Genomic DNA, 231909 nt, shown 5'->3' on the forward strand with positions numbered 1-231909 from the left:
GAAATCCAATCCAATCAAATCCAATTAAATTAAAGGAGCAGTTTTCACTTTCGATCAGTGGGTGTCATGGAACCATCAGTTTAAAGTTAAAACAAATTAATGTTTAGAAAAACATAACAGAAGTGCCACAGTTTATTTCTCTAACCAGCAGAGGGCTCCATGTATTCAGCAAAATAAATGCTTGTCTATGGCTAGTATTTTCTGTCATTTTTCAGGCGTATAGGCTATACACTCACTGAGTACCACATTGCAAGAGTTGGATATGTATTTTATGAAGGATTTTTTTGTATTTGGTTCATTTCTGACCATGGTAATTCAAAAACAAGACGTGTTGTGGATATGGTGTTTGTTTTGATTTGGAATTGATCCTAATACAACCTAATACAATGCAAATACATACTACATAGTACCCAGTCTATGCATAGTACACACACACACACACACACACACACACACACACTGACTGCTGAACAGTGGACAGTTTTGTCCATTGCGGTTACATAACTAAATTTGCCCTTAGAGGACAACATCACAAGGTATCTCTGTATCCCTCTTCCCTTTATTTCTTCTTTCACACAATCAGACTTAGACTGTCACATTTCAGATACAGATTAAATCACAATTTAACCTATACCAGACAATGTCAGACTTTATTTGGTCAGACCTACTGTCTTAAAATGTCAAAGGTCACTGATGTTGTCAGCAGTTGGCTATAGTCTCAGTCTTAACTTATCCATAGCAGGCAGGCATTTGTGGTTTCTATAACCTGTTACATGCATTTGTGAATATGAATGTCATTTTCACTGTTCAATGTCAAATCTTAAAATAAACAAACTAGAGACAGTCTGAGTACTGAGACCAGAGTTAATATCAGGTCACTCTCAGTCTATGCGACAATAATGAGAACGCTGCGTCAACAAAAATGCTTATGATAAAAGGTTATCTCTCATCCTGTAATTGACACTCTTATCCATACCATAACACATTACAGTAAGGGCATGTGTGAGACACAATAAACTGTCCAAAAATGATGTAAGACATTGATTTAAAAACAGACAGGACAATAGTTACAGTTTATTCTTATCACATTATTCCAATCATAAGGCAGTTTTAATTTTTAATATTTTGTGTCAATACAAGTCACTTCACTTAAATGGGACACTTTCCAAATGAATGGACTTCTGAATGATTTTACATACGATTTACACAAATTTCCATATATAAGTTTCCCTTTCTCCTTAAGGAATGTGTGGCGTGTGGTGGTCACACCCTTTTCTTTTCCATCTTGTGTGTATTACACAGAGAGGGAACGGGTGTAACCACCACACACCACATGCCAACACAACCATGCTATTCTCAGAAGGATTTCATCATACTCCATGTCGTCTCAGATAAGTGGGAGGGCTGTGATGTCATGGGGGTTTTGATGACCAGTGATGACATCAGTGTGGATCATAGGATCCTGTAAACACCTACACACATTGTAACCTATAGTGTTAACATTGTAACCTACCGTTAACGATTTTGTTTAAGGAAAAGCACAAAGCAGAACAGAATGCCGCAGCATATATTCACCTCAGTCTTTCTCCCACAAATGCAAGGCTCAGGGAAACCCCAAACATGGGTCTTAAAGTAACATAAACCCAGACCATTACAACCTATACATATATTCATTCATGTATAAACACAAACCAAGAAGATTGATTCTGGAAAACACAAAACACAATGCCATGTGTTAGTTTCTTTTGGAGCCTCTACAATTCTGTTTTAAAGCAAAAAAAAAAAAAACACATAAGATAACACTTCAGAAGGAGACCCTTGTCCTTTACTACCAGTTCTACTGGGAACATCGGTAGTAAACAGATTTGGATTATACCAGATTATGGGCCGCCATACATGACACACACACAGCCGTCAGCTCTATGTGGGACTTGCTGTGTGTGGTGATTCATTCGGATGTCATTTTGAGAATGTAAATTGTGTTAGTCATAGATCAAAACTATAAGTCACCATTTCATTTGAATAGTGTAGAACTTCATTTATGGCAAAAGGGTAGAGAATCAGTTCTGCACATTATGAAAGTTATCATACGCAGTCCTAAATACCCCTTAATCTCAAACAGACTAATTGAGTTCATCAGAAAAAAAAAAAGAGAAATTATAAATTAATTAAGATAATATAGAATAGAAAAAATTGAATATTTGCTATGGTCATCTGAAACATCAGGGATTGAAAAGACAGCCCAACAACAATGACAAAACATACTAATATGTATGTATGTGTGTTCTCTGCTCTGTTGGTGATGTTGTATACTTTGTCCATAATGTTTGTCAGCAGTATAATGAACTTTGCCCAGAACTGAATGTTCTTCATCACAGTCAGATTAAATAACTCTCTCTTCTGCTCTATTCTCCCTTCCTTCTTACCCCAAAGCCAATACCTCTTTGTCTCCCTCCCATTTTATTTGTCACTCTAATGCTATTATTCATTCTGCCTTTATGCGTCTTTATTATTTTTAGTGGAACGGGTGTAGACAATAAACACCTGACTGCTGTCCTGTGTTCTGTTTAATCATTACATCAGAGTGTCCTGTGAATGTGCTGTGAATAAAGTGCTTACATACATTCTTAAAGTCTTAGTACCAAAGTACATATAAGGGACAAGTTAAAAATACAACCTTATCTGGTACACAGACAATGGGAGTGTGTAGTACAGAAGTTTAGCTTACAGTTTAAGTGCTTCACTATTCCTGTGGCCTTGTTGATAAGGGTGGACAAGGCAGTTAAGTAGATAATCAAATAATTAACATATTGTGTAAGCATTGCGGTAGCACATAACAAGGTCCCAAAAGAACGAGAAGAAACGACTGCATGTGTGACTCCACGTACATCTCGTAATCCAGCCTAATGAGCTTCATTATGTCAGTTAAAGGAATAGTACAGCCAAAATTAATGCCATTATTTACTAATTCTAAACCTGTGGGATGTGATTTTTCTTTTTATGGCATATAAGTCTTATGGACTTTTTTTTGGTGATATATATATATATACTGCACACATCTACACACACACACACACACACACACACACACACACACACACGTGTGTACACATATATAGTACTCCTATGCACATTAGTATTACATATGATACACTTTTTTTCAGTTTATGCCCCAAAAACATTTTTGGGTTTATGGGCCAAATATCTTTTTTTTCCGTTCACATTATGCATCTAGCTAAAAATACAGAGATGGTTGCCATAGTATTCCATCATTATTACAAAAACCCATGCTCACAGCAACAGATGAGAAGAAGGGATGTCATGGGAGCTGTAAAAAAAAAATTATATTCATGCAGACAGCACACAAATGTTCAAAATAAATCTAACCACTTTAGTCACAGCCAACATAACATTACACTCGAATGTCAGCAATTACAACTAGACTAAATTATACTGAAAGTGCATAATTTGTTTAAAGACATCTAGAGGTTTTCAATTACGGAGAAAAATGTATATACACAACCGTGGAGAAAAGCTACTATTTAAGGCATTCAAAGTAATCTGAGTAATGACACATTTCCTGTTTCGAGGGAAAAATGTAGCAATCATGACATGGCAGCTTTTTGGCATTTTCCATTCATGCTCTTTTGGATGACTCTTGTACAGCATTCCATGTATATTTTCCACTTAGTGTTTGTTACCTGGCAATAGTTTCGGTTTTCAAACTAATTGCTTTCTTCCAGAAGGGCATTCACATGCTGACCTGATTAGAAATGTGGCGATGGTGTTTCCCATTCACGAGTGGTTTTCCGGCACTTAGAATGTAATCCAGAGCTTTACTCAGGAATGTGAGGGCTGGAACAGCTGAGACAGTCACAGACTGCGCTGAGGCCACAAGAGGACAAACATACTGTATATGGTGAATACACCAAAACACAAAATCTACTAACATATTCCACAAACATTCACAAAATCCTTACTTAAGAGAGGTGACATGAGGACGTTTGCACGTATGCAGTTCTAATGTGCGTTTCCTCATGTCCCCCAGCTCAAATCCCCCCTCACTCCTGCGCACGCACGCACAAATAACAGGCTTAGAGAGTGCTTGCAGAAAGCTTTTAGTATAAGGTTTAGCAAACCGGTATTATGCCTATAAAGCAGCAGTGAGTTGTACATCTGGTGTCTGAATCCAGTGCTTTCGGTCAAATGAAAGTGATGTTGCTTATTTATGGTTTATAAAGCCTTTCACTTCATTATATTTCATATCAAGACCGACGGCCTATATTTGAACCTCGTTCACTGACCAGAGTCTGAGCCTGCTGTACAAATACATTGCCATTTACACAAGTCTTTGGCCAAATTTATTCTGCCTTTGGAGGACTTGCTGCTTGGCCATTTGTTTCAAGTAAACAAACATTTGCGCTAACCAGAGAGCTAATATTAGTTGGCTTTTGGTACTTTGTAGTTGTTAAAGGGACATGTCGTAATCTTATTTTTTACAAAACAAACACACAGAGAAATAATAGGCTTCAAAATGTACCACAACAAAACAGATTTCTCTTTATTTTGTTTCATGATGTCAAAACAGAGAAAACCATGACATAAAAATCATTTATCTACCTATATAACTTACAACATACGGTAGAACTAAAGGATGGAATGTCACATTTCCATTCACGTTTGATAGAAATATTTTTTATAAATAAATAGGGTTCTCTTTAAAGTCTCTGGAGTGAGGATGCTAATCTTCAACACATGGATATGGAATGAAGAGGATCCAAGACACTGAGATATATTAAAATGTCCAAGAGAAAAAGTCTTTTATGATCCGGAATGTGGAAAGGACTATGCAAATTCCCTTTCCCACAAACCCATCATTCCCTACAAGTACAGAGTAAGTCTCTTCCCTTGAGTCCTGCAGGTTAGTGTTTCTAAAGCACCTTCATGTATGTTGCTAAGTTGCTTCTCATAACAATTTATGATTGTGCTACAGTTGCTACAAACCGACCTCTCTTCAAAGGTGTGTAGAACATCAGTTTTTGCAAATGTCTTTGTATAAACCGCTCTTTTAATGCAAGCATCAGCTTTTTTCTCTTATCTTTCATAGATGAAGGAACAGATAAAGATACAGGAGCAGATGAGATGTCACAGAAACTCATCTACTGCCGCCCATCTGCGATTCAGGGCAAGCAGAAACTACAAGCGTGAAGAGGGACCGCATTCCATCGCCTCGGCGAGAAAGTACAAAACAGTTCAGTCCGTTCAGCTCCTGAAGGATTCTAGGAATTCAGGATTTTCCTTTGACCCTTGCCTACGTAACTGCTCCGCTAAGCGTGAACTTTAAGCCCTGATGGCATGTTCAGGGTGCCCACGGTAAGCTTGGCATGGCAGATGCATGGTAAGATGTCGCACAAGCGCTTAGTCGTTGCTGTGCTCCTCAAGCTGTGACAGAATGCTGATGAGATTCTGCAGGCCGAAGATGTAGCCGCTATCTCCACCCTCGTGAACGATGCCATCCTCTCCGTAATCACGGCACGTTGTGTGGGCGAAATCGATCATTCGAACATCCACCGTCGGAGAAATGCCGCTGGAGTGATCGTGACGCCCTCCGTAGGCTCCCTCTTCATCATCGTCCTCATCTTCATCGTCGTCCTCCTCATCTTCCTCCTCTCCTCCACGAGAGGGCCGTGATCTGGATGGGGCAGGCGGTGGAGCCCCGTCGTAGATGACGAGAAGAGAGGAGGAGAAGAAACGATAGCTCTCGCAGGCCTCCAGCACCGCCCTCATTTCTCTTAGTCTTTGCAACACTGGGGTCAGAAGTTCTCTGCGCAGAACTCGGCCGTCACTGAAGAACTGGCACAGAGCCTCTTTGAACCCGGCCAGACTCAGCTTACGCCCGTGATACTTATTCATGAATATCAGCTGCCCTGTAGCGTTGTGATACACCTATTAGGAGAAACACAGATCAGAATTAGACTTAGGGTTTTACTACTAATCACTAAAATATTTAAAAAAGAACACATTGTATTAATAAGATATAATCAGGGGTGCAAATAACTGGTGCGAATGCGTTAAAAAAAAGCGATGCACAGCAGAAAACGTGGAGGGAAGCGCTTATGAGAAACCGCATGTGTCAGTATGTTCGGTCTGTGCATTTGGTCTTAAAGTGACAACAGCCTAATATTCCTGCTGTTGTCTGTGTCATTAATGTTAATAAAATAAAAAATACAGCTATAACAAAGATTAACCTATATTTCATTTCTACAGTGAACAAATAGTGTTGTAGTGAGGAGAGCAGTCAGGAGGAGAGTGATGACGACAGCTTGTAGGATAAGTATGCCGCGTAACGTATGAGTACCAAGGTGCTCCCTTGAGAACCAGACCAAAAAAGTGATGTGCACCCCTGGATATAATGTATAATAAGCCAGTCATTACAGCAAAAAAAGTGTACAAATAGGGGAAATGATTATTTACAATTAAATTAACAATTCAAAATCAGTCAAGATACTGTATATTCAATGTATTTGCATCCCTACTACAACCATTAAAAAAGCATGTTTATATACAAAATCAGTTGCCTGAACAACCGTGACTTATAGTTTAAAAATGACTATACATATTTTGTGTATACCTCAAAACATTTTTGGTGTGCATATGTATGTAGACTATTTAGAAGATGTGTAATTACCTGCATGCCACAGAGGCGTACTCCAATAGAAGAGGAAGTGCTTTGTTGGCATTTACGAATCTGATTTGCTTTCTTTTCTTCAGAGGCATCGTCCCCATGCTGACGTGTTCCCATTTTCAGATCGAGAACGCACGGAACCCGGTACCGCCATGTTAGATTCTCCAGCAGGATAAATTCTAAGAGGGGTCAGGAGTCAAGGAGGAAATACTACTACACAGTTGAATATCTGATTGTATAAATGTGTTTGCATGTCGTATAATAAGATTTTGTGCTGGTATTCTTTTCTAATCATTATTCAGTGGTCATTTGTGTGTTCACTTGTTAAAAAGGATACTGTGCTGGTTTCTGTGTTTGGAGTTCTCCTTCATCCTCAGTAAGTGTTGCTGATGACATTGCAGACTCCAAGGGTTGTGTTTGATCTGAGGAACCACATTTCCTTTTTCCAGGCTGAAGTACAATACCTCTGCCTTATCATCCCGATTACTGCAGAGATCAGAGGAGAAAGGGTTAACAAATTATAATCATTATGTGCGTGCTTAAACATTGAATTACATGATAAGGATGTACTGTACATATAACAAACACAATTGTTTAAAAGCTGTTTTTGAAAGAAGTCTCTTATGCTCACCAAGACTGTATTTATTTAGACTGAAACATTGTGAAATATTATTACAATTTAAAATTCTATTTCAATATATGTTAAAATGTAATTTATTCCTGTGATGGCAAAGCTGAATTTTCAGCAGCCATTACTCTAGTATTCAGTCACATTATCCTAATATCCAAAAAACATTTCAATGTTCAAAACATTTGTACTGCTTAATATTATTCTTTGAATCAGTGATATTTTTCAGGATTCTCTTAAGAATAGAAAGTTCAAAAGAACAGCATTTATTCTAAATATAAATTTTTGTAACAATGTACAGTTGATTGTTTAAAAATCATACTGATCCCAGATTTTTGAGTCATGTGCCCTCCCTCACCTTTTGCCCTTCTCCTCTTTGCGACTCTGTCTGGCTCTTTCGTTTTCCGGGAGCAGGCCTGATGGCTTTTTCTTCCCCCACTTAACAAGCTTATTCTTGGGCTCGCACTCAGGAGAGGGCTCCTTGTTTTCCAAATCAGCTGGATCACTGAGAAGCGGGTATGCTATCAAACACAGATTCCCCTCCTCATCTTCCTCAAAACTCACTGACACCACACCTGAAGAGAGCACGAGGGAAAGAAAGAGAAAAAGAGAGATGATGAGTACATTGGACGTTGTGCTGACACAAACAACATATGATTCAAATATGATGAATCATATGATGATTAAAAAAAATGTAGCTCTTACCCAATCCGGCTTAAACTGTACTTTAATATGCATAAAACGAAATAAAAGCAAGGGTTTGAGAAGAGAATGTAAGTGTGTACATAGTGAATATTCAATACTGTCATGTAAATGTAAGACTGCGGGAGTGTTTTGCATGCCTTCTAGTGCTAAGCAAAAAAAGACACACAAAAAACACAGGAGGCGAGAAGGTACAATTCAATGAGCTCTTTTATTACGACTCATTGGACAAACCATCTGCAAGATTCCCACATCAGATATCAAATACAGATAAGAAGCAGATAAGAAGTTTTACATAAAATGTATCATTGAAATTTACAAACAGCAACAAATTGGAAAACTCTTTTGATACATTTGAAATACAGATCAATACATCAAATACAAAGCTATACAAAGTATATATAAAATATACATATACACAAGTAGCATGTGGCCTAAGACATGATTTAAGCTGGTATCTCATGATAACCATAGATGGAACAAAGCATCACAAGAGGATTATGGGTAACTGAGTGAGGTAGGGGGTACACACAGAGAAAGAAAGAGAACAGCAAAATCTTTTCAACATTGAATGGCATAAGTATTAAAACACTTAATTTTGATCACAAAACACAAGCTTTAACTGCTGAAACTTGTCTGTGGTGGTTGTGTGCAACTATATGTAATGGAGCGTGCCAGGCACTAGGACCCTGCAGCCTCTCAACCTCTGCAGTCACGGTAGAACGATGACATCACTAGCAGTGATGTCACGTCTCTGCACCAACGCTCATTCACACTTTGGTCTATACTTGCTGAGTCAGAGTACATTAGTGTTTAGCCTCTCTTTGATGTGTTAGGCTTTAAATAATATTTGAGCCTTGTATTTGTGTCTTAGAGAATGTAAGTATGCTCAAGCACGTGAGAGTGTGCGCACATACTTTCCTATATGTCATATCCTCTCTGCCTCAAAGGTTTTTTTTTAGTCCTGTATCGCTGCCCAGTCAAAGACACCGCCAAATACACTGCGAGAGATGCCAGAGTGTCTGTGTCTGTGTGTGTGCGTTTAAATATACCAGATTAAAAGAACTGAACATGATATTCCATCTGATGCCACGAGCATACATCTGAGTGTCAAAAAGTGTGTCGCGCGTGTTCTTGTGGCACAACTCAATCTGCCATTTTCAATCCATTAAATCTTTAAATTTATCAATCTGTCTGTCCATCTATGGCAATTTAAATGTCATTTAAAATAAAAACTCCAGGGCCATCCAATCAGTTAGCGCATATGAAAGTCTGTGTGGCCTTGTTATAGGAGTCATGCAGAACTTAGAATTAAGTCAGTGTAACTTATTCATTCAAATTCTTCAAAACGATGATTTACAGCTCTTGTTATTAAAATGTATGCACAGATAGAGCAAAATAGAAAGCAAGATAGAGAAAGGAAGACTATGGCACACAATAGGACATAAACAAGATGTGCCTGATTGGCTGCAATGATCATATTCTGTCAAGTGTCCACTTACCTTTGTACTGTGGCGTGAATTTGCGGATCTCTGGTGGCAGGCTCTTGTAAAACTGGTGTTCTCTGGGTATTAGTGGTTTACAGATAGTCTGTTCCCCAAACCGCAGTACACAAGAGTGACCACCGACTTGATGGACAAACGGTTCCAACATCACTCCTCCCTTCATTTCTCCTTTCCCTGGGTATCTACACCCCTCCATCAGCGCTTCTAAAGCCGGACTCATCTTCCGTACACATCCGTCTCTCTCAGGCTGATCTATGCTGTCTATCGGTTTTGCTTCCTTTCTTTCTTCTCCTTCTCTGTTGTTCCCGTTTCCCTGGTGGCAGTTCAGGCACAAAAGGCTTAGAAAACCAAAAGAAGACAGAGAAAAAGAAAAATATTCCTGTTTTTTCCTGTTAAAGGAATATGGAAATGGTAATCCAGGATGAGATACGTTACAATAATGTTTTTTTTAAACGCGTAGCAGTGTTGTTTGACACTGAGGACAGAATGTGAGAGTGCGTCTGTCCCCGTCTGTTCTGTAACTGAGAGATCTGTTCTAAGCAGGCAAGAAAATATCACAACAGGTCACATGGTTCCACCCCCTCCTGAAACTCAGCCAATCAGAGCACAGCAGCTGTTGTCGGGTGGGAAGTGAGAAAGGGGAAACTGAACAAACAAAGGGAAAGGAAAGAGAGTGTATGAGAGAGATAAAGGTTGGGGGTTGGTGTTAAAGACCAAAACAAAGAGATGTAAGTTATAAGGAAAGGAAAGAGAAAGTGCACTGCCGTTCTCAGCTATTTTCTCCTGCTTGACTAGGAAGCTGAGAAACAGTAGAAACATGGAAAATGACAATATAACTAGAAATTTGTATTTACAATGGACATTGATGAGGAGGCATGCCACTTAAGGCATGCCATTAGTGGTTAATCAAAACAGTTTTCTCAATGAGCGATTCATAAAATATTACTTTTGGTTCCCTTAATCTTGAGTATTTTAGTTACATCCTTGGAATTCACAATGTTTTAAAGCTCAAAGCCCAAAGCATTCAGTTTGTAAGTGTACGCTAAGGTGTGCTTACATTGTGTGTGACATAAATATTATAATTTCTATCATGACAAGTTTCGGAAGATTTTTAGCATGGTAATGGATATGACAATGTTAATGTATTTGGTCTTGGCGGAATAGATCTGCTATGCTGCTACTGCTGAATTGTTGCTGCTGTTGATTATTTTGGTTATTGTACATTATTACTGCTGCAGAGCAAGTACAGGAACTTGCTACTGCCAATACATACGCCAATACGCAGCTGTGAGTATGTAAGATATACTACTGCTGCTGCAGAAATGGCATATATCAATTACCCATGGCCATGGCAGATCTATACAGGTGGAGCTGGGGAAGATGGAGGGTACTGCAAACTGCTATAGTGAATGCTAACTAGCCATTTAAATGCTGAGCAGCAACCTCATTGGCTACAGATGCGACATGAACCAATCAGCTGTGCCAAGTAGTTAACGCTGTAAATATCATCAGCTTGCATTAAGGACCCATCAGTCTGCGCCATTTAGAGTTTAATGACAGAACTATGTATATATAAATACTGTCAGAATAGTACAAGCACAGCACAATCTTTCTAACTGCGCTAATCTGTATGCTCAGTCAGCTTTTTTTTTTACACTAAATAGTTTGCCCACAAGGTGACAACACTAGCCCAAAGCATTAAATAAACAAAGGACTTGGAACAGCAAACTACAACACCTATATTGTATGTGAGGTTGTAAGAGGAATTAAGAGATAGACACAACTCTTGTTTCAACAAATAAAAAAAGACATGTTTATTGTTCATAATTCTGGAGAAAAATAGCACAGACACTGGACAAGGATTAATCTTTCTAGTGTGCATGTTTTGATTGCCTGTGAGCTTTATTGTATTCATATACTAAGTGCTCACATGATAACTGAAGTAGACTTTGGGCTTAAGTTAAGAGAGCAAAAATAGACTTTAAAAAAAAAAAAATTCCTGAACAGTGCTTCTATTGGTTAGACAAACAGATAGTCCCACCCCAAACTCACACCATTGGTTGATTCAACAAATATGTTAGCTACAGAATAGTCAAATTGCACTATGCCAGTCAAGTCTTCATTTCTATGTCTGAGGCCAACTGTAGTGTGATTAATGTACACATGCTGGACAAAGTTGCATTCTTCTCACATGTTATCTATGTCTGTTAGTCTGACTTCACAAAAATCAAACTGGTACGATTTCAGTAAGACATTAAAAACACACATTATTGTTTTAGTCTGACTGAAATAGAATTTTCAAGTGCACGTGAACACACTTAATGTCAGTTTTATGTAATGTTTTGATCGCGCCACAAGGCCAGTGTTTACATGTCATTTCCTTGTTGCATTTTAAACTGAGAAAGTATTTTAACTTTGAAAAACTACTGGGTACACACACATACACACACACACACACAATACAATTCTCGATAAAGTCACTCGATGATAAATCTAAGCCTAGAAGTGAGCAATCCTGTAATTCAGTTTAAAAATGAGACAGCAGGCAAGGCTGACGCACATGGTTACATAAACACGCACACACAAACACATTAAATTATCCCTGAGGCCCTGGGACAACAATGGGACAACTGGACAACGAGACAACCATGCCTTTTCACACAAACCTCTGTGGACACAAATACAAAGTAATCTTCCCTGTGCTACTTCCCCAGACTAGGATTTGTGTGTGTGATCAATGACCACTTGGTGAGGACTCAATCCTAATCCAGAGCCATAGACACAGATTATAATCTGTTCATCTAGAAGCAATCGTTGAGTGAATACACAATCATAAACTTAGCTGATCTAGACTTTTAGGGAAAATCATTTTAATCACATACTTCACTTTAAAGTTTCACATACTTTCACATAAATCTTGACTCAAAAAACCCTCACATAATCTGGGGCATATATTAAAACAGATTATCTATTGTTTTTTTTTCTATATAAATCCGCAATGCCTCTAATCTGCGTTAAAAATACATATTATAAATGCCATCAATCATTACTTTAGGTTTAAAAATAATCCTCTTTGATTCACAAAGTTTGTTCAGTGTCTCTCATCGCAATGAGCTACTAGAGGTCTGTCGCCAGACCTGAACCTGACAGGATTGGACAAAGTACTACTCTGTCTCGGTCAAGGCTTTTGAGATGGGTTTGGGTCTGTATTGGATTTTCTTTATAAAAGAAACTTTTTTTCTTTTCTTTTTTTTTTGACAAGCACTGCATAAACAGTAACCTGTTTGAGAGGAGAGACAAGACCACCATTTCCCTACTCCACTAAAAACGCTTTGTAATAACTATTAGATTTCTCTCTATTAGAACACTCCGGGTTTTCCGTTTTCCACTCCCCACTAGCCGTTGAGAGAAACCCCTCTCGGAGCGAACCTGAAGACAGAGAAAACACAGATGCACTCCTATCTCCAGGCAAAATTCACACAGACAGCACCCCGCTCTGCACCGCTCACACACTTCTGGTCTGGAAATCTGTGAGCACTGGCGACAAGAGTGATACAAACTGTGAAAGGTCTCAGAAAATATCAACACTTTTGGAATGCAGCTTGAGATTAGAGTACTACAACGAATCGGTGTAAAAAAAAAAAAATCAGTTTCAGGTCAAGTTCAGTATTAAAATTGGATGAGATGGGTTTGGGCTTCGACCTACTAACACACATAGACCTCAGTGAGCTGCAGAAATGATAACCATTCAACTAGCTAATGGAGGGAGATGGTGACTGCTTGACTGGTGTTGATGTTAAATGTGCTGATTATAATCTTGGATCCAAATATAAGAATGTGAAGCATCTGATAATGATGTATTAGAATAATTATGATTATGAGAGCAAGCTGCTGTATCTAAATGTGATTATGAAATATGTTGACACAAGGTCTTTGGTGTTCTTCGGTTCGGCCAAACCATAATCCACAGACAATGAGAAACTAGGCCATTGAGCATGAGCCAGTGGGCATGGGGCTTTATGGTAGGGGTCATGGTGTATGTGTGTATTTGTGCGTTATGTTACTGGATATTAGCCTGGCACCCACAGGGGGGTTCACACACTATTATGGGTCCAGACAATACAAGCTGGCGCTAATGGAATCTAGCTTATGCAACCAGGAAAGGTCAACATGGACAAAGCCAGATCTTCTTACGCCACCTATTCCTGCACTCCAGTCATCCATGAATCTGTCTGAAACATTAAAGTAAGATGATAAATAAGTCACTCATCTATTCTAGATGACTGAGTTTGTGCATTAGAACGATAAAGAGACAGCTTATGTAACATCAACAGAAAGTTATAGAAACACAGACCGGAGATCATTGTTAGAAGACACCCACATGCAATTAAAGCAGCTCATTATAAACAGTAATTCTCATATTTTGCAGATGCACAGGCTAATTGTGGGCATCTACAAAAAATGCAATGCCTACCTACACATTAAGAAATACAGTACAAGCATGACAAGGACACAACAGAGCTGGACATTTTATAAAGAAAATTTGAGTGGTACTTGTCCATGCAAATAATGTCGTCATTAATATCGTTATATCGTCATAATGATGTTGTGGTTGGTTGCCAGGTCGTTTCTGTAAAATAGTGGTTGTTAGTGCATTGCTATGTGGTTGCTAAGGTGTTTTGGGTTTTTGCTAGGTTACTGTTATTTTATGGTAATATGAAAGTTTGAAGTACCATGGCATTATCATTTGATGATACTTCTATAGTACTTGTTGTATAGATAGTCAAAAAAAGTGATGAGTGACATTTCTTTACAATTTTCAGCAAAGAGAAGGATTGATTAATTAATTTCATGAAATTATTATTATTATTTTTTTTGATAAAAAAAAGAAAAAAAAGACTGATGCTGCTGTTCTAATAAGCCTATATATATTTTAATGTTATGGCTGAAATTCGATAAATGGCTATTAAAATTTCATTCATTTGATTAAAAATAAAACACAAAAAACTAAAATCAGTTCAAATTCTACAAGTGACTTTGGTCATCACAACACTGTATAATGTACAGGTAGACTACAGTATGAAAGAAAAAAAAAGACATTTCTTAATTTAATTCACCTCCTCAACAACAGTTTTTTTGTCTTTTAAGAACCACTGTTTTAAAAAAAGCCTGGATATATTTAAAAGTGTGACTTCTAGATCTGGAAAATTCATGTAAATTAGAACAATTATTTTTCTACATTTTATGATTATCATACTGTGACGTCCCTGTCAGTCGTTATCCGTTTTGTGTGTGTGTGTGTTGTGTCTGTCTTTTTGCAGGTCTCTCTACAAAAACAGCCTCTTACTTTCGACTGGCAGTCTTTGTCCTGAGCTGGGTTAAGTTGTCTGTACCCTTTGGCTCGAGATGGGCTTAATCTTGATTCTATTTTAGCATGATTGTTAAATAAAGCTCAGATGTTTTGACGTAACTATACTCGTCTTCTCTCCTTATTTGTGATGATCCTTCGGGATCGCAACAAATGGGGGCTCGTCCGGGATGTAACATTTCTAGTTATGGCAAACTCTAAATATTAATAAATATTTATCAAATAGAAATTGTAAGTAAAACTATTTTTAAAAAAAAATCTATATCTAGTAAATCATGAACTGGAAAAATCATAGGGCCTTCAAATATTGTGGAGAATGGGGGGCTTAGAATCAAAAAGGTTGAAAACCGTACTGCTCTAAAATGTAAAAATGAACAGGAAAAACAGGAAAAATGGGCATGCATAATTAAATATCTGACATCAACAGACACTAATAATCGGTATGGTCCTGAAATATCATGTATCCCTAGCTGCAATATCAAATTAGCTATGAGAAACTGCTGTTCCCTCACCACAGACACATAAAATACAAGCTTGTAATGCTAAGATTGGCCAAGTGTGACAGTGAGCGATTCATCTGTGTGACAGACACATATCATCATGTGTGTGTGTGTGTGTGTGTGCGTGTGTGTACGTGTCAGATTGTATGACCCAGATGGTGCTAAAATTGATTGAGGATGATGGCCTACATTTCCTGCCAAAGGTATTCGCAATAAATGTTAGTGTCAATATGAGAGAAAGGAGGACGGCAGACACATTGACCCACAGACTCACACCTCTTCTGTGGCAAAATATAGACGTGCTGATTGTGTGATGAGGTGAGAGGAGGGCACTGATGCTCTGAAATTACACACATGCTCTCACATTGACACAAAAAAGTCAGACCTCTTAACCCAAGCCACTGTTTACTTCCTCTACACTCAGACACATGACACCATCATGGTGACCACCATATCGAGATCCCATAACCAGCTAAATACTTCAAACTTCTTTTTGGTAACCCCCTATTATAGGACACTTTTGATTGTGGTACCTGTGGTATCTCTACAAAGTATTCACAGGTATTGATACAAAGGCAATTTCAGTTTCTACAAAGGTATTTCAGTTTAAAGGCGACTATTGGTTTTTAAAAGGTTTTTTTTTTTTTATGTTTTTTATCCAGACTAGATAGACCAAGTCATCATCATCATCATGTAGAAAATCTGCCTTTAAAATTAAAAACAAGTCCAAACCTAACAGAAAAAGCAAGACAAGCAAAATTCACTATTCACAGACACCTGCACACACCTGCACACACACACTGATATTTGGAAATTTTAAGTGTTTCACAAACATAGGCAGAAAAAAGTTGTCAAAATACAGACATTTTACGTCATGGAAACAGATGGCACCGATTTCAATGATAAAGAAATGCGTCAAAGGATAGCACACACACTATCACAACAAACTTATTGAGTTACATACACACAGACACACATTACGGTTAGGTTCTGACAAAAACATCAATATTTTCCAGAGAAAGTCATCTTTCTTTGTGATGGAATATTTCTCGCTTCTGTTCCTGAAAGGCATTTGAGCACAAAAACGTTTAAATTCTGTTTGTTGCTTTAGCAATGAACTGTAAAACATTTTATTTACACTCATCATATCCAGTATTTACATTCAACACAGCATGCAAGCATGTGCTTCTTTTGGACAAAAACAAAGTATCTTATTTCAACATAAAAGGGAGGGATGGGATTTAAGACCCGGACACAGAGGTGGACATTTTATAATGGACTTCACAATAAAAGGTCAAGTCAGGCTGGATCAGACACACACCTCTGCCAAACATGTACCCTTTTCAGTGAACATAAGTACTTTTTAAGCACAAAATTCACATGCATTCAACGCATTGAAGCTTAACCCAGAAGCCTGAGCACTGTATGTGGCCTACTTTTAAACATTATTAGGGAAGAATCATAACGAGTGCATAGTTTAATCATTGAACTTTGTTCCTAACTTTGTAACTTAAAAAAAAAAACAGGGAGTGGCACCATAGTTTCCGTTTCTATTTATCGCACACATATATCCTTCACTGACTCAGCTACAGCTCTAAGAAAAAGTACCATCATATTACCATTTCTTTGTATTTATTAAGGTATTCCTTGAAGTAATAGTTTCCTCTTGAAATGTGGTTTTTTGATACTGCTAGTGTTATTGGTTTTTACATCATTGTGAATAAAAAACATCTAACTGAATATAATGTTATTTAAATGCAATGGTGTACGAATAAGGTAAAATTCATTACCATCGTAAATATGAGTAATATCAGGTAAATACAGTACTTTTAGTAAGAGAGAGAGAAATCTCAAATAGTCCTTTGTGAACTGTTATATATTATAAATACACAAACACTTTTAATGTGTGTTTGTGAATCTGATTTGAGAAATGATATGCACAATGTCTAGATCAGTGGTTCCCAATTCCAGTCCTCGTGACCCACTGCTCTGCACATTTTGTATGTCTCTCTTATCTGACACACTCAGTTCAGTTCATGGAGTCTCTCCTAATGAGCTGATGATCTGGTTCAGGTGTGTTAAATAAGGGAGACATACAAAATGTGCAGAGCAGTGGGTCACGAGGACTGGAATTGGGAACCACTGGTCTAGATTAAAATTTTCCAATTTTCAGTATTTCTTTATACTTTTTGTACCAGTGATTCACATTCATGCAGTAATGTGTGATGTGTAAGGAACATAACAGATTTAACAGTTCAGACTATAAACATAGACATGGACTGCATATATATAGCACAGAACGGAGTTGCCTAAATCAGAATAAAAAAAACAAAAAACTAATGTATAACATTTTCCCCTGGTTTCACAGACAGCGCTTAAGACTAGTCCTAGACTAAAATGTAAGTCTGAGCTGTTTCCACTGAAATAAACTTGCACTGACTGATCTTAAAAATATATCAGTGCCTTTTTAGTTTTAAGATGCACATCGGTAATGTTTTTTTCTAAGCATGTTTATAAAAATTACTTAAATGTCCTAATTGATCTATGGTCTAATCCTGGCTTAGTCTAAGCCCTGTCTGTGAAACCGGGCCATAGTGATTTAGATTTGTTCACCAAGTGAGCATGTACAGCAGCTCATCTAAATGCTGTTATCAATCTGTGTTGATGCACATCAAAAAGCAATGTGCGTGTGTCATTGTGTCTGGACTCTGACCCATTTTTAAAGTCCTTCTGCATCAATGCCTTTAGCTCTACCCTTAAAAATGACAGCAGAGATATCAATGATAGAGCTGGAGGCAGATTTTGACCTCTGTTTCGCAGTGACGCATGTCTGCAGAGAAAGATCGTTCGTGCGTTTCAATGCTTGTGAGGTCTGCACAGTATTGTGGGTAGATGGTGCAAAGTCAATGCTCTGACGTGACATTTCTGACAAGGTCCTATAAATACACCCCCAGCCCATATATCCCCCAGACACTGCTGACATACTTTCCCACACACATACACAAACAAACCCATCAACAAGCTCTGCACAATATCAGGCATTCTCTTGTTCACACACACACACTTTTGTTTTTCAATCATGGTGATTGCCATTGACTTCTATCGTCCTAATAGCTGATGATATTTTTTATACATTTACCCTTAAACATAACCCATTATTATAATTATATTCATTATTTTTATAGGCATTTTCGGTATTGGGACTGGACCTGGGCCCCAATAAATTGTTTGATAAACTTAAATTCTGCCTTGAAGTTCAGGCCTATAATGAGTGTTCAGCACTGTCCAATATGGTGTCCCTGATACTTTTAATCTTGGACTTCATCCATCAACACCCTCAAACACACACCCCTGTATCCCTGTCCCACTTATAGTGAAGTTGCAGGTTACTTACAACCATAGTTTCAGTTACAGCAGAGATTCCACACAGACCCTCATGTGACCCCCTGCCTCTGCGTGTGTGTAATGTGCTCTGATGTAGTACTGACGTGTATATGTGTATGTGAACAACACAGCCCCCTCAATTCACTAGAAACTTGTAGAAATCACACTGTCTTGCAGGAGACACAGTAGCTCTACAGTGCATATAGTGTGTATTCAGATTTGAGCAAATAAAATATATTTTAGAGAGCTTGAAACCGGAAACCTTGAGACCTTGTAAATGGTAAATGCTTAAAGTGATGGATCATTATTCCATTGAGTATAAGCTACTGGTCCGAGACTGGAGCTTGACTATTGTGCTTAGGATGTGTGGTAACTGTAGTTCAACTGGTTAAATACTTAAGATAATAAATCCACAGTTTGATCACTCTATCAGAAGTATAATACAACAACATTTTTAAACACTAAAATAACTTTTTAAATATAACAAAACATATTAAATGGAAAGTAAAAGGAGTAATAAAAAATGTAATCTTTAACTGCAAGTTACCATACCATATACAATAAAACAATCACTGTAAATCTTTATAATTGAGCGAAGTAAACCTAGTTTGATATTTAAATTCTTTTTAAGTAAAAAGTATGTGTTATGTAGGAATTTGATTTCTCGATTTAATAGTACCATTAAAACTGAAATTTTGGCTACAACTGCTGGACTTCAGTTTTAGAATTGAGTAATCTGCTTTTGCTAGTGTCAACAAAATATACAGACCTCTAAAATATGAATACTAAATTATTGAATAAATCAGCCATAAAAGATTTGAAAATAATTATCACATGGAAAAAGGATGTTCCAGATTTTAGTTGAAGTGTACTGTGTCACAAAGTTTTAAAGACATACTGCAACAAGTAAAGGCATTAACATAAAATTACAAAGTTCAAAAGCTTTATTTTTTACAGAAAATAAAGGTAATAGCAAAACTATGGTTACAGTAAAAGAAACTGTGCAGAATAAAAGTTAATTGCATTAAGTTGCACCATATGCATAATTTAATACAAACACTAAAAACAAATGCACTAAATATCACACCAAAATCCATTTCAAATTAGAGGTTATGAAGGACACCACACTCTGCCTTCACTTTCTATCTGCATCTCTACAATAAGGAGACTCTCTGTTCATGAACTCTGTCTTAAAGTTCAAGTTCACAAACTGTTTTCTGGCATATACTCTGTAACATTTTCAAGCTTACTGAATCCATTTCATTCCTCTCTGGCTCAAAAACTCTCCCTCTGACCATACCACCCTCCCACTCTCTCTGTGGAACTGTACTTTGATTGAATCCATACGGCCTGAAGGTACCGAAGCAAAACAAGCACGTGGATCTGGAGGGCTCACGTGGACCCTCTACAGAGAATCCAGCCTGCCAAAAACCAGATCACATTCACATCATAACAGATGGAGACATATAACATAGCACCCAATAGAATATGAGGTAACACTTTACTTAAAGTGCCCCTATTATGGTTTTTCGAATATTCCCTTTCATGCAGTGTGTAATATAGCTGTTTGTGAATGTAAACGTTCTGCAAAGTTTTAAAGTCGAAAGTGCACGATAAATAAAGTTATTGTCTCCCAAAAGAAAGAACTGACTCTGAACCGCCTATAACCTACGAGTCATTTGTATTTCGAATCCCACTGCGGGACGGTTCTATGTCACTAGAAAATACATTTGCATAATGCCCGCCTATGTTGTACGTTGTTCGCCGCGAAAACCCTCAAGTTTTACTGATGGTTAATTCTAAATTCATTCAACGCCGGATTTGCATAAGCGCTCAGCGGTAGACCAATCTATGTATGTATGTTATGCAATGTATGTTATGAGAAAATGAAACGTTTTTTTGACCTTTGATGCAAGTAAAACCTGTTGTAGGAGATCTCCTCAACAAAATTAGGAGCGCTTAAAAAGGCATAATAGGGGCACTTTAAAGCCTTTGTTTAATGCATTATAAAGGTATTCATAATGTATGTTATAGTGTATTATATCTTTTCATAAACAATTGTAACCAAAGTTAAAATGCATTATAATATTTGCAGATTCCTTGTTACATCTGAATTCTGAAATTCGATGTTTAAATGCATTATACTACTTTCTAAAGGTACTATAATATATAATATATTATAACTGTGGTTACAATTATTCATGAGACCATACAATGCATTATAAGGTGCATTACAAGACATAGGCCTAATTAATGCATTAAAAATAATGCATTATATATAAAGGCGTTAAGTAAAGTGTTACCGAATATGATTTTACCTTTAGTAAATTACCCATGGTGCAGGAATTTATCCAAGACATCACAAAAGAAACAATTTCATATCACATAAAAAGTCAATTATTTTTTCATCTGTTAATTCCCCCCCATTCTAAAAATTCCATGCATAAAACAGTAAACACATGCACTTACATGAACATATGCAAGTATGTTTAGATAATAAACAAAGAGATACATTTATGCAACAGACAAAATCAAACAACAAATGAAGCAGCAAACAACAAATAACGAATTCAAATATATATAGAAACAAAGCAAGATTTTCTTATAAACAAATTGAAAGAAAAAAAAGTCAAATACAATATATTATCAATTCTAGCGAACAAAGAAGTGAGCCAAAGTTTACAAACACCCTCTGATTGGCTGCAAGTTCAGCGAGTACATATTCAGCAGATGTTTAAAGTTCTCAGTGTTCCTGGACTTCTGGGAGTTCCCAAGATAAAGGCATGTCTACACTTGTGGCTTTGTGTGTACACATGTTTGTGTCATCTTGCAGTTGTGAATGCCAAAAGCAAGACATTATTTATGTGAGTGTTCCCATGCAATGCAAGTTTTCTTAAAAGAAAAAAAAAAAAGAAAAGAAAAAAGGTTGTTCACATTCTACAAGGGTTCAGGGTGTACAAAACATTTGGGCCAAAGGTCAGTGGCCATATTCAAAACATCCACAAATTTGCAGGGATCAGCAAACAACACAAATGCAGGACAAATACAGGTCATCTTAGACATTTACAAGAAAAAGAAAAAAAATCAACGGCACATTTATGCTGATAAACAGTCATTATCTGGAACAGTTTCTTTAAAAGGTACAAATATTTCTAAACATTTTAATTGGGAACAACTCATCAACAAATCATTGGATTTCATAAATAAAAGGGCTTTGCCTATAATTATATTCTTCATTATAATGATTACAATTATTTTAATTTAGCTGCAGACATAGCTTTAGTATTTTTTGTTTGCAGCTTATTTGAGACAACCAATAAAAATAACAAATGCAGAATGCAGAAAGTACATTTTGAAAATTTAGGGACCTTTATGAAAAATAGAATAAACTAACATGGTCATAACCACATGTGCCAAACTACTGCTGAGTCAATTACCAACACGGACAGTCTTGGCATTTCATATCACATAATACATTGACTTTTATCATTACTCATTAGTGACATGAGTTGTAAACTATATAGAGCACATTTTGAACCAGAAGCCATTTATATGAGTGGCAGTCATGGCCATATTTGGAGAGTCCGGTTTGAGCCCACCAGAGCAAAGATAGCCTGACTGACTGGGGCTTTGGATTACAGTACAAAGCTAGAGAGAGTTCAAATCAGGAAGGTCTCCAACTACAAAGAGCTGCTCTGCAAGTAACCAAAGTGGACACACAAACACAACAGCCCCAAATCTCAAACGAGGTTTACAAATTGCAGCATCCTCAAGGGGAAGCAGTGTGGATCACATGAGCCAAATAAACAGTTGCCATACATTGCACCTTATGAATGAGCAGACAGTAAAGCTCTGTGACTAAGCATATCTACCAGACATGGGGACTTGTGACTTGGTGACTTGGACTCGAGTCGCTATTTTTATGACTTGTGACTTGACTTGACAAAAAATAAAATACTTGAGACTTGACTCGGACTTGGAAGTTAAAGACTCGGGACTTGACTTGACTTGAGACACGATGACTTGAATGACTTGAGTGTTAATCACATAATTTTTTTCAGTTTGAATATAAAATATATAAATTATTTTAAAAAATAAAGTTGATTACCCAGCTGGAGCGCAGGCTGAGAATAGCGTGGTCATGACTGGATCACTACACTATCATCAGTCGCGCCCTCTCGTACCTTGCACACCACGCCCACTTAGATCAGATATCACATCAACATGTCAGCTGGAGGGGTACTGAGGGTCATCGCTTTCGGCTTCGAGAATTATTCACAAGATGGCAAAAGACGAACAGCGCTTTGCAAGACATGCACCATTAACATCGCGGGCGCGGCCAACTCTCACGCATTCACCGTGAGACACACGCGACACTGACTTTTCACACGCTCTCATTCATTTTCTCACGCACAGAAAAATCGTGACACAAGAGCAGGTTACGATATAAAAAAATCTCAGCTCTCAGATTCTGTCATTTTTATTACGAAATTCAAACAATAAATACCGTTTTGGCGCTTGTAAATGTGACGCAGATCCCTAGCGCAGCACGTGAACCGATCATCTCTAGCTAGTAAATAAACACGAATGAACAATGTTGAAAGATACAGTAGCCTACAGCTGAACTTACCGAAATGTATATTCCTCATACATAATATCGACCAATCAATCAAACAAATGGGTCAATAAAACAGCTGGAGAACAATTATGTCACATAACATTTACCTCAGGAAAGCCATTTGATGACCATATAGGCTATAGCACGTTAGTTGGCTAGAAAAAGTATTTTGCTAAATATGTGTACTATATTACATATTTATTATATTTTTACTTATCATTAAATAAAGTTGTTATTATAATAAAAAACGCATTATATCTCTCTGTATGATTACAGCATTAGGTGAGTTGTTTTTTTCTTGAGAAAAATTAGTGCCTATCTTGTGTAGCCTACCTAATATTTATCCAAATGAGTCAATATTAAGTCAGATCACAATAATTGAATTGAAATAATAAAAAAGCGTAGCTTACCAGAAATTGTACCATGTAAACATTGTAACATGTTGTCACTAAACCGAATACAATTCAGTTTAGTTACTAAAATGTTTTGACTATTACAATACACTTATTGTAAACACAGTTTACGTACAACATTAAACTTTGTTACATTTTAAACACTGTTGGCAGAAGTGAAAAATAATTAATTTTATGAAGTTACAATTTTGCTTGATTCCATGATGTATTTTACTGAACATGAGTATTTACAATGCAAATCCAAATTATTGTAATTTATTGACAGTAACTGATATCTTGTCTTTTCACTTTATTAAGATCAGATTCTGCAGGTAAAATTACAATAATAAGGTGACTTGACTTGGACTTGACTTGACCTACTACAGGACTTGACTTGACTTGACTTGACATAGCCTGTGACTTGACTTGACTTGACTTGCCCAAGAAAAAAATACTTGGGACTTACTTGAGACTTGAAGGTTAAGACTTGAGACTTACTTGAGACTTGCATATGTATGACTTGGTCCCATCTCTGATATCTACCGTACCAGTGAGGAGACAGCTTAAGAAAACAGGAGACAACACTCTTTAAAAATATCTGGTGATTGTGGGCTTTGTTGATTGTATTTGATTGAAAATAGCACTACATAAGTGTTTATATTTTTAATGTTTTTTGGACAAAAAAATAGTTTAACGTATACTAGCCTACACTACCATTCAAAAGTTTGGGGTCGGAAAGTTTTTTTATGTTTTTGAAAAATACAATTTGATTAAAAATAAAGAAAAGTTGTTGGTAACATTTTACAATAAGGTCACATTAGTTAACTTTAGTTAATGCATTAACTAACAATAAGCAATGCATTTTTACAGTATTTATTGATCTTACATAAATACTTTAAGTATAAGAATATTTCATTGTTAATTCTTGTTTACTAGCGTTAACAAATGGAACCTTATTTTTAAGTATTACGTAATTGGTAAATGTGATTACAATTTAAAAACTATTTTCTATTTTAACATAAAATGTAATGTATTCCTGTGATGGCAAAGCAGAATTTTCAGCATCAAATCAGTTTTGTGTGTGTGTGTGTGTCAGCTCAGCAAGTCAGAACCAAAGTAGTACTAAATATTAAGCAGTCTTGGATAACCACACCCATTGTATAATGTTAGATATATTAAGTTTCATTTAGCCAAAACTTTTCCAGAATACATTTGAGAACAAATGTCTGGCAATCCTAACTAAATTGGAGATTAAAAGTAGGGTGGGCAAGCTAGCTTTGAAAGCACAAGATCCCACCCTCCCTTCAGAGCTTCTCCAAAGCCTCGCCTCCTCCGAAACACTTGAACAAGTAAAGCGGGGAGCAAACAAAAGCGTCACGAGAGACGACGTCAAACTACCTCATGTCTCAAAGCACATTCAATTTCAATAATAATGAACAAACAACACCTGACTGCTGCAGATTCATTTTGGTGCTGATAGTTTTGTCATTGAAACGCATAAATTCAAAAAATTGTGTAAGCTCGTTGTTTTGGTTCAGGAGGAACTATAAAAGGTGGCTGTTGTGTAAGTTGTGGTGCTTGGTGACTGACGTCTGTCTAACTCGGCATAGCATGATACGTATTATGTCTGCACAAACAGGGTCAAGCCACCTTTATTTATACCATTTTTACTATACAGATTGTTTCAAATCAGCTTTACAGTGATAACAGCAAAATAATGCAACAAAGTTTGTTTCTGCTGTACAGCAGATCTAGAAGAAATAGTAAAAAGTGGGAAGAAATTACATCAGCGGTCACGTTTACAACCTGATCTCACGGAAAACGTACTAATTCTACGAGGTGGCTAATTTGTACGAATTCATACGATTGACCTACCCCTGACCCCGCCCGTAAACCTACCCATCACGTGGGTTTAGACAAATCGTACAAATTCGTACGAGTGAGGTCGTACGAATTCGTACGAATTAGCCAACTTTTTATCATTCGTACGAATTCGTACGAATTGGTCGTGAGATAGTGTTGCACGTTTCACATAGCCAAAGACATGTTACCTGTCAGTACCGTGGAAAAACCTGGCTTCAAACGTCTGCTAAAGGCAATCGACCCCCGACCCGCCTTGCCGTAAATACTTTGCCCAGAACGCGGTCCCGAAATTGTATTTTAAAGTTGGCGAACAGCTGTCACAGAAGCTTTCTCAGATAACGCACTTCGCGACCACTTCCGATCTATGGACGAGCCGAACCTGCGAACCCTACATCAGTCTTACCATTCATTTAATTGATGGCTGGGAGCTGAAATCCGCTTGTCCGCAAACCAGTTACTTCACAAATGAATACACCACGGAGATCATCGCAGAATGTACTCTCTGTACTTAGTTGTTTCGCTCTACTTCAGTTACATTTTCATGTGTTAATTTAATAAAAAGCAGTAAGTGATCACTTGGTCTAGAATTTTTTTTAACTGCTTAAATTTGCACTAAACATTTTGTATTTACTTTATAACAATAGCTGTTCGATCTTAATTGTTTTTGTTGTTTTTTAATCAAAAGAAAATCATGTTTTTTTTATTTATTTAAAAGCTAATGCAAACATATCGAGATATATATTGAATATCGCAAAAACTTCATGAAAATATCGAGATATATATATTTTTTATATATCGCCCAGCCCAATTTGACAGGCAGGTATGACATCGTATCCAAGGGCAATGACTGGGCGAACATTTTATGGTCCTATGCCCTCCAAAGACAATATAAATGCATATAAATATATTTAGACAAATTAACTTAGTGATTGCTATCGGGATGTGAAGAGACTTTCAACCAGCATAACATTTTTTTTTTTTTTTTTTTTTTTAAGCAAATCACCTACCCTGCCTTTAAAGTCTGGGAAGAGTTTCATCAGAGTTTACCATTAACATTATAGTTGACCATTATCAAAGATCCACTAACATTAAGGTGATGTTTAAACCACATAGCAATGCTTTTTAGGAAACAGTATTTTAAAGAAAGACTATTAGGAAAGCTGAGAGCCTCTCAAACCCAACAGAAGTCTAGCACATGCCATTTCCATCACATTCTCCTGATTCCACAACTCCAGAACCACCCAATCACAACAGTAATGTCAAGGAGAAAGCAGAGATGATGCAGCAAACACATGCTCAGATGGGTGCGGGCACATGCATGCCCTTCAAACGGTTGCTCAGAGGATAAATAGGGAGCCAAAAATAACCTCAGTAAACTTCACCCCACAGCTTTACTGCTCGCTCAGTAATATCTCTCAACCCTTCTTGTTTTCTGGTCTCTCCACCTCCACTGTCTCTCACAAAAGAAAACTATCAGACACCTTTTGGCCACCAACCTATGACTTGTGTACATAAATATGTCAAAGAAAACTACAAGCTTGCAGCTAACACACCAGAACCACAGTGAACTTATGAACTTATTCTGCCAAACAGTTGTTATATACCTGGTTTAAATAAATAAATACAGTATATTGCAGTAACAATAACTACAGTAACTGCAAACTAGGAAATCTGCTGCAAATTTTGCTAGAAGTATTTTAATCATATAACATCTTTCCAAAGCTCAAGATGAGCTGCAGTTCTGTTGGCAAAAATGCCTGGTTGATGCCAGAAGTTGGAGAATGGGCTGACTAGTTTGAGCTGATAAAAAGGCAACAGTAACTCAAATAAGCACTTCTTTCAACAGAGCTCTGCAGAAGAGAATCTCTGAACACACAAAACGTCGAACCTTGATGTAGCAGCTGCAGCAGAAGACCACACTTGGTGCCACTCCTGTCAGCTAAGAACAGGAAACAATTCACACAGGCTCACCAAAATTGGACAATAGAAGATTGGGAAAACATTGCCTGGTCTGATGAGTCTCAATTTCTGCTGTGACATTCAGATGGTAGGCTCAGAATTTGGTGTAAACAATGAAAATGATGAATCCATCCTGCCTTGTATCCACGGTTCAGGCTGCTAGTTGTGGTTTAATGGTGTTGGGGATATTTTCTTGGCACACTTTGGGCCCCTTAGTGTCAATTGAACATTGTTTAAACGCCAAAGCCTCCCTTAGAATTGTTGCTGATCATGTCCATCCTTTTATTATGACCACAGTGTACCCATCTTCTCTTCTTGGTTATTTTAAATGTAAAGTGGGACCACATCATTTTAAGCATTACGGTTACTCCCTTATTTCTGACACACCTGTTAGTAAATATAGAAGACAAACCCAAACACTATGTGAGACACTGTGTCTCTGCAGTTGCTGTAATAAGTGCAAAACAAAAACACTTGAGCAAGACTGAGAGTAACACTATCTGCAGATATTTCTAGAAGTGACCAGTCTCACAGTTGGATATCTAGTCTGTCCTCACTTACATTCTCTCTCCCTTTCATTTATTTCTGAGGAACACTTTACAATAGGTTCCCATTAGTTAAGAGTAAAATAAATTAACATTTTGTTGAACATGGTAAGTTATCATGTTAACATTAACAATTACCAATACATTTGTTACATTACTTTTTAACTTGATAAAAATACAACTGTTCATAGTTAGGTCATGTTAGCTAAGGTCCATTAAATAATATTAACAGATACAACTTTTGATCATTTTGATTTTGATAATATATTTGTAAATGTTGAAATTAACATTACCTAAGATTGACAAATGCTTTAAAAGCATTTTTTATTGTTAGATCATGTTAACTAATGTAGTTAACTAAAAGTTAGCAAATGGAACCTTATTGTTCCATTATAACACTATTAGTGTTACCATTTTCTGTGTCTCTCAACCACTTTATAATTCCTTAAAGCCTATCTTGTTGTGTATATAAAAAGAGAAGACTGCAACGATGAAATATTTTTCAGTGCAGTTGCTGCCTTTGGCATGTGTTTCTTGTGCACATGGACACTCACATCCACCCAACCAACTGTGATGTACTGGGACAGTGCTGAGATTGGGTTAATCAATTTCATTTTCTAATGAACTGCATCCATTGGCAGTGTGAGTACTGGGTGTGTATGTGTGGAGCACTACAGTTTTGTGTGTGCAGCTGTTTTAAAGTGATTGCCAGGTTGTGTGTCTTTATGTGTGTGTTCTAATATCAACCCCCAATGCAGTCTCTCTGCTGCACAAATTGGCCACTATGTAATATGAGTGTAATGTCTTTTATGGGTCACTAGAGACTAGGAATGGAGGACATGAAGTTTCTCTCAGATACTCTGACAGGGCCAAAGCTGCAATTTGCCAGATCACATTAACAAAAATGAAAAATTTTGAAAAATGAAAAACCTCCTAAAATTTGTTGAAAGTAGGTACATTCTTTATAATACACTTGTTAAACCATTAGGCAGTTGTAGCAGGAAATGTGGGTGGGGGGGGGAGTGAATGAACAGCACACTCTCCCAAACTTTAGCAGCCATAACTGAGGTGCCCTTGAGCAAGGCACCTAACCCAATCACTCCACAGGTGCCGCATTGTTTGTTTATTACATTTTTAACGCCATGGTAGCATCAGGGCTATTTACATGGCAAACATTTAAATTAAATTATATAAAATATTTCAACTATCATCAAAATCTAAGATACATTCTGAAATATTCCATGTAAACATGTTTCTGAATAAAAGCGTTTTCTAGCAGTATCATAAAAATGACAATCCAACAGAATATGTTCAACAGTCATTAGAGACATAAAGGAGGAACTTCGCATTTCAATAAAAAGCCGTGTAAGTCTTGAGTGACCCAGTCGGCACCTAATGAAGAAAACTTGGTCATGTCTTGATTTGAAGTTATGGAAGACATTTCTTTTTATACCGGGGTTTATTTCATTCACAGTTTATCATTTTTATATTCGTCACATTACTTCTGTCACTTGTTAGTAATTTATTAGTTAATTAACAGTCTGAAATCAGATGGTGGTATTTGACCGTCAGATGTTTCCAGGCCAAGTGCATCCCTGACAGCCGTGTCCGCTATCTCATTACCAGTCAGTCCAATGTTACTTGGAACCCAGCAAAAGATAATATTAAAGTTTTCCGGGACGCCGCATTGAATGGCTGCCCACTGCTCCGGGGGTGTGTGTCCACAGTTTGCTGTGTGTGTGTGTGTGTGTGTGTGTGCCTGTCTGTATGCACTACTCACTGCTCCTAATGTGTGTGCACTAACTTGGATGGGTTAAATGCAGAAGGCAAATTCCAAGTATGGATTATACTCTGCCTTCATGTCACTGTCACTTTATAGATGGCTAAAACGGCAATTTGTTTGTGTCATAATGTACGATTTCAATTTAATGCAAAAATTAGGTAGAACATTTTTTAACAAAACTATACCTGGTAAACAGTTTACTTAAAGCTGCAATACGAACGTTTTTGGGAAAAATTAACAAAATCCCTTTGAGCTACATTGCTAAAACAAAATGCAAGAAAGAGGCAGATATGACAGAATTTCTATTTTCCATACTAACTTTTTCAATTTTGTGTTTCAACCAGCTTTGTGCAGCGAATGACGGTGCTGTTGCACATTGGTAAACGACCCAGTTCTTATATACTAAACACAATTAGGATATAGCCTAATTGTTATTCATTTTATTTTGGGGCAGCTCCAACTGCTTCCAACCCAAAAAAATCTATATTTTTGTCCTCCACACAAACACTTAACCATCACACATTAGCGATAGGCAGCAAAAAATACCCACGAAGCATGCACCTCATCCTTTATGCATGTTGATGATATGACAGATAACTAGCTATTGACTGTGGTTCCATTCATAAAGCACATATCCACCAAAGTCACTCTCAAAATTCGGTTTTGATTCCTAAAAAAAAAAAAAGAAAACCTCTTTGCTTACATGAGATAGAACGTCAATCTATTTCAAAACTGATCTTTGTATGAGAAAACCATACCAAGTGCTCCAAACGTGACTGACAGCAGTGTTCTGTCGCTGTGTGACAGCTCATTAGCAAAATTCTCTGGAGAAATGCAAAATTGTGCAGAAAATGGCAATCCTGTAGGGACTCTGTATGTCTTCAAGAATACTGTTTGAAATGGGTTGGTACCAGAGGGATAAGTGAGTCAGTGTTGTATTTGAGGGGTACTGCAGAATTGTTGTAATCACTGCTGCATGTGAGCAGAGCAGCACGTGGGTCTGCAGACAGAGACCACACACACACACACACACTTACTTCTGGTACAGAAAGCAGCAGTTCCCCTCTATCCTCTTATGTACTCAGTCTATCTGCTTTTCTCTCAATTGCCTCTCTCCATACTGCAACTACCTCTCTTCAGGGCTGAACACATCCATCTTCTGTTCCCTCTCTGCAAAAAACATCCACTGCTATACAACATAACATCTCCAATGACCAAACTGTCAAATGGTCACTGATATGCGTTTTTGATATTAGTGCCAATATCTAGACAGCATGGTGCCCACTGGCCAATATATTAGCAATAGGCCTATGCATTTCTATTATGAGACTTTGCTAAACTGCTGAAATTAAATGCACTTATTTTTCACAATATTCACTCAAAATTCACAAAATAGAGTGATATTGTACTGGTATATGAACTGACACGTGGATAGGTACAATTTAATCAGCCAAGCAGACACAGATATAGGCTCAAAATTGACAAATTGGCACTAATCAAACAAAATTATATTCTCAAACAATCATCCATTAATTGACCGTTACATCACATACTTACGAAAACATCTGAATCAGAATTTTACTAATGCCAACCAGTGTTTTCAATATTACATGGTAAATGAACATCAACTACATTTTTATCACCAAAATGATCAAGAACAAAAATACACTGAGGCATATTGAGTGCAATAACTGTGAATTTAACTTCAAAACTATCTTTGCTATTTAATAATTAGTTAAACAGAATCACTTAGTTGATTTTATAAGGTAAAAAAAAAGAAAAAAAAAGCCTGGATCTAATATTTGGATAGTAACTCAAAGAGCAAACATGGTGTTCAATCTGGCACAGATATAGATTACTCAGTGAAAGTTACAAAAGCTAGCAATGGGCCAAAACGTTTCAACAGATTTTTAATGAGAGTCCTGTATGGGAACAGATGATAATATATGGGGGACCAGAACTTCATAACTACCACACTCTTAATAAACCTTAAAATAGCATGGCTGTTACTGTACTGCTATATGGCAAAGCAGAATGCAAATGAGCTAAAAAGCTGTTGAGCTATGTGTAGAGATTCTGCCGAATTTGACAAGGGCCAAGGAATAAAGATAAAGGGAAACTTGAAAATTAATCTTTTAACTTCTTTAGGTTATCAATTTTCCTGTCTTGGACCATTGTAACAACATACAAGAGAAAGGCTGATTAATAAAACGTTGTGCAGCAGAAAGAAATTGTTAATCTATCATTTGCAAAAATGATTATCATTATAGGTAAAAATCCGCAACAGTAAGTAACATTTTCATACAAGGTTCCACCTCTTTTTGGCAAGCAACTTTCCTAGTAATTCATGATTACAGAGTAAGGATTTTCATCATCATTTTATAGAGATAGAATGTACAATCCCACAAGATTTTTCTGACTTTTCTTAAAAAAAAAAAAAAAAAAAAAAATCCATTCCCTGATATTTCCAGGCTTCCATGCCTGTGGGAACACTGTTCAATTCAATTCAATTCAAATTTATTCGTATAGCGCTTTTCACAATACATATTGTCTCAAAGCAGCTTTACAGAAAGTGCATTTCAGAATTGTACATAGAAAAATACAGTTAGTTAATCATGTATTAATTTAGGGCATAACATATCGCCAGCGTTGAGTCGTCTCTTCACAGGCGTCGAGTCGTCTCTTCACGGGTGTTGGGGCATCTGAAGGTTCCATGAGAGGCTGGATACAAACTGGAGCTGACGAACTCTATTTATGACTAGCGTCCCGAGATAACAACCGAAAAGCAGATGGGAAATAAATAGCATAGCTGCTGTTCATAATATTAATGCATTCGATCTGATTCAACTGTAGTATAAAAGGTAAGTATTATGTGAACGCTTGGCTAAAGAGATGCGTCTAGTTTTAAACTGGGACAGCGAGTCTGAGCCTCGAACAATATCAGGAAGGCCATTCCAGAGTTTAGGAGCTAAATGTGAAAACGCCCTCCCTCCTTTAGTGGAGTTAGATATCCTAGGAATGACCAGATGCCTCGAATTTAGTGATCTTAAAGGGGTCATGCACTTTTACAAGTTGATTGTACTGAAATGTGTGTTGGCAGTGCCTGTACACAACCATCATAAAATAATAAAAATCCATCCAGTGTTTTTTTTTTAAAATCTCCTTATATGTTTTACCCTCTCTGAAATAAAGCCGTTCGATTTTGTGACGTCACAAAATCGACGCCCCTCCCACGATTGTTGATTGACAGCAGCGTTTCAACACAGACCCGCCCTCGCTTGTGAGCGAGCTGTCTGTCATCATAGTGCATTTGCTGGAGCAGAATGGCGTCTAAGCGGTGTTCTGTTCTTGGGTGTAATATACACAGCAGTCATTTTGATGTTCCTAAATCCGAACCGCTGAAGATGCAGTGGCTGAGTTTTGTTTTTGAAGGGAATATTCCCAAAGCATTGATGCAGGGATTCCCTCGCGGGGATTCCCCACGATCAATGTCAATGCTTTCATGTTTGCAAATCATTTCACACCAGACAGCTTTACAAACGAGGGTCAGTAAAGCTGGTTTTGCTAAGAAGCTGCTCCTAAAAAAAGGATCGGTACCAACTATCCGTGTTCCTGCTGCACCTCCAGAAGAAGTGAGTATAGCGTTTTATTAACCTTTATATTAATCTTTGCAAATCGCTTGCTGCACGCTTCACAATGAATGCGGCTGTTTACACTCAGGGTACATTACAGCATGTTTTCTATGTACGACGTTCTCAATATAATTCATAATCCCACGTTTATAATGAACAACGCGTTATGGTTATTGTGTTATTGTTTCAAACGGAGTATGCACAGAACAGAGGGGCGGGGTGAGCAAAGCTCATTATCATTTAAAGACACATGCACTAAACAGCGTGCTGAAAACAGTGCTGTTTTTTTACCAGGTAAAATGAGTGTTTTCTTACAATACTAATGAGAATTTTTAATGAAAGTATATTACAAACTTTTAATTTAGACCCTATAGAATCATATTAGCTTGTACAAAAATGGCATTATATGACCCCTTTAAAGAGCGCGATGGATTGTAGGGCGATAGAAGTTCTGTTAAATACCCAGGAGCAAAACCATTTATGGCTTTATAGGTCAGTAGTAATACTTTGTAATTGATAAGGAACTTAATAGGTAACCAGTGTAGAGATGATAGAATTGGTGTTATATGATCATATTTTCTTGACCTAGTAAGAACTCTAGCAGCTGCATTTTGGACTAACTGTAGCTTGTTTATTGAGGAAGCAGGACAACCAGCTAATAAAGCATTACAGTAATCTAGTCTCGAGGTCATGAATGCATGAACTAACTTTTCTGCATCAGAAACAGATAGCATGTTACGTAGCTTAGCAATGTTTCTAAGGTGGAAAAAGGCTGTTCTTGTAACATATGAAATATGATTTTCGAAAGACAAGTTGCGGTCTAGTATAACACCCAGTATAACACTGTTCTATAGGCCTACAGCAAATGAAAAAAATCTTTTGAGGCAATTTAAAGCTCTGCTAACGAATGGTTTGAAGAGACACTTTCCCTGTGACATTCATTCTCTGTGTGGTTGCTCTTGTTTTCTGAGCTTTCCATTCACATTAGATTAGATATAAGGGTCGATATGTTCCTCTTCACACCAAAGCATGATCTAATCTCATCTCATTTCATTACACTCTTCCTGTCCTTCTTCTCGAACACTCTCTCCATCACATCTCTCATCTTTCACCCTCTCCCTCCCTACTGTTCTCTTCAAGAATGCAGCATGGAATTTTCCAAGCAGAAAGCAGCAATATATGTGACCAGTTACCTGATAAAAAAGCTCAGGACACAGAGGACACAGGAGTGGAAAAATACCGGCTGACACAGAGACACACACACGCACATACACAAACTTCAATACCTGCATTGTAAATAGAACAAGAGGCACATTTCACACAGACAACACGTAACCGTTTGCCCGCATTTACGTTTTCATTTCATACACAGTCTTCCTTTATATCACAACATATTTATCCAAAGCAGACTCACACAAGCATGACACAACAATAACATAGAGCATATCAAATCTGACTCCATCTGCGTGAAATCAGATGGTTGGTGTTTTGTTAAGATGAAAGAAAACGTTTAATATGCAGAGACATCTAAGCTGTTATTTTGTTATATAAATTAGATGCTCAACCTTTAAATTCACTCACTTGCAAGTTTTAATGATCATTCTATTCAAAATGTTATCAGCAGAGCATCTAGATTCTCCTCATGGTCTCTGTTGGATATAATTGGTGTAGCAGTAAGAGCCACGACTTTGTCAGCATCAGTCAGAGTGTGAGAATGTTTAGAGGTCAAACTAGGTTAGAATGATTGAATGATTCACACACTGTACATACAAATATACACACACCTGCACGATAGATGGATAGAAAGATAGATAGAACGATAGATAGATAGAATGTTAGAACGACAGATAGATAGAATGTTAGAATGATAGATATAACGTTAGAATGATAGCTAGATGGAACGTTAGAACGATAGATAGAACAATAGAACGATAGACAGAACGATAGATAGAATGATAGAACGATAGATTTTACTCATCATTTACTCATCTTCATGTCATTCCAAATCTGACTCTTTTTTTCTGGAACATTAAAGAAGCTATTCTGAGAAATGTCTCAGTGTTTTTTTATACAAAATTACAACTTAGTTTGTTACCAACATTCTTCAACATTCTTCAGAAGAAAGTAAGTCATGCACGTTTAGTGAGTGAGGGAGAGAAAATGGAGGTAACAAAGTAAGCTTATACACTGGAGGATTTCATAAAAGCACCTAAAAATAATTGCTTCACAAGATCTCAAGTCAGCATCTGCTAAATGGCCTCAAATCATATTCTGAAGACCATTCAGCAGTCTCTTGCCAACATTATCATAAAGTATGTGTGCCAGTGTAGTGTCACGCAGTGCTGACGCTGCTGTTTTGACAGTTTATTGCTCAGTGGACAGTGTAATTGTGCGGGAGTGTCTGTGATTGGACTGTCATTGCACCTGAAGGGCGACTGGTGTTTATGACGTCCGTGCAAATGCGAGAAGTGACGCAGTTTCAGCTGAGAGTGTGTAGGCATGATTCAGACTGCAGGCTTTCAGCAACAGCAAAGAGGAGAAAATGAATCTTAGACGGCAATGCGATAAAAGAAGTGCAATCCAACAGATAAAAACAGCTTTCACACATACGCCTGCTCATATATAGTCTATATCTCTTCCCTGGACAATGTGCATGCGTGTTGTTATAAAGAAAACAGCTGCGTGAGCAGAGTGATGATTTTAAGCTTTGTTGCTGCAGCTTTTTCATTCTTTACTAAATCCTTTCATCATTCCACTTCATTCCTCCTCTTTGCTATTCTTTCACGTCTTATGTTTGGTCAGCCCTGTGAAACAAGAAAATTATTTTTATAAGACACAATAACACGCCTCCCGAGGCGCCACACTTCACACGCACACAAAACATTCAATTCCATCCTATATAACCCTCTGGCAGTGTGTCCAGGCTTAATGCTTAAGAGAGTGTATGCCATTTAATGACCTTTTTGTATGGATCACAGTCTGTTGCATAACGTTTAGCACTGTCCCACTAAGAGCAGAGTTTAAAGAGAAAGAACAACAACAAAAGAAGGGCAGAAGTCACAGATGTCAAAGTCGAGAATGAAAGACAACGAGAAATAGAACACTAAAATCAAATCTAGAGCTTTATCCAATATCAGATTTTTAAAAAATGATTTAATTGTGCATGCTCATTTCCCTTGTGCCATCAACTACTGATCAGTTCATCTTTAAAGGGATAGTTCAGCCAAAAATGAAAATTCTGTCATCATTTACTCACCCTCAAGTTGTTCCAAACCTGTATGAATTTTTTCTTCTGCTGAACACTATTTTTCCCCCTATACTATGGAACACATCAACTGGTTTGGTTACCCATATTCTTCAACTGATCTTCTTTTGTGTTCAGCAGAAGAAATAAATTTATGATGACAGAATGTTAGAACGATAGATAGAATTTTCATTTTTGCCTGAACTATTTAAGACAGTAATAATTGAATGAAACTGTTAAAAGTTTAAATCTTTTGCAAATCTCAAAATAGGCCTATCCATTTTTCCATACTGTACATTATAATGTTGTGATGCCTACGTTCATTTGTAGTATTTCAAATTTTTTTATATATATTATTGGCCATAACATACTGTAACATCAGCTTATCAAGTTTTAATATCAGTGCATCCCTAATGTTAAGTCATAAGAGCCAATGTCCATATCCAAAACTGCATCTGTACACTGCCACACACAAGAAAGTCCCTGTAGACCGAAATTCCCATTACTGTGGTTAGAGCTCAGCAACAACAACTCAAAAGTGAATCCATTAATCATTAACTTCTGGTGTGCTAATAAATTGCAAATTACAGTAGTTTTCATTGGAGCTCATCAGACAGATTGCGCTAAGTCATCACAAACACAATCGTAGTTAATGCAGGGCACAAAAACCTCCAGTTTCTTTACTAAAAGTAGATCAATTCTAGGGAAACCATTCAAATCACTTCTAAAAATATCAGCGGGGAAAAAAAGATTAGATTTGCTATTTTAGCTCTGAACGCAGATTGTGTAACTGGCGGTGAGTGCATGTTGTTGTGTCTGACCAGGGGTATAATAGTCCTCACTATTCTGTCTAGCAATGTTCAAGTCTCCCCATTGACCATCTGTGTGTTCTAAGTGTGTATAAATGAGTGCATGTGTGTGTGGAAACTGGAAATGGTAGCTGAAACAAGATGACGTTCCTCAAAGGTTAATGGATCTAAATCCTGCATGTGAATCAGAATCAAATGAGACGTGAGAAGACCCTCAGCACTTTTGTATGCAATGCATGCAGACACACTCACATCAGCAATTAAGTAAGATGTATGGAGATGTGGTGTGCCATATGTGTAATGAAGCTGCTGGTCTCCATCAGCATATTTGTCATGACAGTGGAGTTGAGCTGCCTCCGTTCCTGCTGCCGAGAGACAGAGCAACTCACTTATATAACCATGCAAACACACACTCAAAAGCACACACTTGTGTCAGGGAAACTCTAGCTAATGGGTCTCCTCTACCAACATAATAGCTTCACAGTGGAGAGAGATCAGATGACACACTCCATAAATGTCCTCTGGGTCTGGATCCATCATCGATAATAATGTGCTTACAGAAATAAGCGGCTTATTTTACATTGTGCTATACATAAAGTAATGTTTGCATATTTAACCCCCGGTTTACAGACGAGGCTCAAGCATAGTCCCAGACTAAAATGCATGTTTGATCTGTTTTAACTGAAAGCAACTTGCACTGACTTATATTCAAATATGCCAGTGCAATCGTTTTGTCTCAAGATGCTCACCAGTAATGTTTTTTTCTAAGGCAACGTTTATAAAAGCTACTTAAATGTAGTAATTGAACTAAGGCCTAATCCTGGCTTAATCTTAAACATGGAAAGCTTTACTAATTTAGCTTTGAGGAAAGTTATGAGCCTCCATTTGAAATGATTAATATGCCTAAGATATTACAAATGAGGATTTTGTTGTTGAAAGACACTTAATTATAGTTGTCTAGATCAGGGTTTCCTTTTTTGTCAGCGAAACCCTTTACATAAAATATTTACTCTCTTTAAAATTATTTTTATATAGGGCTGCACAACTTGACAAAATAATTGCAATTTTTTTCTTTTTTTGGCCATGTATGGCGATTTTAACAGCGATATGACATTTCATCTGCTGCTGAAACCAAAGACCTTTTTCAGGGTCTTTATTATTATATTAGTAGCAATAGTTTTACCTCAAATTATTAAAAAAAATACATAAATATATCATATCACTGTAACTGTTGTAAATTACAGTTGTACTGTGAAATAAATGAATATTTGATCAATTATTTTACACAAGTTACCAATATGTTGACAGTTATAAATGTAAATGTCTTACATTTTTTACTTTCAAAATGTTCAAACCCTTGAGCTTTTATTATTTCAAATGAAATGTTGCAAATTATGCGAATGTGTAAATAAAGCGAACCAAGTGAAAAATGCGTGTTAAACTGCATACAGAGCTGGAGTTGGAGAGAAGCTGTATTTCTATTTACTGTGATTTAAGATGCTGAAATAATGGAGAGCACTAGAAAATCTAAAATTAGCCAGGCAAAGAGCCACAGACGTTCCCATGGAAAGTCCACAGACGCGCAAGCATTACGCTAAGCTAAAAGGGAAACCACCTGATATTCCACTTGCTGTAGTGAATCAGCCGTCTCCGTGACAACAGTTGCATTCCAGTAACAAAATCTATGAAAATAAAGCTGGGGACACACTTAAGACTAGCTCAAACATTCTAAGACTGAACTCTATACACACAGACTGTTTCCATCGACTGGAGCAGATTTTAGTTTTTGACAGTATGATAAGAGCACAAAGCTAAAAACTGACTTGAGGCAAAACACTACACAACACACTTAAAGGGTTAGTTCACCCAAAAATGAAAATTCTGTCAGTAATTACTCACCCTCATGTTGTTCCAACCCCGTAAGACCTTCGCTCATCTTCGGAACACAAATTAAGATATTTTTGATTAAATCTGATAGCTGGATCACTCCAGCGCGTCTGTGTTGCACGTCACCACGTATCACACACATGACCAGCGTCGCCCAATAGTGAGCCTACGTGGTGACGTACAACACAGACGCGCTACGCTTAAACACTACGTGAAAAGACTCGAGGCCCAGAGAGAAGGAAATGAAAAGTGGAATAAAGTCGTTATTTTTGTTTTGTTTTTGCGCACAAAAAGTATTCTCGTCCTTTATAAACTTAAGATTGAGCCACTGTAGTCACTTGGACTATATTAACGATCTCTTTAATACATTTTCTGGGCCAGCAAGTTATAATGTCTTAGAAGTCTATGGAGGAGTGATCCAGCTCTCAGATTTAATCAAAAATATCTTAATTTGTGTTCCGAAGATGAACGAAGGTCTTACAGGGTTGGAACAACATGAGGGTGAGTAATTACTGACAGAATTTTTGGGTGAACTAACCCTTTAACGATTGGTGGTCTGCCAAACTCAACTGTCTGAAACTATGTACTGAAACAAACACAGAGTCAACAGACAGCTGCCGCTACTTATTTGCAGTGGAATGTGTGCAGAAAAAAATGGATTGATTGTAAGAATGATAAATGCATGTTGATGCCATGGCAACGTGCCTTGAATATTTTTTTTTTTTACATAAAGTCCTAGGTTTCTCTTCCACGTTTTCCTTTTGCTGTTATCCCCTGAGTAGACTTTCCAGATTAATTTAGTTAATTACAACATTTTTAGTGCTGTTTTTAAACCAAGCAATAATGTAAACTGAAAGGCCATTCTTAAACCAGGAATTAAAAAAAACGGATTGGTTTGTTCGTAGCAAAAACACTAGGCTTTTTTTCGTTCTGGTTCAGAATAGCGGTTTACGAAATTAAACACTGCTTTATTTATTCGTTTAGACTATTTAAATTAATACATATTCAGAAACAAGTGCAGTTATATAGCCTACATAAGCGATTTTATTTTTTCTGTTCAACTTTTAGTAGTCCAGATCAAAATAAAAGAATATGTAATATTATTTTTTAAATGAGAGAAAACGCTGCTAATTCTGAATTTTTACAGAATGCAGTTTCACTTTTTTTCGTCTGCAGAACAAAATGAATAGCCTAAAAACAATTCACTTGCAATGTTAACTTATGAAACAATATAAAATAAACATCAAAAACAAGATATTTAGCAAAATTACAAAAATGAATTATCATACAATGTTTGACGGAATACATATCCACAGCAGTCGAAAATATTAAAAAGGTTTCAAAAAAATCTTTGTGAAGATGACTGGCAACATCTGCCAACATCTGGTTCTAAAGGGGTGGTTGGTTATGATTTCACTTTTCTAACTTTAGTTAGAGTGTAATGTTGCTGTTTGAGCATAAACAACATCTGCAAAGTTACCACGCTCAAAGTTCAAAGCAAAGTAATATATTTGCTTTTAAAGAAATCGTTTTTTTAAGGACTAGGCCTACAACAAACGGCTGGTAGGGACTACACAACATTCCTCCCGGGTTAGTGACATCACCAACCCTAAAATTTGCATAAACCCCGCCCCCGAGAACACGCAGTCCATGTTGAGAGGAAGAGTTGTTGTAGTCAAGCACATTTGCGAGTCTGTTTATGCTGTCGCATCCGTCTTTTCACACGCAATACAGTACGTAACACAAATGCAATAGCATTTCACTCTGTAGGCATCTTACAACAGTTCCCACACAAGCGATTTATAGATTATTATGACAGAATATGCTAATCAATGACTTGAAGATAGTTAACTCCACATCAGCAACATAAATTCATCAACTAACCATTCAGAAACTTCCTGTTTATTCTACATGTTGAGTCTTGAGTCTCTCCATCATTGTCCGACTGTCCGAGTTTAAACAAAAAAGGCAGAACGGTTTCTGACATTTTAGTGCTTGTCTGTGTGAGGTAATCGGAGCTGCTAACACAAGAGCTCTTGAAGCTCCGCCCTCTGTGCCGGAAGCAGCAGCTCATTTGCATTTAAAGGGACACACACAAAACAATGCGTTTTTACTGACCTCAAAAAGGGACAACTTTAACATGCTGTACAAAATTATTTGTGTGGTATTTTGAGCTAAAACTTCACATACACACTCTGGGGACAACAGAGACTTATTTTACATATTGTAAAAAGGGGCATTATACCACCCCTTTAAATTCTAAGACACACCACACACTACACAGGTTTAAACACAGACTGTAAACACAGACCCAGTGTGTTTCAGTCGTCATGACCAAATTACATTCATAATTGTCCTGACAGTCATGTAGTGTGTTCTCGGTTTAAGAGGTCAAACAATTTGAGATGGTGGTTCTCTAGGTCTCTCTAAGTCTTTTTTTTTTCTTCTGAAACACAAGACCTATTCACTTCCCCAAAGACTCTAAGGCTATGCTCATGTTGAAGGCAGCTTTCTTTTTTCTCACATGACATGGATCTGTGTTTTTAGACCATGTGAACAATAAAAATCCTGCTGAATATGAATTTTAAATTACAATCTCTACCACTTTCATATATAAAACAATACTGGTACGTATCCAGTAACTTGCCTTTCAACATTTTTCCTTTTTTGCACACTATAGGAATAATTACACACAGAAAGGGTCACATACATGCATACATACATACATACATACTTTTGATAACAAAATGTAATATTAAGCCTATATCAAACTAAATTTGCATTAATGCCAGGAAATACTGGTATAAATAGGTCAGTTTAGGAGTGTCACCTGTTTGGAACGGTGTCTGATCCAGACCACATTTTAAAAGTCATGTGAACAACCTCTAGCAGACACGGGATAGCGTCAGCTCATGGAGAACAACACTTATACAGTAGGACATCTCTCTATATTCTGGCTCAGGCAGAGACCAGAGTTATGTGCAAACAAACCTGACAGTTGATCTGTATCATCTACTGAAGCTCTCTCTAACATAAGCACTATAAATCTAGCCCAGAGCATCACATTACCGGAGTATAACCAACAAGACCAGACAGAACAGAACCGAGAAATGACACCATAGTCGTAGGGTGCAAACATATACACAGAGTGAAAGTTGTGCGTGTGTGTGTGTGTGTGTGTGTGTGTGTGTGTGAGAGAGAGCTGCTATTATTAGCTCTATTATTTTTGCTATTCCTTATATTATATACTTTTGCTATTTCCTATATTTTAAATAGTAGAAGTATAACACGACATAGACACTAATCATCTCCTCCCTTGTTAAATTGGAAACTATAAGACTTAATGTAGCTAAGTGTAACTAAATGTAGCGAATACTAAATTTAATGTTATGCAGCATATAGGAATAACAATCTCTATACCCTCTCTCATATCTATCAGATGATTCGCTATAGGACATTGATACATGCAGAGAGTTCATTTCAATGAACATGCTGAAAATAATTATTAACAGTTTAAAGTCCCTGCAAGGAATTTTACGTAAAATAATTGTCTTTTTGTAGGCTTTTTAAAAAAAAAATTTTTTTTTTTTTTTGTTACATTACCATCACTGTTTTGACCATACAAAATATTTTTCTTCTATAAAAAGTTGTGTTGTTTTGTTTGTTGTATCTAGGTTTGGTGTCAATTGAACGTTGCGATGACTGCTAAATAAATAATTTAATTAAATAATTATGTTATTTAAAAGTTTGGGGTTGGTAAGACATTTTAATGTTTTGGAAAGAAGCCTTTTATGCAATTATGTCATTTATTCATGTGATGGCAAGCTAGATTTTCATTTCTCCAGTCAGTGTCACACAATCCTTCAGAACTCATTTGAATATGCTGATTTGGTGCTCATAAAACATTTCTTATTATTATCAATGCTAAACATGGTTGTGCTGCTTAATATCTTTGTGGTAACCATGATACATTTTGTAGGTTATTATTATTATATATCATTATAGCAATATTACCTTAAATGGCATCAATATGGTTTACAAATTTCTGTTAATTTAAATTTAGAGAAGCTTGTAGCCTGAGGAGCTATTTAAAGTAGCTTCTCCAGCACTGCTATAAGATAATCAGAAGGTAAGACCACATTTTCGAAACATACTTGGCTTACTTTATTTCTGGAAAAGTGCTCGATGATACATACATACATACATACAAACAAACCTTCAAAGAATTCATTTTCCTAAATGTCTGTTCTTGTGTGAGGGCTGTGACATCTAGCCAACGGCTTTGGTTTGTTTGAATTGAAAAGGTGGAGTTAATCAGATAAAAAGGCTGTCATTTAGTAGGATGTTTTGCCGTAATAGCTGACTCATTCAACACTGTCAGGAAAAGGGATTATGTGAGAGCTACCGGAAACTACCCTCTTTTTTGCAGTTAAAATATTTATGCCAGCTCGTCTTGTTGAGTCAACAAGCCTGCCTGGCATCCAGTGGTGTTCTCATTATTTCCTGAAAGCAGCATTAAAAAAAGTGATGTTGAACTTTTGCCACCTCTCTGTTGTTTTATGAATGCAGCTCAGTGAACACCATTACAATAAATGGAGTTTGGCTGCCTTCAGGGAAAGCTAAATTTAGGGTAACCGGATTTCTCTCAATGCCAGTTAAGTGTTTAAAATATACTTTGGCTGTTATTTGGGAGCATTTATAAAAAAAATAAAAAAAACCCACAAGATTCCTTTAAAACATTCCTTAAGGTAGGCCATGTTTTTTTTATGTCTGAACTTAATTTGGCACTCGCACACCATTTTCTGTGCTGGGCACATCCAGAGCACACGCACAAAAAGCCACCTCTCATTTAGTGCACAAATACTGAATTGAGTTCTCTTTTGCATCTTTTTGTGCTTGAACGGACAAATGCACACAAAATTGTTGAAATATCCTCTTAAACACAGTCGGTTATGTCTTAAGTGAAGGTAAACAGTTGAGAAAGAAAACAGTTGGATCTGTGCTTCAGGTCTTAAAGTGACAGCAGCCTAATAAATCTGGTGCCGTCTGTGTTATTACTGTTAGTCAAAGAACAAAGGAAAAAGAAAATCACTCACTGATCTTGTCTGAATAACTTTAATAAGGATTAATCTATATTATTTTTATAAAAAGAAAACTATGCAGAGTTTTTTATATTTGTTTTTAATCTTTGAACTAATAATGTATGACATTTATTTCTAGTTTTCTGATGGGGTTTTAAAGACATGAGGCTGAGTAAATAATGACAAAATTTTAATTGTTGGGAAAAAGTATTCCTGAAATGGCCACTGTTTTACACTGACGAAAAAAAAATGAAAAAATAGTTTGCAAATGTTAGATGTTTATTCCTCTATATATTTGTGTGAGAGCAGCAGCCTGCAGAGATTTACTTTAAGTGATCTCATGTGTACAAAACTGAAAGAGTCCAAATCTCAGAGCACATCTCTCCCTCTCAGTGCCAAACACGTGTGAGCTGCATTTCAGGATCCCTTGAAAGTCAACCAGACAGAGAAAGAGCTGTATCCTACATTTATTGAGGCAGTGTCAACAGCTTAAAGGGCCCTACACACCGGGACGAATATCGGCGCGCGTTATTCGTCAGCGTTTTTCAACGCGTTTTTTGTGTTCACACCCAAGCGATTTTCGCTGACGATGAGCCGAGTGAACGTGCAAATTTATTCCCTGACATTAGATGGCGCTTAATGTAAAACAGAAATACCAGTTTTTGTAGTCGCTGTGGCGTTTGTCATATAGTTCTTTATGTTCCGACACCAACGAGACCAGCAGCTCTACATTCATCTTGCTTTGCATCTTCCTCGTCTTATTTCTTCCCTGCAGTGTAGACGCTACTTGGCGTATATCTTCTTCGCCGTTGCGTATGTGTGCTCGGCAAGACCGTTTTGTGTTTGAGCGCCCCCAAGTTGTGTTTTACTGTAACTTCAGAAGCTCCAGACACGTGAGCAAAAGCGGCAATCTCATTGGTCGGATAGTTTTTAACGCGGCGCGTCAAACCAAAAAAACGAACCCAAGGCGTTTTTTAAAAAATGACGCTTTTACGCGTGCCGTTTTTCGTGTCGGTGTGCACACTCACATTGGCGCCCTTTGTTTATTCACGAGGCGTTAAACGTCGACGAATATCGCAAGCGAAATTCGTCCCGGTGTGAACAGGCCTTAAGTCTGTACACATATTCTATTTGGTTGACTCTTGACTGTTCACAGGCGTTTCTTGTTAGTCATTAGTCTTGGTGTATAAATAGCCGTCATGTTTTCATTGTATCTTGTCTAGTTTTGTTTTTGTAACCACTGTTGGTGAGTCTCATGTAACCAAGTCAAATTCATGTATTTTGTCGTGTTGTGTTGGTGTCCGTGCCAGTATCCATGCCTGTGCCGGTGTCTGTGCCAGTGCCAGTGCCGGTGTGAAAGTGAAAGTGAAAGTGACACGTGACGGCCAAGTATGGTAACCCATACTTGGAATTTGACCTCTGCATTTAACCCATCCAAGTTAATGCACACACATTAGGAGCAGAGTAGTGAGTAGTTAACACACACACACTGCAAACGTGGATACACACACCCAGAGCAGCGGGCAGCCTTTGTGTGGCGCCCGGGGAGCGATTAGGGGTTAGGTGCCTTGCTCAAGGGCACCTCAGTCATTTCCCACCGGCTCTGGAATTGAACCAGCAACCTTTGGGTTACCAGTCCAACTCCCTAACCACTAGGCCATGACTGCCCTGTCATGGCCATGCCGGTGTGTCTGTGTCCGTGGGCCGGTGTCCGTGCCAGTGTTGGTGTCTGTGGCGGAGTTCATGTCCGTGCCGGTGTACGTGCCGGAGTCCGTGTCCATGCTGATGCTGGGGTCTGTGCCGGAGTCTGTGTCTATGTCGGTGTCGGAGTCTGTGCCCGTTTCGGTGCTGGCTTCGTTACGTGCCTGTGTCCATGCCAGTGCCGGTGTCCGGTATCCATGCTGGTGTACGTGCCAGAGTCCAGTGTCCGTGGCGGTGTCCATGCAGGTGCCAGTGTCCGTGGCGGAAACCGGTATCCGGGTTGGAGTCGGTGTGTCCGTGGCGGTGTGTTCGTGTCGGAGTCCGTGTCCATGTCGGTGTCTATGTCCGTTTCGGAGTTTGTGTCCATGCCGGATTCCGTTGTCCGTGTCCATGTCGGTGCCGGAGTCCGTGTCTATGTCGGTGTCTGTGTCCGTTTCGTTACGTGCCGGTGTGTGCGTGCCTGGTTTCCGTGTTGGTGTGTCCGGTGCATCCAGTGCCGGTGTCCAAGCCAGGGTGTCCGTGCCCGTGCTGGTGTGTCCATGCCGGAGTCGGTGTCCGTATTATATTGAAATTCTCATAGTCATGTTTCCTATTTCACATTCCTTTCCCGTCATGTGATTGTCTTGTGCTTCCCTAGTCTTATGTGTCACAAAGGTATGGGCCCTTTATTAATTTGAAATGCTATTGCAGTTGCTATGGTAATTTGCCAAATCCTGCTATTCTTAGGTCAGCTATCACTGCTGAAAACATTTGTTTATGTGAATGTAGAGCATGTGACAGATGGCCCCTACAGTCAATCTGGATCACTGCCAGTGAAGCTATTATACTTCAGACAGGACATCAAATAAAAGAGGACCTGCACGTGGGGTGACAGGTGACCTTGATGTGCATTAAATCACACTGATACACACAAGGACAAAACACTACCTTTATATTAATATTTTTGAAGGTGGTACATCTGTATTTGTTTGTGTGTGTGTGTGTGTGTGTGTGTGTGTGTGTGTGTGTGTGTGTGTGTGTGTGTGTGTGTATATATATATATATATATATATATATATATGTGTGTGTATGTATATGTACAGTATATACAATACACACATATACACTGTAAGTGAAGAGATTGTAAAGTAACCCCACAAATGGATTTTGGACAATAAAATATATTTTTACAACCATTATTGTAGATGAACAGGATGATTTTCGTTATTGTATTACAGTAGTTACGTTTTTTCCCCATTAAACTGATGAGAACTTGGGGTTCAATATGATTCATTGTCATAAACATTATGTCAATGCAAAAAAAAAGTTATTATTTATAATAAAAAAAAGATTTTTTTTATTTATTTTGATTTTGGGATTCATTCTTCATGTGATTCACTCATAAGTAATTCCAAACATTAAGAGTCGAGACTAATGGATGATTTTGCCGCAGGACAGGACTGTCATTAGAAAATGCTTTTTTAAGACATTAGGTTAAAGGACGGTCTTTATCTCTGTCTCGTAGTCTTGTCAGCATCTTTCTCACGTGTTATTATTCGTGACCTGTCATAGAGCATCTCTATCATGCTTTCCATCCTGCAAAACAGGTCTGAGTAGTCAACAAAATTTTTGGTTTGTAAGGACTCTCTGCTTCTTAAATTACAGTGCTGGCTACTGAAAAACATTAGATGCAATCTAGAGAACTTCAGCTAGTAGTAAATACAAAAAGGTTGCTCGCGGGCATCGCAGCTAAGTAGCCTTTCGGAGCCACGTGTTTTTCTGTAATGGTGAACATGGTTCAGGTAATTATGCCAATTAATTAGAAACAGATTGTAACCTTGTCGGAAAGCAAAAACTAAAACCCACCTCCAGACCAAGGCCATAATAATGTGGTCTAGACAGGCAACACAATCATAACTCTCAACACTACTGACTACTGACTAATACAAAACTTGCTGAGGCTATAGAGGGAAAGGGGGAATAATCTTGACCTTTAACCAGTTTCTAGCTCCCTGCTGACTCGTTTTTGAAGTCTGAATATTGTTCTTAATTTTGAGATGGAGGAAAAACAATAAACAGAAAATTCCTGGAATTTATAAACCAGGAAAACAATAACATCAAGGAAGGCCAGAGCAATAAGCAGGTGGGGTGCGGTTTCAGTTACAAATAACAATTTATTGATGCTGTGTGATTTTTATTATATGCACTGTATGAACAAGTAAACACACTCACAGAATATATTGCTCAAGTGCAATAAAGAAGATGGAAATTGCCAGCATTTCTGTTAAAGGAAGATCAATGTTTTCCTTATTGAGTTTGATATTGTGCTTAAATTGATCTAGTATCTTATAATATTAAGACAAGAACGATAAGAAAACAGTGGCATATCCTCGTATATAAAGTAGCATAAATGACAATTACTGCACTTTGTGATAACAAAAGCACTGTCAATAACAAAAACAAAGCAGATACTACGGGATAAGTAGAGTCAGATGAAAAATAAGACCACAAAACATACTCGTGCTATACTGACAGGTTAATAATTCAAAAACCATTTTAGAATATAAAGATGTGGGCTGACTAGGAACTAGGAAACTGGAGAGCTCCACTAGCCAACTAACTAATGGTAATGTTTACACGACAATGATGTAGTAAAAATGGAAAAGTTTTTCCTTTGCTTTTTTCGCATTGTCAAAACAAGATTCAATAACATTAATCTGAGAAAACAACCAAAAATGCTGTTATGTATGCCAGGCCAGTATTTGGCAACGTCACTTTGTAAAGAAACAAAGCGCTTATAGACTGAACACGTAATATGTTTGCACATGACGTCGCCATTTTCATAAATTTTGTCATTTACATTGAGATAATGACAGTGTCGTTTTCAAAATCTTGCAATTTGAAGATCCAGCCACTTCCTAACCATTCCCTATCCCTAAACTTAAACTTCATTAGGTCAAGCCCCACCCATTATTCCACAGAGGTGAGAACTATTACACTATTACATCGAGAGAGTTCGCTGGATGTCATCATTTGGCTCTGCAGTGAGCGGAGCACAACTTAAATCATTTAGTGTTGGCTATATACACTGCACAAAATTATAAACTTTTGTTTTTGGAGATGTGTTGCACTGCGTGAGTCAAATGGTGGTCACACCAGATATTGACTGGTCGAACCCCCCCGAACCCCCCCAATACAGTAAAACTGCACATTTTAGAGTGGCCTTTTATTGTGGCCAGCCTAAGGCACACCTGTGCAATAATCATACTGTCTAATCAGCATCTTGATATGCCACACTGTGAGGTGGATGGATTATCTCGGCAAAGGAGAAGTGCTCACTAACACAGATTTAGACAGATTTGTGAACAATATTTGAGAGAAATAGTGATGGGAAGTTCGGATCATTTTACTGACTCTCTTGTTTGATCTCCTTCATCAAAATGAACTAATCTTTTTTCGAGTCATTTCGTTCATTTAAGGAGCTTTAAATTTTATACTTTTAACAGGCAACCTACGCAATCTTGATCATATTCTGAATTAAGAAATCATTATAATGCACTCAAAAATAATTTAAAGGGAACATAAATAAATACTTTACCTTCCGAGTCTTTCGTTCATTTGTCACGTGACAGACACAATGAACGGATCGTTCATGAACGACTCATCACTAGAGAGAAATAGGCCTTTTGTGTACATAGAAAAGGTCTTAGATCTTTGAGTTGAAAAATCATGAAAAATGGGGGCAAAAACAAAAGTGTTGCGTTTATAATTTTGTTCAGTGTAACAACTGGTATTCCACGCATGAGTCGAGCAGGTTCATCACCAAAACAAATGCCTTTTGTGTGTGTGTGTGTGTGTGTGTGTGTGTGTGTGTGTATACATACTTGGCAATAAAGCTGTTTCTGATTCTGGTGAAAGTTTATCCAACTGATTTGGTGAATGCTTAAAAGCTTTACCACCACAGTTAACAGTATCTATTGGATAATTATACTCTTGTATACACTGAATTCTGGGGTAGGCAAGTCCGCAAAGGATCCATCTGTTGTATCCTTCATTTCATGGGAAACGAAGGAAACATTTGGAGGGCGCATTTGAAGGAGCCTTCGAATTGGGACAGCCTTCGTCACGCCGTGGTGACTGGTGACGCAGTCTTCCTTTGAATGTGCCCATCGAAGGATGCAGCCTCTGAATTGGACGCAGCAAATGCCTTACACCAAGAATTGCCAACCACGCTCATGGAGGTGCTCACCCAACACTACACATTTTGCATGTCTCCTTTGTCAAACAGGTCTTGGAGTCTCTACTAATGAGCTGATGACCTGGAACAACTGTGTTTGATTAAGGAGACACGCAGTGCGCTCCAGGAATGTGGTTTAAAACGCCTGCCTTATGCCTGCTACAGACAATCCCATTACTTATCACACTGTACGACGTGGATCTAATTAACTTGGGTACAACATGCATGTAGACTCTACGATGATGACACCAATTGAATCGTAGGCTATGACACAAGTTAGTATAGAAGAATAAAACGTCATCAACATGCGCTCGTGGTAAACAAAAAGAGCAAAATGAATCACACTTTGGCAATTGTGGTTTTTATGTGCACTGAAAAAAAGAGGATGAAGCGAAAGAGGAGAATAGGGAAAAGAGGGCAACTTGGCATTTCAATTTTGCGCATGAAGCTTGAGGTAAGAAGTTTTAAGTTTTAGCGCCATGTCGCATTGATTAATATGCCATTTCATGTTGCATTTTTATTGGCAGGTCAGTAGATGTAGGTCGTAGTAGCAAACACACTGTGAGATGATCATGCTAGAAAATGGTTCAGGCTATCTTTGGTTAAAAGACGGTGACAGCGGCCGTCTTTGAACCTCTCTCACTGTACGATATAGGACCACCGTTTAGTAGCCATGACCACAGAAATCGCCACGATTGGTCATTTTTCGCCTGGGACAAATCGTACAATGCGTACCGCGCATTACACCATAAAAAAGAGGCGGCTCCATGTATGTCAGAACTATTTGCTTGGCACTGATCATTACAACTATGTTTATGCCACTGCAAGATATCCAAGGGTTATAAAGAACCATAAAGTTTTTAATGAGAAGCCAGTGAGGGCCTGGACAATGAAACTGGAGACATTTTATGATGATTCTCCTGGAACATACTGTCCAAAGCAAACTAAATGATAACCAACAATATTTAATTGTGACCTGCACTCTTTTAACAACCAAAAAAAAAGAAAGAAATCTATGCGTTTTATGTATACTAAATGCTACATCTTCAAGACGGGACATTAAAGAGTAGAAACTTGAAGTAGATACCAGACTCACGTGTCAAATTTATGGTTCACGGGGTTCAGTGTCCTCCAGAGATTATGAGTAAAAATAAATTAGTGAGCAGCTTCAATAAGCAGCCGCAAAGACATACAGTACAGAATGTCAAATATGGGAGCTTGACTGACAAGAATGTGATGATTGATTTAGCATAACCAAACAGAAGACGTTGTTGTGTATTTAGTATGTGTGTGAGACAATCTTTGGAAATGAAGCACTTTTGGGACTTTGCTGCACGTTGGTCTTTAGTTACGTAATACCAGTTCCAAAATGTGTGTGTGTACTTGTACAACTATCTTTGTGATGACCAGTTTGAGTTTTAGACCATTGAAGTGAGGACAAAGAGAGTATAGTGAGGACATTTTGGCCGGTCCTTACTTTCTAAGACCCCTTTAAAGGCCTGTTTGAGGGTCAAGACTTGGTTTTAGGGATAAGGTTATAATTAGGTTAAGGGTAGGTTTAGGGTAAGGATTCGGGTTAGGCACTTAGTTGTGATGGATTGTGTCAATGAATGTCCTCATAAAGATAGATGTACAAGAATGTGTGTGTGTCTACTATATGTGAATCATTAGACTCTAAAGACATGCCGGCACGTGTTGCAAAGGTGGGTCTACAGACACACTACAAATCCTGGATCTGAACTCTTTGTTGTAAAGGTTAAATAAATAAAACAGATACCCAGATGATTACCTACCTATTTGTGTTTGAGGTATCAAGAGATATACTGTAACTTTTATCCTATTATAAGATATGTTATGATAGCCTCCGTGACAGGCCCAACATAGCAGCATTTATATTGTGAAGCACAAGACGACATCAGTCAGTTGAGCTGTTTTTTGTTTTGTTTTTTTTAAACAGGCAACGTTACACTGGGTTCAATCCGTTAAAGTACTGTACCGTAATGTCATTGGGCAGTCCAGTAACTTCCATGCTTTTCTGGTCAACAGTCAACACAAGTTCACGGTCTCTCTAACGTTTTCCAAGCGGTAAGACTACTGTTGAAAAACATCGCCCTCTGGCGCTCTTAAAGAACAATGGCAGTGGCGATTAAGAATGAACAATACTATAGCGTCATCATCAGGCCACAATATGTACTGCACGCTACATAACCACAGACCAACACGCGACTCCTTCCACCCTAACCAAATGCACCTGATCCAGCTAACCAAGTCCGTCAGGGCAGGCGTATTTGAATACTACAGCTATGTGTGATGGAACTAAACTCTACTATCGCTCGGTACTCTGAGGCGAGAAAAAAAACTGCCGAAACCCGGGATCGAACCAGGGACCTTTAGATCTTCAGTCTAACGCTCTCCCAACTGAGCTATTTCGGCTAGTGATCTTGTATGGCTTTTGCGTGTGTATTCACGATACACAAGCGTGTATACACGCAGGATACACACAATCTAACGTGGGTTGTTGCATTCTGATTATGGAGGTTTGGTAAAGTGGCATTTTAAATGATTTGTTTGCTAGAAATAATTGACTCGAATTTTATTATTTTTGCTTTAATACAGCAAATACCTGAATGACCGAACGTTGATGAAGGATGATTGATAGAAATAGGCTACTGTTGAATGTCATTTTGTTTCTTTTGTTGATAACGTACAGTATTCATTTTCGAAAAGATTAATATAATCAAATTAAGCCATTACGAACAAGGAAAATCTAGTAGAAAAAAATATAAGTTACACGAAAACAAAGAGGGCATAACGTTTGCATACTGAATCTGTAAGCAACAAACACATAGGAATGTGCCTGATTCAGTCAACATGGGATTCATCCCTCTGCTAGTTATTCCACCCACACGTCTCTCTCTCTCTCTCTCTCTCTCTCTCTCTCTCTCTCTCTCTCTCTCTCTCTCTCTCTCTCTCTCTCTCTCTCTCTCTCTCTCTCTCTCTCTCCTTCCTTCAAGGTGACTTTCCCTTTGCACAGGCAGATCTTTTTTTGTTCTTATGCAAGTCTGGAGAAGAGAGGAGTAAGGAAGGACAGGGAGAGAAGGGAGAGAAAGCAATGAAGAAAGATGATGACAGTGAGTGGAACATATGAGATTAAAAATATCCTTGTGTGAGCGAGAAAGGGAGCGAGAGAGAGAGATTTTAATGAATACATGGCAGTATTTTCATGTTGCATACAGTAAGAAAAAATATTACCCACCCACCCTTCTCTTTCTCCTTTTCTGTCTTTCTCTCCTAGCTCGTGAAGGCACACAAACAGAAGGCGTCCATACTAATCAGCATACTTGAGTTTTCAAAATAAAAAGAGGGAGCTTGTCAGACAGAGGAAAGGAGGGAGATGCTGATTAAACAATTTAACGTGTAATTTGTAAATTTGATTAGGTATATTAATTTACCTCATCAACAAATAAATGAGCATTTCCAATAGGATATTTGAATGCACCCATAATAATGGCCTCCATTCAGTGTGTTTACATAAGTGCATACTCATACATATTTGATGAATAATAATTAATTTGCCTAATAAAATAAAATGGCTGTGGCTATACAATTTAATATATTATATTGTACTGTACATAAGTACCTATAAATAAATAAAAATAAATACTATGGTATTTTTAAAGTACCTTGGGGAACAATGTACACTACCATTCAGATGTTTAGGGTCAGCATTTTTTATTTTATTTTTTAATAGAAATTAATACTTTTATTCAGCAAGAATGCATTAAACTGATCAAAAATGACGGTAAGACTTTTGCAGTGGTAGGCTACAAAAAAATCAAATGATGCTGCTCTTTTGAACTTTAATAATCAAAGAATCCTGAAAAAAAAAAAAAAAATGTATTACAGTTTCCACAAAAAAAATATTAATCAAAAAGGATTTTTCAACTGTGATAAGACTAAATGTGACACTGGATCACAAAACCAGTTACAAGTCGCACAGGTATATTTGTGGCAATAGCCAACAATACATTGTACGGGTCAAAATTATCGATTTTTCTTTTATGCCAAAAATCATTAGGCTATTAAGTAAAGATCATGTACCGTAAATATATAAAACATTTATTTTTTATTTATTTTTGAGAGTGGATGCAGCATAATCGTGGTTTTGCACCCTTAGTTTCCAGATTTTCAAATAATTGTATCTCGGACAGATATTTTCCTATCCTAACAAACCATACATCAATGGAAAGCTTATTTATTCAGCTTTCAGATGATGTATAAATCTCAATTTAAAAAAATGTACCCATGTGACTGGTTTTGTGGTCCAGGGTCACAAATATTATTGGCCAAATATTATATATATTAGAATGATTTCTGATGGATCTTGTGACACCTTTACCATCACAGGAATAAATTACATTTTAAAATTCAAATACAAAACATATATATGACAATATTACAATATCACAATATTACTGTTTCAGTTTTGATGAAATAAATGCAGCCTTAGTGAGTAAAAGAGACTTTTTTCGAAAACATTAACAAATCTTACCAACCTTAAACTTTTGAACGGTGTAAATGCATGCATGAATATGGTCATCATTCAGAACCTCATTGTACCACAGCAGCATGGTACAACCACAATATTTTGTGTAAACCTTGCACACAAATTTTTAGATAATAGCAAATCACACAATATGACCACTAAATAAATAGCCTATATTATAAAAACTCGCATTACAATTTCATAGTTGTGGTTGTGTGGTGATGCGAAATAAATTATAATTAAATGATGAAATTAAGGAAAAAGTAGAAGCCAGATGCTTATTGACCCTCATTAACCAGTGTGGTCAGAGTTCTTTTCATGTCCATTAAGAGAGGCATCCACGTCTGTGTGCAAGACCCCGTCGCCAGTATCGGCCCTCCAATTATTAGGCTCCTGCAAATGTCAGTATGTGTCATCAAACATTAATAAGTGTTAATACGATCAAACTTCACAAGTGGAGTGCAGCTTCTATCTCCCATAATAAGGAACGAATGTCTCCCATTCACTGCACACGCATGTTGACTGAACCACAACCGAGTCTTTAAAGATGAATAACATTTAAGGTCTCTGAATCCGGTAGAGAGAGAGAGAGAGAGTTTGAAAGGCTACCATTTCACTAATTGAACAGGTACTTTATTGAGTATCCCTCATATGGCATTTGATCTTCTGTGAGAAGCTGCAAATGCTGACAGAGACACAGGAGGTTCTTAATTGCCTGTTTGACTTTTATCGACTGGGATGAAGTCAGTCAACCTTTCTCAGCTTGGACTAATTGTATATATTAAAGCAGCCTGCACTTCTTAATAAATTCAGGTAATGAGAAGACGCTACAATACACCAATTAACTATCAGAGCAAGCGACTCAGACTGTTATTAATCATTCAAAACAGCAAACTTTTTTAATCAGGAAGAATCAAAATGTACAGAGTTGTTTTTTTTTTCGTCTTCACTTTGGCCTAACAACACCAATTTCTCTGGGAGAGAGCAGGAAAACCCGGAGTGGAGTTGGAACGGAGTGATTACAGAACCACACCACTCCTATACTAGAATTGAAAATTATACATTCCTATTATTTAAATCGGTTAAATGATTGTTAGGCTGCATACATAAAAGGTTTACTGTAGTCAACTGGATCTGGGCCGTATCCAGATCAGATGGTGGACCTGTATCTAGACACGACCACAACGCATGATGAAGTCAGCCGGATATGGGCCGTATGCAGATCAGATGGAGGACCTGGGCCTAGACACGACCACAACGCATCCCTGAAGTGTCAGCAGAGATTGTGTCAACCAGACTCTCCCCTGTGAAGACATGACAGCCATCGGCACCGATCCTCAACAAACCCGTCTCCATACCGACGTATTGACTCCAATCTTAAACCAGATGGAACTGGATAATATTCTGATTGTTCCAATCTGACTTCTGACCTATAATGCTGCCTGAATCATAATCATACATTGTTCGTCCGTTGGCCAGAGGAGAACTGGCCCCCGACTGAGCCGCTCGATGGTGTTTTTAGCCCCCAATGGCTCCTTAGAGGCAGCTAACCCTAACCTCAACCTCAACCTTAACCCTCATGTGGTGTTCGGGTCATTTTGACCCGGAGAGAATTTTCTTTTACCCAAAAATACTAGTTAATGTTATTGCTTTGGACTGAAACTTAGTGACTCTATTCACAGATGGTATAACTATTTCTCAAATGTTTTTTGACAATTTTCATACTTTTTAGGGGGGGGTTTGTCACCTTGTTACACTTGTGGTCTTCCCGGTCAAAAATGACCGGACTACAAAAAATAGCTTGAAAAACTTTTATTTTGTACAATATGGCACAGAGTTACACTTGTGGTGTTCCACTGGGCCATTGAGGGCCATTGTTTCAATGGGCCATTGAAAGTGAATGGGAGAGACCAATGCAACCAATGAATGGAACAACACAAAATAGGTGTCATTTTAAAGCTTAGAATCTCATCTTTTTAATGCATCTAATCACCCCCCCCCCCCCTCCCCCCCCCCCGCAGGCGCCACCTAGCTGCGAAATAAATAATCATAATATTTTTCAAAACTATTACCTTGATCAACTTAAAATAGGTGTCATTTGAAAGCTTAGAGTCTGAAATTTACAATGAATGTAGCCAATTTGATAAACTCCTAAGTAGTGCTGAGTTATTTGCTGATAAATAGAAGAAAAAAAAATCATAATTTATAAACTACTTTTTTATATTACATTCAGCAATATGTCAAATACATCATACAGCTCAGATAGTCCTGTGTCATATGTCATTTGAAAGGTCTCAATGAGTAGAATACCACTACTAAATTTGAGCGAGGTTTTTGTAAAAGAAGCCCTTCAAGAGACCCATGTGTAAACCATAATATGGATGCTGAATTTTAGACACATTTCCGCTCGTAACTTCATGAAACATGCTCCGATTGTGGAAAATGACACATCATTATTTACAGCAGATGCTTACAATTAAGATGAGTAAAAAACTCAACATAATCCATCACTCAGAACTAAAGATATTCCTCATGGAGTTCTAACACAAAAAAATCCACAGACTCACGTAGCCAAGCAAGGTAGCTTAGACTTGGCCTTTTTACTCTTATCTTCATAAAAAATACATTGATCATGAAAAATGGCACAACCTTATTTACAGCAGGAGCTCACAATTAAAAAGAGCCCAAACTCAATATATTCCATCAATCAGATCTAAAGATATTCCTCATGGCGTTCTAACTTTTCAGTCTCTCCCATTCACTTTCAATGGCCCATTGAAACAATGGCCCTCAATGGCCTAGTGGAACACCACAAGTTTAACTCTGTGCCATTTTGTACAAAATAAAAGTTTTTCAAAACAAAATTCCTTTAAGTAGACTAGTGTGATCAACAGTGCCAATTTTCTTCAGATTTTATTTAATATTTCCCAAATTATTCAAAAATAATGTTTTTTTTTTACTCAAAAAATGAGATGCCTACTCTCAAATAAATGAGGCCTACGATTAATCAGATGCAAATAGAAATATAAAACCAGTCCTAATCGAAAGAGAACAAGTTGACAAAAAGATTGAATCCAATATTGGGTGATAATACAACATAACAAGTGATTTATAAGCTATTTTTTGTAGGCCGGTCATTTTTGACCGGGAAGACCACAAGTGTGACAATGTGCCATTTTATACAAAATAAAAGTTTTTCAAAACAAAATTCCTGGTGAAAAATTTAAGTAGACTAGTGTGATCAACAGTGCCAATTTTCTTCAGATTTTATTTAATATTTCCAAAATTATTCCAAAATAATGTGTTTTTTTCCTCAAAAAATTAGATCCCTACTGTCAAATAAATGAGGCCTACGATTATTCAGATGCAAATAGAAATATAAAACCAGTCCTAATTGAAAGAGAACAAATTGACAAAAAGATTGAATCCAAAATTGGGTGAAAATATACTATAATGAAAGATTTATAAGCTATTTTTTATAGTCCGGCCATTTTTGACAGAGAAGATCCCGGGGGTTATAGGGTTTTGAACACCACACAAGGGTTAAACCTACCCATCCCCTTGCTGCCTGGAAGGCGCCGTTGGGGGCTAAAAACACCAAACACCGACTGAGCCTGGGTTCTCCCAAGGTTTTTTTTCTCCATTCTGCCACCTGATGGAGTTTTGGTTCCTCGCCACTGTCGCCTGTTTTTGCCTTTTTTCACCTTTGTTGCTTGCTAAATTTAACATTTAATTTATTTTCAACAATAATATTGATCTGCCTGCATTGACACCATTATATGAGAACTGAACTGAGCTGGACGATGACATCACGGTTTTCTCCAGAGCGGCTATATATATAAATGAACTAAATTAATAACTAATTTAGAAACATCACTGAACTTACTTAAGCTGACTGTGACGCAGTTTTCTTCTGGAAACAAACTTTATTGCATTATTTGTCTTTTATCTCTGTAAAGCTGCTTTGAAACAATCTGTATTGTAAAAAGCGCTATATAAATAAATGTGACTTGACTTGACTCGACTACAGGGGCGTAGTTTGTGGGGGGGGGGGGGGGGGGGGATATATATATAGATATATATATTTATACCATGCAATATTTATACCATGATCACATGAAAAATATGCAGACCCAAACTTCAACCCCCCCAATGTTCAAACCAAATCTACGCCCTTGCTCGACTATACTATATTCCAGATCGGCTTTTGCTTGATGCTTTCACTTCAAGCCTGTCTGCTTGAAACAATTTTCATTGGCAAAAAAAAAAAAAAAAAAAAAATCAGCAGCAGTATATGATTTAACTGTTGTGTAAAAGTAATTCTTCTTTAATATGACAGCCGAGGTTAGGGAACAAAGCAAACAAGCAAAGAGGCTGAATCTTTTTATTACTGTAATTCAGACTTATTGCTCCTCTATTGTAAAGTAATACAACAATCATCTCAAACTGAAATAATGTACACCACCGACAAGATATATACATAATACGGGACACAAATCAAATAAATTAATTTCGACTTTGTAAAAGTTGTTTTGTCAATATTTTCAGAGACTGATGCCCTTGGTAGAGTAGAATTCAAATTGGCTGCAGTTTCAAACCACAGAAATATTAGTGATTATTTACATCCCTGATCATATACATTAATAAACATAATGAGAAATCTATTGCACTCTAGACTATCAGTGAGAAGCACACTGTAAAATATGTGCACATGTATGTGTACTGGTGGATAGACGGTTACTTTTTACACCACACAATGAATGCTGATGAATTGGTATTAATTTACATGGAAATCATGCGATGCATAACCTGGATTTGTAATTTATTGCACATGGCCTCTTGCAGACTCACACCTGTAGGTTACTCTCAGTCTTGCTCTTTTCCTCTAGCACCATGGGAACATTTGTGCTCTACTGGTTAATTAGACAGTGCCCTGTTGACCTCAGAGTTCAGTGTGCTTTAGAAACCCTGTGCTGATTAGTTGCCAATGATACTACACACTCGTGGACAATAGAGACCTACCAAGGTTTTTTTTTAAATTTCCTTTATAGAGGTGAGCGAGTCACACATATCATCTAACACATCTAACACATTAACGGTTTCCTGCACACACCTTTTACCTACAGTCATAAATAGGCCCAGACGGAATCTTCCGACTTTCTTTTTTTCTTTAACATTTGTGGGGTAAATCTGAGGAATGGATTTAAACAGGCCCGTAACAACCAAAAAAAACCCACCGAACAGACATGGCCAAATTGTCCCCCCGATATTTGATATTCTTTATTCTTAATCCATTACACACCACTCTGTTTGCTGTTAGGATGATAAAAAAAAAAGTTAGAAAAATCTTTTTTTTAGGGTGGTTTGCCTTAGAAACCTGCCTTAGAGGCTAAGATAGCCAAACAAATCAAATAAAGCGACGTTCCTGTTACTGTTCACAGAAGACTAGTGTCAATTCTAGCTCAATGCTTCAGTTTTAAGTGTGAGGTAAGACGTAAGTAGCCTAGCTAAACATTTAATATTTGACAACTGTTTAATTTCACTGTTTTGAATTGAAAATATAGGCTATCATTTGCTTGATTCATGTAATTCATAACTGAATGTGACGAGGCGAGAAACATTAACCACATTAACGGATGATTTTGGTTGCAGGGGTTGCATTTCGGTTGGAAATGAAAGTCGGGTTGACGTCAGAGCCCGACATACGATTCACGTCAGAACCCGACATCAGAACCAGACGTCGGTTTGACGTCACCATCCAACGTCGAACAGACGTTGGATTTTGGTTGGAAATGAAAGACGGGTTGACATCACTGATGTCAACGTCAACCCGACTGATGTTGGTTTCTGACGTCAACCCGAATTTCATTTTCAACCATAATACAACGTCTGTCCAACGTTTGAGATTAACTTCAATCTGACGTTGGATTCTGACATCAACCTGATTTTCATTTTCAACGTTGGGTTTGGTCTTCTAAATGCAAATTTTTTAACTGTTTTGGGGCACACTAGCTTATAGATAACAGTAAGGCTAACATATTCATACTAAGACAAAAAACTTTAAATAGGGCACTATTTGAGGGAACAGCTATTTGGGTGTCCAAAACCATTGTGGACGTTTTATTGAGTGCCCTTATTCAATCTCACATTCAATCCCACGACTGGAACTGTGTTCTAGAAATAAATTTGATATTGATATGAGGGTAGGTAGGCAGGCATAGATTCAGAGGCATAAGGTACTGTAACATACAACAATAATAAAACAATGCGTTGACATTTACTTTTCACTTTTGATACTTAAGTACTTTTAAAAACGAGTACTTCTGTACTTTTACTTAAGTAAAAATCGGTCTTTACAACTTTTACTTGTAACGGAGTAATATTTGACCAGTAGTATCTGTTCTTTCACTCAAGTAAGGGAGTTGTGTACTTTGTCCACCTCTATGTGCGAGTGATTTTGAGTGCTTGAAAATAATGGTCAACTAGTGCACACACATTGAACACGTCTGTCCACACCTGGTCCACACTCGCGGTCAAAAGAGTATATTCTTAACAGCGTGAGATGGAGCAGTACGTGGAAAATAACACATACCTGGGCATTAAGAATGAATGTGTGCATATTTGCAAATAGTTCAAATTGATTACTTTACAATGAATTGTAGTTCTTTTACTGTTCTTCTTTTTTTCTTTGTTCCCTTAAATCCCTTTAAATCCTTTAATTTCTTTTTTTTAAAGTGGTTTGGTCCCCCCAGTTTTTAAAACATGGTTACGGCATTGGATTTGAACATGGTGAAATAGGTTAAAAGGAGTTAAAAATAATCATATTTGCAGCTAAAAGCATAATTAAATTATCCCAAATATTTCATAAATGGACAGATGGATGTACACAAGGGATTGCACATTCAGATTCCGTGTGAGCCTAGTTACAAACCACATTCACACAAACACTCACTCTCTAACAGCCTCCGCCAAGCAGCGGTCAGTAGCATCGCTGCAATCTGCCCCGTGCTTGCGACGGATCCTGGTGTTAGTGCCAATACGAGTATGTGTGTTTTGTGGCCGCAACCTGCGCAGACGGGTATGTAGAACTTTGCGCAGTTTTTGGCGCGTGAACGCATAAAGCAGCGGATGTAGCACTACCGTCCAATAAGCGAGCACCAGAAAGCAGAGTCTCAGGCGTTCTAGCCAATCAGATGGCCCGATGGCCAGCATGAGAAGAGGAATGATGGAGAGAGGCGCCCAGCATAGCAGAAACGATAGGACGATGATGACGGACATGCGAAAGACTCGCCTTCGGCGTTCCCTTCGATCTCGGTGGCGCCGAACCGCTCGACGCAGAGCCAAAATGGCCGACACTGACGCGCCCACACCCATGCTAGACGGACCCTGGATGGGGGCGGGACTTAGCTGAGTGGTTACTGTAGACACAGTGGGCATGGGAGTCAAAGGCGTGGTCACTGATGATGTACCAAGGGTGGGAATGTGGGTGCTAGTTATGACAGACACAGTTGCGGTGGGACTCAAAGGCGTGGTTGCCATGGATGCAGTGGGAGTGGGGTTTAAAGGCGAAGTTATCACAGACACAGTGGGGGTGGGGCTAAGGGGCGTGGTGAGCGAGGGAGTATTCGTCTCAGTGTTGATGGTTACCGTGGTAACTGCATCCGAGGTGATAAGCGGTGCGGTCGAAAGCGGCGGGGGGGAAGTGGGTGTGTTTGTCGTAATGTGATCCGGCGACCTCATTGACCTTTTACAGCGTAACCAGAGGCGAAGTCCAGGACCAGGTCGTTTGCTGTCTCGGTGGGGCCTTGCCGTGCGTCCGATGCGGATGCGCAGTGCCTGAAGAATTCGGGAGTATGTAAACAGCATCACAGCGAGAGAGCACAGGAACAAGGGAACCTGTAGTAACAGATGAGCCTGCAGAGTTCCTCCCCACTCTGAACAAAGCACAGTGCTATTGGAGTGCAGAAACACCCCCTCGCCTTGGCCCGACACAAACCCCGCCTCCACGAATGGTAGGAGTGGCATGGCTAAAGAAATCGCCCACACTGCAACAAGCAAAACGGTTGCCCTTCGAGGCGTCAGCAGGCGATTGGCTGGCCGGACGCTGATGTCATAGCGGTCTAAGCTGATGAGCAGCAGGTTAAGTGCGGTGCCTACACTGGCGAAGCTGGCTGCCGATTCGTGAAGACAGCAGAGGAGGGCGTGGTGAGGAACCGAGGCTCCGCCCAGTATGAGGAGCGTGGCAGTGATCGGCAGGCAGAGGAGACAGAGCAGCAGGTCAAGGGTGTGCAGGCTGAGCGTGACGGCATGGCTGACGGACTCCAACAGGCTGCAGTGACCACAGTATAACACCAGCACAGTCAGATTGCCGCCAACCCCCAGGAGCAACTCCAGCAGCAGCACAGCGCTCAGTGTAGCCCGGAAGCCCAGCCACGTCCCGTCCTGCTGTGCGAGTCCGACCCCCACGCTATCTTCTGCCTGTAAGAGGGACAGACCGTGGCCCTCAGTGAAGCTGCCATCTGTCTCCATGGACACCGTCGCCACGTGCCTTTAGGCATAGCAACGCCAGCCACTCCCACTGGCCATGCTCCACCTACTCAGGTGTTTTCTTGGGGCGTTGATGAACGATTGATAGCTCTATGGTGAGAAGACAAAAACAGAATGAAGCATTAATGAACAGGCCAAAATGTACAGAATTTACTGAAGCAGGACACAGTGAGATCCACTGACCCCTTTCCCACTGAATTTATTTATATATTTACTGTATATAACATTTAAAAGTATATTACCGTTATATATACAGAGACTAAGATAGATTCACCGATGCAACCAACCGAGCACAGGCATCATTTTGGTGAAAAAGTGGTTTGGCTTGTCCTTCTGAAGTGTAATAAGGTATTGATCTAGCAAGACAGAACGAAAAAGATGAGCATGACTTAAACGTGATTCTGCAGTCCCGCACACAGTTAATGGGATAGTTCAACCAAAAATGAAAATTAGCCCATGATTTACTCACCCTCAAGCCATCCTAGGTGTATATGACATTCTTTTTCAGACAAATACAATCGGAGTTTGTAATACGAACTCCGATTGTACTGGTCTGAAAGAAGTATGTCACTATTGAATGTGTATTCATTTTTGGGTGAACGATCCCTTTAAGTTTTAACAGACAGATGAATTGCATCACAGAAAGATCTCTCACACATGACCAAGGACACAAACAACTTCTGAAACCTTGATGAGTTTGGCTATGGCGAATGGGTACAGAAGTGTACAAAGACTGCTCGATGTCAGATTGTAAGTACTACTTGCACTTTAACGTGCTGAAGAAACGGACATGATTCTAATAAACTCAAAATCAATCTTAAGTGCACTAAAATATGTGCCTTCAAATCAAGTCAACTCTCAAATTATAGGCTGCGCAATTACAACAGCCTGTCGTTCAAATAAAATAAATAAATAAATAAATGAGTTTGACTTGAGACTGATCCCATTTCTAGCATGGTTGTTACTATGGCAACTGGTCTACAGTTTAAGAGTGGTCAAAAAATACAAAATTTTAGACTTTCTACATCTGTGGCTGTTCAAGTGGGGCTCAGAGTTTGCCTCTTGAGCACATCTGTGATAATGACCGCAGGATGAAAGTTTTGATGTTTAACACAATGAGACTGCAGAGGGAGGAAGGGCAATACGGCTGGCATGCCGATGCGCCCCATGCCATGCTGGTAATGAAAAGAGGTCACTGCAGTGGAACTTTTGACTGACAGTACAATACTTAGATTTAGGGCTCAGATGAACAACTGAAGCCTGACATCTTATGCGCACAGAAGTGAGACTGAGGCAAAAATAAGTAAGATTGACTTTTGTCAGAGATGCGGGATCATGGCTTTGCATGTAAAAAAACTAAGGAATGGTGAGAGATAGAGAGAGGGAGAGAATGAGAGATGAGTGGGAGGTGCAGGTGCACACTGTGTTGAGAAATCGCTGGAGGAGTTAGTTTTTACCTCCTACCATCTATCCATCACTGTGCTATGCTTGAGATCCATCCATCTTTCTTTAGACTAACCATGCTGTCTCAGCTCTTTCTGCCATTTATCAGACTCTATTTCATTATCGTTGTTTTCCAAGACAATTTGGTCTGTCCATGCTGGCTTTTAGCCTGCCTGGTAAAGCAACAGTTCACCCAAAGATAAAAATTCTGTCGTTATTTATTCACCCTCATGTTGTTCTTACCCAGCATGTTGTGATTTTTCTGTAGAACACATAATATGTTATTCACACAGCTTTTTTCCATCAAATGACAGATCATAGTGACCTCATCTGTCAAGCTCCAAAAAAAGCACCATAAAAAGGATCCACGTGACTTGTGCACAATATTCCAAGTGTTCTGAAGTCATTTAAATGCAATCAAAATGAACTTTCCCTCCACTGCAGCTCAGTGTTAAGTATCGAGATACTTTAAATATATATATATATTTTTTTTTTCTATTTTAATCTGATTAACATTTAATAATTTTTATCATTTCTATCAGTTTATTTGTATTTTTTATATGTCTAGTATTTACATTATGAAATGGGAGAAAGGCCGCACTATGCTTAAATATTTTTTATTTTTATTTGCACATAAAAATAAAATATATTTAAGCATAGTGCGCCCTTTCTCCCATTTCATGATTATAATTATCTAGGCCAGCACTCTTAAAGCTGACAAGTATACTCGAGTGAAGCCTGCTCCTATCCACATTTACTTAGTATTTACATTATAAATGAAAATGTTGGAATAAAATAAACTGGAATAATTATTCCCTAGCTGGAATAAAATAAGTTTAATTTTAATATTTTATTTCAGGTCATGTTTATTTTATTTCATTTAACAAAACGTTTTTATGGTTTTAGTTCACTATAATAACCCTACTGCAGCTTTCAAATCTTGTTATTCCGCATATTCACACTGCCACATTGAGATTGGTCACATGATGACATCAAACCTGGCAAGCTGTGCAAAGATTCTTCAGAATTTCTCCTTTGCGTTCGATAGAAGAAAAAAAAAACAGCATACAGGTTTGAAATGACATGAGGTTGAGTAAACAATCATAAAATGTTTCTATTCTTCGTATAACAATAGCAGAGGCATTCAAACCACTGCATGTTATAATTTATTGTTGTGTCTCCGTGGACAAAGGGCCCTATGGTGCACCAAGTCAAAATTGATTTCTAACGAGCATATTAATGGTGGAATTAATATGCAAAGGCATTTGTTTACAGACTGTGGAAATGAAAGAGCGTGACAACATGTGAATCTACATTCACAAGGCAAGGAGGAACCAAAATAACTCCACATCTAGAAGGAGCTAAAATAGCTGATGATCTAGATTCCTCTTTCCTTTCATACACATTCTCAACAGACCAGGGCCACTTATATACTGCTCTATACTCCATTGTTTCTTGCTGTTGCTTTTTGTCCTAGAAGCAAACTGTAGCCTTAAATCTTATTATGAATGTACACACTCCATCTCATACATGCTCCTTTTCCTTCTTTCAACTGGCATCTTGCAGCCTGGTCTGAAGTGCATCTGAAAATCCATTTGGCTGTAATCAGTGAGAATGTGTGTGCGTGTAGGAGCAAAAGCGCAAAAGATGATAATGGGTGTGATGAAAGTCAAATGATTGACGCAGGCGTATTTAACTTTTTTTCTCTCAATAATTTTGCTGGAGTCACGTGTCTCTGAGCATGTGCATGTGTCCAGTTGTGTTTGAGATTATCAATGTGAGAGGATGATACCCTGATTCAAATTGGAATGTCATAAGGCATCCCATAAACTGAGAAGTCCATAGTGACTGATAACAATGGCTATTCAAACTAATGGGGGGAAAAAACCCCATTAATTTGCAATATAGCTATTCAAATGACATCTTGAATTTTATACACAGGCTCACTGCAGATAACAGGCAACACATGGATTTGCTCGGTAAACAAATCGTCCGTAGTGGCGACATACCCCGCATATGGCATTGCTGCCAATTTTTGTTGTTGTTGTTGCAGTGTAAGAAATATTAGGAGTCGCGTCCAGATCAAACGACACCGCTGATTGTCTCTCATAATTTCTATGACGCGCGCTGTCAAAATGTACCACTTAAACAGACAAAAACGAACGAAGAGAGATGGTAAAATCGACTCGAATGGCAGTCAAGTGGAAATATAGCCTCGTGAGTAGTGTGAAGATGGAGAAGGAGGTTTTTACTCACCTTGCCCCGCGCGCCGGGAATCCCCGCTACATTCCACTGCGGTCCGTGCAGCGCGCGCGCAACTCTCTCTCTCACTCTACTAGAGCGCGAGATTCCTAGGGGCTTCAGGACAGTCCGCTGTCAGGTACGTGCCCGGAATAAATGTCTCACCTTCACTGGTGCTAAACGCTGATAGAAATCGCCACGCTGCTTCTGTGAGTACCCATGAGTGCTATCCTGTGTAGTAGACGTACTGAACCCGCTCACTCAGCGCGAGCGCGCATCCACACACACGCATCCACACACACGCACACTGCAGGCTTCATCGTGGAAACGCACGAGCTACTGTCTGCAGTCCATGCGATTCTTAAAAAACAAATGTACAAGATACGGTTTCTGCGTGGATGACATTTATTATTCGAATTAATTAAAGCATGAAATCTCAATGGCAGTCATTAGCTGTAAATGTAAATATGAGCGTAAGTATATATGTTTCCTCTAAGAACTTTAATGCTCAGCACAATATGTAAGGGCAAAGAAATTGCTCTTCAATGTCAAATTCAATGCAATTTACTCCTTCCTTCCCAAGGCTATTTAGTAGATATGGAAAGGGGAATTTAAGAGGCATATATGCAATGATCTGAGAGGATGAAGAATGCATCCACATGAAAGAAAAGCTCTTTATTTTATATATAAATATATATATATATATATTCAATGCACCAAGGCTTGATTAAAACATGATATAGATTAAGACATGGTTGACCTTTGGAGTCTCAAATTTGATGCACAGTTGTCAGTGACTGACAAACTCATTAAAAGGCACAATGACGGATTCCTCTAAAATAACAGAATAAAAATATAGACTGGCACTCAGACGATTTGTGATTAAGCAGGATTGAGAATTTAAAACAAAATACCCTAACAGATGGACTGGCTACAATGCAGTCAATGAATAAATATGAGTAGAAATGAATATGAAAACAGTGTTTGAGTGACAGCCCTGAAAGAGTAGTAATGAGTGTTCGTTGGCATCTAGACAAGATGGGCCAGAATCATAACTGAATCATCAGATGTGTAATAAGGATTGATGCACAAACAACTAAAAAAGACAACATAGAGTGACAGCAAATTAACAATGAAAGAAGAGAGAACAAGAGAGACTATACAGTTCTGTCCTACATAAACTACAGGTGGTTACTGACCTTTTAATGAGGCTCTAGTTGCCATATAAGGCTAGTCTTACTATTCATAGTAAAAATGAGAGCTCCAACACCATTAAATTCAGACTTGTTCATTACAATTCAATGAACATTTAGTCTAATCTCATGTTTATTTTTCCCTTTAAATATCAATATTTATTCCAAGCAAATGTTGAACACGAAGAAAAGATTAATCACTTTACAATGTATGAATGTATAAGTAACTTTGGCAGACAGGGTTTGTCTTGTGCAAATAAAAATGTAAACTGCTCAATGACTTTAAATGAACAGGTCTGTAGGCGTGTAATCCATATACTAAAATGGAACACAAATACTGAATATAATCAATGAAATACATGAAAACAATAAAATCAATCAACAATATAAAAATATCTTTCAAAATAGCACCATTTGTCCAAGTACACATGCAACATCTGATAATGAAAGAACATTCATTCTCCTTTTCAAGCAGATAAAAATACAGATCTACATTTACAGTACAATTTTGTACAGCATAGACTTATTCTAAGAACGAGTCTAAGATCAATTCTTTAAGAACTGGAATATTACAATGCATTCTTGTTTCTGTTTTTAGCACCTGAGAAAATGTCAGTGGGTGTAAATACGTGGCATCAAGGATTAAGTGAGAAATGAAAGATAATGTGGTATGCTGTGACTAACTGGACTAACGTACATGTATATTTGCATATAAACTTATTTACCTAAATGTTCTTGTGGACAGTATGTTATGTTATAGACAATGTTTCTATTTTACCTTTGCCTGCAATACAATATCTCTAAATGAATCTAGACTGGCAGAAAGATTAACAGATGTTTGGCAGCTCAACAGACACAAAATAAATAAACAAGAAAAAGATCTTTAAGATCTGATCAATATTTAAAATTTGCTTGTCCCATTGAGGAAAAGGTGTTGACATCAATCTTTACCTCGATCTCTTGTGCATGATGGCAGAGTTCAAGGTTTTTATATTGTTGAGTTAGAGATCCATTTACAGTCAGCTCTCGTCTTCACGCTAAAACACAATTCTATAACAGAATAGACAGGGTTGTAAGGAAAACCTCTTCTAGATAGATGCAGTGCAAAATCTTCTCTATCCAATCCAATTAATAATTCATGAACAAATATGCACTAATGCACCATGTGTCACCTTCAGCCCAGTGTGTGTTAATGTACCTTCTTATTGTTGCAGACAGAGTTTCTCACACTCTTCCTTCTGTAAATAGCGATTAGCGTTCCCTCCACAGCCGCTGTAGATAAAAGGTCTACAGGCGCCCACCTGAGAGTTGAAGTACCAGCGCAGAGTAAACCGGGAACAATCACCCTCTTCCATGGGCAAGATGCAAGAGTCTAAAAAGACACATGAAATAATGGTTCAATGGTTGAAAGTCTGGGGTCAGGAGGATTTTTGTTGTTGTTGTTCAGCAAGGATGTATGCGATTGATAAGAAGTGACAATAAAGACATTTATGTTACAAAAGATTTCTATTTAAATGATTAAAAATGCATTTAACTTTTATTTATCAAAGAATCCTGAAAAAACACGTATAATGGTTTCCAGAAAAATAACCCTCTGGTGCTCTTCACATGGCGGTCAAAAATTGCAGATTATTTTATTTATTTATTTTTCAATGAAAGTAATGTACTATATTTTAGTTTGATAATGTTTTTTATTTAATATTTTGTATTTTTAGGGGATTTTATGGTACTACATTACATTTACGCAGTATTTATAATCCATTTATTCACGTTTTGAGCATAGACCTGAAATGTACATTTCCAACTTAAAGTGTCGTAAATCTTGAATGCTTTAAAAGCTTAGAAAAAAGTTCACTTAAAGAATTTTACGTTTATTGTTATGAAAAATGCACAAAAATACTATTTCGAATTTTTATATGAAATCTAAATTTTAAAAAACACATTTTGCAAAATCTAAGCCATAAATCTAAACAAGTTGTGTTCCAAATTTGAGCTTGATATCTCAAAAAATGAGCTTTCAGTAAGATTCTGTTTGGCCGCAGTGCCAAAAGATTTCACTAGATGAAATCTGTCTCCCATTCATTTTTGTCTCCCATATTTTTTTCAGGACCATTTAACCTTTTCGAATCATGTCCATGATTTTTTTGCATGTTCACATTGCAAGTGCCAAAACCTTTACCAAATTTCGTACCATTACGATAAAGTAAAAGAAAAAAGAAAAAAAATATTCAATAAAAAATGACAGATAATAACAATAAGAAATGTTTCTTGTGCACTGAATCAGCATTTTAGAATGATTTCTGAAGAATCACGTGACACTTAAAGGTTGTATCAGCGATTTCAGGCCCAAACATAAATTATCACATTCATCTAATCTTTCCTAACGATCCGCGTCAAAAAAACGCGTCTCTGTAGGCAGCCTAGGCTCTGAGATCTGCACACAAAAACAACGGTTTTGCGCTCGTGTTCTCCGACTTCGCGTGCAAAACCTCACAACACCCACCCCCTGTCGGTGATTGGTTGGAATACTATTTATTTTGGTTTTGAGTGGTTGGTGAAACCAATTGTTTTTGTGTGCAGATCTCAGAGCCTAGGCTGCCTACAGAGACGCGTTTTTTTTACGGCCTGCTTATGGGGCGGACAGCTAGCGGATCATTAGGAAAGTTTCGATGAATGTGATCATTTATGTTTGGGCCTTTTTTGGGCCTGAAATCGCTGATACAACCTTTAACCTTTTAAAACCGGATGTGTCGTCGACAACACAGCCAACCAAGCTGTATTCATGTCACTGTAACTCTTCAACTGTTTGCACTATCAAAAAAATTCAAATAGTTCCTGAAAGTAGACATTATGCGCTTTTCGCCAATATACGGCTTATAACGGTAATGTCATGCTTTCAGTCTGCAAATGACAGCAGTGCATCTTGTATAGATGTATTATAGTTCATTTTTCAACTTTAAAGTGTTAGTTTCTTTCATTCATGATTTTTTATGTTTTTTTTTCTAAATAAAAATCAGTATATTTATTCTAGTTTTTTTTATTTTTGTCTATTTAAATTCTATTTACAAACTCACCACACACAATAATGGTCAATAACTGTAATTTGTTGAAAGCTTATCTTTTTCTGAAAAAGATGACACCTTGCACATGAAGAAAAAAAAAATCTAATTATGTGAAAAACACCTATTTTAGTTTCAGGTTCTAAAGGGTTAAAACTGGAGTTATGATGCTGAAAATTCACAGGAATAAATTACATTTTAAAATGTTAAAAAAGAGAACAGTTGATAATACTTTATTTCGATAATACTTTAGTCCACTTTAAACATTCTACTAACTATGTTACTTTGCAGCTAAATATCAACTACCAGTCATTAGAGTATCAGTAGACTGTCTGCTTAATATCTACTTGCACTTTATTTTGATGCTCCCCCAACAGACATTCTAATAACTAGAAATAACTATGCAACTACATCAAAATTATTCCACTTACATGAACCTTAACACCTAACCCTAACCTAAAAGTCTACTAATAATCTAATGAGAGTAAGTTGACATGTAGTTGTAAAGTTACTTGTAGAATGCCTAAAGTGGACCATCGAAATTAAGGGTAAACAAACAGTTATTTTAAGTTGTAATGATATTCACAATATTACTGTTTTTTCTGTATTTTAATCAAATAAATGCAGTATTGGGGAGCATAAGAGGATTTTCAAAAACATTACAAAATCGCACCGACCCCAAAATTTTCAACTACATGGCCAAAAGTATGTGAACCTACCACTAATTTACAAGTTTAGCTTTTCCAGCTACATCCAATATTTCTGTATGCAGAAACATTTCGTAAACACCACATCTATATATCCTGAATTAATGCAAATTGAACAATATGGCGAAACACTGTCATTAAATGCACACAAGGCAGATTCAACTCTTAAACTTGTCATTATGGCATCTCTATAGTTGAGAGTGCCACAGAGATCTGTAGAAATATCCAGCTCTTTTCTGTGGCGGGACAGCTGCTTGCAATCTCATACTAAGAGCTGTCATGCAGATGAGTCAGCGGGTTTACAGCATGCAGCAGATACAGAGGAAAAACAGGAAGTGAGCACAGCAAAGAACAATAGTGTGCAGCAATTACAGAGTGCAAAATTATGATAATCCATCATCAGTTCTGTTAGGGGTTTGAAGACAGTGACATCAACAAAGCAAAAGTTGAATACATTCCTACAGATAGCATTTCTAAGTATTCTGCCCCCAACAATAACATGGAAAAGCAGTAAAAATGTGAAGAATGTATTAATACAATATCCACCATCATCAACACTGTAAATTCCACAGTAAAGCTATAGGCAGGCGTTCCAACATACAACATCACGAGTGATGGCTTACCTTCACCTTTCACCTCTCTTTTTGTCCTTTCAGCTTTTAATGAATCAACAGAGACTGTTTGACCTGCCAAAATATCAATATATTATTCTGTGTCTGCACATACAATTAAAAATGTTCTGAAGAAGAAAAAAGGCATACCCTGGCTTTTATTGACAGTGGTGTCATAGTCAGCAATCTCCACCGCTGGAGCGTCATCATCATAGGACTCTATAGAGTAAAAGTGCTCATAGTCTGGATCATTTGTGTTCATCACAACACGCAGCTTTGGACCTGTGCACGGATGCACAAATAAAGAAAGCTTTTGGAAATCATATTTAGAATGCTGGAATGTCGTAGTTTGAAAGCAATCGATGTACATGTGCAACTGGATAATGTTAAATACAAGCATGTATTTAACAGATCCCACTTATTTTCATGGCAGAAACATAGTTTCTGCTTAAAGGGGTAGTTTAAAGAGAAAAATTCATTATTGTCATCTTTTACTCACCCTCATGTTGTTCCAAACCTATATGACTTACAGTACATTCTTCCATGGAACATGATAATGAGATGTTTTGAGGAATGTTGACACTGCTCTTTTTTAAATAATGCATCGTGACCACTACTGGAGAAATTATGGAATTATGGAAATATACTTAAAAATATATTGACATCAGTGTGAACTTACATGAACATGTATTATAATTAAAATTTATATTAAATGCAGCTTAATTATTTTTTTTGACCCACTTCATTAGAATAAACTGACAAGCATGGCAAACTAAAATATACTTTAATGTCCTTTCTATTAAACCTTGTATGTCATTTATTTAAATATATTTGTAATAACACATTTGTAATGAAGGCGCAATTTAGTAAATTTAAAATATATTAACTTTGAATGTAATATGGAATAACACTACAGTTAAAATTTAATCACTTTACATGAGCTTAAGTAAATTAGCAAACATTAAAAGAAGTGTACTTTTTAAGAGCACAACAAAAGATTATAAAATTAATGATTTACAATGTACTTTAAAGTAAAACCTTTAATTTGACATTACAAAGTGCACTTTAAGTGTAAGGAACAGTCATGAAATGTTATTGTAATCTTTTTAAGTTTTATTAATTAATACTTTCTGCTTGTACAGTTTTTTAAATATACTTTTAAGATTTGACATACACTACAAGTGCACATTCAATAGAATTAAGCACTTTGTTTTCACAAGGTCAAACTCCAAAAAGCACAGTAAAAAGAGTCCAAATGGCTAACGCAAATTCTTCTGAAACCAGATAACTTTCTGTGAAAAACATCAAGATCCGTTGCACTTGGCACAGGACTCATGGACTTTTGTGCTTTGGAAAAAAGCAGTGTGAACATTCTTCAAAATATCTACTTTTGTGTTCCACAGATGAGAAAAAGTCCTGGAATGAGAGATGGTTGAGTAAATGATGACAGAATTTTCATTTTTGGGAGAACTATTTCTTTAAACTAGTCCTTTCAAGAAAGTAATGAATACGGGACAGAGTGACAGGAATTTTTTAGCTTAGAAGAGAAGTGGATAAATCGAGATAGCAGGACGAATTGAGGATAGGACTCACCCTCCTCGTCCCCTCGGGTTAGTGAGCGCTCAGGGGACGTGGAGGAGCGACTTCGGTAAGTCTGCACTTCTACAGGTACCTGAACGTCCTGAACACCTGAGAACAAGCCCACAACGAATTACACAAATGCAAGACAGCAAACCCCATCAGTGAACGCACACACACACACAGGCATTCATGTGTAAAGATGTACTCAAAGTTCATGCACTACATCAACAATTTTGCATGCACTAAACCCAAAGTTTAGCCATGTGGACACAAATCAGAAATTCTCACAAACATTCTCAACAACAAGGTTTATACAGACTGAGACCACATCACACAAGACACACACTAAGTGTACTATTAGTGTACTGTATGGACACGAGTTGCTGATGCAATGATAGGAAAATGTAGCTATATTGAGGATATATAAGTCACAACTTACCTCCACAAGCTTAAGGAAAAAGAGAGAAAGAGAAAGAGATATGAATTTAAAGATACATAAGAGAGAAAATCAACATTAATCAGAATTTGCATCCCATTTTACTTCTGTAAAAGAATTTACAATGAAAAAAAAGTCCGGGATTGTCTATCACATTTATCATTTACCCAGCTGTTCCATATCACAAAGGAGACAAATTGAGTTTGCCACTGATGAGGCGGACAAAAGTTTAAAACAATGTCTGAACAGGATTTTTTCTTTCAGAGCACCAAAAAAGAAAGTTGTTATAGAGGATTCATGTAGATTTCCTGACTTCATGAAGTGAAACGATCATTGATGGTGATGGAAAATTGTTATAGATGGAGATAAATGACAATTATCAAAGATCCACTCACCACAATGCAAGTTCATCTCAGTTCGAACATAACCCCGAATCTCATCCTCCTTTAAAAAATAAAGAGAGATGTGACCAGCCCTTGAGTCATTCTTATTTATCTTGAGGGTTCAATGTGTGGCTCAGGTAGAAGAATAAATTATGCATAACATTACAATAAGTCATGAATTGTAAAAGTCTATTTGTTCTGACCGTCATGCCTGCTTCTCCTCTGTCTCCTTTAGGTCCATCAGAGCCTATCTCACCCTGATACATAAACACAAAGAGACACATTTAGCGATGACAGATGTATAAAGAATCAATGCAGAGGTAGATTATGTTTATAGTCACCTGTTCTCCTCTCTCTCCTGGGATCCCTGGTATGCCACGTGGACCAACCATAGCAGGGCCTGCAGGACCTCTTTCTCCCTACAATAAATATTCAAAACCTCACATATGATGAACTAACCCTGCCCCTTGTGCATATGAATCAGGGTTTCCTGCAGCGCTATTCAGGAGCAGCACTGCTCTGCACTGCACTACATACACATCACAGCAAAATAAAACACATTAAAATAAAATAAATAACTTGAGAATTTTACTGTGTTGAGAGAGAAACACTCTATAAAGCATCTCTCAAACAATTGACAAATCAGTCTGAAAAGAACAGCGTAAATGGTCTGAATCATGATCCAGATTGGCACGACAACTCACATCCTCACTGAATTTGCTGATTACTCACTTGTTTGTTGAACCACAGGTTATTATGTCAGACATTAAATGAGCCCAGATTGTTACAGTGATGTGTATTTTTTACAGTGATACTGTCCCCCCCATGAAAAACTAATCCATTGAAACAATGATATGACCTCCATGATTATGTAAATGTCCCTTTGCACATACACAGTGGTATAGAGTAAGTTTGATACCTTTTGTCCCTGCAGACCCTCTGGACCTTTACCACCAGCAGGTCCTTGAGGGCCTGTTAGACCAGGGGGTCCATCCACACCTCTCAGACCAGGAGGGCCTGGGATACCAGATGGGCCCTAAAGAAAGCAAGAGGAACAACTAATAAGTCTCTTTCTTTACTTAGATCAACAGCATTAGATTTAAACAGCAGGGAGCTAAAGAGGTTTGCATACTCACCCGGTCACCTTTCTCGCCCTGTGTTCCCTTTGGCCCCAAAACTCCATCAAAGCCTCTGTCACCCTGGGCATCAACAGATGAATGTTACGCAGTTTGTTTAAAGTTTCATTGCACCTGTTCCACTTTTTTTTTTAATTACAAGGGCTACAGATTATGCAGTTCTATGTTACTGTAAAACAGTTTCAAGCATTTTGTTGTCCACTGGTTTATTCAGTAGGGTTGTTAAAAGTATTGGTATGTTGGTACCAGAGCATGTGAGCAGTAATATTTCCTCAACAGCGAAATATTAATTGGAGCGTCACACTGCTCCACTCACATGCTCTGGTTGGTACCAATCTGATATTAAGATGATAAAAATACAACAATAATAAAATACAGTATCAGTAGTACAGACTCGATTCAAGCCAACCGTGATAAAAATGCTGGTATGCACCCATTACATTCACAGTTTTTATGTGTTTGAAAAAACATCTATGTCCACCAAAGACAATATATTTCTATTTTAATATATTCTAAATTGGAATTTATTTCTCTTGATAGCAAAGCTGAATTTTCAACTGCCCTTACTCATCTTCAGTGTCATATGATCCTCCAGAAATCATTTTAATATGATTTTTTGCTCAAGTAACATTTCTCGTTATCAAATATAAAAAAAACCAGTTATGCTGGATATAGGATTCTTTGATGAAAGTTCAAAAGAACAGCGTTTATTTGAAATATAAATCTTTTGTTACATTATGAATGCCTTTACTATCATCTTTGCTGAATAAACGTATTACTGTCTTTAAATAAAAACTTGAATGGCAGTTTTACCGTGGTTTAATAATTGATCAAGAATTGTGAATGTTTGTATTATATCAACCCTTCCCTATTATTCAATATAATCTCAGACCTCAGATGTTTTACCTTGGCTCCAATGAGCCCCTCCTTCCCTGGACTTCCTGTGGGACCTTGAGACCCGACTTCACCCTGAAATAAAACTTGCATTCAAACAAAGATAACAGCAGGAATCACATGCACCCCTCACACACAAATAAATGTGTGTACGTACCTGCTCTCCTTTCCTCCCCGGCAATCCTGGTCTGCCATTAATCCCACCATCTCCCTATTAACAGACACAATTCATGACTCCCAGCAAAACACTGCGACACAACACAAATTTTCCTCAAGCTCTCTTTATTACTCACCTTGTCTCCCTTTTGTCCGCTTGGTCCACATAGCCCCTTGGAGCCTCGTTCTCCCTGTAAGCAATTAAAGCTCAGTCAACCTGTCAATCACTCAATGTGACAGGGAGTAATGACACTAGAGAAAAGCTCCCAGGGAGGGACTATTTGTAAAGAATAAAATACTATTCATGTGTCAGTCATCCAACACAAGCACACACACCCTTCAATTACTGTCTTTCTCATTAGTGACAACAAATAGAGGTCTATCAGGGATGCTGAATCCAGATAAAAGTTCTTATCTGCTATGTAAGGGTGTGCGTCTATGTTGCCGCTGGCTGAAGGGCAGCTAGTACTGTCTGCAGCAGCCCATGTAATCCCTGAGAGGAATGATTCATACGCAGTCTTTCATGTGCCTCGCTGCACTCGACAAATCAATTTCTCTACACATGCACGCACATACACACACAAAAAAACTTTGACATGATGGCTCTATGGTACATATGCAGATGAATATCAGACACAATGGCCTGGAATCCAGACTGTGGAGGAATTATAAGCAGTGTGATCATCTGGTCTGAAGGGCTCCTCAAGGTTACTGATAACGTTTGCAAGAGTCAGTTTGAGTTTTAATCAAAGAGACAACCATTAAAATGCACACACACACACCTTGAGGCCTCGCAGACCTATGTACCCAACCTCTCCCTTCTCTCCTCTCATGCCAGGCAGGCCATCTTTACCAGGTGTTCCCTGTAGAGGACAGATAAAAAAAAATGAGGGGTAGTCATAGGGATACAGCTGAGTCTGGGGATTGTATGTGTTATTCATGCACTGATGTTATAGGAATCTGAATAAGAATACACACCGCTTCACCTGGGACACCTGGCTGCCCTGCTTCTCCCTGCAAATGATAAGCAAAAAAATTATCAACATGATCTTCACACACATTTATATACATTTTTAAACACCCAAATGTTTTTGTCACAGTTATGCTTAGTTTTGCTTTCGTTTGCTTTTCGTATCAGTCTGTTTAATCACCTATGTTCCTTTGTTCTCCTTTTCCAGCCATAATCAGTTACCATGGATATTAACTTAATAATCACAGCTGTTCATCATTTAGTTCATCACCATGTGTATTTAGTTCCTCTCCTTTACTCATTCTTTGTTCGGTATTGTTTGTGCATACTGTCGTTATTTATACCTTCATCATTGGATTAAAACCGTTACAGTATTCATGTTTAGTTGTGAGAGAAGAGAATATATTTTTCACCTTCTGACCACCAGGACCACGGGCTCCTTGGAAACCAGAGGAACCTCTCTCTCCTGGCTCACCTCTCAGACCCTACAAATATTAAAGAAAAATCACAAATGAAATTTCTTTCATATATTAGTAATGAGATTAAACAAATACATTGACTCTCCTGCTTCTAAAAAGAGACCTTAGCAATCTGACACATATCTTCTCTAGTGTTTCAGAAGAAATCTCAACAACGTCTGTAATCAAAAGTAAGAGATTTCAACATTTCTCAGATTCTTCTAAAACCTTCTAAAGCCATTCACATACATTTTATAGCTCTAACTGTAGGTCTCATTTGTGTCTGTATTTATTTCACCTAAGGAATTTTGGGAGAAACCAAGGTAGTCGTAAAAAGTTATGAAACCGCAACCTTTAAAAGGAATCAAAAGAGAAGAACCATTTTAATTTGGGATACACCAATATTAAAATTGTGGCTGAGATCAATAAGCTGATCATTGTTTTTTCATGTTCAGGCTGATGACAACTAAATAGCCCATTTTAAAATGATATACTATTTTGTCTAAAATCAGTTGTTTTAAAAAAAATGCTACAATAGATTTTAGGCATCACAACATTATATTGTAGTTGTACATAAAAACAAGAAAAATATATTTTTTACCTGTTCTCCTGGTGGTCCTTCCTGTCCTTTTGCACCCTTTTCACCCTGTGCACCTTTAGGTCCTCGTTCCCCCTGAGGAGAGCAGTGTTCAGTATAACTCATTGGTTTACATCGACCCAATTGATCTGCCTTTAAGCCTGTTGCCTACTGACTCGTTAACAATCTCCAGAATCGATCCTGAGGCAGGCACACATAAATGCTGTATGACCAGTTCTCACAGGCACATGTTCTCAAAAGATAAGAGACCTTCAGCAACCTAACCTTCATTATTGGCCTTTATTTATTTTTTATAAAGTGATACAAAAGCGGTTTAACATCTGACACAGCTTCATCAAATAATTTTGACTCACAGTTTCTCCTTTCACTCCTTTCTCTCCTGGAGGCCCCCCCACCAGCAGAGTATCTCCCTTGAAGATTCAAATTCAAATACAAAAATATATAATTAAATATTTAAAAAGAAAAATGTAGTACATCTAATGTACAAAATAAACCCCATCAGGGTGGTACAAGACTCGCCATCTTCACATCTGATCACACTTGTAGGGGTTTATTTTGCAAAAATTACCAGATGACTGTTCATGGTCCTGCTTATTATACAGCTACAAATACAAAATATGCACATGATTTGAGTTTAAATCATTTTATCATATAAGAAGAATCAAGTTTAATGGCCAAGTTTAGCAGTTATTATTGAAAAAAATATTCCAATGGACCAATCAGAATCAAGCATTTCAGGGAGCTGTGTAAAAAAGCAGGATGATCAATGCATATTTAAAAAAAGAAATCACCTTTTCGCCTTTAATTCCCGAAGGACCTTGCTCGCCCTGTGAAGAATTGGTATATTTAACATTATTTCTAAGTTTATATGACATAAAACATCTGCATGTAAATTGAAGAATTTTATGACAGTTATTATTTTTTCTTTCTTTTTTTTATAGCAGAGTAAAGGACAGCCTGAGACAGATTGTAGCAGCAGACGACAATTTATACACACCTTATCTCCTCTGTTCCCTTTGCTGCCAGAAGGACCCTGTCAGTGGGACAGACAGATGAGTAGAGGAGAAATCTTATTTGCTTGAACATTTGTATGCATTTGTAGATAGAAGACGTGCAGCGCAGCAAGAGGTCTTGACTCATAATGGTTTTGAAATTGCAGCGAGTGGGAGACGAACACATCATAGCCCTGAATATAAAGTATGACGAATACAGTGTGTTCGTACAGCTACCTCTATCCCTGCATCAGCCTTTCCACATCTAGACGAGGGCTCAGATCAATGACACCCATCAAGAGAAACTGACTGTTTCTGTCTGACTGACATCAATATATATAGAAAAAGGGATGTAGTGGGGTAAAAAATAATGAGCGAATGCTGAATGTTGTGAACAGAAAGGAGTATATTTACAGTAGGGCCTCTCTCTCCATCTGTTCCAGCCCGACCTTCTTCTCCCTAAGTAAATTAGACAGATACACCATCACAATCTGATGAGCATACAAGCAAATGAACATAATTCAGATTAGTCATGGACATTACCCGAGGACCGAGGTCTCCTCGCTCTCCTCTTAGACCTGGCACTCCTACTCCAACTTCACCCTGAATGTGGAGGGGGAAAAGTGAGAAAAGGGGTAATGTACTCTTAAATACTTGTCCAATAGCACCACTTTTGAAAATGCTTGTATATTTCATTACAAATTATATAATCAACATAAATTCGAGTGAAAAGACATTTCAGAATGTCTTAGTATTTGGTATATCTGTATTTTACTTCAGTGACAATATGCACTTAGGGTGGGATGAACTCCATAAGTTGTTTCCAGATTTAAATGGGAAACTTGAACTATGTACTATATATTGTAAAATATACTGATATATGATTGAGCAACTCTAAACAGATCCAATCCAGGGCTTGTTTAGGCACACCGTTGCGACTGAACCAGTTAAACTCATGAATAAATTATCACCAGCCAAGCAACAAATTCGAATACAAATCGTAAAGACCGTGATTTAATTAATATGTACATTTATAGTTTGACGTGTTTCCGAATGAACAGCATCATTTATAGATTTATAGAAAATTCTGCTCTACGCAAACTCTGCAAGTGCTGCGGGTTTGGGTCATCCATGACGTGCATTTGAAAATGCAACATGAGTGTGCCAACCCGTCTTGTAATCAGAATTATTTATAAATCTGTTGTCAGCAAATGAGAAGCTTTAGGTCTTCCTGGAGTTTTCAGCAAAAATAAAAGCTCTATGGTTTAATGATTGAAAGCAAAAAAAGGAAGACAGCCATAAATACAGTATTAGTATTGTAATTTTACTGTTGTCTTTTTTTTTTTTTCAGCCTTCATTTGATTTATCAGCAAGTAAACTCCTTTGTCATGAATTTTGAATTCTGTTATAGTTGATAAGCTCCCCTTTCTCATGCATACTTGTGCATGACTTTAACTGCTCCTAAATGTTTGACTGTGCTTCTAAAGTTTTTAAATTAGGAACACAGGTGCTCTTAAAAAAATTGTACGAATAGCACCTTTAAAAGCAACACATCAATTACCTTATCGCCCTTGAGTCCTGGAAGGCCCGCAGTACCCTAATATGAAGATAAAGACATCACTGAATACCACTGAGGGATAGACACAGTTATACTTGCTCTAAGAAACACCTGTATACACATAATTTGATTTGAACATTCTTACAGTGGGTCCTGGTTGTCCATCAACTCCAGATGTTCCTGGGTTTCCTATTTTGCCTGTAAATCCTTGTAGACCCTTACAACAATAAGAGGCATCAGAGGAATTGTGATCACTGGATGCAGTCAATAGACTGAAAATTCAGCAAGTAATTTTGTTTATTGTATTGAACACATTTCTTTATGTAGTAATAGCCATTCTAAACATTTGTGTCACATTTGTTTCTGTATGTGCAGTTACTCAACTAACCCTCTCTCCTTGTGGTCCAGGGGGTCCTGGCTGACCTGCTTCACCTCTCTGTCCTGCCAGTCCTGGTGTCCCATCCAATCCACGTGGTCCAGGAGGGCCTGGAGGACCTGGAAAGCCAGGGTCACCCTGGAACAGATTAAAAACCTTCGATTCAATATACACACTAGTTTTTAACATTTTCTGTGGTTGACTATATGACTGCAAAAGCATTGCCATGTGGTCGATTTGCGGTACTATCATTCATGTTTGTGTGGATGAGCCACAAGCCAAAGTTAACACTTAGGGCCCTATCTTGCACCCAGCGCAATTGACTTTGTACACCGACGCATGTATCATTCCTATTTTGCACCCGCGCACAGCGGACTTTTCCCTCCACAGACGCACGTCGGTAAACTAGGAAATACACTTGCGCTCCCCGGGGCGGTTCAGCGCAAAGAGGAGGCGTGTTCGGGCGCAAACGTTCCCTGATGCTATTTTGCAGGTTTAGAAAACAATTCCGCCACTGACTTTAAACTAGGTTTTTCCTGGTTGAATGCACGTTGCGCATGTTATTCATATCCTATTTTACATGTTATTCATATGCTATTTTAAGGGCGCATGCTTGGCCATAATCAATGTAGCGTGTGGACAATGCGCATACACTTTGATTCTCTCATCTACACAGAAACAGCAGTTTTCATTTTTGCAAATCATACATTATTACAATAGATAGAGAGATAGATAGATAGATACACAATTTATTATAAAAGCATACATCTAGCTTACACATTTACCCAAATGATCATACGCCTGTTTAACCGAAGTTAATTTGGGTGGGTTTCTCCATCCCTAATGTAACTTCTCTCTCTTTTACGGCCGTGACGAGAGTGTTGCTCTCCTCGGCTGTGAAACGCTGCTGGCGCGCGCCTGGCAAATTCGCCGTTACAATAGCAATCCGCCATGGAAAAAGCGCGTCTGCTCTTAAAGGGAATGTGAGATGTCGCTCTGATTGGTTTATTTCACGTTACGCCCAAACCACACCTATGAATAATGAAGCTACTTCAGACCAACCCATTTTAGATTTGCGTCGGGCGCAAGAGTCATTTATCCCGTCGGTATAATAGCAACAGCACCCAAGACCCGCCCACAAAGTTACTTGCGTTTCGCGCTTGATACTTGCGTTTCAGATCGTTAAACTAGGGCCCTTAGAGTTTGAGGTTTGTTAGCAACAGTTCTATAACAACTCCAAAATAAAATGAATCAATGACCTTTAAGCCGATGGGTCCAAGTTGTCCTGGAGGCCCAGCCATCCCCACGCCTGGCTCACCTTTGAATCCTTTGGGCCCTTGTGGGCCTCTCATTCCCTAAAAAATTAATGTGAAAAAGTATTTTAAGGATGCATGTATTATAGTGGAGATGAAATGGATGGTGGTGCTATTGCTTCTGCCTTTGAAGTGAATGCAGGTACTCACATTTTCTCCAGAATCTCCAGGATCACCCGCAGCACCCTGTGCGTAAAAAACACTTTAAATTCCATTTCTACACAATGTAGATTTGCACTCTGTAATATTATCAGACAGTTCTCACTCTTTCTCCTTTTATCCCCGCTGGCCCCTTGTCTCCTTTTGGGCCCTAAAATAAAAAACAGGCACACAAAAGAAATTAGTACGTGTATGAAATATGAATTCAGAATTAGTTCTACAAATGATGAAGGATGGCTGATGACAGAATATGATGAAAACTGTGAGAATAAATGATGGGTCATAAAAAAGATTAATATGCAACTCAAAACATATAAACTTTAGAAACATTGACAGGTTGACATCAGAATGAATAGTTGGCTGGACAGAACTTCACATTTATGACCAAAACGAGTGAAACTCACTGATAATCCAGGAAGGCCTCTTTCTCCAACAGTGCCTGGCAATGTCTGACCAGGAGATCCCTTAAACAATCAGCAAAAAGATATGAGTTAATGATGTGAAATATTCATGTCAGAAATACATCTATGGTGCATTATCTACAATCTATGTCATGGCGCAGTGCAGATAAGCCATCCACTTCCTTCAGGGGAATTGGTACTGTACCAAATGCTTGAGTTACGTTTCTGAGAACATGCTGTACATATTTTTTTCAGATATTATCAAGATTCCATCATAGTTTATACTGTGGATGGGATATCTTGACAGATTAGGTGCTCCTGGAAGTGTTCGGCTGTACAGTGAAGGCAGGTGATGGATTTTTGCCCATGGCGTTTAATGTGCAACAGTCACAGTAGTTTTCTTCCCTGTCCTGTTATAATTGTCAACAAATGTGGTAAATATATATGGAGCACATCAGTGCCAGTACCTAAGTAAACCCACACACAATAAGGCACAATTACAGAGTATTTGTGTCATAGAGATGGCAGAATGCTGAAAAAGGAGGTCAAAGTTTTCCTGTATCAGATTTATTTAGATGTTGAAAGTACATATACATACAGCTAAATATATTAATCAGACTCAAATAATTCTGACTTGTCGCTCATAAAAATAAAATAAATAAGGCACTTAAAATGGAAGTCTTATGCTTGCTTACAATGAAAGCAAGGGGCTTTTTTGTATTAATTCTTCTGGACAACAATGTGCGTTATTCTAGGCAGATAAACTACTCAGTATTTTTTACCGAGTAGAATGGTCCCTACAGTCTGATATCCCTACATGTTTCATGCTGAAATTTTGCTTAATTTACATGGTCGTGACTGATTGAATATAACTTTGCTGACAATTAGTAATTCATTTTAGCACATTTTAATTTTGTTAGTATGTATAATGTTAAGACTTGTCAATATTTTACATTTATCTTGTTGCACTGTGTTTCCCCATTGTGAATTTCTGTTCTGTTCAAATTCTGTTCAAGACTAATAGTTAACTAGTTAACTAAGTTAACTAACTGATAGTTAATTTGTGTTATGAAACACTGTAGACCTTCTTGTGTTGGACTTGTTTTAAAGACACCAGCAAACACGATAAAGACATTAATGAAACTGGATGGAAAACATAAGCCCCTTTCACACAGCGCGTTGATCCTGGGAAATTACCAGAACGCCTTCTGTGTGAATGCAAACACGACCCGGGGTTGATGCCGGGTTGGGGACCTAGTAACATTGCTGTGTTCAGTCCCAGAATGCGCTGTGTGAACAAAAGCCGTAATCAATGCCGTGTCGTAATGATGACGCTGAAGCCGGGATCGTTCGCCAGCTACTGAAACGGTACGTAATGCGCTAGTTTATGATCGAATCAGAGAAAAAAATGCACAAGCGTGGTTTCTCGAGAGAGAAATAGCAGCTCATAACATTATGCTGCTGAGACATTACAAGTCACATCGATGTCACATGTCTTTACGGGTTGTGTGTGAACGCACTCTCTGATTCCGGAAAATCACTGGCAGTGTGAATGAACCAAAATCAAACGAACCCGGGTCAGATCCCGGGTCACTTTATCCGTGTATATTCCGGAATCTCTGTGTGAAAGGGGCTATATAGGAAGTTAGAAACTGTCAAAAAATGCCCAAAGTTGGTATGAAAAAACAGAATCAAGGATCAAGGAAACCTTTTAATCGAAAGCAGTCATAAAACATTAGATTAAAGTAAAATAAAATATAGCTTCTATGCTTGGCTTGAATAAATAAAAGCCTCAGTTGGCATTTGGGTTTTGTTAACACTCTATTGAAGAGCTCACGTACATGGTGCTCTAACATTATGTTTGCTGCAAATGAGATTATCATTCAAGCAGGTGAGAAGGGTTGATCTTCACATAGTGTTCACTATGTTGTAACCATGGCAACAACTTACCGTCTCACCCTTCATTCCAGGGGGTCCGGTGACAGACTGCAGAACACAGAGGAACACAAATAAAGGGAGAGAGATCAATTGAACAGGTTGGGAATTAAAAGCATAGTGTCAATCAAACTACACATTACGTGCAAATCCACACATGCAGATGCACATATGGATGCACCTTTCCTGGTGGACCGCTGTCTCCTTGCTCTCCTTTAAGTCCTGGGGGGCCGATGGGTCCAGCAATGCCCTGAAAGTAAGTGAAAGAAAGAGATAATTAGACAAAGAGAAAGTGGTTAAGTACGGAAGAACAGAAAGAAGAAAAGCTGAAAAAAAGAAGAAGCAGAAGATCATGAAATTAATGCATATGTCTCAGTAAATGTCAAGGGCATCTTATCACTCACCTGTTTCCCAGGTAATCCTGGCAGGCCCTCTTTCCCTGTAACACCATCTCTCCCTGGGACCCCAGGCTTGCCCCCCTCTCCCTGTGTATGTCATTAAGGTAACATGTTAAGATAACCTTGTTACTCAAACAAGGGACTTTTTTACTTATCACAAACATGCTAAAGAAACAAATATAATACATTTTTGTGTATGTTAATGTATAAATCCTGCAGAAAAAGTAATGGAATAATGAATTCTCTGAAGAGAAAATGCACCTTATATTTTATTTATTTTTCCTTCTACTTTTGCCCTTAAAAAGGCTGGCATTTTCGATTAGATTGGTAATCAAGTAATAAACAATTGTTTTTGACAATTGAGTTATAATTGATATTCACAATAAAATACCCTTAAGTAGGCTTATGCATGCCCTAAATCTCAGAGGGAATGTATAAACAGTATTTGTGTGTATGTGTGAATAGACTGTGTGTCTGTGTCACCACCAAAAGGTGAGTTAAACCTGACAAAATTTCATTTTGGAAAGTTTTAGCATTTACAACTAACTGTATATAAAACAGTGGAAGTCTATGGAATGTCCCCATTTAGATAGCTTAGTAAATGTCTGTGTGTGTGTGTGTGTGTGTGTGTGTGTGTGTGTGTGTGTGTGTGTGTGTGTGTGTGTGTGTGTGTGTGTGTGTGTGTGTGTGTATGTATGTGTTAGTGAGACAACAGGAGAACAGAGAGTCACTTCATATAAATTAGGTCTGGGTACTGCCAACTACCTCAAAATACCATACTCATTAATGCAATACAGGCATCACGATATCATAATTGGATTGTGCCTGCAACTGCACCAAGCGTGTCAGTCCGAAAGAGTGAATTGCGGGTTCAGTTTCAATCTTTCTCGCACCTCATAGAAACAGTTCTGATGGCACTGTTAAAACGATATTTTATTGTTAAAATCCAAAGTCAAGTGCTCTTGTCATTTGTTGCTCAGACCCTCAACTATGCATTGCCTCACATTCACCATTTTGCCGACTGGTTAAAGAGCGAAACTTGTAATAGAGCATTTATCCAAATATGAAATTCTCTGTAATATATGTTTGTCTGGTATGTTTATTTACTCACCACTTGTCCTGGAAGCCCTGGGGGTCCTTGTGGCCCCTGCAAAACATTAGAAAATGCTGCATTTATCTCTACACAGACAAATATAAATCACCACATTCTATAAGAGCAAGATGTCTATGAAATACCCACAGGATCTACTGAACGTCACAGTACACTGATATTTAAGCGGTATCTGCTGAAATAGGCCTACGCGAAGAGGAAAAATACTGTAATTGTGCCAAAATCCAAGGGCAAACCGAAGACACAGAGGGATAAACAGAGCATGTGAAGAGGCTTTAAGCTGAAGCTGCAGAGATTGTCTAATGACCTCTGTGGAGAGACAGAGGTCAAACTCCTCTGTTGGAAAGACTCCAATATTGCATTTTTATCTTACTATGGCTCCTGGAGTGCCTGCAGGTCCAGGTAACCCTCTGTTGCCCTGAGGTCCAGGAGGGCCCTTGAAGAATGAAGAGAAAATATTGAAGAGTGAGTAAACTCTGGTGGGTTAGTTATGTAACTCCAAAAACACACGGCCTCCTTCTGTGTATCAAATCGCCTGAAGGAAAGTGTTCATCTCTACTCAGCTGGAAAACGTACTTGAACTCCAATGCCTGGTTCTCCTTGGTCACCCTAAAATGACATGCATACACAAATAATCAGGACACAAATAAAGACAAAATAACAAACATGGTTCATGCTATTATGATTGATCTGAAATTACTGGTAATGAATGAAATTCTGGGGTCTATGTCAAATAATGCAGTATTTACCTTCACACCAGGAGCCCCTGGGGGTCCATTTCCACCCATCGGACCCTGAAATTCCAAACCAAAGGTTAGAAATAATATATTTTTTAATTTGAGTATGTACATAACTGAATATACGTACAGTTGGTCCTCTTATTCCTGGTTCTCCTGGATTCCCCTGTGTAAAATACACATTTGGTATGAACAGCAGGCTGATACAAATATAATGCACACAGACACACACATGCACAGAAAAACAGCACAGACAAGCTCTGAATGGACAGACATACTGTATATTTCTGACAACGACTGCACAAACATCGAATACACATACACTACTGTTCAACTTTGAGAGCCGGTACAATTTTCTTAATGTTTTCTTAATTTTCTTGTGCTTACAAAGGCTGGTGATTTGATCAAAAATACAGTAAAAACAGTAATTGAAATATTATTACAATTTAACTGTAATATTATTACAACTCCATTCTATTTTAATATATTTTAAAATGTAATTTTTTCCTGTGATCCTTCAGAAATTATTCTAATTTGCTGATTTGACGCTTTTATTATTATTACTTCAGTTGAAATGGTTGTGCTGCTTAATAATTTCATTGTGGAAACCGTCATTTCAGGATTCTTTGATGAATAGGAAGTTTAAAAGAACAGGATTAATTTGAAATAGAAATCTTTTGCAATACTATAAATGTCTTTACTGTCACTTTTCATTCATTTAAAGGGTTTTTAAAATAAACAATACAGGGGTTTTAAATTAACAATAAAATTGTTAATTTCATAAAAAAAAAACTAAAAAAAAAACCTTTTGAACGGTAGTGTATAAAAATTACAAACATTTACATTGCTTACAGAGACTTGAGACAATGTATATTTCAACTCACACATATATGACCATCTAACAGACTTAAACACACAAGCACACACACAAACAAACAAACAAACTACACAGACAAGGACAGCCTCCTTCCCATTATTAGTAAAGCAGCCTACAATCTCAGCCACAGAAAACCTACCGGTCTGCCCAGCACTCCTGGGAACCCAGGCAAGCCCTAAAGAGAGAGGGAGGATGGAATGGAGGGACAGGAAGTGTAGAGAGAGCAGAGGTGTGATGGTACAAATGAATGGAATTAGAAAATGAATGGAGTGGGATTACAAAAAGGAGTGGAGGAAAAGAGGAGACAGATTGGTTAGCGGATTGAAGCAGTGCTGCATTTGTTACTTCTGTGTGGTTGATCTATGGAGCCTCAAGCAAAGGAAGTCAGCTAGTGCTCACAGCAAGGCCTAGTACTCGCAGCAAATCCCCAGGATTTCCTTCATGGCAAGCCCAAGAGAGGCTGCCATGTTGGGATGCTGTTACTTACAGGTAGGCCTGGTGGACCGGCCAGTCCCTTCAAACCCTGCTCCAGAGGAGAATAAATAAAGGTGTGAGTGAGAGCATAAACTCTCCTCTTCCTCTCCACTAAAGCTAAACTTTCTTTTCATCTCCATTTCATTAATGAGACAGCATGTTTTTATACTGTATGACTACTACATTACGGCATACTTGACTAACTAATGAAAAGCAAACTGATTATAAAGTGTTGCAGAATTCACTAAACATTGTCAAACCTTCAAATGAGAGAAGGAGATTCGTGGAATTCACCATTCTCTGGTAATCTAACCATACCATGGTTTGTCATAACTATAGTACACCAATATGCATGACTGTTAAATCATAAGGATGCAAAGACATCATCAGAAGGTGGTGCCTGCCAGTGCAAAATATGTTTCTATGCAGTTCCTGTGATATCTTGGGTGGTTGCTAGGGTATTCTGGTTGGTTAATTGGTGGTTACTTACAGGACTTAGCCCCACAAAAGCCCATCCAAAATCTCCATGATTTTCTGGTTCACAGATAAGCCTTGGGTCCCTCCTTTAGTGTCAGTGTGTGTGTGTTTTTTGTTTGTTTTTTTGCCTGTTTTATCATCCACCAGGCACAAATTGTATCATCGCTTAAAAAAATAACAGCACAGTTCTCCCCAACAAGCCACACTATCTACAAATGGTGTGGGACACGTTACATGCCAAAGTTTAATACTTAGGATTAAAGATGTGTTCAAATAACTAACCTTAATTAACCTTAAAACTAATAATTAACATCAACATTAATTAGACAAAGCAACTGAAATCCATTTCAATAAGTAAAAACTGGCAACACAGCTAATAGGAATTTGTTTCTCACCGGCTTCCCATCCTGTCCTTGTTTTCCTGGATCTCCTTGACTTCCCTAAGATAACAGAACCACAGTTTTATTGTAAAATTAGATAAAAAGAGAGAGAAGTTCTATTGTCAGTTAAGGCCAGTAAAAGGGTACACTCACCGGGGAGCCATCTTTTCCTCTCTCTCCACTGGCTCCTTTGTCCCCTTTCTCCCCACGAGCACCTGTGTAGCCCTGAGAGAGAAACACATCACAGATCTGACAGTCAACTAAGGTCAAAAACATATAAGGTAGCATCCACACATACAAACACTTCAGAAACTCCACCTCACCCGCTCTCCCAGAGATCCTGGAGGCCCTACTGCACCAGGCTCACCTCTGATACCTTGGGGGCCTGGCAGACCCCTTGGACCAGGCAAACCACTCTGAGCGGTGACCGAATCGCCCTTGGAAAAACACAGGAATAAATGCTTAATATGTTACCACACACAAAATTAATAACTACAAATCTTTATCTCAGTTTACGGTACACTTCCACTAGTGTACTAAAAATGCGAGCTTCATTTTGTTTTACCTTTGGTCCTGGAGGCCCTCCTAGGCCAGGCAATCCAGCCGGACCCTAAAAAGAGAAGATTTAATCCATATAAAAGCAAGAAAGTAGTTTTTGAACTAGTGCTAATCGCGATTAATCACATCTAACCTAAAAGTCTTTGTTTTACATAATATATGTGTGTGTATATATATTATTATATATATTTATATATATTAAATATATATGTCTGTGTGTATATACTGTATTTACACACACACATTTATATATATATACAGTATATATACAGTATACACAGACACACACACTCACACACATAAATATAACATGTAAATACTGTATAATAATATATAAACACATATATTATGTAGAAAAAATAATATTAAAAATCAATTAATCGATTTGATAGCACTAGTTTGAACATACACCAAGCATCTAATGCAAGCAAAAATTGCTAGACACTCCATGGCTGGTAAAATATATATTTGTTCAAGAATATATATTGCTGGTGCATTTTCTTGAACAAAGTTCATGTTCATTAAATTTCTTAAAATTGAATGCATAAATGATAGCAATGGTACTTACACCTGGCCCTCTGTCCCCTTTGTCCCCTTTCTCTCCCTGCAACAAAGACAAACTCATAATCTCATTTCTACAATAACTTTATATCAAGTGTCTTCTTTAATCAGCTCTTTATCCTCTACAAGTAACAAAATCTTGTAGAAAAATCTCTTCTCTTTACCTTGTCCCCAGGTCTGCCAGCTTCTCCAAGTTCACCGGCTCGTCCTGGTACTCCTGGTATTCCTGGCTTTCCGGGTTCACCTGCCTGTCCTGGCGGACCCTCTGGGCCTCTCTCTCCAATTGCCCTGCCTGGAGGACCCTGTGGGCCAGGCGGCCCGTTCTCACCATGCTCTCCTTTCACACCTCGCTCACCTGGAAGACCTCGTGCACCCTGAAAGCCAGTATGCAAAGAAGAGAGAACAAGGTTTAAAAAAGAAGAGGAGAGGGCACTGGAGAAATATGGAGAGTTGCTGGATGTTTTCAAACCAGAACTCAGTTTCAGCACCATGGACAGTACCAACAGAGTTTTAGCATGCTCTTTATTGGATAAGGTCCTGTAACACGCTACTCCAACTGTTGAAATACCAGACACCACTCTGTTGCATAATGTATCCACGTTTAACTCACATCTGCTCCTGCAGGGCCTCTAGGTCCGACATCTCCTTTATCGCCCCTCTTTGATACTAGATTGCTTTGGTCATCAATTAATAGTTTTAATTCTCTGACCTAAAATGGAAATTTTATGTAAATGATAGGAGAGAGAGTGACATGTACATCTACATGCAAACATTTCAATCTCGTTGATAAATTTATCAGTACCTCAATGCCAAATTCTGAGAATGCTCTCTTCACATCCTGTGACAAAACCGGGGGAAAACAATATTAGTCATCTTGCTAGCCATGCATGCGTGACTCTGCGTGCACGAACGTTTTCCTTACTGCTACAGTTCCTGGTTTGCCATCCTCTCCTGGATCACCCTGTCAGTCAGAAGAGTTGAATTATTACAGTCAGGTATGCTGAGAACTGCCTTATGTCAGCTCTGAGAGCAGTGAATACACATGCGTAAAAATACACTCACCACATCTCCTTTCAAGCCTGGTAGACCTCTTTCCCCCTACAAAGGTCACATTATGACAACTTAATAATAAAATAAAAAAATAAAACACAACACAACACACTCTCTTGCACACACACACACACACACACACACACACACACACACACACACACACACACACACACACACACACACACACACACACACACACACACACACACACACACACACACACACACAAACTTACTCTTGCTCCAGCAGCTCCTGGAACTCCAGGTACTCCCTGATTGATAGAAAACAATGCATACAGTATGTAAGACAGGATACATAGCTGCATATTGCTGGTAATTCAAACTTCAATGCAATATATGTATTTGGGCTATAATAAATTACTAAACAAGATTTTCAGTTTTAGAAGAAATATAAGTGGTGCTTTTTTCTCAAGTGCAAAAATACTAAGTCTCTAAAAACAACTTAAGAACCAGCAGTGGTAGAGGTTACTTACAGAGGTTCCTGGAGGGCCCTGGGGCCCTGGAATAGAGATTGCCGACTCCCCTTTAACATAGACCACCTGGAAGAAATAGAGAAGGATAGAGATATACAGCCCTTTGCATACATTTTGATAATTATTGTGGGATTAATAGAGTAGCAGAGTATTCGATTTATATTCAAACATTTGCACAACACAAACGCACAGGTCCTGGTGGTCCGACGTTTCCAGGAACTCCAGGGGGTCCAATGGGACCTTGCGGGCCAATAAGTCCTGCAATGCCCTGATCACCTTTTATCCCATCTCGACCCTGAGGAAGAGTGAGCAACAGAGAGAGAGAGAAGATGAGAGAAATAACCATGATCCAAATTAATTCCTTAATTAATGGGCATAAATTTGCACATCAAATAAACTCATCAGTGAAGAGTTTCTCCCATAAGGCTGCTGACTCATAATTACTGACTGCACTCAGCATCAAGCACAGGAAGGAGAGCATCCATGCATTTAAAATATGTGTGAGAGTGTGTGTATATGTTTGCGAGTGTGTTTCTATGATTGAAAACATCCATTTAACAACAAATCTGATTTGGGCTGATGGGAAAATTAGCTGTACGAGACAGACAAAAAACAAAAAGCGAGTAAAAAGGGCAGAGAGACATAATGGCATGGACTGAATAACATAAAGCAACAAAATCTGAGTACATTTAAAGTGAAATGTGGTCACAGGACGAAAACAGCAGGTAAAGGCTTGGAGATAGCAGAGTACAAAATGAAACATTATCAGGCGACACTTTGATGCCACATAGAGAATGAGATCCACAAATGGTAATAATAACCTTTTCCATAACATAGGTGTAGGAAAAGTCAGAATGTACATTTTGAAAGTGTTATGTAGTGCCGAGTATGATAAGCTGTGATGGACTTGTCTTGTGTTGTGTTGTGAGAGGCAGGAAGAGAGTGAGAACAGGATGATCAGGAAGATAAGTACGAGAGACTCACGTCTCTTCCAGCGGCCCCCTGCTCTCCTTTGTCTCCCTGCGAAGGAAGCATAACCAGATTTAATCAGTGAGGCTAATTATCAAAAATTACAATGTAGTCATACAATAGATGTTTTATTACCTTTCGACCATCCTCTCCTGGCACGCCGTCCTCGCCCTGAAAAAGTTTGATAGAAAACGAGGCGCTAAACACAGACATCTGGATGAGTGCGAGGCGCGTTTTCATAATTTCTGTAATCAAGACTTCCTGTAATCAGCTCTTCCTGTTTTGGTATGAGAACTCTTGTAATTTTGTGCAGCTCATTCAAGCAGTAATTTCTCTTCTAAACGCTTCGTGCGACACGCAGCCATGTATTACAGATATATGACGGGTGCCATCCAGCCCAATATAGCTCCCGCAATTACCACAGCTGGTTCAGGGCTGTGATCAGTAAATCAGAAGAAACTGCAGGACGAGCGGGTTTTGCGTGAACCCAGCTCCAGTGGCGCAATCTATCTGAGTCAGGTTAACTGAACATTAGTACACGGCTGACTGAAATTCCTTACATATTTTAACTATAAAGCATATATTAGGGTGAGTTACCTCCCACTGAATGCTCATTAGGCTGCTAAGAGGGTGATTTATAATCAGCAGGATGGTTTAATTGTCTCATTTATGGAGGACAAGGTGTGGTTACTAAAGTGGAACAAGTGTTTGCTTACTGCATTCTAGATTGAGCTGACTTGATTAAAAAATAAAAGTAAAAAATAAACTCAGGAAGTGCCAGCTTGGAATTTCATACATTCTACTCATATTACAATGGGGTTGTTGAAAATATCAACAGTAAGGGGCTTGTGAGAATATGGTACATGCATATATTGCATGCACAGTAGATTCAAAGGTTTTTGAATAGATGTTGGGTTCTCATTCAGATTACAGCTTCACTTACAGCTTTTCCAAGCAGTCCTGGTTTCCCATCCTCCCCTGCTTTACCCTGAAATAAAACAAAACATTATTTTGACGTGATAACGGACTTATGCGCAGGTGTGGGAATTTGTATGGGTAAATGATTTTCCCTACACAAATTAAGCCATGATATTACTCACAGGTGTGCCATCAGTTCCTGGGGGACCAGGTGGTCCTGAAGGCCCCTGAGGCCCTCTTAGTCCCGGCAATCCCTAGGACGCAACAATTTAATGTTTATTTATCCAGCATCAAAAGTTTCTGACTGAAACCTGGACTGATTTGTAGCCAAATAGTCGCAACATCATGATACAAAACAAACAGATTTGACATAGGGAGGAAAAGAAGTACTCACATCTCGTCCAGGATCTCCTTGTTTTCCTGGGTCACCCTACAAAACCAAAAACAATTAGGAACTGATTGAGGATTCTTTGAATATTAGGCTGATGCAAGGCTGATCATGAAGTGATCTGACCCGTAATCCGGGAGTTCCAGGAAGACCAGGTTTCCCATCCTGACCGGGTCGTCCATCCAATCCTGCCACTCCTCTTTCTCCCTGCACATGCATACGCACATGTTCGTGAAACAATCAAAATTAGCTGTGACACACACATATTATCCATGCATACAAACACTCAACATCACTGTCAAAATCAAATTTTCAAACCAGCATTGGGTTGTCACCAACTTGAATGAATAATAATGAAAATGGGTTGACTGATAGATCCAATCTTTGTCATTAACAACACCAAACGCAGCAATCATCAGCTTAATGTAATAATCAATGATGCCCCGCCTAAAAACCTACACAATGATTATGAAAGGAACAGAGATCAAAAGGATAAATTACTGTAGATGAGTACTGGTACACAAGTATACGTCACAAGGGTCAGACACAACTGTCTCTCTGAGAGGAAACAGAAAGCTGCAACATGGTTTACAATATTTCTCGAGACATCAGTAAAATGTTGTTTTCTCATTTCCTCCCACTGCGAAACAAAGCCTTGTTTCAATTCTGTAGCACAAATAGTAAACAAAGATTAAACAGTCTTGCAGACAGCCAAAAATGAATATTTTCAGCGCTAGTGAGACCTGCTATTTAAAACCCCAAGAGGTAAAACCTGACATAATGAAGTGTGTCACAGCTGCTGCAGAATAGAGAGATCCATGACTAAGCAGTTATATTTATACTTTACACTGATGATTAGTGCAGCCAGCGTTACCATTTCAGCCATTTTTCAGCTGTCATCCACTGTATGGCACTTACTTTCAAAATATTGTCATTGCTGTACTCTAAAATAGAATGATTTTGCAAAGGCGCTTACACCTGCCTTTGAAGAAATATTTAAGAAAGCATCTTATTAGACGCTTCATTCCAAAAGTAATTGACAGCAAAAAAATTGCAGCGCAAGATGAAGCAATGTGTTCAATGTCTTGAACAGACAGAACTTATAATGGTAATAGAGGAAAGTGATCAGACATTACAATCCATTTAAAATCAAATTAACTTACATTTAATTTATCCATCTATAAATAAAATCCATTGCAGGTTACGTGCCACTTGGTACTTGCTTTTTGTTAAAAGTGACTTTTTTAATACTTTTATTCAGCAATGACGCATTCTGATCAAAGTGACATTAAAAACTCTTACATTAGCCGCTTCTCCACCGTCAGCCAGAACGGTTATAATAGCGGTAAGAAACGGTTCCAGTTCATTTCCAATTGAGCTTGGTTCGGCACGGCATATCCATATACAAAATGTATACTATATATGTAAATATATAATTTATTTTAAATTGTAAAACATTTTATTGCATTTTTGATCAAATAAATGCAGCCTTGGTGGGTTTTTTTCCAAAAACATTTCAAAAATCTTACCGACCCCAAACTTACGGTATGGTAGTGTATATAATATACAAATACAAAGATCGTTAGCTCTGTTCCATTTATTAGCAACTTTTGGATAAATGCTTTGCTCAACAGTGATTAAGCCAGATAATGATTTTAGTAATTAGGGCTGGGGAAAGAAATCATTCCCAGATGCATTTTAATACTTTTACTGAACAATTTTTTTATTGACTTAATTTTAGTTTTTCATTAAAATAGGTAAACTGTAAAACATTACAGGCAAGGGTTGTAAAATATTTGCTACACTCTTTTGACATTTTTCACGAACATGACATAAAAATCATATTTTGTGTCCAACAGGAGCTAAAGAAACAACAGCCTATTCACGCCTGTCAAATCCAAACACAGAACCCTTAAGCAACCCATAACTTCCACGTATGTTGAAAAGCGAACCATTAGGTCTACTGCATGATTTATCTAAAATGATTTGCGGCTGAAAGGCATAGCTGAAAAATGTATGCATCAAATAGTGTTTTGTAATCACATCATGATTCCCATAATCAAAATTTAAATGGACCCGTGAGGTGTCCCATGTATAAAACTGAACCTGCAGCATTTGCATTAAGATTCAGAGATCTTAAATCACAAGGCTATTACTACTTCCTGTCAGGGATGTCAGGACCTGTCACTCATACACACATGATTTCAAAATAAAATTACGTTTTGTGCTAAATATGTTTTTTTATTTAATGTCTTGTGGTCATGTTAATGATCTCAAAAAAGAGTGTTTGGTGTTGTTTTGGGACAGGAGGGTCAAACGCTTTATTCCTCTGGAAATCTACAGCCTGGACGCAGTAGCCAGAAAACTAAAGACAGCATGACGTCCCACAGTAAACAGAGAAACCTGGCTCTCTTACCTTGTCTCCTGGACTGCCCCTATCACCTGGGTCACCCTTGAGAAACAGAAAGTAGAATGAGATATTAAAGACTGCTATCACAAACGGATTAAAGAAATGTGTAAATGGCTAGAAGGCACAAAAGCACAAAAGAGAGGTACTTACTCTGGTTCCTGGTAGACCACGCTGCCCCTCAGAACCCTAATAAAACAAATAGTTTCAGATACAAATCCTATTACTCTCGATAACACATACTGTTTGATCTCCATGCTGACTTACGCTTGGTCCTGCAGGGCCTGAAGCTCCTCCTTCACCCTTTTGACCTTTAGCCCCATGCTCCCCTGGGTCACCTGCCTCTCCCTGGTGTTAGAACGAGTATCACAATGACAAAATCAGAATATGTGTGATAGACAAAATTAAGAGACTATGAACATTTTACTGTACCTTTTCTCCTCTGTCACCTTTCAGCTGTTTCTCTCCAGTTGTCTAACAGAATAAACAAATTCAAAAGATAAAAAAAAACTACTAATATAAGGGGGGGGTACTAATAAAAGAGATAATGATAATAAAAACATACCACATCTCCAGGCGGCCCGGGGGGACCTTGTATTCCCTATAATTACCCATAATGAAGATAGTTAGATGACAATTTCATTGTTTGTGTGATGGTCCAAACAATTGTGATACAAGTTTTTAATCTTTCACCTGCTCGCCCTTTAGGCCTCTTGGTCCGTTGGAGCCTGGGGTACCCTGCGCAAAACAAAACTCTGATCACATGACCAGACAAAGAAACCAATAATCTGACCCAACAGTGCTAAATATATCACAGTAGAGATCTGTTGTTGTTTTATTTGGAGGCTAGGTTGATGTTTTTAACTGTATGGTTAGGGCTGTGCAATATAGCCAAATAATCTATCACAATATAATGTTTCATATCGGTCGGTATATCGATAATGATTAACATTTTTTATAACCTTTTTTTTTTAAGTAGAAAAGTTTGAATTTAAACCACTGTTTGAACAACAAACTATATTAGTTTTAGCAGTCAAAAACAAAATAAAATGTCAACAAAAATATCTTCTTTATGTCTTATATTAAAATAAGTGTTAAAGAAACTCTTGAACTTAAATAAAATGTTACAAAGTGTGTGTGCAATGTAAAAGTGTAAACGTAGAACAATCAAGGCAAACTTTGAGGAAGATCAACATCTGTTGTAAGTAGGGGTGTAACGGTTCACAAAATTCTCGGTTTGGTTTGATAGGACACAGTGGTGTCACGGTTCGGTGCGTTTTTGATACAGCAAAAAGAAAGAAATGCCAGAGAAATTTATTAAAAGAAAAATTATTTTTAAATAAGTGTGTTTCCCTACATCTGGAAACTTTTAGTTTTATAAATGGGGGTAATAATATTTGAGTTTTGAAGAGCTGGAAAAAGATGTGTGACGTACTTAAAAGCATTTTACTAATCCTGCCAAACTTTCATGGTTACAGTTAGTGTTACTAAAGTAAATCCATGGTGAATGTTGCTGATCTGTGGACTTAAAGCCTATAACTAGTTCATTCATGGCACAATGTCTCTCCTGGTTTCCACTCCAGCACTGTTTGATCTAATAGAGATCTACGGTTAATAACAGAGAAATTTGAATGCTTCTCACTAGATCTTGCAGCGATGTTATTACTTCTGAGGCGAATTCAAATGCTTTCTTTACTGGACCTCTTAGCGCTGTGTAGTAACAGTGTCGCTTGATCAAGATACACACAGCTGAACGCAAAAGATGATATTTTGAAGAATGTCTTTAACCAAACATGGGACCCCATTGACTTCCACAGTACTTTTTTTCCATACTATGGAAGTCAATGGGGTCCAACAACTGTTTTGTTACTGACATTCTTCAAAATATCTTCTTCTGTGTTCAGGAGAAGAAAGAAATTCATACAGGTTTGGAACAACTTGAGGGTGAGTAAATGATGACAGAATTTTCATTTTTGTGAATGCATGTGAATGAGTGCAATTGTCTTTCATTCAGGAATAAAATCCAGACTGAGTATAAATAATTCTGGTTCAAAAAGAAAGTTTGCAAATATTTAGTTAAGCGTGACCAAGCCTTAATTCTGATGTAATACATTTAGGCAGCCATATGTCTTACATTTCGTCCATCTTCCCCTGGATCACCCGTGTCTCCTTTTGGCCCAGGTTGACCTGATTGACCCGTTATTCCCTTAAATATTAAAGGAACACTGTTAGGATGTGGCTGGAATACAAGTTACAATGATTCGTAGCATCACATAACAAATCTGCATACTCACTCTTAGACCTCTCTCCCCTGGTTTACCTGGCAACCCTGATTCTCCCTGAAAGACAAGAGAAACAGAGCAACATTACATACAAAAAACACAAACATACTCATAAATAGAGAAAAGAAATAGGGAAAACGTACTGGAATACCATCCTCTCCTTTGTCTCCTTTTAGTCCCTATAAAAAAAACCACAAGAGATTAGACTTCATGAAATAATGAAATCTTATGTATGCACTGTTACAAGAACAGTTTACCACATCTTATTCACCAAAAATAATTACACTTTCATAAATAACGATACAATTCCATATTTCTGAGGCTACAGGTGCACATAAAGTATCTTTAATTGAGTGTGGAGTAGCATCTGAAGACACCTATTACCTTGACTACTTGTTACTTCTCTGAGAAAGAAAGTTGTTAGAAGAAAAACAAGAAAGAGTTAAATGTTAAAAACACATTGAAAGAAAAAAAAAACAGAATAGTAACAGAGAGAGATGGTAAAAGTAGTAACTTTCAGAAAGACCTAATATGACAGACACACTTAAACCCCCCAAAAAATGTTGGTTGATGACTATTATTTGCAGATGAAGTTGTTAGAAGCAGCATTTAGGCCTGTGTTCATGTATAAATGTGTGTAGACTCTCACATCTTTCCCTCTGGGGCCCATGGGCCCCTGTGAACCAGGATTGCCTGCCTCCCCTCTCTCCCCTGAGTCACCTTGATTGCCCTAGAGTCACACAGAGAAAAGAGGGCGAGCAATGTATGACAACTTATTCAGGCTAATGCGGAGTCACTGGAATGAGAGAGACAGTTTAAGGGCCCACTTTACCTTCGCACCAGGTTTTCCAGACAATCCAATGAGACCCTGAATAGATAAACAGCTATTGATGAATTCAGTATGTTTCTTTCTTATTGATAGGATGAGGGAAATGTAGATGTGCTATTTATTTCTGGTTTCTTTAAACTGTACTATTTAAATACAGTTACAGAACTATACAGTTCGACATTCGTAATGTTATTATTCATTTGCAATTGTTTTTCTTTCATGCATTTATTTGCATAATGAAATGTGATTAGTCTTCTTCCACTGCAAATATGGAGTCACTTTGTGTTGATTCTCATGCACAAAAGACAAGTGACATTTCGATTTTTACATTTATGCAATTAGCAGACAATTCTATCCAAAGTGACAAAAGAGGAACAAAAGCAATTCGTCAAGTACCCAACAATTCTTGTAATATATAATGTCATGTTTATTAGATAACTAGACTAGGAATATGTTGAATGTTATGACTACTACTACAGCAGTTGATTCGGCATTTCATTTCCACAGAACAAAAGCCCTGAAACCAAAGCTTTACTGCTATACTTTTACTGCTTTCCATGCTCTGGTATTTTCATCTGCAAATGCAAATCTAGTGTAGGCTTGCTGCAGTAGTCAGTATTACCGGTGTTACACGGTGTTCAGTCGTACACCGATTACATTACTTGCCCATTACGGCACTGCCCACACTGTTGTTTTGCTTTTTTATAGAAATAATTTTTTATTTTTATTTTATTTTGTTCAGTTGGACAACGGACACTACAATTACAAACTGAAAGCATCTGGTCTGCTCCATACAGTACAAGCTGCAGAGTCGCAGCACAGTGCAGCAGGAGTCAGATTTCCCTTATCATGTGAAGAGAGTAAGGAGAGATGACTGATGACGGTGGCAAAGGATTCGGTGCGGAACAGATCCTGAATACATGTGATCATGAATTTTGAAAGCGAAGTAAAAAGCGAGCATGCATTCAAAAGCGATTTTGATACCCCGCATACTGATGGCGGCTCCTTGATGGCCGCAAATTATAGGCCAATATACACAGAGTACACTTGATCTCTAATTTATAAGCGAATGTGAAAAGTGAGCACGCATTCAAAATCAAACCCCTACCACCCCACCCCAGGTGTTCTAGGTAATACCGGTATTGTCACAAGTTTATATATCGGTGTGAACATTTCCTCCCTGTGAAAGTCATGTAGACAAACTTACCCGATCGCCTTGGTCCCCTTTAGATCCGGGTTGGCCGGGCTCTCCTGCTCCAGGGGCACCCTGTGGGACAGATTAGAAAGGTTCAATAATGCAGTTTCACAATTTCAGTTGCACCTTGAAATTAATCTTATGAATCCATTTCTGAATAATAAGAATAATAAGAGCTTATTTCACAAGTCTGTGTGATCACCATAAACAAACTCAATGTCAACATACAGTTGTGGTCATAACTATTGGCACCCCTGGTAAATATGATCAAAGATGGCTGTGAAAAATAAATTTGCATTGTTTATCCTTTTGATCTTTCGTTCCAAAATTTCACAAAAATCTAACCTTTCATTGAAGTAAAATAATTGCAAGTGGGGGATAAATCACATTATGAAATAAATGGTTTTCTCCTAAACACTTTGGCCACAATTATTGGCACCCTTTCATTAAATATTTTTTGCAACCTCCTTTTGCCAAGACAGCTCTGAGTTTTCTCCTATAATGCCTGATGAGTTTGGAGAACACCTGACAAGAGATCAGAGAACATTCCTCCAAAAGAAATCTCTCCAGAACCTTCAGATTCCCAGTTCCATGTTGGTGCTTCTTCTCTTCAGTTCAGCCCAGTCATTTTCTATAGGGTTCCGTTCAGGGAGCTGGGTAGGCCATGACAGAAGCTTCATTTTGTACACAGTGACACATTTTTGTGTTGATTTTGATGTTTGTTTTGGATCGTTGTCCTGATGGAAGATCCAACCACTGGCCATTATAAGATTTCTAGCAGAGGCTGTCGGGTTTAGATTTTTAATCTGTTGCTATTTGCTACAATCCATGATACCATGTATCTGAACAAGATGTCCAGGACCTCCTGGTAAAAAAATAGGCCCACAACATTAAAGATCCAGCAGTATATTTAACTGTGGATATGGGGTACTTTTTATCCGTTTGGTCCAAACCCATCTGGGTCTTGCTGCCAAAAAGCTTTTTTTGTGTGTTTCATCTGACCATAGAATCCCGTCCCTTCTGAAGTTCCAGTCGTGTCTGACAACTGAATATACTGGAGTTTGTTCTTGGATGAGCGAGGCAGATTTGTCTTGAAACCCTCCCAAACAACATGTGGTGATGTAGGTTTTTTTTTTTTTTTTTTTTTAAGCTTTCTGACCTTAAGACTCAACTAATCTCTGCAATTCTCCATCTGTGATCCTTGGAGAGTCAGAACTATATTCTTTGGTTTTACTCATTGTGATGGATGATTAAGGGAATTTGGTCTTTGTGTTTCCTCATATTTAAACTCCTGTGAAACAAGTCATAACTAAACAATTTCATGTTCCTACTCACCCTGGTGTTCTAAAAAATGTAAATATGAATGGGAATATACTTCAGAGATATTTTACTCATAAAAAATTCTAGGGGTGCTAATAATTGTGGCCAACATGTTTTGGAAAAATACATTTATTTCATAATGTGATTTATCCCCCACTTTCAATTATTTTACTTCAATGATTTTTGCACAATTTTTGAATAAAAGATCAAAAGGATAAACAATGCAGATTTAATAATTCTGACCACAACTATAAGTGTAATTTCGATTTTAAAATGTCCTCACTATCTCATAAGAGCAGGCGGTTTCCCAGATGAACACCTTCATTCATTCACAAAACTCACCCTTTCCCCTTTTTGTCCTGCATCTCCTTTATCACCTTTATCACCATCAGGACCGGCAAAGCCCCTTTCACCCTAAAAGAAGAAATAGAAGAGAGTTAAAATGGTTGAAGGTTTGAATGGAACTTTGGCATTAAAAATCTGATTTTGCTGGTTTTGTACCATCTAAATGTCAGTATAAAAAAAGATTTAGACTTAAGAATAAAATGGAAATACTGTTATCTGACACAGACAAAGTCTCTGCATTGTTCTCAAAAGTCATACCCGCTCTCCTTTTCTCCCAAATGAACCTGGACCCTGCTAAAAAAAAAGCCACAGTGAAGAACGTCACCATCAAGAGGACAATTACAAATGCATGAAACATTCATATACATTTTAAAACATGAAAAGTCTGATCTTACACTGCTTCCTGGTTCCCCTTTTGCACCCTCGGTGCCCTTATAGCAAACAGAGACACATAAATTCATATATACTTATATATACATATATATATATATATATATATATATATATATATAATGCAAGATTAATGCTGTTTGTTGAGCTGACATCTTTACTTACCTTCTCTCCAGGAAGGCCATTGCTCCCTGGCAAACCCTGAGGGCACGTATAAATTATTTACAACATGCATGTACACTCATGCATTTTCACATGGCTTGTGACTTATCATGGTTTGTGCAGCCACTCACCCTCAGTCCTTGAGGTCCAGGGGGGCCTGCTGAACCTTTATCTCCCTAACATACAAACAAAAACAGATACAAAGAAGTATAGTATTACTCACAGCTCTCTGTATATATAAAAATATATATATATATCTATGCTATATCTATATCTATCTTATGTAGCTTAAGGGCACACCTTTTCTCCTGCTGGACCTGAAAGGCCTCGGTCACCCTAAAAAATATCAAAATGATACAAAGAATGATATAAAAATGAAATCTCACTAATTTAAATTGTTGTACTATCTAAGGTGAATCAAATGACTTGGCACACATAACATTCAAAACAAGCCTGAAGAACACTAAAGAGCATAATACATATGGTACAAATCTGGATACACTGATAGAGAGATGTTTCAGATCCAGTGGCGGCTGGTGCTAAAAAAAATTGGGGGGCGCAACAAACTGAATTATTAAACCAGGACTGAATGTAGGCTAATTGTTAAATAACAATTTAACAGTGATAATGTAGCTATCATTAGCCTAAAGTTTAGCTAAAACTTCAGCCGGTAGGGTTGGGAAATAGCCAATTGCCAAATAAATCTGAATTTTTGGGCTAAATGGCGATGTATGGTATAATCTGAGTATTTAATTATTATTTTTCTATTTGAATAAAAACAAACTGTATTTAATTTTTTTTTATATATATTTAATATCCAGATCAATATTGTCCTACAAACAATGTTCATATTGAAGGTTATAAAAACAAACCTTGCTGTCTATCTGCAGTCTATCCAAAAAAGGGGTCAAATCACATTATTACATTCTAACATTGCAACATTACAATCTAAAAACAAAATAATGCTTTTTAAAGAAGTAGTTAAATTTAAAAAAAAAAAAAAAAAAAAAAAGCTACTATCATAAAAATACACATGTAGGTTTGAAATTTTCTAGCACATTTATGTTCACCAACAACAACAAATATTCAACAACAAATATTTTAGCTAAATTTTTTTATAATTTAGTGCTAATGTATATTTTAGTCAGAATTATTGCGCTCCGTCTGTTCGGCACGCATGCACGCGGCGGCGCTCGTTCACGGAAGTTTATCTCATGACAGCAAGCTGGAAATATTGACTTTCTAACATTTACAGATGGAGAATATGTCCGTGAAATGTAAGTTACGCACTGAGGAAATTATTGGATGTCACTTCAGCTTATGGATAAATATTATTGGAGGTATATTTGTTTCAACCAATCGCTGCACAAGTGAAGTTTACGTGTGATGACGAAAGCACGTTAGTGCGAGCCCTCCCGGAAGCCATAGAGAATGCATTGCAGTGCCTGCAGTTCGAAAAAAAAAATCTTTTAATGTAAGTCTATGGGAACACTCTGGGCGATTCTCAGCCAGAGTGAAATCGCCCAAAAAGAGGCGGTACTCCACAGAACGTGACTTGGCGCTGATTGGACTATATCCAGAGGCAGAACAACAGTGAGTGACTGCTAGCGTAACTCTGTGGTTGAATGAGATTGTGATTGAAAAAGTCCCTTTCACACTTTGGTGGTGCGTCGCCCAATCGCCCTAATGAAGAAACCGCCGCTGTTCAGATCATGTGTAGACACATACTCACCTTGGCTCCATCTGAACCAGGAGCTCCAGTCTGTCCTCGGTCACCCTGAAGGAACAATCAAAAACAAAACTTCATCAACTGATTCATAGATTATGCATTTAGAAAGTTTGATGACACAAGTCACAATAAAGTCATGGACAGAATTTGTTTCTTTACCTTACTTCCGATTTCACCCGGAGGTCCCCGGGGACCCTGAAACAAAATGACAAGAATAAAAGAAAAATAAGTATGAATATTAGAGTGAGCATGAAACATTTTAGTGAAAGATTTTCATACCCGATCACCAGGGTCTCCGGTGTCTCCTTGGGGGCCTGGTTTACCCTCAGCACTCTCACCCTGCAACACCATCACACACACAGGCCAGGTTAAGGGAATGCATTCATAGACAAGAAAAGCAGACATTTTACAAAAACCCACACAAATAAAATTGCTTACAAACAATGTAGAAAAAAAAAATATATATATATATATATATGTATATATATGTCAGACAAAAACATACAGTTTCTCCTTTAGCTCCTTTTTGTCCAGTCAGTCCTCGTGGGCCTTGTAGACCAGACAGTCCAGGACTTCCCTAAAAACACACAAATACCATTAAGTGCATGCAATAAAAACTCAAAAACACACATTGTAGTACACACAACCAGTTTAAAGCAGCAGGCACACATACACACGTCAACATCCATTTACACTGCCACTTTGTCATGAATAATGAAAACACTCACGGGTTCACCGGCATCTCCTTTAGCAGCTACCCCACTGCCCACTCCGGGAGGACCCTATTAATCAGAATAAACAGATCAAAACATTTATGTTCAAGAAATGTGCCTAATTGTCATAACAGATGTTAGTATGCCATCAGAGAGTTCTCACAGTGATTAGATTACTTTATCCATGTTGAATCCTTAAACAACATAGGACACTGCTTCTCCACATATAAAATAATTATTATTGCTTTCAAATTCACTAGAAATGCATCGTAAAATTTATTTCATTTATATCAGTGGAGTGTGGTGGACTTCTGAAATTATGCAAAACATTTTTTTAACTAATGTCAATTCTTGTTCCATCTGATGTTTACATAGATTGTGTGTTAAAGGCATATGAAATACCATCTTCCTAATATATGGAATACATGCAATAAATACAATAATATTTCTGTATGTTTAACATACACTGAAAAATAGACTAAAAACATGCTTCATGTGGTAACATATAAATTAATTGATTGTCAGAAAAATTATTTAACATTTACATTATTGAATCAGCCTAAACATGCTTTGTCGCTTTTGGACAGTGTAACTCTCGAAATATAGTGGTTTACACGCCATTGTGTAAACCTTATTTCATAATATTTGAAACCTGTAAACCTGTCTTATATCATAATATTTGTCATATTTGTCAAACCTGTCTTATATCATAATATTTGTTCTGTATTATTCTTATACTGTCAATTGTTTTCTCATCTTTTTTGAGAAGGAATTTTATCATAAGAATGTATATAGACTCACCCTCTCTCCAGAGCTGCCTTTGTCACCCTGCAGGAAAATGAAATGAAACACAAAAACAGACAGGTACATGATTAGCTGAAGGCATATCTGAAACTTCAAACAGTGAAAACAATGAATTACATTTAATTACAGGTGCAAGTCTCAAAATGTCCCGTTTACATAGCAACTAACAGTAGCATCTCGAATACTATCTGTATGAACGTGCAACAGGAGCCAAGCCCGTATTCTCTTATGAGCAACTCTATATAGCGACAGTGTCCAAAGAAATATCAAAGATGGTGACGCCCATAAAACTGAAAGGTATTATCACTTTTGACACAACAGGAGTCCAATCGAGCCGTGAGTTCATCCATCAAGCCTTCTGTTATATCTGGGGTGGTGGAGAGGAGCCATACTGCACATTGAGAGACACTTTAAACAGAAAAGTCAAAGGATTCTGACCTTAATAGGAAGTCCCGGAGAGCCTGGCAACCCAGGGCGACCATCCTGTCCAGACAGACCTTGTGGACCTGCCTCTCCTTTTGCCCCAACCACACCTGGACGACCAGGAGTGCCCTAAAAAGACAGAGAGACATAGAACGGGTAATATAAATACCCTGTTGTTTTTTGAGTGCTTATACATGCTGCTTTTTTGTCACTGTGCAGGTGTGAGTGATTTTCTTGTGTTTCTTACAGGGATCCCTGGGATTCCTGGCTCTCCTTTACGGCCTGGTAAACCTCCTCCAACAGCAGATCCAGATTCCCCCTGTAGTAAATAGTAAAATCCTGCTAAATAAAGGGGTAGAGTAAAGCAGTGAGAGATTCATTTTAATTTCAATATCTTACCCTTTCACCTTTCTCTCCCTTCAATCCCTGAGGCCCCACAAGACCTGGTTCTCCCTGTAAAACAAAACAGATAAAACATTTTATAAGAGTTTGTGTATGTTTTTTGTCTATATATGTAGTTTGTTAATGTGTACTCACAGGGTCTCCTCTAACACCTGGTAATCCCTGAGTGCCCTAGAAAACAGAATGTCATCACACAATGAACTTACGTTAGAAATCAGTAAGTGAGAATTTGTTTAGCTTTAATATTTTAAGTGCCACTGTTTTAAAGGGGATTTAAATAATTAAGAGATTAAGAGGTTTTATTATGCATCCAGCCCTGATTATTACCATTCATGTTTTGCATTTAGATGTACATATATCCACAAATACCTGTTTTAACAGCACCACTTAATTACATTGTTCATGTTTCATTCTTACTGGTAGTCCAACTGCACCAGAACGACCTGGAACACCTGGATTGCCGTCCAATCCTGGAAAACCCTGAAAAAGATGGACAGAACAAAATAGAGAAGTTGAGAGTATATCAACATGTGTGATCTGCGTGCGTATGTGTGTATGCATAATTAAGTGCCACTTACTCTCTCGCCTTTCTCTCCTCTCACTCCCAGATCACTGCCTGGTTGACCTGGTGGCCCCTCTGGTCCTCTGGGGCCCTCACGACCCGATAAACCATCACGACCCTATTTAAAAAACAAACACACAGAATTAGACTGACATTTACTCCAGCATGTAGAAACAAATTGTTTCTAAGCAAGAATGAATGCATCCCATTGTGTAGATGAACAAACACAGCTAAATGTGCATGTAGATGAACTTACAGGCTCGCCTTTCCTTCCGTCTACTCCATCTCTGCCTCTTTCACCCTGTATACACACAAAAAGACATAATGTATTCACAAGAAAACTACAGTAAAAATAAAGGCCAACAAGTCAACTTGCAGTGTTTATGTGCAAAAACAAAAAGAAAGACACCACAATAATTATTACCTTCTGACCCTGTTCCCCTTTAGCACCCTGCAACATAGACATAAGTAAACATCTTTTGTGGTACAAATTGCATGTAGATGTGCAAATGTAAACAAAAACAAAACTTGCTTAAGTGTATATGCAGCTTTTATGTGTAATTATGTTTGGATGTTTGTGCATTTTCAATACACACTTACCTGGGGACACTCTACAGTACAAGACCCTGTCTAAAAGGAGACAACAAATCAAAGTGAGTCTTTTTTGTACCAGGTCTTCTTTTCTCATCAATAGACACTATCAGAGAGGTTTGAAACCTTCTGCTGTATCATGACTCTCGCAGGCTTGACAGGCCAAGCAAGCGTCATAATAAAAAAATGATGATACAACATTAATGACAGCTTAGACGGATGGATCGTATCTGACCGTGACACCGGTCCCCCGTGCAAGGCCACAGAGGAGGTCTGCCAGGTCGGGGTGGAGACCATAGAGCTGATTTGTGTCTTGAGCTAAGATCAGATTCTGAGTGCTGCCATCAGTCACTGCCAAACGGAGCTCTGTAGGGTCTGCCCGTCCAATTCCTACCGCCAACACTGTCACACCTGAGGGACAGAGTTATTACAGCGCTAACTCACTCATATGAACATGGGACAGAGCAGCCGGGATGGTTTGCTGTGTGTGTGTGTGTAAATTTAATATGTTGGGTCTGATTTTGTATGGCTTACCATCGGCTCTAACAGTGGCAGCAGGTTTGCTAAGATCATCGGTTGACTTCTCGTCAGCTATAATAACAACCACCCCAGGAATGCCAGACCTCCGACCTGCTGCCGTGCTCAGCAAAAACTGACGCGCGTATGTCATTGCCCGGCCTGCACATAAAATCAGAAAATATCAGTACACTCACGTTCAAGATAATGATACCATATATATAATTTAGATTCTGATGAAAAAAAAATTCTATTTTGAAATTAAATTAAACTTTGGTGCTATGTTTTGTCACAGCTAAAACCCCCTTCAATGCTCTCATTACTGTGGAAAAAATTTACATATATAACATGACCTGGACATTCACATACTTACTCATGGTACACCAACATCAAAACAGGATAGCCACAAAGTTTAAAAATATTAATTAAAAATTAAAACATACAAACGAACCTATATTATTTCCTGGTCTGTCATTGAATGGGATGGACGGAATATCCCGCAGAAGGCTCTCACTGTTGCTATGACGATTGAGGAGGAAGCGCACTTTTGGATCTTCACTGTACATCACTACCCCCATCTGGAGCAAACAGGTATTACAAGCACTTCATTAACACTGGCCTGCTCAATGCTTCATTCACGCTGTCAGAAGAGGGTACTCTCAATTTATAAAAAAAAAAAAATAATTGATACCTTAATACCTAGTATAAAAAGATAGAAAGAAATGCACCTGAGAGTCTCTGGGACCGATGGAGGTGAAGGATCTAGCAGAACTAGCCAACAGAGACAACACACGTGCTCCCATGCCAGAGCGATCACGAGACGCAGGAACAAGGAAGACCACATCCAAACGGCCTCCAACACACACTAAAACATGGATGTATTAAACATATTAAGCTATGAATACAGCTGAAGAACAATACAGTCAGTAGAACTATGTTGCAATTCATGACATGTAGTCCATTAAATCATCACTGCTGTCTGCAGAACAACTAGAAACATTGTTACCCAGCTACACAGCCATGAAATCTTGGCTTGTAAAAATAAAGCTATGCTAAAAAAATAAAGCTAATATAAGCACACAGCTATTTTCTGTATAAATGGTCTCTGTAACTTTAAAAAAATTGCTAGTAGTGAGAGCATGTAGTGAGCGAAACATCTCCCAGTGACTGACTAGTATAATAGCATGTTGTTCACTGTACTCACACTGCAAGCTATAATTTGCCTCAACTTCAAAGTCAAGAGAGTACTGTATGAAATAAACCCACAAAGGTTTTACTGAAAGAGTCAGACCTGTATTTTCTATAAACATCATTGTTACTTATTTTAGAGTAAAAAATAATGGTAAATTAAATATATTGCTCATACTGAACACAAATGCGTATAAATACTGAAATAAGTACTTACATTTGTTAAAATACCAATAATATAGTATGTTTTATTTAGTGCTGTCAATCGATTAAAAAAGTTTGCTCGATTAATCACAGAAAAAAAGCAATTAACAACACTTACGTTTTTATAGGTTTATATTTAGTTTATATATTTTATAATCTAATCATTTCACAGTTAATCTCCAAATTAATGTAGAAAAAAACATAAAGACAGTATATTTTAAATACTAGTTTTATGGCATCTTTTTTATGAATGAAGGTCAGTATCACTGATGATGATACCCCCCGCCACCCTTAAACATTAATTATAGCCAATCAACATTACAGTGTAATTGAAAGCTATACATTTTTTAACATTTATTAGGCTTAAAAAAATATAACAACTTTTAATTTAAGTGACCTTCAAACAATCCTCACATAAGCCCATAATAAATGTCATATTTACCTGTACCCTTCCTGTCTAACAGGTAGGAATATTAAGTTATCAAACAGTCTGCACTGCATAAATTATAAATTTAATAAAGACTAATCCTTATTAAGGGCCCTATTTTAACGATCTAAGCGCATGGTCTAACGTGCACGGCGCAAGTGTACTTAGGGCGTGTCCGAATCCACTTTTGCTAGTTTAACGCATGGTCTATGGGGTTGTCCCTATTCTCTTAATGAGTAATGGGTGTGTTTTGGGATTAACATGCGTTAAACCAATCAGAGTCTCATCTCCCATTCCCTTTAAATGCCAGTTGCGCTCGCGCCATGGCAGATTTGCTATTTACATGATGGAATTTGATAGTGGAAAGACCTGCTCATGTGCGAGGTAAAAGTGCGCAAGCAGACCATCTACGGGACAAGTCGGATTCTACCATCTTTATGTACACAATAATAATCTTTTACATTGTAATCATTTTATTTTAAATATTTGGTATGTTTGTGTGCTGCTGTACGTGCGTCCCTGTGTGTTTAATAAGCAGAGTGTACGCGCGTTGTGGACCCGCCTACAGGCGCACATTACTAACGCGCTCATTAAATAAAAAAAATAATTTCGTAAGCTCTGTTGCCTCAAAATAGCAACGCACCAACAATGCGCCAGAACACACCTCGTTTTCAGACCAGCACGGCCATGGGCGCACAAATGGGCGCAAATGCATTTGCTATTTAAACAACGTGGCGCAGGACGTGAAAATGATAACTGGGTCTGACTGAAACTAGCAAAAAACACTTGCGTCACGCTTGGCGCTGCATTGCGCTGGGTGTAAGATAGGGCCCTAAAGCTCTTTAGTCAAGAGCAGTGAGTAATTTTCTCTGTTCCCTTTGTTCTTTGGTTAACTTTACTGACAGGAAGCTTTATTGGCTGCTGTCCCTTTAAAACCAGCCGCTGCTGCACATGATGCGGATCTCACACACCTCATTCTCTCACAACACTTTACGTTCATTTAAGACTTTATTCAACTCATTTAAGACTGCTCTTATGTCATGAGGATACTTGACAAAACTGACATTTTGGCATAATTGTGTGTGTTATTATTCATTCAAGCACGAAAGAGTACTATATTCTGACACGCGTCTTTCTGTGTCGTGTGTGTGTCACATAGACAGGTCATTCACAGGCAGCGTTGTCTCTTTTGTCTTGTCGCGCTTGAATGGTTTGAAAGCATTTACATGAATAAGAGCGTTGTCATATAATGTAACGCTACCCAAAGGATGACAAAAATGTATGGATGCTGCATTGATTGCGTTAAATATTTTAACGCGTTAAACTGGACAAAAGTTAATAGCATGCGTTAACGAGGTAATGTTGACAGGCCTTTTATTTTTATTTTATTTTTTTATATGTGCACAATGCATCTGAAGTCCTCACATGTGTTTTATGTTTTTAACTATAACAATCAGTTAATTAATTAATTAATTAATGAAACTATTTCAATTTGTCTATACTGTAGTCAGGAGTGAAAGAGACAGAAACCGTATAACCTGTTCGTTCCTCCACGGTGGTCTCAGGTCCAATCTGGTTTTGGAAGTTTGGTTGCACAGTGAAACGGTATAGACGGCCCAGTTGTAGACCCATCACACGGTACGAGGTGGCTGTTCCGGGCAGCGTTTCAGACTGACTCGTTCCTGTGTCTAAAGAGAGAGAGTATTTAATACACTAAATGCAACTCTAATTGTGTTTTTGATCCTTAATAAACCACACACTATCAATTCCTGAGCTTTTGGAAGACTCACCCTCTCCCTCTATCCAGCGTAAAATATAGCCTGTAGCTCCAGTTACTGGTGACCAGCCTAAAAGGACTGAATTCTCAGTGATGTCTGTCACACTCAAACCAGTCACGGGTGGCAGGGCATCTATAAAAAAGAGACAGGAATAATGAATGAAAGAGGCTGGAAAAAGACAGAGAGATAAAATATGAGATAGACTGTGTCATGTGTACCAGTGGTTGCTCTGATAGAGGTAGCTTCAGTCTCTTCATTGTTCAGCACAGCAGACAATCTTACAGTGTAGCTTAGACCAGGACGCAGTCCATCAAGGGTGTAAAAAGTTGCATCACCACTAATCTGGCGACTTGATTCAGGCTCACCTAGAAACATTACATAAACTTAGTTGTGTCTGGTATGTGTATGTGGTTACATGTGTGCCTTTATAACTACCTTGTGAAGACCTCCAATAGATTTTATATGAGCTGGCTCCACTCACTGGTCTCCAGGTTATACGCAGTCCCCCTGGGGTCGAATCCAAAACACGCAAACCCTCTACTCTTGTCACCCTCTGTCCCCCTAGACAACAAACAGTAAATTCAATATAATTATTGAATTTTATAAGGAAAAATCTCTATTAAACCTGATCTGATCTTTAGCCAAGCCACAATAAAAGACAATCAAAAGAAAAGTATTCACGTCTTTATTTTGTTCACTTTGTGAATATATTTATTCTGCAGAATAGAAAAGTATACGCTTATGAATTTCTCCAAAAACATAAATAAGTACATATGACTCGAAAAGCAGGGAAACAAACAAACAGCACTCACCCGTGGTGATTCTGACAGAGACGGGTGGGCCCTCTCTGTTCCGGACTAGAGCCAAAACCTTAACCTCGTACTGTGCCCCTTCATCCAATTGCCTCAGATCCACTGTTGTCACGTTACCACCAACCAGCTGACTCTGCTCCTCTTCACCTATAATCACACTCACAATTTTATTTTTCTATCATGGTCTATAGTCTACATATTTTATGAGCTTTAACCCCTGGAGGTCACAAACCAACACCAAAACCTTTTTGCATTTTGATTTAATTTTTTTTAGTATTAGCAAAAATATCTCATTTAATATCACTGCAGTCTAGGAGAAAACTGAGATAACAAAGATGTCATGGGTGATTTTTCTTTCCTATAGGAATTGACTATGTGAGTGTTTACTTTAAAATCACTGTAAGATCTCACCATCTGTCCTCTTCTTTTTTTTTCTTTTTTTCTTTTTTTTACTTATATTTTTATTTCGAACCACAGCATTACATACAATACAGTATGGCATTGGGTTTTAACATGTTAGTCCATCATGTTCCCACAATATTGACAATTCTTCAAACTTAATTATATCGTACACATTATATAGAGAATGAAAACAAATACACCTAGTACAGCGGGAGGAAGGGGAGACATTAAAAAAATAATGGAGAAAGGCAGAGTCATATCTACACACATGGTAGATATGATAGTATAACTCATAATCACTGGAGAATTAAAGGCATTACAGGAGCCCCCCTCTTTAAGAAAACAGTTTTCTGAAGTCGTAATGCAAATGTGATTGTTCCATTTCGTACAACTCCCATACATTATGAATCCAAGCATTGTATGATGGAGGGTCAGGTTTTAACCATATACATGATGTAATACACTTCATGGCCGCAGCGAGTACAATTTGTAGTAAATATATTTTAGCTCTACCCTCTGGACGCACACCTAGAAGGGCTATTATGGGGTCATCTGGGATTTCATAATGGAAGATATCTTTAAGGGCATCAAATATATCTTTCCAGTAATTTCTTAATTTTGGACATGACCACAAAATATGGATGTGATTACCAATTTCTCCAGCACTTGTCTGAGCAGGATGGATTCCATTTTGCAATTATCTGTGAAGTTCAGACCTTGGGAATGTAAATTTATTTATTATTTGTTCAAATGATTTAAGTGTGTCATTATGAAATAATTGGTGCAGAAAATCAAGTCCATATTGTGACCACTTTTTGAAACCCACGTCTGTATGAGACAGTGCAAAGTCATTAAGATAGCCAATGCTTGCTGCAGATGAGATTTTTTTTAGACAAACCAAATGATCTTTGTATAGTTCTCCAAATTGTTTAAGTAACTTTGGTCCATTCACCCATGGAGGCATTTTTTAATAATACACTGGAAAATGGTACTATTTTAAGGGGCATGGAACAGAGGCTCTTTTCAATTTTGATCCACCGGGTTTGTGTGTCTTCTCTCATCCATGAAACCAGCGGCCTCAATTGAGATGCCCAAAAGTAGATGCCGTTTTCCTTGCCAAACAAATGTAAAAATTATTTTATTCAGCAAATCAAAGATAGATTTTGCCACTTAGGTAACATCTGAAACAAATAAGAGTAATCTCGGCAGGACATTCATACGAATAGATTCAACGTGGCCAATTAGAGAGAGAGGGAGAGCTTTCCATCTGCTCTTTAAATCTTCACTAATATTTGTAACCACTTTTTTATAGTTTTTGTTGTATAACTGGTCCAAAGAGGAGGGAATAAAGATGCCCAAGTATTTAAACCCATTCTTGGGCCATTTGAACCTGCTTTAAATTTGGATTTGTTTTGAAATTTGACCATTAACACCTATGGCCTCAGTTTTATCCATATTCACTTTATATCCAGAGTAGTACCCATACTTGAGAATTAGATTTTTTAAATATGGAAAATTGTCTCAGGTTCTGTTAGGAAAAGTAGGATATCATCGGCATATAACGGCAACTTTCCTCTTCTCCAATTACAATTCCCTCAATTGCACTGTCGTCCCGAATGAGTTGAGCAAGGGGTTCGATGCTGATAGCAAACAGCGACAATGGACATCCTTGTCTGCATCCACGTTCTAGAGTAAAGTGTCCAGATCTACAACCATTAACTCTCACTGAGGCGAGTGGATTGATTTAGAGTGTTTGAACCCACTTTATGAAATTGGGGCCAAATTTAAACCATTTAAGAGTTTGGATCAGATACTGCCAAGATACCCGATCAAATGCCTTATGAGCATCAAGTGATAAGAATACTGCCTTTGTACCTGTAGATTTTGTATAGCTCATAATATTTAACGCTCTACGAAGGTTATCTCCATAATATCTCTCCGGATGTATAATTTGACTAATTCATTTATATACCCTTTTTGCAAGAATGGCAGTTAATATACGTAAATCACTATTTAACAATGAAATAGGCCGATATGATTGACATTCAGCAGGATCTTTGCCCTCTTTGTGAATTACAACAATGGTTGCATCCCTCCACGAGGGCGCCACTGTATCAGATTGCAGCGCATAATGACGCGCTCTTAATAAGAGCGGAGAAACTAGTTCTTTAAAGTTTTTATAGAATTAATTTATATATCCGTGGGGTCCTGGGCTTTTATTATTCTTCAACGTAGAGATTGTCTCACTTTCTTTAATAGGTTCATCCAGATCCTTTGCCATTGACTCTTAACTCGTTCAATTTTATATTATTTAGGAACGGTGCCAGAATATTATCATCAGAGCAAGTATCAGAAATTTTGTAGAGTGATTTGTAGAAATCTGACCATCTGTCCTCTTCCAGAGTATTCTGTATGATGTCGCATTTTGAACTCCAACCCAGCTGACTCGAACAACCTCCCCTTGGGCCTCCAGCACCTGTAAATTGGTGACGCGACCCACTACGGCCTGATCTGAAAAATAGAATAGGCACAGTTAAAAATTAGACTGATATTAAACATTTCTTATTGCTGAAAGCTCAGAAATGGTCTTTTCTTCCCTATTGTGACATATGAGTGTAATGGCTTCTCAAACAAAAATAAATGTAGGGCGGGACTTGATTTTGTCCATCGGAAATTGATTAGATTGTAGGGTTGTTGTCATTTGCTGAATTGAGTTGTCATTGAGTGAAAGGATGGTGAAGGAGAGAGATCATTGTCCAGCCCTCATGCCAGCGCACGTTATCAGAGAAGAGATGTCGTTGTGAGGGGAAGGGGAGGTTAATATTTTTGATTAAAGATTACAAGGGCACATGATTTTCTTTAATGATATGCATGGATAAATCATTTATAACACACTCTGCAATACTCCACAAAAAATAAGAATTGCCCATTTTAATTTTATAGTTACTAAAAGCATTTTAAAATTTCACATGTATGGTTAATTGAATATTTCTGAAAACAAAAAGACACGTATGATCATGTGAACATGTCTAGAATGCTTGCTTATGGTTGTGTCTTACTGAATTAACATCTGTGGAGTTTTACCTGTCCTTGCAGTCACAGTGGCAGCAGGCCCTTCCCGTGAGTTAAAAAGGGCTGAGACTAATACTTGGTAGGCTGCAGCTTCCTGGAGTCTATCAATGGCAAAGGAAGCCACATCAGCGCGCACATTCTCAGAGTTTTCCACTCCTACAATATAAAAAGCAAAAGAAAATAATTCCACTTCCATCTTAGCATCAATTTATGGCACTAAATTTAATGTTGTCCGTACCATCACTACGCCGCCAGGTGATTTTATAACCTGTTGCTCTATTCACAGGAGTCCAGGTTATTAGTATCCTTGTGGATGTTGCTTCAACGACTCGTAGCCCTGTGACTATTCCAGTAGAACCACTGGTTCTAGTAGACACAGAGACCACTTCTCCAGTCTGCCCATCAATCACTGGAGCAACACCCATAACAACAGAATCATCTGGCTGCAGCCCGTCTATAGTGTAGGTAGTGATATCGCCACCTAATACACGGAATTCTTCTGCAGCTGTGACAGAGAGAGAGAGCAGCTGACTGATTAAATCCAACATAAATGATATATCAATTAAAAAAGGAAACCTTAGTGTTTGCAAAAAACAGATCCTACTATTGCTTTGTCTCCAGGTAACCCGGTAGCCTGTCGCCCCAGAAACACCAGTCCATGAAATCCTGACTCGTCGACTGTTGCTGCCAACTACCCGCAAGTTGGTCACCCTCGGTGGTGGTTCTTGAAAATATAGTTACCACAGGTTATTTTCAGACCAAATGATTGCACATTAATAATGCATCCACAGTGTCTTCAGTAGTATCTACTGTACATTTTTCATAGCCCAGATTTATGAACCTGATATATGTACACTGACAATTGTCAAACTCTTTTGAGAGTCATCAGAGTAAAAACAACTCTGATGCATGCTCAAACCTGTTTGAATGTACACTGTTGCTGGTTCCCCTTCCTTGGATCCGACTAGTGCCGTCACACTGACAGCGTAGCGTGCACTGTCAATGAGGTCCCGTAGGCCAAAAACGGTCTGATTCCCAGGAACTCTTCTGTTCACCTCTGTATTTGCTGTAAAATATGGGTAAATCGATTGAAACAGGCAGTGTAGTGGCAGATCTAATGAATGGAAACCTCATGAATGATATACTGTATTACAAAGTAACATTTTCATGCTATACCGACATACTGTATTTGTATAAAAATGGAATAATATTCTTACATTCCGTATTCCGTATGTTGATGTTGTACTGCGTTGCCCCAGAGACTCCTGTCCATCCTATTTGTATAATTTTTCCAAGTGAATCCACCACCCTCAGGTTTGTGACACGACCTACTGACTGCTCAACTAAAGACAACCCACGAGTCAACATATTACATGAAAGGCACGGAAGGCACAAACAAAAACAAATTATTTAGTCACATCCTGGAAAAATAAGCACCAGACTGTTTTATAAACTTTTATCAACTTTTTAAACAAAGAACCTTTACAATGTAAAACGAAGAATAAATATTTAACTAGTCTGTACTATTTATAGATCATCTGGTTCATTTTCAAACCATGCTGAGTAACATGATCATCAGGTTGACACAAACTTGTTTCATGCAGCTTGAATGCTACTTTGAGATGATAAAAAAGGTCAATTGTCAATTTTTTTTAAATATTGTGACAATGTTAAATGAAAACTAATGAAAATGAAAAATCTGTAGAAAATTAGAAAAATATTTTTCACTAGTGGTCTCACACTCACCACTGTGTCTATGTTTAACTGCAATATTGAACTTTAAACAATATTATATTGGTTTCCATCAAATAATTTTTCTGACCTGTTGATTTGGTTGAAAAGAATGTAGCTTCCTCTCGCCCATCGTAGAGTGTAAATAGAGTTATGACGTACTCTGTGCTCGGCTGCAGATTTCTGAGCTCATAGTTGGTGGTGCTTTGTGGGAAATCTTGCTTCTGAACTCTGCCTCCTGTGGTCAGCAGGATTACAAAAAGATAAAAAAAGTATTAAAGTTTGTTGCTGTAGTCACTTTTAGTTACTCATTTGTAATGTTCAAATGGTATTTTTCAGTTTATTATTTATGTAAAATTATGTTTTGTATGCAGATTGTTCATATCAGATACAACTGCATTGCAAACAACCCCTTAACTGTTTATAAAATATTTCCCTACAACGCTGCCATATGTAGTATAGATTTCAAGGCGTATCTTTCTATGTAATACAGTTCAATCATTTGTGTTGTGTAACACAATTGCACTGGCTGAGAGAAAATCCATTTAAAGTAAATTACAATAAAATCCCACACCCCACAATGCATATGGCTATTTTTTTTTACAGTAATTTGTTACGACACAAAATTATCTAAATACAGTGTTACATTGAAAAATATACTGTTAAATTTAGTAAAATCCCAGTTTTTTTTTTGTGTGTTTGTGTGTTTTACTAAAGAGTTTCTTACTCTCTCCGGCTTTCCATTCCAGTCGGTAGCCTCTGGCGGCCTGTATGAGGTTCCAGCTTAATCTGACGCTGGTGGGTCCTGTTGTCGTAGCTCTCAGGACCTGTTGCTCAGAGCGCTCTAAAAGCCAAATGCATTAAACATCTTTTAGCTTTATCTCCCCTCCTGACCCATAAAATATTAAACCAATGGCTTTCATCTTTCTGAAGTTTATGTCCTGTTATATTTATAGACAGTTAGTCCCTTCTTTCTCTTTGCCTCTCGCTATAACATGTACAAGCATATACAAACACTGTCACGCGTTCAATTTCTGTAGTCTGTGAGTCATGAAAAAAAAAACAGTTCTTATGTTCTGATCTAGCAGACAGTGAGTCAATAGCAAGATTAAAAGCAACCACCTCACTGTCTGTGTGTGATACCTGTGTGCAAGATGGAAAAAGAGCCACACATCTGGTTTCCTGTTATGCTGCCTTACATTTTCCCTCTGTGCTATTCTTAACTCAAGACCATTTGTACACAATGTCTACGAAGTACACAACTGTACAAATGAATGCTCTACTACCCATTAGCTGGACATCTGAAAGTGAAGAACAATACATGCATTTATTTCATTTAGTTGTTTATTTTAGAATTATTGCCTGAGAAATTACCTTTTGCAGGAATCATTTCCAAACCAGTGCATCCCTTTCAAAAATGTTATCCACCACCCCAATGTACCATTAAATGTTGATGTGTCCGCATGTGTGTTTGTGTACCTATTTTAAAATGTTGATGTGTCCGCATGTGTTTCTGTGTACCTATTTTAAAATGTTGATGTGTCCACATGTGTGTTTCTGTGTACCTATTTTAAAATGTTGATGTGTCCACATGTGTTTTTGTGTACCTATTTTAAAATGTTGATGTGTCCACATGTGTGTTTGTGTACCTATTTTAAAACGTGCAGTGGCTGCAGGTCCTTCAGCTTCTCCGTTGTACAGGGCGATGACTGTAACGATGTACTCTGAGTCTGGTGTCAGATTCCCAAGAGTGTGAGATTCACTATCACCTCTCAGTTCTACAGTCTCCACATCACTTCCTGAAAAAAAAAAACACAGGCAAAAAGACTCTTAGCAGAAAACAGGAATCAGGAATCAGAAAACAGAAAAAAGTAAATGAGCTACTAAGGGATAATGAAATCACATCTACAACACTCATAGACATCCTCACTGGATGATGCATTACTTTATCACATTGCAGAAAACATTTTATTAAAAATAGCCTCTTCAAAAATCAGCTGAGATTTGGGTGTTGACCTGTGAAAGGGCCCCAAACGACTCTATATGCTCTGGCCCCTGTCACGCCTGTCCAGCGGACTCGAACACTGTTACTTGAGATGGTCTCAACGGAGAGCTGCTGCACTCCCTCTAAACGCACTGCAAACACAGGCATATACACAGAAAGAGCTTTATATATTAGCATGTACACTTCAGAGATGCAAGGAGAAGACAACATATTGTGTGGCTGACTCAGACTGTCATGTACCGTACACTTCCATTAAAATGTTTGGAGTCTCTTATGCTTGCCAAGATTACATTTATTTGATCAATAACACAGTAAAAACAGTTAATGCATACAGTATGCTGATTTGGTGCTCCAGAATCCTTTTTTTTTTTTTTTATCACATTGAAAAAGCTTCATATTTTTTATGGAAAACTTTTTTCAGGATTCTTCGAAGAATAGTCAGTTCATAAGAACTGCATTTATTTGAAATAGAAATCTTTTATAACATTATAAATGTCTTTACTGTCACAATACTTTCATTAAATTGATCCATTTAATGTGTCTTTGCTGAAAAAATAATTGATTTCTTTAATAATAATAAAAAAACTGACCCCTAACTTTTGAACAGTAACGTATGAGGACTCACATGTACGGGCAGTGAGGGTAGCTGGTGAGGCACTGTTGCGGGGAATTAGAGGGAACAAGTTGATCACGTATTCTGTGTCTGACTTAAGACCAAGCAAAGTCAGAGAAGTAGACTCCGCTCCAACAGATTGTTCCTTCAGCTGTGCACCACTCTGGCCTGTTAACCAATCAATCAGGACAAACAAATTATGAATTACACCATGCACAAGAAAAATGTATCTCTTTATCTGCATACCGCAAAGTTCTTTGTTCATGGTTATCCTCATTTTTATAGCTTTTCATAAGCCACAAATGCATTTTTCTCATATTTCACTCATTTTGTTGGGTCTCCAGACTGATAATACCTCTTTAGGCAGGACTTAACATGTAAAAGTTTTGAAGTTTGGTACAGTGGTAGCAGCTCATAGCAACCCATACCAGCCGGCCAACCAAACGCAGCATATCTTCAATACATGAGTCAGTTAATGACACAGTATAAGTTTAAATCACAGTTTCAGTCTATTCATTTACAAGCAACATTGGGCTGGCAAGACAGGCAGGTTGAAACATCTTCCTCTAGCTTCAAAAACGAACCTGATTAAACATAGGGCCACACCTAATCTGTCAAGATCTGTTCTCTGCCAGCTCACACCTGGATACCAACCAGGTAAAGCAAACTGGCACTCCTGCAATTGAAAATGCCTTTGGGAAACAAAAACACACTCTTCCACCTCCCCATCTTCTTTTTTATCAAACTGCTAAAATCATTAGCTAGTGGTGCTTGCCACTGAGATAATCACTATTACTATTGCTCACACTTAGAAATAGGGGTTTGTTTAAACTCCTCACCCTAAGTATTACTTTTGGTGTGTAATCTGCACTCTTTGTGCAACAAACAAGAATATCTAATCATCATATACATACATATATCTGCTATTACTTCTATGAACGATCAGATGTATGACTTAGAAACCACATAGCAACACTCAGAAAAACACTGTGGCGACGATTTTTGCACATGCAAGCACCACTTGCATCTTCTTTAGACAACAAGGGCAATAAACTAGCAATAAAACTAGTTTATATTACAGTGCTGCTTGTCCCAGTTATCCTTTTTTCTTACCGCAGTTGAAAAGCAAGAAATTAACGCGGTATTGCGGTAAACCGCTTTAAACCTCAACCAACCTCCCCACCCTCCCCCAGTTTTTTTTTCTTTTTTTTCTGAGACGTCGCGCTGGAACAACAAACACAAAGTGTGGCGATGATAATCTCAGGTAGGCCTACTGTTTATGTGCTTTATTTAATGTTAAAAGAGTGTAATGTGACTTTGAATATCATTTAGTGCTCCAGCTTTGTAGCTGTAAAAGCAACAATGGATAATTCACCTCAGATCTTGAAATTAAACAAATGGAAACAAGAACGTTCAAACTGTGAACAAACAAGTGTATTCTTTGACAAAGATTGTTTTAGTAACTCCGTAGCCTATGTATTTGAATAATGTTTAAATGGTGTAATATTTGTGAATTTGATTATGTAGAGTGCTTATCCATTTTCTTGCGAGTGCCATCAAGATTACTCTCTGGTGCCGTGCACTCGCCGCGACTCCGCGAGGGTTGACAAACGCGGTCTTCACGTGAGAGAATTGGGTTAAATAAGCACGTGCATTTAAAAGCTGAGGTCCTGCTTTTGGGGCTTCAAATTATAGGCTATAAGACATTTGCAATATAATTGGGAGTCTGCACAGGGTGTTTATTTTGAAATTGACTTTTTTTATTTTTTTTATTTACGGTGCGGCTTGGACGCGGCGTCCGTCGAAAATAGACTAGGCGGCGCGGAGAGATGCTTCTGGAACGCGCCGCGTCGTGGCTGGTGTAAACACAAGCATTGACTAATGTTAAGAGTGGGCGCGATCAGCTCCGGTAGCTGCGTCGCAGCCGTAACGCGCCACAGAGTGTAACCCCTTATGGTGAATAGCCTACGAATGGAATGTTATTATGTGTCATGGGACATTGCGCTCCCCATCTTGCGAAAGGTCGGATTTGCTCCATCTTTTTGATAAGTTTTGTTTAGAACACCTTGAATCCATGTAAGACACAATGTTATTAGACACAATCCATGTCATTAGACACAACGTGAACACATGTGAAGGCCAGTGTTTATTTTTATTTTATTTTTTTTGCGGTGATGACGGTGACGAGCTCAGACCCGCGGTAGGCGTCAGTTACCGCGGTATTGCGGTATTGCGGTAATGCGATAACCGTCCCAGCCCTATCCACTGACTCACACTGAGTAAAATAATTATTGAGAAATGTAATAGAATGCAGCATTAGTATGCATGTAGTTGTGTGTCTCTCTCACCTGTAGGTCCATAAGTGATTCTGTAACCCTGTACTTGGTCAGCTGGAGCGTCCCAGCCCAAAGCCAGAGTAAAAAACCCGGCCTGGACCAGTCGCAGTGTAGTCACACCCAGGAGAGGCTCTAGAGGGCAGTTTGGGGTAAGAGAGAATGAGAGCTGTTTTCGGAGTTAAGCTGAATTAAATATTCATATTTCTATTAAGTGCAGTTCTCACTTGTTCGGGCCTTGGCAGACACTGACTCTCCCAAGCTGTTTGGGTACTGAGCAATAACGGTGATCAAGTAGTCTGTGCCTGAACGCAGCTCTCGTGAAATGTAGCTCTGCTGGTTGCTTGGTATTGTTTCCTGCAGGTCAAAAGATAAAGGCTGAAGTTAACTGGAGACCATTATGCTATACTTTGTGTAAACCACCATTGTTAACTAAAACAAAAAATAATATTATTAAAATAATTCATAAAATAAAATATAAATATTAGATGAAAAAAGTAACAAAAAAAATGTTGCATAGGCAACTAAAAGTACTTAAAATTACTAAACCTGAAATAAGAACACATTAAAGCTACATAGAAATATTTAACAAAAAAAACTACTTAAAAAGACAAAAGCACATAACAAAATTATTAAAACTTAAACACTAGAAACATAATAAGCATAAAGTAGTGTCATAGTTTGCACAAAAAAAGCAACAGTCATTTAGGATGAACATTCTTCTCACCTGTCGGAGCTCTGCTGTGATTGGCTGACCCAAGCTAGATAAGGGCCTGTACTGAATCACATAGCCACTAACAGGCCCTCCTGCAGATGTCCATCGAAATCTTAGTGAATTGGTGGTCTCATCTGAAATCTGCAAGTCTGATGGACCTCTGTAGGCCTCTGATGGGGAAACAGTAATATGATTTTCATTTAGTAGGATCAATTAAAGCATTTAACAAGTGTCAATGTTCTAAATGAAAAATGTAACAAAACTACAAAAATAATCATATTCTTGGATTTAATTGCATTGTGTGTCTACTTCACATCAGGCTTTTACCATCACTTAAGTAAGAGCCTCCACTTGTTGTACACACGCGTCGAGACACTAGGGGAAGCAAAGAGCTCAAAGCTTTGAAGTTCCCAATCTGAGAGGTGAAGTCACTTTGAGGGGGAGAGGCAATGAGATTCAGCTCAGCTGGGTCTGCACTCTTTATACCTAAGAAATGCAGACAGAGAGAGAGAGAAACAACCATAATATCAATACAAAACAAATGTATGTTTAATTTACACAAACTGAATCCACAGCCCACAGATGCACTAAAGTTTACAGAAAAAAACATTTCCTTAAAATATACAGTGGTAGCTAAATACTGGATACTATATATTAGCACAGTTACTTACCCACTGCAAATATTTTGACTCCTAGGCTACGTAGTTTTTGTGAAGGTTCCTGCACATTATCCTGAGATTTACCATCAGTAATAAGAATAGTGATCTGAAAAAATGAAAGACAATTTGATGAGTCAATAAAATAAACCTATTATGCATAATTATAAGTTATAAATGTGTGGTCAACCAATATGTTTTTTTCATGATACCATTAGGATACCATAATGGGATTTATTTTACATAGAATCTTAAAAATTAACAATCAAAACTGTTCAAAAGTTTGGGGTCAGTTAGATTTGATTGTTTTTGAAATTAGCCTTTTATGTTCACCAAGGCTGCATTTATTTGATTAAAAATACAGTATAAACAGTAATATTGTGAAATACAGAAATATTTTTAACATTATAAAAAAGTGTATCTTCTTTTTTAAAACAATTTAGTGACCCCAAATTGTGGAATGTGCACAGTGTACAAATGCTGCATAAGATACTGTGTTTCATAATTCAAAGCCAAACAAAGTAATTTACACATTTATGGTCCATGTCAAAATACTACAGATGTGGCAAGTCAAACAATGTATCATAATAGCCAGCTCACCTTGGGTACATCTCTGATAGAGGCAGGGTTAAAGAAGTTGTCTGCGATGTATTTGAGACCAGCCCCAGTGCGCGTATTCCCACCTTTATAGTTAATATTCTCCATGGCAGTGATGAGCTCAGCTCCATTCAGGTATGCTGTAAATGTAAACTCCACCCTGATTGTCATAAAACACACAAGTAGTATAATCAACAAAAGTTCCAACAATCTTACAAACACATACATAAACCTTTAATGTATAACAAATATAAAATGTGCAGCCATCACAACACTGTTTACAACATGCTCTATTAACTCAATTAACTTGGTGCATTTAACTGCTGACTACTGTTTGAATGAAAGAGAAAATCCAGATCCATTGTATCATATTATATTACATGATTTATATCTTTTTTCCTGCAAAGTAGTTGCATCTGCAAAAAAAATGATGAGCAGGTTGCACAAGATTCACCAAAAGAAAATTAAGGAATCATCACAATGATCACGTCAAACAACTATTTACAACACAACAACATCAAGATTCTACATACTACTCTGCTGATTTTTAATACTAACAGTTTTCACATTGCAATATTGAGCAAGATGGTTCAGATTCAATTTAGATTCTGAATTTATTCAACTTGGACAAGTTTGGCAAATTAAATAATATGAACTTACCTTGTTCAGTTTGTTAGACTCATAAAAATGAATCCACTTGTATTGCCATAACACACAGTATGTACTATTTGCATACAATAAGAGGTAAGGATGTAAATATAATGTAAATAGTCCCTTAAAGGCAGTTTAATTGGCAGCCATTACTTGAATGGTGAAAGACCACCTTCTAAACCATTTGTTAAGATTACACTTCAATAACGTATTTCAAATAAATCAATGAAATAAATAAAATGAATAAGTACAAATAAAATACAATAAAAATTTACAAAAACCTTTATAATGTCTGTGGTAAACATGACTTAAGTACACAAGCAAACACAGTTTCACAGACCTGGCAGTATCGCTGTACTGTACGACTCCAAAACGTATGCCATTGGGTCCTACTGCTCTGGCAAAGGGTTGGACAATCCCTGCCATGAAATTCTTGACCAACACAAAATTGGCCCTGCCAATACTGGATGATCCATCCACCAGGAACACAATGTCTGCTGCAACAACATCATTGCACTGGCCTGCCAACAGAGAAAAACAACCACATTAATATACACAACTGTATTTTTCTTTTCACAGTTAAAGAGATAGACAAATATTTATAATAGAAGTCTGGATATGTGGGCTTTTATTAATACAAACACATGTTTTCATCAGTGCAGCCAAAATTAGACTGTTGTGACTAAAAATGCTAAAGCACAGTCACTAACAGAAATAAAAATGCGTTCAGAAGAAAATATACAGTGCTAATATACTGTTCTAAATTTGCTTCTTTGCCTACAATTATTTTGCATATATATATGCCTACATATATAACATATATACATATAGGCTAATGTATATTTTCAATTATATCTAAGATGCACAGTCATGAGGGTTTGACAAAACATTTCACTGTGTACCATTGTGTATGTGACAAATACAACTGCGAACTTAAGCTTCAGTATTTCCATAAACATTCACATCTGTGGCCTATTCAATTCATGTATTTAGTGAAGGATTAGAGAAGGATCAGGGTGAGAAGACACACGGGAAATGACCATCAGCACCCAGTCTGCAAAGCCATTTCAAGAAAACAAAGCATCTGGGCCCATTTATTCAGTAACTGGTGCAGTGTCTCTCCTTTACACAGTTCAGTATACTTCCAGTCATACTCAGTTATCAGTTATATGGCTGTGTGTGACTCAACGGCTGCTTGAATGAATGCCCCTTAAGGTAACAAACTAATTAACCTGCTGTGTTTGATTTGAGTCACTGCACTCTGCACATGAGTAGGGCATGATAAGAAATGCACTATGTGCGTGCAGCATTTAAAATTAGATGCATAATACTGGGACCCAATTGGTTATTGACAGATTTTAGTGATTTTTTATTTATTTATCTGTATTGATTAATATTATATATATATATCAGGCAATATTTTGGGGTCTTTCTTCATGCAGGTAACTTTGTATGTCGATCTATGTATATTAATGCATAAAAATGCATAAAAGATAATAAATAAGATGTATTATTTGAAAACACCTAACTAATAATTAGTGCTGGGCAACGATTAATCGCATCCAAAATAAGTTTGTGTTTACATAATATATGTGTGTGTACTGTCAGTGTATAATTATTTTGTATATATAAATACACACATATGCATGTATATATTTAATAAATATTTGCACGTATATACTGTATATATATTTATACATGATTTATATTATAGATATATATAGATAGATAAATAAAAAAAAATCTTAAATATATACATGCATGTGTGTGTATATGTACAAAATAATTATTCACAGTACACACACATATATTATGTAAACACAAAATTTTATTTTAGATGCAATTAATCGTTGCCCAGCTACTAATATTATACTACTTGTTATACTACTAATAATATATTGTTACTTTGAATGCTACTTTATTTTTTATTCAGACATACTTTTACTGTATATCAGTATTTAATATCTATTTACCAATATAATAATAAAATAATATTTATGATAATTACATTTAGAATCACTTTAGCTTTATGATTTTGTGACTTTCTTACATGCCTCAAATTTGTTTTCAAATGTCTTCATTTTCATTGCAAAGGAAACATTCTGCAAATTGATATTACTGCATTAAATATGCTACATGAGAACTGTACATGCTACAGATAAATTAACTGTGGTCCGCTATACACATTCATTTGAATGACACTTCCTGAAAGAGTACATTAATCTTTACCTTGAGCTGTAGAACGCGATGGGAGAGACAGCAACACAGCAAGCAGCACAGTCCTTTGCAGCAAACACCCCATTTTCAAATCCTACACATAATGACACAGACAAAGAGAGAAATGTGGGGGGGAAAGGTCATCTATGCCCACAGCTGATTATTCATTAAGCAATCTGCCCTGTTTTCAGCTTCAGCAGCAGTAACATAATGTTCCTCCTTCAGGTGAAATGAATGCCCAGACACCATGAACATCTGGCAGAGGCTCAAAGACAAGAAACTGAGAAGCAAGGTGGGGCTTGCACCATCACCACCACACAAATAAAGAGCAGACATTCAGAGGAAGATGAGCTTGTGCACGTTTTTAAAGCCGCTCTATAATGGGCAATGAAGAAAAAAAAAATTCAAAAGAGAACATTTGTTTATTAGAACATTCCAAATGCTATTAGGTTACAGTCTGCTATTGCTCAAAATAATAAGCTATTGTCTGATTCAGATCCATGACAGAGTTATGTGGGATCATTCTCAACGGAAGTGGTCAAAACATGAATGTTTGTTGCGTGTGCTTAGTGTCGCTACTTGTGCCTTCAAAGATGCGATTTTTTTTAAATGCATTTCAGCAGACGGGTCTGTTTTTGATTTATAAAGAGGAAATCGTGGTTCACATTTGGAGTCACGCCGGTTTGCACTCAACAGTGACTGCTCTGGAAAATGGCCAGCCTAAAAACAAAGAACTTGCAGACAAACAGAGATGCACATAAAACACACACATGGACATTATTAAACCTTAAAAGATCTCAGACAGACAAGCATAACTGAGTATGTATTGGTTTATTTTTCCAGTGTCTCTTACTGTCTGGGGGAAACAGGAATTATTTTACCTGTTTTGTCTTCATCGTGATGATGACTTTCAGTTCAGATTAAACTTAGTCTCATTGTTAAATCTAAAAAAAACCACTACATGTATATTTTAAACCACTTTCAAAATACCCAGACGCATCTCAAAAACCTTAATGCATCACAAAACGCATGCCTATCCGGAACACACGCAAATACACAGACGAACAGACTAAACACTCATCTAAACAATCAAACCGCACACATACACACATGCAAGACATTTTGTGTCCTTTATTTACAGCTGAGTGAACTTGTCCAGTGACATCATCTTTTTTTATTGTGCCATTAACTAAATTCTATGATGTGGCCCCTTTAAAGAGGCTTTTACATCAGTTGCTTAATTCCTTATGGCAATAAAAACATAAACAGCAGTATATGGCAAATTACACAGATATACAGAATGGGTTCACATTACTGATTATTGTAAATATTATTAATATAAACATAAACACATGAATCAAAATTTAAATCCCTTTGTTCGATTTCTGATTTTATGTGGAAATACAGTTGTTGTAGTTGTTCTCTCTGTCTCCCATTCAACTCTTTCCCTTTCAAGCAATCTGCCTCTGTTTCTCTCAGTGTTGTTTGCATTAATTAAAAGGATACCATCATCATTATTATGTGGTTTATGAAATGGTAATTATAGCATTTATAAGTATCCTGATTCCTGTCTGAACCATATTTGAGTTTGAACAGCCAGATTGTCTCCTTCAGCCTCTCCCTTCCTTCATCTACACATTGATCATTGCAACCTGGGGTCAAGAGAGCATTGCTATGGACCAATGCCATCATTCAATTGAATGCAATACTTGCAGAATATGACATGTAACAGCGTTTGATTTTTTTTTTTTGTATGTGAACCCAGTTAAAATAGATCTCAGTCCTGACATTTTCAAACAATAAAAAAGGCTATTTAATGTGTGGCTTAACATAAAAGACTGAGGAATTACAGAGACATTCCTGAGTTCTATAAAGTGAATGCTGGGAGAAGAAACAACAGCATCCACTACATGCATGCCACTCTACAATAGCTGCTACACTACAAATACCAAATATAGGCTACATCAATTAAAATGTTCATTTTGACTGTTGTCTCATCCTGTCTCACTTGCAATCAAACATTGAATATGTTTCTGACTGATGATTCTTCCTCTATCCAACAGTTTATAATAGTAGTCATTTATTCCCCATCCTTTTACGTTAAGCTTTCTAAAGCCTCCTTATTGAAAACGGTAAATCTGAGGTATAGTAAGTATAGTAAGTAACAGACATATCCTCATAGGGGTAGCTTCCTCAAAAAGGTTTACTCACCCTCATGTCATTTAAACATGTATTAACTTCTTTCTTCTGTGGAACATTACTGCACAGCACCACCTAGCATCCAACTGGCGGCATTACCGGTGTAATCAATTTGAACACAGATACCAGACCACCGCTGAAAAGTACGTCATGGTAGCAAGATCATTTTTCTGTGAACTATACCCCTGTTTCAGAATAACATACATGTGACCAACAACTAATGGCATAGAGCTGATTTTTCATATCTAAATTGACGATGCTGTTTTGACACACTTCACAAGTATAATGGAAAGTTTAATCAATCTAAAATACAGATTTCATTGTATTTTCAGAAAATTCTGAACAAAATGTCACATAAAAAGTTTTTATACATGGTATCCATTTTGACATTGTCATGTTGGTGAATTTTGCACACAATTTGTTCATTTTTAAAGAGTGATTTATTGTGTGTGTAATTCTAATTTCTCCCTCCAAAAAATAATGCGTCATGAGTTCATGAGTCACGAAAGTGTTCATGTTTCAAACAGACTTTTAGAACAATGAAAAACTCATGGCCAGGAGATGATGTCCTAAAAGGGACAGGAATTAATTTAGAAACATTCCTTGCCCTGACAATGTCACTAGAGTTTATCCTCAAAATATTAAAGTATGAGAGGTCACTTTTTCAGAACGCAAAAGAAAAATGGGTGTCAAAGCTTTTTTTGCTGGTCACACTGCCAACTATTTCATTACAGTCTGTCTCCCACGAAGCAGTACAGAAACAAAAACAGAGAGGGCAGAGTACTTAATATCATAGGGAAATAAAAACAAACACATCTTCTAGTTGAGTGGATTCCAAAAGAAATAGAGAAAGAAAAGAAGCAAGCATCAACCAAAATACAGACACAATTTGGAGAGTGAGTAAGAGTCGGTAAATGAGTAATTCAGCACAAAAAAGATTCCCAAATTAGCCAAAATAAGTAAAAAACGATCATGTATGGGGAGGTGAGTGCATTGTCATTTATTAATTATTTTCATTAATTTATGCATGTTTTTTCAGCCGCCAAAAAATAAATGTATAAACTTCATTCAACTCATTTCACCATATTTAAATGTATCCAAATTTCCCCTATCATCAGTGCAGAAAAATTGGAAAAAGTAAAGTTCACAGATTCTGTGTGTGCAAAGAGCTGAAAACACATAAACAACATCCCAGGAGAAACACAGGACAAACTGCCCCTCTATAAATATGAGTATATTTAGACTAGGGCTGGGACGGTTACCGCATTACCGCAATACCGCGGTCACGTGACGCCTACCGTGGGTCTGAGCTCGTCACCGTCATCACCGCAAAAAAATAACAAAATAAATAAACACTGGCCTTAACATGTGTTCACGTTGTGTCTAATGACATGGATTGTGTCTAATAACATTGTGTCTTACATGGATTAAGGTGTTCTAAACAAAACTTATCAAAAGATGGAGCAAATCCGACCTTTCGCAAGATGGGGAGCGCAATGTTCCATGACAGATAATAACATTCCATTCGTAGGCTATTCACCATAAGGGGTTACACTCTGTGGCGCGTTACGGCTGCGATGCAGCTACCGGAGCTGATCGCGCCCACTCTAACATTAGTCAATGCTTGTGTTTACACCAGCCACCACGCGGCGCGTCCAAGCCGCACCGTAGGCTAAATAATACAAATAAAAAAAGTCAATTTCAAAATAAACACCCTGTGCAGACTCCCAATTATATTGCAAATGTCTTATAGCCTATAATTTGAAGCCCAAAAAGCAGGACCTCAGCTTTTAAATGCACGTCCTTATTTAACACAATTCTCTCACGTGAAGACCGCGTTTGTCAACCCTCGCGGAGTCGCGGCGAGTGCACGGCACCAGAGAGTAATCTTGATGGCACTCGCAAGAAAATGGATAAGCACTCTACATAATCAAATTCACAAATATTACACCATTTAAACATTATTCAAATACATAGGCTACGGAGTTACTAAAACAATCTTTGTCAAAGAATACACTTGTTTGTTCACAGTTTGAACGTTCTTGTTTCCATTTGTTTAATTTCAAGATCTGAGGTGAATTATCCATTGTTGCTTTTACAGCTACAAAGCTGGAGCACTAAATGATATTCAAAGTCACATTACACGCTTTTAACATTAAATAAAGCACATAAACAGTAGGCCTACGTGAGATTATCATCGCCACACTTTGTGTTTGTTGTTCCAGCGCGACGTCGCATACCGTCCCAGCCCTAGACATACACAAGGCATTTCTATTCACATGCTTCACTATGTATGTGTTACAGTCTAATCGGGAGAGAAGCTATGGAGACTGACGCACAGATGTTATTGGTTATATGTGCCCCAAATGTTGTTCACACACATGCGACAAAGAGTGCTGACAACATTTTTTCTACTGTTTACTGAAGTAGTGTATTGACATCAAAAGAACTGAGAAAGTGAATGGCAAACACAGGGACTAAAACCCTGGAACACTTTAAGGTGCCGATTTATAATTGTTCTTGAGATGATTATTTAAGTCTTGGCTCAGTCTTAAGAAAATATTTAGCGAAGGTCTACTGAGCATTTCAGCTGTTCTCAGTAATGACATGCATTCTCTTTAATACAGGAAAAAAGCCCACACACTAACATTCACAGACTGTCACTATAGTCACTCAACATGAGCAGCCCAGTGTTGCCAATTTTGTGACTTTTCAGACCCCTTTAGTGACTTTTTACAAAAAAGCGATTAGCGATTAATGATTAACATGTAATCAGTCACTATGTCTGTCACTATGCTTTTATAAGACATTCAGCTATATTAAATTTACAGTATCTGAGCACAGATTAGGAGAGCAAACAGATGTAAACTGCCGACAGTTGGTGCATTACGTCATCTAGTGAAATTTAGTGACTTTCTGAGTGGGCTTTTGCTACTTTCCATTGAAAATAGTTGGCAACACTTGAGCAGCCCCTCGGCCATGCAAGCATGCTCAGCAGGTGTCCACAGTAACCTAGACACCCCAGCCCTGCCTACTGAGTGTGAGATATCCAAAGTGACGAATCACACAAGTTCAACTGAGGTCATGCCCCGCCCCTCTCCCTGAACAGGCAATTTGGAAATGTTGTGATGCTGATGTGGAGATCTCTCTTTTTCAATTTCATCAAAACATCAGCTCATCATTTTCTAATTTCCCCACAGCAGTTCTCCATATAAACGGCAACATGTGCACATGTGGTCTACTCATGAACCATATTTGTGCTGTGATTTCTTTTATCTTGCTTCTGATCTGTGCTCTCTACTGCCATTTTTAGTTCCTTATGTCCTGTATGATTTAACTAACATAAAAAATGTGAATTAGCCTACATTATAATGTTGTAACACAGGAGCCAAGGACACCTCAAGCAGTATCATACAAATAAAATATATAATTATGCAGTGATGATGTGTTTTAACACATCTAATGAGAACTATATGAATAAATCTGAGGCATTTGAAGCACATCTGTTCTGTCAAATAATATGAATCGAGCTATTCCGTGTGACCACAAGCTTGTATCGTGCCAGTAATCAGTCATGTTCATTAGACCGGCATCATTGTGCATGATAGTCCTTACAATTTTTTTTGCTCTAAATTGTAAAACAAGGTTGACATTCCACAGCTCTCAGAATTACTTCCATAAATCATCAGCCTATTGCTTCAAACTCAAGAGTCACCACTCTATCATGACGCTTCTCTCTTCCCAAGCCTAAAGCGCTTTTATCACTGACCCTATGAACTCTCTCGGTCACTGACCTCAGGGTGTTACAGCACACTATAACGGATCTCAAAGTTTTGAATTGCTGACCCCAAAGAGTTCTATCACTGATTTGGCTGCAGAATCACTGACCCATAGTTTTCAACCTTTTGGACTCCAAGGCCAACCATTGTCCTCAACAATAATCATAGGCCCCATGACTTGTTCAGTGTTTTATTTACTAAATAAAGATTAAGGAAAAATATATATATATTATATTTTTTACTCACAATTTGTGCCTGATCATGATTTTAGAGTTTGGCATAAATAGAAAAGTGTATTGTCATTATAAAAATGTTCATGGAGATTTAAGATTGTATTATGTACTTTATGTATTTTAATGATTGTTTTGTCTTATTTTAAATTATTTTAAGTCTTTTTGACGCCCTTTTTTGTTAATAAAAAGAACAACAGCTTCGGCATAACACCAGAAAAAAACTCTTTTCAAGATCTCCTTTATGGTTTTAGACAATGACGGAAAACGGAGGTTTGAAAGCTGAGAATTGCTGCCCTAAAGCGTCTATCACTGACCTAACCTTATAGTGTGCAGTATGACAGGTCGAAATAACTTTTCCTGAAGCATCCAATGGAGGTCAAAAGGTTGAGAATTACTGCCCTAGAGTAGAGCGTCTATCACTGACCTTTTAGTGCGCTGTATACCTGACAAGCGCGAAATAACTTATCCAGAAGCATTTAGTCTCTGACAGCGCTCTATAACTGATCCTAAATCAGCTCCCTAATACATCGTTATATTGCTGACTACTAGTACTAGAGCGTTCCATCACTGACCCCAGAGCGCTCTATCACTTCTCATGGAGCGCTCCATTAATTCAAAGGAAACATTCGAATAGCCTACTTACCGCTCAAAACTGGTCAACGACGTTGTCCTAGTCACACATGATCTGACAAATTCCCTTCAATGAGTATTTGAACGGAGAATGACTCGAAAAGAGTTTAGTTTTATCAACCTGCTCCTGTGTGATAAGTGAGCATCTGCCAAACTCCCAGCGGACTTCCCCTCCTCAAAACGGTGAAGCCTGCAAAAATCCTCTCATTGACTACAAGCAGAGAAATAAAGTCATATTTCCTTGGTTGTGCGTTTTGCTCTGCTGCGGTGAAAGCACTGTAGTCCAGACTTGTTCAGATGCCTGAAGCTAACTAAATCCATCCCTACATTCACTCTTTTCACAGGATCGTCTTTCAGAACTCTGCGCGAGCTACCCGCCTTCTCACATTACAGCCAATCAAATCATGTGCCAGCTGTGCTCGTGCGTTCTACTCTCGTGCCTGTACCTGCACAGGTAAATTGTTCATAATTAAATGTATTTATTTTTTCCTGGGGCCGTAACATCACAGCGTCTGATAAAAATAGAATAAACGGGAGACAATTATTATTTTTGTCTTTATTTTTTACCATATTAAAAATCGTTACAGTTATTTCCCGCTCTTTAAAGACAAAATTGAGCAAATATGATTCATCGACAATGTTCGCATGAATCATTCTAATTTTATGAAGCAGAGATTCGTGAACTGAGCAAAGTTTTAAATTAAGATAGCAGGTCAGGGGTAAAAAGTTTACAGGATCACGTTGAGGCAATAGCAAAGAGATTCCCTAGGCGGAAAAAAAAAAAACCAGTGTTAGCCTACATTTAGGCAAAACTCAATCTGTCCTGTAACCACGTTGCTTATATATTGGTTAAAGGCCTATAGGTTTACAGTAAATATACTCTTTCTATCTCTCTCTCTCTCACACACACACACACACTTGTGGCACACCCAAGCATCTGTCCACACTCATCTGGAATCCAAGCCTATAGGGCATCTGTCCTATTTAAGTCATAAGCTTGAGTTGCACTAGTTTTTCCTCTCTTTATGAACATTAATAAAATAAAATTGGAGGTGTTCATACTGTTTGGTTTATTTTGGAAATTTTTGCGCTAAACAAAAGCAAAGAAGTATATTGTCATCACAGATTTTCTCTAAGGGCAAGTTTAGACTTGCACTGGAAACAAAGGTGGACAATGGGTGACAAAGTGGTGGTATTCAAAACAATTATGTACTTTAAATTAAGCAGTTGCTTATGTTACACTTATGTTATGGACTTAAAAAGGGGTAGTAGCACAATGTTGTCCGATCTTGAATGAACAATATACAAAACTGATTTATTATTCCTTTAATAAATTGAAATACAGCAAATTGCAATACAGGAATTACATCAAAGCATTAACATTGTATAACTGAAGCTTAATAATAATAAAAATAATCAATTGTTATCATCAAGAAAATAATATAAAAAAGAAAATAATCATTAATAACAACAATAATGATAGTTATTATTAATAATTACATTTTTTCCTAAACTTCTGGAAAGCCTGGCAGATTCATGTGCATTAGAGTTTAATGTATTCTCATTAAAAATGTATGCAATGAATATTAGCCAAGTCATGCATGGACTCTTTACTCTAAAAAATGCTGGGTTGTTTCAGCCCAACTTTGGGTCAAATATGGACAAACACCGCTTTGGGTTAAATTTTTAAATGACATTTTTAACCCAACATTTGGGTTTGATCCAAATTGAACCAATGGATTGAACCAATCCATATTTGACCCAAAATTGGGCTAAAACAACCCAGCATTTTAGCTGAAATGAAAAGTGGATTCAGGATGTCGCTCTATAGCACACACACACACACACACATTCCATAGGACAGGAATGTCCTGGAAACATCAATCATATCTTTCTCTTCTCTATAAATATACATGTACTGTATACACAATTCAGATGATGTATATGAACAAGAAAATTCAAATACTTCGGTTAAATAAAATATTTAGCAAGTTTTTCCACTTGAATAAACATATGGGCCTGAGTGTAAAAAGTGAACAGTTGGATCAACTTTAAAAAATTACTTCAATTGGTAACCCCTAAAGAAATTAAGTTTTCTCAACTTAAATTATCACGTTTTTCATGATAAAACATGATAATTTAAGTTGAGAAAACTTAATTTCTTCAGGTATACATATAGTGTGTATGTATGACGTAACTACAGTTTATTATAGTCAGGGTTGGTGGTGCATAGTTGTGTCTCTGTGGTTACACGGTATTCACAGATGCCCAACATGTGTGTGTGTGACAGAGAGAGTGGTGTGTGTGAGAGGGGGTGAGAGATGTTTGCTTTTTTTACTACCACATTCTGTCATTTTTTTCTTTTGTGGTTTGATGAATGTAAGAATCTGTCAGACATCTATATATTTAAGTAATATTCCATGCTTATTAAGGTATTTTACCCACATATGGCCACATGGATAGTAAACCATCACCGTGGTAGTATACTGTAGATATTATAAATATTTGACCCAAAATTGGGCTAAAACAACCCAGCATTTTAGCTGAAATGAAAAGTGGATTCAGGATGTCGCTCTATATAGCACACACACACATTCCATAGGACAAGAATGGGAAACAGGCTTATTCAGTGTGAGCTGAGATGCTGAAAGATGAGAAAGTGAGTTACAGCATCCCTCTGTACAGTTTAGTTTAGCAGATGATCATGTGAGTGCAGCATGTCTTCAACATGTTTTACCTGCTTAAACAGCACACTAACAGGTACACATGAGCCTCCATACACCTGGTAGTGCATTAAGGTCAATGTTTTCTTGGTCGTTTGCCATGGGGCTGTGAGTATTTGAGGTTTACTGTCTGAACTGTTTCTTACTGTCTTACTAACTTAAAACACTGAGAAGATGGGATTCTGAGGAGAGATACAGTACTGTACATACAGTTCATCGATAGTTGTAATGAGATCAAACATGGAGGACTGCACAAGTTGCACAAGGATCTCCGAATGCAATGTAACATGAGGAGAGTAAAGATGGAAAGCTCAGTTCATTACATTGCATTTGGAGATCGACTAATTTGACAAAATTCCAGCCACCGGACACACTAACTGATAAAGTGAGTCATACAAAACCTTTCTTTTTAGTAAACTTTGTGTACACAAATGTTGTCAATGCTCGAGTTCATGTGTAGAGCCCCTGGTGATACTTCAAGCACAGTTTCATGTTGTGTCGAGCCTCCTTAGTGTTTTAAAAATAGCGATTTTGATGCTATCATTGTAGTGCCCCTAGCACTCCCATTCAAAAGGCATTTTGACCGAAAACGAAAAATACGGTCAATCTTAAAAGTGGCGTTTCCATTCTAATTATGCTTTTACACCAAAGTTTGACTCGGGTAGATTAACAAAAATATATAGGTTGCAATTTGGCGAGAGTTACCCTTTAACATGAATTTTTGAGCTTGCAGTTTTGAATACTCCTTCTTAGTTGTCCACTAAAATCCAAGGAAGCTTGAGGTCTTGTCATCTGTACATCATATGTACAGACAGACCATATTTATGCCTCTGATGTAATGCAAGACTGTTTTCCCTCCTCATAGGGCCTCTGTAATCACAACAAAGATCCGGCACATCTTGTCTGCTATAGTGTTCTAATTATTAAACTCAGGAATGAGAATAATTTTAGTTGAACTACATCTTTAAATAACTGACTGACTGAATGAAATACAGTAGTAGAGAAATGGAAGAAATATAAAATGTGCAGGTGCACACATGCAGGTTCACACGCAGCTCACACATGCAACACATATTACACACATGTGCCTTCATATTTTGTGATGTGGTTACAGGGCAGATGGTGAAATGACGGAGAGCTGATAAATCACTGAGCGTTCCTGTAACTCAGAAGAGATGATGCCCCAGAACTGCTGCCTTTAAATGACTTTACACTGACAAGGTTAATTGTTTTTACGTTTAATTGCCATGCAATCTTGAATACACAATGCACTTACTCTGAAATACGTGAAAAAAGAAACAGCCTTGACCCAAACTTTCCTAAACTCACCTTAACCTTTCTCTCATTTTTCACACTCATAAATAAACATAATAGCTATAAAAAAAAAAATTATAACACATAAAATAAAAAAATATAATAAAAAATCAGTGATGTTAAAAATGAACACTTCTGCCCTGCTAATATCCTTCTCATTTATACTTGTCAAGTTGTCGTTTTCCCTCCGGGTATGTTGTGTGCAGAGTGTGTCAGAGGCTTAAGATGTTATGTTAGAGTCTTGTGCTTTCTTTTACACTTACACCCACTGCTCCCAGCTATCTGTCTCTCTATCCTCCCATTTAGTTAACAGCTCAATAGGTCACCGGCCTGCATTCCAGCCTTTTTATACTTACCATGCAGTACTTCCAAAGATCTTCTGTTAAATCAACATGGAAGACATTCAAGAATCTCTCCGATGCAAAGAGATGACATTTGCTGATTGCTTGGATTATCAATCAATCACCACAGCGCCGATGGTCTTGGCTCCATTTTGAAATTGAGAAACCTTCTAGAAGTGTTAAAAAAAAATGTGTGCCTCCTTTTTTTGGCTGTCTAATTACTAATTACTAATTACTAGTACTAGTGGTACTTAAATGTACATACAAGGCTTACTGAAACATCAATCATACCTTTCTCTTCTCTATAAATATATATGTACTGTAAACGCAATTCAGATGATGTATATGAACAAGAAAATTCAAATACTTCAGGTAAATAAAATATTTAGCAAGTTTTTCCACTTGTATATGGGCCTGAGTGAGGAACATATGTATGACGTAACTACAGTTTATTATAGTCAGGGTTGGTGGTGCATAGTTGTGTCTCTGTGGTTACACGGTATTCACAGATGCCCAACATGTGTGTGTGTGACAGAGAGAGTGGTGTGTGTGAGAGGGGGTGATGAATGTAAGAATCTGTCAGACATCTATATATTTAAGTAATATTCCATGCTTATTAAGGTATGTATTTTACCCACATATGGCCACATGGATAGTAAACCATCACCGTGGTAGTATACTGTAGATATTATAAAGTATAAAAAAGGAAAACAAGCTTCTTTTAATTTAGCTGTGTGAAAGCTTGGTGGACAGTGGGAACTTTTTGGGCTACATCCTGTTCCAAATCAGACATACATCCCTTTGAAGATTTGAAAACAGAAAATTACTTGAGAGCTGCTGGAAGGCAAAAGGGAGTAAAAAAAACAATTCCTGGCAACAATAATTTTTACAGTGTCTGCTAATGCGTGTGCATATAAAGCGAGTGTTTGTTGATAGTAAAGCGATCAGCATGACTCGATTTGCTTTTGTTTGTATATGTGACTGAGTGCAATGTCTCTGAATTACAGTCTAAAGCAAAACCTTCAGAAAATGTCCTGATATGAATGTGACATTGTGTAAAAACAATAAAATATAATAGATTTAAAAAAAAGCAACGTTTTTGAATTACAGTTCAATGTAAACATTCTAAAAATGTCTTATAAAATAAAAAATAATATAATTCATATGTAGAGTAAGAACAACAGAGACAGGTGAAAGCATAAGTCCTCCAAAAAAATTCAATAAAAATACAATAATATTTCAGTGATTTTAGTTCAAGTTCTTTTTATTGTAGGTTCATCAGAATGTCGTTTATGAAGAAATGACCCAAAACCCCATTCCTTTTGTTGACATGCAAAACTGTATTAATTGCATATTGTAACAAACATATCCATGATGGTGGATTTAGCATGCAATTGATATGATACTACTTAATTTATGATAAGCACTGTGAAACAAATGAGGAAGATTAAAAGAATTGTGGTGAGTTTGGTTAAAAGCATGAGTTATACTCCATCTAGTGGTGAGTTTGGTTAAAAACATGAGTTATATAAAACGAGTTATATAAAGCATGGGTAGCACTTTATTTTATAGTCCTGTTCCCCATTTAAATACTATGTAGTTATTATAGAAAATACAATAACTAGGTACTAACCCTGAACCTACCCTTAAACCCATGTAGTTACCTTATAATACCCAGTACTTTCAAGCACACTGTAAGTACTCGTAAGTGCACATACTGTAAAATAAAGTGCAAAACATATAAATTGCATGAATTTGAAAAAAGTTACAATTTGAGAATGTCACTAGTGTTTCAAATAAGTAACATTGTCAATGATAAGCTCATATGGAAACATTCTGACATATAGAATACAAAATTCAGCACCATAACTTAAGTTAATACTACAGTCAGTACATCACAGTTAGATGACCATGTTAATAATCATCAAAAATAGCACCATTGAAAAGTTTCCCATATCAATATAATACAGAGTTAGGCACTCCATAATAGTACTACTGTATATCTCACACTGAATTTAATTCATTATGTTAAAAATGTGTCTTTAAGCCATAAAAAATCGGTGAAAATCCTTAAAGCTTTTGTATGGTTTCAGGAGATTTGAAGTAGAGAGCACAGGTCAAATGTGCTTTGTGGTGCTTTTTGAACCATTATATGGAAGAGACCAGACCAGTCAACTTTCTGCATAAGATCTCCTTTTGTGTTCCACATTAATATTCAGGTTTGGAAACGCATGAGAGAAAATGATGACAGATTATTATATATTTTTTTAAAGAATGTGCACTTAATTACTGAAAAAGTCACAGAGAGCTCTTGCTCAACTAATATGCAGTTCTCTTTTATTTCTGACAGTAGATTGATAAGGTATATGGGTTTTGAATCCAGTGTATTTAAAGATAAACTCACAATGCAACCGATGCAGTCTAAAACGTATTCATTGCATTTAAGTCATATTAACTCACAAGAATCTGTTTGTATGAAATCCTGTTCTCCAAAAGGTTCCTCAGGATGACTTCGGCCCTTCTCTCTTTGTAAAAGTGTCAGTGGTCCGTCTAGGGTTTAGTGAAGGTTGATGGTGCATGGGAAAGGCTGTATAAGATATATTGACTGTGTGCATGTTGTGTTTATAGCGAAAGGAGGTGACAGTTTGTGTAGGTCGTATGCTTATCACGTCCAGTGAGGGGGTCAGACGGTAAAGAGATGGAAGGTTACAGCGTGTCCTGTGTGTGTGAGGGTCATCGGGCCGGGCTAGAGTGTCTGAGAGCTTTTGTGGAAGAAGTTCAGATGGGTTGGGAAGAACACAACAGTTTGAAGTTAAGACTAGTCTGTGGGGACGTTTCCTCAGTTTAGGGTGAAAGATTAAAGATTGCTCCGGTGTGACTTTACGGGAGGAGAGTGTAGGCCAGGCCTTTTTTACCCCCTGTGACTGATTCTCCGTGCCAGAAGTGCAATGGCTGCTTATGAGTGAAGGCTTGTGACTGGTGGATTTTGATAGCGGCTCAGGGAGAGACTGAATGAGAGGTTTGTAAATAGGGGCACGGGGACGTCTGATTGAAGTCCCCTCTACAAGAAGATTCACTCCCACATACTGAGGAACTTCTACTGCTGCCTGAAAACATAAGAAAACAATAAAAATAAAAATAAAGTTAGTTATTACGACCCAAAAAACGATTCGATTTTCTGTGACATTTTCAGGACAATTACATTTAATACATAACCTCATTCTCATTACTGTAACATACACACATATATATATATATATATATATATATATATATATATATATATATATATATATATATATATATATATATATATATATATATATATATATATATTAAAATAAACAATTTTAAATAATAACATAAAAAATATTTAATTATTTAAAGACAATTATTTAATTATTAATACACACACATGCTTGTATATATTTAAGAAAAATGTGTAATTTATATATAAAAAAAATATTTATATATAATATAAATTATATATAAATATATACAGTACATGTATGCAAATATTTCTTAAATATATACATGCATGTGTGTGTATTGATATATACAAAATAATGATACACAGTACACACACATATATTATGTAAACACAAACTTTTATTTTGGATGCGATTAATCGCGATTAATCTTTTGACAGCCCTAATATATATATATATATATATATATATATATATATATATATACTGCATATATACAGGTATATGGGTAATTATTTAAATATCAAATGCCTCCAAAAGCTGAGTAAAGAAATTAAGATTTTTTTTCAGGAAAGACACGCTTATTGATAAAGTGACAGTGAAGACATTGTTACAAAAAAAACTATTTTAAATAAATGCTGTTCATTTGAAAATGAATATTAACCAGCACAACTTTTTTTCAACATCAATACTAATAAGAAATATTTCTTGAGCAGCAACCAGCATATAAGGATCACGTGACAATTACATTTTAAAATAATAAAAATTTAAATAAAATTTTAGCGTAAAAAAACACTTCACAATATTACTGTACTGTGTTTTTTATCAAATAAATGCAGCCTTGGTACTTATTTCAAAAACATAAAAAAATCTTACCACCCTACACTTTTGATCAGTAGTATATATGTTTTCTTTTTTTCCTTTGGTTTGGTGATCCAGACATATCTTGACAGATTCACCCATATGGCTCTCTGTGTGTACCTGTTTGTATATGAGCTGGAAGCCTCCAGTGTGAGTGTTGCGGTCACAGCGTCGATCCAGCACCACCCGCAAAGTGTCTTCCTGTACAGCGGGGCAGAGTCGAGCTGTGACTCTTGTGGAGGGTTCCATGGTGGGGCTGGCATTGATCTCCAACAGCCAAGGTCGCAAATCATTTCCCAGCATAAAGTCAGCTCCATAAAGCTCAAAACTGGCTTTGCGAGGTTCCACAGTGTCCTGTGCAGTCAAGAGAGTTTGAATAACAGCCTTCTGCATACCTGGAACCACCACCCCTTCCCACAGACCACCACGGCCTGAAGCAGCCAACCAGGAGCGGAACTGCGAACACGACCACATGCACTCAGCGGGTAGAGAAGGACTGCGATCTGGGCTTGGCTGAAAATGCTTCTGAATGGAGTTGTTGCAAAGATGTACAGAGCTGAGGGTGTTAAAGTACAGGGGGGAAAAAAGATTAGTTGAAGCCTTGAAAGACAGTTGAGGGGCTGATAAAAAAAATCCATCTTAAAGGAATAGTGAAAATGTAAAATTATGTCATCATTTACTGCATAGACAAAAACATTGGTAGCACTAAAGTTCCATTTGTTAAAGGGATAGTTCACTTTGAAATTAAATTTTGGTATGTTTTAGCTTACCTCAAGGGCAAGATCCAAGATGTAGGTGTCTTTGTATCCGCAGTAGTTTCAATTTTTATATTTTTAGGTCAAACCGTTCTTGTCTGTCAGTCATATAATGCAGGTCTATGGTCACCACCTCAAAGAGCATGCACAGAGATCTGAGGGCGCACGCGCTTCCTGGTGTGTGACGTGTGCGCGCGTTCTGGCTTCAGATCACTTGGACGTGGTTGTGTACAAGAGGTAAAAACGATAATAAATACTGTTCGTTTTCTCACACAAACCGCTCGTTTCGTGTCTTAGGCCATCAGTGTGTACTTACGATGGGGAATTGTTTAATTTGGACTTCTCTGTGCATGCTCTTTGAGGTGGTGACCATAGACCTGCATTATATGACTGACAGACAAGAACGGTTTGACCTAAAAATATCAAAATTGAAACTACTGCGGAAACAAAGACACCTACATCTTGGATGCCCTTGAGGTAAGCTAAAACATACCAAAATTTTATTTCAAAGTGAACTATCCCTTTAACGTTAGTTCACAACAGCCGTGGCCAAAAGTATTGGCAGAGACAAATTTTGTGTTTCGCAAAGTTTGCTTCTTCAGTATTTGTAGATCATTTTTTCACATGTTTCTATGGTACACTGGAAAACAAGTTTTAAAGGCTTTTATTGGCAAAAACATTCAATATATGCAAAGAGTCAATATTTACATTGCTGACCCTTCTTCTTCATAACCTCTACAATTCACTCTGGCATGTTGGATATTAAATTCTGTGCCAAATCCTGACTGATAGTGACTTGCCTTATTAATGCTCGATTTAATAGTTTATAGTTTAATCGTTTTTTGTGTACTTCACAGAAGAAAGCCATACAAGTTTGTAACGATATAGGGGTGTGTAAACGATGACAGAATTTTTGTTTTTGTTTTCTCACCTGTCCAATGTATGAGTGGAGTAAGGTTGGGTAGAAAAACGGAGGTAGCACTCACGATAGAACCACACAGTGAGAGGGTTCCAGTCTGTGACCAGGAACCACTGCCTTACATCAAACTTAGTGTCATGCACGAGGAGGGGACGCTCCAAGTACTTCTGCACCACCCATTTACTGTCCATCATGATGCCGTGGTCTACTAAACCCAACATCTCATCCAGCTTGTTCATGCACATTATACCTAGAACAATAGGTCAAGAGTGAATTAAACAGTTTTGCAATATCCTTTACACCATTGACCTTCACTAAATCACCTCTGCCTCGTGACATGGCCCCAGGTTTAATGATCCAGATGTTGCAGAGTCCATCCGTCTCCATCTGAGGGCAAACTTGACGCATCTGCTCCAGCATGCATTTGCAACGCTCCACATATTCTTCACATCCCTCTATCGTCAGTCCTTCACTGCAAAGGAAAAGAAACATTGCAAGAAAGCTTACTATTATGCATCTTCACTATTCTACAGATAAACTTAGTGTTAGTGATGGAAATAATACAAGGTTGGAGAAAAAAATTAATCAGTGCCTTTCGAGGAAAAAAAAGGGAACAGAAACCTTAAGCTTATTAGAGATGACAAAATCTTTTTTTTTTTATATCATTTTTACTATTTTATTTATTTCCCTGAGACCCCTAATAATATTAGTAAAGGTTTCTTGCAATTTATTATTATTATTTTATTGTATTATTACTCACTGGTTGCAGGTTTGATATCAGGTCTAATAATTCTGGCGTTTAGGAATAATAATATCTATTCTACTTATTCCATCTTTATTACTTTACCATGATTGGGCAGTCCAAGTTGCTGAACACCGTTGTTGACATGTAAATGTGTGTATATATATTCTTTAATTTGTCTAATGTTAGAAAGTTGCATTAGTTTGTAATGCTGTTTATTTTCATAAGGTGATTTACATAATGTTCGGTCCCGAAACTTACAGTATGTTTACTAGGTAGGTACATTGAACTCTTCTTAAAAAGATCAAGAACTTTTTTATTCATGATATTACTCTTTTATGCAATTTTAGATACTATAAATAATAATAAAAAATTATACTCACTGAATAACTAAGTAATAATTCTTTAGGAACACCTTCCACTGTTGCTCCGAGAGGGTAGGGGTTGTTTCCAAAGTGATGTCTATGTCACAGTGTTCTAAACTGTTCAGATACTCCTGACATACACGCAATGCATTGTCAATTAACAAGGTTCCAACTCTCTGATTGGTGTGCTGTTTACGCCGCTTGCTCATACCTACAAAACGAGGGAAGATGTGTGAATACGTGTGTGAGTTCAAATGTGTGTGTTAGTGTGTGTCATACCATGGGATTTAGCATCATGAACCTTGCCTATTCTCTCCCACTCTGAATCCCCTCCAGACTTCTCCAAAACATACAGCAGTAGACTTGTGCACGCAGTGCGTCTAAAGTCATCTGTAAAGAAACAGAAAAAAATTAAAAATCTTTATGAGGATCAGATCTGGCAACGCAAATTTTGCCGCTTCAGTCCCAGGTTGGGGCGACCCGTGAACTGTTACAGAGATCATAGATCACAATTGTGCCTGAGAGCAACACTTAACCCCAGTTTACCCCAGGGAGACTGTGCAGTTTGTGTGGTGTAAATCACACTGGGGGAAAATAATTATCTGTTAAATGAAAAGAAACCAATATGCAAATAGGGAAAAATACAACAAGGACACAGTATATTCCAGATTAAGTGTACTGACCAATAAAAGCATGTTTCTCATCCTCCGCCCCCAGTCTGTAGCAGCGTGGGAAGAATGTATCGGGATCTGCTTCATCAAACCACTGCAGATTTCTCAAATTCACACACAAACCAACCTGAAGAAGACAGTTATGAAATTATCGGTAATGATTGTTGTTGCGTACAGGAATTTTAGTTTGGAAAAGCTTCTTTTGTCAAGTTTACAATGAACCTTGGTTGTAAAGGATCCCGCCTTTGCATAATGATTGGTCATCTGATCTTTACGTAAAGACCGGCAGTCGATTGAATCCCTCTTTGTTGTCCAGTAGAAATATGGGGTCTCATTGCGAACCAACCGTGACTAGGGGATAAAAATAAGGATCAGAGACTGTTCACAAATCGCATTCAAAAACCCAGCTGCTATGGCAACTGTCATTAAAATGGAATTCTACAGTTTCTAAACATACCATTAGGTCGTACAGATCATCTGCTTCATCGTCCCTCTCTCCCTCCTCTCCTAAGTCTGTATCAAGAAACAGAAAAGAAATTAAAAGAATGATCTGGAATGAGTGGTGTCAAAGTAGCAGCTCAAACTATCATATAAAGCTTTAAATTACAGTGGGTCATTAACTAAACACAGTTACATAGGAAGCTCCAAGCCTAAAATGTACAGTATACTTACACACACAAACACATTTATTTGATCAAAAATACAGTAAAATTTGTAATAATGTCAAATATTAAATGAACTGTTTTTCTACTTTAATGTATTCCTGTGATGGCATAGCTGAATTTTCAGCATTATTACTCCAGTCTTCAGTGTCACATGATCCTTCAGAAATCATTGTATAATATGCTGATTTGAACTCAAGAAACATTTCTTATTATCAATGTTGAAAACTGTTGTGCTGCTAAATATTTTTGTATAAACCATGATTTATTTTTGTCCAGGATTCTACGGATAGAAAGTTATTTGAAAGAGAAATATATATATTTTAATTATAAATCTATAATTAAACCGCCTGATAGTGTCCATGCTAAAAACATCTTACAGACCTCAAACTTGTGAACGATAGTCTACCAAATTATCTATTTGAGGAGGATACCATGACCTCCTGTTGTTTTATATTAATTTAATTATAATTACTTCCAGTGGTGTAAAAACAAAAGGTCCCAACTGATTTGCTGATGTGGGCACTAGACAGTGGATATATTAGTAGGTATACTGTAGTAGGATATAGCTGTGTTGTTCTATTTGATCAATTAAAAAAATACTGTCTTTTTTAATCATTTTTAACTTTTAAAACATCTCCTGGTATGCCCAACAGAAGCTCTGTCAGATTTACCTAACTTCTGGGGACTATTTTGTCCCTCAAGTAGGCTATAGCTAAACCTGCACACACCGAAACCAATAACCCTTGTTGTGTGTCTAGGGAGTGTGATGGAAAGGATCTCATCTTTGTTCTGTCATATACTCTCACCATCATCATCACTGCTGTCACCCTCATCTGTGGCTTCAGTTTCAGGATCGTGTCGACGGGGTTGTGGGAAAGAGGGCCGTGGTAGTCGCCGCTCCACCCATCCTCTTGCACGTAGGCCTGCGCGGATTACAGGATATGGGCCTTTCACCGAGAACACTTTCTTTTCCTACAGCAGAATCATCACAGTCGTCAGTGTGTGTTCATTGATATCTCATTGTCAGCATTATTATTAATGATTAAAGATCCTTTGCAGTTATCCGATGCACTACTTCTACAAAGATTCTTTGATATTTTAGAAGTCTAACCTTTATGGCTTTGTCCACTAGAGTCTTAGCTGTCCTCAGTCTGTCCCCATTAATCAGAGGCTGATTTAGATAATTACAGCGAACTTTTCCCTCCAAGGGTGGCACTGTGACAAACACAGAAATGCTTTACAAAACTGCTGCACAAAAAAATAACAGGGTCGATCTAGTGTTTGTAGCTTTGGCTATAGTTGTGTGGGCCAACTTTTCAAAATACCTTCACTAATACACTGAATACCAACTTGTGAGAATATCCAAAGTGGTCCTCATATGAAAGACTCGTAATTTTTGATTTCAATCTAATACAATCTAGTCATCAGGTTTGTTTGAGGTGTAGGGTTTTAAATATCTAATATAAAACCATTGTGCCTATGAGAATGCCTCACTAATATACACTACCATTCAAAGGTTTAAGTTTTGTACGATTTTTGAAAGAAGTCTCTTATTAACCCATGATTGAAAAAAAAAAACAGTAAAAACTATAATATTGTGAAATATTATTCAAATTTAAAATAACTGTTTTCTACTATAATAGAGCCTATATTTTACATTTATAATTTATTCCTGTGATAGCAAAGCTGCCACATGATCCTTCAGGAATGATTCTAATATGCTGATTTGTTCCTCAAGAAATATTTCTTATTGAAAACAGTTCAGCCGAAACCGATATTCATATTTTTCAGGATTCTAAGAAGTTCAAAAGCATTTATTGGAAACAATAGTCTTTTGTAACATGAATGTCTGTATGGTCACTTGTACTATTAATTTAACGTGTCCTTGCTGAATAAAAGTATTACTTTCTTTCAAAAAAAAAAATATTACTGACCCCAAACCTGTAGTGTAACGTTAGCTTCTAAGATCCATGTGTGTCTATGTTAGATAACATTATAGTGACATCAAAGGTAGAAAATAGATAAATAAATAAGTGGTGAAAATATGTTGAGTGTGCATACCTTGGTGCATATTTGAGTTGATTCTCACAGTCACATCACTCACAAAATTGATCAATCTTTCCCTTTTTAACCTAGAGGTAAAAGTAAGATGAATTTAATGTCATTGTTCACGCTCTTTCACACACAAATAAGTAACATATTAAACGCGAGAATAAGTGACAGCTCTGGGTCGTGATACTCGTGAAAGACGCGCGCACAATGCATCAATAGTTGAACAATGTAATGTGTCACTGCCTGGAAACGGCTTTACACAGTAGCTCATCATGCTTGGATTCAACACAAAACAATTTTATGCACATTCCTTCCTAAAAAAAAGAATCACATCACAATATTTAATTTAAAACTTATTACATCGGTGTGTAGATCAACTTGACATTATAAAACTTAAAACACAACAAAAACACGTGGATCTCAAAAGGCTCGCTCACGACGAAGTTGATCTTGAGATTCCCTGAGCAAACTCACCTGGATTGCTACATTTATTCGCCTCTGGATTTCACACCCGCCAGAAGCCGTCTGTGAAAATCGATAAGGTCACCGGTGCGCCAGGCTAGTTCAGCAGAGCCGCAGAGAAACGCTCAATCAGCACATGCGCACTGCACACATTCCAGCTCAGAGTCCGGCGAGCTGTTTACATCACCCTTAACAACTGTTTCCTGGAAACGGATAACGCCGTGCGGCAAATCCAGTCTGAACACGCAACGCTATACAGTTGGAAGCTGATGGCTATCCAGTATTCATTTATCTGGTTAACGAAAGAGGCTTTTGATTAAATATTCAAATAGCACCTCTTTATTGTAGCCTACTCTGGCTGCATTACTATAAAGACCAATAGGCTTATGAATAGTATGGACATTAGCGCTAAATATGGTATTCAGGCGTGTCAGGGGAGTTAAGCACAGAAGTCTCGTTATATAGTGATGAAATACCCATACTGCACAATAATAACAATTAGTTATTATAATTGGCCGAATGATGTCTGTTAAAACGGTCATGATCAGTCGCTTTGAAAGGCACTTTAATTATTTATGAAATGTTCCATAAAAGATTGATTGTTAAAGCGTAACCGTTTGTCATGTCTTCGTGATCTTTTAGCTTGGCCAAAGATAACAGTGATATGCACACCGCCATTTAACATTATGCATGTTTACTGTAGCCTATGACCAAACTGTTCCATAGACAGTGTCTCTAAAATAATAATGTTTTGTATTATGTTTGTTTGTGATTTCTAATAACCTTTCCAAAGGCAAACTATGTAAAACTATATCTGTAGCCTACTCTATAGTAGTAGCCACTAGATGGCAATATACGCTATCTAGCTAAAATAAATGTTAAAGGGATAGTTCACCCAAAAAGTCTGTCATTTACTCACCCTCAAGTTGCTCCAAATCTGTATGAATTTCTTTCTTCTGCTGAACACACACAAAAAAATATATATTTTGAAGAATATGGGTAACCAAGTAGTCGATGGGCCCAACTGACTTGAAGTTCTAGTATGGAATAAAAATACTATGGAAGACAATGGGGTCCATCAACGGTTTGGTTTCCGACATTCTTCAAAATATCTTCTTTTGTGTTCTACAGAAGAAAGAAATTCATACAGCTTTGGAACAACTTGAGGGTGAGTAAATGATGACAGAATTTTTAATTTTTGGGTTAACTATACCTTTAAGACTTAGGATGAGTTGGATGGTCTACTATTAACCTTTGTGAAACAGGAATTTAAAACACCATTTGCTTTTTTATGGTAAGAAGAGAGCAAAGGATTACTAAATTAAATTAATATTTTTATTCAATTAATTATCATTTAAAGAGGCCAAATAAATAACTGTAGGCTACATGTAGAAAATATATTTGTAGTGCAAAAATGACTGAACAAAATGGAATCCTAGCGACTGCCTAGAGAATGACACTTGACACAAAAATAAACCCTGTGTTCAATTTGAAATGTAGGCTAGTTTACTTAGTCACTAAATAAAAAAAATAAAAACAAAACATCTCACAAAAACTGTAGCGCAATGTGTCTCAAAATAGACGATGTATACTTCGCTTGAGATACTGTTTATTTTTCGCCCTCATAAATTGTACATTTATTACTACATTCATAAACTATTTCTGGCGCTTTTTCTGTAGGCGCAAAACCGCATCAATCGAATTACAGCTTCAGCAACAGTCCCAGTTCGAGCTCTCTGATTGGCTGGACGACATATGATGCTGCCACGGTCTGTACCTCTTTCCAAGTCCTGGAGAGCGCGCGCCTAACAACAGCATTAAAGTGTACACAGAACGAGTGCGTGTGTATCTCTCAACGTGTTTCAGACGGGATCAAGAATAGGCTACTTAATGTCTCCCGCTCTAATCCTATACATGCATCAATTGATCTGGAGTTTCTCAATAGGAACTGTTATCTGAGCCGCGTCGCTGTATTCTTTCTGTGGAAGCTGCAATCGACTCAGCTTTAAAACGGAGTTAACCATGCCTGCCGAAAACAGCGACCAGGAGAGCATGCTGAGCTATCAGGTAGTTCAATTATTTAATAAGAATTTCTCCCCGTATGTCTGGGGGAAGGCTGATGGGCGTTCTTGCAGAGGGATCCGCACTGTCATTTTGTAATGGGTTGAGTATGAGAGCGCAGGATAGAAATAGCACATAAGTTTATTGCACATGTCTATTTATTTGGTTTATTCCTCCAGTAGGCTATCTTAGAATACGGTATCTGCTGTAGCAAACCATCTGCAGTGTGCTGTTGTGTATCTCACTTACCCTTTTATGTCATAAATCATAAATCAAACCTAAGATTGCCTTTTAATCTCAAATGGAATAGCCTACAAACACATCCGGGCGCCCCATTAGTGCAGGGATCAATAGTACTGTGTGTTCCCTCTCGCCCCCATTGACACAAATATCTTATCGACGCTGCACTTACGGTGTATAATTGCTATTCCCTTTAAAAGCAGACCGTTCCTATTTTTTACATGTATGTGATTTGAATTTTTAACAGATTATTATGCGATATTATCTCATTGTGCTCCGCGCGTGGTGGTGTATTATTGCAGCGTTACAGGCACGTGCTGCAGCAGTATTCATATTGCCAGGGACAACAGCTCGCATCATTCGTTCATTATTCGCGTCAATTGACTTTGAGCTTGTGTTGGGGAAGGCTGATGGGCGTTCTTGCGGAGGGATCCGCACTGTGTTTTTGCAATGGGTTGATTATGAGAGCGCTGGACAGAAATAGCACATAATGTATAATTTACAATCCATTATACTAATGCAACAAGAAGCTGCGCGTATAGCATCGTAAATTGATGGAGAAATTAAAGCTTTCAGCATTTGATAGGGTTGCATCTAATAGGATTATTGTGCAAAATATGGCTTCCTTTGGGGCGCTCGTACTGTCAGTGTACCCCGTTACCCTCAAATGACCTTGACGCCATCCTCTCTCTCTCTCTCTCTCTCTCTCTCTCTCTCTCTCTCTCTCTCTCTCTCTCTCTCTCTCTCTCTCTCTCGGCAACAGTGTTATTGGTGCAGTTATTCAGCGCCAAAGTAAAGGATTAATTCACCCATAAATAAAAATCCATCTTTTACTCACCCTCATGTCGTTCCAAACCCGTCTGACTTTCATCTGTGGAACAAAAAAGGAAAACATTTGAATAATATATTGGTCACTCTTGTACAGTTACAACAAACTTAATGTGCACTTGAGCTTTAAAAAAAGATACAAAAGTATCATAAAAGTCACCCATATGACTAGTGTGCCACATTTCAATTCTTCTGAATCCATGGCTTTATGTGTGCAACGAACAGACAGAACAGTCATTATTCACTGATTGATTTCCCTTTCAAGTGGGTTATTAACAACTACAGCTGGATCATTGAGTCATTGAATAGATCAACTGATTCATTGATAAAATCTGTCTCAAAAGAACATTTGTTGATAAATCTGGCATTGCTGTTTCTCTCATGAATGCGTCAAGGAAAGTTAGAGCTATTGTCAAGATTTTAAGCGAATAATAACTTAAAAGACTTAGAATATACAATAGCATACAAGTCGTATGAATTAGTTTGATAACACTTTCATTTTTGGGTGATCTATTCCTTTCAGAAGTTTCATAACAACTGCTTGAGGGATTCAATATGAGACAAAAAGGGTACAATAAAAATATGAGAATAGCGTTTACCCAAAGGTACTTCTGAATATGAGAAAACTGTATCATCCAGTGGATAGTGACTGTGGAGAGAAAGAGCACGTGTAAAGCCTCAGAGAAACTGATCAATAGTTTTTCCATTTGTTGAAAAACGTGTGTTTATACAGACACTCTAAGTAGAGAGAGTGAATGAGAGCAAACCATTCAGAACTGTCTGCCTTTTTTTTCCACACATCTGACTTGGCTCAATGTCCATTACATTAATTGCAGCCTGAAACTTTCCAGATTTCTTTTCATACATCAGTTGTTTTTCTAGAGAAATACTATTTCTATACCTATGATCCTGCGAGATTTTATGTAATGCATTTAAAAGATCATTTCGATCAAAGATTTATCATGAAAAGTTTTAAAACTCAACACTAATGAGCACTAATAAGCTAAATAACAAAAAAGGTCATCCTCATTCTTCATTTATGATAAAACTACTGCATGCTTACAGTGTCCATTTTGCAAAGATAAAATACACCTAATGTACAACTGTGAAAAAATATATATACTGTGTGTGTGTGCGTTTGTTTTTCTATCCTGGTGGGGACTTCAACCTGAATGCACATTCACTTGAGATCCCCATGAGGAAACAAGCTTATAAATCATACAGAATGAGATTTTCTTTTAAATGTAAAAATGCAGAAAGTTTTCTGTGATTGGTAGGTTTAGGGGTAGGGTAAGTGTAAGGGGATAGAATATACAGTCTGTACAGTATAAAAACCATTACGTCTATGGATAGTCCTCACAAAGATAGCGAACCAATCAAGTTTGTGTGTAAATAAATAAATAAATATACATACACAAATTATATGGACAAAAGTATTGGGACACATCTCTTAATTATTAAATTCAAGTATTTCAATCAGACCCATTACCACAGGTGTATAAAATCAACCATGCAGTCTGCATTTACAAACATTTGTGAAAAAAATGGGTCGTTCTGAAGAGCTCAGTAAACTCAAGCATAGTGTGATAGAATGCCACCTTTGCAATAAGTCAGTTCATGAAATTTCTCCCCTGCCAGATATTCCACTGGCAACTGTAAGTGGTATTATTGCAGATGAAGTGTTTAGAAACTCAGCCATGAAGCAGAAGACCACATAAAGTCACCAACCCTGATTCCATAGCTGATGAGTTTTAAACTTCCACTGGCCTTAATATCAGCAAAAAACCTGTGTGGCAGGAATTTTGTGGAATGGGTTGCCATGGGCGAGAAGCTGCAACATCACCAAGTACAATGCCAAGCATCGTGAAAACGTGTTCTGTGGAGTGACGAATCACGCTTCTCGGTTTGGCAGTCTGATGGCCGAGTTTGGGTTTGGCGGATACCAGGAGAATGTTTGGCTACTTGCTTGACAGCATTGTGACAACTGTAAAGTTTGGTGGAGGAGGGTTAATGGGATGGGGCTGTTTTTCAGGGGTTGGGTTTGGCCCCTTACTTCTAGTGAAAGGAAATCTTAATGATTCAGCATACCAAGACATTTTGAACATTGCTATGTTTTCTAACTTTGTGGGAACAGATCGGCGAAGGCCCTTTTTCATTCCAGCATGACTGTGCCCCAGTGAACAAAGTCCATAAAGACATGGTTGAATGAGTTTGGTGTGGAAGAACTTGACTGGCCCACACTGAGCCCATGACCTCAATCCCATCGAACACTGTTGTGATGAACTGGAACAGCGATTGCGAGCCAGGTCCAACGTCAGTGCCTGACCTCACAAATGCTCTAGTGGATGAATGGGCAAAAATTTCCACAGAAACACTCCAAAATCTTGTGGAAAGCCTTTTAAGAAAAGTGGATGTTGTCATAGCTGCAAAGGGGGACCAACTTCATATTTAGTAGAATGCGATGTCATTACAGTCCCAATACTTTTGCCCATGATGATATCTCTTTCTATTCAAGCCCTTTATATTTATTATTGTAAGAAAATCTTTAACAATGTTCTGGCTTAGAGATACATTGCCTTTAAATTTCCTAATGTTGTTATCACTATCTGTCTAATGCTGTGCTCTCTTTGCCTTTCAATGTCTCTCTTTCTCTCATTTGGTCACTTTTGTTTCTGACTGTCATTTTTAAAGAGATTTCTGAGAACATGAATAGTTACATAAGGTACTTTGCTTACATCCGTTCAAAATAGTTAGCCAAGAAAAGGCAGTCTTTGTCCAGGGTTAACAAGTTTAACTGAAAACAATGCATGATAGTTACACCACCATTATTTGTGACACTACAATAGCATTAGCCTCTTAATGTATATTTTAATATAATTATAATATAAAATTATAAGAATAATGGCCTCTCTATATGGTTGTTCAGTTCTGTATAAACAAAAACTTGAGGAATTCAATATAATATTTCCTTCAACTGATGAATACAAATATAATGTGACCATAAAAAATGAAAAAATACAGAGACACCATTACAAAACATATTGTCGAGGTTCTATGGTACAGTGACGATATCAGATGATAGGTAATACCATTGCACTTGAATGGTACTCAGTGATTTAATCTCAATGGTATTTTACACTGTACTTCAAAGAATACCATGGAATATCCTTTGACTGACATGCCAAAACATATTATTAACATGGCACCATGTACAAGATCATGGTAATACCATGGTGCTTCTTTATTACTGCTGCATGAACAAGTACTCACACCACACATACACATACACTGTAAAGTCTGTGAACTAAAGCCATTGTTATGTGCTATTTGAGGAAAATCTTGTGTATTTTGAAATAAAAACACAAAAACTTGTCACACACGGTAATACAAATGCACATATTGTTATGCAACCACACATAAACTACCCTTTGTTTTAAAAAAAATATGCCCTGATGAACATGATGTCATACAAAATATTATTGTGATAGGAAGGGTGAGATGGTATTGACTAATGAATGAGTCATTCTGCCCAGAGGAACAGGTACTACAGCAACTCTCTCACTCTTATCACACTTCTTTAATTCCTAGTCTAAATACTGTTAGTACATGGAGAGTTACTCATACTGCAGGGTTGACCATCCCTCCCAAAAGTATGCTTTTAGTGGTTTATTGAAAAATTAAAAGTAATCAATCAATAACATACACTCTGCCCCTCACTTTCGAACAACATAAAGCATTCACTTCAGAGAGGAAATTATGTTATGGTTTGTGCGTGTCTAGTGTCTACTGTATGTGCATGTGTCAGTGTATCTGTTCAGGCAGACAAGAGCATCTGGTAGTGGCAGGGGTAGTGGTCTGTGTCAAGATTACTAACATAACTGTCAAAGCAATGTGCTGGAGAGCGAGTGAGGAAGAGGAGGAGGAGGAGGAGGAGGAGGAAGAAGGGCGAGAAAATAGCCCATGTGACCTTTGAAGGCAAAAGGGCAATATTCATGTACCTGGGATGTACAGTCACACTGCGAAATAAAGATATACTCTACTGTTCAAAAGTTATTGTGGAAAAATATTTTTGTGGAAACTGTGATAAAAAAATTTTTTTCAGGATTGTTGATGGATAGAAAGTTAAAAAGAACAGCGTTTATTTGAAGTAGAAATCTTTTGTAACATTATAAGTCTCTTTACTGTTATGATCAATTAAATGCATCCTTGCTGAGTAAAAGTATAATAACAAAATAACAACAAAGTCACATTTGTGAGATATCAAGTCACATTGTGGGCTATAAAAATGACAAGAAATACATTTCTGACTTTCTGTCTCGCAAGTCGCAACTGTTTTCATAGCTCACTATTGCAAGATAGAAGAGAAATAAAGTCGCAATCAAGACGTTTCTTGTCTTTGATCAGGGACTGTATAATTGTTGCCTGGTGATAAGGAGAGGTAAGAAGAGGTCATTTTGCCAGTGGAAAATCTCTTTGTGAGTGACACACATACAGTACACACAAACAGGTAATTAGGTGACACAGAAGCGGTCTAGTCAGCTCAAGTGTTCTGTTATTATTTTGATTAGGGTATATGCTCATGTCAGACCAATAAAGGGAGAAAGACAAGGAGAGATTGAGAGAGGAGGAGTAGGAAAACAGTAGCACAGAGGAGATGATAAAAAATTAATTAATATGTTCTGATAGCTCCATCTTTATTTTCTCCTGCCCCCTGGGTAAGTGTTTTAATAACAATAACTACTCAGATGATTCATGACAAGGGCAACATGGCAGTCTGAATGAGACATTTTATGACTTCCCTCTGTTTAAGACTGTAATTTAATTATGATTAGGATTACATAACAATAGAATAAAACAAAGAGAAAGAGAACAAATACACTGAAAAACAACCAGTTGATTATTGAGGTTTACTGTATATTTATCTAGTCAATTTAAAATAGGCCTATATTTCTACTATTTTATATACATTTAAAGTCATCCATTTTAAAGCACTACCACTAAACATTCAGACAAATGTCTTTGGCGGTTACTGTAGCCTACATCACATAGAAGTGAGGTATCATGTCGCATTGCAGCCATCTAACATCTATTATCTGGAAATGCATGTTAAAAACATTCAAATCACAGTGGGATTGGGGAAGCTAAGAAACTTCTATCATTTTATGCAATTGTTCTTAAGCCTGTAATAATTACAGTTCTGGAGGACCTTGATAAGATGAGTGTAGGATAATTATATATTAGTTGGGATGTTGGAAACAAGACAGATCCTCTAAAATGGAAAGCTACTGGTGTTTTTGTTGTAAACAACAAATTGTTTACAACAAATGTTGTAAACAACATTGTTGTACACAATGTAAAGAATGACCTCAATGCTGATCCAGACATGACTGTCAATCAATACCTCACAGATTAAACATACATAAGCCTCAAGCTAAAACAGAACAGAGCAACATTTTGCAAGTATTGCGGTCAACAAGTAATGCTCTCATAGATCATTTTAAAGCAAATGGGACTCAAATCACTCGAGGAATCCTTTCACTTGAATCTATTATTATTGTACTGCACTGTTTTAGTCCGTGAGAATATCTGCACCTTCTGATTTGCTTTTTTTTTTTTTTTTTTTTTGTAAGCACAAAATGTTCAGATGGATTTATTTGAATTATAGGCTTGTGTTCCTGCAGAGGACAGACGTGAAAACACATTGATGAATCATCTCTGTCATGGAAAGATAGCAGCATCCCAGTGGGATATATTTCACACACGCGTACATACACACACACAAACAGTGACAAATGTAAAGGAAGTGAAAAATAGGAAGCCAAATAAATATCAGTGGCCTCTGTCTGTTTAGAGGTACTGGGCACAGGCAATCACAAAGTCAGGCAAGAAGATCTTTTGCTTATATAGGCAAGTTTATTTTATATTACTTTATTTAATTAAATGTGCCATTGAGGATCTATTTTGGATGTCTTCATAACATAACAAAACTGTCACAGGATCTTGCAATATTCATCTAGCCTACTTGTTATGAGGCAGGAATTAAGTGGAGAGCGAATCCATATGCAAACATTACGTTTAATAGCACAAACAGGTAATCCAGGCAAACAACAGAACTTAGGACAGGAACATGCCAACAGCTACAACGACCGACAAACAACAACTGAAGCACAGAGGTTTAAATACAAATGCAAACAAGCTAAACAAGATAACAAGGGGGCGTGGTAAATAAGAAACACCTGGGGAGACTAGGCTAATCAACATAACAGGGAACTGCTAAACATGGGACAAGACAGAGGAACACAGACATGAATCATTACACTACTGTAGGCCTAACGTTACATGTATTATTTTGTGTCATAGGTTTCCAGAGTCAATCAGTTCAATTTTGACCAAATATAAATTTGCTTTTAAAAACCAAGCAAATTTATTTCACAAAAATGTTGCCACACACAACATAAACATAAAGTGTAAGAAAATCACTAACGATGAACAAGTATAAGGCTATGGCAGTCCCAAACTAGTTTTAGTTAATACAATAAATTTAGTAAGTTGATATGAGCCACCACGGTCATTAAAAACTTAGAAAATAACAAAATAAGTGAAAATAAAGTCGTATTTTGGAAACTACAGATACTACGGTAAATAAACAATACTAACATAAACTGTTAATTCAATTTGGACACTAATCTTGATGAATAGAATGAACATCATACCTGCATCCTTCCCAGCTAACACACGATGTACCCGTTATTCAATTTCTTGGAACTTTTTGGTAATAATAATACCATGAATTACTAATTTACAACATAACTACGAAGTTTAACCCTTTCGCACGTACAATCACACCGGTGTGATCAGTCTAGGCTGGTCCCTGGAGCGTACGATCACACCGGTGTGATTAGAACGGTCAGTGCCTACGTGATCAACTGCTAAATTCAAATGTGCTTTCGCGCATTGGCTGGCGCTGAGACAGAGATAGGCGCGCTCAGAACTGTCATATATCACAACTTTTCAGTGTTTTCAACCACATAATGTTTACATTAGGTTTCAGACATATAAGTTCTAAAAAAACAATACATTTAGAGTTAAAATAGAGTATTTTTAAAATAGAGTAAAATACACACTGATGTCAAAGGAAGAGGCAATAATAATCCTTTCCATTATAATTAGTTTTATTCATATCAGATACACATTGTGTAAGTAACTTTAAAGTTTACTCTATTCTTCTCCCAGTTTACCTGCCACTTACTTTTATGTATTTCGGGAGAAGTGGATGAATTCACGTGTTGTAAATCCAACAGATCCGATTCTCTGAACTGCGTCTGCCGCACAAACTAAGATGGCGGCGCCCATCGCGCATACAGCTCAACTAACGCGATTGTTATAAAGGTGTTTAAACAACAAAACACTTCCACTTGCGTATATTTGACAATCGGAATATCAGATATTTCATGCCATATCTAATATTTTGAATAAAAAAGGAAAAATGACATAAAAGCAGATCATCATTCATTCAGCTCTGTTGTTGCTGCAGTGTGTCACGTGACAAGCAATGTCTTTTAATTGATCTCAATTACAGATTAAGGATCAAATGGTGAAGAAAAAAAATCGAATTATCTTTTGATAAAGATCTTTTCATTAGCAGTCCTGTGATGTACTGTACTGTAAAAACCTTTTGTAACTTTCATAAATGAAATTAAATAAAAAACGTACATGTGTTTTAAAGATCACTTTACTTCTAATAAGGGTCAGAGAGAAAATGGAAAATGGCAATGTAAAATTAATGTATTGTTAAATTATGACTATGCAACAACAACAACAACAACATGACAAGAAGACCTCATGGAAATAAAGTAGGCAACTAAAAATTGTGATTTGAACCCTTAAGCTTGATAAGAAAGCAGAACAACACAACATTGCTTAGCACAGTAAATGTCAGCTTATTCATGCCCAGCCCTGTAATAACTGTTAAGCCTGTTTTTCCCTCAAACACATTTATCATCTGAGCACTGCTCAAAGAAAGGACCCTCATATGAAATGCTGTTGTCTGTTAAATTCAGGTTTAAATTAATTGTTTGTGGCCTAAAAGAAATTTTACAAAGTACAAAGGGAATGGAAATTATACTTCGGACGGAGGGGACCAAGTTTACCTTTTAAACTAACTGCAACAATAATTGACAGTCATTCCTCAATACATTCCTCACCCACTACGCCACCTTAGGAATACACCTAGGTTCTCACCATATGAGGGTGGAGACGTGCATAAAAACAAATATTTTATTTCAATAATCTGAATTGTCTAGATAAAAACAAACTCAACTTCTGATAATAACAAATTATGTACAAAATGAAAAAAAAAAACATTATTAATGAAAAATAAACAAAACAATATCAATTCCTTCAAAAATTCCTGACACAACACAGATTACAGACCAAGTAAACAATACAATACATTAAATATTAAGACAAATACAAAACCAAAGAAACCAAATTACAATTTGTCAGGGCAAAGCAGTTAGTGCTCCCCTCCCACCCAGACGGGCCAGGACTCCTAACAAATCACACAAACAATCTTGCTTTATTTGTGGGGACCATATATTTCCACAAAGATGGTGAAACCTGAAATTAAGAATACATAGTGAATAATATTAATATGTGAAAATGAAAGGTTTCAGCATAAGGTTGAGGGGATTCAAATTTATATAAACAACAGAAATCAATGGGAAGTCCCCAGAATGATACGTTTGTGTGAAATCCACTAATAGAAAAAACACAAATAAACAATAGGCCTACTGTTTTTAATGAAAAATAATTAATTATTTAGTGTTAGGAAGTCTATGGTACTGTATGTACTTATTTACACACTCACTAAGTAAGCATGTGTCTTTCAGAGGCCTGATGAGGAAGCAGTGGTGGACCATGGTGGCACCAGCTCAGTTCTGAATATCCATTATGAGAAAGAAGAGCTAGAGGGTTTGTACATAATCACGCACACACATTCAGTTATTCATGTGATATAGCTCACAGCTCAATACAGTAATGTTAACTGGAAAAAATCATGTTAAAATTTCATCTCTCTATCGCTTTTCTCAGGTCACAGGACTTTGTTTGTGGGTGTGCGGATGCCCATGGGCAGGGAGTCTCACCGTCATCACCGGCCACACAGCTCCAAACACCGCAGGAGATCTGAGAGAATGAGGGCTGAAAGCGTAGCTCAGGAAGACGGGAACACAGAAAGTACCTCAGCGTCACACGGTGAGAACAACAACAGCCTGGGTAACAAGTCAAGCAATCGCTTGTAGGTTTGTTCGCAGGAAGGTGAATCTGGAGAATTAAATGAATTATATGTGATATTGCTTTTATAAAGCAATCAAGTGGAAAATAAGTTAGTTAATACTGAGTAACTTACATTTTAGACACAATATTCCCAGTTACTTTATATATTTTCGCCAAGCATAAGCCTGAATAATAACATACAGTACAGTTATTTAACATAATTAAATAACTGTACACAAAATATTGATTCAAATGAGTTTTAATATTTTATTAGCTCACCAAAAGCAAAACTTCCACGAAGAAAAACTGTTCCTATAGCAAGCGTATAACGCTGCTGACTTCAGTAACCCGGATGAGCCTGCGTTATCTGTTTTCAGTGGTTGTTATCTGGGAATAGCATACCACTGGATGGCGTGATTGACCAATCAGAATCAAGTATTCCACAGAGCCGTGTAATAAACTGCCAATTATGTAAGCCTCTGGGATAGCAAAGACAGAGAGAGTCACTGAAAATCAACAAAGCTAAGAAACAGATTGAATCTTTCCGAAGCACAGGGTATCAACTGTATCATAAAAAGGTTCATTACCCTACCATAATGCATCCTCTCAGCATTATGCCCTTGAGCCCTCAAATTCTAAAAGCATGAACTCATATTTATGATAACAAACACTGAAAATTGCTCTGGTGAGACTTTTGTTTACTGTGCTTCCTTCCTCTGTTTCCTCTCTCACAGTGAAAATGAAAAAGTTTTACAAATATACTCTTGTCTGTGTCTCTCATTCTTCCTATCTCTCTTTCTCAGATACTCCATCCCAGAGGGTTCAGTTTATTCTGGGCACTGAAGAGGATGATGAGCATGTGGCACATGAGCTCTTTACAGAACTTGACGAAATCTGTGTTAAAGGTGGCAAAGATGCGGAGTGGAAGGAAACTGCTAGGTAAGAATATGTTTCTTAATGTCAACACATTTCCTATCCTGCAACAGGATATTCAGTGCCAAAATGTAGGTTAACTCAGGGGTTTTGAATCTTTTAGATGGCACAGACCCCAAAATATGAACATCCACATGCTTGGGACCCCCATCTTAATATTTAAAAGGCAGCTATTTATTTTCATGCATAAATACCCCATTTATTGTATATGTGCAAAATATTACTTGGAAAATATTAAATATCACTTACGTTACATTATTATGTTCTTTTTGGTACTATACTACTCAAAGTAAGAGACTGTCTATATGAGTCTCTTTTTTCTTTAATACTTCTCAGGTGGCTAAAATTTGAGGAGGATGTGGAAGATGGCGGGGAGAGATGGAGTAAGCCGTACGTAGCTACACTCTCTCTCCATAGCCTGTTTGAGTTACGAAGCTGCATCATAAATGGAACTGTCCTATTGGACATGAAGGCCAACTGCATCGAGGAAATTGCAGGTCAGTCAGAAATCAGTGGGTATGGCGCTTTGCACGTTTAACTGGGAAAGGACGAACTTTAACATTGATTTTGTAACACATTACACCTTTTTTAATGGTATTATTGTATCAGATTAACAAAATGTCAGTATATTAAATGCTTGCTCAACATGAGCAAGTCACTGTCATTATGCCCTTTTGCAAAGTTTTATTTTTGGGGTCTTCTAGAATAGCTTTACAGGCTTGAATATTCAAAAAACATTCTTTTTTTTTAAACATTTGAACATTTTACATTGTTGCAGCAGTCTGTCAGTGACGCTCTGTTTAGTTCCGGTCTCTATGAATCGCTTTGATTGGTCAGCTGGACCAATGTTGTGATTGGCCAACCACTTCGAGCGTGTTTTGGAAATGTGACACCCCTTACCATAGCAGCATCTCTAGGACATGGTGACAACACACTACTAAGGCAACTCAACCACGCTCCGCCCCTTTTTTGTGTATGCATTGGGCAGGAATGATTTAAATAAGGAATATTGTGACATGTACAGAAGAAAACTCAAGACTATAATCGAGGCGTTTCAGGGAATTCAGAAACAGTGCTCACTGATATAAAGAATAACTCTCTTTGGAGTGACTTTTTCATGCTCAAACAGCAACATACTAAAGAAAGTTGAAAATGTAAAAAAGCATAATAGGTCCTCTTTAACAGTCTGATCACGATCTGATTGAGCCTGACAAAGGTATATTTATTCAGTACACATTTTTACTGAGGAAAAGTACAGCAGTGTGACATGTGTTTGTCCTGCAGTATTTTAGGCCCACCTGTAACTTCACACGTACTGCAACCTCACACTCCCACTCATGCTGGTGATAGACAAACGCAAACACTCATTACACCCATAGGTAGGCCTACTTTAGTTTGATAAAAGAGGTATGGCTGTTAGCAGCCCTTAAAGGTGCATTAAGCAACTTTTCATGTTAAAAATACCCGTTTTTCTAACCCATACATGCTTAAACAATTGCCTGATGGGCTGAATGAGCCCTTCTATGATCACTGCGATTGCCTCTATAATCCTGTACAGTAAAATAAATAAGAGGGATTCGGGACGGAATCGACTGGGCGTGACGTCATGCGCGTTCACGCTCACCTGGCTATGTCTGGCAGGTTTGTGTATTCGCCGCCATTATCCGCATCAGCGAAGACAACTCAAGTGACTTTTGCAAAAGTAGAAGATGGATTCAAAGAGACCGGCTTCTAGTTCATCCCAAACCCCAACGCAAACTCCACGTAACCGCGTGCACAACTCTGGTTGCAGTTTCGCGTGTCGCCAGAAGGGGGCATAGTTCTGCAAAAACTCAGAGACTTGCGCAATGCACCTTTAAATGAAAGAAGGAAAAAATTTGATTAAAGGTTAAATGTGTCAATTCTTCAGTGTTAAAATCTCATAAAAGTTGCATTTGTTGGTTGATTTTTAAAATAATGTAAAAACTGTGGCAGTTCTTTTACAATTGTGCATGTTTGAATGGCTTGAAATGTCCACTGCATAAGTTGGGTCGGGACAACCTGAGGCGCGTTTCACAAAGCCAACTATGGTCGCAATTTCCGTCGTTACCAATAGAGTTCAATGGAAATTGCGATCATAGTTGGCCAACGATGCTTTTGGGAAATGCATCCCTGTTTGGAAACAATAGTAATATTTGCAATTCCGTTTGGTGCCACTAGTGGCACTCATTACACACACCACTTTTCAGCTAACAATACAAAAAAGACTGGGGCAACTATTTTTAATTTAATACAAAAAATTAAGTATCACATAGAAGTCAGCAATAATTGTGAATATTTGAGTCAGAAGTTCCCATCAAAGTTGGCTGCAACCATGCAACAATGTTCGAATACCTAATTCTTACATTGGCCATTGAAGTCTAACATACTGATAATGTAACCTGTGTCTCATTGAGGCATGACTGTTTTGATCAATGTTGCAGCAGTGGTAGGAACAAGATTAATGCCGGAGAAAGAGAAGGACAGGGAGAGCTTGAGAGATTAATTACACTGTAAAGGTTGGAGCGGAGGAAAGAAGTGAGTGATGCAGATTAACAGTGCTGCATCAGCTCCAACTGGAATTGTGGGAGGTTTCAAAGAAGAGAATGTGAGAGTTAGTGAAAGAACTGCAGTATTTAGCATGCTGGAATACAACATTTTCAGTCCTAAATAGGTTGATCATTATCATCTTACAGTGTAATCTTGCAAAACAAGACATTGTCACTTTAAATTATTCAATATTGTTCTGTATATACATTGTCTGATGTACATTTGTGTTATCATGTGTATGTATAATTTGTTGTGTGTAGATTTGGTGCTTGACCATCAGGAGGCAGCTCATGAACTGGATGACAGTGTAAGAATGAAGGTTCGAGAGGCACTTCTGAAGAGGCATCATCACCAGAGCGACAAAAAGAGGAACAACCTGCTGCCTATGGTCAAATCCCTCACCGAGTCTGGCAGGAGACAGAGTGAACCTCACTCTATGGATAAAACGGGTGAGCTGAACTGCACATTTTACATGTGCATTATAAAGGAATATTTTTGGTTAAACACAACCTTAGCTCTGTGGATAGAATTAAATCATTCTGATTTTGTAAAAGGTGTGTCTACAGTAATGCATTTACAAAGGAAGTCAATTAGGCTATTGTTCTGAAAGATACCACAGGAGAAATGCAAAGCTAATTTTTTTTCTGTTATGAATTATTCTGTAAACAGAATGTCCTCTTTCAAACCATTATTTGGAGGTCGGAACTACTTCTGGTGCATTAATGACGTCCTGTGTGGTATCCTTGTGGGTATTTTATGAAAATGAACTGGTTGACTCTGTTTGCATGCTCATGATTGGAGATGAAAGAGTGGATATAACTTGGTTGATAAGTGATTCTACCATCTCAGTCTCATACTAACATAATGCATAACTGATTCAAGTGGTATATTTTAGGATGCTGTGGATATAAGATGTTGATCATATTTTATTGTATCTCTCAGGTCCTGCCACCTCTCCTCAGCCTCCACCTACAAACCCAGACGTAAAGAATAGCGTAGCACCGGATAATGGCCAGATGGATCTCACCAAGGTACTTGAACCACAACATCAAGACTAATTTGGAAGATACATTTTTATCAAACTGCAAATAAAAAAAAACAAATAAGAGATACACACGTTTGCACTAATGTTTGCAATGCAAATATCACTAATGTTTGCAATGCAAACTGTGTGTAGCAAAATCAGACACAGCATTCTGTGGCCTCATTCTATGGCATTCTATTTACCCCCAGAATTTAAGAAAAAACAATTATGCAAAAACCTGTCCTGCATCCTGTTTTCAGAGAAATTTTAGAAATTTGTGAAATGGACCGGTGAACAAAGAAATAGTATAAGAAAAGAGAGGAAAAATGGTGCAAGTGCAAGACAACCCATTGAAACAAGCAGGTTCAATCTGTTTATTTCTGTTTCTATTCTGATTGCGCACTGGAGGCAGGCAATGTATCGATTACCAAAAACCTCTGGGACAAATGCACCCACACGTACACACAAACACTGTCATCTGGTGATCCTTAGAAGTACTGCAGCTTGTTTGTGTAATGTTATGCTACTGATCAGGAAAAAGGAAATGAACTGTAATGAGCCAGATGTCAGACATTTAGAGTGACTGTGAGGATGGCTGAGAGGCGGCCCCAATCAGATTACACACCTGATGTTCTTCTATCTAACTGTCACCCTGACTGAAACGAACAGTGACTGGAATAGCCACTAATAGAGTTCTACATGATTTATTTATACACTGTAAAAAAATTCTAACCCTCCCAAATCAAAAATTTCAAGTGACCGATAACATCTACATTTTTCAATTGGCCCAAGTGAAATTCTGTAAATTTCAATTGGCCCAAGTTAAAATCTGTAAATTTAATTTTATAATTTACAGAATTTCACTTGGGCCAATTGAAAAATGTAGATGTTATCGGTCACTTGAAATTTTTGATTTGGGAGGGTTAGACATTTTTTACAGTGTATATTATAAATAAAAATATTACATGTAAAACATAAACGTTGGAGCTGATAGCCTCATGGGCAGCGCTCTGACATGTAGTGCGGTTGCACTCCGGATGACCCGAGATCGAGTTCTGGGTCGCAGACCTTTCCTGATCCCACTTTGCTTCCTGTCTTCACTATCTCAATAAAGGCTGAAACAAATTATATTAGAAATAAAATATGTTTAAGTTGAAGTGCTAAATTAATAAAACTGAAATTAAAAATAAGTTAAGCTAAAATACTAGTAAAATGGAAAAGGAAATTACTAAAGCCTAAACACATTTTTTTAATGAATACTGAAAATAAATAAATGAAAATAAAAGCTAATTCAAAATATGAATACGTACTATAATAGTATATTCACAGCACTGCTATGCTCCTCTTTCCGTAGGTTGACACACATTTCATGAAAAAGATCCCAACTGGGGCTGAAGCTTCTAATGTGCTGGTTGGAGAGCTGGACTTTTTAGAGAGATCCATCGTTGCATTTGTTCGCCTGTCTCCTGCTGTACTGCTCACAGGGCTCACTGAAGTTCCCATTCCCACTAGGTATAAACTGTTTGTTTGCAAATGCATGCATGGAGCTGATAAATCCACTGTAACAGAATGATCAAAATCATTCTTTACTCTGCAGATTCTTGTTCATTTTGCTTGGTCCAGATGGAAAAGCCCAGCAGTACCATGAGATCGGTCGCTCTATGGCCACCATCATGACCGATGAGGTCAATGCAGAACTAGACATACGGTGTATCAGTATCATAGCATTTTCTCATTGGATATTAATGCATTAACCCCAGTCCTTACGGTTTCAGAAACACCATTTGTAGATTAAATTAAAACTTCTAAATTCTTCTTTTCAATTTAATATATTTTCTTTCTTCTATCATTTAGATTTTCCATGATGTTGCGTACAAGGCCAAGGACAGGAATGATTTGTTGGCTGGTATTGATGAGTTTCTGGATCAAGTGACAGTTTTGCCTCCAGGAGAATGGGACCCTTCTATACGCATAGAACCTCCTAAAAGTGTCCCGTCACAGGTATGGAAAAACACACTTTTTAAAGTGAGGCTTAAGTGATTGACTATCTGTTGTAATGTATCTATTTCTCTTTCGGGAATAGGAGAAAAGAAAGATGCCGGGAGTGCCGAACGGAACAGTGGTTCCTGTTGAGGAAGAGCCGCATGGGGAACACCATGGACCAGAACTACAGAGAACTGGAAGGTGTGTGGGTCAGGTTTTAACTAGGCCTACATTTTGGGAACCAGATATCCTCACCAGAAATCATCTACATTGCAGGGAGCTGCCAACAGTCCATATGAGGAGAAACAGCTTTATAAACATATTGAATTAACAAAAGCATATTTAATGGATTGTTACTAGTTCAGTATGGAAACTATAGAAATTTGTGGAAATATATATTTCTCTCCTTCTCTTTACTCTCCCTGTAGGCTGTTTGGAGGACTGATTCTGGATGTGAAGAGAAAAGCTCCATTTTATCTGAGTGATTATAAAGATGGTCTGAGTTTGCAGTGTGTAGCTTCTTTTCTGTTTCTGTACTGTGCCTGCATGTCACCTGTTATCACGTTTGGAGGGCTTCTGGGAGAGGCTACAGAGGGACGCATTGTAAGTACGCAAACACGCACAGTTTTGTTTCTGTGTGGTCTATTAGGCAAAGTCATGTACAGATATGTTTATAATGCAAAACACAGCAGTCATGTGGGACTGCCCACATGACCCCTGTGTCCCACTTTTTTTTTCGCGTGTGTGTGTGTGTCAGAGTGCGATTGAGTCTCTGTTAGGAGCGTCTATGACTGGAGTAGCATACTCTCTGTTTGCTGGGCAGCCGCTAACTATACTGGGAAGCACTGGACCCGTCCTTGTGTTTGAAAAGATTCTCTTCAAGTTCTGCAAGTCAGTACAGACCAGACCAAGTATTAATAATATACATATTTAATTATTAACAAATCATTCACTTTCTTACCCACTTTACCCAGGTTATTGTGATTTTAATACATTAGTTAAAATAATTTCTATATTATACATTATGTATTATTTATTATATACAGATTCATGAATAATTGTTAAATTATATAATAATAATGATTATTATTATGATTATTATTAATATTAAAATATTGTATTATTATATTATAGTCTAATAATAATTTTCTTTTTAAAACATACTATACATGTAAATATATATTTACAATATATCTTCTATATCAATTTAGTATTAATTTACTCATTTAGCCTCACTCCTAATATTGTGCCTTTAAATGTATCATAGACAATCAGATCTTAACCCTCTCTATTGTCTCTGTCCTGCCTGTTTCTGTCCCTGTAGAGACTTCGACCTCTCGTACCTGTCCCTGCGTACTTGTATTGGTCTGTGGACAGCTTTCTTGTGTCTGATTCTTGTTGCAACGGATGCCAGCTCCTTGGTCTGTTACATCACACGTTTTACAGAGGAAGCTTTTGCTTCGCTCATCTGCCTTATCTTTATTTACGAAGCACTGGAGAAACTTTTCCATCTTGGAGAACTGTACCCGATCAACAGACATGGCAATCTGGACAAACTAACACTGGCTTAGTAAGTATATAAACTCATATATACAGACACCTATGCAAGTTGGATCTCAGGAAATATCCTGGGTTTCTAATTTTGTGTTCTTAGATGTTAATAATTAATAAGTAAGTAAGGAGAATAAGTTATTCTTCTAGACACCAATGAGAAATTAAGACTGGAATAACTGTTTGTGAACACACATTTTAACACATTGTATGCCATCAGCTGTAGGTGTGCAGAGCCTGATAATCCCAGTAATAAAACACTAGATCTGTGGAATCAGAGGAACGTCACAGCCTCTGCAGTGCCATGGAGCAACCTCACTGTAACGGTACTTCAACCTCCCACAATCCTTACACACAGTCTAGTCAAACTACTGAAAACTAAAACATTCTTTCATGGTCTTTCCTTAAAAGTACACTATGTAATTTTTTGTTTAGCTGGCTGATACAACAACAGTCTAAGACTTACCTTTACTGGCACCTACTGGTGTGGATGCATCATCATGCAAAAGCAACCGTTTTTGGTTAGACCACTGATATGACTAGAGTCTAGACTAGACTAGATGATTTTGAACATACATATGTCTTTAAGTGTAAATATTAATAAGACAAAAGATTCCTTTAAATGTGATTTATCTCACTTTTAACTTCTCAACAGCCTCACATTGTCATGTACATCATCTTACATCATCATGCTATGAAAAGAACACCTTATGACACACATTATACAGTTGGAGGAGTCCTGTTATTCAATTCTCTTCCCATTACTGCAGTGCAATGTTATTTCACAGTGTAGTCTCACACAGATCGCATTTAGTGCTAATCCTATTTTCACAACTGAGTCAGCGTCTGGGCTGCCAGTTCAGTTAAATATGAGCCAAACTTTGTGTGTGTTTGTGAGTAGGAGTGTTTAGATCTCCAGGGGCAGTTTATTGGATCGACGTGTGGACACCATGGTCCCTACACCCCTGATGTTCTCTTCTGGTCAGCCATCTTGTTTTTCGGTACCGTTTTCCTGTCTAGCTTCCTGAAACAGTTCAAGACTAGCAGATACTTCCCAACACGGGTGAGGTTGAAATACTGTTGTTGCAAATGTTTTTGCATACACTGTGTGATTTTGTGTACAATAAATGCAAAGTGTGTATTCATTTGTTTTTGCGATGTAGGTACGGTCAGTGATCAGTGATTTTGCTGTGTTCCTCACCATTGTTTTCATGGTCCTGATTGATTATATCATTGGAGTTCCATCCCAAAAATTACAAGTGCCCGACAAATTCAAGGTGGGAATCAATAATCAAATGTGCACACAAACACACACACTGGTGTTGGCATATTCAGCCCTATAACGCTGTATGTATTAAATTTGGTAAATGGCTTTCTAAGGCTTTAAATACTTTGATTAAAAATACTGGTATACTGTGTAGGACAGTACATGTCTTCTGCCCCCTGGTGGAATATCCATGCTCTTCAGGAAGGACTTTTAATATAATTTCCAAAATGTCCTCCTCAGTATCATGATCAGCATCCCTTTTACTAGAAAATCTTTGCAGTTATTACTATTTCAGAAATAAAATGTATATACTGGATTGAAGTAATGTGTTCATAATATTCCACACAATATATCCATACATATTTCAGGTATATTTATTTTAATCCTAATAAAAAATAAATAAAATGCCAAGCCAATCACAATAAAAAGTGGTCATTGAATAATTTAATCATTAAATTAAACCGAAAAACTGAAACATAACTTTACCATATAATTTTTACTATAACTTTTGCTCATTTGTTTATATATGAAGCCTGTTCTATCATAATTAAAATCTCACATTTTCAATATATGGTCAAATATAAATTGGACAAATAAACCAAAATAGCTGCTAATCAAATTGTTACCCATTGGTACCCGATTTAATTGGTACCCAAAAGGAAACATCTGTGCGGGGCAGTAAAGAGGAAAAGCTCTCCTGAATGCTTTGAGTTCTCTAAGTTATTTCTAACAGCTCTGTTTTGGAAGCTTACCTTACAGTCATGAATGCACTGCTTCAGTCTTCAGTCAGTTATTTTCTGTCCAATCATAATCCACAACAGTCCTGTTTTTGTGCAATTTGTTCATGTCTTGTTTCTAGGAACATTTGTTCATATGATTAGATTAGAGTGGCACCCCTGCAGTGACAGATTAGATGATAAGACAATGCTGAGTCTTGGAATTGAGTTTATAACCCAGGCTAATCCAGATACATGCGCTGTGTGCGGACAGTGATTTATATGAATAATTGAGCTGGACTGATTCATAGTTAACAAATATTCCTCAAATTAGATTGAATTGGGGTAGGTTGCCAGGTCTTTTCCCAACTCCTAATTACATAGCTTGGGACTCACACACACACACACACACACACATGCATTCACACCTACGGACAATTTAGCATCTAAATTTAATAGCGTAATATCAATTTATGCTATTGTTTAGGGCCAGTAAGATTTTTTTAGGATATGAATAATATCTTTTTTAACATATAAATACTTTTATTAAACAATGACGCAATAAATTGCTGAAAATTGACAGTAAATACTTCTACTGTAACTTGTGATGTTTCTGAGAAGATGGAGAGTAAAGATTATTTTATGCCATGTCGAAATTGCCATAACAATTCTCAACTTCATCATTTTCTGAGAGCTACGATTTGGACCGATCATGACATCAAAGTTCCATGCGAGTGATTCAAAAGTATACAGAGCTTTATTTACGGTAATTACAACATGGCTTGAATGCAAAGGACAAAGGACAACACCAGACAAAGACCATAGGAAACACCATGCACTATAGATAGAAGATATCAAGGGGATAACAAGGGACAGGTTATGGTAATTAATCGCTATAGCAACAAACAAGGGTAACCAAGGAAACAAACCAGGGAGCTAAGGAAACAAGGCAAACACAGGAACAATGGGAGTAGAAAATACATATCAAAATAAGAGTCCTAAAACAGGAATCGTAACAACTACTTTGTGACAAATCAGCATTTTAAAATGATTTTGTAAGGATCATGTGACACTGGACAATAAAGAAGGAAGAAATGGCTGCTGAAAATGTGTTAATACTAGCAAAGATATATAAAACTCTAATTCACAGTTAAGCTTTTTTTTTAAGTTTGCCTCACATAAAAAAGGATCAGTAATACTATAGAGAAAGTATGATTACCGTGATATTTTGTTACATTTCTCCTTGTGTTTACAGCCCACACGTGATGACCGGGGTTGGTTAATTAACCCCATTGGGCGAAACCCATGGTGGACTGTGTTGGCTGCCTCAATACCAGCTCTTCTCTGCACCATCCTCATCTTCATGGACCAACAGATCACCGCCGTCATAATAAACCGCAAAGAGCACAAACTTCTAGTATGTATATTTTTTAAAGTAGCCTTTACAGAGGATGTGTGTGTCTGCTGATCATATGTGTGTGTGATCAGTATATGCTCTGTTTCCTCCACACAGAAAGGCTGCGGGTACCATTTGGATCTTCTGATGGTTGGAGTGATGCTAGCCGTATGTTCTATAATGGGGTTGCCCTGGTTTGTCGCAGCAACCGTCCTGTCAATTTCCCACGTCAACAGCCTGAAGCTGGAGTCTGAAAGCTCCGCCCCTGGAGAGCAACCTCGATTTCTGGGAATTAGAGAGCAAAGGTTGACTGGTCTGGTCATTTTTCTACTGATGGGCTGCTCTGTGTTCATGACTGGGGCATTACAGGTAATCACACAAAATCTGTAGTTACATATAATATGTGGTCTACTTAAATGAGGCATACTTAAAATCATTGCATTAGATAACAAAATATCTTAAAGTACTGCTTTTTGTTTTACAGTTCATTCCCATGCCAGTTCTCTATGGTGTTTTTCTTTATATGGGCGCCTCATCTCTGAAAGGCATTCAGGTAGAGACATTCATCTGACACTAAACATAGATGTGTATACAGTGACATGTCAGTTACTTGTCATCTTTCTCTGTCCTGTCTTGCTCAGTTCTTTGACCGTCTGAAGTTGTTTGGCATGCCAGCGAAGCACCAGCCAGACTTTATTTATCTACGTCACGTTCCTCTGAGGAAAGTCCACCTGTTCACTCTAACCCAACTTACCTGCCTTGTGCTGCTCTGGGTCATCAAAACCTCCCCTGCCGCAATCGTCTTCCCTATGATGGTACGACCCAAAACAAAGTACATCCTTTTAATGTTAGGGGTGTTAAAACTTCCTTAACAATTCAATACTAGAATAAAACGTTGCATTTCCGTACATTTCTAGTGAGAAATAATCATTATGTGTATTAGTTTACATTTATATATTTGACAGATACTTTTATCCAAAGCATACAGTACATTTTATTAGTTCATGCATTGCTTGGGAATCAAACCCATGACCTTTGTGTTAATAGTGCAATGCTCAACTGTTTTAGCCACAGGAACAGTGATAAAGGTTGATTTAAAAACTATGGGTGTAATATAGTATAACAGTGGCATAAGTGTGTTTATTTCCTGCAGGTGCTGGCATTAGTGTTCATCCGTAAGCTGCTGGACTGTTTTTTTTCCAATCGGGAGCTTAGTTACCTTGACGATCTGATGCCTGAGAGTAAGAAGAAGAAGCTGGATGATGATTCCAAAAAGGCAGAGGAGGTTTGTGAATCATATGCAGAGTTTAATAAAGCCAAACAATCAATGTTTTTAAATCCATCCAGGTAAAAGGACATACGCCAAGTAGTAATAGAAACACTACTTTCTATACTATGCTGTAAATTTCTTTATGGGCAGAAAACATAACATTTAACATTTTGCCAAAAAGATGCAATATACAACATAATACTGAATCCTACAATGCAATGTGCAAAACAAAACTCTCCTTTACAGGGATAACAAATGAACCAGAAGTAGTTATGGCTATAAAAATGTTCCCTTCTTGACTCATTTTTGAGCAAAATTTTTACACCATTTTGGATTAACAATGCAACATAATAAAATAAAAAATATTTTTAAAAAAATCATGAAGCACTACTATTTGAAATGTTTATTTTTCACTTATTTACAGTTCCACATACTATTAAATTATTCAACTATTAAATTAGCAGTACACAGGACTCCACCCTGAACAACCCTAACATGATCTTTCAAACAAATCAGGCTATTTATGCATGTAAACTGAAAAATAATACATCAACCCAACCTTGCATTGTGGTTTGTCACATGTAATACAATGAAGGAGGCTGTATGTATGTGTTTATGAGTAGCAGGAATCACAGGAGATGCTGGTGGATGACTCTGATAAATCAGAAGACAAAGACACAGTGCAGATCCCATTGGAGAGCAAACCTCTACACTCACCTAAAACACCAGACCCCAGGTACCACACTGCTATCAGAAGCTCTATGCAAACATCGTGGCTTCCCGCAAACCCTTGGGCCCCCCCGTCCAACAGTCAGACTCACAAAATAAGCTTAGACACCACAATGTCCACTGTGTATCTGTGAATGTGTACTTACTAACACTCACCTTTCTGTTTGTCTCCTTTTCCTGCCCTCACCCCTCCTCTCCTCGACTGTGTCCACCTGTTGTCCAGGAACGATCCCTCTGATATTAACATATCTGATGAAATGTCTAAAACCACTGTATGGAAATCCCTCAATTCCAATCACAAGGACACACAGCGTTCAAGCACACATAAAAAGGCAAGGACTCTCTCTTTCCATCCTTTTAAGTGTTGGCTCCTTGAATTTCCTTTCTTACCCTTGTGTCTAATACTTTTCTATGTTAAAGGGTTAGTTCACCCAAAAATGAAAATTCTGTCAGTAATCACTCACCCTCATGTTGTTCCAACCCCGTAAGACCTTCGTTCATCTTCGGAACACAAATTAAGATATTTTTGATTAAATCTGAGAGCTGGATCACTCCTCCATAGGCTTCTAAGACACTATAACTTGCTGGCCCAGAAAATGTATTAAAGAGATCGTTAATCTAGTCCAAGTGACTACAGTGGCTCAATCTTAAGTTTATAAAGCGACGAGAATACTTTTTGTGCGCAAAAACAAACAAAAATAACAACTTTATTCCACTATTCATTTCCTTCTCTCTGGGCCTCGAGTTTTTTCACGTAGTATAACTGCGCAGCGCATCTGTGTTGCACGTCACCACGTAGGCTCACTATTGGCCGACGCTGGTCATGTGTCGTAAACTTAAGATTGAGCCACTGTAGTCACTTGGACTATATTAACAATCTCTTTAATACATTTTCTGGGCCAGCAAGTTATAGTGTCTTAGAAGCCTATGGAGGAGTGATCCAGCTCTCAGATTTAATCAAAAATATCTTAATTTGTGTTCCGAAGATGAACGAAGGTCTTACGGGGTTGGAACAACATGAGGGTGAGTAATTACTGACAGAATTTTCATTTTTGGGTGAACTAACCCTTTAAAGGGGACCTATTATGCTTTTTTACATTTTCAACTTTCTTTTGCTTTTTGAGCATGAAAAAAGGTTTCCAATGTTACAAAGCACAAAGGCCACTCAAAAGAGAGTGATTAGAGATAGATAAGAGAAAATCTAACGTGTTATGGTAAGAGGCATGACATTTCCAAAACGTGCTTGAAGCGGTTGACCAATCACAACACACTGGTCCAACCAAGCAATCAGAGCAGATTGTGGAGGGGCTTCATAGAGACCGGAACTAAACAGAGTGTTACTGAAAGATGGGGAAGAGAGGTGCTGCAATAATGTAAAATATGTGAACATTTAAGCATGGAAACCTATTCTAATAGACCCACTTTAGAACTTTAAAAGGGCATAATATGACCAGATGATTGAAACCGGGTTTTAAACTGCTAAAAAGTTTTGTTTGGTGATTTTATCTTTCTTTATCTGTCTGTTTTTTCTCTTGACACAGGAGGTTCCGTGATGTAACCCCACAGAAAGAAGAAATTACATTCTTGGCGTCAGTTGTTTGAAATTCAGCTGACTTAGAGAAGCGGCCATGTGCTAAAAACACACAGATATTAGTTCACTCCTTTCCACTGTTTCTCACACTGTTTATGTATAGCTGTGTGAGATATATTGGTGTGTCAGTGTGTGTATGTGCATATGTGCAACATATTCTCCTACCAAATCCAGGTTCTTTTTAAGTTTTAGCCGAGTTTTTGCAGACATATAGGTCTCTGTGCTGTGCTGTAGTGTACATGTATTTTTATTTATCTTTTTTGTAATTGTCTGGTTCTCATTTTTGAATAATAGAGTTGTTTAAATGTTCTCATTTTAAGTATAATACTTGCTGTAGATATTACTGTATATGTGTGCTTTGTTCATCGTCTAAACATACACAATAAGTATGTGTGTTTAAGCCAAATGGCCGATCAGAATAATAACCTCAGTTTGATCTATTTTTGTGCCAGTATAAATAGCCATCAGTTACATTAGACCAACATGGCCATGAACCAAACTAGTCCTTATCCAGTAGACAGACTTGTCTATTTTTATTGAGTGTGTTGTATTGAAACGTGTTAATATTGAGCAATAAAAGGCTTCTATGTGGTTAGGTCACCAGGGACACTGATGGATAAGTATGAACTCTGTTCTAAGTGTTTTTACCACCATTTCAAAGTCTGAAATGACTGGTTGAAATTTCGGTTCGATGCACCATCTAAATGGCTTTTAGCTCACCAGTCATTTGAGGCACCAGGGTTGAGGGTAAACTGGACTTTTCAGGCTTTCATTTGAAGACCCTTTCTGGTCACAAGTCCCAGTAATAAGCCATCTCCTTAGACTACCTCCCCACACTTTTAAAACTCCCACAGTAGTTTCTGCACTGAAAGAGGTAAAAATATGTTTGTGTTTTTAACCTCAGTGAAATAACACTTTATTTACAGTTGCACTTTGTGTAGATATATACTGATATGATTTTATATTTTAAATGGAATTATTATATAGAGTATAACAGTGTGATACAATTATTTTAAGTAAAGAATTTTCTTTTTTTATATAAATGTATTTTAATAAAAATTAGTTGAGCAGGTACAGTAAGCCACTGGCTGTTAATATGAATGGGCTACAGCTGTACTTTGCCTTCAGATGATAGGAGAATGTCGATATTTAATTCAGAATGTAAACTCATATTCGGAATGTTGAGGAATGAAGAAATTTCCCAGCTTGACACTGAACTGCTAAATTCTCTTTTATTTTGTCCCCTCCATGGCTTTCTTGTTTACGGAAATGTTGTCGTTGACTTGATTGTACATGTTATCTTAATGCTGGGATGTGCTCAAAGAGAATGTCTTTCATTCCAATAAATTTTAGATTTTATGAACGAAATGAGCCTATTAACAGTTGTGTATGTGTGTGTTTTTTTTGTGTGTGTGTGTGTGTGTAAATATTTTCTTAAACAGCATTACATTTTATTCAGTTACATGAATTCTGAAATTTGGTAATGTTTTGAATTTTGCAATTGTGAAAATGAATGTGTAATACATAAATGAGTATTAAATTGGATATTAAGTTAGTCACTGAGTCAATTCCATTTCAACCATATCTTCAGCATGTACTCCTCATGTACAATTGAAAATCCATCATCATATTGATTTTCTGCTCATGCTGATCCACCCCAGTATAATGTCATTATTCACTTCACTTTCACTGCATTTATATTCCTGTATATCCATCTTCACAATAATTTAACCCAAAGTTATTTACCCAATACATGAAATATTTTAGATGTGTTATTTCGATTAACTCTCCATTAAAAGACTTTAGGATGATACTAATGTAGAACAAATACTGTGTGACTTCAAAGAATTGGGAAGAAACTATGAACTAAAAAATACATGATTACCTGACTAGAAGCATCCCAAACTATCCAACCCCCGCTGAATTTCACATCTCAGAGGTGACTCATGTCACTGACATAGATGGTCTTCACAAAATCTGGGAGTCAGAGGGATTAAAGGCTCATGGTAATGATAAGAAGTTCTCGTGGTGGAGCCTGAAGATTGATAATGAGAGTATACACGCAGCTGAGAAGTGTTATCTGGAGAAGGTGTTCCCAAACAGATCCAAAGAACAAACAGAAAGACAGGAGTCGGTCCTCCATAAATTCACTGCATCACCTGCATTCCACATTGACGAATCACGCTATGGTAACTTTCGATTCTCTTTTCCCCTGAATGATCTGATGGAAACGTACAGGGTGCAGATGTGTGGAGACCAGAGACCAGTTCTCTTCTCAGGGAATATAAGACAATGTTTTACAAGCAGGAGATCATGTATGTTGTTCTTGTTCACAGCCCTGAGTACAATGAGAGGTTTGGGAAATTCCCAAGGATTGAAAATAGCTTCTTTGTAGATTATGAGGAAAATCTAATTACCTGGAAAGCACAAGCAGTTGGTGATGACATTACATTTGAACTAATGCTGATTAAAGAGGACAAAATCGCAAAAGCTGAACCTGTGAATAAAAATTATTATTATTAAGTATGGGATCATGTTTGCCTGGCATTTAATTTCAAAGATGTCTTAAAGTTCCCAAAAGAAACCCTTAAAAGAGCCTCACCCCTTGTAAACTGGCCAAAATAAACATTGCAAAGGGAAAATGTTGCTCATATGAAGAAGTTACAGTAGTAACATACACTGTAAAAAAAGAAAAGTTGACTTAACTTAAAATTATAAGGCAACTTGCTTCACAGATTTTTTGAGTTGACTCAACTAATAGAGTTTACTCAACTAGAGATGTTATAGTTGAGTCAACTCAACTATAGAGATGTTTTAGTTGAGTCAACTAATAGAGTTTACTCAACTAGAGATGTTATAGTTGAGTCAACTCAACTATAGAGAGGTTTTAGTTGAGTCAACTCAAAAAATCTGTACAGCAAGTTGCCTTATAATTTTAAGTTAAGTCAACTTTTCTGTTTTTAGTAGTAGTAGTAAGAGTGGAAGCAAGCACATCTCCTTTCCAGGAAATTTACCTCCACATCAGCATTCAGCACAATGATATCATGAATTTAGTTTAACATTGACTGGTTGTTCACTATTAATGATTAGTGTTTTGTAATCTTCTATAAATCATTTTTAATATAATTTCTACATAAACTAATACGTGATCAAGTCTATAATAATAATTTGTTACATTTATATAGTGATTTCCTTTGTACTCAAAGCACTTTACGTACGGAAGGGGGGAATCTTCTCAACGCCCACCAATGTGCAGCATCCACCTTGATGCGGCGGCAGCCATATAGTGTAACAGAGCACACACCATTTTATTTGTGGAGAGTGATAAGCCATTCATTATGTGAGGATGATTATGAGGCCATGATGATGGACAGAGGCCAATGGGCAAGTTTGGCCAGGGGTTACACCCTTACTATTTCTGAAGGACATCGTAGGATTTTTTATGACCACAGAGGTTTAGGATGGTGTGTTTTTGGTGTGACAATATTGTCTCTCCATCACTATACTGGGGCCCTCAGAACCACACAGACCCATCCAGGTTCAACCCTGCTTAGCTTCAGTAGGTGACAGCCGAAAGCTCCAGACTGATAGCGGCTGGCATTTAATCAAGAACTATCATTATTAAAGGAGCCGTATGTAAGATTGTGGCCAAAACTGGTACTGCAATCACTTTCAAATTACTGTAGAGCGGTGTATCCCCTCCCCCTCCCCCTCCCCCTCCCCCCTGACTCGAGGTTGCCAGATAGGCTGCAGAATCCAGCAGGAACGTAGGCTGCTACGTAGCTGTGGTAACTAGAGCAGAGCTGGCAATCCCGATGCCGAAACACTACTGACTTCGTGATTGGTAGATAGGAGGAGGGTGGCGCTTAAGGCCAAAACACAAGATGACAACATCAACATCAGTTGAGGGCTGCAACTTCACTTTTTAAATGACAATATCCTGGCCAGACTACTGTTGTCAGTGATATAAGTATTTGAAATTAACATGATTTCTTAATGTCTAGTGACATATCAGGGCCATTTTATGATTAATTGAAATACATTTCTTACATACAGCTCCTTTAAAGGATTTTTATTTTATTTTTCTTCTTGAATAAGCAGTTTAAAATAAGCTGTGTGTATGTGTCTCATATGTGTCTTCATATTGCCTGTATTTTAGTTTTACCTATATTTACCTTACTATATACACATATTTGTAAAGGTTTCTTGAACCTTACTATAGATAGCGACTTTGTATGTTACACTTTTATAGGTAGGCCTGTTTGTCTGACTTCAGTTTCTTTTTGTGCAATATTATTAAACCATCACCTCAGAATTGACAATGTTTGCAAAGTAGAAACAGTCATGGATTTTATTGCTTTACTGCAAGCTTACATAGGACAAAGATCACTTCTGAATCTATAGTCTATCTATAGTGGAACTGGAAGTTAAAGTTAGATGACATTTCAGCGTTAAAAGCTGGAAAACATGATGTAGGCTACAATCAGATTAAAGAGGACAGTTGGTTTAAAAAAAGATGAGAATTTACATGGCACTTTTATCATTTCATTATATCATTTCTATTTTTAGCAGTCTCATAACAGTTTTATTACATTACCAGAAATATTCTTATGATCTACCACCTGTTAGTTTCATTCATTCTGAATACATGTTTCTGCAAGCTTCGAGATGCTGAGAGTAGAGTTCGGCGCACTCCTTCGCTGTGTTGAGCTGCTGTTCAGACCAGCCAATCAGGACGTTCTTCAGCACATTCACTCGGGAGCTATGGAAGCGCTCAATCTGACACACACATTAGTCCAATAAATATATATATACCCTCTATAAATGTACAATGTGCAATCAACATTACTTTAAAATGAAGAATCAGAAGTCATGTCAGTCATGTTTCCAGTGTAACACATTTAGCAGGTAATCTTCTTTGGGTTTAACATTAGTCACAGCATTTACCTCTTCTTTAGCCACAGATGAAATCAGGTTGAACTCTTTCTCAACAGCTTTTTGAAACTCTTCCATCTACAGTATTAGACACAGAAAGACTTCATCTGAATTTACCAGTTAAATATGACGTGAACACTTCAGTGTGGACGTGTGTATGTGGACAGAGAATACACGAAAGATACACATTAAAAACATACCACTTCTCTCTTATTGGCCTTGGCTTTTTCTGTACTCTTCTTAACAGTTTCCAGCTCTATCAGTTTACAGGTTCTTCTGAAGAGCATCTCCTGTTACAAGTAGAAATAGACAGTTACTACCAGTCTTGGGTTACATTTCATACAAACCTGCATTCAACATAAAATATATATGCAGGAGTTTGAACACACCTGACTGAATTAATGTTTTGAGGCTTATGTTTAAATACTGAAATGAGTTTTCTAAACAAATAGTTCCAGCCCTCAAATTTGATTGGTTGAGACTTGGAGATCAGATATACAGTCTTGACTCTAGCAGCACAAAGACTTTTCACTGTATCACTCCACTTGCCTGTGTTTTCCAGACAGTCTAGTAATAAAATAAAATAACAAAACATAAACTTATTGGTTGCCTTACTAGTTTGTAAGTTTAGTTTACTAAGTTTACTAGTTTTTTGTGGCACAGCAAAAATAGACAACGTCTCTGGTAATACTGTATCTAAAAGGAATCTGTATTAAACATGGTATAAAAGCAACATCATGCATAAAAATCAAAGTCATGCTTAGGCATTTTATAAAACATACTTTCTCTGCCTCTTGGTACCGAGACTCCAGGTCCAGACCCAAACCAAGAGTGGTTAGGTTGTTACTGGCAACTTTCTCAAAGTTTTGCTAAGGTAAAAAAAAAAAAAAAAAAAAAATTCAAATTTTAGTATTCAATATTTTTTATAAAAGTAAATAAAGGAATGAGAGAGTGCACTTACCTTTACTGCCTCAATAATATCAGACAGCTTCAAACAAACCCTAAAGAAACACAACATCTGAATAAACTGATTATCCTCTCATAATAACCAACATTCACATAAACTCTCTTTATTCAGCATGCACATTAATGCAGAAACAAAAGGTCATTTTATTTAGTAAATTCTAACTTGGAGAAAGCTACAGCAGCTGCATCGTCCTGATTCACACAAAGATGAAGAGATGTGGAGAAATGTCCACAGGCCAAAGCAAGCTCTGTAAAACACACACACACACACACACACACACACACGTAGTGATATATAAGCCTACTGTATTCCTAAATGATGTGTGAAAACTTCTTGCAGTGACTTACTTTGCTCTGTCATCACAACATCAATTAATTTCTATTGAGAGAAGAACACAATATTGCACATTGAATTATAAAATGACTAACAGTGCACTGGACAGATAAAAACTGAAAAACAGCTTAAATAGTGTACCTCTGTGGCAACCTTTGACAAAGCGGCAATATTTGTGTTTTTATTTCTCTCGTTCTGAAAGAAGTTGTCCACATCCTGGGGATATTACATATGATATAAATCACATTCATATATCTATAAAGTTTATATTGTCATATATAATATCATTACACAGTGCTGTGTTTGGTACAAAAGACATTCGCAGCGGTGGATGGGATGAACACCAGCATAAATCACTCACATGAACAACAAACTTTTACACAGATACCTTATGACTTTCCTTCCTCATCTCCTCCACAGCCTGACTAAGGCGATTAAAGATTCCTTTCCTGCCTCTCTGTTTTCCAGGAGACTAGTCAAACAACACATGCAATGACAAAAGTGAGACTGTCAACAAAGATTTTGTCACCTTTCCCTCAAAACCGATTAAGGTGATGACAGAAAAACAGCAAAATGGTCAAACAATAAAAACAGCTTTCAAGCTGGTGAAAAAAAAAAAAGGTTAGCTGTTGTTTTTGAACAATGATAGCTAGTTTCCAGCAGCTAAAAGCTGGTCTTAACCGGTTTAGGTGGCTGAGGGAGCTGGTTGAGCTTGGTCAAGAACACAGCTGAAAAACAAACCAGATCATGCAAGCTTAAACTGGTCAGCTTTTTGGAGCATAGTAGCTGATTTGTTCCAATATGGGTGACCAGCTCAGCCAGGTCTCCACCAACTGATAGTACAGCTAATCAACCATCTAATGACACATGACCAAGATAATGACCAGCTACTATGTTCTAAAACACAACTACTACCTTCAGTTTTAGCAGGAAACCTCAGCAGGACACGTTACCCTGGTTAGTTGCATTGTATTATCAATCATAGATCAGGCTGTGATGCAGAATTTGAATTAATGAAAAATCACAGTCACTTTGCGTATGTGTGTGTTTATAGTAAACCTCAGAGTTAATAAGAAAGCTGTCCAGTGCTTTGCACTTGCAGAGAGTTGGGTGTGTTGCCACCTGCTGGAGATAAAACTCCAAAGCCTTACAATAACCCTTCCAATCCTGTCCTAGAGCCAGGAATCCTGAACACATACAGAACAACAGAAAATGTGTTACATGAGAAACTAAATATCAAATTATTGGCATCCATACACACACTGCCTGTGCATATTCAAACAATACATACCAAGTTGTTTGAGTGCTTTGGCCTGCATGTTTGACTGCAATGAAAGTGCTTTAGGGGGCAAAGGTGGAAACTGTGGGCATAAAATCATCTCATGTAAGTGTTTCCCCGTTCATAGATCTTGTGGTTTTAGAGTGAAAATGAATAAGAAAATGCCTATAGGGTCATTCCAACTCAATCAGAGGTCCCTGGCTCAAATGTTTTATTTAGTTAATTTCTTCTCTGAAGAAAGACTAACATAAAGTAAAGTGACATGTGGATGCCAATAATTGTAACCAATACTCAGAATTAGCATTAGATGGCACTATTAGCAAATAGTGATGAAAACTAAAATATGACATACCACGAATAAATATTGACTGAGTAATCCACTATTTTGTAGAGGGGGATCAAAATGACAAAAATGACTTGAAAGATCCATCTTTCTAAATAAATTTTCTCCCCCTTGTAATTTGACTCCAAATCTCAGGTGAAAATCGTCATTTCGACCCTCCTCTACAAAATAGTTCATTACTCCGTAAACATTCATTCATGGCATTTCATACTTTGGCTTTCATCACAATTAATGTTTGTCTCTCTTCAGAAAAAAATATTAACAAAATCAATAAATTTAGCCAAGGAATTTCAAAATTTGGTTGATTTGACACGGAATGTGCCAATAATGTTTAGTGAATTCACTCACTATAATTCCCTGAAGTCCAGGAACATTTTCCTGTGAGAAAAGACTCTGTTGAAGCCATTCAAAGTCCTCATGTGCCCGAAAAACACACACCCCTGCACTGCTGTTCAACTGAGGGGGAAAAATGAAGTAATGATATTTAAGCATTTCACAAACCATATTTAGAACAGGTTTTATGTATTTACTACGCATCTTACTTTCTGGGAAGTAATGGCAAACGTCAGAACGTCTCCATCCTGAGTCATATCAGTGATTCTGATGCTGTCCGCACTTACACTTAGTGCTGATTCTGCACTTGAACCTTCCTAAAACACTCACAGAGTCATTCATTTACACAATACAAGAATTGAAATCAATGCTTGCAATCAATTGTGACTTATAAACATGTACAGGGTTTTTATATCACAACAAGTGTTGTGAAACTTAAAAGAGCTAAAATCTCTTGAGGTAATAATATTAGGGTCGCCTTTATACATTTTTTATACTACTATAGGTTCAATTCAGTAACATAAACTAGTGTATCAGGCATCATGAACTAATGAACAATACTTATCTACTTACAGTAATGCATATTTAACAATAATGACTTATGAATTAATAATGAACAAAAGCATTTTTGCAGTATAAATTCATTATATAAATAATTTTATGAAATATCTATATAATAATGTGATATTTATAAATGCTACAAAAATTACATTTCATTATATTTAAAGCATTCATTAGTATTAACGAATTGTCTACAAACAGCAGATGGTTGAACAGCATGTTACTACATGGTCATGTGATAATCACAACCTGAAATGGTTACTTACCATCTCACTGGAATTCAACAAGTTTCCTACTTTGGTTTAATCTTCAAAATGTAGAAAACAGAGACATATGAGAAAACAAAGTACGCTCTTCTCTTAATCTTCAACATAAACCCTTTTTACCTTTGTCTTTGTCACCTCTACTTTCTACTTTATTTCCCTTCCTCTCTCTCTCTCTCTCCAGTTGATACAAAATGCTCACACAGACATTCTTGCGGAGACAGGATATCCTTCAGATCAAAGGTCACTATGGTCCTGCGATTTGGTTGTATGTGAAATTTTATCCAATATATAGTTTTTTTTGTGTGTCCACATGTGGAACACACTCAAAGTAAGTAACTTGTAAAGCACACTCATTACAGGCTACTGAGTAACTAAGCACAGTTACACTGGGCAAAGTTTATGAGTTGCACATGACTGCAGTGTTCATAGCATGCATAAAAACATAAGAAAAAGATGTGACAAACACAAAGTAGAATGACACTTCGCAATCATTTGATGAAGAGAACAGTAGCTTCGGTTTAAATCAATGTTTTTGATTGAAAAAAATAATTTTATAGACAAAAGTTACTTATATTCTTATTTAGAAATACATTTACAACCTGGTGAAAGAATTGATGGCAAAATGAATTATGGTTAAAAAAGCGGTTGACATTGTGACTATAGAGATGCAATAAAAGATGCACAAAGATCATACAAAAATCTGGTCATTCTTTATTCTAATTTTGCAAATCAGTTACATTTTACAAAGTCTAACTGTCCCTTCAGCTTAAGACTGACATAATGCACCAGGCTTGATGGAGCCTGCCATTTCCTATAGTTTCCCAAACGATTTTCTGACTTGTTCACGTAGAGTGTTTGTAGTACGATAACAGGTCATCCAGACTCTGTGTTTGAGCAGTCTGTGGTTGAGAAGATTGTGCATATGTGGGCATGTCAGAAGGATGACTAGGGGTAGATATGTTCTCTGTCTCTCTTTCGGTGGCCCTTTGGGATTCAGACCACTTGAAGGCAGGTTTTCCTTTAGCCTGCCCTTTGTCTGTTGCTCTGTTGTGATTGGCCCATCTGTCATCTGCGAAATAAGCAGAGGGAGGAGCAAAATCGGAGTCTCGCTCATCTCGACGAAGACTGGTCCACTGACCCCAGGAGAACTCTGGAAAAGGAAATGTTTAAGTTGCATTTTCTTCAAAACAGCAAATGTAAACACTAGAGCAAATGAAAAGGAAGGAAGGAAGTGATGTGCCGTGCATTTATGTGTCAGGTCATGTACCTTTGCCTCTGTCCCACTCTCTTACGTATGGAACGCCAGGTTTGGTGTCTTTTCTTTCCTGAATCTCCACCTCCACTTTCGGCACTGTTGCAGGGGCTGGAGGTCCAACTTCTTCATCTTCATCATTCTCAGCATTATCAGCGGCAGGAGCTACAAGGGAAAATCAGACATGATCCAAAAACATCCTCACATCCTTTAGATATAACCACCAACATACAGATACACATTTAATATGCTTCAAAGCATATAAAGACTTGTTAAATATTCAGCAACACACCATCTTCTTCATCCCCTGGCTCCAGCTTGCTTTTCTTTATCCTTCTCATCCTCACTTTAGCGAGTCGAGCTTCAAGAAGGGATTTCCGCTTATCCTTCAGTTGCTCGCGTTTGCTGCGCTGTTCTGTGGTCTGCAGAGAAGAAAAAAAAAATTTGTAAACCTAATAATTTACAATGCAGCCAATAGTAGAGATGTTGAAGAAGACGTTTCAATAACAGCCAATAGTAGAGAAGCTGAGGAAGGAAGACTGTTTCAATCGTGGCCAATAGTATAGAAGCTAAGCACACCGTTTAAAAATATAGTGTTAATCTTGAATAACAATACAAATATAAATCACAATTTTTTTACTTTCTTTCATATTATCAATTATATATTATTGTGATGCCTATATTCACTTGTATTTAAATGTAAAATTTAAATTACGGTTTTAGTTTTTAGTGATTTACCCTAATTTATATAGACAAAATGGTATAGAATGGTATAGTAAGATTAGCCATTTTTTAATGGTCAATAATAATAATAATAATAATAACATGGATCACAATAAGCATCAGTCAGAATTTTCATACAAGTGCACCTCAAGTCTCAATGCATTTTGGAAGTGCTTTCTCAGCAAAATATACATGTGATACTGCTACACGTACACGGTGCGAATTCGGACACTCGGGAGGTCGTGAGATATTGCACACGTTACGAGTCAGTTAACCTGATAAGCAGCGGGTACACGACATGACTGTCCTGCACAAATTTTATCCCGAGCCGGTCGGCAATCACTTGAGCTTTTGCATTAAACACAGAGACCGGAGTTTTCAATGTTGCAGGCAGCTTTAGCGCTTCAGATTGAAAAATTACAAATGTGTGTGCAAATGATTTGTTGAAAAGCAGAGAACAGTAGCCATTCCTTTCAACATAAATAACTTGAGAGGGAGAGGGAGTTGTCTGTGTGTGTGTGTGTGTGAGAGAGAGACAGTGTATGCGCACACTGTATGGTTGCAGTCACTGAGCTATAGCCTCATCGATCTAGCCTGTGACATGGTTGTGTATGATTTGGCAATAGGGGACAGCCTATACGCGGGGAAAAATCGGACTCCCCGAATTTTTTAGACATGTTTAAAAATGATTGTGAGTTCGGGAGGTGCTCGTAACATGCTCGCTCGGCTAGTAATTCCTCTCACACGCTACGAGCCACGACCATCAAAGATTTTCACGCGATTTCTCCCAAGTGAAAAAATAATAATCACCGCAAGACCGCAAAAATCGTACAGTGTACGCCCGCCTTTAGAAGGCAACATCATGCTGCCTATCTTTTGGAACAGTCTTTGCTTCGTATGCACACTTACAATGCTGTCTAGGTAGGTAGCTCATTCTGCTTAGGAAAAGAGTTTGTGACTCATTTAATTGTTGTTCTGACCTGATCTCTCAGCATGTCTAGAGTTTCTCTCTGTTTTCTACGTCGGTCCTCATCCTGGGCAAAAGAAAAATACCCAACACCCAGCTCTCTGGCCTCTGAAACAGACACAAAACACTCATGTGAGACACTCTCAAAGAAGCACTACCTAGAGGCATTTTCTACACATTAGACAGGTTTCGGTGTGTCTAGAGATCACTCCTCTCCATCACCTTGCTCTCTGATATTTTCATAGTGAATGGGTCCAACAGGTCTCTTCATCTGCTCCTCTTCCTCTTTCTCCCACTGCTCTCTCTGCATTTCTCTCCTCATGTCATCAGATAACAGCGTCCTGTCAGCGCCAGTCACCCTGTGCATAATAATAGATATATATTGAGCACAACCAATGGCAATTAGCTAGATACAAAAATAAAACACAGCAAAGGTAAGAACAATAAACGTACCTCTTGTTCTGGAGATCTTGGTCCATTTTCTGAAAACCAGGTAGGTCTTTCCTCAAACATCTTCGAGAACGTCCTAATGCATCAACATAGTCCACCCTGCAAGAGAGAGAGAGAAAGCAAGCAAGAAAACCCGTAGTTGAGTACAAATCACATTGCCTCGTAGTCAGGTTCAAAATATATTTATAAACACACCGTACCATTCTTCATTTGCATTCTGCGGGTCTGGAACAGGGACTTTCACATCAGAGTCCTCTCCATCTCGGTACCCTGCTTCATCTGCAGTGCATGTCTGTGGTTCATTCCTCTGGTTGATGATCTTCTGGGTGAAGTCCACCAGAAAAAGACTTTCAGTCTCCTCATCTAAATATAAAAAGAAATTGTCAACTTCAATATCAGTTCATTTACAAAACACCCAAAGCAGTGTTCAAGAAGTGAATTTTTTTAATTTGGGATGGTCAACAAGCATATACCTGGGAAATCTCCTTTTGTCATCTGTTCATAAAGACGTGCCTTTTCCTCCAATTTTTTCCTGCATAAGACAAAAATGTATCAGGAGAGCACAATATAATTGTATTCCAAAATCTGAACAATGAAGGTGATTTAGAGTACCATTAGAAGGATCTGAAACATGACTCTTTTTTATCATTATATTGTAAAAAATATCCTACAGTCATTACAATATCTCAGCATTTGAAACAGGGTGTATGGTCTCAGATTATTATATAGTATTAATAAAAAAAGTGACCAAAAAAACTTGGATACAGATGAAAAAGGCACTTAGATAAAAAACCTTTTAATAATAATATATCTTCATAAGTATTTTTATTGAGTGTATGATTTTTTTTAATATGTGAATGTGAAACAGTCTTCAGCAAAAAAAGAAAAGAAAAAAGAAATGTGATTTATGACAACAGGTTGTTATATAAATCAAAACTCATGAACCATACACTGGCCTCAAAAAAATATTTGGACACTTAAGCCACACTTATATAAAATTCATTGTAAAAAACAAAGTAAAAACAAAGTGTCAACTGCAAACACACTAGATCTTTTCATGGAACTCATTTTGGTTTGTACTGACATTCATACAACTTAGTGTCTATATACTTTTTGAGCCACTCTGTGCCTAGTGAAGTAGGCAAAAGAAAATGAATTGATGAAGAGGATATAAAGAATCAGAATAATGTAGTACTGGAGTATGAATAGCCTATTCACCTGGATTTGTCCAGCGTGTTTTCTTCCTCAGTTACAGTTTGCTGAACGTCCCTCTGCGCTCGTTCATTGACTCCTTCATTTTGTTTAATCCAAATATTGGGCTTCTGTGAGCACATAAAACACACAATTACAATTACAATTACAAAAGGCGTGTATAATGGTTGAATGATAACATCTAGTAGTTATGACCTGCCCGTGTCGTGTCTTACTTTTATTTTTGTTTTGGACTTATGTGCAGCTCCTGCATCTTGGCCAAGTCTGTCGTGCTTAAATTTCTCCTGCTTCCGATATAATTCCGCTTTCAAATCAACCAGCTGAAATGTAAATTGAAAAGTATACGTTAGCCAAGAGATTTTAGGATTTTAAAAAGAGGTAACGTTACACAATGCAAGTCTACTGTCAGCTGTGATGCTAAGCTAACTATAACACACAAACAAAACTAAAATTGTGAAAAGTGTATTGTTCAAAAAGGAGATAAGATACAAAATATTCACCGATGACGCTGTAACATTGTATGGTTTCTTCTTTTTATCCATGTTAACTGTAGCTGATTAGGTGATATAGCAGGCAGGCACTGACATTCAGAGAGCAAAACAGTATCCAAAAACAATGCTGAAAAGATGAGATGCAGCCTGCCATCTGCCGTCTCGGAGGTCAAACTACAACAATATTTTAAATTGAAACCAGTTTTTTATTTCTATGGCGTAAATCAAACATGTTTCTACCATGTCAAATGTCCAAAATATGGCGTTACGCAACGAAATGTCCAAAAAAAAAAAAAAAGCAAACAGACGAAGCTGGGTACGCAGGATGTAGCGAGTTTAAGATGGTCAAGCTGGTGTTCAGCTGGTTTTAGCTGGTTAGTTGGTCTCCCAACCTGACCATCTAAAGAAGTGAGCAAAACCCCTTTAAAACCAGCCTGTTAAGTCAGCTATGACCAGACTGAAGACCAGATAAGATCAGCCAACCAGTTTAGGCTGTTTTTAGCTGTTTTTTGTGTGTGAAAAATATGAAAACCAGAAGGTTCATAGCCAAGTTGCCTCAAACTTTCAAAAAAAGAAATTCCTTCTTTTTGTTCTATCTATTTATTACTGTTGTTCTCTACTATACACCCCTCTCTCTCTCTCTCTCTCACACACACACACAATTATAAAGTAATGGCCCATAAACTGATATTCTCCATAAAAATGGCACTTTATGCTACATTATTATTATTGATAAAAAGAAAATGGATTGTATTCAGAACCATAAAAATAAGTGTAAAATAATTGTTTTAATTGCCATAAAAACAGTACATGCATATCAGTTATGGGTAGGATTATGTTGTTGGAAGAATATGCTGCCAACCATGTACAAGGGTGAGTCCACTTAAAAGTGTGTGTTCGTACCTAATATTTGCTCCGGTTACAGATGATCTATTGCCAGGTCTGTAAAATAAACCTGTTAAGGCAATAGTTCAGTGGTCTAGTAACACATATAGCTATTGACACAGCAGCCACATCACCATATTACTTTATTTGTCATCATCTCTTATCATATTCATATCACCTTAAGGTAAATCTTTGTCACACATTCACATACAGTAACAATCAGGGATTTTCAGTTCTGTTTGTTTTCACAGTTTCATTTGTAGATTTTAATGCTAATTGTTAACCAAAGGCTATTATAAAAGTGAGAAGCAGATCTTTGTGTGCAGACCTACTGAAGCAGTTTGATCATTACAAAAGGTGGGATTGAATGATTTTTTACTATTTCTGCACACTCAGTTTATATAAAATGATTTTACTTTTAAAGTGCAGTCGTTAAGATTGTTGTCATAAAACAGAACTAAACCGGGTGACTTTCCAAGGATGCCTCTGCGCAGTCGTGCCAGCCACATGTTCCTGCTCTTATGTGCTCTTTCCTTATGTGTCGAATCTGTAAGAGGCGGCACCAGCTTCCTCAGTCCTGATCAGAAACCACAGGTGAGCATATGTCTAGTGGATGTGTCTGAGTTTGTTTGGAGTTAACCAATTTTAGGAACTCAATTTAAAAAATCTATTTGGTCAAGATTACATCAATTCATGCTCGAAGTCTGGCATCAGATATATTGTGTGTGTCCCATTTTAAGGGTCGAAGGCCACCACGGGTGGGCAGAAGAGATGCTGCTGAGTCAGAGATCCCAGTGATTAAAGAGGATGATCAGTTTATGGTAAAACCAGCAAGTGCACATTTAAATAGAATTTCAATGAGTTACTACTGTAGTCATACTTTGTTCTCACTACCTGTTTAGATGAGCGCTCCATTCCAACTGTCCGTGTCTCTGAGTGAAGCAGAATATGAGAAATACGGTCCTGTGCTGCAGAAGGTTCTTGTGAATCTTCTTAGTGATTCTCCATTTGGTGAGCTAAATGCTTGTTTTAAGAACAGATCCAAACAAATGGAAAATTTCCCAGAAAAAGTCCCAGATTTAACTAAAAGTGCTTTCTGACAGAGAATTCTTCAAGACACCGTTTGATGTTGTATTTGAATAGTTTGTGTTCTTCAAACTAACACGCTAAATGTATGTTCTCATTTGTTTCAGAATTCTGACAAGATCTACCAATCCTACAAAAATCAACTCCTCCTAAATCATACAAATTATTTACAGTTTAAATCAATTTCTAATACACTGATTTGACCAAATAAAGGATGAGAAAGAAATAACTTTCTGCCTCTGGTTTCTATTTTCTTTGCTCACTCTCATGCGTTTCAAGGTCACATTTGTGCTACAGTCGCAAAAGGAAAAACAGCCTTGTCTTTCTCAAAAAATAATTTCATAAACCCATTCATGTTGCATATACATTTATTTAAACAAAAGTTACATTTATATAAAACCAACAACTTGGTAAAAGCTATTTGTTGTGGTTTTTCACAATCTGTTTCACATTTTCTTTTTACATAAACTTTTTCATGTGAAAATGACTGGTTTCTAATATAAGGGAAGACACAAGATGGCATTTTATGTCACTTATGTCTCAAAAGCATACATAACTTGTAAGCATGTATGCAATCACACGGCCAAAGAAACCTGAGAACAGAGAACCATTTTAAAACACAAAACTGAAGAGATATTAAAATGTATCATTGCTAACGGTTTTAACAGATGTGAAATTCCCTATAACACGGTAAGAAACTTAAGTAGCAATGCTCATACACTTACTAACACACACTATAGTACATTGGAATATCAATTCTTGAAGACATTGTGATGCAAACACAAGAAAAAGGGGGTTTTTTTAAAAGAAAAGAAAAATGCCAAAGATGCAAGACGAAACTGCTAGCAGGACTAAGATTTTGAAGGACTCCAGTTGATAAAATAAGTAGTTTAACACAGCGTTTCCAATCACAGTCCGTATATGTGTCTAGTGTTCTGCCGTACTGTTTGCAGTACTGTTGTTAGCTGCTCTCCTTTCAGCACACTAATCTCACGCAGTGTGTGTATGCCCATACCAGGGTGAGCAAACCTGCACACGGACTTGGGCACCTACAGAAAGAGGAAGAGAGGTGAATGTAAGTGTATTTTAAAGAATGACAAATTAGACAAGTCGTGCACATGTGTGGTAGTGGAATCAAACAATGTGTGCTTAGTAACTAGCACTGATACCTGTCTGGGTAGGAAATATGGTGCATCGGTCTCCAGTAGGATTCTGTTGAGTGGGATTTTTTTCACAGCTTCTCGAACCTCCAAAGCGCGTTGGTAGGTTACCAGTCCAGTGAAACCCACACACAGGTTAGGGAATTCACTTAGGAACGGCTCAATCACAGAGTAGCTGTTGGTGAAACAGTGTCTAACAAACATATGAACACAGGTTAGTAAACTATAAACTCTGACCAGTGCTGCCAACTATTTTCAATGTTAAGTAGCAAATCCTGCTCAAAAAGTCTGTTGCATATACAAATAATGACATAATGCAGTTTCTCTCCTAATCCAAGCTCACATACTGCATAATATATAGCCGAATACATAGATGTGTATAGACGTAGATGCAACATTCGACTACTCCAGGCATGTCGGCGTGACCGCCATCTTGGAACGGTCAGCGTGATGTCATTCACAGTGAGAATCAATTATGACGCAAAATTGCACAGCTTCTGGTTGTGAAACCGCTGAGATTTAAATTCCAGAAGAAATGGGATAACCTTTCACAGGCGAGAATGTTGGTTTGTGTTTTTACATACATTAACTCAATATTACATAATACGTCTTGTTAGCTGATGCCTTGGTCTTGTATTATACGTTTAGCAAAATCATCTGCTGAAGTCTATTGCAGATTTAGATATTCATACGTCTAAGTACATTTGCAGACGGTCAATCAACTTGCTCTCGAGTGTTCACGGACCAGTGTTTTGACCGTTCCAATATGACTGATGGCTTACATATAGTGGCCCATAGAAACAGCCGCTAATGAGGCATATATGTTTATATATCTATGGCCGAATGTCCAATAAAGCCGTTCTCATTTACATACTTTTTATCAACAACTAACAACAAGCAACTAAATGTTACATCAACAAGCAACTAAATGTTAACCAGCAGTCAAAAATAAAACAAAATAAATAATAATTTGCTAGATTTGTTGCTAGTCAGTTTTTCTTTGTAAAGAACGGTGCTAAATTGGCAACATTGACTAACTAGAATTAGTGTAGGTATTTTATGCAGTAGGGTGAATCTCACAATAAAATGTCATTCTATTTTATAAATGATAAACTTATCCAAATAATATAAGAGAAAAAAAAAAAAAAAATAATATATATATATATATATATATATATATATATATATGAAAGAAAAAGAAAAATGATCCTGTATGGACACTGGACAGAATGATTTAAAAATAGGAAAAAAAAAAATATATTGTAAATATTTTAATAATACATACATCAAATAAATATTAATGCTCCTTAAAACATGCTTCATTGTTTAATTCCAAATACAACTTATTACTTTAGTTTAATGTTAGAGTGAAATATGAGCCATGAGTTTTTATTTAAATGAGAAACTGGCCCGAGTGTTTGTTTTATAAGAACTGACCTGTGTATTTTGTAATCCCGGGGGACACATTTCTTCATAATTTTCAGCAAATCATCATCGGCATCACGGCAATGTATGACTAGAGGCTTCCTGAGACTGATGGCCAACTCCAACTGTCGTTCAAACACCTTGACAGGAAAAAGACAGAAATTATGTTCTTTTGACTCTCTCAAGTACATGCTTAAAACATTTGGAGGTAATCATCCAGTCTACCATACCTCTTTCTGTTTCCTTGAGTCTGTGGAATTCTTGTGCGAGTAATCCAAACCGATCTCTCCAAACGCTATGGCCTTAGGGTGACGCATAGCACGCATGATGCTTTGCTCATGAGTGTGGTTATACTCTTTGGCAAAATGTGGGTGGCAACCAAATGCACCCCACACTTTCTCCTCTGCCAGTAGCCCCTCCCAGATGGCCTCTTTCTCTGTGATTCGTGGGTTGCAGAAATCTGCAATGCAGCCCCTAAACTCCAAAGGGAAACTACTTGCGTACTGGCGCTGAAACCTTTGAAAGCTTCCCTGGAAACCCAACTTCCCATAGAGCATGTCAAGGTGACAGTGCGTGTCAATAAATCCTGCAGAATCTGCATTTGAGTAGGTCCAATCTGACAACCAAAGAGGCTCCGAGCCAACCGACATCCTGCGGGTGTTACTGTCAGCAGCGAGACGCATCTGTGAGGATGAGAAATTTGAATCTGAAGTCCTGCGTGTAGTATGAGGAGAGCAATCCCAGCTTTCAGGTGAGAAGGGGGCGTAGGTGATGCTTCTGAGCTCGGGAAAAGGATCGGCCAGTGTAGAGCTGCTGATGATGGACTGCTGTAATTTGAGGGTCCGCTTAACTGACATACAGCACGAATTGTTATTGGGGGTTGTGAGGTCAGAGGCTGTAGTTTGAGGCGGACGCTCTGACCACAGCTCCACATCCCTGGCTGGGATGGTTGGGGTAGTGTCAGCCCCTTGAGATTCTAATTTCCAAAGGGCTTGTGAGAATGTTGAAGGCTTTAAAGCTGCTGGTGATGAGGAGTACGGGTTGAGTTCCAATGGTGGAGGAATGTCACTGAAGTCCACAAGCTCACAATCCCTTTCAAGCTTTGTTTGTTGCCCCTTTGGCTCAAAGGACTCATCCTGCGAGAAAACTTCAACCTGCTCCGAGTCCTCAACATCCGACCAATCCGGCGATTCTGGCCGCTTTAGGATCACACTCTGTGCATAGAGACAAAGTCAGTATCAATTATTTTAAAAGACATTTAAAATAGTGCAGAATAAACATGCTTTATATAGGAGATTATATATATATATATATATATATATATATATATATATATATATATATATATATATATATATATATATATATATATATATATATATATATAAAAAATTTAATGTTTGGAAAGTCTCTCATGCTCAACAGGGTAGCATTTATTTTATTAATACAGTAAAAATAGTAATATTGGGAAATATTATTACAATTCAAAATAGCTGTTTTCTGGTTTGCTATATATTTTTTTGAAATGTAATAATTCCTGTGATGCAAAGCTGAATTTTCAGCATCATAACTTCAGTCTTTAATGTCACATGATTCTTCAGAAATCAATCTAATATGCTGATTTGGTACTTAATCATCAATATTACATTTTCTTGATGAAACAATGATAAAAAAAAAAATAATGTTTCAAGATTCTTTGATGAACAGAAATGCCAAAGAATGTCATTATTTAATGTATTTTTTGCAACAATGTAAAAGTGTTTACAGGCACTTGTGATCAATTCTTGCTGAACATAATAATTCATTTATTTCCCCCCCCAAAAAGTAGTAGTATCCATTACCCTGGTGTCGAGCTTTATTACTTCCCCTTCATCTTCGGTGTCAATGATCTCCAGCGGGGGAGGCCCATCATCCTTAGTCGTGAACAGAGAAAGTGGTTCATTCTTCTCACTGAAAGAGCAGCAATCAAGGTCAGAGCAGCTTTCCTCCTCATCTGCCTTCACAGGTTTGTCTGGGGTTTTCTTCGCAAATAGGCTTTTAGGCCCACCAAATGATGACTTTTTGTCTGCATTCCCCACTGCATCATTTAGCGCCTTGAGATAAATGATTTTCCGTCCATCCTCTGGACTCCTGTGTTTTTTCCCAGCAGAGGGAGGTGAAGGCTCAACAGAGGATTGTTGCCCTGTAACAGTGTCCTAAATGCCACACAAAAAAAACACAAATCATGGAAATCCTCTCAAATACATGCAATAAGTTACATAAAACATATTTAATACCACTATAAAATATTATATATATATATAGACTGGGGAAACTGAAAATCCTTATTGTTACTCACCTCACCAGGACTGTTTTTTTTCTGGAGTGCTCGGTGGGGTCCAGTCAATTTTAAGCGTGATTTCGGTGTACTTCGTGAAGAGTGCTTTGGAGTGGTAAGATGGATGTTTTCCACGTCGCCAAGTCCAGCTGACCCAGTAGATGTGTTCAGGCCAGGAGAGCCAGCCTCGCTCATACCACTATCCTGACCATCTACATCCCAGCATGTGGGCAGTGCCACACCCACACTGTTCTTCATGAGCTTTCTGGGGGAGTTCAGTGTCTTATTCAGCCATGTCAATTTCACCTTTTCCCTTTTGCGGTTCATCGTACTAGGATCTTGAGAAAGAAAGAAAATGTATACATGGGTCATAAATCAGAACCACAAACAGATGCAGCTGTTTCTAAGCCAATTTTGAGATGGGTTCACTTCCAGGTTCTTTGAAAAACTGAAAACAAACAAAACACTGTAAATTCAAAGTGGAGATGCAGTCCAGCAACCAGATGCAGTTACAAGGACATTTGAGACTCACTTAAATAAAAGGGAGTTATATTTACTCCCTTAATTAATTAATTAATATATCATTTTAATTCAATATTTACACGTATCTTTAAAAACGCATTGGTCAGCAGACAGGCATTTTCTGTAGGTTAGCTAAAAGGTTAGAAACACATCGACAGCTCTTTTATACTATCTATTTATTTCTATACATTATTAAATAAAAGCACAAACCTGTGTACACTGTAAAACGCGGTAACATGTTTATTTAAAAAGCTATTAGTTAACTACATATGCTAGTAATTAGCAGAAACCTCATGCCTGACCTAAAACTGTGACCCCAAGCGTCAGTGCACATAACGGCGATCACAAGAACGGAAAACAGTCTGAAAGTGTGTAATAGTCTTGATTAAACCCGATTATGTCAAAGCAACAGCAAAGTTAATCTCACAAACCTTAAGGCCTATGCGGATGAAAGTTCAGGTGGATCACGTGCGTAAGTAATTAGCGATGCTTTCACTGCTCACTGCTGTCAACGGTCCTCACCGTACTGGACCCTGGGTAGCATGGGTGATGAACGCTTAGTTTGAGACGCACCAAGTATGGAGTGTGCACATTCCTCCATTTCAAGCATGTGTGTAGACTTTGAAGGAAAATGAAAACATTTGACCTACAGAATTAAGATTAAATGCAATATCACTTATACTTGTATAGAAACTTTAGAGGTAGTATATCCCAAGGTGGATTTATTTCTGAAAAGCAATTTCCTGTAAGGTGGATACAGTAATTACAAAAAGTCAACAACAAAAAAAAAAAAGTCAAAAAAAAAAAAAAAGCCGTTGAACATTTCTGACGTTATTGCCCACAATGCCCAGAAGAAGAAAAGATGCAGTTCGAGGAAAACACGTTGATCTTCGTGGCAACACGCCCCAGAACTAGCGAGGAACAATTAGTCATACTATATGGGGTAAGTTGTTAAAGTGCTTTTCATCTAACTTAAATGTATAAAAAATCAGTTCAAAAGCGATAAAAACACAAACAGTTAATATACAGACACATCAAACAATTGTTTTGGCCAAAAAATATTGTAATTAATAAATTGTATAAACTTGTAGCATTTATTTTTACATTTACGCATTTTACATTCTTATCAATTATTGCTTTCCTTGGGAATCGAACCCATGACCTTGGCAAGCGCCAACTCTAATGTTTGAGCTACAGGAAAACATGTGACAACTTGCTCCAACCTGACAGTTATACTATATAAAACAAAATCCTTGAAATGAGAACAGTTCACAATTTTGGTTAAAATCTACTATCGTTAAATAATTAACACCTACCTTAATGCATCATGCTTCATTTGCAATTTTATCATTTTAGTTCGAAAGATGCATCAGAAAATGTATTGTAATTTAAGATTGGTTTGAAGTAGATGTTTAAAACCAATCAAAACCACTTTTAGAGAAAACTACTATATATATACACACACACACACACACACACACACACACACACACACACACACACACACACACACACACACACAGTGCTTAACAATTTATTAGATAGGCCTGACCATCTAATGTAAGGTTTGTGTCACAGCTGTCCTAAACTAACAGTACTGGCTATTACCAAAATATTTTTTTTTATATGCTTCTGTAATGGTTAATTCACCATTATGCGTAAGCTCTTTAGTCAAAGTTGGCCAAGTCAAAGTCCGAACTTTAATCCTATTGAACAAATTTGGGATTTATGGATTCAAAGATAGATCGCACAAAAGTTTCATCAAAAGCAAGCCTTTGGGAACAACTAGAAACTATTTGGAAGTCAATAACAGAGACTGTGGAAAAGTACTGTGCATAAAAACAATGCCAGCAAGAATGGAAGCTGCTATCAAGGCCAAAGGATGCCATAGAAAATATTATGGTTTTTTTTGTTATCATGTGTGAATAAAGACTATTTAGCTGTTTCAGTTTGCTATTTGCTAATAATAAGATATTAACTGCACGTGTTTAAATATTATACTTTCTATCTGAAGATGTCTAGAATTTGTATCCCGTTATCCCTTGTGGGAGACAGTGTGAAAAAAAAACTGATCCATTGCAGAGATTCTAAGATTTTGGTTTATGTTAACTAAGTTAATTTTTGTGCATTGTGCATAGTATGAGAATGAGATTGTGTGACCAATTTAAAATAGAAATTGTGATTTGAACAAGCACATAACAGACATAACACACATAACATAATCTTAGAGTCATTTAGCCACCCTCCAAAAGAGGAAGTGACACTTCTGAGAGGGGTCAGCACGGGGAGACTGATTCAGTGCAAAGGTGACAATTCACTTGAGACTTTTCCTAAATACAATTTTGCCGTGCATTATGCAACTTTGTAGCAGGATGGATCAAAAGCCAGACCGAGGAGAGTGCCATCACAGCCTGACGATCCAATGTATCAGCCTGAAGTTCAACTGAATGACAATCCACACAGAAAGACAATCCAATGTATCAGCCTTGTGGGCCAGGTGCTGCATTTTCAATGATCACTGCAGAGACCGTTTCAAATTTAGTTAATTATCATATTAACTTGATTGTTTTTTATTATTCACTGGTTTCAGCAATTTTTCATATTTCTTCAACTAACTCTTTGAACCTGCTTTTAATAGGTACCAATAACAGCCCTACTATAGGAAGTTCAATAGCGGAAGTGAGAGCATGACTCACAAATCGGTTAAAACTGAGGCTGGATTTGGCATAGTGAGGGTGATTACACTAACCAACTAGTGGTAAAGGCATGAAAAGGTTATTGACTATGCAGAATTCTATGGAAAAGAAAAATACAATATAGGCCACAAGGCGTCCAAAGAGAAATTATGGCTAGAAAAGCAAAAATATTGGTCACTCCATTTCATTTAAAAGGTAATTTTCTAGATTCAATGAAAACAATGGATCTAATTATAAACTTTTGAAAAATCACATGCTGTCATCACCAGAGGTACACAATGAAAATTTTATTTTATTTTTGTCCATGGATCAAAGATTGTGTGAAAATTTCCTAATCTTCTTTTAAATAGCTTATGAGCAACAACAAAAAGTTAGAAAAATTGAAATTGTGCAGTGAATGACAAATTGCATCTGAGAAATTAAAACGGACTCTCTCAACTGCAACTGTAGGTCTATACGATTATTATTTAAAGTGTTTAATCTATTTGATTTTGAAAAGTTAGGTTTACGTTCACTGTGTTAAACTCACATGGCGACTACATCGGACAATTGAAAATTGATATCCTAACGTTTAGACACTGTCGCAAGGGGAATGCCACAGTGTGTCTACGTTCAGTAGTTTCTGTCGTCGTAAAAGTTGTTACCGTTCAGATTTGGTGGTATTCCACACCTAATAAACATATATGTTCCCCATTCAGTTCATAAACTGCTATGGCAGACGAAAAGGTATGAATCTCTGGCCAGAGAGAGGTGTGAGAAATATGGTGTTCCAAGACAAATAAATTATGTCAATCAAAACAGCTGTATCTAAATTTATTAAGTGGGCACACAGGGTAAATTATACCCAATAAAATAACGGCCATAGATGATTTTGGCTAACTATCCTGAGCTGGGTTATTGTTGTGGCAGAAAGAAACAATGCCACACCTGTGCCCTGTCCACCCCATACTTAACTTTTCCCTTTTGCAGGATGTCATGATGGATCCCATTGAACAGAACTGATTCTGTTCCAAATGTATAACATTTTGTCTTGTTACTGTTTAACATGAAATTTTACAGGTCTCATCAAAAAAGGACGACCGGCCAGACAAGCAGATGAGTTAATACATGTGTCACTAACAAAAATACTTAAGGTCTCCGTTCACAGGTTGTTCTTGTGGTTCACTCCACAAACAAGGTCCAGTAGAGTGCGGTTGTGATCTGGGGAAAAATCTTGCAACTATCAGCAAGGTTGAGGTCCAAGCCTCTCACCTTAAACTACACCAACCAGCCTCAGCAAACCCCACACGCCAACCCCAACACGAAGCATAAAGTGGGGGATCAAGGACGTGCTAGTAACGTACCTCCCTTGCCAATGATATATATATATTATATATATATATAGATATGGATATGGATATAGATAGATAATGAATACTGACTTGATGCAAGAGTCGTTAGATTTAATTATAAAGTTTGATATAATTACAAAAATGTTATATATTTTTTTATTTACAAAGAACATTTTTCCAAGTATAAAGTTATTGGTAACAGAGTAAAAGTATACCGAGAGCTATTTCAAGGTCTACTACACAGACAATCACACAAAATCTGCATTTTCTAAAGTTCTTTCTGTGGGCTCTCAAGTCAGTGCCACACATTAAAGCCTAAATGACCTGAATGCATTGCTTGATACATGTTTAAAGCATCCACTTGCTTAAGAAAATATTCCACCTGATTTCAGGTTTGTATTTTACAGTGTCAGACTACATTGTCCGTTGTATATGGTGCTGGTGCACAGGTCTGTTCAGTAAATATGTCCAAGTTAACGCCCATATTTTCATCTGTTTTGCTGTTCTCTGTTCTCCAGTAACTTCTGTTCCACTCGCTGGCTAATGCGTCGTAGATCGGCGTGGATGCTGGGTCTCTGAGAAAGGTCATCTTGTAGGCAGCGGGCGATCTCCAGCCGACAGATATCTTCTCTGCGCACCAACCGCCTCACAACTTGCAGACAGCGATCTCGCAAGGTCAACACTGGTAAACAAATATTAAGTGCAAAGTCAATTTTAGATTCACAAAGGTTTGAGGAATTCACAGTCTGATTAAAGATCCTATAATTGTGTGTGTGGTTCCAGATTTTTTTTTTAAAAGATCTTTCTTTTAAAATGAAAATAATGTCATGTGTTGATATTTTTGCCGTGCCTAGAAATACAGTTATCACAGTTACTCAATATTAGTGTAAGATGTCTAATTTATAAAAGGAGTGAATTGGTTATCAGCCTGAATACTTAAGCAAAAGCCAGTGAAATATGTTTACCAGGCAATGTGATGTGCGCAATTGAGACTTGTCCATTTTCAACGGAGGCTGGCAAGTACATCTCTTTACTATTGACTACCATTGGATCGTCAGTCTCTGCATCCCGAAACATCCATGGGTGTCCTGACATAAACAGAAATGCAGTATAAGAAAATGTCATTCAAATAGATGATTGCACTACTTAACCCTTTAAGGCACAGAGACAATATCTTTGAGATTATTCATTTTATTGCCAGGAAGAAGTAAAAAAACAAGACGCTGCTCGTGGACCTAGAAGGTCCAATCACACCCTAACCCTAAACTTACCCTATACCCAAGCCTAAAGTTAAACTCGACCCCTTAGACCCACAGAGGTGGAGCTGGACTAGGTCAAGGCTCTGCAATGCAAATGGTGCTCACTGCAGAGCCAAATGACATTCAGCTCCCCCTCGGTTGAACTAATGGGTGGAGGAATAGAGTCATGGTTAAAGTTAGGGTTTGGTTGAACCTACCTCCACCCATTATGGCCAAATTACATCCAAAGATGGGGTACATAATGTACATTGTGTGGACAATGTCTCTGAACATAATGGATGGAGCTTGACCGTCCCCAAGCTCCACCTCTGGGTTTAGGGATAGGGTAGGGTCCCATTATGTCCAGAAAGGGGGAGCTGGACGTCAAGCTCCACCTATGGGCTCTGCAGTGAACACCCCTTGCAAAAAGTCTAACCAAGATGTCAATGGTTTCGAATCACTTACACTTGGGGTAAAAGTTAAATTTTCAAGCAGTTTCTTCTTAGACTAGATAAGATATCAATTGTGTAGAGTATGCTTTGTTAATCAACCCAAAGACTGAACAGTTTGGTTTGCCTGGTGCAAAACAATTGGTGTTTAGCTATTTTGTGCATTGAATGGCATATATGTTTTTACTTCTTAAGGTGTAACAGGATTAAAATAACCCTGAACGAGCTGAACGCCTCATACTGTAATTTCACCAATTTATAAAGAACGTAATTCAACGATAATTTTACGAACCCACATAAGTTGTCATTCTTCGACCGGTGTATGGCTGTATATCTACGTATGGCTGCGGCTCCCCTCGTAAGTTGATCCAGACGGGCTTCACGACGCGCGGGCTGTTGTTACAGAACAACACGTAGGCCGGTATCCGGCTGACCAGAGATCGGACCAGCGGCAGCGATTGCTGCCGCTCCTGAGATTCCTGAGGCATCGACAGGATAGGAGAGGACCGACACAAATCTACAAATAACAGCTTCGCTACTACGGAGTACGTTACACCTAAAGCGCTAACTTAGTTCTCTCTTAAAGGCTAAGCAAACAGAAAAATACACAAACTAGATACGATAAAGTTCACTTTATCGGCTCGGACCATCAGACATTCTCTGGAGAACACGAACAGAAAGAAGAGAACGCGTACGTGACTATCAGACATCCGTCTGTACAGCTAGGCTAGACGTTTGTTGTTGTTGCGTAATAACGTGAGAGCCAGTGATGAAGAAAGCGCGCGACAGCATAACATTACCCACACCTCCCTCTAGTGGTTTGGTCGGAAATGAAAACATGACGCATGAAGTATAGCCGTGCTCGAAATGAAATTCTAAATTATTATGGTTTATACTGCATACCATTCTCTTTTAAAAAGTAGCATAAGAAATATTAGGCATTATGCAACATTTGTTTCAAACAGTAGTATGATTCACTGTTGTCACATGACCTCAAGTAGGCTTTCAGCAGAATGCTGAAAATAATATTTTCAACATAATTACAAAGTCTACAAATGTGGTCAGACTGTGATCAAACTATGGCTCTGTTTGGAATGCCATACTATAAATGTTTCTACAAATTGTAGTGTTACCAAAATTTTCTTAAAGATGAAACACACTGTGACTTTTCAGAAGCGGTTTATTGGTGAGAATTTATTCGTACTGAACAGTATTTTATGTCTTGAACATTACAGATATGCAAGTCGGTGTTTTTTTTTTATGTAACTGGTGGAGAATATACACGTGTGCCGATTGTCTGTATAAAGTGTGTTTTGCACTCCATTTAATGAACATGTGAACAGAATCTTTATATTTTTAGGACGTTCTCAGTGGAGACTGCAGTTTGTCACACGCTACTTCCATCCTGGAAACACACATCTGTTTTTGGCTCTCATCTCAAAACATACATCAAACCATCATTTAATTAAATGGTCTCCAAATAATCAAATGACAAAGGAAAAAGCAAAACAGAGAAACAGAGAAATACAAAATAGTTTTTGAGAATAACATAAAGGGTAACTCCCTGATATTTCCTTTATTCTTAACAATCTGCAAATTTTAGCCAGGTGTTGTGTGCCAAGTACCCGAAGCAAGCACATGAGACAGCATGTGGAGAATTATTTCGATCTTGTTTTGAAGAAGCTTAGATGTCCAAGAACAATTAATTGATTGAGGTATTCTACATGATGATTATGTCAATAAATGTGGGCATGAAAGACTTTTTCTCAGACTAAATGAGATGGTGTTAGAGATCTGTCCCTATTTTAACACAGTACTTATTTCATGAACATCCAAACAAGATCTTGCTTAAAGAGCAACAATAACTGTCATCTAGTCAGTAATGATGAAGAAAAGACTGTAAATTAAGTGCATTACAGCAGACTGTAATCTTAAAGAGCTCATCTGGTATGATATTGCACGTATCAGCCTGTAATTTACACAGCACGAGGTGTGTGAAGGCAACAACTTTCTACTTCTGTATCGTATGCATCACTGTCCCCTAAAAGATTTTCTTTCCTCTCCCTGTTCATGCACACATCTACACATATAAACTCACAAACACACTTTCTCTCTCTCTCTAGGTGTGGTTTGGAGTCTCATGTTTTTGGGGTGATAGAGGAGACCCCTCGGGGAGCATATGCTTGTGAGCTGTTGGGTTAAAGGTCACAAGTAATCGTCAGATCGCATCACAGGCACAGCAAGCGTGACCCCTTGACACCCTCCTCGCCATGTGGGATTGTCGGTAACAGGGCAGAACGAGTCAAACCCCAGAACCGAGGTGGACTCAGATCCTTTTTTACTGCTGAGAACTTCCAGCCTATATGAGAGCCGCAGGTTCTGCACTGAGCAATTGTCCACGCATACCTAAGAAAAGAAATGCATCAAATTTTATGTGACAATGGCTAATCAAAATTCAAGTAATCAAAAACACATTATTGAACATACAAAAGCATTAAATCTCACCCTGGAAACCAACTATGCAGTGTGGAAGGCCGTCCAATCAAGTTGAGGTTGCTGGCCTTGTAGACCGTAAGTGTCTCATGAACATAACCATGTGGATTCACATATGCTGCCATTGGCCCATACAGAGACAGACTAAAGACAGAGGAGTGTTGCATGAGTAACTGTTTTCATTTCCATCTTAAAGGAGAAGATCACCCAAAAATGTCAAGTCTGTCATCATTTGATAAGCCTCAAGACATTCAACAGGAGTTCAACAGGGAAATAATGACTTTACAATGTAAACTTTGATCTTTTCCCCAACTAAAGCTATCATATGGCTTCAGAGGACTATGAATATTAAAGTTGCAATAAAACAGAAGGAGCGACACATTGTTTCTTCCATGTTATAATGTGCATTCGAATAAAAAATGTAGGGAGGGGACTTGATTCTATCCATCAGTTGTAGATCTGATGGAGGCAGGTCTGACTGCGAGCTTGCAGTCGATTTTAAGAAAGGTACAGGGTTCAAAGTCGTCATGAAATAAAAATTGACCTTATTTACTTTGTTAGTCTTGTGGTGAATAATTAATCCATGCAAGTTAATACACAGAAAATAATTTGTTTGTAAATAATAATAATTTCAAATCAAAATCTAAAAATTTGCTTCCGATCTGAAATGGCGTTGGACGTTGGTTCTCTGATGACGTCAGTTTGATGGCTTTGATTGAATATCCGACCTTAACCATTCCCCTCCAACCGTCAGTCTGCTATGAGCGAGGGATGGAGAGGAGGCGCGCTAAAGTAAAACCCCGCCCTCTATTCAATATTCCGTTTCACTTGGAAATACTTCACAACACAGAAGTAAAGTCGGTTGCAACTTGCAGTTCACCGGGACTTTAAGTAGACTAAATTACTGGAGAAGTCTGACGTACGTCACCAGAGAGAAGTCAGTTGTTTCACCAGAAGATCACGTTCAATGTTTTTTTTTTTTAAATGAAAGATATGCATGGATGAATTGTTCATACGACCACTTTCATGGAACTTTTAGGGTGCTTTATTTTCCTCATTGGTGCTTGACAGGCTTTGGTGCCTTGATGATAAAATATATATATTTAGTAATCTTTCCCTTTAATTCTCCTCAATTGCCAAACAATATATTATATATAACTACACTGTCAAATTCAGTTCTCAGCATTTAAAAACCAAAAAAAGTCATTGTCTGACCTGAAGATCTCATTCTTGCTGGTTATCTCTGTATCCTGACACTGTTTACAGCAGAGAGAGGTGCACTGTAAAGAGACAAAAAAAAAATTGAACATGATCTTTTCATGCATTTTACAATGCATAAAACAAACTCCTAGACAAATAGAAAGACATATATGAAGATTAAAGGACAAGTTCGGTATTTTACACTTAAAGACATGTTTTCAGAGCGTTTCTGATGAAATAGAACGGTTAAGATTGAAATTTGGACACATGCTGCTGGCCCGAGAATTTTCGGTTTCTGTGGTAGCACCCCCCCACCCCCACAATGGCTGCATAGGTGCACTGGAACAATCCTTCCTAAAACGCATTAAGCTTTCGTTTACAAAGACGTGAAACTCACCGAGTGGTCAGGGGTGTTCACTGATATGCTCACACAAAAATCGCTGCAAAAGATGCTTTCCAACAGGTTGTATCGTAGTTTTTGTCCAACTCCATTTACTTGTATTGGATGTGCTGTGAGGTACGGTATTACTCCGCCGCCGGAAACGGAAATAGGGTTGTTTGTATTCTTTCTGTAGTCTTATGCAGTCGCGGAATCGTAAGATACGCTATCCAAACATTTTTAAGACAGCGATCTTCTGCTTCTTCTGTGTATTAAATGAAATGCCAGTGGTTTGCTTGCAATTGGCAAAGGTGCATTATCGCCACCAACTGGGCTGGAGTGTCTATTATTCAAGCTCTCAACGGAAGAATGTACGGGTGTGAGGCGTTTGGAAAAATAGGTCCACAGTTTTACAACAAATGGTAAAACACCTGTTGGAAAGCATCTTTTGCAGCGATTTTTGTGTGAGCATATCAGTGAACACCCCTGACCACTCGGTGAGTTTCACGTCTTTGTAAACGAAAGTTTAATGCGTTTTATGAAGGATTGTTCCAGTGCACCTATGCAGCCATTGTGGAGGTGGGGGGGGTGCTACCACAGAAACCGAAAATTCTCGGGCCAGCAGCATGTGTCCAAATTTCAATCTTAACCGTTCTATTTCATCAGAAACGATCTGAAAACATGGCTTTAAGTGTAAAATACCAAACTTGTCCTTTAATAGACAAAGGCAACTATACACATACACACCCTGTCCATGATGTCCAACTCACAGCGCAGTCTCTGGATGGCACTGCCAATCTTCAGTAGCTGAAGTCGTAGAGCATCATCTATTGGTAAACATGCGGCCACCCTGTATGAGAAATCTGCAGAGAGAGAGAGAGAGAGAGAGAGAGAGAGAGAGAGAGAGAGAGAGAGAGAGAGAGAATTTCTAACTACTTGACTGTGTGTGTGAGCCTGAAAGTGTCTGTGTGCTCGTGCTCAGTGTGTACCTGTGGGATTTGTAGGCAGGGACTCGTCGTTGAGGTTTTCATCCCATTCATGGAGTTGTTTCTTTACTCTGCTCATGAGAGTTTTCTGGAGAGAAACACATACATGACCATCAGTGCTAAAATGTTGTCAATATTATCTAAATGATGATGATAGTTTGCTGAGATTGTACCTTTTAGAAATGGATCAATGTATTTACAATCTAAATAAATAATAAGAATAAAAGTTAAATAATATTTACAGTAAGTAAATAATAAGTTCTCTTATTTCTAAAAGGTAAAATGGTTTAAGTGAAAAAAAACTGCACCTTTAAGACTCTATAATGTATAGTGTTAAATATTTTGTTTATGATATAATCAAATTAATAATAAGAGGTCAAACTCACAGAGTCATAGAGGGCGTACACCCAGGGAGGCCATGAGGTCATACCAGCACAATGGAGCTTCTTCTATGAAAGAAAGTGAGAGGGAAAGTGACATGTAAACTACGTGTAGAAGTAATGGCAAAACAATGATAAAGTAGAATTAACTAGTCCAATTAAATATATATATATATAACTTTAAAACTATATTAAAGCAGAACTTGGTAACTTTTTTAACTTAATAAAACTGTCTAGAAATCATTTGGATGGTTAAACAACCTGTTCTGGTGATATTGGTGACTTTCCCCGCTCCCCCCAGCGTTCCCAGGCGGAAAACCAACCTTGCAACTTGGGGACTACAGTCCCGGCAAGATAGAAATTGGAAGTCTCGTGAGAAACGAGAACGAGCACGCAACACGAATTGCTTTACGACAAAATGTACATGTCAATGTTCTATGATAATGTGTATGATGTATTACCCACCTCGGTAGACATAGCTCCACACGATACAGTTGGCTTGCTCCGATCATAACAAACGCACATGAGCAGCGGTAGAGAGGGGGAGGAGGCCGCCGCAAGTGAGTTTTTTACGACAGTGTTGTGAAATATACGCCCCACAGCTGTAGGGGGAGCTCGTGGGGAAAACATGCGACAACAAAAGGGAAAATCAGCGAAGAAGTGACTAGCGTTCGCTAGAGTTGCCGAGTTCTGCTTTAAATGGAGTTCTTTAATAAAAACTAGTTATTGAGGGGGAAAACTATCTCAGTTGTGATCTTGAGTGTATGTTTTTTAGCATTTTAATTAAGTTTTTTAGTGCATTAATAATAATAGTTAGATGTTTTAATATAATAACAACTACAACAACAACAATAATTGCATTTATAATAATTATAAATTTCATCCTTGTGACCCCCTCAGATGTTTCCTAAAGTGGTCTAAAGTGATGTGCGTTTACCTGTATGTCAGTTACCTGTCTATAGGTCTGGCTGCACCGGTCCTGCAGTGGTGTTGTTTGTGAGCATTTGGTCTGTGGAGTGCATGTATGCAAGCGGGGCAGGAACTGCAGTGCACATAAAGGGTCTGGCAGAATCCTTTCCGGTAAAATCTGTACTTTAGCCTGACGAATCCTACAAAATATATAGTGTTTTTTTTTTTTACATAACTGAATTCAATGAAAAATAGCATTGTACCCACTGAAAGCATGTGAATACCCCTACCCATCTGCTTGTGTGCGAATTTCATGCACTCTGAAGCGTTGCCGTCCAATAGCTTTGATCTTCACTGTCTCGATGCCGTACTCCTGTTCCTCACGAAATGCATAGATCTCTGCCGTCGTCCCAAACTCTGCCTTTGTCTCTGCTCCACTCGTATCAGGACTGAGAGAAATAGAAACCTGGTCAAACTATGACATACATGTACAAATGTAAGAAATATAAATACACCTGCAAACCCTCTACTGCAACCTGCTTAAATAATGTCTTTGAAGAGGAATCAAAGGTACGTGATCATTAATGTGGAGTAGTTTTTAGTCTACATCTTGTGTCTGTCAATACCTTTGTGCAAGCACGGCAAACGTGCGGTCTTGGCTTATGAGGTTGCGGAACATGCTGACCTCCTGTGGTCGAAAAAGCTGCAAGGGCAGCGTCTGACCTGGGATCAGAATGAGGGCGACGTGGGGAAGAACCGGCAGATTCTGCACACTGTCCTCATCATGCAGGGTACGGCCGTGAAACTCCTCCATGTCTAAGCCCAGATACTTCACAGTGCACACACAAATGAAGATGAACATGCAAAATAAAATAAAAAACTATTGATGACTTAGTTACATTATTTCTATAAATTGAGATTTCTTTTACAGCAAAAAATCATCCATAAACGACTTATTTAATATTAACGTGCACGCTAATGAATTCAAATGAGTGAAAGAGCTATATCCTAAAAATGATTTTAATCTTATTAGTGTTTAAAAGTACTGATGACAGATGACACTCACAGCGTGCGAAGTTGGCAGACTCGTGTCAAAGTTTATAATACTTGGCTTTTCCGCATCCTCACCATCTCGATCCTCAGTCTCCATGATATCCTCCTCTTCCTCTTCATTTTCTATAAAAAAAGAAATATAAAGATTAGAAGTGGAATATAATTCCTCTTATTATTTTCACTCATGACTCATACTTTCATTTAGTCAACTACTACATTAACAAAGAGTCATCTGAGGACAACGGGCAAACATGAAGTCACTATTAAGCAAACAGCAAATATCAAGCAATATCATCAAATATCTCATATAGGTACATAATCATAATGCAATGAATAACAACTGTTCGCTGACAGAATGAAACAACAAAATGCGTACAACACTTGACTTCAAAATAGTGTTGCATCCATTTTAAATACCTTAAATACAAAAATACCTTTGCACACAAGTGCAAATAGTGTGTGTTCTAAATAACAGGTGTACGCCATAGACTGTAAAAAATAGGTGTACGCAGACACTTTCAGTTTGTAAAGAAAACCTGTCAGCTGTCATGCACGGCGACTGCTGCGGATCTGGAAATGTCTGTAAAGATCTCCCTGCAAGTTTTGAGGAGGACATTAAGATGGCATGGTTTCGACTCTGATATAACTCCGTGTTTAATAGGACACAAATAGGAATACGCACCTGGCAGGAGCTGTAGTTGGTTCCCCATTTCGTCGTTAACGTCGTCGTTGTCGCCTCCGCCCCTCTCAGCAGCCATAGCCGTGTGTTTACAATCCGCTCTCAAGAAGCAGCACTACCGTGAAGAGACAGGCGAACAAAAACACAGCGCCCTCACGTGAATGGATGTTATGGCATAGTGAATCTTTTGAATCATCCTAATGAATCGAATCTTTTGAAATTGTTCACACTAATTCGTTCACGAGGAAATACCACCACTAAAAGAGCGCAATAACGTTTCGAAACGCTGGGTCAGCTTTTATTGAAATTCTGCGTTTATTGATCGTGATAAGTAAAACCTTTACTATTTTTTTCAGGGAATGTTCTGGGTGTAATATAGGCCTACTTTGGTAAGTTTGCTGAAATGTATGAATTTCTTTCTTATGAAACCTTAGTGGGCCCATGAGTTTTTAGACACTATAGAAAAGTGTGAATTCCATTGTATTGTAATTGTGTGTGCATCATTATCATTTTTTCCCCAAGAAAGATAAAAACCCACCACAATACCAATACTAGCAAAACTACAAAAAAAATGTTTTGTTACATTTTAAATTATACCTAATAAAACAGCAATGCTGTTTAAAATAAGCTCTTTTTGAGACTTTCTGGTTGTCAAACTAATTGGAGCATGTCCATAGTTAATGTGATGAACTACACCTGTGATTACTCTGCTAGGACACCTTGATGAGTGGATTGATTAAAAAAAAAGAAAAAAAATTTTTTTAATTACTTGGCATAATTTGTTAACAGATGTCACTTTGTTTGATATATCATTATAGATGTTTGTTTTCTGCTTAAATATGTTTTGTGGTCGATGTTTGACCAGTATATGTGTATAGGTTTGTTTATTATTCTCATTTGATCTTCAGGTGATTGATGGCGTCAGCAGAGCATGTATGCATGGTGCTTCTGTTATGTGTGTGTGCCTGTATTTGTGTGAGTGACTATTACTCAGTTCTTGGAGTTCCTCGCTCTGCATCTTCAAGGGAGATCAAGAAAGCATTTCACAAGCTGGCCCTTAAACACCATCCTGATAAGAGCCAAAGCCCAAGTGCACAGCAGACCTTCACACACATTGCTCAGGGTGTGTGTGGATGCACAAGTGTACATCCTAAAATACATTTATTCACTATCAAACTTAAGTATTTTATTAATCATTTTGTTCCATTTTTTTTCCTTAGCTTATGAGGTGCTGTCTGACAAAGAGAAGAGGCGAGTCTATGATCAAATGGACCATCTAACTAACCCTGATCATGGCAGAGAGAGGAAGTTCAAGAAAGATCAGAATGAGGACATGGGCACCAATCCCTTCATCAATAAAGAAGCGTTTCATAGTAAAAGGGGTTTTCAGCATTTTAGTCTAGAGGAGCTACTTCATACACTCCGGATGGATGATGACTTTTTTATGGGTGAACAGCCTGCTTATGAAGGATGGAGTTTTAATTTTGGGCCTGAGGATGATGATGAAACAGTCCTCCTCAGTGATCTTTTCAACATGCTTTGATTTCCAGGGTTTGTTTATTTGTTTGTATATTTATGTTTATTAATTATATATATTCAAATTGATTTTAAGTTGCTTTTGCACAATTATCTTTCTTATTAAATAAAGCTTTAAATAAACTTTAAAAAAAACTGCATATGTCTTATTGTGTTATGGAGATCAGACCTTTGATAGCTGACCAATAAAAAGGTAACTTTAACCTTATGATTTATTTCTTGAAAAAATTGTTAAACTGCTTCTAAGAACGGTACTTTCCAAAGATAGTGACCTTCAGGGATTTTGCCAGCATGAAATGTATGTTCATAAAAAATTTGTGCAACTCTTTTTTTAACACTACATTGATATGTTGGCTTTTTAATCCAATAAAGCTTCATCTGAGCTCCACATTACTTGCTGCAAATAACTATATGTTAACACACTATTTCATTTTTATAAAAGGACAAATTCACCCTTCCTTCTTACTTAACAGATGATATTTCCTCATATCCTTTCCTTAACTTTTTTTTGTGTTGTATCATTGCTGTCTTGAAATATAGTGCTCTAGTCAGAGCTGATGCATTAAATATACCTATGTGATATACTGCATCAACAGGGACTGGTAAACACATTTGCAATGGAAACTTAACACATGCTAATGTATGATCAAAAGGACTGATGCTCAGATAAAACAGAATCCTTGATAAACACTCAACCTACTTTATCATGCTCAGCATTTCCTGCTTGAACTGGAAAGGGTGGAGTGTTCAGGGTGTTTTTTCCCTTCTTTGTTCAAACGATGAACAGTGATTTCGTGTCTTGTGTGTTTGTCTCCACCATGTCTTTATGTGGATGTCTATGTGATTGTATGTGTCTGTGCTAAACGTTTTACCACAGCAGTGCTTACTTGCTGTTAACGAACTGCCAGTGAGATCTCCCTCATTTTCCAGCGTTTTCTTTGACTGCAGTGTGAATGAAAACACCAGAATCATACATTCAGGTTATGACTAACTACAACACTGTGTGTGAAGGTAATGAGCCTTTGTGAGTGTGGTATGAATCAAGGATAAGAAATGTGCCTTGTAACCATATTTGTTTATGTGGGCAGTGAGTGGGAGAGGAGAAGAGGATATCAGTAATATTGTCCACCTTTGTTCAGTCGCCATTGCGATTCCAAAAGTGGCATGGAGATATGAATATCATAGAGGGAATGGAAGACATAGACATTAGGATGCCATGCATGATGTGATCCAGTGTATTATGTTGTGCATGCAACTCTTAACACAAAGTAATACACTTTCCTTTTTTCTAGTTTATCCCAAGTTTGTGACACTTTTGTTGTCATGGTGTCCCAACAATCTGGAACAACTGAACGGGTAAAACGTTTCATCCTGCAATAAAGATTAAAACAGGAAGTCTAATCCACAAACTCATTATATTCCCATCTAAATACACAAACGTAAAAAAAAATAATAATAAAAAATGTACAGAAAGGACACCTTTTGTACTCAAATTACATTACAGTAAATAAATAAAATAAGTAAAGTTAGGTACAAGTCCTAGGTTTAAAGTAGTTTTTTGAAAACCTCTTCAATTGTACTCTTCTCCTGACCTGGAGAATTGAATGCTCACACTATCCCAGACTGAACTCAGGCTAAAGAAGTTTGAGGAAGGAAGCATATTTCTGTAGAGATGTTGGAAAAAGGTCATGGCCTTATTTAAGCCTATAGAAAAGACTTCCTACTATTAATCATACATGTAAAAATAACAGCTGCCAGTTTTACTCCTGTATCAACTCATTGGCCACTTCAGATGTTGCAGCTGAAGCTAACAGCTACAAACTAAAAAAAATTCTGTGCTAGCTTTACTTTACTTAGCCATTTTTGCAGTTACAATGAGACATCTGAATAAACCGACATTTGAACTATTTGGATTTAACCTGTGACTGATCGTATCATTTGTATAAGAGATTTACATGAGGAGAGATTCTAATCTATAATCCTGTGCAGGTTTTTTTTTTTTTTTTTTTATCATGGGGGCATCATGGATGCTTGCTATGGACAAAATGGCTATAGGGACAAATTCATAGAAAATCCCCAAAAGTGGTAATATGCTCATTATATACTCCACATATTGCCTGTTCGAGTATGTTAAGGAAGGTTATGCAGGAAAAGAGAGGTTTTTCCTGCAATGCAAACCTCTGAAGGCCATTATATGTTGCCCTCAGTTAACTTTGACCAAAGCACATTTTCTCTATATAATATTTATTTTAAGTATTTATGTTTTATATTCATTATATGTTGTGAGATATAGAAACAATTATTTTTTTCCTTCCTCAGATCTGTGTGCTCCTGAACAAGGTGGTCAAATTTCTACAAACTCTATATGTATCCATATTAAATATATATATAATTTTCCTTATTTAAAAACTCCTGTTTTCTTTTTGTCTTGACGCCCTTTCCTCAGGAAGTCAAGGCGAAGTCTCGTCCGTGAGTGTGTGTGCACGCGCGCTCGTGCTGAGCTCCTGCTGTCTGCACTGCTATAGCGCAAAACGAAGAGAACGCAGTAGTTGAGGTATAATCTCGTGTTATAATCCGGTGTAAATTCTCCTAGGATTACGATTTCATCTTTATCAAATGGATTTGACCCATTATTGCCGTGTCTCAGATAGTAGCCTAGATGATGTTCGTCAGTGACCGCAGGTGAGTTTTTAACACGATTCTGTAACAAAAACCAAGTAGTATGGTAATTTAGGAAACGTGGAATTTGTGTCTGTGGGAAATGTCTGAAAGTGTGTGAAATAGTATCAAGTTTAGAGTAGCTCATCTTTCGATATTTTCTTTTTATTATTTTCTCAAGAAATTTGTATCATTGTATTATCCTGTATAGAGTTACAGTTGATCTGACTGGTTGATATTTAATTATTTGTAAATGCTCAAGTAGAACACGTGTGAAATACGATTTGCTAATCCAAAATGCCAGCACTGTTTTGAGCATAACATATTAATATTTATCTTATTATGAGAATGTTTCCTAAGCTATGGACAATTTTGGCCCAATAGAAGTAATTACAGGTAATAAAATTTCCACTATAGTAAACTATGTTTGAAAGTGAAACTTTTATTTGAAACATATACAATGCAAACTTAAATGGTTTATTTTACTCTTTGTGTAGATCATAATAAATTAATGTTTATGATGGATTTCTATAGTTTACATTAAAAGTTTCGGTCCGTGACAAGGGTAAAAAAAAAAAAAAAGATGTAGCCTACTTAAAACATTTAAAAAAGCATAAATAAACACTGAATGCATGATAAAAAGTGTATGCAAAATATAATATACAAATTAACACCTTGTAATATGTCAAGACATTTGTGTGTATATCATACAATTTGATATAGAAATGTGTATTTCTGAATTTCTATTTTTTTTTTTTTTACTCTACATCTTATTATTCATTTGTGTCCAGCTAGAAAATCTTAATGCATAAAGCAGAAGGAACTGCCCTGAATTGTTACAATGTTTACAGTGGTACTTTTCAGCAATGTTTTAGTAAATATTAATATTTACTTATTACTACACATTGTGTTTCAGAGTTGCAAGAGCACCCCCTGGACCCCAGAGGACACTTCCAGGCTGAGCCTCTTGTCGAGATGCAATGTCAACCACCTATTCCTGAAGAGTGCTGTGATAATCAAGAACCCAAACCAAAAATTGCATTCAAACCTAGAAAATATCTCCAGCATCATCTCAGTTCAAACTTCCATATGCACTTGCCACTCCATACCAACAAACATCTAAGTCCTCCGAATTCAAGAGGGCGTATGATGGAAATGCATAGAAAAATAGTGCTGAAACAGGAGGGGCCACAAGAGAGGAAGACGGAGAAAAAAAATTGTACGGAAAAGACAGTACAAACAGATGAGGCAAAACCGGATGTTATTCTGGAACAGGGGGATGAGTTAGGATGCGGCGATGAGTTAGCACAGGGAATAGATTTAGATTTGGTGGAAGGTTTAGAAGAAACTGAGACATTTAAGTCAGAGGATGAGGAAGAATCAATGGACCTTCTCTCTGATTCATCCAGTAAAAGAGAGGTGGGCGATAATGTAGAAGCAGAGGACATAGGGAAGATAGCATGGGGACTGACTAAAAATGGTGTATCAACATCACATGGAAGTTCTAGTGATGTTCATATGGCTTCTAATAAAGTTTATGGATGCATAACACACAGAGACAGAATATTGTATGACAACATATGCACCAGTAGAACTTTCATTGAAGAATTTTGCCCAGATGGTATAATCCCAAGCATAATGTTTTCACTTGAAGAAGACATAGATGGGATGTTCCCTGATATTTGTGACGCAGGTGAGGCGTTAGCAGACAAAGATGGACTTTCTGAGTGTGATCTCTTTGAACAAACAGAGCCTCTTGAAATGACAGAGACAGAGGACAACGTCAATGGAGATATTATGATGCTTACCATTGAGGATGGATTGAACAGCTCTGATCTGTCTTCAACTTCCATTGAGGAAGAGGATGATGAAATGCAGGTGGAAAAAGAGAAAATGGAGAAAAAAGGAAACAATTATTTGTCAGTCAAAAGTGCTTCTCAGGATCTCTCAGCTGCTATTGAGTCTCCAGACTGTCCCTCATCAAACAGTGGAGATGTAAATGTCCTTGAGTCCAATCAGACTTCTTCTCAGCCATTTATTGTTTCAGGCTCTGAGGCTATCTCAGATGATGATGTACCAGATGCAAATCACAACTATTGTAGCAAATATGTGGCTGATCATGATGAAGCCATGTCTGCCTCATTAAATTTTGATGTCATCAGCGCCCTCTCGCTTGTTCAACAGCAACCTGAAACCCAAGGCCAAAATTTACAACTTAATCAAGATGAAGAGAGCATTGGAGAAGAAAAAGGAGTTGCAAGTGACCACTTGAGTATATCTGAAGGAAAAGACCTCACAGTAGATCATGTGTATGAAGAGACCGAGCCAAAAGTCCAAGCCAAAGGCTTCCTTCAGAACAGGAAGTACTTTATGACTCGCTCTATATCGGTGGAAACCCCCAGTAAGAGAGTTGACCTAATGACTAGCCCTGCACCAGGAAATGGGCGACTTTTGCTACACCCACGCTCCTTCTATACAGATCAGTGTTTCCTTGAAGATAGCAGGCCTGCATTGACTGGTTCATTAGGGTGTCTTTCACAAGGAACCCTCTCCTTAGCTAAAGTTACAAGAGTGGATATTCCACCCCCTTTTGAACTTGCATCCATCACAAAGCGACCAATCAGAAAAAGTTCTCCGTCCCTCCCGAACGAAATCTCTGCTTCTTGCAAGAAGCCTGATTTCGGGTTTAAACGATACCTTCTGCCGTTACGATTCCTTAGGAAATCAGATCGGAAAATTGTGATGGATAATAGCTCAATCTCCTCCAGGTCCTCGTCTGAGTCAAGTCCACAAGCGTCATTCAAACGCTCGGATTTAATCAGGCATGACATGGGCAGCCTGGAGTTGCAGAACACTCCAGATTGCACACCACCCGTGTCCCCTTCTTCCTATCGCTTCCAAAAGAATAGACAAAAACAAGGACTAAACTTCACTCCTCACTCTAATAATGATTTGACTTCTAGCAGCATTTCTATTGAGCCAGGCTCCCTCTTTGAGCCTCTTTCCCTTTCCAAACCCCGATCTTTTTCATCTCCCAATACCGACTCATCGGAATACGAGAACGTTCAAAACGCTGCTTCTCACTATGAGAATGTGCAGATTCGCCTCCTGAAACCAGTCATTCAGAGTCAACGAAATCAGACTTCAACCAATGATACTGATGGCTATGTGGATATGAGCAGTCTGCCAGGCTTCCAGGGCAAAAGTCAGTCATCTGAGCAAGAGACAGATAGGTAACATTTTTGTAATCTAATGATACAATCCTATTTATTTTCTAAATTTGCTAGACAAATTTGCAACCCCCTTAATCTGTATGTATTTAACTGAACCTAATACAAAAGATGCATAAAAAAATAATTAAGCAAATCTTTGGTTATATTTTCAGGATTATTTACCTTATCTAAGAATCATGACATCAAGTGGCAATCATTTGTTCATTTAAGACCTTTAGCATGACATCGGATCATACATCTTCATTTTTACAGTCATAAAGACAATGCTGACAGTGTCCACAATAACCTACTGTACATTCTTGTTATTTTTTGAATCATGTGAATGAATGAATAAATCCCTTAGTTTGTACATATTACAATTTATTATTAAAATTGTAGTTTTAAGAACTCAAAGTCTTACAGTTGCAGATAAGTAAAATGCAATTTTTTAGACAAGCATCTGATCTACAATCTACAATCAAAAACTTTTCATTTTTTTAAACACTTTTTGACTTTTTGTCATGATTTTACCTTTTCTGTTATTTAGCCTCTACACTTTCTGTTCTCCTAATGTGAGGCCAGATGGAACAGTAGGTGTGTCTGTTGGTGTAACTAGTTCACAAGAGAAAAAGACAAAGGCATCTGACAACCTGGTGAGCTTATGTGAGCAGGAGTGTTTCTATGTGTCTTGCATGCATTTGTTTCAATTTATTGTAACTCAGCTGTCTTTTTTTATTTATTTTTCAGACTGTCAACTGCTCCAGGGCTTTCTATTGTGCCAAAGAGCTTCTGGATAGTGAGGCCCAGTAAGTGATGAAAACAACATCTCAAGTTTACAAGTGGAGCGGTACAAATTATTTTCATCATTGAAAAACAATTGCATAAAATACAATATTATTATCAACATGCCTCTTTTTTCTTCATTCAAGGCATGTTAAGACTTTACAACTTCTCTGTGAGGTGAGTCATTCATATATTCATTAATGACGTTTGCCTGAAAAATCTGAAAAATAGCGATAGAGTGCATCTTCAAAATACCGAAATGCCCTTCCTTTTATTTTTTCTCACTTTCGCACAATAGTCAGTTGAAGCCGATGAGAGGCTGATGACAGTGTGGACAGAGGTACCTGATATTTGTACTCTCCACAAAAATATCCACACTTTACTGGAGACCCGCTTAAAAGAATGGTAAGACGCTCTCACCCAAGCATGTGCAGATGGTACCTTCAACTGTTTATCATCCTCAAATTATGTCCATCTGTCATCATTTCATCTGTTTCCTATTTCACTCCATTCATCAGGGATCAGAATCAAGGTATTGCTGAAATCATCCTGGCAAAGAAGACAGAGTTTTCCATTTTCTCTTCTTACATCAGTCATTATGATGAAAAATTGAATTATCTGGAACACATACAAAGCACAGTAAGGATTTTTTTTCAACAGAATCAAATCTAGGTTTATTATTAGGCATATCCATCAATACGCCACAATTGTTTAGTGCAGCTGTTAAAACTGTACGGTGTGATTTGTGTGTTTTGTACTGTATGATTACATGTGAATGTTTATTTATTGTGCTTAGTTACTCGGATGGCATGTATTTGCATATTTCATAGCGTGTGTTTTATATCTCAGCTACTAGATGCAGTGACCCTGAAAAAGCAGTTCCTGCAGGTCATTGTGCGCATCCTACAGTACCGTATGTTGCTAACAGGTGACGTCTAAATATGTTTGTTTCTGTGATAAACATCCCTAATGTTTTAACTACTAATTTATGATTTTTGTGTGATTTTTATGTTCTTCGGTATTCTTTAACGTTTCTTATTGCTTTAAAACAGACTACCTGAATAACCTCTCACCAGACTGCAGAGAGTTTGAAAATACACAAGGTAAAACGCATTACTCAAATTACTCAGGAAGCCATTTTGTTCCCTAATTTAGTTTTCATCAATTTTAAGAAATTGATGTTTGATTCTTATCTTGGCATGTTTGTAATCACAATGGAAACCTTTGGTCTTGTCTCTCAGCGTGTATAATTGATTTACTTAAGCAACTGCAAATCTCAGATCTTCAAGATAGTTTCACAAAAGACAAATGACCTTTGACCCCATCGTGCATTTTCATTAATCTTCTTAAACAAGCCTTTCTGCATTATTTATATATGATGATCATTTATTTATGAGGTGCTGCTAAAATAGAGGATCTGTTGGTAAGGGAGGTGTACTGTTATGTTCTGCAGTGTGACGCACTATGCTTAATATACATTTATTTTAAACATTGTGTAATTATTGCATATGCAGTTTTAGAAAATAATTTTATATATTCAATAATTATTGAATAAAGGTAATTAAAATAAATGCAATATATATCCAATTCTATATACAATAAATGTTGTATATGGCATCTGTGATTACTAATCACAGTAATCACATCTAACATTAATATATGTGTGTGTGTGTGTGTGTGTGTGTGTGTGTGTGTGTGTGTGTGTGTGTGTGTGTGTGTGTGATATGTGTATGGTATATATAAAAATGGTCTCACTTTCTTTCTTTTTTTTAGTCCCCACGAGGAAAACAGATTATAAATCATACAGAATGATGTTTTTATGAAAATGTAAAAATGCAGTTTTCTGTGATGGGTAGGTTTAGGGGTAGGGATAGAATATACAGTTTGTACAGTATCATTATTTATGTCTATGGTAAGTCCCCATAAAACATGGAAACCCATGTGTGTGTGTGTGTGTGTGTGTGTGTGTGTGTGTTCTATTAATATCTATTAATATAATGAAATAATATACAATATTTGCATAGTTTGAAAATGCCAATGTATTAAAATAGTAAATCTCTACCTATTACTCTCTTGCCCCTTAGGTGCTTTGGTTGTGGTCTCAGATGTAGCTTATCATGCCAATGACAGCCTTAAAAATGGAGTGAGTATGTGTGTGTTGGCCTAATGTGCTTGCAGAGAGTCTAGATAAGGTTATATAAATATATGTGGAACCAAGTCTGTATGTGTATTTGACGCCACTGTGACATGTAAGGGAATTTACCATGTTTTTTTTCTCTCTGTCAGGCAGATCTCCTGCGTTTGGTCCACATTGAACACAGTGTTCTGGGTTTGACAGATCTCCTACAGCCTGGGAGAGTGAGAAATCCAATGGCTTACTGATCACATAACACCTTATACCTCTTATCCTATCACATTTAGTTGGTTTATGAAATTGTTTCAGATGAAAAAAACACAATTATTCAGTAATGGTGAGTAAGGTTGTCTATCTGTATCTTTGCCATAGGTGTTTGTGAAAGAGGGCACCCTGATGAAGGTCAGCAGAAAGTGCAAGCAGCCACGTCACCTTTTCTTGGTATGCGATTTGATTCACCCACAATATTTTTGCAACTTGATTATCAATTATTCAAATATTTTTGCTACAACTGAAAATCTTCTCTGTCATTTGGTTTTATATATCACTTTTGTTTGCTGAGATGAGATTGTGAGTGTTGAGCACACAAGACACATGGTTGCTTTCTCTCTGCATAGTCTCTAGTGTCTCTCCTTTGTATTTGTGAGCTATTTTACTTGTTTTTAGAGTTTCCTGGCAGGATGTTGTTCTGTGTGTGTTTATGTCTAAGTGTGCTATTGTTTTTGCCGTGCTGCTCTCACCCCAGAATAAGTCTGTGGGAACGGGGACAGAGCGATCTGTTAAGATAACAGAACATAGGGTGACAGGATGGACGTGAGATGGCCTGTCAGAAATACTCTAGGCTTTTAATCCAGACGGACAGTTGTGCCATGAGACGGGCATGTGGCCCCCAGAGTGATGAACTTGAATATCCCTCATGTTTTATTACTTGATGTAGGAGACAGTCTGTGGCATATCGTAGTTTCTTATGCACCATTGATTAACATTTCAGAAGACAAAATATGCTGCCTTATCAGACAGAATCTGATGGTAAGAAGGCACATCTGAGTCCAATGTTTGCACAACATCCTGTCTGCAAAGATGAAATTTGGTTGTGTTTAGCAGTACAGTTATTTTCTTTACTGCCTATGATAACCAACAATCCTGTGCACATGATTTGGTATTTTTTTTGGTAAGAATAAAAATGGTGTCAGACTGAGTAATTAATGCCTAATGGTTCTATTTCACAGAGAAATACAGTAAGTATTCTAGTCAGTGATTACTCACTTTGTTATATCACAACTTGAATGCATGTTTGAATTTGTTCTAGATTATTATGTTATCATATCTTGGAAGCTGGCCTGAAACCAGCTGCCTTAATACAAACACACTGCCTGTGTAGTCACTGACCAAAACCGACCTCATAGTGCTGTCTTGTGGTGAAAATTTGTTACTGCGACCAACTCATATTAACTGTTGTGGTATGCAAATAACAAAATGATCAAGTAATTATTTGTGCTTGTATGTTACATGTATGTTGTGTAAGTTTTATTTCTAAGCCTTAACATTTTACATTTTCAGATGAATGACGTAATGCTTTACACATATCCTCAGCAAGATGGCAAATTCAGACTCATCAACAGATTACCATTGGCAGGGATGGCGGTATGAATGTTCACAATTATGAAAACTTCTACTGTTTATTCTTGCATAATGGTTTTTGGAAATAAAAAAAAAAAGGAAAAAAAAGGCATAACACTAATGCAGCATTTTTAGTGCCCAAGATGCTAATTATAAGCGGTGATGTTATTTTAACTAAAACTGTTAGAAATCATTTTCATAAATTGAAATGGAGCTGAAATAAAATGAAATATAAATATTATATGAAAATAAAAACTTACACTTGCTAGATTAAAACTTGAGACAATTGGAAATGTTGCCTTGGCAACTAACTGAAACAAAATAAGATTAATACAATTACTAAAGTAAAACTGAAATATAAACAAATTAAAGCTGAATAGAAATAGTTTTAAAAACTAATAAAATGACAAAATTACTAAAACTGAACTCACAATTAAATAAAAACAAAAAAAGTGAAAAATAAAAGCTTATTCAAAATATTAATAAATACTACAATAGCATATAAATAGTACCAAAATAACACTGATTATAAGTATGTATGTAAAGCATTATTAAAATAGTATCTTATAGCACTATGCATACTTTTTATTATATAATAGTATTGTCACGATCTCTGTGTTTAGTTTCGTTTTCATGGACTTTTAGTTTGCATTCGTCAGTCACCTGTTTCCTGTTTCCATTGTTCCTAGTTTCCCGCCAATCGTTAGTTGTCATGGACACTCATTAATCATCACATCTGTTTGTCATTGTCTCATCACCACTGTGTATTTAGGTTCCTCCTTTTCATTCAGTTGTTGTCTGGTAATGTTTGTGCGTAGCACGCTGTTTTATGTTCTGTCGGTGTGTTGAATAAATCTAGCTGTTATTAGGAAATACTTATTCTGCCTTCATCATCTTTGAGCTGGGAATGTGACAAGTATAAATAGAATATGATCTAAAAGAAGAAGAATTATTATTATTATTAATTATAATATAATATAATAATAATTAATGGTCTAAAAAATTAATAATAAAAAATGCTTAAAAGAAAACCAGATGATAATACAGAACTAAAAGAATGAGGAAAAAATGCATAAAAAATAAGAGAATAAATTTAAATTAAATTGCATAAAACATGGCAGATCGTTCTCTTCATCATATTATAGTTTGCTTTTCTTATACGTTTAAAAAAGTTCCTATATATATTTTGTTTATTTGTGTTTATATTTTCCCTCATTTTGGCCTTTCCTCTTATAGAATCTTAATTTCCAATTTATTTTTCCCTTTGAGCTCCATAAATTATCTGAACCACAGACAGGGAGTGAATTATAATTATTAAACCTTTCTCACTCTTCTTGTCTTTTTTTTAGGTCAGCAAGCCACCTATAGAGAACGCTCAGAGTGCACTGAAGATAGAAGTGAAAGATATAAGCATCACTTTGTCTGCCAGGCAAGGGAAATACACGCACTCACTCACTCACTCACCCAAGCATGCATGTGTATGTGTTCAGCATGCCTGATGCATGTGTTCCCGTGTGCAGCTCCTGCATCGAACGGGACAGTTGGTTTGTTACACTGAATCGGACATTGGTGGATCTTGGCCCAGCATCAGGAGACGTAGTGGACTGTTTTGAGGTGAGGAAGCTTCATAGACAGTATGAAAAAATTTCAACGTGACACCTGAAAGAGTTGACATTTTGTTTCCTGTTTTGAATTTGTCTTGTGTTTTAGTTAGTGGAGGGTCCAGAGATGTGTCTCGGTGAGAACGCTCCTCCCCTGTTGTCTGTTTCCCAGGTGACCGTTTGCATGAACTGTCCCACACATTTCAGCCTCACAAACAGACGACATCACTGCCATGCCTGTGGCAAGGTACAAATGCATACAGAGATACTTAGGTTAAACTTTATTTCGATGGTCCGCTTTAGATTTTCTAAAAAATGTAAGTAACTTTGCATCTACATGTCAACCAACTCTCATTAGAGTATTAGTAGACTGGGTTCAGGTAAGTAGAATATGTTGACATGTAGTTGCAAAGTTACTTATAATTAGTAGAATGTTTGTTGGGGAGCATCAAAATAAAGTGTCAGCAGATATTAAGCAGAAAGTCTACTAACTCTCTAATGAGAGTTAGTTGATATGTTGTTGCAATGCTACTTATGGTTAGTAGAATGTCTTAAGTGGACCATTGGAATAAAGTGTTACCCATACTTAAATAGAGTACCACTTACAAGCTCTGTTAATTCTGGTTTTCCTATCTTATCTTACTTGTAGGTTGTTTGCAGAGATTGTTGCAGGAACAAATTCCCCCTCAAATACATGAAGAACAGACGTGCCAAAGTGTGTGATTATTGTTACACTGAACTGCGTAAGAATGGTACAACCGCAATATCTTTGATTCAATTTCAAATAGTTTTATCAATTAAACCTAGTTATGCTTGACTCTCATATGTGTGTGCATCTGTTTGAAAGATGTCGCCGCAATAACGGAGAGCTCCAGTCGACCGCTCTCTGCTGTCTTCCAAAACATTCATCCTTCAAGTCTGTGGAAGAGCCGCAGAGGCCATTTATCTTTCAACCAGGTATCTCATAACCTATATCGAAATAATACCAAAATATTTGTTTGCACTCTCAGTAGATCATTTTTCACACTGATCTAATGTAATAAATCTAAATTGTTTGATTACAAGACATTTTTTACATCTACTGTATAATTGGCATGGTTATGATGCTCTTAGTTGTCATTTGTCATGTAGTAAGTCACTTTAGTAAGAAAGTGTCTGCTAAGAACATATTTAATGCAGTGCGTCTTGAGTTTGGAGCTCAAGGAGTATAAGTGCTATTAAAAGGGATTGCACTTATGACCCTTTGCCTTGCAGCTCTTGAAGATGACTCTCATAATTAAATATACCCTTTAATTTCACCGAAAAATCAAAAGGGCATATATATATATATATACTACATAAATAAAATTCAATATTATTTAAGACTATTAAGATTTTTGCCATTGCATTATTTTCTATAGCAATTAAACCCCCCATCCCTATTCTTATTATGTTAATGCAACTCGTATATATATATATATATATATATGTATATATATACAGTATATATCGTAAAATTAAAACATATAAAATATCGTAAAAATAATTTACAACAACAACCAAACACTTCTTTGTGTGTAATGCTATTTTAAATTTTTACGATTTAATTATTAGCTTTTTACCAACTCACGAACCCCCTGCAGTGCCCTCACAAACCTCCAGGGATTCACAGTTTGGGAACAGGGTTATTATGGTTGACAAACTAAAACTTGTAAAACATTTTTAATAATTGATATGAGGCTGAAATAGAATTAACTATACATCTTAACTGTATTGTAAATAATACTGCAATAACACTGTTAAAACTCTTGTGTAATGCATGAAAATCAGTTTTGTAATGAGATCTATGAATACATTTAATTAAAATGATATATAATTATATTTTTTTACATTTTTAAATGAATGTTTTCTTTATTTTTTGTTTATTTTCCTTTGAATTTGGGGTGAAACATGAAACATTAATTTAAAGTGTTGCTGCCAAGGTGACAGGGTCTGAGGGCATGATGAGTGGAACGCTGCAGAGGTGCAAGAACAGCAAGAGAAGTTGGAGAAGCCTGTGGTTCCTCCTAAAAGATAAAGTTCTCTACACATATCCACAGCCTGAGGTACTGCACACAGTCACGTTTTTGCACACATTAACTTGCAACATGCAGTTTCTAATCTCTCCCTTGTGTCTTTTTCTCATATATAAGGAGAGGGTGGCATGTGAGACCCTTCCCCTGCTGGGTTTCTCTGTGAGGCCGGAGGTTGAAGGGGAAAGCAGCATGTTTCAGCTGTACCACAATAGCACTCTCTTCTATACTTTCAGAGCCCAGGACAGTAACACTGCACTGAGGTTAAAACGCATAAACTTTACATTCACAGTACATTTATATAAAAATGTATATGTTCATAAATGAATAATGTTTATATATGTACTACCATTTAAAATGTTTGTAGTCAGTAGGATTTTTTTAAAGAAATTAATACTTCAGCATTAAAGTGAACAAAAGTGACAGTAAAGATATTTATTGTTACAGAAGAATTCTATTTCAGATAAATGCTGTTCTTTTGAACTTAAAAAAAAATATATATATCATGATTTCCACAAAAATATTAGGCAGCACAACTGTTTTCAACATTGATAATAATAAGAAATGTTTCTTGAGCAGCAAATCAGCACCATATAATGATTTCTGAAGGATCATGTGACTGAAGACTGGAGTAATGATGCTGAAAATTCAGCTTTGCCATCACAGGAATAAAATACATTTTAAAATATATATTCAAATAGAAAACAGTACTTTTAAATTGTAATAATATTTCACAGTATTAATGTTTTTACTGTATTTTTGATCAAATGAATCCAGCCTTGTTTAGCATAAGAGACTTCTTTCTAAAACATACAAAGAAATATAACATATTTGTTAAGTTCTACTATTATATAATTAGAAAATTCTGTTCTGTTCTAGGTGGGTCAACGCCATGGAAGAAGCTACAGTTCTGTAGCATCAGTCGTCCTCGTTGTGTCTTCTTCTCATATCAGCAATTAAATCTGTTATTGATCATTCAAGAGCAATGCATTTGCACGTCATGCTCAAAAATCACTACCCAGTGTGACTGGGAGCGCAATCAGCCATCCCTACGCTAACGTGACGCAACACATGTATTTTTGGAATGCCAAGGGAACAAAATGCTCACACTCAGACATTTATTTTATGCCAAGTGCTTCTTCCAAAGACCTCGTTGAGCTGTGGACACACTATAAAAGGCACTTCCAGCTGTCATCTAGATGAGAATATCTAGATGAGAACTAGTGATATGTTGCTTAACTTAACCAACAGTTTCATTATACAATGAAATATATTATGTAATATCCCAGATCCCTCAAATATATTAGGACAATTTCTATAGATGGGAACTGAGCATCTTATGTTCAATCAGTCTTTTGGACAACCAGTGGGAGTAATTTTGGACCGATAGTATCTAGCAAGCAACAGAGCTGGAATTCTTGTTGCACTTGATGAGGATGCAATGTTTAATTTACTTTCCTTTTGTCCAATTTGCCATTCTGTTCACTTGGAATGTCATGTTTTGTCATCTTCAATATGAGGGCTTAATGTATATTTATGAGGAATGTATAAGTAGTTTGTCAGATGTATTAATTGTTATTTTATCATTTGAATAAACATTATTTGAGTGTAGTGCATTGTGTTCACACTGAGTTATCAAACCCCACTAGTGCCTCAACTTCAGTGTTTTCTTCTTTTCCTCTTTTTGTGTGTGAAAATTTGCTTCCTTCATGCGGTTATGCATAATACCTATAACTTCTATTGGGTTGACCAATGCTGAAATCAAACCGTTAACAATATGGTAGTCATGTATATATGATTTCATTCAGTTCAGTTCTGTTCTATTCAAATGTTTTTGTGTAGTTTTTTTTTTTACAATGCAAATCATTCTAATTCAGAGGAGGAACCAAGAGTTTATGTTCAGTAAACTCTTAGTAAAAAGTTTTATTTCCAATGATAGGCAGGTTAAGTCCACAGAGAGTGAATTTTAGAGATGCGATTCTGTGATTAAGTATCTTCAAC

General features: G+C 37.4%; 14 protein-coding genes across 26 annotated transcripts; 4 read left to right on the forward strand and 10 right to left on the reverse strand.

Moving 5' to 3' along the window:
* Positions 1-4535: 4535 nt before the first annotated feature.
* ip6k2b (inositol hexakisphosphate kinase 2b) lies at positions 4536-10052 on the reverse strand. Its single transcript, XM_084426180.1, has 5 exons — positions 9518-10052; positions 7672-7888; positions 7023-7171; positions 6689-6864; positions 4536-5946 (listed from the first exon to the last, which is right to left on the reverse strand). Exons 1-5 carry the CDS (start codon positions 9738-9740, stop codon positions 5419-5421), a joined length of 1293 nt encoding a protein of 430 aa, XP_084282306.1. The 5' UTR covers positions 9741-10052; the 3' UTR covers positions 4536-5418.
* Positions 10053-59418: 49366 nt separating this feature from the next.
* LOC311301212 (G-protein coupled receptor 22) lies at positions 59419-67597 on the reverse strand. Of its 3 annotated transcripts, XM_084426174.1 has the most exons (3): positions 67295-67597; positions 63838-63951; positions 59419-63685 (listed from the first exon to the last, which is right to left on the reverse strand). In XM_084426174.1, exon 3 carries the CDS (start codon positions 63575-63577, stop codon positions 61997-61999), a length of 1581 nt encoding a protein of 526 aa, XP_084282300.1. In that variant the 5' UTR covers positions 63578-63685; positions 63838-63951; positions 67295-67597; the 3' UTR covers positions 59419-61996. The 3 variants fall into 3 exon arrangements, with proteins under 3 accessions (XP_084282300.1, XP_084282301.1, XP_084282299.1); XM_084426175.1 differs by lacking the exon at positions 63838-63951; XM_084426173.1 differs by lacking the exon at positions 67295-67597 and having other exon boundaries at positions 60411-63685; positions 63838-63969.
* A 950-nt stretch (positions 67598-68547) lies between these two features.
* LOC311301221 (tissue factor pathway inhibitor-like) lies at positions 68548-74555 on the reverse strand. Its single transcript, XM_084426186.1, has 5 exons — positions 74443-74555; positions 73000-73131; positions 72862-72924; positions 69671-69844; positions 68548-69522 (listed from the first exon to the last, which is right to left on the reverse strand). The coding sequence occupies exons 2-4, from the start codon at positions 73109-73111 to the stop codon at positions 69675-69677; spliced, it is 345 nt and encodes a 114-aa protein (XP_084282312.1). The 5' UTR covers positions 73112-73131; positions 74443-74555; the 3' UTR covers positions 68548-69522; positions 69671-69674.
* Positions 74556-74730: 175 nt separating this feature from the next.
* Positions 74731-136765, reverse strand: col7a1 (collagen, type VII, alpha 1). Of its 3 annotated transcripts, none has more exons than XM_084426167.1 (115): positions 136515-136765; positions 129673-129754; positions 127784-127964; positions 126796-126952; positions 126211-126304; positions 125867-126025; positions 125552-125709; positions 125052-125181; positions 124840-124959; positions 122504-122659; positions 121890-122009; positions 121523-121672; positions 120601-120717; positions 119965-120111; positions 119360-119485; positions 119062-119208; positions 118747-118866; positions 118381-118647; positions 118155-118298; positions 117456-117581; positions 114669-114815; positions 114292-114417; positions 114075-114221; positions 113869-113988; positions 113617-113766; positions 110988-111124; positions 110711-110837; positions 110278-110421; positions 109979-110154; positions 109753-109782; positions 109577-109603; positions 109409-109453; positions 109169-109270; positions 109008-109070; positions 108726-108761; positions 108588-108641; positions 108436-108507; positions 108204-108317; positions 107763-107789; positions 106977-107030; positions 106754-106825; positions 106528-106587; positions 106408-106443; positions 106252-106296; positions 104820-104855; positions 104651-104695; positions 104523-104558; positions 104363-104398; positions 104226-104258; positions 103965-104036; positions 102315-102374; positions 101111-101146; positions 100928-101008; positions 100422-100457; positions 100291-100335; positions 100131-100202; positions 98690-98734; positions 98562-98597; positions 98429-98470; positions 98264-98344; positions 98150-98185; positions 98006-98041; positions 95716-95796; positions 95596-95631; positions 95384-95455; positions 95227-95271; positions 94419-94454; positions 94299-94334; positions 93505-93609; positions 93315-93380; positions 93057-93092; positions 92831-92866; positions 92691-92729; positions 92571-92606; positions 92379-92477; positions 91933-92142; positions 91776-91811; positions 91215-91259; positions 90973-91086; positions 90803-90874; positions 90665-90709; positions 89806-89841; positions 88572-88607; positions 88454-88498; positions 88281-88313; positions 88078-88140; positions 87705-87740; positions 86600-86680; positions 86377-86445; positions 86211-86246; positions 84264-84323; positions 83966-84010; positions 83851-83886; positions 83647-83742; positions 82400-82525; positions 82157-82228; positions 82015-82050; positions 80997-81056; positions 80868-80912; positions 80459-80494; positions 80253-80288; positions 79815-79871; positions 79465-79536; positions 78819-78890; positions 78414-78449; positions 78218-78298; positions 77573-77626; positions 77437-77490; positions 77292-77354; positions 76386-76448; positions 76169-76285; positions 75591-75668; positions 75453-75506; positions 75262-75310; positions 74731-74878 (listed from the first exon to the last, which is right to left on the reverse strand). In XM_084426167.1, exons 2-115 carry the CDS (start codon positions 129743-129745, stop codon positions 74859-74861), a joined length of 8865 nt encoding a protein of 2954 aa, XP_084282293.1. In that variant the 5' UTR covers positions 129746-129754; positions 136515-136765; the 3' UTR covers positions 74731-74858. The 3 variants fall into 3 exon arrangements, with proteins under 3 accessions (XP_084282293.1, XP_084282292.1, XP_084282291.1); XM_084426166.1 differs by lacking the exon at positions 89806-89841 and adding an exon at positions 89458-89493 and having other exon boundaries at positions 104226-104261; XM_084426165.1 differs by having other exon boundaries at positions 104226-104261.
* Positions 136766-142119: 5354 nt separating this feature from the next.
* ttll3 (tubulin tyrosine ligase-like family, member 3) lies at positions 142120-174217 on the reverse strand. 3 transcript variants are annotated; one of them, XM_084425962.1, is made up of 15 exons: positions 161423-161488; positions 155309-155358; positions 154720-154752; positions 151128-151198; positions 150178-150281; positions 149873-150038; positions 148859-148914; positions 148624-148752; positions 148414-148528; positions 148010-148120; positions 147749-147941; positions 146947-147095; positions 146636-146873; positions 145070-145505; positions 142129-143986 (listed from the first exon to the last, which is right to left on the reverse strand). In XM_084425962.1, exons 4-15 carry the CDS (start codon positions 151135-151137, stop codon positions 143381-143383), a joined length of 2313 nt encoding a protein of 770 aa, XP_084282088.1. In that variant the 5' UTR covers positions 151138-151198; positions 154720-154752; positions 155309-155358; positions 161423-161488; the 3' UTR covers positions 142129-143380. The 3 variants fall into 3 exon arrangements, with proteins under 3 accessions (XP_084282087.1, XP_084282088.1, XP_084282089.1); XM_084425961.1 differs by lacking the exons at positions 155309-155358; positions 161423-161488 and adding an exon at positions 174064-174217 and having other exon boundaries at positions 142120-143986; XM_084425963.1 differs by lacking the exons at positions 154720-154752; positions 155309-155358; positions 161423-161488 and having other exon boundaries at positions 151128-151201.
* slc4a8 (solute carrier family 4 member 8) lies at positions 153468-180378 on the forward strand. Of its 2 annotated transcripts, none has more exons than XM_084425954.1 (25): positions 153468-153647; positions 163601-163682; positions 163803-163964; positions 164789-164924; positions 165255-165415; positions 167747-167935; positions 168429-168517; positions 169865-170022; positions 170108-170195; positions 170365-170511; positions 170594-170694; positions 170922-171096; positions 171251-171384; positions 171818-172063; positions 172265-172370; positions 172946-173107; positions 173208-173321; positions 175283-175444; positions 175541-175792; positions 175908-175976; positions 176065-176238; positions 176577-176708; positions 177317-177429; positions 177646-177754; positions 178964-180378. In XM_084425954.1, the coding sequence occupies exons 1-25, from the start codon at positions 153603-153605 to the stop codon at positions 178973-178975; spliced, it is 3318 nt and encodes a 1105-aa protein (XP_084282080.1). In that variant the 5' UTR covers positions 153468-153602; the 3' UTR covers positions 178976-180378. The 2 variants fall into 2 exon arrangements, with proteins under 2 accessions (XP_084282080.1, XP_084282081.1); XM_084425955.1 differs by having other exon boundaries at positions 177320-177429; positions 178964-179107.
* Positions 180379-183350: 2972 nt separating this feature from the next.
* Positions 183351-188239, reverse strand: LOC311300873 (sorting nexin-5). Of its 2 annotated transcripts, XM_084425514.1 has the most exons (15): positions 188151-188239; positions 188031-188071; positions 187413-187520; positions 187219-187326; positions 186540-186609; positions 186308-186435; positions 185637-185720; positions 185390-185464; positions 185263-185293; positions 185078-185162; positions 184910-184949; positions 184731-184817; positions 184149-184238; positions 183961-184026; positions 183351-183792 (listed from the first exon to the last, which is right to left on the reverse strand). In XM_084425514.1, the coding sequence occupies exons 2-15, from the start codon at positions 188031-188033 to the stop codon at positions 183649-183651; spliced, it is 1119 nt and encodes a 372-aa protein (XP_084281640.1). In that variant the 5' UTR covers positions 188034-188071; positions 188151-188239; the 3' UTR covers positions 183351-183648. The 2 variants fall into 2 exon arrangements, with proteins under 2 accessions (XP_084281640.1, XP_084281639.1); XM_084425513.1 differs by having other exon boundaries at positions 188031-188209.
* Positions 188240-188728: 489 nt separating this feature from the next.
* Positions 188729-193695, reverse strand: ccdc174 (coiled-coil domain containing 174). The gene is made up of 11 exons (XM_084425615.1): positions 193135-193695; positions 192850-192954; positions 192641-192744; positions 191896-191954; positions 191623-191785; positions 191426-191521; positions 191195-191331; positions 190986-191080; positions 189575-189704; positions 189298-189447; positions 188729-189180 (listed from the first exon to the last, which is right to left on the reverse strand). The coding sequence occupies exons 1-11, from the start codon at positions 193174-193176 to the stop codon at positions 188873-188875; spliced, it is 1389 nt and encodes a 462-aa protein (XP_084281741.1). The 5' UTR covers positions 193177-193695; the 3' UTR covers positions 188729-188872.
* A 387-nt stretch (positions 193696-194082) lies between these two features.
* ghrl (ghrelin/obestatin prepropeptide) lies at positions 194083-195320 on the forward strand. 2 transcript variants are annotated; one of them, XM_084426012.1, is made up of 5 exons: positions 194083-194367; positions 194466-194604; positions 194751-194831; positions 194913-195021; positions 195204-195320. In XM_084426012.1, the coding sequence occupies exons 2-5, from the start codon at positions 194491-194493 to the stop codon at positions 195209-195211; spliced, it is 312 nt and encodes a 103-aa protein (XP_084282138.1). In that variant the 5' UTR covers positions 194083-194367; positions 194466-194490; the 3' UTR covers positions 195212-195320. The 2 variants fall into 2 exon arrangements, with proteins under 2 accessions (XP_084282138.1, XP_084282139.1); XM_084426013.1 differs by having other exon boundaries at positions 194086-194367; positions 194490-194604.
* Positions 195321-195448: 128 nt separating this feature from the next.
* Positions 195449-201094, reverse strand: tatdn2 (TatD DNase domain containing 2). 2 transcript variants are annotated; one of them, XM_084425822.1, is made up of 7 exons: positions 200952-201094; positions 200020-200336; positions 199523-199876; positions 197912-198895; positions 197694-197821; positions 196266-196449; positions 195449-196145 (listed from the first exon to the last, which is right to left on the reverse strand). In XM_084425822.1, exons 2-7 carry the CDS (start codon positions 200323-200325, stop codon positions 196005-196007), a joined length of 2097 nt encoding a protein of 698 aa, XP_084281948.1. In that variant the 5' UTR covers positions 200326-200336; positions 200952-201094; the 3' UTR covers positions 195449-196004. The 2 variants fall into 2 exon arrangements, with proteins under 2 accessions (XP_084281948.1, XP_084281949.1); XM_084425823.1 differs by lacking the exon at positions 200952-201094 and adding an exon at positions 200823-200922.
* Positions 201095-204643: 3549 nt separating this feature from the next.
* Positions 204644-206979, reverse strand: vhl (von Hippel-Lindau tumor suppressor). The gene is made up of 3 exons (XM_084424958.1): positions 206527-206979; positions 205513-205635; positions 204644-205229 (listed from the first exon to the last, which is right to left on the reverse strand). Exons 1-3 carry the CDS (start codon positions 206720-206722, stop codon positions 205036-205038), a joined length of 513 nt encoding a protein of 170 aa, XP_084281084.1. The 5' UTR covers positions 206723-206979; the 3' UTR covers positions 204644-205035.
* A 417-nt stretch (positions 206980-207396) lies between these two features.
* On the reverse strand, positions 207397-214449 carry crbn (cereblon). The gene is made up of 11 exons (XM_084425987.1): positions 214317-214449; positions 213648-213757; positions 213208-213410; positions 212872-213030; positions 212625-212781; positions 211679-211741; positions 211296-211380; positions 211054-211169; positions 209943-210007; positions 208740-208871; positions 207397-208640 (listed from the first exon to the last, which is right to left on the reverse strand). The coding sequence occupies exons 1-11, from the start codon at positions 214390-214392 to the stop codon at positions 208463-208465; spliced, it is 1344 nt and encodes a 447-aa protein (XP_084282113.1). The 5' UTR covers positions 214393-214449; the 3' UTR covers positions 207397-208462.
* A 127-nt stretch (positions 214450-214576) lies between these two features.
* LOC311301128 (uncharacterized protein) lies at positions 214577-216236 on the forward strand. The gene is made up of 3 exons (XM_084426000.1): positions 214577-214702; positions 215222-215436; positions 215534-216236. Exons 2-3 carry the CDS (start codon positions 215229-215231, stop codon positions 215854-215856), a joined length of 531 nt encoding a protein of 176 aa, XP_084282126.1. The 5' UTR covers positions 214577-214702; positions 215222-215228; the 3' UTR covers positions 215857-216236.
* A 2090-nt stretch (positions 216237-218326) lies between these two features.
* On the forward strand, positions 218327-231519 carry fgd5b (FYVE, RhoGEF and PH domain containing 5b). 3 transcript variants are annotated; one of them, XR_014629466.1, is made up of 21 exons: positions 218327-218531; positions 219424-221740; positions 222267-222372; positions 222467-222525; positions 222649-222679; positions 222801-222907; positions 223021-223141; positions 223352-223430; positions 223555-223605; positions 224587-224645; positions 224789-224860; positions 225009-225077; positions 226197-226280; positions 227606-227685; positions 227777-227870; positions 227967-228104; positions 228507-228609; positions 228705-228814; positions 229806-229941; positions 230029-230171; positions 230788-231519. XR_014629466.1 is itself a non-coding variant. In XM_084426618.1 (21 exons), exons 2-21 carry the CDS (start codon positions 219483-219485, stop codon positions 230822-230824), a joined length of 3924 nt encoding a protein of 1307 aa, XP_084282744.1. In that variant the 5' UTR covers positions 218327-218531; positions 219424-219482; the 3' UTR covers positions 230825-231519. The 3 variants fall into 3 exon arrangements, 2 of the variants coding, with proteins under 2 accessions (XP_084282744.1, XP_084282743.1); XM_084426618.1 differs by having other exon boundaries at positions 229819-229941; XM_084426617.1 differs by lacking the exon at positions 230788-231519 and having other exon boundaries at positions 229819-229941; positions 230029-230287.
* Positions 231520-231909: the final 390 nt, after the last annotated feature.

Source organism: Rutilus rutilus (genome assembly GCF_951802725.1).
Source record: "Rutilus rutilus genome assembly, chromosome: 12".
Lineage (NCBI taxonomy): Eukaryota > Metazoa > Chordata > Actinopteri > Cypriniformes > Leuciscidae > Rutilus > Rutilus rutilus.

What these genes read in the sequence shown, in the direction of transcription:
- ip6k2b (XM_084426180.1), bottom strand. Translation starts at nt 9,740, where the DNA reads ATGAGTCCGGCTTTAGAAGCGCTGATGGAGGGGTGTAGATACCCAGGG. An exon ending in ATTCACGCCACAGTACAAAG is followed by an intron (nt 7,889 to 9,517) that starts GTAAGTGGACAC and finishes TGCTCTCTTCAG; the next exon opens with GTGTGGTGTCAGTGAGTTTT. An exon ending in TACGCCTCTGTGGCATGCAG is followed by an intron (nt 5,947 to 6,688) that starts GTAATTACACAT and finishes TTCTCCTAATAG; the next exon opens with GTGTATCACAACGCTACAGG.
- LOC311301212 (XM_084426175.1), bottom strand. Translation starts at nt 63,577, where the DNA reads ATGGAGACAGATGGCAGCTTCACTGAGGGCCACGGTCTGTCCCTCTTA.
- LOC311301221 (XM_084426186.1), bottom strand. Translation starts at nt 73,111, where the DNA reads ATGAACACAAATGATCCAGACTATGAGCACTTTTACTCTATAGAGTCC. An exon ending in CACTGTCAATAAAAGCCAGG is followed by an intron (nt 72,925 to 72,999) that starts GTATGCCTTTTT and finishes ATATTTTGGCAG; the next exon opens with GTCAAACAGTCTCTGTTGAT. An exon ending in AAGAGAGGTGAAAGGTGAAG is followed by an intron (nt 69,845 to 72,861) that starts GTAAGCCATCAC and finishes GTGTCTTTTTAG; the next exon opens with ACTCTTGCATCTTGCCCATG.
- col7a1 (XM_084426166.1), bottom strand. Translation starts at nt 129,745, where the DNA reads ATGGGGTGTTTGCTGCAAAGGACTGTGCTGCTTGCTGTGTTGCTGTCT. An exon ending in CTCTGTCAGAATCACCACGG is followed by an intron (nt 114,418 to 114,668) that starts GTGAGTGCTGTT and finishes TTTGTTGTCTAG; the next exon opens with GGGGACAGAGGGTGACAAGA. An exon ending in AAGGACAGGATGGGAAGCCG is followed by an intron (nt 89,494 to 90,664) that starts GTGAGAAACAAA and finishes CTCTCTCTTTAG; the next exon opens with GGCTTGCCTGGGTTCCCAGG.
- ttll3 (XM_084425961.1), bottom strand. An exon ending in TAGTGGACAAAGCCATAAAG is followed by an intron (nt 150,039 to 150,177) that starts GTTAGACTTCTA and finishes ATTCTGCTGTAG; the next exon opens with GAAAAGAAAGTGTTCTCGGT. An exon ending in TCATGATGCTAAATCCCATG is followed by an intron (nt 147,942 to 148,009) that starts GTATGACACACA and finishes CTCGTTTTGTAG; the next exon opens with GTATGAGCAAGCGGCGTAAA.
- slc4a8 (XM_084425954.1), top strand. Translation starts at nt 153,603, where the DNA reads ATGCCTGCCGAAAACAGCGACCAGGAGAGCATGCTGAGCTATCAG. An exon ending in TGAGAAAGAAGAGCTAGAGG is followed by an intron (nt 163,683 to 163,802) that starts GTTTGTACATAA and finishes CGCTTTTCTCAG; the next exon opens with GTCACAGGACTTTGTTTGTG. An exon ending in CTAAAAGTGTCCCGTCACAG is followed by an intron (nt 170,512 to 170,593) that starts GTATGGAAAAAC and finishes TTTCGGGAATAG; the next exon opens with GAGAAAAGAAAGATGCCGGG.
- LOC311300873 (XM_084425514.1), bottom strand. An exon ending in CTGGACTTCAGGGAATTATA is followed by an intron (nt 186,610 to 187,218) that starts GTGAGTGAATTC and finishes TTATGCCCACAG; the next exon opens with TTTCCACCTTTGCCCCCTAA. An exon ending in AGGCCAATAAGAGAGAAGTG is followed by an intron (nt 184,027 to 184,148) that starts GTATGTTTTTAA and finishes CTAATACTGTAG; the next exon opens with ATGGAAGAGTTTCAAAAAGC.
- ccdc174 (XM_084425615.1), bottom strand. Translation starts at nt 193,176, where the DNA reads ATGGATAAAAAGAAGAAACCATACAATGTTACAGCGTCATCG. An exon ending in AGTCCAAAACAAAAATAAAA is followed by an intron (nt 192,745 to 192,849) that starts GTAAGACACGAC and finishes ATGTGCTCACAG; the next exon opens with AAGCCCAATATTTGGATTAA. An exon ending in CAGAATGCAAATGAAGAATG is followed by an intron (nt 191,522 to 191,622) that starts GTACGGTGTGTT and finishes TCTCTCTTGCAG; the next exon opens with GGTGGACTATGTTGATGCAT.
- ghrl (XM_084426012.1), top strand. Translation starts at nt 194,491, where the DNA reads ATGCCTCTGCGCAGTCGTGCCAGCCACATGTTCCTGCTCTTATGTGCT. An exon ending in GTCCTGATCAGAAACCACAG is followed by an intron (nt 194,605 to 194,750) that starts GTGAGCATATGT and finishes TCCCATTTTAAG; the next exon opens with GGTCGAAGGCCACCACGGGT. An exon ending in AAGAGGATGATCAGTTTATG is followed by an intron (nt 194,832 to 194,912) that starts GTAAAACCAGCA and finishes CTACCTGTTTAG; the next exon opens with ATGAGCGCTCCATTCCAACT.
- tatdn2 (XM_084425822.1), bottom strand. Translation starts at nt 200,325, where the DNA reads ATGAACCGCAAAAGGGAAAAGGTGAAATTGACATGGCTGAATAAGACA. An exon ending in ACTCAAGGAAACAGAAAGAG is followed by an intron (nt 197,822 to 197,911) that starts GTATGGTAGACT and finishes TTTCCTGTCAAG; the next exon opens with GTGTTTGAACGACAGTTGGA. An exon ending in CATATTTCCTACCCAGACAG is followed by an intron (nt 196,146 to 196,265) that starts GTATCAGTGCTA and finishes CTCTTTCTGTAG; the next exon opens with GTGCCCAAGTCCGTGTGCAG.
- vhl (XM_084424958.1), bottom strand. Translation starts at nt 206,722, where the DNA reads ATGCCTCAGGAATCTCAGGAGCGGCAGCAATCGCTGCCGCTGGTCCGA. An exon ending in AAGAATGACAACTTATGTGG is followed by an intron (nt 205,636 to 206,526) that starts GTTCGTAAAATT and finishes TGTTTATGTCAG; the next exon opens with GACACCCATGGATGTTTCGG. An exon ending in TGCGCACATCACATTGCCTG is followed by an intron (nt 205,230 to 205,512) that starts GTAAACATATTT and finishes TTTGTTTACCAG; the next exon opens with TGTTGACCTTGCGAGATCGC.
- crbn (XM_084425987.1), bottom strand. Translation starts at nt 214,392, where the DNA reads ATGGCTGCTGAGAGGGGCGGAGGCGACAACGACGACGTTAACGACGAA. An exon ending in TTTGCCGTGCTTGCACAAAG is followed by an intron (nt 213,031 to 213,207) that starts GTATTGACAGAC and finishes TATTTCTCTCAG; the next exon opens with TCCTGATACGAGTGGAGCAG. An exon ending in CTGCATAGTTGGTTTCCAGG is followed by an intron (nt 208,641 to 208,739) that starts GTGAGATTTAAT and finishes TTCTTTTCTTAG; the next exon opens with GTATGCGTGGACAATTGCTC.
- LOC311301128 (XM_084426000.1), top strand. Translation starts at nt 215,229, where the DNA reads ATGGCGTCAGCAGAGCATGTATGCATGGTGCTTCTGTTATGTGTGTGT. An exon ending in CTTCACACACATTGCTCAGG is followed by an intron (nt 215,437 to 215,533) that starts GTGTGTGTGGAT and finishes TTTTTTCCTTAG; the next exon opens with CTTATGAGGTGCTGTCTGAC.
- fgd5b (XM_084426617.1), top strand. Translation starts at nt 219,483, where the DNA reads ATGCAATGTCAACCACCTATTCCTGAAGAGTGCTGTGATAATCAAGAA. An exon ending in CTTTACAACTTCTCTGTGAG is followed by an intron (nt 222,680 to 222,800) that starts GTGAGTCATTCA and finishes TTCGCACAATAG; the next exon opens with TCAGTTGAAGCCGATGAGAG. An exon ending in CACTGAACTGCGTAAGAATG is followed by an intron (nt 228,610 to 228,704) that starts GTACAACCGCAA and finishes TCTGTTTGAAAG; the next exon opens with ATGTCGCCGCAATAACGGAG.